Below are 288,358 nucleotides of genomic sequence, written 5' to 3' on the forward strand. Positions count from 1 at the left end.
GGACTTGATGATCTTTGAGGTCTCTTCCAACCTTAGTGATTCTGTGATTCTGTGTGTGTGATTAGAAGGAGGAAAGAGTGGTGTTACTTGGTAATACTGTGTTTTCAGCTTATGGCTTGCTCTCCATAAACATCTGGGATTCCTTTTTACTTTTTTTTCTTTTAAGTAAGCATATGAGTTAGTTACCAAGTGTCAAGGCTGAAGCATTTAATATACAGAGTAATCCCTCTACAAGTGTCACTTGAACACTGAAGAGTTCAAACCATATTTATATGCTTGTTCCTGAAGTAAAACTAACAGTGTCAGCATCAGCAGAGTGAGAAAAAAGGTTTTTACCAAACAAAAAAAAATCAGCTTCAGCTGGAGTTCAGATGAAATGCAGTGTCAATTCAAGCAGGTTTATCAGGCCATGAAACTAATACTAACTACATCTTTATGCCTTTATGACTTCAGGAAAAAAAACTATCTTAGGATCTAAACCTGACATGATATAAGGGGGGAAATGACAGAGACTAGCGGACAGGTGGCCCAGAGAGACTCTGAAAGAATGAAATTCCAGCATTTTGTAGTTTCTTTGAATCAGAACTAGATGATCTTTAAGCTCCTTCCAACCCCAACCATTCTCTGATTCCCCCCACAGTTTTTACCTTTAGCACTCCAGAGCTGTGTGTGTTGCTCATCTGAAATTTAACAACAGCAACACAGTGATGACAATGTGGCATAACTCTGTAGAAATAAACGGAGTTTAGAATTGGACTAAGAGTAAGATGAATGCATTGAGATGAATTAAGATGCTGATACCTATTAACATCTGAAGCAAATGAAATTAAGTTAAAGGCGCTTTGATGTTTTAGCTGGGAGGCAGTAGCCCTAATGGCCTTTACTTGAGTAATAATGGCAACTGAAAATTGCTGCTGCAATCAGTGTTTATTAGATGTTAATGGTTTGGTAATATTCCATATTGCTGTTAAAATCTAACTAATTGATGGTTCCTCTATAAATAAAGCCCAAAATCATATTCAGAGGTAGCAGTACTGGTATTTCCTAGTGGGCCATTTACAGATATTTTTTTGCATTCTGTTTCAGCCTTTTGACACTCTTTGTAATGGTCTCAGAAAGCTCCCAAAATCTTACTGGCACTATTCTGCATTTTTTTTTTTTTTAATCTTTCTTTTTTCTTTTTCTTTTTCTTTTTTTCTTTTTCTTTTTCTTTTTCTTTTTTTTTTTTCTTTTTTCTTTTTCTCTTTTTTTCTTTTTTTTTTTCCTTTTTTCTTTTTTTCTTTTTCTTTTTTCTTTTTTTCTTTTTTATTTTTTCCTTTTCCCTTTTTTCTTTTTTCTTTTTCTTTTTTCTTTTTTCTTTTTTCTTTTTTATTTTTTCCTTTTCCCTTTTTTCTTTTTTCTTTTTTCTTTTTTCTTTTTTCTTTTTTCTTTTTTCTTTTTTCTTTTTTCTTTTTTCTTTTTTTCCTTTTCCTTTTCCTTTTCCTTTTCCTTTTCCTTTTCCTTTTCCTTTTGCTTTTGCTTTTGCTTTTCCTTTTCAATCCAGAAAGAAATGCTATGCTTTCCTGGGCTGTCCTTCTTCTAAGTATCTCGAACCACTTGAGGTTGTTCTAGGTTAAGGATTAACTGGTATACCGTTGAGAATGGGGGTCCTACCTCTGTTCTAGCCCAGGGTGGGGACTAGGCCATTGCCAATTCTGGTTGTGTATATCCTTTTCCCTTAATGCCTTTTGTACTTTGTTTACTTTTGCAGATAGTGTTTCTGTTTAACTTCCAATTATGTCTAAGTGTTTTTTATTTACTCCTTTGGGGTAACTTCTACATTCTGTCCTGTGCTGCCAGCTCTACCCAGGAATTCCTTCAATAAAGTTTCTGAGCTCCCTCTGAAGCTGACAGGACCACCACTTTTGGAAAAACGTTCAGTTTCAGCTCAACAATTCTTAAGCTCAGCTACATCCTTTGGTAACCTACTACAAATATTTATTCCTTTGACTATTTCTTTTGGTGTTACCTAGGTGTACCATTTCAAAACTTTCTGTTCCTGTCTTCCAGTCAGGACTGCAATTATGTGGAACTGTAGCATCCTCTACCAACAGCCAGCTGTGGGATTGTTAAATCCACAGCACCTCTCTTAATGTGCTTCCTTCTGTCCTTCCTTTTGTTTCCTGCTTGATCCAGCTGCTTCTTCTTTTATTAACATTCTCAAAGTCCAAGCACAGTTTTTGAGAAATGTTGGTGACTTCTAGTGCTTTTAAAGCAATTTAAGATGAAATCCTGGATTCTTTGCTGATGTGTAATGTTATTTCCATCTATCCAATTGCCAATTTCACCTACTTGCAAAAGCAGAGGAAATGACCCATACATTAGGTTGGTTTTGGTATGAGAAATGAAAGCTTTCTTCTTACATCTTGAATTATTAATCTTGATAATTCATGCAGCCAAGAGTAGCACCTGAACAGTCCTGATATAATCTTTGGATACATCTGCTGTGAAGCTCTATCAAATGTTTTAAGGAGCATGGGGGGCCCATGACCCTAAAGAGCTGTGGTGAGCCACAAATGCTGCTAAATTCCAAGGCTTTGTTCTGCATCAGGAGGTGCTAAAGATTTTCAGGAAAGAGTTGAGGCAAAATGACATCTTTTCCTCAGGCTGTCTTCTGCAAAATATTTGAAAATGGCCCCTGCAACTCTCCCAAGTTGGGATTCATTGCTGCATACTGTGAAAGCAGCATGATTTCAGTAGTGAGGACATGATCCTACCAACACATGTACACAAGCATATATTTTTTCAGTCATGTCTCACTGAAGCTATCAGATCCAGAGATAGTTCATTAGTTCTGGGATTAAGCCTAAAGTTTATGCCCTATTTATAATATAAGGTATTTCTGTAGAAGAGTCAGTCTTTGAATGGGACTGGGTGTAAGAGATTGAAGATTGTGGTGCTGCAGTTTTCTCTTCAGGACTCTTCCTTCACTAACTAGAGGATTTGGTGACATTTCTGAGTAGGGATGAAATAGTGCACATGTGGCTGGTGGGGTGGGAGGGGAGGACACGCTTACAACTCATTTGTTTGACTAATGTATTGAGGTAATTAAGTGGTGTCTTAGTCCTCTGGAGATTGCAATGACTTGTGATTATTCCACAGAACTATCCAGTTGTGCTACTATTTATTAATTTCACTCCTGGCCTTTGCAACATGAATATAATGTCTTGAGAATTTCTTTGAGACTAATTAATCTCTGTATTTATTACTCCTTTGAAATAACTATATTCCTCAAGTGTCATTTTGAGACTAATCTTCACAGAAAGTTAAGAAAGAAAAGGAATTTTGTGAGATACTGCTGGGAGAAGTTTGTGATGACTTTTTTTTTTTTTTGAATGAGATAGTAAGGTATTTTAAATCAAAGCATCTTGACTACTATAAATTATCTATCTGTAATTTACATCTGTTCTGTATCTATAAATTGTGCCTGGCCTAGAATTCTAAGATTTCTTTCTGGAGGCATTTTCTGCATTTTCTTCCTCTCTTTCCATCCACCCTGCTTACTATCTCTGTATGTTTACTCCATGTCAATAGAAAGCAGAATTTGCATTCATTAAACAACCTGTTCCTTGTCATGCCAGGGTCTAATATTACATTAGAAGACACACATTGACAATATCCACTGTTAGATAACTTGCACTTCAAGAAAATGTTCCTATTCTTCTGAACCATGAAGAATATATGATTTCCAATGCCTATATAGGAACTATGTGGTTATTGAACATTAGCTGTCTGTTATATTGCAGAAAGCCTTTGCAATATGTTAAAGTACAAACTTTTTTTTAATCAAATTGGCTAAGCCACTGTCTAGATCTCATTGTGTCTTGATATTAGAAGTTGTGGCTCAGCTGGTAGTGCATCAGACCCTTAATGGGAGGGTCTTGAGTTCAAGACTGCAGTGGGCAGTAGTGTCCTCCCTGAGGAGGTCATGAGGTTTGTGGTGACAGGTTGGACTTGATGATCTTTGAGGTCCCTTCCAACCTTAGGAATACTGAGCTGCTTTTCAGGTAACAAGTTTAAAAACACCCTGACTTTCTGTGAGTATGGTGCCTATATAGCATCTATCTACATTGCTATTTTTGCAAGATTTTTGTGAGTTAGTTCTCATTTACAGATGATCTTCCACATATCTGATTGCTTAATCACTTATCCAAAGTTTTGGAGTAAATCTATGTCTTTGGCCAGGAGTTTCTACCTTGGACCCCTGAATGGTAAATCTTCCTTAAGACTCTTTGCAACCCTGACCTGTATCTCCTCAATGTTGCTTCAGACTTTTCTTGTCTTTTAGAGTTTTATCCACTGAAAAGCCTGATATATAAAGTTAAAAAATCAATGAGATTAATGGTACAAAGGTGTCTTTTTTATTTCTCCCTTCCCCCCTTTTCCTTTCTTTTTCTTTTTTCCTTTTTTCTTTTTTTTTTTTTTAAATTTTATATTTTTATTTTTTCCTTTTTTTTCCCTTTTGTCTTTTTTCTTTAATATTTTTCTTTTTTCTTTTTTTCCTTTTTCCCCCCTTTTTTAATTCTTTCTTTCCTTTTTAAATAAAGAGTGGAAAAAAAGCTTCTGTATTACCTTAACAAGAATATCAGTATCCCGTGATTCTTCATGACCTGCTCCGTTGGCAGATCTTCTGTGACTGAAATACTTCTTCAGTTAGGTAGCTCACCATGTTAAGATAAGACTATTGCCCATTAACTCAGTTATATTTTGAAATTTTACTTGGAAGTCCATTCCCTTTCAAGTGGAAAAGATTATTGTGAACACTAAAGTAGATGCATGGGTTTGGAAGGAAGAACTAGTGCTTTATAACCATTTCACATCATAAATCAGGTCATATACAGCCTGAGCAGAGATTAAAAAAACCCAGCTGTATAAATACAACATATAAAATTGCTGTATAGACCATTTGACCCACATCTGTGTTAATCCCTCACTGCAAACTGCATATATCATAGTAGGATTAGCAGCTATTTCCCAAACATATTACCTTTTTTCTGCAGTGTAATCACTGAAGCACCGCTGAACTCAGTCATGCCTTCTTTTCCATCAGCATTGAATACGTATAGAAAATACAATCACATGTGATGGATGGAAAGCAATTCACTTCATTTTGAGAAATTAAGTGCCAGGATCCCACTCCCGTTCCAATGTAAGAAAAACCTTTCACTGACATTGGGAAGATGTGGCCTGAAGCTTTCACTGTGTTCGCTTATGCGCTCAAGAGAAAAAAAGCCATTTTGCTTAAAAATGGTATGTCCTGTTTAATTGTGGCAGTAGGGATTTCTCATGTACCCCACAAATCCCTGCACTTATGCTTCTCAATGGCCAAATATGCTAGAGTTAGAGCTATGGGATGGGGCCAGAGCTAGGAAGTTAGTGCAAGGGAATAGGGTTTAGGATTTTCAAGGTAGGGGCTTGAGCTAGGGCCTTGTGAAAAGAATTAGACTAAGGGGCTAGGGTAAAGGGTGGGGTGTAAGGTTACAAATAAGGACTGAAGCCAGAGTGAAGTGATATACAATCACTGCTCTAACCCCATCACCATCATGACTCAAATCCCCACAATTTTTCCTCAAACTCTGAACCCTCAGTTTGATGCTTTGAAGAGGCCTGAGGAACACCAGCCTGGTGACAGACGTATCACTAATCTGGTTACTCATCCTAACTTTGTAATAAAGATTTGTAGTAGAAGTCTTTCTTTTACCTGTTCTTTAAAAGGAAAGAGGAAGATGCTGCTGCTGTTGTCATTATGCAGGTTGAATGAACAGTGAATCTCAATTGCATATTTTGTTTTGCAATTTTAATTAAACTTCTGTGCTTCCATTCCAAGGTGATGTTCTTAGAATCAGAGAAATGTCAGCTGGAGGGATGCCTGAAGCCCATCCAGTCCAGTCTCTGGTGAAACAACAGGAATAAAATAACAAAGGAAGATTTTTGTTCAGATAGCTGTCAAAATATTTTACAGTGTATAACAGTCAGAAAATATTTTACAGTGTATAACAGTCATCCAGGCAATTACTATCTATTGGTGATAGGAGAATATAACACTAAAACAAGTGATTGTCTGTGGTTTGCTAAATTCCCTGCAGAAAAGCCTCCTCTGTGGGAAAATCCCCTCTAAGGATAGCAAGATATTTCATATGATGGTGTACAAATGAAGAAACTAGGTTTTGGAAGAGGGACAATTTGGTGCATGGGATCAAACTCAGCATGACTAAAAGCTGATTTATGAGTTGTCTCTGGGTTCCCTTGCACTGAACAGTCCATCTGAATCAAACTTTTAGGAAAGATAAGAACTTAGAGGGATGAACATCAGACACTGTGTGTGTGAGTCTGATCCAAGAGTGGAAGATCAGAAGATTGATCCTAAGAGATGAAAGGAAGGCCTGGATATTAAATTATATACCACAGAGATGAGAAAGGAGAAAGAGTAGCTGATAATTTTATTACAACTTCAACAGAAGTATTGTACTGAAATGGGTTCAAAGCCATGAGACACCTACTGTAGTTTTAACTGGGTAGGAGATAAATGTGAAATTGCAGTTTATTTGCAATGGATACTTAAAGCTGTTTGCCATTAATATATTTATCAATGCAGCTAAGTCAGCTTTAAGGCTGATTTTAGTTAAGCTGCTATAGCATTTAGGGTCGGCCTTTCAAAATATAGACAGGAATGATGAAAGGCTTTTCAGTTGTACTGGTTTTCACTTTTTTCACTGTGTTTTGTTATGCCTGATAGTTACTATGCAAACTAGAAATTAAACATTATTATACATCTTCTTTCTATAAATAAGATTGCCTTACCAATCAAAAATTGTTTGGTTCTTGATGGAAATATGAAAGGGAGAGGGAAGGTAGCAACACAGAAATATAAACTGCATAGATTTTGATTTCCTATAAAATCTTAGTTGCAAGTGAGTATGCACTACCTTGAATAGAGTTACAGTAATATATCTTAAGCTAACCAGAACAGTGAATGTAATAGGTAATGAATAACAGCAGCCTGCCTGGAAATTGACATTAAATAGAGTTTTATCAAATGTCTCCTTGTTTAAACAATCAGAGAGGGTACCGATTTGAGGAATAAATGTAATGAAATCTGAGGGTAGTACTGAAATGAGAAAGAGATGCTCAGACTAGTTGAAGCAGGTAATAAAACTAATTTTAAGAAAGTACAAAGATACAATGTGAGAAAATAAGGTGAACCTTGGGGGGGGGGGAAGTAAATTATACAGCTGAGTAGCATCTCAGTGATGCCTTATTAAAACTTACACACATTAGTAGGAAGAGACTTCTATAAAAAGTGGTTATAATGGAGGTCTAGGGTGACAGAAATGTGCTTACAATGTGGCTCAAAGAAAGCCTTTTCAAAGTTGAGTTGCCATGCAAAAGTGTCTAGGGTAGGGAACTCTTCATTATGTGGCACAGATGACAGCTTAGAGCGATTTAATATCAGAGCAGTAACAAAGCTTTGGAGTTTCAAAGACTGAGATTGGAAAGGACAGGTGAATTAAAAACTTAAATATATTATTGCTACCAAGTCAAACACTCCTTCACCTCCTTTCTAGATCTTCCTGCATGCACCATTTTCAGCTAGTGTGTTTCTTGGTTTTGTATACTTTTATCTGGAATGCTGCTGCTCTCCTCTACTCCAACATTTAGAACTGTGCAGTACACTCACAATGCTTTTAACCCTGCACTTGGTCATCTGCAGGTCTGTCCTTCAAGAGCTGAAACCAGCGAGACTGCAGTGATACGGAGATTTCCTCCAATAGAGTAGACCTTTAATTTTAACCACAGTATAAAAACCTACAAAAAAAGGGCTGCATTACTGATTTTTATTTTTATTTTATTTAAGACTTTTAATGGTTTTTCTTAGTGGTTTGGCAAGGCCATCACCATTATGCCTGACTCACAAGTCCAGTATGCATCCATCTGCCACCCACTGGAATCAGTTATCCCTGAAAATGTCTTGCCTTGTCTTCTTCTTCAGGAGCAATTTTCATTTCCCTGAATTCTTTATTTCAATTTCCTGCTGTGATGATGCTCATTCCCCAAACCACATTTCTGATCCCAGCATGCCCAGTTTGCATCAGTATTGTGTGCTATACATAAGTAATGAGGCTATCTTGCTAAGGTAAGATTTGCAGAGGGAGTTGTACTTTTATATTAAAAACACAGTCTTGTCTCACTAACTCTAGATCATTAAGGCAGAACTGCTACTATATGAATCACCTAAACCTATTTCCCAAGATCCTGAAACATGGTGATGCATAGCCAGCATAGTGTCACACAGCTGTAACACAGCTCACATTGAGGAAAGCAGCTCACTGTGAGGTATGTGTAACTTATTCATTTGATTAAAGGAACAAACTGTTCCAGAAAAGTTTAGAAGTTGAATGGAAATTTAGGAGAAAAATGAAGAATAAAAAGCCAAGTAGTAAAAATGAAAATAATTAGCTGACATTATTATTCCACAAAAGAATAGTCAGAAGTCAATGCTGCTAGCTACTGGAAAAGGTTTAACAGTGGCAAAGGCCCAAACCAAAGAGGACTTCTCTAATTGCTCCAGCCAATCTTGTTGTTGGAGCAACAGCTAATTACAGTTGAACTTCAATTAGGTAGATGTAATGGGGGCTACTGAAAAGTTTCAGATAATTAAAGTTTTTCAGAAATGACAGAAAATTCTGACTAATTAATCTATTGAGAGGATGTTCACAGTCCAAGGAAACAGATTATCTGGATATCTATTATGTAAAATAACTTAGGGTTAGAGAGACTAAAATAATTTCCTCAGTGAATTCAAGAGTGCATAACATAGGAGTGAAGTTTAAGCATCTTGGCAAATCCAATATTAAGGTGTCAGGACTGTTTTCCACAGCTACTCTAATGGGGATGTGCATGCATTGGAATTGCTTATGGCAGGTTAAAACCAGACAAAATAAACAAACAAAGAAACAAACTCCAAAACCCCCAACCTCAAATTATAGATCTAAGCTATGTAATTCCTTGCCACAGGCTGTTGGAGATGATAAAAATTTGCTGGTGTTCAAAACAAATTGGATACATTTATAGGAGAAAAAAAATGTCTGGGGCCATTCAAAAAAGATGCCAACTCTGGTTTAGGAAATTTCAGAACAAAGAGCTGGAAGCTGGGAGGCAGTTCTTGGGCAGTACCTTTCTCTCTTTTTTTTTTCCCCCTCTACTTTCCCCTGGAATTATCTAGTTGCCATTCTTGAGTACAGCATACTGAACTAGACAGATCTTTCATCTGATGTTCTAGGATTGGTCCCATTTTCTTGCTCAATCTTTTTAAACCTGAAACTGTTGTTTTATTTAAACCTGGTAAGTGGTCCTCTTTACCTCCTAAGAAATAGCAGCAGGGTTCCTACTACTCTGTCCTCGTGAGGCTGCATCTGAAATATTGTGTCCAGCTCTGGGCCCCTCAGTTCAAGAAGGACCTCAGAGAACTGCTTGAAAGAGTCCAGCACAGACTCACAAAAATGATTAGGGGAGTGGGATACCTTCCTTATGAGGCAAGACTGAGGGACCTGGGGCTCTTCAGCCTGGAGAAGAGGAGACTAAGGAGTGACTTCATTCATGTTTATAAAGATGTAAAGGATGAGTGCTGAGAGGACGGAGTCAGGCTCTGCTTGGTGATGCCCAATGACAGGACAAGAGGCAATGGGTGGAAGCTGAGGCATAGGAAGTTCCATGGAAACATGAGGAAAATGTTTTTCCCTGTGAGGGTGACAGAACACTGGAGCAGGCTACCCAGGGGGATTGTGGAGTCTCCCTCTCTGGACATATTCAAGACTCACCTGGGTGTGTTCCTGTGTGACCTAGTATAGGTGATCCTGCTCTGGCAAGGGGGTTGGACTGGATAATCTTCCAAGGTCCCTTCCAGCCCCTAACGTTCTGTGATTCTGTGATACGATCACTGAGTCCTTGTGGTCCATAAGACAGTGGTCTTATTTAAAAGGAAAGAAAGATCTCACTAAATGCTCTCATTTGGAAAACATTTTCTGGGAATAACGAGGCTTTAAATAAACCATGAAAACTTTTGCTTTAATATGCACTTCTGGGCATTAAAACTATATACTATTGTGACACCTCACCCATCCCTTCCTTGCACATTTCCCTTTATCTGTGTTCCTGACTTCTTAAAAATTGACGTAGGCTTATGCCTGGGAAATAGCTCTAGAAATTGTTTGGCTTGGGAAAAATGTTGTTGGTCCACAGGGCCTTGATATTGTTTGAGAAATCACAGTATCACAGTATCACAGTATCACTTAGGTTGGAAAGGACCTCGAGGATCATCGAGTCCAACCTATCAACACAGACCCCATGACTAGACCATGGCACCAAGTGCCACGTCCAGTCTCCCCTTGAACGCCTCCAGGGTCGATGACTCAACCACCTCCCTGGGCAACCGGTTCCAATGCCGAATGACTCGCTCGGTGAAGAATTTCCTCCTCAACTCGAGTCTGAACCTCCCCTGGCGCAGCTTGAGACTGTGTCCCCTTGTTCTGGTGCTGGTTGCCTGGGAGAAGAGGCCAACCCCCTCCTGGCTACAACCACCTTTCAGGTAGTTGTAGAGGGCAATGAGGTCACCCCTGAGCCTCCTCTTCTCCAGGCTAAACAATCCCAGCTCCCTCAGCCTCTCCTCATAGGGCTTATGTTCAAGGCCTCTCACCAGCCTTGTTGCCCTTCTCTGGACACGCTCAAGTGTTTCAATGTCCTTCTTAAACTGAGGAGCCCAGAACTGGACACAGTACTCAAGGTGCGGCCTAACCAAAGCAGAGTACAGGGGCACAATGACCTCCCTGCTCCTGCTGGCCACACTGTTCCTAATGCAGGCCAGTATGCTATTGGCCCTCCTGGCCACCTGGGCACACTGCTGGCTCATATTCAGGTGGCTGTCAATCAGCACACCCAGGTCCCTCTCTGTTTGGGAGCTCTCCAGCCACTCCGACCCCAGCCTATAGCTCTGCAATTGTGTGCTTTGTTTTGAATAGAATAATACAAGTGTTGAATGTCTATGAATTCTCTTCATGCAAAGTACATTCTGCATTCCAGATAAATTTACACCTGATGCAGACAGTTCCCTAGAAACTAATTCCTTTTTGCTCCTACAGTATAACACAAGTGCCCTTTAATCTTTGGCAGAATTATTTCACAGGCAATTCTTGCATAGTTGTACTTTATAAGTTTATTTTTCATCAGGTCCATCTGTATTGCTACAGTGTTTGCCAGGGCATTATCTCCCCAGGACTTACAGGAGAGAAAATAAAGTTGGTAAACTCCTAGGTTAATGCTTGTGGTCCTTCCTGAAATGCTGTGGCGTATGAAAGTCAGATCTTACCAGCAACACATCCTTTTGGTTTTTTAATAAAACATGTTCTTCATTTACAAAACTGTACTGACACAAACTATAATGTGAACAGAACTGAAAAGCTAGCGGAGACTTGTCTGATAGAAATGGAGCACTCAGTGGGGCAAATGGATAGACTAAAATTTCATCCCATGTATGTTCTCAAGCTCCTTAGCCTGAACTGTGTGTTTTGTGTTTGCAAAACTTCTGTTTCTTTTATAAAAGTTTCTGTGGGGGTAGTCAGACTGAACTGGCTGTGGTCTGCCGTATTTTCAATGGTAAATAATCAGACTGAATTTCCTGAAGTTAAATGTTCTGCTGAAACAGTGATTGTCTCAGTATACCTTTGACTTAAAAAGTACATTTTCCTGTTTCCTAGTATGAAGGTTTTAATACTGGATGACTAAAGCAACCCTCAGAAAAACAATAGTCTTCAATTAAATTTAGTTGTAATTTAGATTGAAGAGTGTATATGGAAATTGGATATAGATGTGTAGATCAAGTTTAATTTTTGGACAATTGTTTCCTGGGAGCCCTGATTTCTGGTGGTTTGTGTGTTAAGATGATGGTCTACTCAAAATCTACCTTTGGAATAGTACTGCCAAACATACAAAACCATGTATTTAAAAGTCAGTGCAGCAATGGAAGGACTAAAAGAATTCAGGGTGAAAATATTCTTTGCTTACTGTAGGTAACATTTAGGATTTACACCACTATCTAGTTAGTGAGTAAAGAAAAAACTTTCTCTGCAGACAGGGAAGGTTTCACACAGAAAGGTAAAAATCTGATGTTAATCAGAGAAAGGACAGTAGTTTAGAATAATCATTAGTTTGATCTTGCATTCCACACTTCCATCATCTCTTTCCTGCTGTTCACTTCAAAACTCTGCAAAAAGAAATCTCTACAGTCAGGTAATTCAAATGGAAACAAAGGTTGGGGGGGACTGGGAAGTAGGATAAAAGTTTCTCTAATGGAGTCTAGGCACCTAAAGAGCTCTCAAGTGTACATTAAAGATCCATGGGGAGATTGTAATAAAACCCCTACAGACCAAATTGATTTTTCAAGGGCAGGCCACTCTGGTCAGACAACCAAGAGATCCACCTGAATGTGGTGGGCACAGTCTGTCTGCAGCTTTTCAATCTAGCCAGTAGTAAAGAATATTCACCCTGCGTTGTATTTTTCATAGAGAATTGCTGGTGATAAGAAAACACACTTAGGCTGGCAAAACTTGAACTGTTAGAGGAAGTGATTATTTCCATTAGTTGTTGGACTCTTTCCTCTCACTGTTAGAGTGGGTGCTTTAGAATGGCTGAGGAGGTAGGTCCTGCTGAGTATGTGAGAGTGGATTTCTCAGTGTGGACTATACCATGCATACTCTGCTCTTACAGATAAGCTTGTGTGCTAGTTTGCAAAAAGGGTGGAGGAGAGGAAAGAGCTGAATATAGGAATGATAGGAAAATGATAGGAATGCATGGAAAAGACAAAGAGGGCAAGATTATTTTAGGATTTGTCATTCAAGTATTGAGTTGGATTTCAAGAAATCAAGGCTATAAAGTGAAATTATAAAAAGGTAGATTTAAAAAAGTGGAGATTTGTCTTTGTGCTGGGGAGCTCTGCTACAACGTGTTGCAAAGGCCAACGTATAGCTGGATACCAAGAGAAAGCCTCTGGGAATCATAGAATGGTTTGGACAATCTGTTCCAGTGCCTCAGCAGCCTCATGGTGAAGAAATTCTTCCTAATGTCTAATTTAAAGGAGGCTTCTTCCAGACTGAAGCCATCACCCCCTGTCCTGTTGCTACATGCCTTTGTAAAAAGTCCCCCTCCGGCTATTCTGTAGGAACCTTTCATGGTCATAAAGGAAAAAAGGGGGAAAAAAACAAACCACAATAAAACAAGTTGAAAATAGATTAAAAAGTGCTTTTGATCTGTTATGAAGAACTGTTAATCACAGAGCTTACCTCAAACCCCAGGATTTTAAAATAAAGATCACTAGAAGATCTTTGAGACTTTTTCCAACCCAAACCATTATTTGAGTCTATAGGTCTATGAATTTCTTGCACCACAGATCACTTGTGACCAGTTGACTACAGGAAGAAATAAATACATTTGATTTCTTATAATCCTTCTTAGGCATTTGCTGATGCCCACTGTCAGAATAATTGGATGTTGGGTGAGGCTAACACCCAAGTCTTTCCCCTGATAGGGATTTCTAATGAGTTAGCCTCAGATCTCTAAAGTATGACTAAGACTATTCACTTTAGTTTCATTGATCTCTGGCTCAGTGGTTGGTGTACTTATGTTCTGGCACGTCTGTAACTGCCACGGCTCTGGACTCCTGGGAGAACATTAAGAGAGAAGATATCAGGGATGTGAATTTTTGAAAGGGGGGAGTTAAAACAGCAGTTAAACCAGGGACTGCTAGTGAAGTAATTTCTGCTCCTACTGACACTTTGCAAGGTTATATTAACTGATGAATCATTAAATTGTTCTGTCTTGGAAATACCAACAACAGAAATATCAGCTGGTGCTTTTTTCCTTTTATTTGACTTTATTTATATGTGTCAAGATTCTGGAAAGCTGCCAGCATAATTTCTGTTTCAGGCCTCTGAAGGTTGGCATCTTCTACAATACAGATAAATGTTTTTAGGGACTCTTAATTCAGTGTATTTATTCGACATCCAATGTCCTAAGTAGCAAGGTTACAAACCACATATAGACACTGAGCAGCTTACCAGCTGATTTTGATTTCTGCTGTATTGATTTCTACTCTTCTTCCTATTAGAAAAACTGCCTACCACCTACACCTTAGCAGTATTGTCAATACTCCAGATATTACACGTCTTCTAAATTTGATTTCTTTGCAATCTTGAGAGCACTTACTAGTTTGGAATCAGGAAGGTTTTTTTTCCCTGTTTTCATTCCTTTTACATAAGAACAGGAAATTATGAATTTCAAACTGCCTTGCATCTGTTTATATGAAGACATATTTCTCAGAGGAACTTGGTGGAAGGAATTTCGTAACTCAGATGAATTAATTTCTAACAGCTATATGCAGTCATCCCTGGAAAATGAAATGCCTCTGCAAGGTACTGCTACTAAACTAGAGTGAAAAAGGGAAGAGAAACCAAGACCTCTGCATATGATTTCCGCTAATGCCAGAGGCCATTTTTGCTTTGCACGTACAGAGCACTTCATGGTACCATTTATCATCTATATGTAACTGTTCCCCCTTTTTTCCTTTGTAATGTGGATACAAATTTTACATTTTCCTCAGGAAATCATTGTCAAAACTGAGATTAAATTCTTTCTGTTCTGTTCTCCTCCTTTAATAAATGTCATGATTTAATCCCAGATAGCAACCAGACACCACTCAGTCACTTGCTCACTCCTCCCTTCCCCCAGTGGGACAAGAAAAGAAAGAAAAGGTAAAACTCACGGGGTGAGGTAAGAACACTTTAATAACTAAACTAAAAGAGAAAAATAATAATAAAAATAATTGTAATTAAAAGGAACATAACAAAAAGAGAGAGAAGAGACGTCAAAGATCATCCAGACCAACCTTCAACCCAGTTTAGGTTCAATCCTAAACCAAGTCCTTAAGCGCCTGGTCTACACGCTGCTTAAACAGCTCCATGGATGGTGACTCCACCACTGCCCTGAGGCAGCCCTATTCAAATGTTTGATAACCCTCTCTGTAAAGAAATATTTCCTAGCATCCAGCCTGAACCTCTCCTGGCACAGCTTGAAACCATCTCCTCTGGTCCTGTTGCTTGACACCAAGGAGAAGAGGCTGCCCCCTCCTCACTCCAAACTCTGTTGAGGTAGTTGTAGAGAGTGATGGGGTCTCCCCTCAGCTTTCTTTTCTCCAGACTGAACAACCCCAGCTGCCTCAGATACTCCTCATAGGCTGAGTGCTCCAGGCCCTTTGCCAGCCTCATTGCCCTTCTCTGAACACGCTCCAGAACCTCAATGTCCTTCTTGTAGTGAGGGACACACAACTGAGTACAGTACTCGGGGTGTGGCCTCATCGGTGCCAAGTACAGGGAGATGAACATGTTGTAATATAAATAATAAAATCACTTAGCAGCTGTCCTTTCTGTACACACATTTTATGTTTCTGAAGGCAGAGGCTGCTGTCACAGCACCATTCTAATTACCTGCTCATATTTATTCGTGTATGAATGACTGCAGAATTAGCGCCTAAAGAAAGAAAGCTCATTTTAAATTCTCTTTCCTGCTGTACTGGTACTCTATGGCATCTGCACCTGAAGTCTAGAAAACAACATTTATAGGTGTACTGAAAAAAGTTTAACATGATCTATTCAAAATCGTTCTCCTTTATCTTGTCCATGATGATAGTCTCCCCTGATTTCTAACACTGTTTTTATTCCTTCCAGATAGATGGAATTGTAATATCATTACAGTATATTTGTCTTCAGGAGGTATATCTTAGCTTAAAATTGGCTGTACTGGAGATTTGTTGACAGTAGCAAGTATTCTGCCCACTTGATTTTTTGAAATGATTTTAAAACCCCCAATTCTTTATATAGATAAAAAACTTGAGAACTGAAGGTCTGCAGATCATAGAATCATAGAAGGATTTGGATTGGAAGGGACCTCCAAAGGTCATCTAGTGCATCCCCCTCTGCAGTAACCAGGGGCATCCTCAACTAGATCAGGTTGCCCAGGGCCTTGTTGAGCCTCACCTTGAGCCTCACCTTGAACATCTCCAGGGATGGCACCTCAACTGCCTTCCTGGGAAACCTGTTCCGGTGTTCCACTACCCTCATGGTAAAGAACTTGTTCCAGTGCTCCAGAATCTGTTACAGATGTTCTTGGTGATTTCATTCTGCACATGTGATGAAACCTTACTTTCCTATGAGTCATGGGAGATTCAAGTGAAATTTTGAATGCTATAAATGTTTTTATCTTGACAAAGTGACAAATTTACAAGAGTCCCTGCAGGGTCTAGGCTAATTTTATATGTAATTACAAAGATGCATTTAACTGACTGTGTCTAATTAACATCAGAAGGTAGAAGGAACTTTTATAATATTGGAATTCATGGCAGCTACTTTGTTATTTTTATATAAGTCCAAACCAATTTATTCCATCTGCAGTATATCTTAGTCAACTGGATACTGAAAAAAACAAACCTCTTCCTAGTTGGATATACTATGATATGAACTATTGTTCTAGTAAAGCAGGGAATGAGAACCATAATGCTATAATCTACAGTGAGAAGTGACTTTTATGGTAACAGCATACAGGATCCTGTCCTGTATTCTACACCCAATGACAGGAATTAATTCCAAATGTAAACAGTATTTCTGTATCCTAAAGGACAAAATGAAAATGCCACAGAATATTGCTGCTGTTGAAACATGTATCCAATTCAAACTGAATCAATATATGTCTAGGTCCAAAACAAACAAAAAAAATCTTGTAGCCATGAATTTAATTACTAAAAATGAATTTCATAATAAGTTCATAAATTGTTCTTGTGCAGTGCTTGCTAATGATCTTGTGGAATGCACAACCCAAAATTATCTATGCAAATACAAAAGTGCTCATACTAGAGAGGGATTCAGCTTCTTATATTTTAAGAGAAAAAAAGGTTTATGAAAATACTGTGACACAAACTGACATGAGAGTGATTTAACAGTCATGCAGTCCTTTTCAGCTGCTTGCAGAGTTTATGAGGCAAACTACATGGAATGCTATATTCAGACTTTTTAAGTCCTCATCAGCTTTGCAGTGTGATTCATCCATGCATCAGCAAGTAGATAACTTAGGGAGGAGGATAAGGGAGTTTAGCAAGAGAGTGAAGATTTGAGACATTTGATATTGGCTGATTTTGTTTCCTCTGATGTTTTGCTTTATGCTTTTCTTAAATGTTGGGTTAAAAATGGGAACAGTGGGCATGAGAGTGGATGACTGATAGGACTCTGCATACTGAGAGTAAAAGAACTAATACAATCAAAGCCTTAAGCAGCATTGAGATGGTTCTTAACAGTTTTACAGAGATGTCTTGGATGCTGTCAATGACTCAGATGCTCAATTTTATATTAATGCTTTCCTTGTTTTTCCTCTGTGGGCTATCAGCCATGCTGTCAGGTATCAATAAATATAGCCAGTTTTCAATCAAAACATAAGCAATTGTTGGGTTAACTGGTACCCAAAGTGTCTCCCAGGAATGCTTGCTTAATGCAAGTCATGTAGCAGTTTACCACAAGAGAGAAGAGTACCTTACTCATACCTTATATATACATGGGCAAAAAATGTATTTCCTGTTCCAGAAGAGGCTGTAAACAGCTATGCTCACTGCTCATTTAGTAGCCATGGCCAGGAAAGAAAATCTCATTTGGTATCTTATACACGCAAGGTGGATTTCTACATCTCAGTTCTCTATGCTCCTTGTGTAGCCATGGGAGAGGAATTAGCATCTCCAGGGTGCTGTGCTTAAATGGAGCTGAATTGCCCCCAAGAGGATCCTGTCACTCATTTTGATTCCAAAGAGTTTCAACGAGCATCTTTGGAAATAGCTAAAATCAAGTGGGGACTCTTGTCCACTTAATGAACTAAACTCAAATACACAATCCTGTTCGTATTCCTCTTAAAGAAGGGAATCTTCTACCTCATTGCTCAGGTTTATAGTATTGGCCTTGTCTTGCAAGAATTCAGACATGTGTAATATTTATTTAGATAATACCATAGGGTTTTTTTCATTGCAGAAAGCTTAATGATGGGCGGAGATATGAACAGTAGAAAATCTTTGGCAATATTACAAACCAGGCAAAATATTAAGGTCTAGAACAATGCTTTGTTGGAGATGCATAAACCTACCAGCTATATGACTAATAGGGATTTATTTACCATGTACTTGATTTCATTTAAAAATAATAAAAATCAGGCTTCATTCACAGGATCACTGGATGTTAGGGGTTGTAAGGGACCTCCACAGATCATTGACTCCAACCCGCCTGCCAGAGCAGGACCACAGAATCTAGCACAGGTTGCACAGGAACACATCCAGATGGGTCTTGAAAGTCTCCAGAGAAGGAGACTCCACAACTTCTCTGGAGAACCTGTTCCAGTGCTCTGTGACCCTTACAGTAAAGAAGTTCCTCATATTGAGGTGGAACCTCCAGTGCTGGAGTTTATATCCATTGCCCCTTGTCCTATCACAGGGCACAACTGAGCAGAGGCTCTCCCCTCCCTCTTGACACTCAGCCCTCAGATATTTATATACATTGATTAAATCCCCTCTGTCTTCTCCAGACTAAAACCCCCAGGACTCTCAGCCATTCCTCATAAGGCAATGTCCCAATCCCTTAATCATCTTCATAGCCCTCTGTTGGACTCTCTCCAGTAGATCCCCTGTTAGGAAGAAATTCTTCACTGTGAGGATGCTGAGACACTGCAACAGGTTGCCCAGGGAGGTGGTAGAAGCCTCATCTTGGAGGTATTTAAGGCCAGATTGGATGTGGCTCTGAGCAGCCTGATGTAGTGTGAGGTGTCCCTGCCCATGGCAGGGGAGTTGGAACTAGATGATCCTTGATTTCCCTTCCAACCCTGACGATTCTATGATTCCGTGATGATTAGCAATACTTAGTTATGCAGAATAGATTCAAACTGAGTCAACATCACTACATCACTAGTAAACTTTTCTAATAATCCTATCCCATCATATCCTATCCTATCCCATCTTATCCTATCCTATCCCATCCCATCCCATCCCATCCCATCCCATCCTATCCTATCCTATCCTATCCTATCCTATCCTATCCTATCCTATCCTATCCTATCCTGTTCCATTTTTTTCCATTGTATTTTCTTCCTTTGAAGTTTAAAGTAAATTTCCTTTTAGAATACCTATCTTACTAGATTTCTGATATATAATGATTGGGTCTTGTAAACTAGTTTCTCCCACCCTCACATGCTTATGTTCAGGGATTATACTAAGTTGTGCATTGCAAACATGAGAGGAGGGCAAACATACCAAAAAGCTTTTCTTGTGAAAGCAGGTCTTAAACACAGCTGTTCTGTACTGTTCTGAGGAGAAGCAAGGTTACATTCAGTTCAAAGAAAATGCTCAGGATTTTTCTGTTTATTTTTTGGTGCATGTTCTCAGAGATTCAAGCCTCCCCTATAGAGAAATTAATTTGCAAGTAGCAAGAGGTAAGACTCCTCTGCAGCTTGCCACAGCACTATCCATCCAATTAAAGAAATCATACCCTACATGTCTCAGACAGACAAGTCCAAACTGAGATGCAAGTCTCATGATTCTTCAGAAACAGCTGTCATTACAGTTGATCCATACCAGTGAATTTTACCAGGGGGTGGCTGATTTATCTTAAATCACTTTCTCATGTTCTTCTTGAGCTGACAATTACTTATTCAATAAATGTGTTAGTGAGAGCAAGAGGTAACACTCCTAAGGAACAAAAGGCCTTTGCTATACTTGCAATAAACAGCACAAATAGCTTCACAGCTCCTTCTTGAGAGACTACATGGGTTTTACTTAAAGTAAAGCTGCATGAGGGCAAAAATATAGACATGTAGAAATACATTAGAATTTTACCTCATAAATACTGACAAACCCAGTAAAAGCTCGATGTAGTTATCACAGGTGTGAACTCCAGGAAGGAAACTTTCACAAATGCAAAACATCTCCCACAATTGCTCCCCATTGCACAAAGACAACGGCTCTAGGTAATGAGTAAACAGCTGAGGAACATTAGCCTTGTTCTAATAAAGCTGCAGAATATAAATGGAGCTATCAATTAGGATAAACCAGTTTGTCATCTCATAACAATTATTAAATATGAAATATTGCCAATTACAGATCATAAGGATCATCAGGTTTTAAAATGTTTTGACTATGGAAAAATAAGATTGTATACTTCTTAGCTATTCTGTGACATTCACTAAAACCATCTTAATTTTAACCATTCCCTTGAGGGCAAAAAATTAAAATAGAAAGAGGTTTTCACTTGGTTTCATGGGATTAAGTCACTATGATTTATGTAACTGTGAAGGAAAACGGACCATTGACTCATAACAGTTTCATAAAGTCCTCTTTGCTGACTGGAGTCCCAGTTAGAGGTGCATTGTGCTTTTTGGTAGCTACTTGGGCTGCTTTTATGTCTTGACGCTCCATTATGGATGACAGTTTATTAACCCATTTTTCCTATGTGTTTTACAACAGTACCTGTAAGTCCCAGGTACAGGACACACTGCAAGGGGTCACATATTTGCCTGGGAAAATTAACTAGATTCTACTCCCAGTAAACTTGGTGAAAGTTTGTGGCCAGATACCAGACAGCTCCAGTATGAACATAACCATCTATATAATCAGGAGTGGGGAGCAGAGCTTATCTCAAAGCTATGGATTTTTTTGCCTTGTTTAGTTGTAACCTGTTATGGAACACTTTTATTTCTTACTTAATTTAAAGTCACCTGGAGCCACTACCACAATTTGAATGGAAGGTAAATGCCACACTTACCTTTTATTATTTCGTTTTGTCAGTTGAGGATAGTAATCAGCATTGTTAGAATCAATGGAATTTGTAAATTATATTGTCAATATTAATACAAGAGCTGTCAAAACTAACCCTTGAAATCTCTTCTGATTTACTTCTCATGTTGTTACCAGTTATGCCTATTCACTCTGTCTCATTCTTAAACTGAATTTTAAGCTAGTTGTTTTACCCTTTGTATTTCTTTACATTACCCAATGGCACTCTGCATATTCAAACAAAATGCATCAGATTATTCAGATTTATTTACCATAGCAGTATTAAGTTTAAAGAATTGCAAATCCTGGTCAAATTCTAGGATTTTTCCATTAAAAAGACATCAGTTTCATTACCAATACTTCCCATACCACAGTATCACAGTATAACTTAGGTTGGAAAGGACCTCCAGGATCATCGAGTCCAACCTATCAACACAGACCCCACGACTAGACCATGGCACCAAGTGCCACGTCCAATCTCCTCTTGAACGCCTCCAGGGACGATGACTCAACCACCTCCCTGGGCAACACGTTCCAATGACGAATGACTCGCTCGGTGAAGAAATTTCTCCTCACCTCGAGTCTAAACCTCCCCTGGCGCAGCTTGAGACTGTGTCCCCTTGTTCTGGTGCTGGTTGCCTGGGAGAAAAGGCCAACCCCTTCCTGGCTACAACCACCCTTCAGGTAGTTGTAGAGGGCAATGAGGTCACCCCTGAGCCTCCTCTTCTCCAGGCTAAACAATCCCAGCTCCCTCAGCCTCTCCTCATAGGGTTTGTAATCAGATATTGTAATCAGATAGGGCTTCTTGATCAGATATTCCACACTGTCTGTGTGGAAAGTGTTCAACACTTTATGTGTTGCAATATGCAACACACTCCTTGATATGATTTGCAGTCATTGATTCCCTTCATAGTATGTCATAGATACATACTTACATGTCAGTATATCTGCAAATGAATTCAGTACTTTCCAGGCAAGTAAAGCTTGTTATCCCTTCCTGCTGTTCTTCACCTGAATGGACAGCCGATTTTGCAATCCTCGTCCTCACAGTCCCATTCACCAAAATAGTGCATACCTTCTTATTGTTTGGGAACAACCCCTTGTCTGCCTGCCTTTCTGCAGACAATTCCCCCCCCTCCTATCAAAGGAGAGTTACAAGGTGCTTCCCAGCTTCTGAGCAGTGGGGGGAGAAGGAGGTGGCCAGAGAGACAGGAATAACAGATGTTGCAGGAGTGCTGCGGGAGATGCAGCTGAGACTGACCTTGTGGCCTATACGTCCTCTGGGAGCCATGTTGCATATGGGCTGTTCACAGAGGTGTGAGCCATCTTGTGGAGTACAAATTCCATGACAGGAGCAGGATTTCCTGCTCTGCAGGGTGGAGGCTGGAAGGACAAATGCATCTACAAACCTAGATGCTCACCTCCCTGACAGTCAAAACATGTTAAAACTAACAGCCTCTTCTCCTGCCACTAGAAGTGGACTGTAGATGCTGAGCTGGTCTCTCGTCCTGGGATGGAAAGCTAGCTCTGATTTCAAGCAGTTACAGAAGCTGAATGAACTCCTCTTTATCTTCCTGTGATTGTAAATGAGGTGTGTATAGATTTGACTAGAGACTTGACTTCTTACTTATAGAAAATCAGTATCCTATTCCAATTTATTTGCACAAACATTTATGTGAGGGTTGTAGGGAATTATCATTATTTGGGGTCGGAGTGGCTGGAGAGCTGCCAAACAGAGAGGGACCTGGGGGTACTGATCGACAGCCGCCTGAATATGAGCCAGCAGTGTGCCCAGGTGGCCAAGAGGGCCAATGGCATCCTGGCCTGCATTAGGAATAGTGTGGCCAGCAGGAGCAGGGAGGTCATTGTGCCCCTGTACTCTGCTTTGGTTTGGCCACACCTTGAGTCCTGTGTCCAGTTCTGGGCCCCTCAGTTTAAGAAGGACATCGAAACACTTGAACGTGTCCAGAGAAGGGCAACAAGGCTGGGGAGAGGCCTTGAGCACAAGCCCTATGAGGAGAGGCTGAGGGAGCTGGGATTGTTTAGCCTGGAGAAGAGGAGGCTCAGGGGTGACCTCATTGCTCTCTACAACTACCTGAAAGGTGGTTGTGGCCGGGAAGGGGTTGGTCTCTTCTCCCAGGCAACCAGCACCAGAACAAGGGGACACAGTCTCAAACTGTGCCAGGGGAGGTTTAGACTCGAGGTGAGGAGAAAGTTCTTCACCGAGCAAGTCATTCGTCATTGGAACGGGTTGCCCAGGGAGGTGGTTGAGTCGCTGTCCCTGGAGGCGTTCAATAGGGGATTGGACATGGCACTCGGTGCCATGGTCTAGTCATGGGGTCTGTGTTGATAGGTTGGACTCGATGATCCTCGAGGTCTCTTCCAACCTTAGTTATACTGTGATACTGTGATCACCATTTTGTATTATAGTTGAGATTAACATACTTTGAAGATAGTATTTCCCCTCTGTGACAGTTACTGTGTAAGCTGATGGCAAAGCTGCTTAAATGAAGTAACAAAATCAATGACACCCTTTGGTTTTCTGCCTATTAAACTGCCCCAAAGCGTCCCTGATAGAATATTTGAAGGGTTTGCTGTATATTGTCTATATTCACTAGTTTCCACTGAGCAAACCAGCTGTCTCCAGGCAGTGACCAAGATAAATGGCAATGAACTTTCTCCCTGTAACACTCTTAGTGCCATCATCACCACATAATAACAAGTGAAAAAGCAATTAGAACACTGACTTAGCAACCTGCAGAATGATAAACAGTTGGAGGCAACATAGTTTTTAATTTCAGAAAGGGCAAAGTAAGTTTTTACTGGTTTATGTGAGAGAAGCAATAATCGATTTCAAGGCAATTAAATCATATTTATTTGAAACCTAAATCACACCTAATCCATAGAATAATTTTTTAATGGCAAAGTGATCAGTTGGGATTGCCACCAATGTATGAGGAAATGAATTGGCAAAGATTTGGATGATTTGAACACACTCACATTTGGTGTATTGGTCCCAAAATCAGAGCTTGGCCTCCTGACACCCAGATCCTTTCCCATCATGTAGCCAGAGAACCTGGCAGCACAGAGCCAGTGCTGTGATTCAAAGATGCTATGGTTAACTGAGGAGGGTGGTTTTGTGATATTAAAAATCCTTGGGAACCATTGGCTGTATGTGGTAGCAGATGTAAGCTAACTTTCAGTCACTGTTTTCAGTGTGGTACTAAAGCATCCCTAGGCTGTTGTTTTTGTCTCCCATATACCTAGCTTGATTGTTCATCACTGTGACAACCTACCATAAATACAAAGCAGTCACCATGTCATTGCTGTATAGTTGTCATCTTTGATCCAGGAGTAGTGTTGAGAGGGGAAGAGAGGCACAGTACAAGGCAAGGCTTGTTTTGCTGTAAGTTTCTCTTTAACCAGGGCTCTCTTACACCAAGTGTGATACAGGAGCACAGGAAACCTAGAGATTTGGGTACCCATCTGGGTAGGAGTGTGGTAGGGAAGAGAGGAGACTTAGACAGAAAGAGCATGTAAAGGGGAACACCTTTAACATAATCAGTTTCCAGGCAAGTCTCTTGGGTTTATTTTTAATGGAAGTTTCCCACTTTCTTGCAGGGATGGCAGATTTGTCCTCTCCTGTTTGGTTGCCTTCCTGCTGGTGGTCTGGCACTACTTGGATGGAAGCGAACAGAGGTTTTGCTGCTGGGCTAGAAGCAAGTCTTTAGAATACATTAATTAAAACATTGCAAATTCACTTGCTGATAGTTTAATAATGATAGTAATAAATAAAGCTAATTCAATTGAAAACCCCTTTGCTGTGCTTAAGATAGGATGCAATTCTTCAGTTCAATCTTCAAGAAATGAAGCATTTTGTAAGGAGAATTTTGTAAGGGCCAGGGAACCTGACCTGAGCATTACCAGCTCTGAAAGGATGTATTTTAATAAGCAAATCTTACTAGTGGAGAGAGAAGCTGCTTCTTTATTTTCATTTTTTGGCAGAAAAGAGCATTCTGTCTCTCTTTAACATGCTGTGGTATAACACGCTGAATTGCCTGGTGGTGACTGAAAGCAACAGCTGGAGAGGGGGGTTAGTGGCAATCTGGGCTGTGTGGATAGGGGTTGTTGAGTCCACCTGGAGCGACTCCTGATGAGGTCATGTGGGATAGCCCTGGGCTGGGCAGTGGAACAGGCGTGGCTTGGTGCTTCAGAGGTGCCTTCTAAGAAGGGTGTATGGTTCGAGTAACTTGTCTTGGGGTACCACCAGGGAAGGGAGGAGGTTACCAAAGAGCCTGAAGAAGCAGGAATCCTGTTAAAGACAAAACCTTTAATACTCTCTGCAGGAATTCTCCAGACTGCTGTAAAAGTTTTTTCTATTAATGGTAAGTGTAGCCTTTGCAAAGGTATTCCAGTCCTACTCCTACCATATCAGATATTCAGAAGTTAAACATAACTAAAGCTGACGTAGCCTGCTTTTCTTGATGCTCCTGCTAGCAAGAGCTTTTTAAGTAGTTAAAAAAAAATGTTAGGGTTGTTTTAAAGCATATTAATCAGCAGCGAAAGCATGGCTTCAGGATGGAGTGATCAGAGCATTTTTCTTCTAAGTCAGCTCCCTTTTGACACTTGGCCCTGACTCTGCACACCCTGTGTAATTCATATCTGTTTAAGATGTACCCCATGCATTTCTGGGACATACCAGTGATGTTTTCTATGTGTATACCTTTGGCATAACTAATTGCATTTAAGATTCTCCTTGGTATGGCAAGGAAAGAAGCTTGTTAAAAACAATGCAATAAACTGTCCTAGGCTTGTGCATTTACATAACATATAAAGGTAATCCAAACCAAGAAAAAATAGGGAAAGCTGTATAAACTTAGGGGAGTTGACTGTTGTAGTGTAGCACTCTAACAAATATTCTAATTAACTTTTTCTGGCTAGAGCCCATCAATTTGTTGCTAATAACTATCAGTGGTAACTAGATAGTTTTAACAAAGTTATTTGCTGTAAGGTCTTTGTGGCTCACAGTATCAGTTCCCATTAGACCTAGGAATGTACAAGGTAAAAGCAGTTGCATCTGCCTTTCCTGGCAGACTCTTGGCTTACAAATGATTCCTCTTTATGTCAGCTAGGGAATCACGATTGCAGGGAGGTGTGGAATCTAACTCTGTCAAGTCTTACACGTGTTAAGAATGTTAAGTGTTTTCCTGCTGCTGCTATAGGGTTTCACATACTACTGTTAATGCCATGTAGCCACCTGCCTTATTTTTTCACTGGGCAAAAGAAGTTGCTTTTTACTGGAGTATGTGATTTGGCTCTGAAGGTGTCACCATATGATTAGAAAATAGCAGGATTTAGTAGCCTGCCTTCCTCCCTCCCTCTCTCTCTTTAAATTCAAACTTTTAACAAATATGAGTTAGTTTTCTATTCAGTTCACTATATAACAAATACTACTCTACCTGTGAGCTTATATGATCATAAAGTCCACAAGCTTTATTTTTGCTTGTGCTCCTTTTATTTACCCAAGGATTGTATCCTAAATAGCAGGAATTCTTACATGTCACTTGGGAGTGGAACATCTCCCTTACAAGGAGAGACTGAGGGAGCTGAAGCTCTTCAGCTTGGAGAGGAGGAGACTAAGTGGTGACCTCATTCATGTTTATAAATACGTAAAGGGTGAGTGCCAAGAGGATGGACCCAGGCTCTGCTTGGTGATGCTCAATGACAGGACAAGGAGCAGTGGGTGGAAGCTGAGGCATAGGAAGTTCCATGGAAACATGAGGAAAAAGTTTTTCCTTGTGTGGGTGACAGAACCCTAGAACAGGCTGCCCAAGGGTGTTGTGAAGTCTCCCTCTCTGGAGATATTCAAAACCTGCCTGGATGTGTTCCTGTGTTAAGTGCTCTAGGTGAAACTGCTCTGGTGGGGTCGAGGGGATGGTGTGTGTGTGTGTCCCTTCTAACCCCTAACATTTTGTGATTCTGTGTCAATGCCAAGTTGCCTTTGTATACCTAGATGACATTATAAGCACAGGAAACTGATCATGTAAGGGGCACTGCCAAAGTGTGCGGAGGGCAAAATGTTTCTGAAACTTTTCCACAAACTCACTCAATCTCTCCATTTTCCAGTGGAGTCTTCCTAAGAGTGTTTGCTTGTAGTGCTCCATTTTGATAAGTGTTTCTAATGAGCAACATTAGGAAGGTGCAACTTGTGTGACGTCTTTGTGTCAGCACAGAAAAAAGGAGGGATGGTGGGAGGAGAGTTAAACTTGTGTGGTACACATATTTGGCTTGTTAGTAGCAAATGGTCTGACCTACCTAGCAGTGGCAAGTTCTTGGGCTTCTTGACAGAGGATGCCAGTTATTACAGCACTAGTGGCATTCTTGGTCTTATTCACTGGGTTACATGGGGTGTTGGGGTATCTCAGTTCCTTGTGGTGTTCAGCTCTTGGGACATCCTCAACAGACTAAGCTACAAATGTAAATGAGAGAGGTGTGAAGCTTTATTTCTGTCAGACTGTTAGCTGCTGCCTGAGTCTCTGGAGTTATCTGCACTATAAATGAGCACTGCCAAGTCCTGTGCTTGGCTGATATGTCATTATTGGCTCACTGTGGACAAGGGATTGTTTCTGATCAGGTTGCTTGATACTTAAAATGCAGAATCAAGCCTCTCTTCAAGTTAAATCTTTCTTGTCTTAACTTTCTAACTTTCTTGTTTTAACTTTCTAATCATACAGGCATGGTTATATTAATTTGGGTTAGTGCGTGTAGCTCACTGCCGGCTCTTGGCTGAGAGAAGACCAGATGGCAATTAGTAACATGGAGAGGAAGACAAGCTGGGGAGCATCTGCCTTCAGTCCTGCCTTTTGGGTCAGCTGCAACAGCGCTGTTTTGTAATTTCTAGTGTGCTAAATAAGCATGTCAGGTGAAAGATGCTGGTAATGGCTCTCCATCTGAGTGCTTGCCTTTGGAGCCCTGCACAAACACTAATTTAAAGATCACTGGAATAGGCTTCACCTGCCAATGGATTGATGTTATTGTCTCTGCATTTGCAAATGAGAAAAATCAATGCAGAATATGCCTTCCTGCAGAAGAAATCAGCGTAGAACTGAGAATATTGATCAGGTGCTAGGTGCCAGGACTATGCTCAGATGTCTTGTTATACAGGGACGATCTAGTAAACATGCAGATATGAGTATGAAGACACTAGAACAATCCTCTTAAAAATAAGTGAAAATGCACTGTCTGTTGGCAGAAACAGCTTTCCTGAGTAAGGACATTGTTCTTATTTCAGTCTTTCTCACTAGTGGAAAAACAAGCAAGCCAAGGCAAGTTTTCTGCAGTTGGTCTTGTTGATTTTTATTGGTGTGTTGTATTTTTGGCTTTTTTTTATTTAGTCTTTTTGCTCAACTACATGTTTCAAAGGGTTCATGACTTTACAAAATGCAAGTCTAAAATAGTCTTGCTATTTCCCAGATCCACTTTGACCCTCATAATGGGCTGGCTTTTGGAAGTGACAATTTTGTATGAGTTTATTTTTATTATTATTATCAAACAGCATAATGGCAATTTCTAACTGCTTTTGTAATCACCATCTAGTGACATTTTCATCTGGTGTAAGTAATGACTATGTGGCTACACTGGGTCAAGATGCCATGTATTTCTTTTTCTACTGCTGGTCCAACCTGTCATTACTGTAATGAATGTCACACATTCTGTAGGCATCTCTCACGCAGCCCGATTATGTTGCTGTTAATGAGTAATATGGAGGAGAAATACTTCAAAATTACATGGGCAGTTTAACTGTTTGTGTATGTGAACAAATGTTGCTGCTTTTCAGCTTTCATGTTCGAGTGCAATTCCCAGTTCTGCTGAAATGATATTTGCAGAGGACCTTGCAGTCACTTTTGGGGGAGATAGAACTAGAAAAGAAGTAACTTGTCCTTCGTTGTGCAACCTACCCAGAAATTATGCTTTAATTACTGGGTATGTGATTTGCATCAGTTATAGAATCATAGAACAGTTTGGGTTGGAAGAGAGCTTAAAGATCGTGTAATTCCAACCCTCCTGTCATGGGCAGGGACATCTTTCACCAGACCAGGTTGCTCAAGGCCTCATCCAGCCTGGCCTTGAATGCTTTCAGGGAAGGAGCATCCACAACTTCCCACTGATAACCTGTTCCAGTGTCTCACCACCCTCACTGTAAAGAACTTCTTCCTAATATCCAGTCTAAATCTGCTCTCTTGCAGATTAAAGCCATTTTTGCATACTGGTGTTGTGGCCAGCTGCCAAAGCACCTCTTGTTAGTTAAGTTTAAATACAGCCTATTTTGAGCTATTTTGTGTTTAAAAAAAACAACCCAAGGTGCAGTGCAATTTAAGGGCTTGATTTATTTAAATGATGAAAGGAAGATGGAAACAGTGTGAAGACTGCAAGCTGGTTGAGCGAGAAGGCTTACATAACTGCACACCACAAAGCGTTTCAGCTTTGTTAATATGAAGTGTCACACAGAGATGCCATTCATCTGCAATTCTTGAACACAGCAGTATGAGATCAGGTATTGGAGGTCTGCAAGCAGGTTCTTGGCCTAGATTAAAGATTGCTGCTATTAGAAGTGTTATCAGGACTGCTTCTTCCTAACCCACAGCCATGAGCTCCTAGATCCTGCCTCCTCAGGCAACTTCAGTCAGTGTCTTATTCTGCAGTCTTGATCTTTCTGTTGGGGCAAGGCAGCTTTACTGTATCTCTAGATTATGCATCCTAGGATAGTTCTCTAGACCCTATGCACAAAACTACACCAATCCATCCTTCCTTCTTTCTCAAGACAAGCATCCAGCATCCTTTCAATAAGCTTGATACTCTAAATTAATCTATATGACCTTAAGTGCTGTCCCAGAACATGTTACATGGGTTGCCACTATCAGATTATGAAATGCAGCTCTGATGGGGTGTGATATGCTGCCTCAGGTGTGTCTGTGTGAGTGAACATTCTGTGAAACAGTATTTGTGTTTCAGGGTCATTGCATGGTGTTTGCTTTTGACATAGGCAGAGTGTAATGGGGAGTAGATGAGACCAGCCTGCACTAGAGGGACCAGACCTACCCCAAAGCATACTGCAGTGCTATCTATGTAGCCTTTCTGAGCCATGCTGAGCTGCATCTTTGCTAGCAACGTGCACAAGGTTGCATAGACTCTGCCTGGAGTTCTAAAAGCAAAGCCAAGCATTGCTGGGATATTAGGAAGAGCTGCACACAGTTTTGGCATGGGCTGAAACAGAAAGTATCTCCAATATCTGAAAGGAAGCAACTTGGGAGCTTATATAAGCAGCAGCAGACGACTGTGATTTAACCAGGGGACCTGTTTTCCTGTGGAGAATAGTAACTTGATTACCATTCAACAAACACCCAGAACATGGTTGTGGTTATTCAGGGATTTTCTTCCTTCTCCCTTTTCAGGACTCACTAGAGCAAAGGCAAGACCTCACAGAGAGTGCTTTTGTCTTCCAAATCTTAGAATTAATGAGACAAATCGAAAACAGTCTCTGTGAGACTGAGAACTTGCTCTATAGTAAAGAGGCTCATGACTTAACAAAAATACTAACCTCTTACCTCTGTCACAGTGCACAGCTTGGACACATGTGATGAGAAAGAGCTTGTTCCCCTTGCTTTCACTTATCTTAAAGAGCATGTCTGGCAACAAAGGTTTGAAGAGTTTACAGCTTGGAAGTGTTTTTTTTCTCTCCATACAGGTGCAGTGGAAAGATGCTGAATGTTGATGTCTCCCAAGCAGAGGAGGTTGCTAGTACTGCACAACATCTCAGAGGTGTGGACCCTCCAATATGGGCTGTTTTCCTTCATCTTGCTGAGGCATTTCATTCTCTTCCCTTCAGGCTCCACTTCTGTGAGTACATTGGTTTATTTTTTTTAAACACCTTCCAGTCTGCTGATGTATCTGCAATACCTTGTTGACCATGAACATAGGCATAGCTTTTCATTACTGCTCAGCCTCCTCTGCTGAAGATGAGTTGTGGTATGAACAGATGCTGTGCCAAGTGATAAAAACACAGTGATGGAGCTACTGGCTGCTCTGCCACAGTTTGCAGCATGCAGGGACAAGAGAAAACAATGCTGTGCTATGTGTGAAAGGATAAATTGGAGAATTGCACCCTGTACGTGTCTCCATTGGTGGTTCAGGTATTGCAGAGGGAAGGTGAGGGGTGGGGTGGATAAACAACCCGCTTCTCAGCTGCTTCCTGGCTGTAGAACTACATGGCTTTTAAGTGCACTCCTATTGCTTAAAACATCTAAGTGATTGTGGGAGGGAATTTGTAAGCCATTGGCATACTTCATAGAGCCTGCTGTATTTTTTTCTTCCTTCTTGTATAGCTTTTCTTTAAAAGGTTAAATGTTGATTCACTTCAGTATGGATGATGTATGCACATGTACATTTTGTGGACTGATTCCCATGTAAGGAGTAAGATACTGCAAGTTGCTGACTGGAGCAGAGTCAAAATGCTGTAGAATTTCATTCACTAATCCATGTGTTCAGGAGTGGCATTACAGAACAGCAAGGCACATAAACTGAAAGCGGAAGGACAGCAGTACCTTACAGGAACACTACTCATTTAGTAATTCATAAAGGTGCATCTTGCTCACATATGAGTGCACTTCTGCAGCTGCTACTCCAAGCTGTGCTGGAGTGGGCAGTTCCTCTGGCAGGTACCACTGTTGTCCTTTGGCTCCTTCTGGTCTGTGTTTATATAAACCACTGAGCACAACAGGGTGGTCCTCAAGTGCTGTACTTCATAGAAAGACAACGCTGTACACAAACAATCCAGTATGACTTTGGGGCTGTACTGAGGTGCAATTTTGCATGGTTATAGTGACTGAAAAATGAATTAAGCAGCAAGTGGGTCCATGCCGCCCACTGAACGTCCAAACCCTGTGAAAGGGCTCTCTGTGGCTCCAGGCTGACTTCTAGCTATACTTTCCAAGCACCAGCCACTGCTATTATATTTATAGGTCAGTTTGGGAGGGGGAGCAGCTGTTATTGCTGCTTCTGTAATAAGCAAAGACTTGGCCATTTCCAGTACATATCAATTCCCCACAGTGGTCTGAATTTTCTGTATTATGTTGTTGGCTACTGGAGGAAAGTCTTGTGGAGCAGGCTACAAGACACATTCCCTGCAGAAATGTCCCTGCATGCAGCTATTACACATTTTTCTTTGCTGCCTTGCTGTGTGCAGATGGTTGGTCTCACCAGCCACCAGTTGCTGATGAGCCATGCAGCGTGATGCCAGCATTTCAGTAGCCATCCTCACACCACACTGTACTTTAGTGGCAGTACCTGGGAAGCCACTGCCAGAATTGCTTCTGCTTCTGCAGCGCCACTGGGGGCACAGAACAGGGCTTGTCTGCACTGCTACAAGCCCAGGAACCCTTTCAAATGGCTGCTTTTATCGATGCTCATTGCAGCAACTATTCTCACTTGTATTGTCCTAGGGCCACCTTGCCTCTTTCAAATGCCCTTTGTAAGTTTTAAGGATGCAGAGCTGGAAGCCCAGATTGCTCCTGCAGTAGCTGGGTATGGAAACTGCGTAGTGGGTCATGCCAGCCTCTGCAGCACCCTTTCCTTTGTACACCATGTGCTTTGGTAATCTTGAGGTCAATAGGGAAGAAGGGTGGGAATCTGAAGATGTGGTGATGGTAGCACCTCCCTTCTGCAAGGATCCTTTGTAGTGGAAGATCCCTTGCAAAGGAGCTTCTAGTTTTGCAAGAGCTAGAATGAGGCAAATCCTTGGGCTTTTGGTTTATTTTCTGTGTGCCTGTGACAAAGACATAGTAAGAATTCTGCTACTAAAGCTGTGGAGCTCCTGCTCTGCTCTTGAGTCTTTCAGGCTGCATTTCTGATGGCAATCCCTAAAAACATGTGACTTAGGCACTGCTGAGCAATGGGGCACTGACTGTTGCTAAAGTCCCTTTAATGGCAAGACACCATTTTTGCCACTTTGATAAGACTTTGTAGTGCTGACCTGCATTTGCAATCGGATTTAGGGCATCCCTGCAATGTCTAGACACCACAATGGTGACATTTCCTTCCTGTTGGTAGAAACTTTGCAGATATTAGAGTTTATTTTCTGTATGCAATCAGTGATTGCCCAGCAGTTAAATATAATAGCTACCTAATGGCCTCTGTCTGCTGCTGGGCTGTTGCTCGCTATGAATGGGAAAAAGAACTTGTCCTCTGGATGGGATTTTATTATAGAGGGGGAATTGGCCTTTAAAATGAAGCTGGTTTTAGTCCATTCCATGAGGTGGAGAAGCAGCACCTTCTGGGGGTGCCAGAGATCCTCCCTAAAGAGGGGTCCATTGCGATGGCCCAGGGAACTCTGCATGCTGCAGAGCAACTTCTCTGGGGACAGGAGCATCCATCTCATCCAGGCTGGCACTAGGAGGGCTGCTCACTTTCTCTGTGAGTTTTGCCATGCTGCTGCTGACTGTAGGACTGCACAGATGTCAAGGCCTCAAGCAAGGGCAAGGTTTGCAGCACTCTGGCAGGCCTGGACCCAAGCAGCTTAATAACTATCCTGCCACCAGCATTCCTGTCTCTTTGGCCTAAGTGCTGTGGAGGCTTTATGTATGTGAACAGTGCCACCATGGGAAGTACTCCTTTAAATGTGAATAAAGCCTCTCTGGGGATTAACTTGTGTGACCAGTTAGAGCCTGCTGAAGATTTGTTCTGGCAGGATTGTGCTTGTACCCAGGTTGTCTTCTGACCTTGGGCAAACTGCTCAACCTTCTGGTACTTCATTATTCACATCTTTCTACTAACATGTATTTCACACCTTAAAACACTGAGATAGGCTGAAATACATGTGTATCTATTTGCCTTTAAAATGCTGCTGTGGAGGATAACATTGGTGGCATTGGAGAACTTGAGGTGTGCACCTCAGTGGTTTGCAGAATTACCATGAATCATTTTGCAGGCTCCCCTGGGATGGGATTTAATCATTCAGAAGGGCACTGACAGCCTGATGTAAACAGCCACTTAGAAATTTGCAACAAGAGATGGTTTATTATTGAGGTCCTTTTACGTGTCAAGCCACACTTCCAGAAGCCCCCACAGAAATATAGTGCTGAAGGTTAAGGGAATTGAGTAGCAGGTTTGATGGAAATATTAAATTTTATCACTAAAAGAACTGAGCTACACCATATAGGTATACTTTAAATCTTAAGTTAAAGAATTAAGAGCAGTAAGTGCAATCTCTTGTGTATGAAACTCCTCCCTAATGGTGTCACTCCCACTCTTTGCTACTCACTGAAGAAATTCAGAGTAATTCATTAGATGCAAGATTTTGGGGAGATACATCTTAGTAGTTACTACAGCCCAGTGGGTCTTGCTGTTTGGAGTTCAGCTTCCTTAGAGCAGAGCCTGGGTTTTTCTGGAGCTAGATGTCATGGGCACTCTATGTACCTCTGGGTGGGACGGGTATCCTTGCTAGGAGTCAGGGTGACAGCAGTAAGGAAAGGACAAAAATGTACAGGGCATGTAGGATGCTTCTGCAGCAGATGGGCTGCCTCTTCAGTCCTTACAAGCAGAGCCATGTACTGCAAGGCTTTGGGAAAGGAGCAGGTTGGTAGCAGTCAGCAGGTATTTAAAATCTCTCTGCTTCATATCCCAGTTTAAGTCATAACTCAAAACTCCTTCCCCTCCCATTCACACTCACTGCGAGTCACCACCTTCTTCAAGTGCTGCCAATGGTGGATCTGGTATTCTAGGGGCAAAACTACTGTTCTCTTTGGTCCCATCAACTCACCTTCTTATCAGAGTCTGGATAATGGTGGAGCCAGTGGTTTTCAGCCTTCCTGTCTAGCCTAGGTCAGCCCTCTTAAGCCCCTTCCTATACAAAGCATTTTTGCATCCTGAGGCAGACTTAGAGGGCCACAGAGTCAATCAAGCTTGGCTTGAGCTTCTTCCTTCTGTCACACTCATCTACCTCTTTCACAATGTGTGCAACCATCATTGCTTCATTAGCACTAAAGGAGAAATAAGGGGAATGAAAAGGAAACATAGTATTGGTGGTGAATTGTCCCCCTAGCTGTTGACGAAGTCCAATGGAATATATGCAAGAGTTGTCTGAACTTGCAGTCAGAGTCCTAGACTGTTTGGGTTTTAATTTATTAAAAATAATAGAACAGGAGGCTCAGAAAGATATAAGGGTGAGCAAATAAATTTAATCTCTTGCTTACTGCCCTAGAAAGAAATTTTAGTGTGTATGGGAGCAGGGAAACTTGCACACAGAATACCAAAGTGAACACCACAGTCTTGCTTTGAACTCTGTGTTTAGTGCTGGTCAGCTCAGCAGAGGAGAATGCAATGATAGCACTGAAATGAGAGTATGAGGTACAAGAATGCCCTGATACTGTAATGTGTGTTTACTGAGCCATTGCATGCCAGCTTGCTCTTGAGCACTCCTGAGTGATAAATGTGCTTCACCTCTGTAGGGTAATTTTAATCATTCAAAAGGAGGAGTCTGGAGGTTTGGGGACAGTCAGGAAGGAGGCAGTGTGTTAGCAAGGAACCCAACAAGTTAGGAGTAGGGAATTGCAATAAGCTGTCAAACTTGCTGTTTTGAAATGCAAATAACACCAGGGATCATGAACTACAGAGTTGATTGCAATGATATCTCCAGTTGCTGATCAAGCTGTCTGATCTAGAAAATAATAATTCTCCATTGTACTGCATGTACTTAGATTCTCTCTTAAGAGGACTAAGTAGTGTTTTCCCTCCACTGTCTGCTTTTCCTGCAGGTTTTCTCTGATGTAAATTTACTTACCTAGTCTGAGCCAGAGATAAAGCATTGAAATGGAAGTGATGAGCAGTCTGTATTTGAGCAAAAAAATTGCAGCAATTTCTAAAGGAATATCTCACTGGGAATGGCTTTTGAGTCAAAGGAAGGGAAAAATCTGTAGTTTACTTGTAGGAAGGGTCAGCACTGAACAGGTGTTAATATTTCCTTGACTTCATCTGAAGACATCCCCCAGACACTTATTGCTGCTTGTCACATGTATTACCAAGGCTCTCATGCTGCTGTAACCCTCAGTTCTTAGAATCATAGAGAATCTCTTTCTACCAGTCTGTCCAATCTAAACCTGCCCTGGTGCAAATTAAACCCATTTCCTCTTGTTCTGTCAGTAGTTACATGGGAGAATTCCTTGTGAGACCTTACATCAAAGGGTAAAATACCGCACTTAGCTTGAGATGAGTGACTGCAGAGGAATTGTTCCAAAACTCATGTTCTTAAATCTAAATTCTAAAGCCTCATGTCTAAAGTCACTTAAACCTTCCTATAATTTATGTCCCCACTCTGTGTAAGGAAATAGACCCAGTACATTTCCTTCCAAACAGAAAAAATGTCGACAGGTTACACTTAGAATGCATCAGACTTTTAATGATGGAGGAAAAAAACCATAATTGTGTTTTTGGAGTCTGCTAGGCCATAGAAATGGCAAAGACAGATGCAGTAAATCTAGACATGAATCATATCCTTTGGGATGTGGTCCTGTCGTCTTGTGTGAAGAAGGCAAATCTTACGACTGCATGATGCAGTTTGTGTGTCTCTGCTGACAGCACAAACTGAAGCTTCTCCAAAGGCAACAGCCATAACTGAACTGCCCAGGTACAAAGGCTTTTGTCTTTTGGCCAGAGCTTGGACACTTACTTCAGAAGCTGTCAGTGATTCAGTGACAGCATTACTTAAGACAAGACAGTGTGTGGTTTTGTTGGCCAAGCATTCCTGAAGTGTGCTTAATTTCTGAGTGGTTCTTGTTCATTTAAAATGCAGTTGTGTGATGGATTTCAGGATGCTATTGAAAGCACCAAAGCTGCTGTTCAGAGGTCAGGTGCTTCCAGGGAGTTTTCCTTAGGACCACTTGTAACTTCTGACACTAGGAGGATTTTTAATAAGTAAGAGAGAAAGAAGGATCTTCAGTTACCTTGAGACAGATGGTAGTGTAGTGCTTAGGCATTCCTGTAGTGCTTAGGCATTCCTCTAGGCTGTTGTAAAAAGGGTTCAAGTCCTTTTGGCAAACTGGATGCAATGGAGGTTTTCTGAAGAGTCCTCAGTTGCAGAGTTGTATCTGCTAGTTTGGGCTGGGAGAGTGGAAAATACTGCACTGTCCTACACTTCTAATAGGAAAATATCTCCTGACTAACATTTTCCCCACATTTTAACCTAAACAGCAGTACAAATGTATGAAATACAGTCCTGAACTGCATAAAGGTTCACATAGAATTTATACCTATGTTTACATAAACTTCTGCATTGATTTTAAATGAACAGTTATTCTGGGGAGAGGAGGTGGCACAGAGCACCTTTATCCCTTGGTGATATCATTCATAAGGCACTTTGCTAATACCACCCTGAGCCAAACTACTGTCTTTGGAAGGCTTGCTTAAAAAATAGAAATAGATGAATCTGAAGAGGTTAAATATTTAGCGATTTCTCTGAGAGTGAGTTGTGAAGTGTAAGGATGAGATCCTTGTACAATGGTTGAAGAAATGTTTCAAATTGGTTAGAGGAGTCCTCAGGCTGTAAAATTTGCAGCACTGAAGAAGGAAAAATGCACACCTCCTTAATTGTGAGAACCACTGAAAAGACTGAAGTAATTGACAATAAAATCTGCAGCACTTAGCCTGGCATCTTCCTTTTGACCTCTTCCTGTTAATAGTTGTCCCTCCCATTTAAATAATGTCATCTGTCTCCAAGACTATTTATTTTCTGAGTCAGAAATCAAAGCTCTCACCCTTTGCCTCCATTTGCTTACTTGACCATTGTCTTTTTTCTCATTTTATCTCAGATTTAAGAAAATGTTGTCCAATTGCAAACTGTTCTGGAAGCTGCCCATATGGTGGAGAGTTGTGGGTAGAGTCAACAAATCCTGGATGAGTAGTGAACAGCAGGTTGATTCTGGATACTCATTCTACAGCATATGGTTTAAAACTCGCATTAGTAAGCATTATGATGTGACGTAGTGTTGCCCAAAGATGGCATCAAGATCTGGGTTGCCTTGTCCCGTGTGCTGAATAGAATAGAATAGACCAGGTTGGAAGAGACCTTCAAGATCATGTCCACCCTATCATCCAACACCACCTAACCAACTAAACCATGCAACCAAGCACCTTATCAAGTCTCCTCCTGAACACCTCCAGTGATGGTGACTCCACCACCTCCCCAGGCAGCCCATTCCAATGGGCAATTGCTCTCTGTGTGTAAAACTTCCTCCTAACCTCCAGCCTGAACCTCCCCTGGTGCAGCCTGAGACTGTGTCCTCTCGTTCTGGTACTGGTAGCCTGGGAGAAGAGACCAACCTCTGCCTGTCTACAACCCTCCTTAAGGTAGTTGTAGAGAGCAATAAGGTCACCCCTGAGTCTCCTCTTCTCCAGGCTAAGCAACCCCTGCTCCCTCAGTCTCTCCTCATAGGGCTTGTGTTCCAAGCCCCTCATCAACTTTGTTGCCCTTCTCTGGACACACAATAAACACAGATAAAAGACTTGGATGTTGGCAATGTTTCTGACAGAGAAAAGAGGATAAGGAAACAGTGATGACATCTTGTTTGTCCTAAACAGTATTCTTCCATTGCTGCATTTTAACTTTTTGAGTTTGTTCTGTGGGTGATTGGTAGCAGAGCACCATGTGCTCCTCCTTTTCCCTTCACCTCAGCAGCTTCCCTGTCATTGCACAGGGCCAGGCTGGTCCCCCTGCATCAAGTCAGCCTGAGCTCTGCTGGGTGAACAAGACCTCTTAAGACCTCTTTCCCATGTTTGGTCTTGCTTTAAGAGCAGAGGTGTTTTACAGCTGCCAGTAGGTGCAGTTCATTCAGAAACACAGTATCACCAAGGTTGGAAGAGACTTCAAAGATCATCAAGTCCAACCTGTCACCACAGACCTCATGACTAGACCATGGCACCAAGTGCCACGTCCAATCCCCTCTTGAACACCTCCAGGGACGGTGACTTCACCACCTCCCTGGGCAGCACATTCCAATGGCGAATGACTCTCTCAGTGAAGAACTTTCTCCTCACCTTGAACCTAAACTTCCCCTGGCACAGCTTGAGACTGTGCCCTCTTGTTCTGGTGCTGGTTGCCTGGGAGAAGAGACCAACTCCCTCCTGGCTACAGCCATCCTTCAGGTAGGTGTAGACAGCAATGAGGTCTCTCCTGAGCCTCCTCTTCTCCAGGCTAAACAATCCCAGCTCCCTCAGCCTCTCCTCATAGGGCTTGTGTTCAAGGCCTCTCCCCAGCCTCGTTGCCCTTCTCTGGACACGTTCAAGTGTCTCGATGTCCTTCTTAAACTGAGGGGCCCAGAACTGGGCACAGTACTTAAGGTGTGGCCTAACCAGTGCAGAGCACAGGGGCACAATGACTTGCCTGCTCCTGCTGGCCACACTATTCTTGATACAGGCCAGGATGCCTTTGGCCTTCTTGGCTGCCTGGGCACACTGCTGGCTCATGTTTAGGCGGCTGTCAATCAGCACCCCCAGGTCCCTCTCTGTTTGGCAGCTCTCCAGCCACTCCGACCCCTTGACTCAAGTACAGTGCATCTCTCCCCATGAAGCAGCTCATATGTTGCTGACTTTACAAATTAAAAATAGCAGGGCTCCAATGACTATTAATTCCCCAAGCACAGCACACACTGCCTGTTGCTCACAGAAGTAAAGGACAACCTCTCAGCTGCCAAAGTTCCCTCCTAGAAATCAGGGAGAAAAGACTACCTGAGGAATAGCAATTGTTGTTGCTATGACATTAGAAATTAGCATCAGTGCATATTTGCTTAATGTTCTTCGCACTATCTAATATCCCATATGGATCAGTCATCACAAATCACCTCAGGAAATTTCCCTACCAATGTTGCTTTTTGCTTAGGAAACTCAGCTTTAACATCCTGACCATAAATCCTCAGTAGGAGAGTATGATTTTATTCCTGCCATTTCCTGGAAGAAAGAATTGAGGTGCCTGCATTCAATTCAAGGCAATGTCTACAATGACAGAATTAATGTTTTGGACACTGGGAGAGGAAGAATGAAGCAACAGCAGGAAAGACTAGGAGACAAGGTATGTGGGCTTGGATGTGAGGGAGTTGGATTTGATAATCCTAGAGGTATTTTTCCAACGTTCATGATTCTCTGTTTCTATAAAAAATAACTGAAAAATGCATTCTGTCCCTTCTTATGCCTGCTTAATTGGAATTACCATAAAGTCAGTGCCCAGTGCCTGGAGAACACTTGGGGAAATCTGTAGTGGTCCAGTTAGCCAAAGGAGGCTAATGAATAATAAATAGCATCCAAAATCCCTAAACTGCAGAACATACTGCTTTGTTGTAAGAAAAACAAGCTAATCTAAATACAAAAGGACTAGAAACAAACCTTCCAAAAATGATCCACTTGATTCGGCAAGCTGTCAGCTGCACTATTTCATTCCCCTCTCTTCTTAATCATCCTTCCCTTTGCTGAACACCTTCCCAAGCAGCAGCTCTTCTGAGTTAAGGGTGTTGTTAGTTCTCTGACTTCCTCTGACCTCTGCTGCTGTGTATAGCGATGCCAGGCATTCACAGGAATTTATGAGATGGTTCTCTGAAACCTCCAAATCATTAGGAAGTCTGCCTTAGAGCTGCTTATTTTTGGTGAGGTTTTGGTGGGATTTTAATTCTGTGAAGAGCCAATGATGATGAAAAAGCAATTTGATGAAAGAAAAGGAAAGTGAAGTAGATATTCTGGGACCCAGAGACAGTAGGTTTTATTTTAGACTTTGATTTCCCAGTGGCTTGAATTTACAGCATTTCTATTCCAGGAACTTTATTAGGAAGGCAAAGGTCTCAGCCTTTTCATCTTAGAGGCTGTGAGGAGAGGCTGCATGGCCTTGCTGTGCTCTCCTGCCTGTTGGCTGAGAGTCACTGCTACATGCCCTTTACAGCACCTTCCAAGCTGCCAGGAATGTAATTTTTAATAACTCTCATTGGTGCTTATAATAGGTGAATAGAGCTTTCATATGAAGTCTTTCTATAGAATTCTGTCAAAAAGGTCATACTGGGTTTTATATTTTTCTTCCCCTACCAAAACCTTCTCCATTTCATGGATTTTTATACTTACCATTGAACATTTTGCTTTCTGCACACGAGGATACCTTTCTGACTACGATGTAATCAAGCAAAGGAAATGTCCTGTGATTTTCACTGTTGCTTTGGGGAAAAAAAAGGTGTGTCTTTAAAGTATAAGACATCATCATTTACACCCAACTATATTTTTTCTGCTTTATGCTATGCAGTGCTCTATAAAGAACTGTTTACTGTGGAAACCTATATACATACATACTCACTCACCTGTACACATGAAGGGGCTAAAAAGGGCTGGAGAAGGCTTAAGCTTCTGTGGGAGATGATGTATAGATCTGCCCCTATGGCTGAAAGATTTGTGTGACTGCTGGAGTGGAAGAACAATTATAGTATGTGAAAGATGATACTGTCACAACAATATCTGCACACAAATTTGCCACACTTAAAAACAGAAGCCACCTTCTTATGTTAGCCTGGCTTGGTTTTGAAGCAGATGTCCAAGGTAAATGACAGCAATGATCTGCACAAAATTTAGGATAGAACCAGGACTGGATTTCTTGGTGTGACTGACTGAAGTAGCAAAGAGTTGGCCATCCTATAGCAGTATACATAATAACTTTGAAGGGATTTTTGCTTGGTCTTGCCTTTTAGTTTTCTCTGCACTGTCTTTATGCTCCTGCTTGCTACCAATAGTTTGAGTGACAGTCCTTGCACTCCTTGTAGCAGCCAATAGCTGGCTGTCCACCTGAAACGAAGAGCTCAAGAATCAGTGAAGAGAGGGTTACCTGCCTTGAAGAGCAGCCAACATGTCAAAGATCCAAATGAGGCAACTTTAAATGCACAAAATAGAGCTTTAACAAGAGAAAGCTTGAAATGAGAAATTGGGGACATGGAAGCATGAGTCAGGTCAGACAGACAAAAAAAAGAGGAAAAGCAGCAGTGGGTTATCTCCAGCCACAAACAAAATCAGACAAGTCCAGAACTCAGGATATAGGTGACTGTTTTCCTTGCTAACAAGATTGGGAGCTCATAAGATGTGCAGATCCTGGTTCTTGCCAAGTCCTGAAGCACATGCAAAATGGATTTAGAAGTGCTTAAGAAGTTATAGGTGCAGAAAATCTACTAAAAAAAAAAAAAAAAAAAAAAAAAGCAGCTGTGCAAGATCAGGAATGTTGTTTGTGAAGCACTTAGCAATATGCTTGTGAAATGTATTTATTATGTGCCTAATGCTTTTGAGCAGAATAGAACAGAATAAACCACGTTGGAAGAGACCTTCAAGATCATTGCATCCAACTTACCATCCAACACCATCTAATCAACTAAACCATTCAACCAAGCACCCTGTCAAGTCTCCTCCTGAACACCTCCAGTGATGGCAACTCCACCACCTCCCCGGGCAGCCCATTCCAATGGCCAATCACTCTCTCTATGAAGAACTTCCTCCTAACATCCAGTCTAAACCTCCCCTGGTGCAGCTTGAGACTGTGTCCTCTTGTTCTGGTGCTGGTTGCCCGGGAGAAGAGACCAGCCCCCACCTGTCTACAACCTCCCTTCAGGCGGTTATAGAGAGCAATAAGGTCTCCCCTGAGCCTTCTCTTCTCCAGGCTAAGCAACCCCATCTCCCTCAGCCTCTCCTCATAGGGCTTGTGCTCCAAGCCCCTCATCAACTTTGTTGCCCTTCTCTGGACACGCTTCAGCAACTCAACATCTTTCCTCAACTGAGGGGCCCAGAACTGGACACATCATCAGAGCACATTGATTTGGTTTATTTTTATTTTTAGCATATATTTCATTGTCAAGAGGTAATTTTCCTAAGTGGGAAAATTAGGTCTGAATGATGCTGTGTATTTTGTCATAAGTAAATTGGGTCTCTCTCTTGGTAGGTCACAATGCTGAGATGATGGCAGACCTGTTTGGGTTAGGTCTCTAGTCCTTGTGCACTCACCATACGTGAGTTTTTTGTGGGTTTTTTTAAAAGCCAAAATTATTTTCCAATTACTGTTGATGCAATTATGCATGTGTCTAGTGGAACTCTGCTCTTAAAGGCAAAGCAGAGCTGGAAATGGGGCACTTTGATGAATGTTCTATAACGATGCAACTGAGCAAATTTGTGGTCTTACTTAAACTCTTCAGGTAGGTTTGCTGCTTTGGCTCTGCAGCTGGTTTATAGGTTCAGAGGACAGGCAGTACTGTGAAGTGTGCATCAGTCATCTACAGAGAGACAATTTCATAGTGCTTTTATGCCATTTCAATTACAAGGCTTTAAAGAAATATCCTCTCCTCCCACAAGGGAATGGGAGACCCGAAGAGAAAAACACAGTGTTGCATAGTCCTAGGGAAGTCAGTGAGGGGACACATCCTTAGACTGAAAGCTCTGCTTGCAGCATGACTGTCTGATCAACTGAACAGTTTTGTTTTGTGAGAGTACTGACCTTTATGTTTTTATCTAGCACATGGAAGTTTGAAAATGCATTTAGCTGTTGCTCAGTTTTTGTACAAGTGGATTGTCTGTAATTACTGTTCAAGCAGTGTTTTGGCAGCTTGCTTGGATTGTTCTGCCCAAGCCTTTGCAAAGTGCTGTGACAGTGGAGGAGACAGCACTGGGTATGTCTGCATGACAACAGCTCCTGCAGAGTGCTTTGTGGGCCCAACTCAGTGTTTCTTGATGTGTTTTAGTATACTAAATTGCTAGTTTGTTTGTCTATTTAGCCCTATTGCAAATTTACTGTGTTTCTTTTTTATCATTACATCAGTATTCAGTATCACTAAGGTTGGAAGAGACCTCAAAGATCATCGAGTCCAACCTGTCACCACAGACCTCATGACTAGAGTAGGGAGGACACTACTGCCCACTGCAGGCTTGAACTCACAACCTTCCCATTAAGGGTCTTATGCACTACCAACTGAACCACATCCAGTGATGTCAGGAGTTGAGGAAAGAAGATTTCAAATCTGTTAGCTATTGTATCTCCAAGGGGCTTGTCCTACAGCATCACCAGTGCCAAAGCACCAGAAAAGCAGGCTGCTTAGCCAAAAAAAATTGTTTTACTTTGTTTAATGCCCTTAATCTTTGTTTCTGTGTGCCTGTTAAAGCCTTTTGAATGGTATGTGTAAGTAGTCATCAGGCTCTTTACCAAGAATCAAGAATATCTTGGATGGATTGTGTGTCAGAGAAAAATTAGTTTTGTCTATAAGGTCCTATACTCTTGGTAAGACACTCCTCAGTGTTCTAGTGCTGCTCCTGGCTAGACACAGGCTTCAACATTATCCCAGTGTGGTCAAATACTACCTTGCCAATGATCTAAGCAGCAAAATCAAGCCATCATCATTGTGGAAGAGAAACCACCTTGATAAAGACAGCTGTATATTTGCATATATAATCACAGAATCACCAAGGTTGGAAGAGACCTCAAAGATCACCAAGTCCAACCTGTCACCACAGACCTCATGACTGAACCATGGCACCAAGTGCCACGTCCAATCCCCTCTTGAACACCTCCATGGATGGTGACTCCACCACCTCTCTTGGCATTTTGTCCACCAGAAAACCCCTTTCTGCACTAATAATGAAACTTAATAAAAGCCTAATTTCTGAATTAGCACTTGTAGTTACACATTAGTTTTTCTCCAAAGCTATTTCACTCTATTTTATGGAGTACTTCTTTGCTGATGTGAAGTTTGGATGATGACACAAGTATTTTATTTTTGTTTTATGGCAACTGTGGCCTAATTTATTATCCACCAAATGTCAGTTAGAATTTTTATGCTCTATGCAATTTTCATGAGGTGTGATTGATCAATATCAATTAATCAAACCCCATGGTCAGCTAATTCTGAAAGAAATATAATTAGAGAGCAGCTGTCAGTAAACTTTTAAGCAGGAATTGAAGCTGTGCTTGAACCTTCCAGTAGATGGAGAGAAGCTGGGCTCGTAATTTTAAGCTTGTGACCTTGAAAAAAAAATCATTGTTAGCACTAACTTTTGATTCTTAAAGCATCTTTTCACACTTCAGAACATTAGTTGATGTTCCAAACTTCAGTCAGCTCAGGTGCAAAATTAGATTGGTCTCTTAATAGTTGATGTTGCAGAGAGTTAACGTGGACTGGAGATGATGTGTTGGGACTCTCACAGCTCATTTTGTTCATCTCCAGGGCTGTTACTGATATTAAAATTTAGATGGGGTATGTTTTGTGTTTCTTACACTCCTTACACTGTTGTCTGTGGGTTACAACTTCTTGGCTTCACAGGGCTGAATTTATAGAGTCAAACCTCAGGCAGGTGTACTGGCCATGAATATATTTGGTTCTTCTAGGTTCAGGTTAATACACACACACCCCCCCCTGCCCAGTCCCATACTCTTCCTCTTCTTTTGTGTCACAGTGAGTCTCATATAGTGATGAAAAGAGATGGCAATTATTGCTTCATTATTTCTAAAAATAAATAAATTGGCAGAGTATCTGTGTTGAAGGAACAAACAATGAATATTAAACAGAAAATTATGGATGCAAGAAAGGTTGATGGGTTTTTAATTCAAAACAAATCAGTAGATCATACCCCAGTATTGCTTGGTCAGTATTCAGAATTTAAGTACAGAATAATGCTATCACCCAGTTCAATAGTTTGCCATTAACTGCTAATTAGGATGATTTGAGCAGGAAAATTAGCACCAGAAATTGGCAAGTGCTTAAAATTCCCCTTGAAAAATAATCTAGAAACATTTTTCTTTGGAAGCCATTTAAGATGGTCATTCCTAGTATAAACCTGTGCTAAGTATTTGGATCCATAGCATACATATGCAGGATTATTAAGCACTAGGGAGTTCTTCACAGTAATTTAGCAATTCATTATCTTGCTGTAGATCCCTCTTGGGCAGTTAACCAACTCTGTGTGTGTGCAGTCTTAATCTGTTGCAATGCAAAATAAAATGGATTCACACCATTGATCCACTGATTGTGATGAAAGACGGTTTGCAAAAGCCATGTGAGGAAAATCTGATGTTAGGATCCAGGATGCTTGATATAGAATCATAGAACTGTTGAGGTTTGAAGAGACCTTTGAGATTATCAAGTCTAATCACTTGCTTAGAGCTCACAATCCTGCCACTACTGCTAAGCCACTGCCACTAAACTGTGTCACTCAGCACCACATCCATGCATCTACTGGAGAAGAGGAGGCTCAGAGAAGACCTTATTGCTGTCTAAAACTACCTGAAGAGAGGTTGTAACTAGGTGGGGATTGGGCTCTTCTCCCAGGCAACCCGCACCAGAACAAGAGGACACAGTCTCAAGCTGTGCCAGGGGACGTTTAGGCTGGATGTTAAGAAGAAATTCTTCACAGAGAGAGTGATTTGCCATTGGGATGTGCTGCCCAGGGAGGTGGTGGGTCACCATCACTGGAAGTGTTTAGGAAGAGACTGGATGGGGCACTTGTTGCCATGGTTTAGTTGATTAGATGGTGTTGGGTGATAGGTTGGACTCAATGATCTTGAAGGTCTTTTTCAACCTGGTTAATTCTATTCTATTAAATACCTTCAGGGATGGTGACTCCACCATCTCCCTAGGAAGCCTGTTTCAATGGTTAATAACCCTTTCTGGGCAGACTTTTTTCCTAATATCCAACCTGAGCCTCCACAGACACAACTTCAGGCTATTTCCTCTTGTCCTGTCACTTGTTCCATGAGAGAAGAGACCCGCCCCTGCCTCACTCCAATCTCCTTTCAGGGAGAATGATGAGGTCTCCCTTCAGCCTCCTAAACATCCTCAGTTCTACTAGCTGCTCCTCACCAGACATGTTCTCCAGACACTTCACCAGCTTCCTTGTCCTTGTCTGGACACATTTCAGCCCCTCCATGTCCTTCTTAGAGTCAGAGCCCCGAAGCTGAACCTTATGTAGGGTAGACCAACAATAGCAGTAATGCAGCTTTTCTTTGCAGTAATGGTGGTTATACCTCCCTAGGTTAGCCCTGTAACAGATCAGAAGCCTGAATAAAGTCAGTTGCCATGCCTCACCCATGGACACAATAATCTTCCAGCTGAGATGTTCATAAGATCTTGAACTGCTCTGATGCTTGTATTTGAGGTTTTTCATATTGTATTAACCATTACCTTCAGGAAGTACTGTATAGAAATACCTGAGCTCTAAATGAGTTTGCTTTGGTACTAAAAGCAACAGGGCTGTGTTAAAATGGTGCTCTACTGCTCGGATGGGTAAATCAGCTGTGTTACTTGGTAACATATAGGCATGGAATTAGTTTGGAATCACTGTTCAGAAAATCCTTAATAACTCATATCACATATATGCACTTCTCTTTCATAATTTTTGCTCTTGACCCCAGTTTAATTTAGTTCAACCTACTTCCTAATTGTACCACAAGAAGATACTTTTATCCTGCAATACAATTTTGTGTGCACAAATTACTTTAGGAATAGCTGTGGTATTTTATATTTACACTGAGCTTTCCAGTGAGTTAGAAGTCATCCTCAAGTGAGTTAGAGATCATTCTTACCATTCAGAAACTCAAAAGTATGTAGAGGCATGAAAGGCAATTGAATGAGTGAGCAGTAATTCTGGCATCTACACTGAGAATATGAGTAGAAACAGTTATGGGAGGTGGCTATCCCTAAGCGATGACTAATGAAAACATGGGTTTAGAAGTAAACTGTCTGGAGTTCAGCATTTATGTAAGCTAAAAGTTACAGAAGCTGAACCCTGGAGTGTGGTTGGTATTTGATAGAGACACTGTGAAGTATGGATCAAAGTCCTGCCAGCTGCAACAGTCATGAGCAAATCAGGAAATAACACATTTAGTGTCAACCCACTGGACAATTTCCAATTTCCAATACCTAGTTCTGAATAAGATTTGTAGTGAAAAATGTTAATTGCACCTCCTCGTGAAGAGAAGCTGTGGAATTAAGTTCTGCATCTATCTATTCTATTCTATTCTATTCTATTCTATTCTATTCTATTCTATTCTATTCTATTCTATTCTATTCTATTCTATTCTATTCTATCATATTCTATTCTATTCACAATTCTCTTAACATCAGGTATGAGTGTGGACTGTGGTGTACAAAGCACTATATGTGGCAGAAAGGTTTTGATCCAAAAAATCAGAGAGGACTGGGAGAGCATACAAATACCACCACTTGTTGTGCTTCTTTTGGTATGTAGCCACAGATGGCCAATATTGGCCATCACTAGAGATAGCACACTGGACTAAATGTGCCTTTGCTTTGTTGTGAGACACAATTCTTGTAGTTGTGTGTGAGCTGGACTAAGGAGGGTTGATTCAGAAGTATATTTCAGATAGTAGGGAAAATTAAGTGTAACAAGAAGCCAAATAATGACATAGGTGATGCCAGGCTGTGCTACAACTTTGGGCAGAATTTGAAAGTGGAGTTTTCTGGCTGTATGACTTTCTTCAAATATATGTGATTCAAGTTAAATTAAAGGACAGTAGCTTGAGAGAGAGTTTGCATATTTTTTTTTGTGCTCATTCCCCAGGCTGCACTTTCAAGTGCTGTGATGCTCACAGAATGTAGAAATCTGAAGCAAGGTACCAGCTCTGCCCCTGAGATGAGGCACTAAAGGATTTCCTTTGTACAAATTAAGTCAGAGGTTTATCAAAACAAATGAGGGAAGATCTTGGCTCAAGAACTGCCCTGGGACTGTCTTCAGTTTCTGTTTCTCTTCACTTGGGTACCTCTGAATAAGGACTTGTTTTCAGATACAGCCCGAATCTCTCTAAGTTTGGGTTTCTCTTTTGGAGACAAAAGGATGTACTTACTAACATAAAGTCATCTAAAGGGTGACTTACTCTTGATTTTGTGCTTCAGAAAACAGCAGAATCTCTCCATCTCAGGTGCTGTTTCTGAATTTCTAGTTATTGCAAATAATAATGTGGACAATGTAATATCACCTGAAGTGAAACAAATCTCTCCTTTGCCAAGCAGAAGGACATTTGGCAGATGGTTCTTTTTGCTGTTGGCCTAAGACATGACCCAGCACATGCTCAAAGATAATGTGTTTACAGCATACATGAGACTGCTTTGAATAGAGATGAGGTGGTCCAAATGGCACACAAGCAATTACACTTGCAGGGCTCTCAAACCACTACATCTAGCTCTGTTGCCAGGAAACTGCTCTTATTTTTCTCCTCTCATTTTTGGTCTCCATCTCTCCTCCTAGCTCATTGCCAATTTCCATTTTCTGCTATGCCCTGTGGTTTCACTTGGCAAAACCTCTGCCTCAGCTTTGGCCTCCTTGAACGTGCAATGCTTATCTTTTCTCTGCTGAGCATGGCATAGTTCAGAGAGGGAAGCATGCATTAGCACCATTTTTTTGTCAGGTTGATGATGGCTGATGGCCTCTGGAGGCAGCTTCTGATACTGTCAAGTTAAAATACACCAAGCAACTAAGTACTCTTGCACCCTGTCCTACCAATCTTTCTTGTTTATTACATAAATGAAGCAAACAATGCCAATGCTTTTCCATAACAATATGTGGACAAAATACACACAGAAAAAGCACTCGACTGGGAAGCAGAGTCTTCACCCTCATTTCACAGGCACAAACCCCAAAGCATCCTGGTCTCAGTGATTAAGCTGCAATGCAGTAGCAAAAGAAGATAGAGACCAGCACAGAATTTTTGCTCAGAACATTTCACACAATTTGCTAAGCTGCTTTTATGATGGCAAAGCTGTAATTGAAAATACCTCCTACACATCTTGTTGCTTTTAGGAAGAGCTGTGCTTTTCTGACATAAAACATGCCTGGCCAAATGCAAAACTTGAAAGTCAGTAAGGAACCTCACTTCAGTGTTTGATGCTTTCTCTTAGAGAAACTTTTTTTCAGTTAAATATGTACCCAAATGCTTTTGGGTTAAAACTTGGCTGGAGCACCTGCCAGCACCCCAGCACAGACAGCAAACTCCCAGATCCACTCCTGCAGCTGTGCCCCAGCAGTTCACCCCTATCAGGACGGGAGAAACAGCTAGGGAGCGTTGCCTTCTGCAGCAGTGCTGAAACAGAATGTAAGAGGCAAGGTTGGAGGACTCATAAAATGAGTAAATCAGCCTTATATAGGCTGGGGAACCTGATGAGGCTGGGAGGCCAGTTTGACTGAGGAACAGTTCCATAAAGCATTTTTGTCATTGGTAGGCTTGTGGAACTTAGTGGTCTTTCTGTAGAAGGAATGGACTGATATGCTTAATAAGTGATAATACATATTCTTAAATGGTAACCCTTAGGAATATTTACTTTGTAAAAAGGAACCATTTGGGGCTGTTTACAGTGGTATGCTAGTGATCTTTGACCACCTTCATAAATACTGGGACAAGGTGCTAAACAGGCAAATCCAACTTAAGCCTATAACTAACAAAGCCCAAATATAATGCAAATTGTGCTCTTGCAATTGACAAAGGAAGTTTAAATGCAACAGAAATAAGCAAGGAAGAAAAGAAGCAGGTTTTCTGGGGGAAAGCCAAATCAGGAACTTGCTGGTAGAAATTAGCATGCACTGTTTCTTACCTGACTGGCTGGGGAAAGTCTTTCAAATAGAAATGGTTTAAGAATAGCCCTCAATTTTCCATAGATTATCCACTTAGCCCTACAGCGTGGATGACCTCAGCATTTGGGGCTTGAAGACAAATGATGAGATGCTTTCCATAAAAGCCAGTGTGGCCAAGAGCTGGAGCATTTATGCAGTGTTCTTGTTTTCTGGGCCAGCCAAAGAAGCCAGCATGCCTCAGAAATTGGCTTGGCAGTCTATCATCTCTGTGAGGAATTGAAAAAGGAAACACAGTGCAAGACAGCGCAGTCATGTTAGATCTGTCACTGTCAAAGTCCAGGTGGCTGTAAAATACTGAGCTATGAAATGGCTCCAGAAAGCTAATATATACCTCTCTTCTAGTAGCCCATAAATCACTTTCTGCTTGTCCAGTAACAGTTCTTGAGTGAACTAGTCATTGCACAGCATTGAAGGTCTCTTGAGAAGCACTAACTAGCTTCCAGTACTGTTGGCTCAAACCCCCAGAAGTCAGGAGTACTTTCAGTGCAGACAATTCTTTGTGGTTTAAGCTAATCTGAAGGTAATGATCTTAGGCTGCCTATGTCACTCCTTGACATCATTTGGCTACCAAACATTTCTTTAGTGAACTAGTGCTACCAATAGGACTTAAGAGCAATTTAATTGTTCCTTATTCATATTGCATTAGCATCTAGAAACACAGGAAAGTGCCAGTCATGTTGTCTTTGATGTCATTTAGAAGTATAAGAAGATGCTATCTCTACCTTGGATTATATTTCCATCAAAAACAGAGTCAATAGACCAAGGGCAGAAGTAGAAAGAAAAGTTGAATAAGATGAAGTACCTACCCAAGGTCATGCAGCAGAACACTGTTGATGTCTCCTGATTTCCAGCCTCGTGCAGTGCCTGCAGATTAATGTAAGTCACCAACGCTTCTGAAAGGGATAGTAAAGCAGCACTAGTCAAAAGCCTAAGGGAGTTTGATGATAAACCATCACATCTTTCAGTCCCACAGTTAAGCAGTTACATATTTATCCCCTTGAAGACAAATGGGGAGGAAAGCAAGCAACCTATAAAGCAAGCTAGCCCCTGACTTCTGAGGTTTGATAGAGGGGTGTGTAGTTCAGAGCTCATCGCAGCAGCCAGGATAGCTGAGTATTTTGGGTGATTGCTGTGCACACAGCTTGGCTGGAATGGGACAGACCTGCAGATAATAGCATCAGAGATAAATTTGTAATGAGCAGTCAAAGTTTACTATGATTTTATTTTGGTTTGGGTCCCACACTATTTATTGGTTCTTCAGATTTGATGTAGAAGCTTGGCTCTGTAGCAGTGAACTAATATTAAGCCTGTCATGGAGAGAAGTCTGAACTGTGGATGGGCTGAAGCTATTTTTATATGGTTCAGAGGTGTGTTGAAAAAAAGGAGGGGGGAAAAAAAGGTAACATTGAATTCAGCCTAAAATTAAATTAAACAGAAAGATTTAGAAAGCATTGAAAAATGTGGATTGTGTCAGATCAATGCAAACTAATAAAGGCTAACAGACAATTATGGCAGAAGTGGCAATAACATTTCTGCCTAAGTGCTGAGTGGAAACAGGTTTCTCTCAGTAGCTCCATTGGAAGAAACAATCAGTTTCTAATTAAAAAGAGCTGGAATAGAAATGTGAGATATTATGGCAAATATCCATAGCTGAGGCTTAATTAGACTTAAAGCCTAACTGAATGATACAAAAGAAACTTCTTAGCTCTAAACACTAGAGAATAAAATGTGTATCTAGAGAATAAAACATGATTTTGGAGAAGTCTTTGTGTAGACTGTGGTCCATACCACACTCTAATTAAAGCTGCACATTCAGTTTTATTATTAGCTTGTCCTAACCTGAATGCTTAACAGTTCAAACTTGAACTAGAGGCAGAAACGGAGAGAAGACTGTTTAGCACTACATGTAAACACAGCCTCCTGAATAGAAACCAAGCTTGTAAATTAGGCAGGCTCCAACTATCAGAATCAACTGTCCCTTCACATCATCTTTGGTAAATGAGTATCCCAGGGCATCTTGGACTATAGTTATTATACTAACTTTGGGAACTGGGGAAACTAGGGCCCTTAGTCTGTATTAGGGACGGTGTACTTGTAGGTGCTTCTAGCCTGACAAATTCGTATTATTTAACTCATGTTTAATCATTGCTTTCATGGCTGAACACTCTCCAGCCACCAGAGACTTCTTAAAGAGGTAGTCCAGGCTTTTGCTATCTGGTATGACTACCAGACTGCTGTCTAGAACTACCTGATGAGAGGATGTAGTCAGGTGGGGGTTGGTCTTCTCCCAGGCAACCAACACCAGAACAAGAGGACACAGTCTCAAGCTGTGTCAGGGGAGGTTTGGGCTGGATGTTAGGAAGAAGTTCTTCACAGAAAGAGTGATTGGCCATTGGAATGTGCTGCCCAAGGAGGTGGTGGAGTCACCATCTCTGGATGTGTTTAAGAAGAGACTGGATGGGGTGCTTGGTGCCATGGGTTGGATGATAGGTTGGACTCAATGATCTCAAAGGTCTTTTCCAACCTGGTTAATTCTAATTCAGATAAATCAGACTCTCAAGCAATGTCATGGTGTATTCCAGTTTAGTAGACTGCTCAGTATTTGATTCTGAAGCATTTCACAGTATTTGGAACATATTTCAGACAGTGATATCTCTTACTGCTGCTCCTAGAATAGTGCTCTGACTGAGATTAATTTTATTGTGGTTCAGAGTTTCTGTTGCTTCAGTTCACTCTGAGGCGGACTAGTACAGCTCCATTTACTTTGGCAGATTTTGGTCTTTAGTCAAACAGATTGAATTTTAGAGGCTCATTCTGATGGCTGCCTTTGAGCAGAACATTAGTATGTATGTGTCCCTTAGATCTCTCTGCACAGAGAGGCAGAAACAAGGTCAGTGACACAGCAAAGCTGCTTCTGCCAAAAAGTAATATTCAGAGACAGTAAGAGGGTCAAGAACTGACCTTCAGGAGCTATTCAGTCTGAAAAATGCTAAAATTATCAGGACTACATTAAGAAAAGTCTGTTTATTGGAACAAGAGATGTGACACTCAGTGCTTTCCAAACTTTTCCATGTGTCTCAGAGGGTTATGTGGTCAAATTAAGCAGGGACTTGTCATTTTCCCATTTCTTCTCTATCACTGTCCTGAAGCTGAAGTCTGTGCAGAGCTGAGTGTTGCTGTGATGGATGAGCATTTGCATATCTCTGTGAAGTGGTTGAAGATGTGGCTGGTTTTGGCCATCTGTCTCCCAAAAGTGTGTGACACTCTAACAGAAACAAGACCAAGCTGTGGCCCTAGACATCACCTTTGCTATCCCAGGAGAGTTTGGTTTAGCTATTCAGTTGAAAGTACACTTCAACTAAACCCACCAGGTTGCAACTGGAGCAGGTGAGGCGTGGGTGGGCACAGCTCTACTCTTGCTGCCTATGTGGTGATGCCAGGCTGTAACATGCAGCAGAAGGCTGGGAGAGCAGTGAAAGGCTGTGAGCACTTGAGGAGAGTGCAGACATTAGCATCTGTGCATGCAGTTCTGAACCTCAGCAACATCCTGATGCTACACTTAGTCATGTGTCCCAGCAGGAGCATCTGAATGCCCAAACAATAGCAGAAGAGTGGACAACGTTGTATGAAGGCTGTCATGTAATGCTCACAGCTTCAGCTGTATTAGCAGCATGGTATTACATGCCGAACATCAAAACATCTTCAGCCAGCTCACATAAAACTAACGTTGGACACTGTGGCTTGCAACAAGCTTGTATTGTTTCTAGTGTCAAAGTTCAGCGGAGACCTGGCAGGCATCTTAAGTTTGTCCCTTGCCCTGGCTTCCACCTCCCCACTCACCAAAGGAAGTTGGCTATTTTTAGCAGTAGTTGGTAGATACCAAACTAAACAGCGGGCTAGGAGACAGACAATAATCACTCACTGTAGGAATCTTCTGAATTATTGAGGAATCTACTGAATCTCCTGAGGAGGAGGTTCTTCACCATGAGAGTGGTGAGGCCCTGGAATGGGTTGTCCAGGGAGGTGGTTGAGGCCCCATCCATGAAGGTGTTTAAGACCAGGCTGGATGAGGCTCTGGCCAGCCTGATTTAGTGTGGGGTGTCCCTGCCCATGGCAGGGGGGTTGGAACTAGATGATCCTTGTGGTCCCTTCCAACCCTGACTGATACTATGATACTATACTATGATACTATGAAATATCAAGTTCTGTCCCTGTTCTTAGGGGCCACATCATCCCTTTCACAAAGCAGCCAAACACCATCTTAAGAGAATTTGGGATTTCTACCCTCTTTACTTCTCTTGGGAGACTGTTACATAACTCCACAGCTCTCATGATTTGAAATCATCTAATTCCCAGTTAAAATGTGTTCCTGGTCACTTAATATCCATGTGCTTCTTTCTGACACTTTTAAGCCCTACAATTCAACCTGATTTTTAATTTTTTTTTTCTTCTCAGGGAAAATTTAAAATTCTCAAGGTGTAGTAAAGGAGAATAGGTCTGAACCTCTTCTGTTCTATTTGGCATAATTGAGTTGCATTGTGACTGCACAAATATTGTGGATGCAAAAGCATAATGTGGATAGTAAAGTTGATTTGCAAAGAATCCATGTTGATTTTGAGCCTGACACCTTATTAGTTGCCTTACTGTGTGTAAAAAGCAGCTTAAAAGGGGGATTTGTTGGCCCTGGAATGTCCTATTGAATATGAAAATGTTAGTGCTGATCATCTCCAGTTTCTCCCTAGAAGACCATTTGGATATTTCTAAGCATGTGCATTTTGATCTCTTAACTGGAAAATACTTCATGAAGTCTTATTCTCTTTCTACTGTCTGTTACTTGTTGGAATTAACTAGATGCCTAAAATTATTTATTTTGATAATCTAGCTAGGGATCCTGTAATTTTCTCCTCCTTATCTAGCCTCCTGGGTGGTTCAGCACAGCCCTTGCTATCTCAGCATATAACAGTTTTCCCACCTGTCAAGGTCCGGAGACATTAGATGTCTCGGTCCGGAGACACAGTTCTTTTAAATATTCCCGTGTTGTGAAATTAAAGGCACAAATGAGGCCAAAGTATCAACAGCTAGACTATTTATTACATAAAGAAAGTGGACATAAGAAAGGGAGAGGGAGAAAATAGAGAAAGTGGACATAAGAAAGGGAGAGGGAGAAAATAAAGAGGGAGAGAGAGACGAGAGATAGAAAAGAGAGAGAAGAGGAAAGGAATTATATTAAGAAGGGGAGAGGGAGAAAAGAGAGAGGGAGAGAGAGAAGAGGAAAGGAATTATATTACCACACCCCTCATCCCCCCCCCAAGACAGTTTGAGTCTGTGGAGGAAAGGTGCTGCAGGAGATGTTGGGTCTGTAGAGAAACGGTGTTGAGGCTTTTGCTGGAGAACAGCTGTGGTCCTCTGGGGAGATGTTGGGTTGATACAGGAATGGTGCTGAGGCTCCTCTGGGCAGCCTGGGTCTGTAGAGAAAGGGGGCTGAGGATTTGGCTGGAGCTGTGGTCCTCCGGGCAGCTTCTTTTCTCCAGAGCAGCATTGTCCCGACTTTCTCTTCTCAGCGGCCTGGCCCGTCTCCTGTGTTTTCCTTCATCTCCGTTTTCCTCCCCGTTTTTCTCCTCTGTTTCTCTCTCCTGTTTCTCTCTACAAACCAGTAGTTGCTCCAGTCTTTTATACAGTTTTTAGTCCTTAGGTATGTATTCAAATATTGTCCCTCAGGAATTCCAGTGGCAGGAAATAATCGTTAGGTTCTGTGTATTGCTGTGTGTTTGGGCAAGATCCTGGCTGGAGGCGGGGGGGGAATCTCCGTTTACCCCGTCTCCATCCAGACAAGGCTCAGGAAACAGGTGGAGATTATCTTGCCCTAAAGGTGTGATGGCTGGGTCCTTGGGTCCATTGTTGTAGTCCCGTGTTATCACGATGCAATCACAAGCTGATTTGCATCCAGGATTGGTAGACAGGATTCTTTCCACCTTCTTTCCAGTGGCTCTGCTATCACTTTATCTTTGTTGACTCACATAGAGAGAGGCAAGCTTATTAGACTCTCACACCACTGTTTACAGACCCTCATGTACTGGATTTACAGACCAAAACCAAATCAAAGTAAAGGGAGAAAAAATAAGGGAAATTGAGAAAAAATAAGAAGCTGCACTGGAAAGAGTAAAGGCAGTCAAACACACAAGTCATCTTAGTTTATTTACAGCTCACATCCCATTTCTGCAAAGCACAATTTGTTTTAGCCTTTTTATAAACATACCGCAGATCATTTATGGTAACACTGTATTCACTGCCCCATACTGCCCCATTTAACTCTCTGCAGGTTTTTCCTTCCTGCACAGTCAACAGAGCAGGAACAAATGTGGCATTTTTTTGTCTTGAGGAGCTTCAGTAGAAGAGAGGTAGTTCTGTTTGAATTCATCTCAGGTGACATTAAGACAGGCAGAGTGATCTGGCTAAATACATGTCTGGTTTGCTTGCTTTGCTGGTGGTAACTGGAGGTTCTAAAAGCCTGGGTCTGGTTCTGTTCTCACTCACCTGGCTACAGAGGGATTATCACAGTATCACAGTATAACTTAGGTTGGAAAGGACCTCCAGGATCATCGAGTCCAACCTATCAACACAGACCCCATGACTAGACCATGGCACCAAGTGCCATGTCCAATCTCCTCTTGAACGCCTCCAGGGTCGATGACTCAACCACCTCCCTGGGCAACACGTTCCAATGACGAATGACTCGCTCAGTGAAGAACTTCCTCCTCACCTTGAGTCTAAACCTCCCCTGGCACAGCTTGAGACTGTGTCCCCTTGTTCTGGTGCTGGTTGCCTGGGAGAAGAGACCAACCCCTTCCCGGCTACAACCACCTTTCAGGTAGTTGTAGAGGGCAATGAGGTCACCCCTGAGCCTCCTCTTCTCCAGGCTAAACAATCCCAGCTCCCTCAGCCTCTTCTCATAGGGCTTGTGTTCAAGGCCTCTCCCCAGCCTTGTTGCCCTTCTCTGGACACGTTCAAGTGTTTCGATGTCCTTCTTAAACTGAGGAGCCCAGAACTGGACACAGGACTCAAGGTGCGGCCTAACCAAAGCAGAGTACAGGGGCACAATGACCTCCCTGCTCCTGCTGGCCACACTATTCCTAATGCAGGCCAGGATGCCATTGGCCCTCCTGGCCACCTGGGCACACTGCTGGCTCATATTCAGGTGGCTGTCGATCAGCACCCCCAGGTCCCTCTCTGTTTAGGAGCTCTCCAGCCACTCCGACCCCAGCCTGTAGCTCTGCATGGGATTGCCGTAGCCAAAGTGCAGCACTCAGCACTCGGACTTGTTGAATGCCATCCCATTGGACTCTGCCCATGTGTCCAGTCAGTCGAGGTCCCTCTGCAGAGCCTTTCTACCCTCTAACTGACTAACATCGGCCCCTAACTTGGTGTCATTTGCAAACTTGCTGATGACTGACTCGACCCCCTCATCCAGATCATCGATGAAGATGTTAAAGAGGACGGGGCCCAGCACTGATCCTTGGGGGACACCACTAGTGACTGGCCGCCAGCTGGAGGTGGCACCGTTCACGACCACTCTCTGGGCTCGGCCCTCCAGCCAGTTCCTAAGCCAGCACAGAGTGTAGTGGTCTAATCCACGGCCTGACAGCTTAGCCTGCAGTTTGCTGTGGGGGGCAGTGTCAAAGGCCTTGCTGAAGTCCAGGTAGACCACATCCACAGGCCTCCCCACGTCCACCAGACGGGATGTCAGTGGAAGCAGTAGTTGCATAGTAAATGGAGTCAACATGGTTTAGGGCTGGAAGCAGGTACAGGGACAGCCCTTACTGGAAAAGCTTTTCTGGGATTTCAACCAATGAGTCTATGGAATGAAGCCAAATCTGCTCCTGTAGCTGAGCAGAGAGAAATCTGGGTCAGAGTGAGGGCCACCATACTGCAGACATTCAGCATACACTTGCTGAAATGTTTCAAGCTAAACTGTGACTGCAGTTCCTCTAGTACAAGAACCTTGCAGCCCAGTGCATACAATGTTTGCATACAACATCTAACCTTGTACAGGCACTAGCTGAAAGAATTACTGTCCTGCTATGTACTGTTGAGCCCTAAGGAAATAATTGGCCAAAGAATACACTGTGGGGCTTGGTTCTTCTTCTACCCAAGGTGGTGAGGTGCACCCAGAGATTTGAGTGGAGTAGAAGAGATGTAAATAGAGGCAAGGTGAAGTTCTGTAAGTTTAATCTAATATGCTCATCAAACATGCTTCAGGAACCTACTGAGATGTATTTAGTAAGATTTAGGGGAAATGTTGCTTAATGTTATGGCTAAAGCTAAGAAAATGGTGGAGGTGTATGTAATTCTGTGTCAGGTGACACCATTTCATTCCCCCACACTACCTGCAAAGTGTAGCCTCATGCTTTTATAGTTTGCTTTTTGTCTTTCAAAGCAGCTAAAGCTTCCTAGCTTTGTTATCTGCTAATTAGAAGTGCTGAAAACTCTAAACTAGAGGTTTATTCCCTGTAAACCTAAACAAGGGCAAAAAATAATTGGAGTTGCTGATTTACTGCTGGCTGCAGTCTTCTTTAGCTTTTTATCTCTCTGCTTGCCTGCATCAAGGTGACAAGCAAAGTAAAATCATGTTTTGGTACAGCTCAGGGGTCGTGGGTACAAAACCACAATGTGAATAGAGCTGAGAATACTTTTTAAAGACAATACTCAGAAATTACATCATCTGCAGCCATGTTTATTGTCCTAAATTATTTCTAGGATCTGCTGACAGACAGCAAGCATTTTGATTTAGACACCTGTTCTGCCTTCACTGTCTTGATAAAAACCCCACCATTGGCAGGGGAACACTGGTGCTGTTTACCTCTGTCAGACAGGACCTTTTCCCCACCGCTGCAGGCAGAAGGCAGTGGTGTTGGCACATGGGCCACCCTGGTCCCATGGCATGACACAGCAGCAGGAGAAAACACAGAGGACTGAAGGAAGGCTGCCCAGCCTGCATTTGAAGTTGCATGGCCATGGCTCTGAGGCAGCCACTGCCCAGCAGCTGGTGGCAGTGTACATGATGGCTCTGGCCAAGCTGCCCAGGGGCTGTGCAGAGCTGGCAACCCAATGCCTATAAACAGCAGGGATGACAGTTATTACAGTCAGCAATGAAAGCAGAGTGTTTTGTATTCCCTTGGATTTCAGTCGTCTATTCATTCTTGCCTTTTCCAGCTTCTAAGCACTCAGCAGAGGCTCAAGGCACTGCCAGTAGCTGAGGGTGTGTGCTGCCTCAGCTCCCAGGCAAGGGCTAGCAGGGAGTCTGTCAAGGTCCGGAGACATTAAATGTCTCAGTCCAGAGATACAGTTCTTTTAAATATTCCCATGATGTGAAATTAGAGGCACAAACAAGGCCAAAGTATCAACAGCTAGACTATTTATTACATAAATAAAGTGGACATAAGAAGGGGAGAGGGAGAAAAGAGAGAGAGAGAGAAGAGAGAGAGAAGAGGAATTATATTACCACACCCCTCATCCCCCCCAAGACAGTCTGTGGAGGAAAGGTGTTGCGGGAGATGTTGGGTCTGTAGAGAAACGGTGCTGAGGCTTTTGCTGGAGAACAGCTGTGGTCCTCTGGGGAGATGTTGGGTTGATACAGGAATGGTGCTGAGGCTCCTCTGGGCAGCCTGGGTCTGTAGAGAAAGGGTGCTGAGGCTTTGGCTGGAGAAGAGTTGTGTTCCTCCGGGCAGCCTCTTTTCTCCGGAGCAGCATTGTCCCGGCTTTCCCTTCTCAGTGGCAGAAGTTTCCTGTGTTTTCCTTCATCTCCGTTTTTCTCCCCGTTTTTCTCCTCTGTTTCTCTCTCTCCAAACCAGTAGTTGCTCCGGTCTTTTATACAGTTTTTAGTCCTTAGGTATGTATTCAAATATTGTCCCTCAGGAATTCCAGGGGCAGGAAATAATCGTTAGGTTCTGTGTATTGCTGTGTGCTTGGGCAAGATTTTGGATGGAGGGGGGGGAATCTCAATCTCCCCTGTCTCCACCCAGACAAGCCCCCCCACATTCCTTACACCGCAGGAAACAGGTGGTAAAAACCCATTGTGTCACCCTACCCAGGGTACTTGATGGGTGGAGATTATCTTGCCCTTAAGGCGTGATGGCTGGGTCCTTGGGTCCATTGTTGTAGTCCCGTGTTATCACGATGCAATCACAAGCTGATCTGCATCCAGGATTGGTAGACAGGATTCTTTCCACCTTCATTCCAGTGGCTCTGCTATCAGTTTATCTTTGTTGACTCACATCAAGAGAGACAAACTTATTAGTCTCTCACAGAGTCAGAGTGACAAACATAGCCTTGCCTTAAAAGGTGCTCACCCGGCTGTACCTTTGGTAGATCTTTGGCTCAAAGAAGATGTATTGATTTAGATATTGCCATTATTTCTAGTATATATCCAGCTATGTATGTAGCTTTGAGCAGGTTTCTAGTGTCCATCAAATATTTGGAAAGTGAAGCCAAAATCCCTTTATTTCATTTCCCTTATAGAAAATAATTTTTCTGATTTGTTTTCACCTTCAATGTTGTGAAGTCTCCTATTTGCTTTTCCACTACAGTATTTGATTGTGTAGGTGGGGAAAAAACAGTGAGGATTTCAATTTAATATTGCTAACAGAACTGAGCTGGTGATGGAAAGACTTCCCCCCCACCCAAAGACCTTAATTGCTACAATGATAGCTGATCTTCTATGAAAATATGTCTGCTGTTGTTAAATCTAGTAATGAGTTTTTCTTCTGATTTGGGAGGTAGGCATAAGTCTCTAAAATGCAAAACATCAGCATCCATTTCAAAACTGAGTGTATTACTCACAAAGGGAATAGAATTATTCTGCCTCATGACAACTTCTGCCAGTGTCCTTCATCCCACTGGGTACTATAACACAAGGCACTTTAAATTTTAATCTTGGGAGTGGAAAATAATCATCTATTTGTACAGATTCCCCACACAACATCCAGAAAGTTATTAGCAGAGATAAATGTCACTACTTTCACAACCTATATTTCATTTATTTGTGCTGTGTTTCTTTTTATTCTAACCAAAATGGCACAGTTAAACAGAGAGAGGAAAAGAAAATCCTCTGCCTACTAGATTTTTCTGTTTACAGAGCAGGCATAGTAAGTTGGTGCAGGTCAGTGTGGTGCATCTTGTTTGGTAATGTGCATGAATTTTCTCAGTGTGCTTAAATTTGTGAAGTCTATTGAAAAAAATATAGTGATTATATTCTCCACAGAGAACCTGCTGGATAATAAAGAATCAGAAAGAGCTTGGCTGAGGGTGCAGAAAGTCTTGCTAGTTACTGCTTGTTTGAGTTGGTGGGCAAATTCATGCTGGCTGAGCTACAGCCCAGGCTGATCTTGTTCCACTGCCAAAGCAGCAGCAAAGGTGAGATTCAGCTCCCTGTCAGGCAGGAAGAAGTACTGTCCCACTATAAATCATCTGTCACAATCCTGTCATTGCTCCAGTATAGTCACTGTTGAAGTTCCACAGCTTGTGATTACCTGGGAAAACAAAACCAAGGAACCCCCAATGATCTTGGCCTGTAGGCTTTTAGATCCCCTGTGCCATTTTACAAAGGCATGTTGTAAAGCTCAGAGGTCCCACTACTCTGGTAACCCAGCTTCAAAACCAGAAATGGTCTGTGTTAATTATCTGCGACAGCCATTCATAGAATCACAGAATGTCAGAGGTTGGAAGGGACCTCCAGAGTTCATTGAGTCCAACCTCTGTGCCAAATCAGGATCACTTAGGGTATTCTACACAGGAATGCATCCAGGTGGGTTTTGAAAGCCTTCAGAGAAGGAGATTCCACAGCCTCTCTGGACAGCTTGTTCCAGTGCTTTGCCACCCTCACTGTAAAGAAGTTTCTCCTCATGTTGAGCTGAAATCTTCTATGTTCAAGTTTGTATCCATTGTTCCTTATTACTGTGCACCACTGAAAAGAGCTTGCCCCCCCTCCACTTGACACCCACCCTTAGATATTGATAGCCATTGATCAGATCCCCTCTCAGTCTTCTCCTCTCCAGACTAAACAGCCCCAGATCTCTCAGTCTCTCTTCATAGGGGAGATGCTCAAGTCCCCTAACCAACCTTGTGGCTCTCTGTTGGACTCTTTCCAGCAGATCCGCATCTCCCTTGAACTGGGGAGCCCAAAACTGGATACAGTATTCCAGTTGTGGTCTCACTTGGGCAGAGCAGAGGGGGAGAAGAAGCTTCTTAGACCTGCTGGACACACTTTTCTTGATTATGGTTCACCTCTCTGCTTTCCCTTGTCAAAAGTGTTGAACAGCAGCTCTTCTGTGCCTGTGTTCTCTTATGTGGCATAAGCTGAAAGGCCGAGAAGCCTTTACCGTGGACTGCAAGCGATGGGTCAGTTTATGCTATTTACACTGAGCTGCTCCTGCAAGGTGGTATAACTTGTTTATTTTGTGCTGAGGTCCTTGACAGATGAAATCCTAATAATAGCTGGGAATAGTCACCCGTGGCCCCTGCTGATAATGTCAGCTATGCTGACTTTATCTCCACCAATGAATGAATCACAAATGTCACTGTGGATGATTGTTTAGAGAGAATGAGAAGAAATTGGTGTGAATGCTTTCCAGGATAGCTATGAGTAAGCAGAGTAAATGATTTCCAGCATCTTCACCATCTAGAGATACTCATTTCTCTTGCAGAGAGACAAAGGGCACAGAAAACTGCCTTATTCTTGTGTTACAACTCCATTGCTCAGGTATGGCTCTTGGGAATGAAGCATGACATAAAAGATCCACATCAAACTTTACCCACCGTCAGCATCCTCCAGCACAGTCACACTGTGGCCTTTTGGGACAGCAGTTCCTGCTGATGCTGGTGGATAAACGTACATTTGAAATGAAGGATCTTTACAAATGTGGTCCCTCTCCTATGTTTTTTGACTCTTCCCAGTGAATTTGTTTCATTTCAGTCATAAAAAAAGATACAAAAAACTCTACAGGGCAAGCAAACACAAAAGCTTCAGAGGGCATGCAGTGTGTCCCTGCTTTTACCCTGCTGCCCATGAAGCTTTCCTTCTGCCTGCACTTAGCCCTGGGGAAGAAATGCCAGCTGAACTCCCTGTAAAAGACAGTGCCCTTGGAAATGCAAAAAAATTTCAGTCTGTGTCATATCCACACCTAGGTACCCCACCATGGGTCTCAGTGCCCTGTTGTGCAGAATGGGCTCAAGTTTATTGCATAAATTGACTCAAAGTTCAGCATTATGGTCACTGGCAGCAGCTACAGGATGTTAAGAAAGATAAAGCAATTGTATTTTCATAATGATTCATGCCTTTAATACTTAGGAACTGGTTAAATCCATCCAACCAACCAAAAAAAACCACCCCACAATAAAACAAAAATTTAAGCATACCACCCAGAGTCATCTATTAGATGAATAATTAGAAATTACTATATAGAATGTAATGTATTCTAATAGAATATAGAGAAATAATCACAAATTGAGGCTTACAGAAAAAGCTTTGTAAAAGACTCTTCCAATGTGGTATTTGACAAAATGCATGAGTTCACCTGGCAGAAACACTATTTAAAGTGCAGCAATTCGTTATGTTGAGAACAATACCAATGTTTATAGTAGTGAGGACTCTTTTGGATCAGTCAAGCACTCATTGCTTGGTTTTAGCAGATATATACTACGGTGGCAATCTCTTCCTGAGGTAGAGGACATTCCAAGCATTGCTGTCCCCCTGTGTTATCAATTATCTGAAAAAAGCAGGCATTCCCCCAAACTGATTTATTCTGTGTAAAATGAATTTAAAAAGTAACACTGTCTGCTTAAAGAACCTTGTCATTTTGCTTGTAAAAAGCAAAAATGCAAGAGGTTTCCATCTCTAAGTGGCATGCATCCAGGATTAAGGAAAGAAGTCAGAGTTTTGGTTAATGGAACAGTGTCTAGTTGGAGGCCTGTGTCTAGAGAGGTCCCTCAGGGGTCAGTACTGGGACCAGTACTATTCAATACATTCATCAGCCACCTGGATGAGGGCACAGAGAGCACTGCCAGCAAGTTTGCTGATGACATAAAACTGGGTGGAGTGGCTGACACACTTGAAGGCTGTGCTGCCATTCAGTGGGACACGGACAAGGTGGAGAGTTGGGCAGGGAGGAATTTAATGAAATACAACAAGGAAAAGGGTAGAGTCTTGCACCTGGGAAAGAACAACCCCATGGAGCAGTACAGGTTGGGGATTGACATATTGGAGAACAGTGCAGAGGAGACAGACTGGGAGTCCTGGTGGCCAGCAGTCTGCCCTTATGGCCAAGAAGGCCAACGACATTCTGGGGTGTATTAGAAGAGGTGTGGTTAGCAGGTTGAGAGAGGTTCTCCTCCTCCTCTACTCTGCCCTGGTGAGGCCAAATCTGGAATATTGTGTCCAGTTCTGGGGGCCTCAGTTCAAGAAGGACCTTAGGGAACTGCTTGAAAGAGTCCCGTGTGGAGCCATGAAAAAATGGAGTGGAACATCTCCCTTCCTGAGGAAAGGCTGAGGGAGCTGGGGCTCTTTAGCATGGAGACAAGGAGACTGAGAGGTGACCTCATTCATGTTTATAAATACGTGAAAGGGAAGTGTCAGGAGAATGGAGGTTGGATGAGCCGGAGAATTATAGGCCTGTCAGCCTGACCTCAGTGCCAGGCAAGATCATGGAACAGGTCATCCTGAGTGCAATCACACAGCACTTACAGGATGGCCAAGGGATCAGGCCCAGCCAGCATGGATTTAGGAAGGGCAGGTCCTGCCTGACCAACCTGATGTCCTGCTATGATCAGGTGACTGCCTGGTGGATGTGGGGAGGCCTGTGGATGTGGTCTACCTGGACCTCAGCAAGGCCTTTGACACCGTCCCCCATAGCAAACTCCTGGCCAAGCTGTCAGCCCATGGCTTGGACAGCAACACTCTGTGCTGGGTTAGGAACTGGCTGGAGGGCTGAGCCCAGAGAGTGGTGGTGAATGGTGCCACATCCAGCTGGCAGCCAGTCACCAGTGGTGTGCCCCAAGGATCAGTGCTGGGCCCCATGCTCTTTAATATCTTTATTGATGATCTGGATGAGGGCATTGAGTCCATCATCAGTAAATTTGGTGACGACACCAAGCTGGGGGCAGGAGTTGATCTGCTGGAGGGTAGAGAGGCTCTGCAGAGGGACCTTGCGGCTTGATGGCCGCACCCAAAGAGTGGCTGTCAATAGGTCCATGTCCCAGTGGAGGCCAGTGACAAGCGGAGTCCCTCAGGGATCAGTCCTGGGACCTGTCTTGTTCAACATCTTTGTGGGTGACATGGACAGTGGCATTGAGTGCACCCTCAGCAAGTTTGCTGATGACACCAAGCTGTGTGGTGCAGCAGACACGCTGGAGGGAAGGGAGGCCATCCAGAGGGACCTTGACAGGCTGGAGAGGTGGGCACAGGCCAACCTCATGAAGTTCAATAAGAGCAAGTGCAGGGTCCTCCATCTGGGTCGAGGCAATCCCAGGCACAAATCCAGGCTGGGCAGTGACTGGCTGGAAAGTAGCCCTGAGGAGAGAGACTTGGGGGTGCTGGTGGACAAAAAGCTCAACATGAGCTCTCAGTGTGCACTTGCAGCCCGCAAAGCCAATCAGATCCTGGGCTGCATCAGGAGAAGTGTGGCCAGCAGGTCAAGGGAGGTGATCCTCCCCCTCTACTCAGCTCTGGTGAGACCCCACCTGGAGTACTGCATCCAGTTCTGGAGCCCCTATTACAAGAGGGATATGGAGGTGCTGGAAGGTGTCTAGAGCAGGGCCACAAGGATGATCAGAGGGCTGGAGCACCTCTCCTATGAGGACAGACTGAAGGAGTTGGGGCTCTTCAGTCTGGAGAAGAGAAGGCTCTGAGGTGACCTAATTGTGGCCTTCCAGTATCTGAAGGGGGCCTACAGGAAGGCTGGGGAAGGACTACTCAGGATCTCAGGTAGTGATAGGACTAGGGGGAATGGAATGAAGCTGGAGGTGGGGAGATTCAGGCTAGATGTGAGGAGGAGGTTCTTCACCATGAGAATGGGTTGTCCAGGGAGGTGGTCGAGGCCCCGTCCCTGGGGGTGTTTAAGCCCACGCTGGATGAGGCTCTGGCCAGCCTGATCTAGTGTGGGGTCTCCCTGCCCATGGCAGGGGGGTTGGAACTAGATGATCCTTGTGGTCCCTTCCAACCCTGAATGAAACTATGAAACTATGAAACTATGAAACCTCGACAGGCTGGACAGATCGGCAGAGTCCAAGGGCATGAGATTGAACACATCCAAGTGCCGGGTTCTGCACACTGGCCACAACAACCCCATGCAGAGCTACAGGCTGGGGTCAGAGTGGCTGGAGAGCAGCCAGGCAAAGAGGGACCTGAGGGTGCTGGTCGATGCTAGACTGAACATGAGCCTGCAGTGTGCCCAGGCAGCCAAGAGGGCCAATGGCATCCTGGCCTGCATCAGGAACAGTGTGGCCAGCAGGAGCAGGGAGGTCATTCTGCCCCTGTACACTGCACTGGTTAGGCCACACCTCGAGTACTGTGTCCAGTTCTGGGCCCCTCAGTTTAGGAAGGAGGTTGACTTGCTGGAATGAGTCCAGAGAAGGGCAACAAAGTTGGTGAGGGGTTTGGAACACAAGCCCTATGATGAGAGACTGAGGGAGCTGGGGTTGCTTAACCTGGAGAAGAGGAGGCTCAGGGGTGACCTTATTGCTCTCTACAACTACCTGAAGGGAGGTTGTAGACAGGTGGATGGTGGTCTCTTCTCCCAGGCAGCCAGTACCAGAACGAGAGGACACAGTCTCAGGCTGCGCCAGGGGAGCTTTAGGTTGGATGTTAGGAAGAAGTTCTATACAGAGAGAGTGATTACCCATTGGGATGGGCTGCCCAGGGAGGTGGTGGAGTCGCCGTCATTGGAGGTGTTCAGGAGGAGACGTGATGGGGTGCTTGGTGCCATGGGTTAGTTGTTTAGGTGGGTTGGATTGGTTGATGGGTTGGACACGACGATCTTGAAGGTCTCTTCCAACCTGGTCTGGTCTATTCTATTCTATTCTATTCTTAATAATGTCCAATGATAGGACAAGGGGCAGTGGATGCAAGCTGGAGCTTAGGAGTTTCCACATGAGCATAAGAAAAAGCTTTTTCACTGTGAGGGTGATGGAATGCTGGAACAGACTGCCCAGAGAGATTGTGGAGTCTCCTCTGGAGACATTCAAAAGGTGCTTGGACACGTTTCCATGTGATCTGCTCTAGGTGATACTACTCTGGCAGGGGAGTTGGACTTGGTTGATTTTTTGAGGTTCTTTCCAACTCCGAATGTTCTGTGATCCTGTGAGATCTGACCTATGCAGAAGCAAGTTCCAAATGGAAAGGAAGGAAAAGGACTCCTCCCAGAGCACGCAGCATCTGTAACATACTTTTTTTTTGAGCACAGGCAGCATAAAGCTCTACATTTCAGAGGGCTGCATATCACTTCATGAGGAAGCAGAGCAAAAATCGAAACAAGAACCCAGTATTAATTGAAAGTGACTTCAGTCAGTAACATGGGTGCATGCCTCTGTCCCTCCCTGTCCTTGTCACACACTTTGTCACCAGAGCATAGCATGAGATGACTTGCTGTTACAGATTCTGTGAATCCATCCTGTTTGCAGCTGTTAAAAAAGAAGCTGAGAATATCTTGCCTGGAACACAAACACCCCCAAACCTTCTGGACATAAGCACACATGGTTATCTTTTACAAGATGTTTCCCCTCTGGAGCCTTAAAAACCATGACATGAAGGTCTGTGGCAGCTGTCATTTTGGTTGCCATAGGTTATAGCCTCCACTGACTTCAGTCCCCCTGAGCCCTCTTGAAAGCATTCACTGAAACTGCCACTACAAAGCTCTGCCACATACAAGGCAGCAAATGAAAAGTTATGCTGGGAGAGAAGGGAGATGAGGGAGGTGGGGAGGAATAGGGAGGTGGAAGAACTTTCTCACCAACTGCTCCCTCCTCCCCAGCGAGGGGGCTGACCCTGAGACCTGTTGCATATGTTGAGGCATAAATTTAGTAAGAGATTAATCCCCTTGTGTTCTAGCTGGTCCTCAGAGATTCAAGGGGCTAGGAACTTAGCTCTTAATAGATATGGCAGTTGTTGCTGTGACCGTGAGTCTGTCACCCCATGCAGGAACCACCTGTCTAGGCCCAAGAGCAGCAGTCAGGTGCACCAATAGTACTGTTTGTTTACATGCAACATATACAGATTGATTAAGATTGCTGTCCATGTGTACATGAAGCCTCAGAATAGTTACTCTATAGATTAAATAGGATTGTAACTGCAATTATAAAATCTCCTGGGGAAGCACTCAGTTGTAGCTGAAGTTGTGAATTTTGCACAAAAGGCATCCCTTCCTGGGGGGCAAGAGGACAGACCTGTTGTTGTGTCCCTGCTACTTGGTGTCAAACTCTCTTACCCTTCTTTAAACCAAACTAGAGTGATATTTATACCTTTTATACCTTTTAGCTAATCTATGTAGAAAGCAGAGAGTGAGACTGTGGCCAAGCTATTGTTCTGTTATCAGCTACACAAGCACTTAAGCAGTTTCATGAGGTGTCAATGGAGGGATGAGGCTCCAGGCCCATTCAGTGGGTGTTCAAGAGGGGATTGGATGTGGCACTTGGGGCCATGGTTTAGTAGTCATGAGGTCTTGGGTGACAGGTAGGACTTGATGATCTCTGAGGTCTTTTCCAGCCTTGTTGATTCTATGATTCTGTGAAGGATGGGTTTCCCTCAGCTCCACATTCCCTCTCAGCAACATGGCAACATAGACTACTGGTCTTCACCCAGCCCATGTGCCAGCTGGGGTCACCATATTTTTATGAATAATATTATTTTTATGCTTTCCCACTGTTCTGTGCTTTTGACAATGGTCCTTGATCTCAAGAGCTGAATGTGCATTTCATAGAATAGAATCATAGGATGGTTTGGGTCAGAAGGGACATCCAAAGGTCATCTAGTCCAACCCTCCTGCAGTGAGAAGGGGACATCCTCTGGTAGATCAGGTTGCTCAGAGCTTTGTCAAGCCTCACCTTGAATATCTCCAGGGATGGGGCCTCAACCACCTCCCTGGGCAACCTGTTCCAGTGTTCCATCACCCTCATGGTAAAGAACTTGCTCCTAACACCGGATCTAAATCTACTCTTTAATTACAAACCATTGTCCTCATCCTATCACTACAGGCCTTTGAAACAGTCCCTCTCCAGCCTTCTCATAGGTACTAGTGCCACTAGAGGCCTTGGAGCCTTCTCTTCTCTAGGCTGAACAACCCCAGCTCTCTCAGCCTGTCCTTGTAGCAGAGGTGTTGCAGCCTCCTGATCATTTTCATGGCCCTCCTCTTGATCCTCTCCATCAAGTCCATGTCCTTCCTATATTGAGGGCTCCAGACCTGGATTCAATACTCCAGGTGAGGTCTTACCAGAGCAGAGCAAAGTGGCAGGATCACCTCTCTCAATCTGCTGGCCACACTTCTTTTGATGTAGCCTAGGATGTGATTTGCCTCCTAAGCTACAAATGCACACTGTTGGCTCATGTCCAGCTTCTCATCCACCAGTACCCTCAAGTCCTTTTCTGCCGGGCTGCTTTCAATTTCATCATGCCCCAGCCTCCATGGATATCTAGGATTGCCCCAGTCTAGCTGCAGGACCTTGCACTTTGCTTTATTGAACCTGGTGAGATTCTCCTCAGCCCTCCTCTCCAGCCTGTCCTGATCCCTCTGGATTTCCAGTAAGTAGTAGAAAAAAATGCAGAGAAATTGTTATAAATTATGCTGGTGTTTCACAGCAGCCTGCTATCAACCAAAGACCCTGGCCCCGTTTGTGATAACATTTATGGTTTCAGACTTTAGAATTTTGAGGAAGTCACCACAGAAGCTAACAGATGGATCTTTGTGTTGCTAAGGAATTGCAAACAGGCAAGCAGTCAGTACTACTGGAGTAAATGTATGGTGACAGCTAGTACCCCAGAGAATTATTGTACATGCAAATCTGAAGAGCCCTATGTATTGACTCCAGAAGCATAATCTCTGCGCATTACTCTCTCTAAGCGGTGATGACACAATCAAACATTATGGATAGGCTATTACATAGGCTATCTGACCCACAATTATAGTCTGGAAATGCTTGGTATCAGCCACAATAGTTCAGCAACAAATAGTATAAATCAGCTGTGTAGGTTAAGCCATTCCCATGCTGCTTACAAGCAGGACATGGGGAACTCGTTGGGTTGCTTCACTATTGCAGGCCTGATAGCAGCCTTCCAGTACCTGAAGGGGGCCTACAGGAAGGATAGGGAAAGACTGTTTACAAGGGTGACAGGATAGAGGGCAATGGCTTCAAACTAGAGAAGAGCAGATTTAGATTGGATATCAGGAAGAAGCTCTTCACTGCCCAGGGAGGTGGTGGAGTCGCCGTCACTGGAGGTGTTTAAGAAAAGACTGGATGGGGCGCTTGGTGCCATAGTTTAGTTGATTAGATGGTGTTGGGTGATAGGTTGGACTCGATGATCTTGAAGGGCTTTTCCAACCTGGTTAATTCTATGCTATTCTACTATGAGGGTGGTGGAACACTGGAACAGGTTGCCCAGGGAGGTGGTTGAGGCCCTTTCCCTGGAGATATTCAAAGTGAGGCTCAACAAGGCCCTGGGCAACCTGATCTAGTTGGGGATGTCCCTGCTGACTGTGGGGAGGTCAGACTGGATGACCTCTGGAAGTCCCTTCCAGCCTGGACCATTCAATGATTCTATGATATGGGGAACTCCTTGGGTTGCTTTACTATTGCACCTTTTAAAAATCCTCATAGCAAATATGACTTTTCTCAGGGTTCCTTTCAAAACAGTGTTACTGGCCATTCAACTCTGCTTTTAATGAGGTGCAACAGTGGCACCTATAGCAAGCCACAGCCTCCCACCAGCTTGCTCCCCTGTGAAACACCTGCCCTGATAGTTTGCATCCAGATGTGTTTATTGACTGAGTATCTTGCCTGAGATCACTTCAAAATCAAAATCCTGTACAGGTTGTGAGCAGCTAGCAGGAACACAAATGAAGACTTGGCCTTCCAAGAACCAAATTTGTGTGCCTCTAAGAACTGGGGTTTTGCTATGTAAATTTAGGCATGAAATGTGCTACCTCTCAGCATAACTCTTCCCATAGACTTGAGCCCTGGCATCTCTCCTGGCAGAATGCAGTTGATATGCTCACTTTGCACTTGGAAAACAAAAGTCACAGCAGGACAGCTGTTAGATTCATGGATTGGTCTTTTCTCATCAGTGGGAAAAGCATAAGATTTTGGCTTTGAGATGTATTTGTACATTCTTCAGTCCACAAAGAGAAAGAGAAAACATGCAAAGGAGTCCAGCTGGAGTCAATACAGAGTCTAGTCAGATTTTGGTATCATAGCAGATCATAGTAGATCATAGTAGTATTATAGTATCAGTCAGGGTTGAAAGGGACCACAAGGATCATCTAGTTCCAACCCCCTGCCATGGGCAGGGACACCCCACACTAGATCAGGCTGCCCAGAGCCTCGTCCAGCCTGGGCTTAAACACCTCCAGGGATGGGACCTCAACCACCTCCCTGGATAACCCATTCCAGTGCTTCACCACTCTCATGGTGAAGAACTTCCTCCTCACATCCAGCCTGAATCTCCCCACCTCCAGCTTCATTCCATTCCCCCTAGTCCTATCACTCCCTGATATCCTGAGAAGTCCCTCCCCAGCCTTCCTGTAGGCCCCCTTCAGATACTGGAAGGCCACAATTAGGTCACCTCGGAGCCTTCTCTTCTCCAGACTGAAGAGCCCCAACTCCTTCAGTCTGTCCTCATAGGAGAGGTGCTCCAGCCCTCTGATCATCCTTGTGGCCCTGCTCTAGACACCTTCCAGCACCTCCATATCCCTCTTGTAATAGGGGCTCCAGAACTGGATGCAGTACTCCAGGTGGGGTCTCACCAGGGCTGAGTAGAGGGGGAGGATCACCTCCCTCGACCTGCTGGCCACACTTCTCCTGATGCAGCCCAGGATCTGATTGGCTTTGCAGGCTGCAAGTGCACACTGAGAGCTCATGTTGAGCTTTTTGTCCACCAGCACCCCCAAGTCTCTCTCCTCAGGGCTGCTTTCCAGCCAGTCACTGCCCAGCCTGTATTTGTGCCTGGGATTGCCTCGACCCAGATGCAGGACCCTGCACGTGCTCTTGTTGAACCTCATGAGATTGTCTTGTGCCCACCTCTCCAGCCTGTCAAGGTCCCTCTGGATGGCCTCCCTTCCCTCCAGCGTGTCTGCTGCACCACACAGCTTGGTGTCATCAGCAAACTTGCTGAGTGTGCACTCAATGCCACTGTCCATGTCCCCCACAAAGATGTTGAACAAGACAGGTCCCAGGACTGATCCCTGAGGGACTCCGCTTGTCACTGGCCTCCACTGGGACATGGAGCCATTGACAGCCACTCTTTGGGTGCGGCCATCAAGCCAGTTCCTTATCCATCTAGTGGTCCACCCATCAAACCCATGTGTTACCAGCTTGGAGACCAGGATGTGGTGCGGGACAGTGTTGAAGGCTTTGCTCAGGTATATCTGTTTATGTCACCTCAGGGGAACTCTTTGGTTTCTACAGGACTAGGCATGTTTTGGCTGTGCAAAACACTTCCTAACAGCAAATTTTTGAGCTGTCTGTGGAAGAATGCATGGCTAGGTAGTTTTAAGGATGGAAAGTGGTTTTTTCAAGTTTGTAAGGTTTTGGCACTTCTGATATTAGGGGCTCATTAGTCCAAGTGAATTGGAATGTTACAGCAGCTGCTAAGCTAGTGTCACACTCACCATTTCATAAAGTTTTACTCTACTCCAAACATTTCTGAGTGCTGGGTGGCATGCAGGGGACAGGAGGCATTTCAGGCATTTCACAGAATCACAGAATGTTAGGAGCTGGAAGGGACCTCAAAAAATCATCCAGTCCAACCCCCTTGCCAGAGGAAGATCACCTATACCAGATCACATAGGAACACATCCAGGTTTTTAATATCTCCAGAGAGGGAGACTCCACAACCCCTGTTCCAGTGTTCTGTCACACTCACAGTGAAAAACATTTTCGTCATGTTTCCATGGAACTTCCTATGCCTCCACTTCCTCCCATTGCCCCGTGTCCTGTCATTGGGCATCACCAAGCAGACTCTGACTCCATCCTCTCATCCTCTCAGCACTCACCCTTTACATGTTTACAAACATGAATGAAGTCACTCCTTATTCTCCTCCTCTCTAAGCTAAAGAGCCCCAGCTTCCTCAGTCTCTCCTTGTAAGGAAGATGTTTTACTCCCTTAATCATTTTTGTGGCTCTGCGCTGGACTCTTTCAAGCAGTTCCCTGAGGTCCTTCTTGCACAGAGGAGCCCAGAGCTGGGCATAATATTCCAGATGTGGCCTCACCAGGGCAGAGTAGAGGAGTAGGAGAAGTTCTCTCAACCTACTAACCACTTCCCTCCTAATACACCCCAAAATGGCATTGGCCTTCTTGGCTACAAGAGCACATTCCTGTCTCATGGTCAGCCTTCCATGCACTAGGACCCCTGGTCCTTTTTCCATTCACTGCTTTCCAGCAGGTCAGTCCCCAAACTATACTGCTCAAGGGGCTGTTCTTTGGTGATGCAGTGTGGCAGACGTGCATGTGCGTCAGGCTGTGCGGTGGGAGGCTGAAAGTGGGGAAGACTACGAGCCCACTGCATGTACAGCCCTTGCACAGCAAGTGCAGCATCATCTATGAGAAGGTTCTGAGCAGTTGCACCCCTGCCTTGCAGGGTTTAGCAGGGAAGAGAAACTCTGCAGTCAGACAGAATCCAAGTATAGATTTTCACATGGAATGTGCATGACTTGGCAGAATCATTTTGTCTCTGAGCATCTCTGGGCTTGTCACAACCACCACAGCCCTGCAGCAGGATCAGTGAGACTGCAGACAAAGCACAACTGCTGCTTTTCTGACCAGCCGCAGCTTACCAGTGCCCCCTCAGCTGGGGCGCACACACATTCACTTCTCCATCCTTCAGCAACCCTCGCTAGCACAGAGAGATGGTTCCCATGAAGGACTGTGTGAATTTAGCCTCTTGTTTCAAATCCCGTTATCAACCTGTATTATAAACCTCTGGCAAGCCATGCTATCAGCAAAAGTGTTTTCAGGTACTTCTAACACCACCTCATTTACCAGCATGCAGCTGCTAAGTGGGCATACAGCCTGCGGTTTCCCAGCAGGAGTATCTAAAATAGGTAATGGGTGTGCACCAGCAGAATTTGCAGCTGCAGGAGTGAAAAGCCTGGCTGGAGAGTTCAGCTGTCTGCAGGCAGGGCTGTCTGGGAGCATAATTACAGCAGTCTTATGAGGGAGAAGGGATAACAATCCCACTGTGGCAGCAGTGGTAACAAACAAGAGCAACTGTCTCCCTCAGCAGGGATAAAAGACAAATAAAAATTGTCAGACAAAAGCAGAACAAATTCCATTCTGTGCCAGTTGTTGCACCAGCCCAAAGAGGACTCTTGACCACAGAGCTGCCTCTCATCACACCTTCAACTTTCTTCTAAACAAGAAACTTCTGCTAAGCTCTTCTTGCCACCAGATTCTCTAGAGCCCCTCTTTTCCATTTCTAAGTTATTTCTTTGCCTAATAGATTCCTATCCCGTGAGTCAATTTCTATCTCTCCTTTTCCTCTTGGTCTCCCCAAGAACAGAAACAACTCATCTACCATCTCCTCTGATTTGAAGGGCTTTTCCAGGTGCAGAAGCATTCCTGAGTCCTTCAGCAAAGCTTTTATATAATGTATCTAAAATGTGGTCTAGTCTGAGGACAACGGAGGTAATGCCCTGCTTCAGATGGATAAAGCACATTTAAACACCTCACTGAATGAGGACCTGATTTTCTACGAACATTTTTAATTTCAGTGTGGTTCTGTAGTCACCAATATCTGTCTCAGTCTGAGATACTTCCTTACCATTGCAATAGACACTAATTTTTTCTGCTCTTGGAGCAGCCTATTTAGCACATATATATATATATATATATATATACATATTTATATATTTTCTCTCTATCCTTATTTATGGTAACACTTCTTTGGTGTGAGGGAAAGAAACTGATTTTTAAGCCAATGTTGCCCTCTAGTGAACAATTAAGTCTATACAAACACCTCCTCTTTTAGAAAAGAGATGGGTGTAAGAAAGCTTTGAGACTTTTTTTCTTTTTTTTTTTTTTTCAGTGAAGTTTTGGGGAGGAATTCAGCTAAGGATAGGGAACTGTGTGGAGGCCCAACTACTAAGCTTAAAGTTTTACACGAGCACTGAGACAAAAGTATAGAGCCACAGTTTCAAACAGCATCCTTGTCAGCACAGCAGGGACTCCAGCTGCATGGTTGGGATTGTCTCCAGGTAGGAGAGAAACGGTACGAGTCTCGCAGTATGACCTGCTCTCCCCTGTGCATGTCCACATGCAACCAGCCTGCAGGTAGGAGAGTGTCCTGCATCCCCTACACACAGCTTCCATCTGCTGTTCTCCTATGCAGCACAGTGTTTGCCTCTCTACCCACAAGGTCTAGAGGGCTGTTTCCTAACTAGAAGCCTTTGTGGTATGTGTGGCCTTTTGAGAGGGAAAGGTTGGCTGTCCTTGGAAACAGGAGTCCTTCTTGCAACCTATTTCTTTACAAACCATCAGGAATTCACTGATTATGAAGAGTGTCTTCTCACTAACTGTTGGTGCAAAATCAGTGCAAGCTCTGCTGCTCTAGTTTGGCAGAATGAGCAACCCTTAACTGGTCAGGTGCTGGATTCACTGCCTTCTACTTGTTTTCATAGGACCACACAGGATCACAGTATGTTAGGGGTTGGAAGGGACCTCCAGAGATCATACAGTCCAATCCCCCTGCCAGAGCAAGACTATATAATCTGGGAATGCATCCAGATAGGTCTTGAAAGTCTCCAGAGAAGGAGACTCCACATTTATGACTTCAGTGGTCTGTTGGGACCTTACACAGCAGATGGGACTGGAAATGTGACTGAATCCTGCTCTTTGTGGAAAGGGTGGACAGTTTGTGTTTAAAAACCAGCCATATGAGTACAAGAAAATACAAGAAGCTAGTACTGTCATGGTATTTCAGGCAGCTGTGGATGTAGGCTGGGGTGTTACAATTCAGTGCAGAGCTCTTTCATAAATATTGAATGCTAGAAGATAAAGACAAAGGAGAGAAGCTAAGGCCAGTAGGAAGGAAGCAGGCAATAAACCCAGTAATTGTCTATATACACATGCAGAGTGTATGGGAAATGAGCTCAAAAGCGACATTACAGGAAGGAAATTATGAGTTGGCTGGTAATGTAGAAATGTAATGAGATAAATCAGAGAGCTGAAATGTTAATATTGATGGATGCTATCTGTGCAGAAGGGACAAAGAGAAAAAATGAGGAAAGGTTGCATTGTACAACAAAATCTTGCATGCAAGCAGCACAGCATAGGTGATAATGAAAGAAGTGGTAATGGTGATTTTTTTTTATGAGTCAAGATGAGAAAGACACGATAGAAAAAGAAACATGCAGGTAGCTCCAGGTATAGATCACTGACTTGGAATTAAAAGGCTGATAAACTGTGTCTGAAAAAGATATCAGAGCTCATGGTGTTGTGGAAAGATGAGTGTAATGGAGTCATTGTCGCTATACTGACATCTGTTACACATACAAAGGAGAATATTGATTAGCAGTGCACTAGGAAAAAGATTCCCATTTCCAAATCATCACTGAGAAGCAAATCCTTTCTGAATCCAACACTGCCACTAAGGAAAACATTCTTGGAAGTAATAATTCATGAACCACTAATATTCATTGTATTGATCCCATGAAAGAAATACCTATAGGTTTCATGATCTGTGAAGCTGAGTCTAGTGCTAGGTTCCTTTCTTCTTTAAATTCAGTGACTCTTAAAATCAATGCTAGATTTAGTAGATGTGTACTGAATCCTGTGACTTGCAAGGAATATTGCTTTGTGGTGGGCTGATGCTGGCTGGACACCAGGTGTCCACCAAAGCTTCTCTGTCACTCCTCCTCCTTAACTGGACAGGGGAGAAAAAAAATATAATGAAAGGCTCATGGATCAAGATAAGAACAGGGAGAGATCACCATCAGAATTACCATCACAGGCAAACCAGGCTCAGTTTGGGGTATTTAGTTTAATTTATTGCTGATCAAATCAGAGAAAGGTAATGAGAAATAATCTCAAACCTAAAAACACCTTCTACCCCTCCCTCACTCCTGAGCGTAACTTCACTCCCAATTTTCTCTGCCTCCTCCTCACCTCGGGTGGCACAGCAGGGAAGGGGAATGAGGGTTGTGGTTATTTCATCACACATTGTTTCTGCTGCTCCTTCTTTCCTCAAGGGGAGGACTCCTCAGACTTTTCGTCTTTTCCAGCATGTTCCATGAGCTCTCCAGTGTAAGTCCAGAAGCTCTGTTCCATGAGCTTCTCTAGCGTAAGTCCTTCACTTGGACTACAGTTCTTCATGAACTGCTCCACTGTGGGTCTCTTCCATGGGGTGCAGTCCTTCAGGAACAGACAGCTCCAGCATGGGTCCCCCACAGGGTCACAAGTCCCATCAGTAAACCTGCTCTAGCATGGGCTTCTCTCTCTGCATTAGTCCACAAGTCCTGGCAAAAGCCTGCTCCAGTGCTGGCTTTCCACAGGGTCATAGCTTCCTTCAGGCATTCACCTGTTCTGGTGTGGGATCCTCCACAGGCTGCAAGTGAATATCTGCTCCACTGTTAACCTCCATGGGCCGCAAGGAAACAGCCTGCCCCACCATGGTCTTCTCCACAGGCTGCAAGGGAATCTGCTCTGGTGCCTGGAGCACCTCCTCACCTTCCTTCTCCACTGACTCTGGGGTCCATAGATTTGTTTCTCTCACATATTCTCATTCCTCTCTCTGGCTGCAAATTCTGTTGTGCAGCAACTTTTCCCTCATCTTAAATATGTTATCACGGAGGTGCTACCACTGCTTCTGATGGGCTTGGGCTTGGCCAGTGATTAGTCCAGCTTGGAACCAGCTTCTCACAGCTGTGTCTCCCTTGCTATGTAAACCTTGACACACAAACCCAATACACCTTTCCATAAGACTGTAGGTTATTCTAGGTTTAGAAAAGGACCACTTTTAACATTTCTTTTCAAGGTATTCCACTTTGCATGGACTGAGTAAGAGCAATGCTGTAGTGAAAAGTTGGAGTGCCTGACTGAAAAGGAAAGGCTTGATTCTAGTCCTTGAGCTGCAGAGCATGTAATACAAAAATTAGATGCTTAGTAGAGCAGAGCTGGAATCCCATGTTGCCTTCTCCTATATAAGTATCCAATCCATTATATTTTACTGGTATCAATGACTCTATATAATTGATCTGAAACCTGATTGCCTTTTGAAGAAGAGCAGCCCTTGTCTTCTTTCATTCTAACATGCTTTGCACATTGGTATTGTTGCATATTCCTTGTGATGATTGTGATCCCCTCAAGAGCACTGCATTCAGGTCTCCCAAAAGTTGGTTAAATATACTGTGGGCTGTAAAACTGGTAATGAAGGCATCACTGAGATGTTATCAACTGGCAGTCATAACATCACCACTAGGTGTGTGCTGTGTGGCATCCAGTGGGTGTTTGAGAATGCTTGCTAGCTTGAGTCCCCACACAGTATGCGCACAGACAAACACACACTCACCCCAGCAGGATCTGACTGGCAACAATCTGAGAACAAGTTCATGCACTACCAATATTATGTGTGAGCTCTGGGGGCTCTGGAGATCTGGATTTAGCTAGCACTGGCTTTTAAATAGCAAGCAAAAGTTTCTGGTATAAATATTTTTATATTGCAAAGAGTAAGGATTTGTTGTTAATTTGGTATATAGAATATTTATACTGCCTTGCTCTGGTTATGATTATTGTGAGAGTTTTTGCTTCTACCTTAGTGGTTTTAAAGAGATGGAGTAATAAAACTTGTGAAAGATGGTAAGAAAATCAGTTGTGAAATAGGATATGAGAACTGTAGAGAAGAGAATACAATGGTAATTGGGCTCTTTGAATAATGAACAGAAGAATTATTAATAGCATAAATTACTTGAGTAACTGTAGGAATTATTTCCAGCTCCTGAATACTCTTGAATCCCTTGGCTATAATTTATATAAGAATAAGGGAATGTGCTCAAGAAAAACAGAGAAAAGAATGCTTAAAAAAGAAGGGAAATAAGAAAAGAAGCATGGAGGCCAAGTTCTTTTTCTGGTTTCTTAGTATTGCTTTGGTGAAGTAAAGCAGCCATAAATCAGGCTTAACAGATTATGATGGCTTTATAGATGCTTTGCATCAGCTGAACAGCACAAAGAAGCTAAAAGCACAGGTAGATCTAGCCCTCTTTCTGGAAAGGAATTATATCCTAAGACTAGGGATTAACAATAAAATTTATAAATGTATAAACAGATGTTATGAAGGAAATTGCATAAAGACCAACATAGGGAACACTCTGACAGAATCAGAGGAAAAAGAAAACAAACAAACAAAAAAGAGAACCAATATGTAAAGGAAGAAGAAATCATTCAGGCTGCTGCACAGTAGTACTACACCTATCTCTCTTAATACACAAAGTTGTTCACCAAATTAAATTTACAGCTAGCAAAATAATGAAGAATGCTTTTATTTGAATAGTTTCAGTCCCAAATTAACCACCCTCAACTGCATTTCTGATTCATTTATGTATGTTATCAAAACTATTCGTTTCATGAAACTGCTCTTGGAAAAGAAATAGAAAAGCAATTTTCAATTGCAGTGAGATATTTCAGGGTACAAGGCTCTCTATGTGAAGGTCAACTTATTGACACCACAGGTGTTGGTGTGCTGTCACTGTATAGTGATAGGGTGACGGCAACAGGGATGAAGAGATAGGATAGGATAGGATAGGATAGGATAGGATAGGATAGGATAGGATAGGATAGGATAGGATAGGATAGGATAGGATAGGATAGGATAGGATAGGATAGGATAGGATAGGATAGGATAGAATTAACCAGGTTGGAAAAGACCTTTGAGATCATAGAGTCCAACTTACCATCCAACACTAATACATGCAAGCAGAGTATAGAGAAAGACAAAAGACTCTGCTTATTCCAGTTAGCAACACATATTTGTATGTGTGTTGTTAGTGTGGCTGTGTGTGATGGGTTAACAAACTTTGCTCAAGATTCTCACTGGCTAGTGGTAGCATTGCTATAGTTACTCATTAAGCTAGTCCAGGTGGCCTCCTATCTCATCTTGTGGTTTCTCATCCTCAGACATTCAGTGCAGGGACTTTCCAGATTCTCATGGGAACACAGTGATGTTTTAAATACTGAACTCCTCACCAGAGCTCTTCAGAAGGTCCACGGATTCATCACAGTCCCCCACAGTGTGCTTGCTGGAGAAAAGAACTGAGGTGCTATCAGATCACCTACCTGACCTCTTGCAACCAAAGCACCTGGGTCAGTTTGGGCTTACTTGTCATTAACCCATAGGTCAACATCTCTCTTGGAAATCTGAGTAGCATGCTTCAGCAGCTAGAGAAAAGCACAAATCTACTCATGGATATTCTGAGCAATGCTACATTGGCTTCATGAATAATTTTGAGTTAATTCCTCCAACTGAACCAAGTAGCATAACAAAGGAAATTCTGTTCCTATTTAAGATTTGCATCAGAAACTCAGATACTGGTTTCCTTCTTCTATTTTTCTGACATCATCATGATGTTCCTTTTATCCAATTAGAAGGGAGACTTTTATTTTTGTGTTAGAACAGATACAAAAATGCTTGAGACAGTCCACAGAGCACCCCTGTAGTAAGCAGTGTAAAAATGCATGCCAAAGAATAATGCTAGTCACAACAATTTTACACTTTAAATAGGGAAGACAGACGATCAGTAAAAAATGACATCACTAAGAGCTGAGATGAGGCGGCCAGAACTATCAAGAGAGACAGATAGCTAGAAATGAAATGCAAGCCCCCTGATCCCTAAGCCAGTGTCCCTCCCCTAGATCACACCACTACTTTCATGAGATTACTTTGGAGTTTTATCCTGAATCCTAATGACCCAAAACATAAAGCCCTTCTTATTTAATGTTTCCTCAGCTTGAAATATATGCTCTAGAAAACAGTGTTTTAGCCAGGGTGAACACAATGCTGCTTCTAGCTTGTATGTGACAATAAGATTCTCTAAATGTATCTTTTAGTGATGTTTATAACTTGCATTTGGTAATTTTCCATCATGCCAATAAAAAAATAACCTGCTCCAATCACCCCACCATAACAATACTGGAAACTTTTATTCCAAGATGAAATATGATGCGTGTTGTATCTACCTTTTGCAGAATATTTCTGAAGACAAAAGTAATGATTGTGAAAACCCATTTTTTTTATTTGGATGTGCAGTGAAATATCAGGGTGACTCTGTTGTGGAGTAAAGGATAAAATATTTATCATAGATGCATAGAATTGTTAGGGTTGGAAGGAACCTCGAGGATCATGAATTTCCAACTCCCCTGCCATGGGCAGGGACACCTCACACTAGATCAGGTTGCTCAGAGCTACATCCATCCTGGCCTTAAAAACCTCCAGGAATGGGGCTTCTACCACCTCCCTGGGCAACCTGTGCCAGTGTCTCACCACCCTCATGGTGAAGAATTTCTTCCTAACATCCAATCTGAATCTACCCATTTGTTTTTGTTCTATTCCCCCTAGTCCTAGCATTACCTGACACCCTAAAAAGTCACTGCATCTACCCTGTGGCAGGTTGTGCCCGTAATGCAGCTGTTCACTTTTAGAGTTTATGATTTTAAGCATAAATTACAGACTATATTTACAGAGACTATATTTACATGAGAATTACACTCACTTGCACTATGGACTAATGACTTTGAGAAGGACCAACTGAAGTCAGACACTCTTTGAGCTTCAAATATAAAAAATTGTGTGGCTTGGGAGATGTGTTTGTTGTCTTTGGAGGTGTGTAAGAAATCATCTGAAATGATAAATAATGAGCAGGAAGAATAGGAAAACATAACGATCTGCAGCACTGTGCTGTGCAGTATGTAGGCCAGGTGATCACATCACAGCTGTCATATTTGCATGACTGTGTACAAAACCAAGAAGAATAAATCATAGTAAATCATAGACTTAGCTGTCTTTCTAGCTTAGGTTTGTAGCTTTGCTTAGCTCTTTCTCTCACACTTTCTTTCTCTCTCCTTCTCCTTCTCCTTCTCCTTCTCCTTCTCCTTCTCCTTCTCCTCCTTCTCCTTCTCCTTCTCCTTCTCCTTCTCCTTCTCCTTCTCCTTCTCCTTCTCCTTCTCCTTCTCCTTCTCCTTCTCCTTCTCCTTCTCCTTCTCCTTCTCCTTCTCCTTCTCCTTCTCCTTCTCCTTCTCCTTCTCCTTCTCCTTCTCCTTCTCCTTCACTCTTGCTCTTGCTTTTTCTCATTTCTCTTTTTCTTTCTCTTCTTTCTCCTCTCTCTCTCTTTCTCTCTATCGCTTTCTCTCTCTCTTTCTCTCTCTCTTTCTCTCTCTCTTTCACATTTGATGATGGAACTATGTAACAACCACCTGTCAAATGGAATCTATTGGGAGGTCTCACTCTGGAAGATGCTGGAATTATTTTTTAATACAGAAGTTGTGAAAGTACTGGTTCCTTAAGCAAGAAATGCCTAGGAAGAGCTTAAACCACACAATGCCTTATTATTGGGACCTGGAGTAGAGGGCAAAATATATCTATTTCTGTCAATGTGCTGCATTTCAAAGCCCAAATGTAATAGGCTTAGTACTGAAGTCAAACTTAAAGTGAAACAGAAAGGCAATGTTTTCTCTGATTCACACCCTCCAAGTTACATTTGAAAGGAGGTTTTAATGTAGGTTCATAGAAAAAAATCCAATAATTGGTTCTTCATATAATCACAAAGGTCTAATCCTATGCTCATTGAAGTAATTGATAAAACTCTCACTGACATCAGTAGTGTGGGATTGAGTCCTAACACAGCACATTGGCTTTTAGACATACATGTCACATGCAAAAGTTAATAAATTAAAGGCACACAGAAACATGCAGAAGCTACTCAGAAGATATTTTCAGATACCAAATATTGTGTTCTTATCTTACAGACACACTCAGGCAGTGAAATAGCTGATCCAGTCCAAGACTCCTTCTGTTCAGGGATACTGGCAATGCCCTCAGTCAGTGATGGGAAATGTAGTGAGGTAAAGGTGTGCTGTAGCCCAACAAGGAGAAAACAGACTTTTCTGAAATTGGGAAAGGAAATAAAAAAGCATAATAATTTTACCAACCACAGGACAGAGATGCTCTTGCAGAATTACAAAACTCATTACAGTATCATACAAGCAACCTCCAACTTCATTTCTACATGCACAAAGACAAAGCTGAACAAGGGGTTAGTAGTTTAGACCAGCTAAATGCTGAGCATAGTAACTGTAACTTACACATGGAAATACTTTTTCACTGAGAATAATTCTCCTAGGTTAGTAACTGCATACCAGATGCTTTTCTAGTGCAAACAGATAAAATAGCCTGGACTTTCACTGAACTATAGCAAGCCAAAGCAGATATAATCTATTAGCACCAGTAAGTTGCGGTTTATGCTTCAGGAACTCCTCTTAAACTCTCTCTTAAACTTCTCTCCTCATCCTCTGTGTTCTTGCCTGAGCCTCTCCCACACAGTGTGGTTTTTATCTTTAGCCTGATAACACATTTTCATTCCTCTATGTGCTCTCAGTCCCCAAAACACCAGCTGTGTCTCCACATTCATTATTTCCTCCAGCCAAATTCAACCCAGATTGCATAGTAGGTCAAATTCTGGTCTTATGTAAAGCTACAGAGTGTAAAATTAATTGATGTTGATATTTTTTGTTTTGATTTAAATGATGATAACCAAAGCAGTCAACTGGCAAAACTTCTCTTTTAAATATTGTGCTTGTTATAATAATGCCTCAAAACTAACTAAAATGAAGTTCCATTGTGCTGGCACTGTATAGAAATGCTCTTTGTTCTGAACCGTCAGTCACAATCTTTGGGCAGTCTTCCTCCCAGGTCCTGTATTCCCAATGATTTATAGAATGAGGGTAATGACTGTCTTTTGTTCCTTCATACCCTGTGAATAAGAAGCTGGTCTCACCAACAGTCATGAAATGCCTCCTTTCTCTCCCTTTCTATCATTCATAAAACCCACAAAATCCCACAATCAAATGCTCTTGCAGGATTATACTCCCACAAAACCAGACTAGGAATTTAGGCTCCTACTGACCCAGAATTAAACCGTGCAGGCAGGTTTGTATCGGGGGATTTGAATCCAAATTCCTTCCCATAGAAATTCAAAGAGGATCAGATCTGAGGTCCTGGTTTTGCACTATTTCTAATCCTAATAATTTCAACTTAATCCAAGCCTCAGCTACCGAACTGTACAATTTTAATCAGGGCACTACTGACAAATTTGAAAGTGAAAATAGGAAACTGAGTGTGACATTTACAGAAACTGCCACTGATTAGTAACACATTCCATATGAAGCAGGCATTGAAAGAACCTCATTTTCCTCTCAGTCTGCTTCTGCACTGTTGTGACTACTAATTTCAGTGGAGCTATCCCTGACTCCCCCTTGAGTAAGTGGGAAAAGGTTCCATCCTCAAAATGGAAACCAGCCTGGCCTTACCTGGCAACATTGATTTGTGTTTCCTCTCTGCTCTTTGACAAAAAGGTAGTTTTTATTTCTTCCCAAGTTAAAGTAAGTAAGTAATCTTTAAGTAATTGTCTAAGTCATCCACAACAAGGACTGGGCCTTTTTGCTGTTGAGTACATTTTCTGGTTTATATTTATTGTCATGAGGTTTCCTGATTTTTCAGAGCATGTTTTACCAGGAAAAGAATTGGGATTGCACTGAGACCTTTAAGACATTGAATCATAGAGTGGTCTGGGCCGGAAGGGACCTCCAAAGGTCCTCTAGTCCAACCCCTTCTGCAATAAGCAGGGGCATCTTCAACTAGATCAGGTTGTCCAGAGCCCTGTTGAGCCTCACCTTGAGTATCTCCAGGGATGGGGGCAACAGAATTTGGTTTTAACATGCAATTGAAATCTACTCTTCCCTAGATTGAAGCCATTGTCCCATGTCCTATCACTGCAGGTCTTTGTAAAAAGTCTCTCTCCATCCTTCTAGCTTCCTTCAGGTACTGGAAGGTTGCTATTAGGTCTCCCTGGAGCCTTCTCTTCTCCAGCTCCCTTAGCCTGTTTTTGTATCAGAGGTGTTCCAACCCCCTGATCATTTCCATGGCTCTCCTCTGGACCTGCTCAATCAGGTCCATGTCCTTTCTGTATTGAGGGCTCCAGACCTGGATGCAGTACTCCAGGTGTGGTCTCAGTGGAGCAGAGTAAAGCAGCAGAATCACCTCTCTGGATCTGCTGGCAATGCATCTTTTGATGCACCCAGGCTGCCATTGGCCTTCTGCGCTGCAAGCTCACACTGTCCGCTTATGTTCAGCCTCTTGTTTATCAACACCCCCAAGTCCTTTTCCACAGGGCTGCTCTCTATCACCTCATCTCCCAGCCTGTATTGATGGTGAGGATTGTTCCAGTCCAGGTGCAGAACCCTGCACTTGCTCTTGTTGAACCTGATGAGGTTCACCTGGGCCCACCTCTCCAGCCTGTCCAGGTCCCTCTGGATGACATCCTGTCCCTCTGGTGTATTGACAGCACTACGGATGGTGCTCTCGATCCCACTGTCTATAGCAGTGATAAGAATAATAAATAGCACAGGTCCCAGTACAGACTCCTAAGGGACACCACTTGTCACTGCTCTCCATCTGGACTTCAAGTCATTGAGCACTACCCTCTGGATGTGACTATCCAGCCAATTCCTTATCTACTGAACAGTCCATCCATCAAATATGTCTCTCTCCAACTTGGCAAGTAGGATGTTGTGGGGGATTATGCCAAAGGCCTTACAGAAGTCCAGATAGATCACATCCATAGGTTGTCCCTTATCCACTGACATAGTCACTTTATCATAGCCACTAGGTTGGTCAGGCAGGATTTGCCCCTAGTAAAGCCATGCTGGCTGTCTTGAATCACCTCACTGTTCTCCATGTGCTTTAGCATGGCATCTAGGAGGATCTGTTCCATGATCTTTCCAGGGTCCTCCTTTCCACCCTTTTTAAAAATGGGTGTGATGTTTCCTTTCTCCCAGTCTGCAGGAACTTCACCTGACTGGCAGGACTTTTCAAGTATCATGGAGAGTGGCTTAGCAGCTACATCAGCTAATGCCCTTGGGATTCTGGGATGCATCACATCAGGTCCCATGGACTTGTATATCTTCAGGTTCCTCAGATGATCATGCACCTTGTCTTTACTTACAGTGGGAGGGACTTTGTCTCTCTGGTCTCCATCTTGAGGGCCATCACTATGACAGCCATGAAGAGAGGGGTTGCCAGTGAAGTTTTTGAGAATCTCAGCCTTGTCCTTGTCCATTGACACTAGTTCCCCACTGTTCCTCATCAGGGGGGATGCTTTCTATAATGTTCCTTTTCCTGTTTACCTAACTGTAGAAGCCTTTCTTGCTTTTCTTTACAGCCCTTGCCAAGTTCAGTTCCAGCTGTGCCTTGGCCTTCCTGACCTCATCCCTACACACACATTGCCTTGATTCAGTTTGAACCTGAGAACATTTTCAAGTTCACTACATAGTTTCTTTCATCTGCAAATAGGTCAAATGTGCCTCTGCAGGCAGCCATGATAGTTAAGGGTAGGTAAGAGGGCCACTTCAATTATCAAGGACAACTGACTCATTGAAGAGGTTTTACAGCCAAGGTAGATAGAAAAGGTCAAGCCATTTGCTGTATCAACATAAACAGATAAATTTTAAAGCAGTAATTTAAATCCAGGTTCAAAACAGTAACTTTACAGTCCAAGCTGAGTTTACAGCTCAGTTCTGCTACACATAGGAACAAAGCAGTGTGGCCAGCAGGAGCAGGGACGTAATCATGCCCCTGTACTTGGCACTGTGGAGGCTGCACCACGAATATTGTGCTGAGTTTTGGGTCCCTCAGTACTAGGAGGACATTAAGTTGCTGGAGCATGTCCAGAGAAGAGCAACAAACCTGATGAAGGATCTGGAGAAAAAGTCTAATGAGGAATGGCTGAGGGACCTGGCATTGATTAGTCTGGACGAGGCTGCAGGGAAACCTCATTCTTCTCTATAACTACCTAAAAGAAAGTTGGAGTGAGGTCTCTTGTCTCTACTATCAAGTGATAGAACAAGGGGAAATGGCCTAACATTGTTCCAGGGGGAGGTTTAGATTGCAGATTAAGAAAAATTTCTTCACTGAACGGATGATTGGGCGTTTGAATATGTTGCCCAGGGAGGTGGTAGAGTCACAGTCCCTGGTCAATAAACGTGCAGACGTGGCTATGATTGTGTTAGACTGATGGTTGAAGTCAATGATGTTAGAGCTCTTTTCCAATTGAAACAGTTCTATGGTTCTAAAGCAGTTCTCTGACTTCATAAATAGATACACTCTCCAGGCTTGCCTGGTGACAACGTAATAGGGAAGTTTTCCCAGATCAAGCAGAAAAATGCTCTTTTGTCTTGGTAAAACAGAAATGTCCTTCCTTAACAGGACTTCAGAGTTGAAATATTTAGATGTCTTACACAGAAGGGGGACAAGACAGCCCATTCGGGGTACCATGGTTAGGTTTATCCCCGTAGTCCTCTTCTGAGCATGCCTGTTAATATTTAAGACCTCAGTAACAGAGTGCTTGTGATAGGGCGTTCACTTTGAGGAGGAAAAGGAACAAGAAAAGTGCAGTTCCTTTTATTTTACTGACCCAAAGCTGCTGGTTAGCCTTTCCTCGCTGAGGTTTTCCCCGTGAGCGCTCGGAGAACGGCGTGCGACGCCCGGCCCTGAAACACCGGCACGGCCCCGCCGCTAGCCGCGCCGCCGGCGCTGCTCGAGGCGGCGCGAATGGCCGCTAGAGGGCGCAGCGCCGCCGCTCCCGCCCCGGCCGCCGTGGATGGCATTAGGGGCTCGCTGACGGCGCCGGGGCTCCTCCCTGGGGCGCCTTGCTGGCCCCTCCGCCCCGGGCTCGTTCGACGGCGGCAAACGCCCCCGCGGGCACTCCCCTCCTTGTGCAGGAGCAGGGGCGCTTTTGCTGGGAGGGCGGCGTGCGAGCCCGCCCATTTTCCGGCATTCGCAGGGAAATCCCGCAGGGGGGGCTGGCGAGGGGCGTCTCCCGGGGCACCTCACGCCCCCGCCTCCCGCTGCGCCACGGGGAGCGCTCGCCCCCTGCCGCCCGCCCGCCTGCCGCAGTGCCCCTGCAGCCGCCGGGCTCGCCACCGCGCGCGGGAGCCATCTTCGGCGCAGCCAGGGTGAGGCAGCTGCGGGCACTGCCGGCGGCCCCGCGGCTTGCGGAGGGGTTTGCCTTGAGGCTGGTGACTCCTTCGCATACAGTCAGAAACAGGAGGAGGCTGGGGCGGGTGGCTGCTGAGCCGAGTACGCCGCAGTGGCTGGCCCCGGTGGCAGCCTTCCACCGACTCCCGTGCTGTGCACACGGCGCTGAGGGCACACAGGCCGCCTTACGGGTCGGGTTGTGCTTTGCTTGCTTGTTTTGTAAGCCTATGGATTTCGAGGTTTAGTGGTAAGGTTCTTTGCGCAGTGTCCATGTCCTCCAGTCCTGTCCACGTCCTCCGGTCCTACTGTGTCTGTTTGCCTTGCTGGCATCCCTACTAGCACTGCCTGTCTGGATGGATGGAGAAACAAGGCACCAAACAGTACGGCATCCTTGTAGAAGAGGACATGCTTGGGCATCAAAATAGCCACCAGAGATGCATGCTGGGATTTTCCCAACAGGCTCAGGTGCTTTTGAAAACGCTGCTACTTGTGTTTCACTTGCTCAGCTGGTATGAACCCATGACACATGGGCCCTGAACAGCAGCAGTGTTGAAGAGCCAGGAGACGTTCTAAATGCTGCTAACACGCTGTGCCTGACCATCCAGTAGAAGGCCTGTGCTCACAGAAGCATTTCATTCCCACCAGTAGTGGCTTAGGTTTTCTCTGGATGATTGCTCCGAGCAGTAGCACTTCAGTGTGGTCAGTTGAAGATCAGACCCAGACACCTTCACTGTCGGTTGTGCGGTAGGTTAGGACATTACCAACAAGCCCAAACTGATTTCATGAAGCACACCAAACAGCTCTCAAATATTCAAGGTCACGTATTTTCCAAGAGTGTATTTGCCTACAGGATTTTGATGCCTGTTCCTCTGCAGCTTGCAGTAATGGTATAAACCTTCTTCACCCTCTCCTGTATGAGTGGAAATAGTGTTTAACTACAGGGAAGTGGTGACTGGGTAATGGTTTGGATACAATTTCAGACAAATATAAGCACAAAAGAGTTAGAGGCAGCAAAAGCAGGTATTCTGCCTAATGCCCTCAGCTACCATTAAGAAACATGAAAATCTAATTGTACTGAATGGAAATGTACATCTTCATCACTGATTATGACACGGAGGAAAATTACTATATGATTGGCATCATAATGGCCAATGTTGAAATGTGATGACACGCCAATATGATGTACATCTCCATTAGGAATGATAAATCAAAGGTTATTCATTTGTGCTTGATTTATGCCTGGGAAACGCTACCAAGGGAAATCTTGATTTAAATCTCTGAAGTCACAAAAGAAAAAAGGAAAGGCACGAGTGCCCTCTTGTGGCAGCAAATGAGATCTGCAGACCTTGCAGTACTCCCCGTTGGTTTTTATTTCTATATATAATTTACATTTTCAGTCTTTCATTATCCCTTTTACCACCTGTCTGTGATATTTCCAGTAATATAATTCATCGTCCTTTCTTGCATTTTATTCTCTGTTTCAGAAGCAGACTGGATAACATTTAATCCTGTGAAATCTCCTTTCTCACAACCACAGGCCTTAATCTTGCTGGTAATCTTATTCCAGGAATACAGCAGAAAACAGCACAAGGTCCGTGCAGTTTGTTGCTGAGCACGGAGGAAAGAATTAATATTTTCTGAGTTAGATGAGAGTCACAGCCTCATGGGCATATTGAACAGGATCTAAACCTGAAGAGAATGGGGGAGGGAAAAAAAAAAGGAATTATTAATGGGACTGCACTTAAATTCTTTGCTGAATTGTTGTCTTATTCTAGGCAGCTACACTGTAATTGCTTGTATTTAATAGCTGTAGAGATATGAACAGAACAGGAACTTGGTACTATTCTCTGTTCTCTCAAGCCCTCTACCACCTTGTTTTCCGTGTAGACAGCATACCATGCTACTTGTCACTTGTGACTGTATTGAAGCATTAGCTCAACCTCTGTTACATACAGGTAAAAATCTTAATCTTTCAGCTGCTTATACCACTCTACCTCCAATTCTTAAATCTTCCAGCTTTTTAGATGAGTATTTTCCCACTCTTCCATGCAGCTAAAATTCTTATCTAAGTTTTTATTATTTAACAGCTCAGTTGCTGCAACATCCTTTTCTCTGGCCTTGACACATGCAGGCTTGCCTTTTCCCTAATCATACTGCATGTGGCTGCTATTGCTTCAAAGATAATTTTCCTAGCCTGTCTTTTTGAACATGTCACTCCTCTCTTGGCATCCTTGTGCTACCTCCCCCCTCCCCTATCTCCCATCAACATAAGCTGCCTATCTTCATATTCAAGCCCCCTGGGACCCTATCTATCATCTATCATTGTCAGGAGGCAGGAAGAGGGAACAGAGCAGCTCCAATAACTGCCCTATCTGAGCAGGTTTCAGCTCTGCTGTGCTTGGTCCTTATATACCTTTTTGGAGCAGGATGTGAATGAACCTGATTTGTCAGGAGGGGGATAAAAGGGGCTTGCTGTTGAAGGCAGTCAGAAATGCAGGCAGCTATGACATTTAAATACTGCTGAAACCTTAAAATGCACCATCTCCTTTTGTTCAGAGTTGCCATCACTCTTGTGTTCATCTCAAAGCAAGCCCTTTCTCATTTTCTCCTCCGTGGTCTTTCTCATACTTGGAGAGTGCCCTGCATAAACGCCCTCAGATTTGTCAGTAGCTCTCTAGAATCTCCTTAAAGCACTCCTGTGCTATGACGTCTGCAAGAGCTTTGAGAACCCTTAGACTGCAAGTGAGGTAATACTGCTGTCAGCCACATGGAGTATTCTCATTTCCTTTATTCTCCCTGTGTCTGTATCCATCTGTGGTCTTTTGTCCTCCGTTTAGTTTGTAATCACTTTGGGACAGAGCCATCATTTTGTTGGATGTTTACACAGTGCTTTAGACAATGTTGTTGGGGTTCCTGCATGGTCTAATAATACAGACAATAACTAAAACCAGTCACAGCCTGTGGCAGGTGCTCTCTTCCTGCATAGACCTCATTGATTTCAGGCTGTGGCCTGAGCAAATTGCATTAATGTGGTTTGGGTCTTGTGGGCAACTGAGCAAAGGGCAGAAACAGAAGAGCAGTGCTGTGTTCCATTCTAAATGTTGGCCAAAATGCCTTTAATCAAATCACATCTCCCCACACACCCCCACATCCCCTTTTTTTATTTTCTCTTTCCTTCTTTTTTGTCAGGCAGTGTAGAGCAGATCCAGGGACAACCTTTTAGCTTTGTGTCCTTTTCTTCTAGAAAAGGGCAGGGGGGAAAGAAGGCAAAAGTTTATGGGCTTTTGTTTCTTTCTGAAAAATACAACAGAAGGGCTATAAACAGCAGGAGGAAGAAAAAAACCCAGACATCTGAAGATCCTTAGACTTCACCTTTTGCCCTGTGTAGTTGGAAGAAAACTACTTTAAAAGCCTAATCCTCAGCTATTTTCGTAGCCAGTAGTAAACTGAGTCTTTGCCTTGCTTTCCTAATCTGTAACCTGAGCATCTCTTGCTCTAACACAGGGGCTGTAACCCTTATTTTGTAAGTCCTTTGAAGATTGACAGGGATATCTTATGAGTTGTTCTTATTCTGTGATAACTTGAGTTCACTGTTAGCAGCAAAATAGGTTTAAACCTTACTTGATTCTACTGCCTGCTCTGGCCAACCTCCAGAAATGTCCAGCATTTGCTGTATCACAGAACACTCTAACCAGGATGCTCTGTGGCTCTGAATTGCAGAGGTATCCATAGAGAGCCCTCTTTACACTGATATAAAGTCAGAAACCTGTAGGATTAGATCAGAATCCAAACTGTGCGAAAGCAAGTTAAAGTAACTTAGTAATAGCTCTACAACACAGATCCTCAGCCTGTGTGGTTTACAGTACCAGCCAAAAGCTGACAGAAAGGAATTACTGTGAGTAATAAAGTGGAGTGCAGTGTTACAAATTCTGTACCAAACTACTGGATAAATAGGACAAGTATCAAGTGGGATATAAAGCAACTGTATGAGAAACCACAGAAGGTTGGAGTTTTAGTCTCAGCTGTGCTTAGGGTGATAGTTGAGGCCCTGCATTTTGTTTAGTGCCTTTTAATCTGAAAGCTCCCAAAACGCTTGCAGAACAGCGACTGAGAAAAATGAAGATGCTCTGTTGTGTTTCAGAGCATAGTCACTGATCATATTAAAATATAAATATATGATTATCACCTCTGTGAAAGCAGGATGTTGTGCCCTTGAATTAGTTTCCCAAAGGGATTCTTAATAAAAGACAAAAAGAGCCCCAAAAGAAACATAGGAAGCAACTGTTAATGAGCATAAGAGTAGACAGCTGGAACCCATGATTCTGGATTGTAAAACCAGGCTCATCCTCAGTGAGAGTGCTTTGCCCATTGGTGCTGATACCCTGTAGAGCCAGCAGCCCAAGGAGGATTTCATTCTGAGAAAGAGAACCCAAATTACTGAAGACCTTATAAAGCAAGGCAGCCTCCATCAACTACTCTCAACTAAGGCTAAAGAGGATCATCAAGTTTGTGCTGATTGCCAAAATATGATGAAAAATTACATGCCTGAAAGAGCTCAAACACATGAGAAAACAGAAAATACAGAAAAAGAATCTTGATGTGGGATCTTAAGCACAAGGTTTAGATGCAGCTTTGCTTTGAGAAATATTCAGCTTCCTTTAAGTCAGTCTTTTAAACCCCTTTTCCTGTCATATGCCTGTCATTCCTCAGTTTTAAGATGACCCTTGTAGCTGTAACCTGGCCCTTTTTCTGCCCTGATTAATGTCACTAATGGGAAGTCTTAGTCAGGATTTGACAATTAAGCACTAATCAGCATTTTTGTTGATGTCATGGGGACCATCCCACAGTGACATTTAATTTGGGAAGTACGGAGTGACATCTTTTTATGGCATGAATTACTTTTGTTTGAGAGGATGTTTGGGTTTTTGGGGTTTGTTTTGTTGGGGGGGGGTGGGGGTTTGGCAACATTTAGCACATCTGTTCTAGAAGTAGAAGAAAGCACAATAGGTGAAAAGGAAGGCACTTAATAAGACTGAACAGGCACAAGAATGTAGTGGTTAGGTGCTATGCTATGGGCTAAAGTGAAAGCATTTATTTATTGTCTCAATCAAACGGCAACATAAGCTTTTTCTTCTTCCCGTTATGTTATTAGTCTTATAACATGGAAAACATTTTCTTTCCCTGTGGAACTCCTCCAAGTCAATCCACCCCCATAAGGAAACCCATACTTTGTAATAAATAAAACATCAAGAATGAAGATACACAACAACACATTATGACAAATACACCAAAAAGCACGCACAGATCTGTTCAATAATGTCTCTTTGGAAAACTCCTCTGCTGATGTATCCAAGCACTTAAGAATTTAATATCTGAGCACCTCACAATCACTAATGGATTTTAGTCTTCTTTCATTCCAAAGGCAGAAAAGTATCTTGCCCTTGTACAGATCTAGAAGTGAATTGCCAGTGACTTGCCCAGGGTCATGTGTAAATCTTTAAGTGCAAGTGGGGCTTGGAGTCTGGGTTTCTGTGTCCTGGTCCAGTACCTTAAGCCATCTTTTTAACCATTAGCAGATCTGCATCATAGCATTTAGGAAAGGGCTGTGTGATGTGTGATGTGTAATGCTCTTTGGCCTTCTTTAATATCCCAGGTTCTTCTAGTCCTGACTAATCATCAAGAAGAACTTGCTATTAGCCTTTAAGGAAGCTGCTCTCCAGTGTGGTGTACACTTAGGAGCTGTACACAGCCCTACCACAATTTAAATATTTGCAGCTCTCCCCACAAAGGAAATTGTCCTGGCAGAGTTTGGGGCCAGGGTCTGTCATGTGTGTAAAAGCACTTTGCTGCATATGGTTTGGTTGGGAAAATTCTACAGAAGCAAAGTGATAAAAAAACAATCAAATGAGAAAACCTCCCTCCGGCCAAGATCTGAAAGAGTGGCTGATGCTCAGTCGATTCTACACCCATGCTGAAGTTCCCTAACCCCTACCTAAGGGAGCACTTAAGCACTTGAGCCTGAAATGCATGAGCAATCACATTGCCTCCGGGTGGGGGGTTGGGGAGAATACTCATCTGCTTTGCTGGGTCAGGACCCTGACCCGGAGTCAGTGGATTTTTGATTCTTTTGAAAACCAGGCTGTTTCTTTAGGTCTTTATGTGGATTTGGGAGTCTAATTTTAGGCGGTTGTATGTTTTAAATCCAGGCCTAAATACACTGCCCACAGGAAACATGCTGTCCCTGATATTTGGGTCAGAACGCTCCCACTAGGGATAATTTCTTCAAACCAGCCAAAGCAAAGAAAGAAACCAACCTGAACAACCACCACGGCAGCACCCTCCCCCACCCCTGGCAAAGCCTTTCCTGCCCCCAAGGTTAGTTTGGGACCCTGGATACATTTTGAGTGGCTGTTGATACAAAGTCACGCTTTTTTCCTTTTCATGTCACTTATGTAAAGGCAATTCATGAAGCAGTTGTTTACTGCAGCAATGCTTGCAAAGAAAAAGAATAGGGAGTGTGTTTTCAAATGCCCTTAGCAGCTTTCTTTTTATTTTGCTCTCCAAGCCCGTGCTATTCAACTTCTCTTCTTCTCAGAGCACTAACAGCTAAATTGTTCTATGCACCCAGCTCCCATTAGCCAAAGAAGGAGTCATGCACATCACTCCCATGAACCACTTTAACAGCATAGTCCTGTATGGCAAGATGTGGCTTCAAGAGAGAGGCAGCTAGATAAATATTAACCACACAGTGCTCTCATTGTAACATACGTTGAAAATAGCATTTGGAGTTTTAAAATGTGCTCTTATACTATTTGGTATCAGTCATCTTGATCTTATCAGGTTAAGAAATTAGATATGCCAGAGCATAACAAATCTGCATTAGAAGCAGGGACTTTGCTGGTTTATGTTGTAGGAAAAGGGGGGGAGAGTGAAGGGGAAGAGAGCTGACATTTGGATTTACTGTCATACCTCAACAACCCACAAACCCTAATTTCTCAGCCCTGAGTTCGTGTCCTTTGCTTTACATTAATTGCGTTGAAATTTCCCTCAGTTATCCAAGCTCTCAGGAGTCACAACTCATTTAATGCCATCTCTTGCTCCATTCAGACAATCTGAGGTCTGGCTGTGCTTAGACTCATATATGGACATAGAGAATGATGCCTTTACAGAATCCCAGAATCACCAAGGTTGGAAGAGACCTCAAAGATCATCAAGTCCAACCTGTCACCACAGACCTCATGACAAAACCATGGCACCAAGTGCCACATCCAATCCCCTCTTGAACACCTCCAAGAATGGTGACTCCACCACCTCCCTGGGCAGCACATTCCAATGATGAACGACTCTCTCAGTGAAGAACTTTCTCTTCACCTCAAGCTTAAACTTCCCCTGGTGCAGCTTGAGTCTGTGTCCTCTTATTCTGGTGCTGGTTGCTTGAGAGAAGAGACCAACCCCCTCCTGGCTACAATCACCCTTCAGGCAGTTGTAGAGAGCAATAAGGTCTCCCCTGAGCCTCCTCTTAACATGGCATAGATTCCCCTGAAATCATCCCACCTCTTGAGAAAGGTTCAGTGTGCTATGAATTAAAGTTTGCCTCTGACCAGCTCTCTATTGGGAGGCGTATCGATTTCATTGCTTGCATCAAAATCAAGCTCAGAAGCACAATCAGAAACTGCTGTACTCTCCTTACACAGATGCAAACATGGTACACAGTATAGAGGAAATAGAAGTAAATTTTGTTGGGCAGTGTGGGAGGAGAGAAAAACATGTCTTTCCCTAATGTCAGGCAATTAGTTTCTGATTTATATCTCAAAGCACATCAGTTGGTAAACTTTGCAGTCGTATCTGAGCTAGCGTGGCGGCGGAGGGCTTTACAGAAAACTCATACAAATTTAAAACTACTTTCTAAGTCTAGTAGGCTTTTTCTTCTCTGGTATCAATGACAGTGCATTCTGCTGTCTAGATGTGGAATTTATTTTTTTTTCCATTTGAAAACAGACTTTCTTTCGGGTGAGTTTTGGTCTCTTTATTAAATTAGTGGAGCTCTCATTCTTTGTGGTTAACAGCATGGTTCTGTAACTGTCGATACCAGTAACGAGGAAAAAAACACAACCACGTAGCCCTAATTTCATAATAAAATGTAGAAATTGCGTATCTTAAGTACTTCAGTCCATGCTGTGACCGTTTGAGGTTTGTTTTGGATTGGATCTGATCTAGTGTAGGATGTCCCTGCCTATGGCAGGGGGGTTGGAACTAGATGATCCTTGTGGTCCCTTCCAACACTGAATGAAACTATGAAACTATGGATGGACAGTATGACCAGCCAATGAAATTGTTTAGAAGGGGTGGACTGTGACCGTTTGAGGCTGTCCCTTTAAGAAAGGGGACATTGTGGGTGAATGTTTATAAACGAAAGACAGATCTAAACTAATTTCATTGGTAGATTGGGAGAAAGCACCTTTGAACTTGGAGTACAGCAGAGACTTGTGGGCAGTCCTGCACTTCTTTCTCCCCCTTCGCAGCTCGCAGCTTCTGGGCTTTCGGCCAGACTGACCTTGGAACTGATAACCACAAGGCCTGACTAACTGCTTTTAATTAACAATTATTCCTTTTTCTCTCTTTCTAACCCTCTCTGGGGAAAAGGGGAGAGAAGGGGGGGTACAGGGGTGGGGAACCCTCCTCAGCAGAGGAGGGAATGTCATTTCTGTGTTACTTTGCTGTATATTTCTGTATATATTGTAAATACTGTAAATTCTGTATATAAACCTGCATTTCCTAAACTGCTTTGTAAATACAGCACACAATCCCTTTGCTAATCCGGCTGCAGGTTTTTTTTCCTTTCAATTTTCTTCCCTTTACTTACGGGGGGGGAAGAAGGCTTTGCAGCCTTCCCCTTCAACCCTCGACACACACTTAGAACCAACATGCAGCCATACTTGAGTGCATGGGTGTAATTTTAAAGCGTAGCAGCCTTAAGGGTGGAGTGCACCCCTGATAACTGGAATTCTCCAAGCAGTAGTTACCATTTCCTCACAATTTCGGACAACGCATAAACACATAAGCTGCAGCTCACAGAGTTGTTGCATATTACCACCATTCATCAAAATGTTGTCTTTGTGGTCAGTGTCTTGTCTTCCCCACTTTATATTATTTTCATATTCTTTTATCACCAACTTGGAGTCTGCAAGAATCCACACAATAACAAACCAGTGAGTTTATGCGGCAAAGAACTGCAGCATGGGCAAGAGACAGATTTGAAGTACCAGGCTTTCAGGAGGCTTATTTAAACTATAACAAAACAATTAAAAAATCCTTGACCATACCTTTTTAATTGGCTCCCTGATAGAGGGGTTAATAGGAATTCTAAAAAAGAGAGAGACAGATAAATAAAGTGGTGTAATGTAAAATAATTCAGATTGTCTCTGTGTAAATGAGGCAATAAATGCCTGCAACAAGAAGCTCAGTCTGACTTCACAGCAGGGCCTGGTGCTTAATTGAAAGTCCTAACTAGTCCCATTTATCAAAGAAATCACTCAGAGGGAAATTTAATTATCACAATTAATCTATATGTATTTTTTTTTTTAGAAAGCCTCCACAAAGCAGAATGAAAATTTCTTTGGGAAGAGTTTTACAATGTTATTGCCAAAAAAGTCAAGCACCAAACTTCTCCTCCCTCAGAGGCAAGGGAAAAAAAAGAAGCAGGGAGCACAGGGCACGTTGTGCCAGGAGCTCTTTGTAACGCCACTTAGGCACAACCCGGAGTAATGAGCACCATCACAGCAGGAGCTCAAATGGAAATATTTCTTCCTAAGTCACAAAATTGCTCCTTTTGCAAGCTGGAGAGAACACCTGGCATTTTGAGAGAGATGCCCCACAACGTGCCCACAGATTCTGAAGCCTTGCCACAGTTTTGCTCGGCTCTGCAGGACTCCTGGCAGCCCTCAGCAGCCCTCGTGAGCTTCTGCTCACAGCTTGTCTCAGTGCACGCACAGAAAACTCCAGAGGCACAATGTGGCCTCCACTCAGTTAACTAGCATGTGATGTGTCTGTAGAGTAAGGAATGAGCAGCACATTTTGGTTTAAGCACTTGTGTAAATACGAGGTGTCTTTGGTAGAGTTGCCTGTGCTTACATCAACACTGAGTTTGCTCCAGCAAGCAAGGGGCCATTCTGAAACCAGAATAATTCCCTTAACTGGTGATATTCACCTCCCAGATGGCTTTGCCTTAGCAGTTGTATGAGCTGGAAAGCAAAGACATCTCCGAGCTGCATTCCTATGCATCTTCTCACATTTGACATTTCCCAAGAGGTTTTTGTTTATTTGCTTTTTAAAGACCAGGCAACATTTAACAGTCCAGTCAAAGTTTCTTCCTTATTGTGAAGAACAGCCCCTTTGTTTTATGTAGAGCCTCCAAACATAAGCCTGGAGTGTTGCAGAAGGCTACTTGCGGAGCACTTGTGGAGCAGATAACAAGTAGAGTCACATGTGTGTGCCTCACATGGCACTTGACATACTTGTGTGAAGATGAAAAGGAAGCCCCAAGAAAGCATGCCAGTCTGTGCCATGATAAAAATCCCCTTCAGTCAATCAGTGAGCTGATAGCTGGTAGGTTTTTCAGGCTTCTGGACTGTAGCATGCAACAAGTGATAGGCAGGAGCCTGCTCCTTCACTTTGAGAGCATGGAGCTCCAGCTGGAGGCAGGATGCAAGGACTGGCATACTCACGCTAGCTTCAATGAAGGGCAAGATCAGGCACTTGAAAGGACAGGGAAAATGGGCCCAGAGGACTTCTTTCACTTTGTGTGGCTTGCACAACCCCACACCTGTATGTGTTTCGCCATGCTTAAAGGAAGTCCATAAGACATCCTAAACCAGTGTAGTTTTCCTTTCCATTCTTCAGAGTCAGGGAGCATTAGAAATTGTGGCCCATGTTAACATCTTTGTGCGTGCCCTTTTCCCCTCTTCTTCAGTAGAGAAAGTTGCAGGCTGGTCTCCTGATGTCACTGTACTTGTTTATTGTGGTTCCTTTTCTGTGCTTCCTACATTATTCAGGTAATACTAATCACCAAAGGGGAAGGAAACAACTCCAGAGCAGACTGAATTACCATTTAATTGGGCATCCTGTGAAATAAACATTTTGACTTGGATAAGATTAAAATGTGAGTCACAAGTCTGGTGAGTTTTCAAGTGTTAGAGACTGCAGCAATGGAACCAGGTGCAAACAGCAAGGAGATAGCAGCTAGGAGCAATGCTCAGCAGAACAGCCGCTGGACGTGGCTACTATTCACTAGGATCAGACTAAAGCTCCAGTGGACAGAACTGGGCAAAATAACTGACAGTTCTTTATTTAAGAAGAAGTATATTTTCAGACAACTTTCTATTTGTATTCATCTGCCTGAACCCACCTCTGGATGCCCTCTAGAAATATACTACTGTCTAGCTCAGCTAAATTCTTAGATATTAAAGATGAGCACTCAGAAGTGCTTCTGAAGGACTTCACCAAATGGTTTGGTGTCTTCCATGCATTCTCCATTTATTTTTGATATTTTGCAGTACTTCTGGACTTGCTGAAAGACACAAACTGCAGAGAGAGAAATAAAAATGATAATGTAGAATATTCATTAAAATATGAAACCCAAATGTGTAACCATGACCATTTACATTAGCCTCACTTGATTTACCTGCACAGACCTGGTGCTGCATTTAAGGACGGAAGTTCTCATTCAGCCACTTATTAAACATCATGTCAAGCACCTGCTTCACAAGCTTACCTAAGTTCAGCTGTCCCTGGACTGCCGATGGAAAGGAGAGGCTGACTGTGGTGGAAAATTTTGTGATGGTCAGCTGTCTGGCTGAAATTGGCCAGATGCCTGACCAACCTGTCTCTTCTGCATTGCACCTGAATAGCAACTGATGCAAGCCATTGCTGGCTGCTCTCTTCCAGCGGTGGCTGCACACCAGCCACCTGGGAATGAAAAGATCCCCAGCCTACGACAATTCCTGTAGCTCTCTGATCCTCAGGGTGTTTATTGTGGCTTCGAAATTGCAAAGGTTGTTGGTTTGCTGTTTACCACCAGGTGGCCTAACCATTCCACCGTTCATGAGGAACCAAGCCTCCATTAGAGAACAGCAGCTGGAAGTTTTAAAGATTTAGGTATTTTTCTTCCCAAGCCTTCTCCTCTCCTCCTTCTTCCTCATTCAGTTGATTAAAAGCGATCAGGGCTGCTGTGATTTCTCAACTCAGTCCTCTTCTCTAAGCAGCTGAGAAAGCTTGGGCTTCCAGCAGTCCAGCCCTCTCTTTGTCCAAATGAACTCTTGCCATAACAATGTGGGTACCTTGGACTTTTCCTCATGCCAGAGATGGAGTCCTTCAGTTTTTTTTGCTTGTGATGTGTCTCCAGTAGTTGGTTTTGTGACCAGCCAGGAGTTCTGCACTAGCTATATGAACTGGATTCAGAGCTACCTTGTGTCCCCAGAGCTTTGCAGGGTGGATTCAGCTGGCCAGAGGATCTGACTCACCAAATAGGGTTTGGTTTCTAAAACCATAGGTAGCTTGGGACTTCAGCAGCCATCTTCAGCCATCTGGGAGCTGGCTGAGCTAACATCTACTTGGGTTTCAAGAGAAGTTGGTATTATGGATCACTCCATTAAAAGTTCTACTGTTGTGGACTAACTTCCCATCTTGGACTAAAAGAACCTGGGCTTACTGATCTAAAAATGGGAAGGGAGATACTCTCAGATGTTCATCTCAGGCTTATCATGATGCAAAGTGTGGGGAAAGCTGTAGCTGTTGCAGCAGCATGAATTAAGAACAAGTATATCAGCACCAATGGTATAATATTGACAAGCAAGTATTGGAAGATCACTGAATGACTCCTTAGGAACAGGAAGCGTGATTTCAGGAGATGAGTTATTTCATGTGCTGCAACACTGATGGCTTAGATTTGTATTTTCTACCATTTATATAATACCTGAAAGCTTTGTAAAGGTACCTTCAAAACAAATCTCAGTAACTAAAGTGATTAGGTAAGATTATTTGGTTAAAACATCCATGATTCATTCATTTGCCTGTCTCTGTAATTATGCATTTCAGTTTTGATGTGAGCAGGGACAACGTACAATGATGGCAGGCAGGAGCCTTGCATCAGTGCCCAGCAAGAGAAGCCTCTGCTCAAGATCAGTTCAGATCAGTTCTGAAACTGATGCCTGGCAATCGCAAATCAAAGGTTATGCAGTTCCTGAGTGGCCCCTATCATAACACAATTGCAGCACAAGAGAGAGCTCCATTGGGCAGATTTTCCTAAAGGATGTGGTGATTGAACTTTTAAAAATGCCAGTCATTTGGAGAAATTTTCAGGAGTCTTTAAATGACTTTGGTAAATGGATTAGTTATAAATAATAAATACCTGGAAATTGGTAGAGGCTTTCAGTTGCATCACAAAAATGTCATGAAGGAATATGGGATATTTCAGCTGCTTTAACCTAGCCTTGGGCAGAGAAGAGTCCAATTCTGATCATTTGGAGGATAAGCAGTCAAATTCAGGGTAACGAGTCTTCAGCCAAGGTGTTACTCTGGATTTACACCTCTGCAGATAGAATCAGATGCTATCTCCTAGTCCATGCATCCTCTGAGAATAGAATTAATTTTGAATTCTCGTATCATCTGCTTGCTTGTGCACTTATTTGCTAACTGTCTGACTGAGTGAGCTATTCTGGGGCCAGTATGATTTAGGCATCCTTTATTACACAGTTTCCAATTCAGTACATTTTTTAATCAAGACTACATTGAAGTTAGGTTTCAGGTACATATAAATATAATATATATTTAGTGAATACATTGCAAATCCCCAAGTCTAATTTTAAATGTAACTATAATAAAACAAAAGAAAAGAAAAGGAAAAAAAGACGGTTCTTTTATTTTATAGGACTGTTAAAGGAGGAGTGCTAAAATATTGCCACTTCTTAAAGGCTTGTTAAGACCTGTTTTCATATTTTTAAAATCACATTAGCTAAAAGCTTGTTAAGGAATAAATAGTCCAGAGGATAATTGAGACTTAGCTGGCTTAAGCATTAATGAATCAAAATCAGATGCCAGATCATTAATTAATTCTACAAATTATAATGTTGCCATTACTGGCAAATACTATGAGAGCTAATACCAAGGAGTAGATTAAACTGTACAGTTTTGCTTCTCACTACGTATCTTTTGCCAAAAATAAAGATACAGTGGTTATTCTTGGTTAATTGCTTACAGCATTTGTGTTTTTAACACTTGTGGCTGATTCTTAACTTGTAAAAACATTTCCCTTTCTTTTGCATGCTACTTATAGAACGTGCCCATCATAGGCTATAAGAATACTTCCATCAGTGCTGTAACCCACGGAAAGTAAAATGTAGTGAAAGTGACAGAAAAGTCAATTCAACACTTCCAAAGCCTCACAAAAATTCACACCCCTTCAAATCAGCATCTTTGGCAAAAGACAGAATAATAGACAGGTCTTGCAATGTGGCCTGAAGTGGAACCGTCTCAGGCTCTGTCAGACCACTGCAGAAAATGAATTAAGAGGGGAAGGAAGAGAAGCAGAAGAGAAGGTCAGCTGGACCTTTCTAGCCACCACTTCTCATCCCACGCACGAAAGAAGCTTCGTTATATTTCGAAGGTGGCAAGCTTTAAAACCTGTTTCTCCAGAGTGAAGGACCAGTGTGGTGAATGGACTGTGACAGCATACCACTGAGGCCAGCAGCTAATGAGAAGCAAGAAACTCAACAGTGATGAGGTGATAGAACGTGAGATGATGTAACAAGATGAGCTAACATCAGTCTAGAAGCAGAATAAAACTTTAAGGCACAAATGACCTGAGTTTTTTCATGGCATTTGAACTCACAGTATTTGAACTTTTTGTCTATGTGGTACATCTTTGCTTCTTTTCCAATCATGTGACATGCCCAAATATCTAGTATCACAGATTCTTCTAGAGTATATCCAAAATGATTTAATTAAGGCTGGAGACCAATCAAAAGCCAATGCTCTGCAGCACCAGTTATAACAGTTTGCTTACTTAAGCATCACTAAATAAGGGGCAAGGTGCAATCTCCTCTAGCTGAGATTAATTTATCCTGAAGCATCCAGCAAAGACTGTCAAATCTGATGCCTGTAAGAGCACGCTGTGGAAGAATGTCCCATTTTCTCCCCATATTGGTTCCTATTTTCATTCTGTTTCCATTTCTTTTTAACTGAAAGGAAGTCTGGATCTCTCTCTCTCTTTTTTTTTTTCTTTTTCTCTCTATTTTTTCCCCTTTTCTCTAGAATTAACACTAAGACATTCTGTGATAAAAATATTCTTGCAGTTTTCCAAGACCAGTGCAGTTCAGCTTCTAGTAGGAATAGAGACTCATGAATCTTGTTACCATCAGCTGCGTTTCAGCTGAAGAACAATGAGGTGCCACATTATTTCAGCCCTTGGTATCTATCCACCATCAATGGCAGACAAATCTTCTTTGCCAAAAGAAATGTCTAATGTAGATCAGAGAGTGCTGGCTTCGTGCCAGTGGTGCTGAATAGATAAATTCTTAGCAGTTTGTCACCCTTTGGGCTCTCTGAACCACCTAAAGGTGCTGACCTTTGCCATGCAATAAAAATGAAACTGGCAACAGGCACCACTGTAGGTAATAATGCATTCTAATATATCTGCATTGTCTACCGCTGTACTGAATCCATGGCCCTTTTCCATGTCTGGAGATGACACACAACACCAAAGCTGTTTTATTGCAACTTTTGGCCTTCTGCCAAAATTAGAGTGTCTAAAAATAGACCAGTGATTGCAATCTGCTGCTGAAGTTGCTGTTTTGAACACAAGTCCGACACAGAAACAAATGGGCGCCTAGGATGTATGGGAACAAGACAAGTAGGTAGAGATGCTCCCTCCAAGGACTTTTCCAGACCTCAACTATTTGCAGCTCACAAATTTCTTGAGATATTTAATAATCCTTGAAGAGTTTTGTAGTGTGAATTGTCCAGTCATTCTTTTTGTTGATTCTATACTAAGACATACAGCCAATATGGGGCACTGTTTCTAGTTTTAGTCTCTGATCAGGCTACCCTGCTAAATTGGTGGAATGATGACTTTTCTCGTAACAGCTGAGAGGTGAAAAGGACTCTCTTTACATGCTTGGGTAGCCAAGTTCATGGTGAAATAGCTGCTATAATTCTGCTGGGATTTTATATTATCATTAATGATTTGCTAGGGCACTTGAATCCTGCAATGCTATCCCTTAAAAGGATTTGAAATCTCACATTTAAAATCTCTACATTTGGTCTGCGTGGCTTATGTTCCTATTTTCCGACACTACTGCCCTAATTCTGTTGACACTCTGAAGTCTGTCACTGTTGGAAATTATTAATGCCATCAACATCAAGGAAAACTCCAAGCTCAAAGTGGGAACTTTTACAACCATGGTGTGAAGGCAGGGAGTATTCAGCTGCTGTAGAAATATTTGCATGAAGCTGTCTTGCTCTTTGGCTTTTGTTTTCATCTTTTTCCATCCATGGAAGTTAATTACTTGCAGTAATTAAAAATTAGACAAAATCTATGTAGAGTAACATAAACTTTGTTCCAGATGGACTCTGCTACTTAATGAGGGACACTTGATAATGATTTTTTCCTTTTCAAGGGGAGTCCAATGGTAGATCACTGTTAGGGCAGCTGTGGGAGCAGGAAACAAACCAGTCTTTCAGCCATGCTGGTGAGATATCTGGTGACAAATAACTTACACTAACCGCCAAGTGGCAGCAAAATAGGTGTTGGATTTTTTGTTTGTTTGCTTGCCTTTTTTTTTTTTTGTTGTCAGTTTGTTATTGTCTTACAAGCTTTGGACCAATTTTTTGAGCTCATTTGTACAGAACTGTGCTTTTTTTTTTGTATGGCACCCACTGATGTTTATACGTGATGGTCCTATCACACTGTGCTGTGTAATCAACAGCTATCCAAAGACTGAGTGCCAAAGATGGGGCACATTTGTTTGTAAATAATAGTTATGCCAATATAATGTCCCAAATAGACACACTCTCATATACATGTGCCTTATTTTACTTTGGATTGTGTCCCTTTGGGCACTTTTATCCCTGAACAAAAGCTACCATGTGCCTACTTGTAATGGGTTGGGGCAGACTCCCCTCCCCACCACGCACAGAAATAACGACTCAGACAAACAGATTGAAAAAGTGATGGAAAGTTTAAATAGAAAACAGTGAGTGCGTGCAAAAAACTAGAAACACAGTGACAAGAACCCCAAAACAGACCCAGAAAGATCCCATCCCCACCTGAGGGTGCACCCAAAACCCCCACGGCTTCTCCTTCCCCCCCCCCCCACTGCTAGGCTAGTCTCAGCTGGCCAGATCTGAGACTGCCCATCCCCTCGTGGCCTTGGGCCTAACCAGGCCCATGGCCGGGAGATCTCTCCCCCAGTTACCAGGTGGTGAAGAGGAAGGAAAGAGGAAGTGCCAGACCCCGCCGTGAAACTTATAGTGGTACAAGGGATCATGGTAGGAAATAACCTAATTTCCTGTGTCCACCCACTGGGCTGGACTTCTGGACTCAGGAAACACCCCTGTAGCAGAGGGCACCCAGCCCAAACTACGACACTACTGAATTAGGTTCCTATCATTAAGACAACTATAGTGGTGCAAAAGGGAAACTTTTTTATGCAGCCACATTGTCACCTGGCCATGAGGCTTTGATAGAGAAACTATGGTCTGCAATGCTGCTGATTTTGCCACATCCCTGCCACTTCAGATGCTCCTATCTTTATACCCCAATGCCCCTAATACAGTTCCCACTGTCACATTTAATTTACAGTTTTCATTAGCACACACCTTCAATGAGTTAGTATGCACTCTTCCTACTCTACTGCCATGTGAATTGAGGGGTGTCAAAGGCAAAGAAAACCAGCAAAAGATACCCAAGGAGGTTTTTAGATTAACAATCTGGGGAATATTATAAATCACAGTAGGATGGATCAAGCTGGGGTGTTTTGTTTATTTATTAAGGTGTGGCACAATGGTAAAAATTCTGCCTTTAGGAAAATTAATGGAGAACAATTCAGCAGTTGCAAAAAGGAAAGGATTTTTCTGGCTGTGTATTGTCCTGTCCCCATACTTTCTCCTCTACCTCCAGCACACATACAGAAGACAAAGGAGCGTGCCTTTGTTATTTCAGCTGTCATTTCAAAGGAAGAAGACTGACTTAATTCCCTATCACCAGGTCACTTAATTGCTTGGCAGTCATAAAGGATAACAGCTTTTATTGTTCAATTTAATTAGACATCATCTAGTAGAAAATAACTTGACTTTTTTCATAATACAATCTATCTCTTGGATAAAGGATACATGCATATTTCCACTGGAAAAACCCTAGCACCTCAAGTCACTGAAATAAAAGTTCTGTGTGTGGTCAAATGCAAAACCTGTTCTGATTTCTGTAAGAACTTGGAGCAATACTAAGTGATTTTTAGCTATGTTGTTTTTTTGGAAAAGAGGTTAAGCTCCTAGCTTGAGAGTGTAAAGAGGGCCTGGGAAAATAGACAAATAGATTATGTAAATTGGTTGTGTGTAAAGATGAAATCTGTCTTTAGGATCTACTATCTCTTTAGGATGCTGCAGAACCTTGCAGCTTCCACAGACACTCTAACCACTATACGGCACAAAGGTTAGTTTTGTGGGAAAAAAACAAACAAAAACATTTCCATGGGACAAAATATCTGACCTGTTTAGGGAAATGGAGCAGATGGAAAGCTTGCCCATACTGGTGCAGAAGAACTCCAGTCTCAGCAGTAGGGGTTTTTGTGGTGAGAGTGGTGAAGCCCTGGAATGGGTTGTCCAGGGAGGTGGTTGAGGCCCCATCCCTGGAGGTGTTTAAGCCCAGGCTGGATGAGGCTCTGGCCAGGCTGATCTAGTGTGGGGTGTCCCTGCCCATGGCAGGGGGGGTTGGAATTATATGATCCTTGTGGTCCCTTCCAACCCTGACTGATACTAGGATACTTGTTTTGTTTTTCATTAAGAGCACACTGAAAGTCACCATCCAATCATTTGGAAGGGGAAGGAATTTTGTAGCGTGTTTGGCAAAAAAATCCGCTGGTCATCTGACTCTTCCTGTGGGTATGTGTGTGTCTAAAAGAAAGGTAGAGCAGGAAGCCACTGAAAGGGAAAGATTTTCTATTGCAATAAGTTTACTAAATCAGTAATTGCTTGTGGGGGTTCAAAAACCACATGCCTAGCCAAGTGCAATGATTCTGCACTCTGCAGATTTTTCTTAAAGGCTCTTCTACAGCAGTCAAACTGTGTTGTTTTTCTTCCACAGGTAGTACCACTGATGGGGTGAAGTCTGCCCAGCTTTCTCCCAGCATTTTGCCCAATGAATACACCAAAGAGGTATCAGCATAAAGCTTTTTAATGTTATTTTTTAAAAACATCCTATTAAACCAGCAGCACTAGCCTGATGCAATTCCAGCATAGCCATGCTTGTTCTGGTTTAAAACATCTTCTGGAGGTTTCTCTGTGTTGTTTGGGAAGAGGTTTAAACTGTACAGGTAACAACCACTGGAAGCAGGGCTTCACTAAGGAGTTATGTCTCTGTTAGATACTGTGAACATGGTCCAGTTTCCTAAGATACTAGACTGGGGAAGCTTGGGAAAACCAGGGTGTGGAGCCTTCCTCTTTCCTTTTTCTTCCCTTTCCCCCCACCTTTCCTGTTTTCCTTTCAGTAACCCATGCAGATGTGCCTCCTTTGAAACCAGGAAACCAGTTCTTCACTAGGCATTGGTGGTGTAGCTGGCGCTGACAAAACACACTGACACCAGCTCCATCTCTCTGTTCCTTTCCCCTCACAGTTGTTACTTCACACATTTCTTGCCCATCCTTTTACTTAATAAATCCCTCAGGAACTCACTGTGCTTGAAAATGCTCTGTTAGGCCTGTTTTACTAAAACCCTGCTAATATATGTCTGGACCTTCAGTGAGTTAATGCAACTCAAAATAGATCCACTAAAGTTAGTGAAGCTGCTTCAGTTTACCCCAGCTCCAGGTCTGATCCATCTTCTCTCGTATGGTTCTTTAACCAGCCTCTTTTTCTTGCTCCAGCTTTTCTCATTTTCATTTACTAGCCTAGTATTTTGAAATTTTATGCAGTCTGGTTTCATTTACTGTTAAAATGCATCTCTGGTACCAGGCACATCATTTTCTAAGGCTCCATCATGCCAAGAGAGTTAGTAAAACACCAGTTTTTCACTCCAGTTCCCAACCCATATGTTTTCAAGTAGCACTAGGGAAACATTTTTTAAAGGACAGACTCCAGAGATGTCTTCTAATATCATCAGCAACGATAATCAAAAGCTGCTTTTGCAAAAGCCTGCGGGATTATCAGTCTCTCAAAAGGAAATTCAGCAGCTTTTCTTGCAGTAACGTTTATTCTCCACCCTTCCACCTCAAGCTACTATTTGCCTCAAAGTGGTGACACCCTGGACAGCTCCATTTCCATATGCACTTCCCTATTTAAGTATCAGGAGGGACCCTTAATCCAGGGTCACAACTCTTTCTGACTTGCCAAGAGAAATGTAACTCAAGTGCTAATAACACTTCGTCGTAGTTCACAGATGATGCAAGTTTTGCCTCATTTACAGTTGCAAAACACCTCTGAAGAAATATTGTGTTTTCAAATTTAGACATAATTTCAGCTACTCATGACATCAGTGTCAGGACTTAGGCTCGTCCCCAGAGGAACACACTGCTAATTTCAAAGATGTTGTGGCGAACTCTGCTCAGGCTCAGAGGTGACACAGCCTGTTCTTGTCCTGTGACTGGCAGCATGCTGGGTATTTATGAATATCCATGTAATGATGATCATTTCTGCAAAGCTTTCTGCTAGTGACTTCTTTGATAAGGAGAGTAACAGAGCACAAAGAGGCAGGGGTGACCCTATTAAAAAGTTCAACCCAATATTCTCCAGAATTGCTTTATCATCAGAAAACTCATTTTTTGGCACTCTTTCTCGTTTCTCACTATTGCTTTTCCTCTGCCTCCAAATTTGTCTCATCAAAATGTTTTACTTCCTTTTCTTCTTCCTCTTATTCGATTCCTCAGACAATGTCTTCAAGACTTACCGCTCCCTTCTCCAAATGGAGGACACTTCACCTGGGCCATCAGGGCATATAGACCATTCTCCATCTTTGTTGCCATTTGAACTTCAATGTCTTTCTTGTACTGAGGGGCCCAAAACCAAACCTAATATTTGAGGTGCTGCCTCATCAGGGCTGAGTACAAGGAGGACAATCATCCCTGGTGCTGCTGGACACATGATTTCTGATACAAGCCAGGATGCTGTTAGCCTTCTTGGTGACCTGGGCACATGCTCCCTCACATCCAAGTGGCTTTTGACCAGCTCCTCCATGTACTTTTCTGCCAGGCAGCTTTCTGTACCAAGCCTGTAGCATTCATGGGGTGGTTGTGACCCAAGTGAAGGCCCCGGCACTTGGCCTTGTTGAACCTCATACAACTGTCCTTGGCCCAGCCTGTCTGTGTGTCTCTGTAGAACCTTCCTATCCTCAAGTATATCAACACTCCTGCCCAACTTGGTGTCATCTGCAAACTTACTGATGGTGCCCTTGAACCCCTCATCCAGAACATTGATAAAGACATTAAAAGAGAACTGCCCCCAACACTGAACCCTGGGAAACACCACTTGTGACTGTCTGCCAATGGGATTTAACTCACAACACTTGGGCCTGGCCAGCCAGCCAGTTTTTCAACAACTAAGAGCACTCCCATCCAAGCCATGAGCAGCCAGTTTCTCCAGGAGAATTCTCTGGGACACAGTGTCAGAGGCTCTACTAAAGTCCAGGCAATCAACATCATATGAAGAATCACAAAATGTTAGGGGCTGGAAGGGAGCTCAAAAGATCATCTAGTCCAAACTCCTGCCAGAGCAGGATCACCTGGATCACAGTATCACAGTATCACTTAGGTTGGAAAGGACCTCGAGCATCATTGAGTCCAACCTATCAACACAGACCCCACGACTAGACCATGGCACCAAGTGCCACGTCCAATCTCCCCTTGAACGCCTCCAGGGTTGATGACTCCACCACCTCCCTGGGCAACCCGTTCCAATGCCGAATGACTCGCTCGGTGAAGAACTTCCTCCTCACCTCGAGTCTGAACCTCCCCTGGCGCAGCTTGAGACTGTGTCCCAGGATCACACCCAGATGGGTTTTGGATTTCTTCAGAGAGGGAGACTCCACACCAGCCCTGGGCAGCCTGTTCCAGTGTTCTGTCACCCTCACAGTGAAAAGCTTTTTCCTCCTGTTTCCATGGAACTTCCTATGCCTCAGCTTCCACCCATTGCCCCTTGTCCTGTCATTGGGCATCACTGAGCAGAGCCTGGCTCCATCCTCTTGGCACTCACCTTTTAAATCTTTATAAACATGAATGAGGTCACCCTTCAGTCTCCTTCAAGCTAAAGAGCCCAGCTCCCTCAGTCTCTCCTGTTAAGGAAGATGTTCCTCTCCCTTCATCATTTTGCGGCCTTTCCCTTGTCCACTAATCAGGTCACCTTGTTGTAGAAGAAGATCAGGTTAGTTAAGCAGGACCTGCCTTTCATAAACCCATGCTGGCAGTCACCTGATTGTCCCATACCTGCCATGTGTGGGCACTCAGAATGCTCTGCTCTATCATTTTCTCCTGGGTCAGAGGGACAGGCCTATTGTTCCTCGGATCCTCCTTCTGACCCTTCTGATAGATAGCTGTTACATTTGCTAACTTTCAAGCAAAGTCTGCAGCCTGGCAATAAATTTCACAGCAGCCTAATTTTGCTAGGAATGATGCTTTGGGTTCTGTGTGGCCCAGAAAGGAGTGGGTTTTAAATTTCCTAGGATTCCCTAATCCGCTTTATCAGCCGCTTCTCCCTAAACTGCCGCTGTTCCCTCAGAGATTTAAAGCCGCAGTGGCTCCTTCAAGGCCTTTTCCTGATTATGATGTTTATTCTCATCCAGTCAAGACAGAGAAACATTAGCATGTGATTTACAGCCATGGGACCTATCGCAGATACCAGCACTCAATATTTGAAATTCAAGCAGTATCTACTTGCAGCAAACTGGTGGGGATCAATCTAGAGATAAAAAGGAGGCCCCTGCCTTTTTAGAAGGCAGTAGAGATTCATCGTCGAGGTCTGTCAGTCTTAGCCTGTCAAGCAAGATGCTGTGCATCGCTCCTAGGAACCAATGCATGCAATAATACTCACACAGTATTGATGCCTGCCCCCGTCCTGGGTTTTAATTCCTTTCTTTTGTTGATTTTTTTTTTTTTCCTTGCAACTCTCCACTTTTCCTCTCATGTTTCAAGTCTTTGTATCTGTCTGTCAAGCAGGCAGCGAATTCAGGACAGGTTTTCATGCCAAGGTATTCTTTACCTAATGAAAACAAGTGAATAAAACATAAGAGAAGTACCTTTAAATTAAAAAGAGACAAAAAAATAAAACCCCAAAACTGATAAAAAAAGAAAATCTATATCTGAAGAAAACTTCTTTCTTATTCTAGAAGAATACCTATTGAATGGATTAGTCTCTTTTTGTTTTAATTAAAGTATGCACTTAAAAATATACCCTAATTAAATAAGGAAAAAGAACCATGTGTGGCAGAAGTGGAATATATGCATATGGGAAGAGTCAAGACAATCCAGACAAACTTCTGATGGCATGACATATTCATGCAGAGTAGTCACTTTTTGAAACTAAAATTTCCTCCTAAAGGCTCCCGGTTTGTATTATTAATGACATTTTTCTTAGTCTGCATTACCATTTCCATCTGAGAGGGGGAAAAAAAAGGACAAAAAACTTTTCTCAAGTTTGAAAGGACAAAGCAGTCTCAGAGCCGCAAACATCAAATGCTTTTGCACAAGCCTTTGAATGGATTTCATCTGCACTGTTTTGTAAATGGGTAGAGGGAGCAGCTCTCCTGCCCTGAGACGCTGTGCTTGGGGCTCTGAGACAAGACATAGCCAAATGGAAAACTTAGAGGGGGAAAAAAACACATGGAAAAGACACTCCACTATGGTATGTGCAACAGCAGCCCCACACGATGGAGCCCCTTCCAGCCTCTGGGACAGCAGTTCTGTTTCACAGCAGCTTTGATGAAGTGAGTATATTTGGACCCTGATTTAACTCATGGGTAACACTGACTGTTAGGAGCTGATTTAAGTCTGTGCTGTAGAGTTGTGTGGAGCCAGGCCATTAGAATAGTTCGTCTGCTCCTCCAGGCTTCTGCTGGCTGCACAGAGCCTTGGATGCCATATTCTAAATGTCTGCCACTGACTAGCTGTCCCTCTTCTCTGTTTAACATGAATATCCTGTAATTGGAGTGTCAAGCTTCTTGCTGCCACCACTGAGGAGGAGGATACGGAGGAGGAACCAGAAGAAATCCATCTTTGCCATAATGAATGTTTGCAGTTCAGACCAGATCAGGCTGTTCAGATGTTTTATTCCTCCTTTTCATCTCCTTTGTGGAGGCTCAAGCATTACCAGAACACAGAGATCTCCTTTCAGGGCTTCAAACTCATCAAAGATCTGCCGAGTCCACTGTGTGGGGAAACAGACAGGGAAGCTTTTTTGATGCATCTTTGTAATCTCCTTGCTGCTGGCACTTTTTGCATATCTTGTGGGTTGTCATTGTGGGGACACCTGGCAGAGTCTCCCCCGGGAGGTGGGGGCTGGGGAGCCAATCCAGGCTGCTTTTGTGAGGCAGAGCACCCATCAGTTCACTTGGAAGGGGTGACAAATGGCTGGGTTTACGGCAGTCCCTGCTGCCTACTTGTACAAGGCAGCACAAACTTTGCAGTGCCCCCACGATGAGGCACAGAAAGCACAAGCAGGCAGTTGCCATGATGCTGTTAACTCATTTAAAAAGCTATTTTTAGGGGCCTGGACAGTAACTGCCACCAGCTGTACTCCATATGGCCTCTGGTATTTCCCTGCTGTTTCACAGCTATAGATGAGATCTGTGGTACCCAAAAGCCCTGGACTTTTTTGCCCCCAAGATGCTGCTAGCAACATTTAAGGTCCCTAAAGGAGCAATAAGGTGTTTGGGGGGTGCTTAGTGCAGAACAAGCTCTATCTGCAGCTATCTGTTAGTGTCTGAAGAGAGGAGTGCAAGGTCTATTGGCTGGGTAAGAGCACCACAGTAGTGTGTCTGTCTCACTGCCCCAATATCACTTTGGTGACACACACACACAGAGCTACACTGTGCTGGGATGATATTCCCTGGCTCATCTTGGTGTCATTGTGCATGCCCACCTGCTCTGTTTGTTTTGTTTGCTTGCCATCCCGATGAATGGAAATCCAATCTCTCTTTATCACCTTACTCCATTCACCTTAATCTACAAAGATAGCAGTTAAAGCTGCCTGTGGCTTTGCCAGCCAGCCTTACAGCTCTTCCCACGGTGAGTAACATCTACTCACTAACTAGCAAGAGATTTTAGCATCATTTTGTTACCTTCTTTAGAAAGATCTGAAAATGAATAACTCACACATGTCCCACGGCTAAAGATATTGATCAGATGAGTAAAGATTGGACACTCACAGAGGTGTTAAGAAATCTTCATCTGTTTTCTAGGATCCCACTTTCCTTTTCTTTATATGCCAGATTTACAATTCTTAAGTGGCAACCCAGTGTCTAATACTGCTGAAGTTCAAAATTAATATTTGGAATGACTATCAGGTTAATGCTGACTTCTTTCCCACAACTGTTCTGATCAGGCCTTTAAAAATTGGTTGATACCCTCCTATGACTTGTGTATATAGAATATCTATATCTATATATCTATGTATCATCTATATCTATGTCTGTATCTATATCTATATATCTAAATCTATATCTATATCTATACCTATATCTATATTTCTCTCTATAAAATTTCCTATAGCTATTTAAATAAATCTGACTTCTACAAACAAAGAGCAAACCCAAGAACTGACTGCAGTTACTTTGGAGAGATACTCCAGGTCTAGCTGAAAAAATATAGCAGTCATTCATAGCCAGAAATACAAGTAAAGATCAGAACATTTGATTATTTTCTTTTAATACACAGCTAAATAAGATTTCCTGCAGGCTTGAACAGATCATCATTAAATCCACATTTCAATAAAGAACAGGCAAACTGGACTGGATGACTCTTATGCAGTCTGGAGTATTTTCCATCTCCTATTCATCTATTCACTTGCTCACAGTGTTTCCCAGAAAATGTTGGAATTCATGCACTAAGGTACAAAAATATCTTAGGAAAGAGTACTGGGTTAAAAAAAGTACTTCCCTGGAAAGCAGGATTTTAAATACATATATTCCATAAAAATTACTCTCTGTAGATGCTCCAGAACATATTAAACCAGTGGAGTCTAGGTTAAAAATAACCACTGAAAGAGAGCTTTTGTTTGCCACTTGGAGCAGTACTAGCTGTCTCTTTTGCATTTAGCTAGTGCTGGTGTGTATAAATTACATTGTGTATCACTTAATTGCTGAATGTTTCCACAAAATCACATTGCAGTTCAAGCCTCTATCCTATGGTAAGGAATTCCTTAAGTAAAGGTCTATGTGGAGATGTCTTTCTGGTCTCTGCAGGAATCTGAATTCAAATTGGTGTCACAAGCATTCCTGACCACAGCAAACCTCAGAAAATAGCCATCAATAGCCTTGACCTTGTACAGCTGGCCCCATTTGAACTGTGATTACCTCTCCAAACTTCACCAAGATTGTATTGGCAACCATCATGAAGGATGAGCCCAGGCTGCCCTGAAGAGTAATAATTTAGCCATGAAGATCAGCTTCACCTGCCACATTACTAGAGTCTGCCTTGGGGGTAAGAAGGAGCAGTAATTTCCATGGGGAGTCAGAAAATGAATGTGGCCCTGAAATGCACACCATGTTGCCTTCACATTCAGTTGCCTACCAACATGTTAGTTAGAAGATGCTATCAGCATTGAAAGGCTTTTCGTTGACTTTACTTCATCCACAGGAAATAATGATGCAACACAGGTGATGGAAGGTACCTGAATCCTTTCCTGAAATGACAAAGGTTTGGGCAGTGCCATGGTGCCTCCCCACATTTACCTTGAGCTTTGCTGGATGTCTTCTCTCTTTTCACCTCATGAGGATCGTCCAAACTGTGCTGGTGCCAGTGAAGTTGGTCATATTGAAAGAGTCCAGTGCAGAGCCACAAAAATGATGAAGGGAGTGGAACATCTTCCTTAACAGAAGAGACTGAGAGAGCTGGAGCTCTTTAGCTTGGAGAGGAGGAGACAGAAGGGTGACCTCATTCACGTTTATAAAGATGTAAAGGAATGTAAAGATGTAAAGGGTGAGTGCTGAGAGGATGGAGTCAGGCTCTGCTTGATGATGCCCAGTGACAGAACAAGGGGCAATGGGTGGAAGCTGAGGCATAGGAAGTTCTATAGAAACAGGAGGAAAAAGTTTTTCACTGTGAGGGTGACAGAACATTGGAACAGGCTGCCCAGGGGGGTTGTGGAGTCTCCCTCTCTGGAGAGATTCAGAACCCTCCTGGATGTGTTCCTGTGTGATCCGCTCCAGGTGATCCTGCTCTGGCAGGGAGTTTGGACTAGATGATCTTTTGAGCTCCTTTCCAGCCCCTAACATTCTGTGATTGTGTGATATTGAGTTAGCACTGTGATCCATACATGTGTTTAAGTCTCTGTGGCAGTGAGCAGGGCTTGTACCAATAACCATCTCAAGAAAATTCAGGGCACACAAATTATAATAACAAACTTATATTTTGGTAACTATTTGCGAGGTTTCCTTTACTGAAGTCCAGTCAAAGCTTCATCCCCCTTCATGCACTCTTTCTCTCTGCTTTCTCCCCACCCCTCTTCTTTTGGTTGTTCAAACTCCTGCAGATGACCACAGGGAAAACACAGGATGCTTGCAGATCTGCTGGGTGAATAGTGAAGCCCAAGCAAACACACTGTTTACTCAGAAATACTTCAGGCTGTTTTCAGGAGCCAAGAGAATACTGATTTCTGATCATGCTTACCTCTTAAAGGAGAGCACACAAGTCTCAGCAGTAACTTTCCATTTCAATGGCTACTGAAATAAGTCTGGTTTGGGAATTGCCTTTCCTTATTTGTGTAAAAATCCTTTTATGCCATTAAGAAGCTGTGCAAAGAGAAACCAAGATCTGGGAGCTTGTCGAGGCACAGTTTCCACTACCCAGTAGAGTTAGTCTCATTAAAATGGACCTCATCTCCTTGCCTGCTCCAGCACATCCTGTCAGTTTATCGCAGACCATCTGACAACTCTAAAATGGAAAGCATGACGTAAAGCAGGAAAAAGAGAACAAGACTGGAAAAAAAACCCCAAAACAAAAATGACAAAGACTTTGGAGAAAGGCCTCACAGGAAAAGATGCCTGTATACAAACTTGTTAAGTCTTCAGGGCACCTATGTGCCAGCCACAGGGAACAAGAAACCTTTAGGGCTGTGCACTGCTGTCTGCCTTCACCCAGCTCTGCAAGAGCAGTGCACACACCTGGAGCCATGCATGCAGGAGTAACCCTCTCAGGAAAACACTTCTCCAAAACCCCCTGCAGGGATACTACTCTGTCTCACCCTACTGGCAGGCCTGAATTTTGGTTTATCAGGGAGTTTTGGGCTGGAAACTAAGAAACAGCAGAATTGCCTGGATGAAAGAAGACAAAAATCTTCTCTTGAGACCTCCTCCAGGTCAATGACAAGTGCAAATCCTGCCCTGTGCCTGACAAAAGGCAACAACTGGAAAATTACCAGGGGGCAGAGGGGACATTGAGAAACCCCCAGGACATGGAGCAGTGTGTCTGTAGGAAGCACAAAGGGTGAAGGCTTTTGGTGGGGAGCCTGCTGGGGAATGAAATCCCCTTTGCCCCTCACATGGGCTGGGCTGTGTCAGCTCCTGGGAAAGAGCTGCTGATGCTTTTTCTCCCAAGTCTGAAAAAGGGCAAAGTCTCATCAGCAGATGCTGCAGCGGCCAAGTGGGCCCAGTAAGGGGAGTTAGTTGATGGCTGAGGGTGGCTGTGCTCTGCTGTGAGATGCTGGCCTCTGAGGTGGCCTTGCTGAGGATAGCTCCCTCCCTTCCCAAGGATGGAAATGCCCTCAGAGGCAGCTTGCTGTGGGAGACGTAAATTCTCCTGTTGGTTTCTGCATGACAGCAGTAAATTCTTTCATTGCTCCTTAAGCTGAATTTTCCACGGTCAGTTTTCCTAGGAGACTATTTTTGCATGTATTTCCTCATTGCCTGGACAAGACCAAGACAAATTTGAAGCCAGACCATTGCAATAACTCAGCTCCACACAACAAGCTCAGTTCAGTAGCAGTGGGGAAAACAAACAGCCTGGGGATTGATGGGAAGAGAGATTTAAACAGTGAAGCAGAGTATCTTACACTGGCTGGAGATTCAGTGGGTTTTCAACACAAACTGGCAGAGACTGGGAAGCAGCTGGGAGAGGCCACATCAGGAAAAGAGGCTGTGGGACAAAGCAGTCCTTTTGTATAGGTATGTGTATACAAATATATATGAATATATGTGGAATATTTAGATTAAAACCTTCTCATCCAACATGTAAAATGTGCAAGTTTTTAACTGGAGTCCAAGACTTTACTTCCAACAGTCCCTCTGCTCCCCTAGCGATGTTTGTCTAAGGCACTCCAGCTGGAAAAACAACTGGACAAAAAGGAAAACCAAGCCCAAACCAGCAACAGCAGTCCAGAGACAGAAAGGCTTTCTCATAAAGCACCGTACATGAGCTCTCTAACTGAATGCACCAGGGAGGTGTGTGCTTACCCTGGGGGATTTGCCTTATCCCTGCTCCTTGCAGCAGCATTTGACACCAGGAAAGCAGTTTTGGGGCAGGAGCAGCATGTCCCTGACCATCTCCCCATCAGTGATGTGTGCTGCTTTCGCCAATGAAGCATCTAAACAGGGAGCTAAGGTGGATCTGAAAGGAAAAAAAACAACCACCAGGGTTGGAGGATGAATGCTGAGCTAACAAAGTCCACAGGCAAAACACAGAAGGGAGGTAATTTTGCTGCTTTTCCCACACCACATAGGTGACATCAGTTAAGGTGTTAAAATGGCTAATGCCTCGTTAGAGGAAAATGGGATCAAAATGAAGGACGCCAGATGCGGGAGGAGAGCCCTTTAAATTCCCAGCTACAAATGCCAGGTTTGTGAATGAGCCTCTGCTGCCAGGTGCTTTGCAGGGAAAGCCTTGCTAATAATTGGAGAAAATGGCATGGCACAAAACTCTCTGAGTGCTTGGCCCAGGGGCTGTGTGTCCATTAGAGGAAATCAGAAAGTCAAAACAGACACTATAATTTCTCTGTACTTGCATTAACCATATCCCCAACACTTGCAATGTGGTTCACTTTAGTATAATAAAGCACTTTATTCCACCCCATCACAGCTAAGTGTCCTCATCAAAAGGAGAATCACAGTGGCTGGAATTCACTTTTTCATTAAGGAGATTGTGTATCTTGCTAAGACATTAGTCCATAGCTCCAGCAATGCTTTGGTTATTTTTAAGATGGCATAACTTGCTGATAAACATCCCCCTCCCAGCCTCAGAGGAACTTCTAATTTAACCAAAACCTCTTTTAATTTCTACTATTTGCAAACTTCCCTGGTAAAATATTTTGTTCTAAATTGCAATCTGTTAATCCAGTTGTTTCACTACACAGCAAATTGCTCCTTTCTAGGCACCAGAACTGTTTTCTTTGTGCTGTTCTATTGCATTAACTCTTTGGAGCCAGAGCTTGCAATACGTGGGGCTCTGCTTTTTTGACCTGGAAGAACTACCTGAAGGTTGGGCAAAGAAAAGTCCAAACTTCACTGTTCCCAGAGGTGCAGAGGGACATCAGAAGAGGCAGTGGATGCAAGATGTCAGGCAGATTAGATATTAGCAAAAAAACTTTTCACAAGAAAGGCAGCCAAAACACTGGAGCAGGAGCCACAGCCACTGTGGTCTCCATCCTCAGCAATATTATAACCCCATCTGGACAAGGCTCTGCACAGCATGGTTTAATTGGCTCAGCTTTGTGCTGGGGTGGCCCTACATGACCCCTGAGGTCCCTCCCAGCCTAAATTATTCTGTGATCAGCACAGAGAACAAGAGAACAGGGAACTCATTCTAGGCAATTTTACAACCTCTTCCCAAAACCAAGTGGGATCTCCAAACTTCCCACACCAAAAGCCTCTACCCAAGTGCATACTCATGCCTGGGAGCTGCACCAGCCAGTGAGATGGGAGCCAGGTAAGGGCATCCCTTCTCCATGTTTGGGAGCCTAGGAGGCTTGAGGGGGCTTTAAGCATTTGTTGTACACATGGACATTTCCACATGCCCTATGGAGTATCATTTGTGATGTCTTTCCCAGGTGCTGCTGAGGGTTTGCTGGATGAAGAATCCTGAGGTTAGTGTCACAGACACAAATTGTGCTCTCAGGTCTGCTGCAACCACTTTGAAATTTGACTGAATTGGTATAGCCAAGGCCACAATTAACAATGGAGATTTCTGTGGTGCATTTAACTGTTAGAAATTCCTGCTTGCCTTTTAATTTAGGAAGTAATTTTAATTCCTTGCTGACATATTTGTATATTTGGGTTATATATATATATATTTGTGTAAAAGCATTTAAACAATATGCAGATGCCTGTAGATATTATAATATAATACCAATGATAAGCAAGAGCTTCTCTGAGGCCACCTTAAGCCCTGCTGAAAGTTAAATGCCAGGTTGTTACTGTGGCATGTTTACTTTCACTTCTAGCTGCATTTTACTGCTTGGCTTCCTAAATCTCAGCAGGGAAAGGACAGCTTAGCTCCCTTGAAGACTGTGCTGCTCTGAAATGATGACTGTTGCTGTGGGGGAAGGGGTGGTGCTCTATGCAATATGATTTGTAGGACCCTCTATAAATCATTTACCAGCATGCCTTCACTGCAAGCCACAGGCTTACAATTTGTGGAGCTTTAAGAAATGTAAGCAGTAACAACATGCAAAGGACCAAAAAAAGGATAAAAAAAAGAAAGCAAACAACAAATGAGAAGGACATCTCTAAAACCCTTGCCTGGAAAGCCAAAAGCCTTTATTTAAGTCGTAAGGACAAGCACTGAAAGCATTTTAATGGGTGAGTGCCTTGCTGTGCTGCCACCACGTCTTATACAAATAGCTGCTTCCTGGCTTCAGAGGCAGACGGGGTTGGGGGGGGGGGGCGCTTGGCCAGCCCTGCAAGAGCAGTACGACTGTGACCCTCATGTCTCCCTCCTGAAGCCCCTAATAAATCACCCTGCCATGCTCATAAAGTGGAGTGGAGCAGCAAAGCAAAGGCCTGAGCATGCAGACTCAATTGGCAAATCAAGGGATTTTTAAAGAGGAGGGCAATCCCTTCCGTTTCTGTCACAGAGCAACACCTATGCATGGTTGTAGGCAACACCAGAGCAACCACTGAGGACCTAATGTGGAGGCATTATATTTTTCTTACTGCTGAAGTGGCTTCCTGGCATCATTCTTACACCAAATGGAAGTGCTAATACAGATTTTAAGTGATTATTAATGTCAGTCAGCATCATTATAAATAGAAACCTCGTCTCAAAAAACCCCTCCACTTCTCTTTTTGACGATGTGTTTGGTGAGGCAGTGATCCTCTTTCCATTGTCAGGTGTTTCACTTAGTACCATACAGCATGGTGATTAAAAAAATAAGCACTCCACAATATCAGTAAAGACTTCATTACATGGAGTCTGATATGTTTTTGAGTGGGATTCAGGGATTTTTACACTGCACATCAGAAATGACCAAGATATTGAAAACATTTTCCACCCAAGATTCCTCATGAAATCTGTAAGATGTGACAGGTAGCAATAGATCTGTCACAAGAATGGGGTACCCTTCTTGGAACACCAAATAAACTTAATGGAGCCAAGGAGTTAATTTTTCTGTCATTTTATTACCCAAAGAAGACAGGCCTCAGGGATTCATTTTATGATCTTCCATGGACCACATTCCATACCCACGGCAAATCTGCTGTGGAGCTGGGACAGGAGGCATTAGATTTGCCCATTGGAATGGGCTGCCCAAGGAGGTGGTGGAGTCACCATCATTGGAGGTGTTCAGGAGAAGACTTGACAGGGTGCTTGGTTGCATGGTTTAGTTGATTAGGCGGTGTTGAATGATAGGTTGGATGTGATGATCTTGGAGGTTTCTTCCAACCTGGTTTTCTAATAATCCTAATTCTAATTCTAATTCTAATTCTAATTCTAATTCTAATTCTAATTCTAATTCTAATTCTAATTCTAATTCTAATTCTAATTCTAGACCAGCATCCTATGTTAGGTGCTATCCACCTCTCTAAAAGTTCCTCATAGAAATGGAACATGGTGTGGTAGATGATGTACCTCAAATAAATTGTATCTAAATGCAAGCAGGTGTAACAGTTAGGGATGGGGAGTAGAAACCACTCCTGGAAATGGACAGCAGGGTAATCCCACAATAATGGTAAAGTGTTTAATGTCATAATGGAGAAGCAACTGAACATGGATTACTAGAGCAAAGACACACTAGGAAGAGGTAAAATAATCCCTACATACAAAGAGGGCAATGTGAGCAGGTTCAGACATGGACTTTTTAGGTTGTGTACAGCCTAGATGAGGCCACTTCACAGAATCACAGTATCACCAAGGTTGGGAGAGACCTCAAAGATCATTGAGTCCAACCTGTCACCACAGACGTCATGACTAGACCATGGCACCAAGTGCCACATCCAATCCCCTCTTGAATACCTCCAGGGATGGTGACTCCACCACTTCCCTGGGCAGCACATTCCAATGACAAATGACTCTCTCCATGAAGAATCTTTCTCCTCACTTTCTGACAACACTCAGCTCCAGAGTTCATCTTGTTTAGTAAGAGTGCAACAAAACTGGTGACTGCACAGAAAAGATAAAAAGCCTGGGCAAGTGCCACAGAAGTGGTTTAAGAGCTGAAGAAAGTGCTTTAGGCTGAGAAACAGAGAGCACAATCTGCTTATCTTATGGAAAAAAGACTGAGATGGCTTGATTACAGTGTACTATTGCCTTCATAAAAGTGTAGGAACCGTGAAGTTCTTTGACCCAGAAACTAAAAAGACCCAGTGGCTGGAAGCTTGAGACAGGTAAATCTGAGATGGTAGGAGTGCATTTTTAAGAAGAAGAGTGAAAAGCTCTGAACAAGGTGTTGATGGAGATAATGAATCCTTAGGCAGATTCACTATCAGAACCAAAGGTAGACCTCTTGGTGTCTTCTGATCAGGATATACAGCTTCACCAAGCAGAAGTTGTGGTTCTGTCAAATATGGAATTATCATCTCCATAATTTTCATGAAAGTCATCCTTTAGCATTTCTAATGGCTGAGACTGTGTGGTAGTAAAGAGAAAGGAAAACCAAAAGGCACCACGAATTATTTCTCGGAATAGTTTTAAATACTCAGTAATTATAATAAGGTTTAAATAACTGATGAAAGGAGGCTGCACAAAACCTCTAATCCATGTGAAAAGAAACTCCTGGCTCATGAGCTTTCATTCTGTTCCTCACAGAAACACCAGCATTTAACAGGTTTGGGTTTTTTTTCGCCCAGTGCTGCAGCTGTTGATGGCAAAGACAGAGATCAGAAGTGCTCTAGGAAGGCTGTCAAGAGTCAGCAGGCACTAAGCAATGACAGCAGACTGCAAACCAAGAGCAGCCTAGCTACGTGCACCGGTGACAGATAAACCCATACAGGTCTTAGCCGAGGTAAGAATCAAGGGAACATTTTCTTCTGCATTTACATCACCATTAATGAATCAAATTTTGTTTTCCCTTGTCCAGATTGTCCAAGATACAGTAACTGATCCTGTCTGTGGAATACAGGACTCTCTTTTTGGGAAAAAATAACTAGGGATTGATCAAAGGCATCAATAGTCAATGGATTAAATGGGAGTTGTGGATGCCAGCTCATAACAACTTGCATCCACCTGAGTGCCTGCTATTGGTTTCAAAGTGCCTAAACTAAAGACAGTAGAGACTGGAAATGTTGCCTGACTTCCCCTAGCGGTGCTTGTCTCCATGTCCTAGAGGAGTAAAGAAAGCAATAAAAACTAATGCTGGTCAGCAACTGCAATGTGCCCCTAGTGACAGTGCACAGGGAGCAAGCAAAGCAGAGTAGAAAGCTGTTTACCCAACCCACCATAACAATGTCCATATGCAAGACCATGTTTTGTACCATTTTCAGAGAGGCTATGGAATTTATTCCAAAGGTATAGCAGGAGCCACAGATTGGTGGGTGGGGAAAACAGACGATAGACAAATTATAATGTAAGCAGCTAGGAAGAGACTGTGGGAAAAGTGCAGGAGCAGCAAACCAATGCTCAGAGACACCCTGACTAGGGCTCTGCAATAGGGGATGAACATTTGGGACTGAGGCATTTGAACTTCCTGCTGAGACTCCTGCAGCCAGCTTGAGTGTGCTTAGTCAGTTAATGATTGACTGTGCTCATGTGAATTTAAATTGGTGTCTCATTGCAGCATGAATTCCTCCTTCCCTCCCTGCAAGGGGAGGCACAGCAGCTGAAGTCACCTTTACAAGTCATGCTGACATGGGAGAAAGAAGCTTATGGGACAAAAAAGAAGTATTTGTAATTAGGTGATGAACTCCTGTTTTCTGATCCAGATCCTGCCTGGCAAAAGAAAAAGGAGACAGAGGAAGTGGGATGGGAAGAGGCTAGCACAGTGCCACGGTAAACAGGAGTTTTACTGAACAACCTTGGTCTTGCTGTGAATACTGATCTCCCACAGCTGGATCTCCTTCTTCCTCCAGTCTGCAAGATTTTTGTTTGCCCCTGTCTCCTGCAATCAGTGTTCATGTATAAATCCCATAGGTACAACTTTGGAGGCCTCCTAGTTTCCAAAGATGTAAGTCAGGTGAGCCATGAACTCACTCTGTAGATGCCAGGGGCCATTTTCTGACTGGTTTTCTTTTACTGCTCCCCTCATTCAACTCTCTAATACCATTGATGCTTTAGTAAAGTGCCTCAAATCTGCAAGCAGCATCGTTTGCCCAACTATCAGCTTTCCCCATCAATAATGAAGCTAAAAACATAGCTTAACAGACAAGAAGGCTAGAGCAGCTGGCAGGGCTGCACAAATCTGGCACTCTTGCTGCTGAGTTTATTAGACATTTTATAGTCCTGGGAACTAAAGATAATGGATCCCTTTCCCATATGCTGCATCAACAAGAGCTGGGACTCCATCGTGCCATTGATCTACGAGGCAGCAGTGAATACAACCCAGACACAAATACTAAAATGAATCAATCCTAAGCTGTTAAGGAGACACCACGAAGCACTTTCCAATTTCCAGTTCTTGCTTTCTAATCCCCATTCCATGAAATACTCTCCCAAGGGCTCTTAAGTACAACAGTTTGCTACAGATTTTGGGCTCAGGTCGAGAGGAATTGCCCCTGTGGATCAGAGAACAGAGGTGAAATATAGAGCTCTTTAAACTCTTTGTAGGTGTTTGTGAGCTCCACCCATTCCCTGTGCAGCAAAAACCTTTCAGTTACATTCAGTTTTAAAAAGTATGGTGTGATCTTCTTCATACAAGTGTACAAAGCAGTGGTCATAGAATCACAGAATGGTCTGGGTTGGAAGGGACCTCCCAAGGTCATCTAGTCCAACCCTCTCTGCAGTCAGCAGGGGCATCCTCTACTAGATCAGGGTGCTGAGAGCCCTGTTGAGCCTCACCTAGGATATCTCCAGGGATGGGGTGTCAACTACCTCCCTGGACAACCTGTTCCAGTATTCCACTACCCTCGCAGTAAAGAACTCGTTCCCTGTAGGGTTTGTGAAGTTATTCTCCTTGGATAACAGGAAACCAAACTTGGATTTGTTTCCAAGCATACCAAATTGTACCTGCAGCCCAGAGAATAGACTTATATAATTTTTATTTACAAATAAAAACGTAAATATGTTTTTAAAAGGCTTTGGTCTGAACCTGGCTGATGGTAAGGACTGCTGAGACGCTCACACTTGCTGCTTCAGAATCCATGGTACATTCTGGTTTTAGTACATGAAGGTTCCATGGCTGCTGCACTCTTAAATCAATTTCTATTGAATCTGCATCAATGTGCTCTATTTTAGCCATTTAAAATGCATCATAGGCAATACCAACAAATAATTTTAAAGCAAGCACACATGGAAAAGAAAAAAACAAACAACTTTGAAAGAGCAGCCTCTAAGACTGGCACCCACAAACATAAGCAAAGACAGGAGAAAAATACTGTGATGTAAAATCAGTTTTCAGAGCAAGGACAGAGCACCTAGCTACATATACAAAATGAAAGTTTTGCCAAGATGTTAGCAAATGAAATAGTATGGAGACTTCCTACTCTAACACAGAGTTATGAAAAGCAAAGACAATCAGCTCACTCCTCCTCTGATTACAGATGTCAAGTGGATCTGATGATGGCCTCAGGCACTTTTGTGGCTCCATATGCCCAAAAGCTCTGCAAAATCACATCGAGTGGTGTTCGATATTTAACACTTGTTTGCCCGTGTGGCAAGAAATAACGCTGCTTGAGTTCCTCAGAATAGTGAGGACTTTGCAGGAATTAATACCAAGTAAATAACTCAAAAAATGGATAGAGAGGTGGAAAAAAGAGACTAATGCATTCATTTCAATAATTCACTGATTTAAAGTCTCCACTGGTAAATTACTTTGTCCTATATGTATCTGGATCGACAAGCAAATAATGAGTCTCTTCGATTCATGATGCGTCGCTCACCTGGGACAAGGATCAGTTGCTTTATACTTTGAATCATTCTGGTCATTTGTAGAGTGAAACACAACAGCTGTTTAGCAACACACCCAAGTTTACAATCTGAGGTAGCAATGCAATTATTTTGAGAGGAGTTGGACTGCTAATGTTAGCACATGAATTTATGAGATGAGTTACTGAATGGCTCTATGAAATCCAGACTTGGCTTGAATGAGGAAAGCAGGAAAACCTCTGCCCAGTTACATAGACTGGCTGGGTGCAGGGAAGGACTCAAGCTTTGGGTGATTCATTGCTCAGGTAATATAGGAGTGACTGAGGGAGCTAGGGTTGTTTAGCCTGGAGAAGAGGAGGCTCAGGGGAGACCTTATTGCTGTCTACAACTACCTGAAGGGGGTTGGTCTCTTCTCCTGGGCAAGCAGTGACAGAATGAGATGACACAGTCTCAAGCTGTGCCAGGGGAGGTTTAGGCTGGATGTTAGGAAGAAGTTCTTCACATAAAGAGAGATTGGCCATTGGAATGAGCTGCCCAGGGAGGTGGTGGAGTCACCATCACTGAAGCGTTTAAAAAGAGACTGGATGAGGCACTTGGTGCTGTGGTTTAGTTGATTAGATGGTGTTGGGTGATAGGCTGGACTTGATGATCTCAAAGGTCTTTTCCAACATGGTTAAGCTTGTGATTCTGTGACATTATATCAGAACTAATGAAAAATGCATTTAAATTTTCAATACTAAAGAAAGCTTAACAGGAAAGTTCCTTGATAGGTATACTTAGCTGTTTGAATTGTTGACTCAGAAGAAAATGCAAATGCAAATGCAAATCAATAAGTACAAGGGGAATATTACAAGGATTGGGGTTTGGTAAAATTCTGTTTCCCCGAAAGAAATTGTAAAGGCAGGACAGGGGAAGAAGATATTACTGTGGGGGTCTCCTACAGGCCACCTGACCAGCAGATCCAAGCAGATGAGGCCCTCCATAGGCAAATAGAAGCAGCTTCCAGGTCACAAGCCCTGGTCCTCATGGGTGATTTCAACCACCCGGACATCTGCTGGAGGGACAACACAGCAAGGCACCAGCAATCCAGGATGTTCCTGGACTGCATAGAAGACAACTTCCTCCTCCAAATGGTAGAGGAACCAACAAGAAATGGTGCTATGCTGGACCTTGTTCTCACCAACAGGGAAGGGCTGGTAAGCAATGTGAGGCTCATAGACGGCCTTGGCTGCAGTGACCATGAAGCAGTTGAATTTAACATCCTCAGGGCAATCAGGAGGAAGTATTCCAAGCTCACGACCCTAGACTTTAGGCGTGCAGATTTTGATCGCTTCAGGGATCTGCTAGCCAAAGTGTTGTGGGACAAAGCCCTGGAGGGAAGAGGGACCCAGGACAGCTGGTCAGTATTCAAGGACCACCTCCTCTGTGTCCAGGAGCTCTGTGTACCAACAAAGAGAAAAGCAGGTAAGAATGCTAGGAGGCCTGCCTGGATGGGCAAGGAGCTACTGGACACACTATTACTTAAAAGGAAACTCTACAGGAAGTGGAGAGAAGGACAGGTAGAACAGGGGGAATACAAGGAAGCTGCCCGAGCAGCAAGAGTCCTGGTCAGGAAAGCCAAAGCAGAGTTTGAGTTGAATCTAGCCAGGGAGATTAAAGGGAATACTAAGAACTTCTACAGGTATATTAATGGGAAGAAGAAGACTAGGGAAGGTGTGGGTCCCCTCAGAAAGGAAAATGGTGACATGGTCACATGTGATGAGGAAAAGGCTGAGGTACTTAATAACTTCTTTACCTCAGTCTTCACTGCAAGGGCCTCTAGCCACACTCCTGATGTTATGGAAGTCAAAGCCAGGGACGGGGAGGAAGAGCTGCCCATTGTAAGTGCAGATCAGGTTCGTGATCACCTGAAGAACCTGAAAGTGTTCAAGTCCATGGGACCCGACGGGATACACCCACGGGTACTGAGAGAACTGGCAGATGAGGTTGCTAAACCCCTCTCTATTATATTTCAAAAGTCATGGCAGTCTGGTGAAGTCCCCACAGACTGGAAAAGGGGAAACATTGCCCCCATCTTCAAAAAGGGTAAGAAGGAGGAACCAGGGAACTACAGGCCAGTCAGTCTCACCTCTGTGCCTGGAAAGATCATGGAGCAGATCCTCCTGGAGTCACTACTCGCTCAAAAGAATAGTGAAGAGGTGATTGGGAACAGTCAGCATGGCTTTGCCAAGGGCAAATCCTGCCTGACCAACCTGGTGGCCTTCTATGAGCAGGTGACAAAATTAATAGCTGAGGGGCGAGCAACTGATGTCGTTTACCTGGACCTGAGCAAAGCCTTTGACACTGTCCCGCACCACATCCTGGTCTCCAAACTGGTGACACATGGGTTTGATGGGTGGACCACTAGATGGATAAGGAACTGGCTTGATGGCCGCACCCAAAGAGTGGCTGTCAATGGCTCCATGTCCCAGTGGAGGCCAGTGACAAGCGGAGTCCCTCAGGGATCAGTCCTGGGACCTGTCTTATTCAACATCTTTGTGGGTGACATGGACAGTGGCATTGAGTGCACCCTCAGCAAGTTTGCTGATGACACCAAGCTGTGTGGTGCAGCAGACACGCTGGAGGGAAGGGAGGCCATCCAGAGGGACCTTGACAGGCTGGAGAGGTGGGCACAAGCCAACCTCATGAAGTTCAATAAGAGCAAGTGCAGGGTCCTGCATCTGGGTCGAGGCAATCCCAGGCACAAATACAGGCTGGGCAGTGACTGGCTGGAAAGCAGCCCTGAGGAGAGAGACTTGGGGGTGCTGGTGGACAAAAAGCTCAACATGAGCTCTCAATGTGCACTTGCAGCCCGCAAAGCCAATCAGATCCTGGGCTGCATCAGGAGAAGTGTGGCCAGCAGGTCGAGGGAGGTGATCCTCCCCCTCTACTCAGCCCTGGTGAGACCCCACCTGGAGTACTGTGTCCAGTTCTGGAGCCCCTATTACAAGAGGGATGTGGAGGTGCTGGAACGTGTCCAGAGAAGGGCCACAAGGATGATTAGAGGGCTGGAGCACCTCTCCTATGAGGACAGACTGAAGGAGTTGGGACTGTTCAGTCTGCAGAAGAGAAGGCTCCGAGGTGACCTAATTGTGACCTTCCAGTATCTGAAGGGGGCCTACAGGAAGGCTGGGGAAGGACTTCTCAAGATCTCAGGTAGTGATAGGACTAGGGGGAATGGAATGAAGCTGGAGGTGGGGAGATTCAGGCTAGATGTGAGGAGGAGGTTCTTCACCATGAGAGTGGTGAAACCCTGGAATGGGTTGTCCAGGGAGGTGGTTGAGGCCCCATCCCTGGAGGTGTTTAAGACCAGGCTGGATGAGGCTCTGGCCAGCCTGATCTAGTGTGGGGTGTCCCTGCCCGTGGCAGGGGGGTTGGAACTAGATGATCCTTGTGGTCCCTTCCAACCCTGAATGAAACTATGAAATTATAAGATGTTGATGAAAGTGTGCAAGAGAAGATAGGAGACTTCTGACTGAAGTCTCAAGACTCTGATTGACATATGTAGTACTTTATGTAAAAAGCTCAAAGGGTCCCTGTCAAGGTTAAAAAGAGCCCAAAATGGCTTTGTTACTCTTGTGTTTGGCTCTTCCCAGGGCATATTTGAAATGCATTCTGAAAGAGCTTTCTTTTTAAAGAATAAGTTGAAAGTTAGCAATTATCTAAACACTACTCACACATGGCTGTCAAGCAGCTGACTCAGTGATTAGGCACTCAGTACTGCCATGTGCCGGGGCTGGAAGGATTTGGATTCATGTGTGAGTGATGCCCATGGCAGAGTGCGCAACATGCAGGAACAGGAACTCGCTGCAGCCTAGAAAGCGAGATCTGGAGAAAAATCACAACTCACTGGGAACTGCAGGAACACTTGTGTTCAAATACCACCAAAATTATCAGCTTCACAAAGCCCAGATAAGAGATCTAGTTTGAATCCTGCAAAATAAACATTCTCAGATACGAGGTGTGCATGGAATTGTTTTCCTGCTGGGTTTTCCTTTGCCCTTGTCCTTGCCTCACAAGGAGGGGTGAGGGCAGGCCAGTGAGGACACCTGTCCATGTGATCATGGCTCCTGTAGCCCCATTGCACAACCCTCCTGCCTTCATCCTAGTTCAGTCCCTCAGTCTTTCTTCATTAATTGAAAGACTTAATCTGAACAACTCACTAGCTCAGTGACTCCTAACAAGTGCAACGAGCTCCCAGTCCCTCCCTGCTGCTACCTGCTGCCTTGAAGGCAAAGCAATAAAACACAGCCTCACCAGCTTGGTGTCCCCCTTTTACCCAGGGAGGTTTAACCTCTCTCCTCTGCTCAGCAGGTCTTCCTGGCTGCTGAGACCACCAGTCCTACTACAATCTCCATGCTGAACCGTGCAAGCTATGAATTAAACTTGGGAAATAATTAAGCATCGTCTACTTAAACAGCCATGAGCAGGAAAATAAATAAGACATCCCAACAGAGGAAGATAGAGCAATTTCATGTTCATGCTTCCAAGGGAAAAGGGAATTTGAAACAAACAAAACATCTCTTTTACTTTTTTTCTGCAGAAAGGGAACCTCGACTGCCTGTCAAAGCGGGACCACAGCGACACAGAGGGCTCTGTGCAAAATTCTTCTGTTTGCTTCTGCATTTGATTAGCTGCCTGTGTTATGTGTTTTAATTTCCTGCTGTTGAAGCACACTGCTGTCATGGTGATAGATGCTATAGAAATGAGTGAAATAAATAAATAAAAGTTCAGAACACTTTTGACCAAGTCTGTGCTAATTAGCACACGAGACAAACAGACAAATGTTTTCTGGGATTTGTGTCAACCGTATCCAGATTCCTCCCCTGCTTCTCAGATATCAGCAAAACCCTTTCTAGAAATGGAAATAAAGGAAGGCAGCAGATGGTGCTGGGAATACTTCGAGTAAGATGTCTCTATTCAGAGCCAGATATTAGCAGCAAACCATCCAGTTAACAGGCACTGTGAAGCAGCAAATACTTGGTGAGATGGTAGCAGAAGAGCAAGGAAGGCAATAGTGCAAAATGATGGGTGAAGGGCTGGCTAACCAGAACCCATTCAGAGCTTGTGTGTGTGGGATGCTCCACCTGTGATGGGAAAAGCTGATCTAGCAGGAATAGATGGAAGTAGGAGGGAAAGGAGAAGGGGGCTATCTGTCACACTGGACAGGGCAGAAGCAAGGGAAGATGGAGATTAATCTTGTTAACATGGTTTACAAACACCAAAACAAATGCAAAATTAATTCAAACCAAATTCATCTCTGCTTCTGGGCTGTTTAAAAGAAATCATGTGAGCGATAATTGTAATTAGTGCAGGGTTCAACCAAAAGCATCCTGAGAGTTTTACAGGCATAAAACTAAGACTACCTGTGCTTTCAAAGTGAGGAAAGGACTTCTCTGATTGACAGTGGGAAAGAAATACATACAAATAAGTCCTTTCCAAAACCAAAGAGGAGTTATTATTTCTTGCAGAGCTTCTACCACAAGCCATCATCATCCCCTCCTGGCTGGCTCTCCTGTAGAGATTCTGAGGTACAACACATATCCTCAAGCCATGTAATATTGCTGCTATTGCACTGTCTATGCAGTTCTGATCAAACCTTCTTTGATCAGAAAATTAATCTTAGCTGGAAATAGGAAACTAACGGGATATATACTGGACACAGTCAGTATTCAATTATCAGATGTTTAGTATTTATTTTCCAGGGTACCATCATTTCCCAGACAAACACAATCCCAATTTTAGGCTATAAGTGTAAATTCTAATCTCAGTAATAACATCTCCCATGATACTGCAGTCACCTGCATACACTTTGCAATGCAAATTGCCCCAAATACATCTTTCCTTTAAGCTCACATTGCTAAATGCATGTCTATAGCCTGACATCACATTTTTGTGGTGTCAGGCACAATCTAACCTGTAGACTTTGACCTTAATGGCATAGCTGTCCACCATAGTAACTAAGCCTGTTCTGCTGAAAAGCCTTGCTAGTAAATTATATCTTCACAGAACAGGGAATTTTTATCAGTGCTGCTTTTGTTACAAGTGAAAGGCGCTACTGAACAGTCAGCATTGGCTGTGGTTTTATTCAGATGGCTGTAGTCTGTGTCTAGGAAGGTGTGCAGCAGAAACAAGGCTAATAGAGAAGCAAGCAGGCTGCTGAAGAGGACTGGCACAAATCAGTAGCTATGCAGTAAGGGCTGTAAGTAGAGAAGCATAAAATACAATTCTGGGATTCAAGGGACCCTGGTAATAGCCAGGTGTTTGAAGATGGACAAACCACTCAGTCTGGGGACCTGCTGGTCAGCACAGAATCTGTGGGATCAGTCTGCCAGATGTTCTGCTAAATTCACCTCTCCTCAAGAGAGTGTTTTGGTGACTGTCAAAGCAGAAAAATCACCCCCAGATCTTATCCAGGTGCCACTGGATGAATTGTCAGAAGCAATCAGAAGATATGCAGGACCAGCATCTCCTGCAGCTAGCCTGGCTAATCACCAATATAACTTTAGCCACAGCAATGCCACCTGTAGTAGCTAGACCTGGCCTGTTGCCAGCTGCTGGTCACTGCCATTACAGGCCACAGGCTGCAGTTTGCCCACAGAGGGTTTGTCATTTGCTGCATCATCATGTCTGGACATGCCACATCTCCTTGCTGCAGATAGTGCAGCTGGAACAGGCTGCCCAGGGAGGTTGTGGAGTCTCGCTCTCCGGAGATATTCAAAACCTGCCTGGATGCATTCCTGTGTGACCTGCTCTAAGTGCTCCTGCTCTGGCAGGGGGGGCTGGTCTGGATGATCTCTTGGGGTCTTTTCCAGCCCCTAACATTCTGTGATTCTGTGAACAAAGGATGTCAGAGTGGCAAGAAGATGCTGAAGAAGGAGTAAAGCAAGAGCTGGAGCCTATGGAAAGCTGTAGGGAATGAGGGGAAGGCAGAAAACGAGTATTCAGGCCAGCACATCCTCCTGTCACTCCGTCTTGCAGCAAACTCAGGCTGAAAGCCAGCCATGCTCAAAAGCACCTATGAGAACAAATGGGGCTGCTGTGAGGAAAAACACATTCCACTGCCAACACTTCGCTATGAAAATAGCCTAACCTGCTGACTGGACAGCCTGTATCTAACTAACACAGCAGGCTGAGTGCCAAAGGTGTCAGTTTGCTGTAGCACAATGCATGTAGGCAGTGTCTGCAGAGAAAGCACACAGCAGTGGGAGAGGTTGAGTCCATCACTGCATCCGAAGCAAAGTTCAGGAGTAAGAAGTTTAACATTATCTATCTAGGAGGTTATAGAATAAGCACCAGGGATTGCTTATCTGTGTGCCTTTTACGGCAGACTAAAGAGTTGGCAGGAGTGCGTGCTGGTGGGTAATGGAGACCCTAGGGGTGCCACAAAGTGACAAAGGAGCACCTTCCTTGAGGTGGGCTCCAGTGTCAGGTCCATGCCAGCCCATGCTGCCTAGCTGAGAGGAGGCTGTATGGCCAGGCAAGGAGCAGCCTGTTGGGCAGCAAGAAGCACCTCCAGAGCCAGCTGGATGCTCCCTACGTTGCTCAGAGCAAGTTCTGAGTGTCACCAAATTCTGCCTCAGGCCCACATCCAGAGCACTAGTGTCATGCTAGGCTGTGTCTGGTCTTTGCAGTGAGACCCCATCTGGAGTACTGTGACCAGTTCTGGAGCCCCTATTAAACTAAGGATCTGGATGTGCTGGAGCATGTCCAGAGAAGGGCCATAAGCATGATCAGAGGGCTGGAGCACCTCACCTATGAGGACAGACTGAGGGACATGGGGCTTTTCAGTCTGGAGAAGAAAAGGCTCTGAGGAGACCTAATTGTGGCCTGCCGGTATCTGAAGGGGCCCTACGAGAAAGCTGGTGAGGGACATTTTAGGGTGTCAGGAAGTGATAGGACTAGGGGGAATGGAGCAAAACTAGAAATGAATAGGTTCAGATTGGATGTTAGGAAGAAGTTCTCCCCCATGAGGGTGGTGAGACACTGGACCAGTTGCCCAGGGAGGTGGTAGAAGCCTCATCCCTGCAGGTTTTTAAGGCCAGGCTGGATGTGGCTCTGAGCAACCTGCTGTAGTGTGAGGTGTTCCTGCCCATGGCAGGGGAGTTGGAACTGGATGATCCTTGAGATTCCTTCTGACTCTGACAATTCTATGATTCTGTGATTCTTCATGATACCTATGTGCTATTGCACTTGCAGACTCCAATGAGACAAAACCACCCCCTTAAAACTCTTGGATAATGCTGCTTTTGATGAGAGGCAAGGGAACATGGCTGCCACGGGGCTGTCCTGTGAATGCTGCTCTGCAAACTCAACTTTTAGGTGTCCAGATATGCATTTCTTCCCTGTTTTAGGTGGAGATGGTTTGGAGGAGTTTTCTCCAGGGCTGCATGTATCATCACTCCTGTAAATGATTGCAGTGGCACCAGTTCCTGTCCTTGGCTTTACTTCTTTGTCAAGCGGGGCAGCGATAGCAATCACTCCCCTGTTTTGCAAACCCACAGATCACTACTGCCAACCTTTGTATAAACAAGAACTAATTAATCTTCTCCACATCTTTGTGAAGGAGGTAAGTATTATCATTTATTATCTTTCCTGTTTTACAAACACAAACTGAGATGGCAAAACACAAAAAAATCATTTGCTGAGGGCTAGGCGAGATAAACACATTGCAGGCAGTAAACACAGCTTTTGCTCAGTGGAAGAAGGCAAACTGAGATTCCCAGGCTTCACTTTAATGCAGATCATGAAGAACAGTCATTCAAATAGGTAGGTAGCTGTTCTAGGAAACAAAGGCTTTCTGCTTTAAGTAGAACAGCAGCCAAAATGTTTTACTAATTTTATTACTCAAGAAATACAAAATTGAAGAGTCTGACTTTGGAAAGAGAGCAGCAGCTGCACACACTTAGTTTTCATTAAAAAAAAAAAAAAAAAGGCATAGTTCCCATTTAGGCTTCAAAGTGGCTGCTCTGTCAAAAGGCCCACTGACATATTGAACCTCTTGACATTTTGATTTTTAATTTATCCTGAAATATTGCAGGGGAATCGGTTAAGTACTGAGCTTCATTTTTCTTTTAGTCTGCCGCAGTCAAACGGCGTGGAACTGTGGCTTTAAAATCCTGCCCCGTTTTGCATGCAGTAAGGGTGTGGAAAACTGACTTTCTAGGGGTGCAAAGGCAAGAAAGGATGTAGAAAGCTTGCTGAAAAAGAGCTGGAAGTTGCCTGCTTTGCTGCAGCTTTGTCTCAGTAAGATGCTGCTCGTCTGCACAAATCGTAGTTGTTTCCTCCCTTCTTACTCCACATATTAGTAATTGCAGTAGCCACGAACGTAATTATGAACGTGGATTATTGTCATGTCAGGTCAAATGTTGAATAATGATTTAGCATGCCTGTGCCACACTCTGGCAAAGCACTTTAAACTGATTGGAGCACATGAGCCTGGTCTTTTTGAAAATCTTAAATGAGCAAGAAGTAGCTGAAATTACCCTGAATGAGAAAGCAGTCAGATGGCATGCATTTCTTAGCTGCACCAGGTGAGAAGGGGAGAGGCAAGGCAGCAGTAAAAGTAAGAGAAGAATTTCCTGGGAATGAGCTCAAGATGCATCCAAAGGGAAATCCCTTAGGGCCTTCAAGCAAGTAAATAACTAGCATTAAACTGTCCTGCAGCGCTCCATCTCACTTATCTTCTCTTTTTTACATTGTTTCTTTCATATGGAGAACCCTCACAGAGCACAGTTCTCTGAATTTATGCATTCTTTATTTGATTTGATAAATGCTTTTTCCATATTTTTTCTCTAAATTCTGGGTACAAGTTTCTAGCATCCTAAAGTTTTCTCCTATTAAACAATGCCATTAAAGACTGGGCTGAGGAAGACACTTCTCTTCTGGGTGGACAGAGCACACGGGCAACCACTTCAAAGACAGACTTGGGCATTATCAAAACAGGAATAAAATCAGGGGTAAAAAGGAAACCTTCCTTCTCCTGTACCTCTGTTGGTACAGAGATGGCCTAAGTAAAGAATTACTGTGGTGCCTAAAATTAGGAGATATGAGCATCAACAGGCAGAGCACTATCTGTGGAGGCACATTTTCCCATGCTGCCATGTTTCATTGCAGCTTGATTCAAGGAGGATCAGTGCAGCCTTTGCCATTGTAGGTGCCTGGGCATACAAAAAGCATCTTGTCTTTACTTGTCTAAGAGGGGATTTTAAGCATCAAGAAATTTGTTCCCTGGTAAGCAGGCCCAAGGCAAAGCCAGACACTATGGATAGTACTTGCAGCCACCTGTCTTTTGCTTTTGGATGTGGGAGGGGAGGAGCACTGTGTGGTTAGGTGTTTCTGTGGCAGAGAAGATGGTGTGATATTGGGGGGGGTGGGAATGCTGCTGTCCAAGGGAGGAAGGGACTGGAAAATACCTGAAGACATTGGTTGTTGGATTGAAAACCATAAGACTGAAGGAGATGGTAGAAAGGGTAGACTTTAAATGGCCTGGGCATCTCTTCACCTGCTTCTACATAAGTTTGTCATGTCAGGAACGGTGACTGACCAATGCTACTCAACTGAGTGTACAAAGATCAGAAGGGACAAATGTCCACATGCCAGCAAGATGAGGCATAGTATGCTCCCATGGATGGGATTCTAGAGGCAGGGAGCCTACATGTGACAAGACATGAGATTAGAAGCAAAACCAGAGGGGCTTAGAGTAAGACAGTGCCATTTCTCCCTGCTTGGGAAGCAAAGAAGGGGAGCTAGGGTTTGCCATACACTGATGTCTGCCCTGAAGGGAACACAGATGACCTGGAGGTGCTTCATTGCTCATAGAGGTTCTTAAGTTAAAAAGTAGTTTGCACTGTTGAAAGGTTAGTGAAAGGCCAGGTCAGGCGGTTCACAGCCAGACTGCCACTGAGGAGAACATGACGAAGGTGTTTGCCCAGAAAGGCCATCAACATCTGCCCTGGGAACTGGGTTCAGGAAGACCTCCTCACAGAGAGAAATCCTCCAGCTACCAAAGCAAGGGGCTGCCCCAGAGCTTCAAGTGGCTAGTTACCTCCTCCCTGTTTAACTACAGGACAGAAGTACCAAAAAGGCACAGCTGAAGAATGGTTTCTTTTCCATTCATTTAGTTAAACAGGTGCCAGGTTTGCAAGCAGACCATCTTATTGAAGTTTAGGACAGATTTGTATTGATTTGAAGCCAGAACATTGCCCAACTAATTGAACCTGCAATAAACTAATTTTATGCCAAGTTAAGCCTGTACAAAAAAAAAACCCCACCCTTGCAGTGGTTAAAATTAATTGGCATTTAAACAAAGTAAACTTAATTTGATAAAACTTCAATGAGAAGATGAGGCAACTCATATTGTGGCTCTGCAAAAGCATTTGAGAGAGTTATTCATATAATTTCTGTGGTACAGAAATAAAAAGCCTGGACTTGAATCTATACAGAAGCATCAAATAGAAAGGGATTTATGAACAGGTATTAAGAAAAAAAATGTTTAAAACATCCTGATGATAATTTAAAGGTCTAGTTCTAATTCTTTGCCTAAAGTAATTTTCTATTATAGTATAATTCACTATTGAAAAAGGAGCAAGGTAGCAGATAGTATCTAAAGCCAAGACATAACTACAAGATGGCATGTAAAATAACTGTAATTAAACAATCAAATGTAGCAATTAAACATGAATGATTCTTTATTAGGCTGAATGAGGATGCCAAACAAGGCTCCACAGGTGGTGAGTTTATTCCCCCATGCTCATTGGTATTTTCATTAGCAGCTCTTGGCACAGTCAGATATGCAAATCTGTCCATGCCTTTAAGAACAAGCCCCTATTTAGGTACTATTCAAACCAAGGAGGATATGAAAATATTGAGAAGGGCTGGATTAAAGGATAACGTGGTGTTTGGGAGGTAAATTGAAGAAATGTGCTGAGGTTCAACAAAGTCAATGTTCTGCACAGAGAGTAATGAATTGCACCACTGTAGCATGGCAATAGAAAATGCTGGGAAGTGTTATTTTGCTATAGGATCTAGAGGTCACTCTTAAAACCCCAAGAGCAATGCAAACCAGCAGCACTGCTCTTGGACGGGTGTGACTTTCCAGCCGGCCAAGATGGGCTTTGCCGGTTGCCACGGCCCCAAGGAGGCAGCAGCACTTTGTGCAGCTTGTGAACTCTCCTTACAGACATTGCCAGTTGTGAGAGTCTAATAAGTTTGTCTCTCTCTATGTGAGTCAACAAAGATAAAGTGATAGCCGAGCCACTGGAAAGAAGGTGGAAAGAATCCTGTCCACCAATCCTGGATGCAAATCAGCTTGTGATTGCATCGTGATAACACGGGACTACAACAATGGACCCAAGGACCCAGCCGTCACACTTTCTGGGCAGGGTGGTTTCCGCCCATCAAGTACCTTGGGCAGGGTGATACGATGGTTTCCACCACCTGTGTAAAGGGATGTGGGAGGACTTGTCTGGATGGAGATGGGGTAGACGGAGATTCCCCCCTCGCCTCCATCCAAAAATCTTGCCCACATACACAGCAATACACAGAAAGATTTCCGGGGGAACAGATACCTGGATTATTTCCTTGCCTCTGGAATACCTGACATACCAACACCTGCCTGAGGACTAAAAAACTGTATAAAAGACTGGAGCAACTACTGGTTTGGAGAGAGAAACAGGAGAGAGAAACAGAGGAGAAAAACGGGGAGAAAAACGGAGATGAAGGAAAACACAGGAGACGGGCCAGGCCGCTGAGAAGAGAAAGTCGGGACAATGCTGCTCTGGAGAAAAGAAGCTGCCCGGAGGACCACAGCTCCAGCCAAATCCTCAGCACCCCTTCTCTACAGACCCAGGCTGCCCAGAGGAGCCTCAGCACCGTTCCTGTATCAACCCAACATCTCCCCAGAGGACCACAGCTGTTCTCCAGCAAAAGCCTCACCACGGTGTCTCTACAAACCCAACATCTCCTGCAGCACCTTTCCTCCACAGACTTTAACTGTCTTGGGGGGGATGAGGGGTGTGGTAATATAATTCCTTTCCTCTTCTATCTCTCGTCTCTCTCTCTCTCTCTTTATTTTTCTCCCTCTCCCTTTCTTATGTCCACTTTATTTATCTAATAAATAGTCTAGCTGTTGATACTTTGGCCTCGTTTGTGCCTTTAATTTCACAACACGGGAATATTTAAAAGAACTGTGTCTCCGGACCGAGACATCTAATGTCTCCGGACCTTGACACCAGTTCAAAGCCAGCTTCTCTGCCCACAGCCAGAGGTGGCAAGTTTGGGTTTTTTTTTGCCAGGAGACATGCCAAGGAGGTATTGATGCTGCTGCTGGGTTTGCCCAGCTGGCATTCAACGTGGCCAGCATCCCCTTGGCAGGAGCAGGGCCACCAGCTCCTTCTGCAGCCACCTGCCACCCTGAGCCTCTTTGGGGCAGGGGTTCCTGAAGGTTTTTCACAGGACACAATACTTTCTGCATCACTTTCTGCAAATCAGTGCATGCCTTTGCAGGAACTCATGAAGTGGCTCAATGCTGAACAGCCAGAGAGTCAAGCCCTACATCAACCTACGCCCTGGAGAAGCCTGGATCTGCATACTGCCAGCTGGACAAGATGCCCCAGCAGTAAAAAGGTTAATAGCTGAGCTGTGGGGAAACCCGGTGAGATAATTATGCTAATTATGCTGCTCTCCTTCAGCAACAGAGGCTATGGCACACTTTGTTTGGTGTGTGGCACCTACTTTTTTAAAGATGAATTGGGAAGAACTCACAGGAAAGCAACAAAGGTGACAAAGGATTTGGAAAATAAGGCCTGTGAGGGAAAAGTGTGTTCAGACTGGAGAAGTGAGGGCTGAAGGGACATGTTAAGCATGTTAAGGGACAGAAGTCAGTCAGTAAGGACAGAAGGGGAAGTAGAGACTTTTAACTCCAGTAGACAAAAAAATACGTTAAATATTAGGGAAAACTCCCCAAGATCATATAGGTAATGGAGTAATCTACCAAGGCAGCCCAGATAGTGGCCACTACCACCAAGATGCCAGAAGGGGCTTGACACCAGGTCAGCAAAGGTCATCAGGAAACTGAGCAATCCTCTAGCAGCCAGGCTAGAGATCATGGCCAAGCCACTGAGGATCTTCTCTCAGCTGAAGGGCTTGTGACTAGGAAAAGACACCCCAGGAAAAGAAGAATACATGGGAAGGTTAGAAACTATCCAGGTAAAAGCATCTCTAGTGATGGGTCAAAGTTTTTGCTGCAGGAGACTGAGTAGTGATGGGGATTGTCAAGCTGTGTTGTCCCTGGTTCCCAACCGGGTTTTTCACCAGAAATGAAGAGAGAGAGAGAGCCCTGTGGTTGGTCCTTCTCATGCCTGGCTGTGAAATACATGAGGGAACTGCTGTCTGAGTCAGTTCCTTGTATTTCTGTCCTGTTCTTGAGTGTCACAAGGGAGCAATATAAATCCCAAATTACTTTTTCAGGGTATGCGTGGACATTTTGGACAAGGCTTGGCCTGTGATAGCTGTGTCCAACATGGAAGCAGCCTTAGGGCTAGTAAAAAGAGCTGTATCCGAAGAAAGCTGACCTCCATGGAGCTGATACACAATACAGCCATGTTTCATCTTGACCATGTGCAACCTAGCAACGCAGTGGTGTTTGGTGAATACTCCCTGTTTACTGAAGTAAGTTACCACAACATGCAGTTGGCTTTATATGGGCAAATAAACCCCATCCTTGTCTTCTTCTCTACTACTACTGCAGTGTTAGAACAACAACTTAGCAAAGGTAGGAGCTTATGTTCAGGACATGTAAGGAGCTCCTCTCTCCTTCAACCAGAGTAGGGGTCAGATCACCTGTGGTGCTTTTTCATTTTCAGTGTCACATGTCTGTAAGGTCCTCTGCAAGCAGTTGTAGCTTGGTTAACACTAGAAGATATGCCTGCCAGTGGATTTTTTGTTTCATTTCCTAAAGAAAACAAGGAATTACTTTACTTTCACTAATTCAGAAGCCAGTTTTGAGCTCAGCTTTTAAAATCCCTTGGCCTTAGCTGAAATCTGTGCTTTAAAAAGCAATAAAAGGGTGTTGCACTATTTATATCAGTGAGCACAGGCAGTACTCACAACTTTTCTGCAAGGCATGAGGCTGGGGCTTGAGCTGAATATTGCTGAAGTCAATATGTGTCTTGTTCTTTCACTTATCTGAGCTTTAAAAAGAGGCAGATGAGCTTTGCACAAAGGCTGCAAGTGGTGCCTGGCTGGCAGGGACAGAAGTGGCATTGGGGTCTGTATGCAGCCTCTAAGCCATCCAACTTGTTAAAAGCAGACAGTACCCTTCTGGTTGAGGCTCTTTAGGAGATGGAGAGAAAGAAATTTGGCTTCTGGCTTGGCACCACCATCCTGCAGTGAGACAGAAAGTGTCTCTGAATTTAGATCCAGGTGAGGATCTAAATTCAGTATGGCTGCTACCCCCAGGCAATTGATTATCATGGCTTAACCCTAAATCTTAAACCTAAAGGCTTAAACCTAGAGGTTTAAAACCCAAGAAATGCAGTAGTGAGGAAACATGAGTTCTTTCTTTGACCTTTTTGTTTCTGAGCCTCTGTAGGTAACTGATGTCATCTATTGAAGAGTTTACATTTTCTTTTAAGGAAAGTAATGTTTATTTTGTTAGGAAAAAGGTGATTTTACAAACTCACTTGCCTCCAGGAGTTGGAGGTTTAATGAAGGCTGGAGACAGGAGCCTTGTAGAAAAACGGCAAGAGTCAAACTGCAGCTACACAGAAGACAAGTTTGTTCTGCATCCAATATGACAATATTGACCTGTCAAGGTAAGACACCCAAAAGTCAGAGTTCCCTTTGCATTTCTGCCCAAAGCTTGGCTTTCTGGTATCCTCTCCAGCATCTAAATCAGAGAGCTCTCTCACACCACTGATGATATTTCTGCAGGAGGTGGATTCATCCTTTGTTTCTTTTTTTTTTTTTTTTTTTTTTTTTTTTTTGTTGGGGTTTTTTTTTTTCCTTTCCATTGATCTGGGACTCAAAACAGCTTTGGGGAGGGAGGCAGCTAGGAAACAAGGGAGGATTTAAGCCTTATGCTTCACCTTTAAAAGAACGCCGTGCAGCACTGCTGTCCCTGGAGTAGGCCCACGTTATTACTACAGCCACAGCCACATCATCAGCGCTACAGCGCTCAGAGTTGTAGATCATCCATCTGCTGTCACAGCCATGATGGATGATGGAAAAATCCATCCATCTGCAGACACTGAGCACAAAGGGCTGTGGCTGCAAGGATGCAGCGTTCCATGTGCAGCACCAAGCATGTTCCAAGCAAAAAGGACACAAAGGTGGCGAACTGAGGCTCATTGGAAAGAGAGGGGAAGATGTTGAAAGCCTCTTACTCCCAGGTCTCCAAAACCACAAAATGCAAGTACGTTCTCAGATCCAGAAATGATACCTATGGATCCAGCTGCTGCTTATCCCACACTTATTCCTCTTTCCCTTAAAGCTTACATTTGATTTTTCTCTTCCAGTGTGAAACCTCAGTCATATTTACACCTGCCTTAGGATCTTTGCAGACAAAGGCATTTAAGGCTGTGAAATCTTGGAAGAAGGTAAAATGACATGGTGGATCAATCATCTGGTGCTTCTTCCCTTCACAGCAGGGGACTCAAGCTAACCTCTTGTATGTTTTGTGGAGACACAGCTCTGACTGAAATTTTCCTTTGGCACTGTAAGAGCAGAATAATAATACAAAGAAAAGAAGAGAGGAAGAAAAAGAAAGGAAGGAAGAAAGAAGGAAAGAAACAAGGAAATGAATGAAGAAAGAAAGGAAAGGAAGGAAGAAAGAGAAAAGGAAGGAAGGAAGGAAGGAAGGAAGGAAGGAAGGAAGGAAGGAAGGAAGGAAGGAAGGAAGGAAGGAAGGAAGGAAGGAAGGAAGGAAGGAAGGAAGGAAGGAAGGAAGGAAGGAAGGAAGGAAGGAAGACAGAAGGAAAGAAACAAGGAAAGAAATGAAGAAAGAAAGGAAAGGAAGGAAGAAAGGAAAAGGAGGAAGAAAGAAGGAAAGAAGCAAGGAAAGGAATGAAGAAAGAAAGGAAAGGAAGGAAGAAAGGAAGGGAAGGAAGGAATAATGGAAAGGAAGGAAGGAAGGAATAAGGGAAAGGAAGGAATAAGGGAAAGGAAGAAAGAAAGGGAAGGAAGAAAAGAAAGGAAGGAAGAATGGGAAGGAAGGAAGAAAAAAAAGAAAGGAAGGAAGGAAGAAAGGGAAGGAAGGAAGGAAGAAACAAAGAAAGAAAGGAGGAAAGAAGGAAGGAAGGAGGGAAGGGAAGAAGGAAAGGAAGAAAGGGAAGGAAGAAACAAGGAAAGAAAGGAGGAAAGAAGGGAAGAAGGGAAGGAAGGAAGGAAGGAAGGAAGGAAGGAAGGAAGGAAGGAAGGAAGGAAGGAAGGAAGGAAGGAAGGAAGGAAGGAAGGAAGGAAGGAAGGAAGGAAGGAAGGAAGGAAGGAAGGAAGGAAGGAAGGAAGGAAGGAAGGAAGGAAGGAGGGAGACCAAGTGAGCACAAGCTCAACACATGGCTCCAGGTTTCTCAACTAAAAGTAATTGTTAGGTATCCAGGAAAGAAGCCATTTCCTGTGCATTGCTCTGCTGTCTGCTGCACAGTACTCCAAGTGTGGGTTTGGAGGAGAAGGTTTATGGTTAACTGAAATAAAAGAAAAATAATGTTTAAAACATGGTGTGTGGTGATCACAGAGCCACTCCTGCAAATGCATCCTGAGATGCTGACCATCCAAAACAGTTCTCCTGAAGTTTTAACACCTGCCACTGAGTGACAAGCAAAGCCAATGCTTTATGAAAGCAGACACTGAGGAAAGAGGTGTTTTGTTGTTTTTTTTTTTTCCTCTCTGAAGCCACAAAAAAAGTGGATAACACTATAAACAGGAGCAAACAGTTCAGTTACTCCACCTTTAGATGAGTGATAGGGGGAACATTAATTTCAAACAACAGTGCAATTTTGAAAACATCTATCTCCATGTAACATAATACACTTGAAATACCACATTCTTGCTCATTGATAGCAAATTATGGCACATACAGGATCACAGAAATGTCAGGGTTGGAAGGGACCCCAAAGATTATCCAGTTCCAACCCCCCTGCCATGGGCAGGGACACCTCACACTACAGCAAGTTGCTCAGAGCCACATCTAGCCTGGCCTTAAAAACTTCCAGTGTCTCACCACTCTCATGGGGAAGAGCAACTTCCTAATCTGCCAATCTGAATTTACCCACTCCTAGTTTTGCTCTATTCCCCCAAGTCCTGTCACTACCTGACATCCTACAGTCCCTCCCCAGCTTTCTTGTAGGCCCCCTTCAGATACTGGAAGGCCACAATAAGGTCCCCTCAGAGCTTTCTCTTCTCCAACCAGCTGTTCTTGAGAAACTAAGAGTAAAGGCCTTTGGTAAATAACATCCTCTGTTTGTGAGGAACATGGTAGTGCACCATGATGCTCAAAAGCATTTCTTGGCTCACACATCACATACTTTCCAATATCTTATTTTTGTTTAGAAAAATAATTAATTTCTTTGACTTTGTGGCTGATGTTGCAATTTCAATCTTTTCATGTGGATCTGCCAAGAAAACATTTTTAACTATTTAGTTTAGAACTAATATTCTTTAATTTTTTTCATTCATGCTTTGCTCTCCATAAATATTTGACCCAGTCATAAGGTTTTGTTGATAGTGGTTTAAGAAACTGCCCTGGTGTTGCTGGGACAGAATCCCAGGCCAGCTGTGGGCTGCAGGCCATTAGCAGGTCTGAGTCAGCAAGTACAGCTGACTTGAGTTGGCTTGCAGGTATATCCCATACAATAAACATCACATTTGTTATCACAGAATGTTAGGGGTTGGGAGGGACCTCTGAAGATTATCCAGTCCAACCACCCAGCCAGAGCAGGATCACCCAGCAACATAGCCAGGTGGGTTTTGAATGTCTCCATTCAAAGGAGACTCCACAATCTCTCTGGGCAGCCTGTTCCAGAGCTCTGTCTTTGTGGTATTTCATTAAATTTCTCCCCACCCAATAGAAAGGGGGAGCTTCATGCTAGAGCTTCCTGCTTGGACTCTGCTTCACCCTGCTCCTCTTCCTTCTGTTCTTGAGGGCTGCCTTCCTGGACGCTGACTGCTGTACCTTTGCTGGGCTGAGTATAACTTTATATACTTTGTATTGACATTGGTAGCAGTTTGGCTATTTCATTAGATCTGTTTTCATTTCAAACTGTGACTCTCCTCTTCCCTATCCCCATTTTCTGCTAGGAAGGGGTCAGCAGATGATAGAGCAGCTGCTATAGCTTAGCCCCATGTATAGGCTGGATGTAGACAGGAGTCCAGTTCTTTTTGCCTGCCAGGTCATCACTTGTGATATTTATTAATTTCCTCATAGGTGCAAAATATGCTTTGCAAAGCCAGCACACCTCTGAATGCACACACCCAGCCCTTGAGCTAAGCAGATGATGAGTTTTGCAGAAGACAACAGGAGTGTGGTTCTTCCCTGAAATGGGGATGAGTTTTTAGAGCTTGGCTGCACAGAGCTGAATCAACTCTGCCTTTATAAAGGGAAATAGTGAAAGGAAGGGAGCCACAGGACAACCAAGGAGGCATTCTAGCAGGGGCAGCCTAGCCAGAGGAATCCTCAAGATCCTGGCTGTGAAGTATCAAAGCACTCTTGGCAGCACAGCAAAGGCCCTCTGGTCTTATACCAATAAATCCCATTCCTTTGAGAAAAACCTAGCGTAGGAAAATCATAGGAGGACATGAAAGAAAACTGGTGACTGACATGAAATCAGACCTACAGTCATTCTTCAGAGGCCTATTAATGAATGCATCAGTAACACCTAGAAGAAAGAGCATCTCTACAGTAATGCAGGCAGCACACTTTACAAGAGAGGGATCCCAGGACAGCTGAGAGCATTCCACTGTGTTTGGCTGCAGCTCAAGAGGGCTTTTCAGTTTGTCTACACGAAACTCTGCCCCAATTTAGGTTTTTCTTTTCTGAAGCTACTTTATTTGGTGCCAAGCTCTGAAAAGAAAACTGTGGGAGAAAAATTGTCAAGGAGATAATTATTTTTCACTTAAATAGCTAGGTCAGCAGTTTACAAAGCCCACAAAGGCCCAGGTTGCACTCTCCGGGACACTCAAACCACCACGGCAGAGCTTTCTCATTTAATTCAGGAACTAAGTGCTGGCTTGCACACTTCCCCAGTTTGCCTGTATCCAGTGTGGATACAGTGGGATGTCTCTAGTGACGCCTGAGGGGATGGGTCCCCTCTCTGACAGGCAACAGGAAGAAGAGGATGAAACCACGAAAGTAATTTCTGCCTGCCAAATTGCAACGGATGGCTGACATGCTGCCATCCTGACCTCTACAGCTAAACCTCTGAAGTACCCTCACTCCTGCCTCCTCAGCCCCACAGGATTTGCTCCTGCTCCCCTGGGGCTGCTGAACTGGGACATCAGTTAGGGGGTGTTGCCTTCATTTGCAGATCCTTGGGAAGGGGTGATAATTAGGAAAGGATTTCCAGAACAGGCTGCCACCCTTCACAGCATGAGAAGAGCAGGTAACCATCACACAAGCAAAAGCCAAACAAAACAATCCCCTCAAACCCCAAAAGCCATTTGTTAGACAAGCATTGAAAAGGAAAGATAAAGCAGAAAGAAACATTTTAAAAGGATAACAGTTGTGATAAAATTTTTAAGACACACATCCCCTTCCTTTAAACCTTGTTGCTGTTAGCCTTAAATAGAAGCATAGATAATTAAATATCACAGGTAAGTCTTGCTAAATGACCTAGGAGATTAACTTCCCATTTGCTTTGCATCTTCAGTAACATGATTTACGTTGCTTAAATGGGGGCCACCTCTGCTGGACTGGAGTTTTGCAGGTTGAAGGCTTGAGCAGCTGTAATTAAAGAGGCTTTTTGGAGTGAGCATAGCACTGTGCAGTGTAAAGTGACATTCAGAATATATCAGTGTCACTTTACACAGGAGTTCTGATTGTTTTCACCTGTGCACTTCAGCCCTGTCATTTATCCCCTGTGAAGCTCACCTGCCTCAGTCCATGGGGTCTCACCTAGTTCATGTGGCTTTCCCTCCATTTTAGTTGTGTTTTGTGTGATCAGTTCTTAAGGTAGAGATCTACTTTTGTTTGCACACTAATGATTTCACTAGCCTAATGCAAACAGCCCTAAAATATGGCAGCTAATCAACGCAAATGTGAGACACAAAGATCAAGGCAGCAGCAGTAGCAGCATCCATTCACACAGCAACGTATGTCTGCAAGGAAAGAGATTTTTATTTCCCTGTTAAATAGGATGCCAGCAGGAACTGAGACTGCTCTTTGATTCAGTGATAATGAGTGAACATTGCACCAATGAAATTTGCATTTTGCCACTGGTATGAAAGCACTAGAAGTATTCTAAACTCAGATTTAGGGCTCCCCCAAACACATGCTGGTTTCCTGAACTTTTAGTGTTCCAAAGCTCCTATTGATGCAAATCAAAATCTTGGATATTTAGTAGAAGATAGCATTCAACATGAAAAGTAAAAGTAGGGCAGGTGGCTACCTTGTAAACATTGTTCCTGGAGGATCTTCTTCTCTAAAACATGTACGACCAGAGGGCTGGAGCACCTCTCCTATGAGGACAGACTGAGGGAGTTAGGGCTGTTCAGCCTGGAGAAGAGAAGGCTCTGAGGAGACCTTATTGTGGCCTTCCAGTATCTGAAGGGGGCCTACAGGAAGGCTGGGGAGGGACTTTTTAGGGAATGGAGAAAAAAAAAAAACCTAGAAATGGATAGATTCAGGTTGGATGTTAGCAAGAAATTTTTCCCCATGAGGGTGGTGAGACACTGGAACAGGTTGCCCAGGGAGATGGTAGAAGCCTCATCCCTGGAGGTTTTTAAAGCCAGGCTGGATGTGGCTGTGAGCAACCTGATGCAGTGTGAGGTGTCCCTGCCCATGCAGGGGAGTTGGAACTAGATGATCCTTGAGGTCCCTTCCAACCCTAAAAATCTATGTTGCTATGATTCTCTGGTAACCCATCTTCCCCCCACTGCAAGTGAAAGCAAACTTTCATCAGTTTGTATTGGTTGCATTTCTAAACTTTCTGAAAGTGTATCCAAAAACTTGTACAAGGCTCTGTACAGAGGCAGAGGTGCACTTCCCTGTGCTGACAACTAGCATGTCAAATTATTATCTAGGCTTCCTGCTGCCTGGTGCTGCTGGAGAAAGCTGAACTTTGACTTCAGGTGAGGCAGCAAAAGGTAATTTGGACTGTGCATCACATCTCAGACAGGAAGGAGGTTGCAGGTCTCATCTAACTCAAGCCTGCAAGGCCACTTACAAGGGCTGCAGTGCTTCAGGCAAGGGCTCTGCAGCACAGCAGTCCCATAAGGCTGGCAGTCACCTGGAGGTGATGGTCTTCTCTGCTGTGATGGAGCATAAAGGGTGACTGCCATGTTGCCATCCAGCATGTTGCACTGCTCAGATGGACACGGGGTGCTGTTAGGGCTATGAAAAAAATGTACCTATGTACAGCACTAATTTATATATACATACATATATATGGGTCATGACTCATCAAGTTAAAACTGAAATAGGTTGACAAGGAAATAACAAGATGTAGTTTTCTTTATCAGCTAGTTTGGTAGCATGGACGTTTCTGATATTTCTCATATTTTATTCTTTTTTTTCCTGATAGTAGTTCTGGTCTAAACCAGAAACACTTCCTGGTCTACCAATGCCTTAAGATCTTTCATTAGGCATTTCAATAATTATGTGCTCTGTCCCAACATCAAACAGCCACCTGAAGGGTGGCTGTAGCCGGGAGAGGGTTGGTCTCTTCTCCCAGGCACCCAGCACCAGAACAAGAGGACACAGTCTCAAGCTGCACCAGGGGAAGTTTAGGCTCGAGATGAGGAGAAAGTTCTTCACTGAGAGAGTCATTAGCCATTGGAATGTGCTGCCCAGGGAGGTGGTGGAGTCACCATCCCTGGAGGTGTTCAAGAGGGGATTGGACGTGGCTCTTGGTGCCATTGTCTATTCATGAGGTCTGTGGTGACAGGTTGGAGTTGATCTTTGAGGTCTCTTCCAACCTTGGTGATTCTGTGATTTTATTTCTGCTTGTGTAGAACCAACCCCCCCAAGCTCCACATCTTCTACAAAATTAGCAACACAGACTATATCCAGGTAGAAGAGTTTGTACCTGAAGATGCAAAATCAACCATCCTACAACAACTATAGCTGCTAGGGTCCTGTAATCAAGGTAAAATACTCTCCCTGCATCATTCCTGGGTGCTTTCAGACTTCTGCTAGCAGAGCTGTTCCTCAGTGTCTCTCATATTCGCAGTAGGGCTTTTGCTCACACATGGCCTGTAACAAACCAGTCTTGCCTGGCATCTTGTTAAATGCTTTGCTGTTATCCAAGCTATTACAGGCCAGCCAGTCCATCTGAAAGTGCTCTTTCCTATCCAGAGGATGGGGAGGAGGTGGCTACTATTTGTATGGTCGTGTTTGGCAAGGAAGAGCCTGAGCTACCAGCCCACTAGCTTCCAAGACTTGAACTGAAAGATATGGATGTCTACTTTTTTTTTTTTACTTCCCCCCATCCCCCCTCCCTTAAAGGAGGCACTTAAGCAATTTTGGGCACATTTTTCCTCCTGTTTTTGATGGGGGAAAGTAGTGTTCTCCTTCTCCCATTAGAAACTATTACAGATCAGACAGTACATTTACAGACAGTAAAAGCAAGCACATCAGTTAACATCTGCAGGCCAAGTATGCAGTTGCAGAAGCAACACATTGCTTTTAAAATTCAGGGTCAAAAAGGAAGCCCTCTTTCAGTTCCTAATGCTGAGGATGGAAGTGCACAACTACTCTTAAGTCTTACAGAGTATTTCTTTGGTGACTCCAAAGCTGTGGAGGAGCTCAGCTTCCTTGTTGGGTGCAGGCTGAGGTGTGTAGGAGTGTGACCTCTTCATAGCAATACATAGACACTTCATTCAAAGAGTGTCTCCAAACCCTGTGTGGGTACCAGCCTTGTTCTCTTCCCCTCTCTTTCCACCCTACAGCTGTTTATATCACTTGTCCCTTCCAGCTCATGCCTCCCTTTTGTTGATTTACTGTGGAGGGGCAGCAGCACACAGATGATGAAAATCACAGCAGCAAGGCTCATTAGGATTCTATGTCCTTTGAGTGGTACATAAAAAAATGCTGTGTGAAATGTCATGAAAGTAGATTTCTGAAGTTTTGACAGATGTGAGAAAAGAAGGAATGTTTGCCATTTGTCTTAATGACACTTTAGTACGTTTGGAGAGCCAAAGAGTAGGGGAAAGGAAGGAAAAAAAAGAAACCACCGAGCAACAGCTCTGGAGGAATGTGAGTTGTTTCCAAAAGTGATGCTGGGGTTGAGAGCAGGCACACAGCATATCAGCTGGCCTGGTCTTCTGCCAAAAGGGAACAGCAAGTAGGGTAAAAGTAAGTAAAAATCATAGTCCTTCATGGTTTAAGCTGGACCTGTGGGTGAGAGCTTGTTAGTCTGTCCTGCCCCACAGTTCTTAGGATGCTTCAAACGCAGCCAGCAATACAAAGAGAACCATGCAAGCAGCGTAGGAGCATAAGAGAAAGCTTTTGTGTGCAATCACCAGCCCAGCTGAGACAAATTACTGAGACAAATGTGTTACATCTGAACAATATGTTCCTCAAGTAAAACCCAGTCTTAGAGCAGTCAGAGGTTGCCATCAACCTGAAGTTGTCCCATGAGGTTTTAATTTTTGTTTGTTGGCTTTGTAAGAGAGTAAAGGACAAGGCATGGACATACCAATTTCTTTTTATCCTGATCTTGGGATTTGACTTTCCCAGGTTCACAACTCTGTGGCTTCAGTGACTGCATCTTTTGTCCCCTTCAGGTTCTAAATGCTTTCCACTGTGGAGAAGGACATTGCTGGCAACAATAGCTCTTCACACTTACAGCCAAACCTACTTGAGCTCTGCAACAGTCTTAGTTTTTGTTTTAGAGCAGACAGAAAGATAGTTTACCCTTCCCCAAAGGAGTAAAATAACAATGCTCCTCACAGAATTGGAAATTTAAATGGAAATACTATTTACAAATATTTACACTTTACACAAATGCAAAACTCCCAAATTCACATTTCAGCTTACAACCTCATTAAGCCAAAACCCTTCCAACAAACCATGTCCCCCCGCCCAGCTCTCCCACCATTCCTCCCTAGCCTCCAAGCTAAGCTGAATGGTACAGCTACCAAACTAGGCTTTCCAAGGCCAAGCCAGGCTCCAAACCTTCCCCATGTTGCCAGAGATGAAGGATCCACGGTGGGAAAGGAGAGAGAGAGGCAGAAAGAGGCAAATTAAGTCTGCAACCCATTTAGATAGCAGATGCAGGGCTTACAGGATAGAATAACAAATGATTCCCATTTCCTACATCTATCTAGTTCCTTTTCAACTCTATGGTTAAGACATCCAGTCTTAAACCCACAACACTGTGTTTCCCCAAAACTGGCTTTCACCTTCAGCAAAGATGACTCAGCTCCCCTCCAATAACCTTATTCCTTAGAGCTTTGAGGCAAAACTGCCTGCTAAGCAGGAAAACTCACTGGGTTCAACAATGGTGTGAGTCACTGTAGGCTAGGGGAGCTACAACGCTAAGAGCCCTTAGGCATGAAACTGCTTCTGAAACTCACATCTTTCCTTGCAGACCTGTGGCAAAATGAACTCAAAGTAACTGGTTTGTAACTGGTATCCATTACCACTTGGGTGCCAACAGTGGTACAGCAGGGTTCAGTGGGCAGCTGGGGCAAAAATCCCTCCTCCTACTCTCTCATAATAATCTGAATGTGAAAAAATAACTGTAATGGCATTACAGCAAGGGGCACAGAATTAATGTCAGCAGCCGTCCCAGGAACAGTGTGGCACCTGGCAAGAGCAGTAGAAGAGAGAGGCCAGGTAATGCAGGGCTCCTTTTCTCCTTGCAGAGAGTTTTATGCAATCTCAATTTCATGATTTGGTACTTATGAAGTCAACATTTGTGGTGATAAACAATGCAATAGCACAGTAGCACATTTATTTGAGTTAGAAATTAGAACTGCACGACACCTTATCATGAGGAACTGGTTCTGGTTGAACTATTCATGGTGGAGAATCAATTTGCTGAATTTAGTCCTTTTGCACGTTTGTGAATTGTCCTGAAACAGATCACAATTTCCATGAATATGTCCACAGCTCAAAATTATCTGACAAGCAATGCAAACATATTCCAGACTGAATTGCTGGTAAGCTGCTCACTGTGATTACTGCTTAGAGTATTTGATATTTAAAATTGAGCTGTTTTTTTCCATGGGCCCATAGCTCACCTGTCAGTTCCCCAGCTGGAAAAAGCACAGCTTTTTTCAAATACAGATATTTAAAGCAAGAGTTAATTGCTAGGACTTTCTCCTCCATCCTTTGTTTGCCTCTACTTTCTAATCTATAACCTTCGGAGGCAGTATTTCACAGTCTCTCACAGCTTAATGCCATCCTCAGTCAGGGCCATCAGGCCACCTGGATATTGGCCAGTAATATGAGTCTGAGGGGTGGTAAAACACCCACAACCCCCCCCAAAAAAAAACTACCTCCTTTGTGCTTTTGTTTTGCTACAAGGCCAGCACCTTGTAGAGCTGATGTAAAGTTTACATAATTAATGCTCCATCTTATGAGATCTGTGGATGAAAGAGCCACTTTTTAAGGTGTCTTCTTAATGGTCTGAGAGCTGGAACAGAGTAAGGCAGAAAATGCTTACTGCTGCTTGAATAGAAATGGGCAGTGATGTGGCTTCTGCCATGACAGAAACAAGTTCACAGTGTTTTGCTGCTCAGATGCCCCTGCAGTGGCTGCAGGTAGAGATGGATCACAGCATCACAGAATGTTAGTGGTTGGAAGAGATCTCTAAAGATCATCTAGTCCAACACCCTTGCCAGAATAGGATCACCTATACCAGGTGACACAGGAATGCATGCAGGCAGGTTTTGAATGTCTTCAGAGAGGGAGACTCCACAAGCCCCCAGGCAGACTGTTCCAGTGTTCTGTCACCCTCACAGTGAGAATAATTTTCCTCATGTTTCCATGGAACTTCCTGTGCCTCAACTTCCACTCATTGCCCCTTGTTCTTGATCTACCACACACCTTGTAGCAAGGTCCTCAAACTCGGAAACCCACCAGAGAATCAGGAAAAAGTTGAGATAAAGCTCACACCCAGCTTCTAGTTACTGCTGTAATCAATACAACTGCATTGGCACAAATTAGCCAGCTGAGATGCTGGATCTGGTAGCATCACAATGACTGCAATATTAAAATCTCTTGCTATGGGAAGCTGGGAAACAGAGAGAGGAATGGGCATGGGTGCTTGCCCCCAAACTCTTTTGCACCACAGCTACTGAGCGTTACAGTAACTGCTGACAGGAATGAGCTTAAATAATGCCCTTCAACAATATCATTTTGATCATCTGTGGACTCAGGAGAAATTTCTACATTGGCTTAGAGGTTGCATTTTTATTTACAGCTCTGTAAGCTTTGGATTATTATATTGAAAGGAAGGTGGCTGCATATCAGGCCAGCTCTGCAAAGCCCTGCAAATAGGACAGGCTCTTGTTTCAGAAGAGATACAGCTAAAATGCAGCAGCCAGAGAAAGAATCTATCACACATGCATAAGCTTCTCTTACAGTAAATATTGCTAATTTTCTCACAGATACCTCTCATGTGTTAAGGCTTATGCCTTTAAGAAACCATGGAGTGGAAGCCTCCAGAGGCTAGAGGGGTCCAGGGAGTGAACAGGAAGTTGCAATCTTTGGTATCAAAAAACCATCAGTGATGTTTTCAGCTGAGGTAAATAGAGAGCCAAACATCCAGTTGCTGTGGGGGTTTTTGCCTTCTCACCATTTAAGTCTATTTTATCAATTTATCATGTGCAGATTAGGTATAATTATGCAAGCACTTGAATGGCAGATAAGTAAATCCTGGCTCCTGTGACAAGCGAGCCCTTTCCATTTCAAGAAGTCATCTCTCTGCTAATCCATTTTTTACAGTGTGCAGTCTCTGCCGCTTGCTTTTGCCTTTCCCAGGTCTCTCCTGTCTTGCAGAGAAGACTGTGCTCTTTCACAGCCCACAGCCCTACCTGGGCCTGCAGCAGCCCTTCACAGCAGCAAAAGAGGATTTGTTTTTCTTTAGTATTACTGCAAGAATTCTCAAAAATGTCATGAACAAGAAGGCTTTCCCCCAGTATAACGTGAGCCATACCGAAGGCTGTCCTTCTGCGGGTGCACTGATGTGAAAAATAGAAAACCTGTACTGCCTGACCCCATGGGTCTGGTTTACATCTGGAGAACCAAATGCAAATAAGACACAGCTGTAAGTGAAAGTATGTGCTGTTTGAGAGAAAAAAAAATTACACCTTTTTTTGCACATTTGTTAGCGCTCTTTTTTTCTTCTCTCTTTTTTTTTCCCCTTTCCTTCTAATAGCTTCTTCAGTTGTAGCATGGGATGAAAAGAATGGCCATGCTAAGGGCCAGCATCTCCCTGCCCCTTAAAGAGGTGCACTGGACAGGGGAGCACAGAGCATGTTGCAAGACACCTGCACCACTCACTCCAGAGGATGAGAGCATGGGTGTGCTGCTGGTGCTAGCCAGGCACCCAGTGCCTCACAAAGGGGTTTGGACCTCCTGTAGGTGATGAGAGGGGGCCCTGGGTATGTCTTTGTGAAAGCAGCCCCTGCTGACTTAACATCCATCTCTGAAGAGCTGAGACCTGCATAGAACAGGCACATCGGTTCCTGTCCTCCTTTGGAGCATCCTTCCTCCCACAGAGCTCTGCTATGTGGTCTCTCACCAAGTCATGGATGGAAGAAACAGCAGCTGCTCCAGTGCTTGGTGTAAGCCACAGTTTAATCAGACTCTGCCTCCAAATATTAATGGCATAAATAGACTTATGGACTACGAAGTACTTCAAGAGGTCATCCAGCCCATTTCCTTGATTTAAGGCTGGATTAGTTACAGTATATCACTCCTGCCAAAGCTAGATCTAATCTGCTCTTCAAGATCCTCATCAATGGAGATTTGATAGCCTCTGCAGGCTGCTGCCTCGCCATCATTACCACTACAAAGTCTCTCTGTGACGCCTAACTCGATTCTTCCTGGCAGCAATTGAAGACCACTGCTGCTCTAGCCACCAGAGATGGGGAAGATTATTCCCATCTCCCTTGCAGTGGGCTTTCATCTCTGCAAAGATTGGCTTCATGCCTCCCCTCTCAGCCCTCACCTCTCTGGGCTACAAACAAATTTAGTCCTCTTTTGGTGGCGCATCTCCTTCTTGCCTCACTCCATACAGGTATGTGCAAGCAAATAAGATCAATATAGTTATAGAAATTGGGGAGGTGGCTTGTGCCTGATCAAAACTGCCCGACAGAAACTCCAATGTGCTGTCTGGCATTTACACAGAAAGTTGTGCAACTATTTACCTAGCGCTCAGTAAACACGGGCTTTAGCCATGGCAACCTCTGTATCATGCAGCCCACACTTGTAGACAGCTGTCTCAAATAAACAGGCAACAGACCTGAAATAGCATCACACTACTGCCTTAATTATTAGCCCATTGATCTTGTATCATGTGTGAATAGGAACTTTAGAGAGAACTTTTAAAGGAAAAAACCACGAATCTTGATCAATTCAGATGAAGAAAAGGGCACCCTACACAGAGCAGTCTAGGAAAGGTACTGCAAAAATGTCTTCCTCAGTGAAAAGGACTATCCTAGTTATCTAGAAAATACATATATCAACCCAAATGCACTGAGAAAACAAAGAGTGAGTAATGTGACAGAATGCCCAGTCCTATCTGCTGTTGCAATCTGCTTGTGCCACGTATGTACCAACACCGATGACAATGATAACAGGCACATGTTGCTTTAATGTCCAGGTCCTCCTTTTGGGGAGATGACCTCTCAATCTGCATGTGGTTTCAACCCACAACTGGTAATGTCCACAGAGTGATGACTCAGCCAGGTGAGCATCAAACTTAGCATGTTGCACTCACAGTCAGTAGGAGGGCACGTATGAGCAGACACTAAATGGGGGAGGGCAACTCTAAAATCCACATTGAAGCTTATTTATGAATACAAGCTTAAGTATCCCATGCATCCCTCTCTAGTTCAGAGTCCCAGTGCTGGTTACAGGTGCCTATCTTTGAACTTACTCCCCCCATAAGCTCACTTTTTTGTAGCTGGACACATCAGTTACTGGTGGTGACAAAACCAAGTGTACCCATGGCAATAAGTGCCTTCAAGTGTCACAGCAATGCCTTTCTTCAAATTTTTGGCGTCCACTCCTTCAGCCCTGAGGTTGGCATCTTTGAAGGATGGCTTTTGAACCTGTGGTAGCCTCTTATGAAAAACCCAAGCAAGTATTTTTTGTCTTGTGGCTCATGGTTGGCCTATGTGGTACTGGTGATGGGGTGACTTGGCTGGTTTGCTAGTCACAAAGTACTTCCTTGGTATCTCTATGCAGTAACTTAACAGGAGAAGCAGAAAAGAGAGGATGGGAGGTTGCTTTTCCAAAAGATTATTTGACTGAAGGTGGTTTTATGACTGAGAAGAGAGATGTGAGCAGGTATGGCTGAACTTGTGCTTCTTGCTGGCTATGGGGAGCCTCAGCTGCTGACAGCAGGCCACACGCAAACAAAATCCATTCGCTGAAATTGGCAGAAACACAATTGCCACAGACAACATCAGAAACAACATTTTTGTTAAGGCTGAGACACTCAAAATTCATCACAAGAAGAAATAAAACTAATGGGCTTTTTAAAGTTTCTTTCATAATTAAGAAAACTTTCAGGATCCTTATATTTTAAATCAATAATTGGGATGAAGAGCGAACTACTGAGCACACTTTGCAATATGCCAAATGACCTTCGTGAAAAGCAAAGGAGGCTCTGTACTGAAAATGACAGAAGCATGGGCGTTCGCTTTGCAGTTAGTTAGTAGAGAAAAGCATGGCTTTCTCCACAGCTCAGACCAAATGTCATGAGAAACCATGAAAGCAGAATGGGTGCAAATGGTTCCCTGCATTTACCAGCCCTCAGTGTGGCTGGGGGTGGGGGGTTTTCAGGCCCCACAAGCTGAATGAGATAAGGGGTGGATGAACTTGTCTTACAGAAAAGCAATCTACAAGCAGATCAAACCACAAGAGGTCAGAGCCAATGCTCAGAGACAGCAGGCACAAAGCCATCATGTTCCCCTTGGTTTGCACAGTGCAGGGGACTTGGCATCTGTCCCAAAGGAAAAGTGATGCTGCAGTCTAAGGTTACAGTCCTGGGACAGGAGCAAGGGCTGCATCATTCCTCCAGGCTCCCTTGCTGCACTACTAAGCTTCCCCAGCTCCTTTAACCACCTGGAAAAATTGAGATGGCCTCAGAAAGAGAGAGAAACCATGTTTGACTCAGAACTGAGGCATCCTCACAGTGGTAAGCACCCCTCAAAGAGCTAACCACCAAATCCTTCATTCTAAATGTATATTTGACTGCTTCCTTTGGTTATCTGGGGACAGTTTTCTTTCTCTTAGACATGTTTGCCTGCATGCATCCACCTTCAGTGTCTCCTATTACCGTAGCTTGATTAAATCTACTGCAGAAACACAAGGAAAAGATGGCGCAGAGCCAATTTCTACCTGAGGTGCTTTTCAGTTCACCACAATATGTACTCCACACTTATCACTGTTCGCTCTGTAGGTTTCCTCTTGATTACCTTGCCAAGAAAAGGAAGAAAAAGAGAAGTAAAATACTAAGCTTCTGAATAGACTATGCAGAGAATTATGAAATACTGCCCCCGCAACTAACTTTGTAGGTGCAGAAATGTCTACTGTGTGGAAGTTGAGTGTTGAATCGCAAGATGACCTGAGCAAAGAGTCCCAAAGCATCTACAGGACAGACACAGGCAACACACAGGCAGGGCAAAGGAGCAAGGCAGGCACACAGAGGTGTGCTTTTATATCACACTGCTGGTGGAATAATTTAGGTTTTTGTGGTTGGCACAGATCACACTTTACCCATAAAAGATGTTCAAGTCAGCCTTTGCCTACCACAGCTAAGTATGTGCTGACAAATGCAGAAGGAAATCTGGCTCCCTCTGGACAAATGCAGAGAGCTGATGGACAAAATATCACAAATGGCAAATTGTTGGATGGGTGCAGCACCACACAGTTTCATAGTTTCATTCAGGGTTGGAAGGGACCACAAGGATCATCTAGTTCCAACCCCCCTGCCATGGGCAGGGACACCCCACACTAGATCAGGCTGGACAGAGCCTCATCCAGCCTGCTCTTAAACACCCCCAGGGATGGGGCCTCAACCACCTCCCTGGACAACCCATTCCAGGGTCTCACCACTCTCATGGTGAAGAACCTCCTCCTCACACCTAGCCTGAATCTCCCCACCTCCAGCTTCATTCCATTCCCCCTAGTCCTATCACTACCTGAGATCCTGAGAAGTCCTTCCCCAGCCTTCCTGTAGGCCCCCTTCAGATACTGGAAGGCCACAATTAGGTCACCTCGGAGCCTTCTCTTCTGCAGACACACACACACACACCAATAGCCATTACAAGATGTTGTAGGTTAAAGGAAATCAAGAATTAATTGGTATAACCATAAAGAAAATGTCCACCAGAGGCTAGAGATTCCCAGGGGGATGTGCAGTGGATCCCAGGATATTGTAATCTGTTATTCTATTCTGTTTCTCTGTATTTCCTACTTAAGGGAGCATACAGCCACAAAACTCCCTTTGCTCTCCAGCTGGGACATGTGCATGCAGTCACCTTCTGGTTTGTGGGGAGGAAGCTTTGCTCTTGGCCTTGGCTGGCAGTGAATTTCCAGCTATGCCACAGGGCCTGTTGAAGCCTGCGGTAGGACTGGGTCTAGTGGGGGCAGCTTGGCTGCTCTTGGACCTGCTGAGGCTGAGTGGGGTGGAGGTGTTTGGAAGGCTCTGGGAGGTTTTGGCCTGGTAGGCCCAGCTGAAGAGCTGAGCCTAATTTCTGAATGTATTCCTTTCACCTGAATATCTTTTGTGTATATTTGTAAATAGAATTTCCATTTAATCACAGAATCAACCAGGTTGGAAAAGACCTCAGAGATCATCAAGTCCAACCTATTACCTAACACCTAACACCTCCTGACAACTAAACCATGGCTCCAAGTGCCATATCCAGTCCTTTTTTGAATACCCCCAGGGACAGTGACTCCACCACCTCCTTGGGCAGCACATTCCAATGGCCAATCACTCTTTCTGTGAAGAACTTTCTCCTCACCTCCAGCCTAAACTTCCCCTGGTGCAGCTTGAGACTGTGTCCTCTTCTTCTGGTGCTGGTTGCCTGGGAGAAGAGACCAACCCCATCTGTCTACAGCCTCCTTTTGGAAAGTTGTAGAGAGCAATAAGGTCACCCCTGAGCCTCCTCTTCTCCAGGCTAAGCAACTCCAGCTCCCTCAGCTGCTCCTCATAGGACTTGTGCTTGAGACCCTTCTCTGGACACTTTCAAGAGTCTCAATGTCCTTCTTAAATCTTCCAATCCAGTGTGGAGCATTTTTATTTTATTCCTTGGGAAAGGGGTAGAATATCTTTTCTGTCCTTTTGCCCTGGGCAGCTCGTGGCTCAAAAGCGGGACACAACATCTATTACTTTTCCTAGACCTCTCCTCTGGCACACGTGTGCAGATGGTATTTGGTTTTATATAAATAAAGTAGACAACCAGAGAGGAGCATCTCCAGACCAAGGTGGCTGCATTATTACAGCCTGCTCGGCAGCAGAGTCCCCAGGGCCATCCAGCCTCATAGCCCATCTGGGAGGCATTTCCTCTCCATAGCAACGTTCGTGAAATGCAGATGACACGTCTGAATTGCATCACGGCCAGCCATGATGGGCTCCTGCAGCCCCAGTGACAAGCAAGTTATTTGTGCCTCTACACAATTACCCTTTTTTACTGCTAATTTTTAGGGCTTCACAATAACTCCACCACCTGCCTAGATCTCCTCCTCTCCATCCTCCCTCTGCCGACAAGCAGAGCGTGCCTAGCTTTACTTGCTTTAAAAGTTATTTTAAAAAAGCCAGCACAGTAATTCCCTTTGAACAGCCAGACCACGTGGACTTGTGACTGAGAGTTGGAGCAGCAGCTGTTGCAGAAAATAACCTATTCATTAGGCTTCCGAGGAGGGACGATCAAATTACTCAATACAAATAATTCATCTGACAATTTTCTCTTCACAGATCACCTACGAGCAGGCCACTTCGCGGCGGCGCAAACCTGATTTTATTTCTGGGTCTTGCACAAAGCAGCGTTAAAAGTTTTGCTGTTGCTCTCGGCGGTTGCTAGGAGCGTTCATTGTGTGGGGGTCAGTGTCTGGGCCGAGAGATTGGCAAGCGCTATTGTTTCCAGCCTCTGCTGAGATGACCTACGCTGCGAAACAGGCCTCAAGAAAATTGCCCGAGCTTTGTCTTTCTTCCATAGGTAGCATACCAAGAGGTGGATGTGGAGAATCACAGAATATGAGGGCCTGGATGGGACCTTGCGAGATCATGCAGTCCATCCCCCCCTGACAGAGCAGGCTCAGCTATACCAGATCACACAGGAACTCATTCAGGCGAGTCTTGAATATCTCCAGAGAGGGAGACTCTACAGCCCCCCATCCCCCCTGGGCTGCCTGTTCCAGTGCTGGTGAGAGGTCTCAAGCACAAGCCCTATGAGGAGCAGCCGAGGGAGCTGGGGTTGCTTAGCCTGGAGAAGAGGAGGCTCAGGGGAGACCTTATTGTTCACTCATTTCACTCACAGTGAAATAATTCTTCCTTCTGTTTCCATGGAACTTCCTATGCCTCAACTTCCACCCACTGCCCCTTGTCTTGGCCCAGGGAATGTTAAGATGTTGCTGTCTCCCCTGCCAGCTCCCCACCAACATGGGGCAAGGGGGGGAAGAGCGCTCGGTGTTATAAATGGATCACAAATTTAAACCTGCCTGGGTTCTTTCCTTAGGCTGACACAGAAAAAAAATTATATATATATATTATATATATAAAAGCCAGTATCTGTTGTCTGTTTAGCAAGTTTACATTCCATTTTTTCTTGTCATGCTGACACAAATTATTTGCTCTGGTGTCTGGACTGCTATTTGCAAAGGATGCAATGACTACTCTTAGCCCTTCTTATTTGATTAACTGTCTGAAAGACATAGTTCTTTGGTGGTGGGTGGGAATTCTCTTATCAAGTAGTTCAGCACCTCTAAGTAACAGATACTCACTTTTTCTGTAGGTGGTTGGGATCCACTGATCTCCTCTATTTCATGCCATGCTGCCAAGCATATTGGCTTGGGCCCAAGAGTGTCCTGTGCCAAGCCCTGAGGGCCACGGACTCCTCATTCAGGCAAGCCAGGGCTTGGCAGGTAGGCTAGCAGCATCTCATCATGCGCACCCTCTGCCAAATACAGGCTCAGCCCCAGGGCTGGCAGCTCTGTCAGCCCTCAGCATGTTAATGCAATGGGACATCAACAGCCACAGGATGACGTTTGATGATGCCAATTAATTTGCACTGCAGCGATATCCAGGAGCCTTAGTCACAGACCCACTCCTCCCTGCCAAGGGGGGAGGGTGGTCTCTGGGCCTGCAGCTGCCTCAGCCCTCACGCTGCCACCCTCCCACACAGGACCCCCAGTAGAGCCCTCAGCCAGCTTAGAAGAGACGAAATTTCCCTCCCTGTGATGCGTCCTGCGTGTCAGCCTGCGGCATGATGATTGATGACACAGCTGCTTCTGCAGCCCCTGCCGGAGAGCTCTAATTTAATTAATGGCTTTTGGCATGTGTGCGACATAAGTCCTGCAGCACCTCCGTGGCCCAGGGGTGTGCAGGGACTGCAGGGTGGCTACTTCTGGCACGAGCAGGGAAATGGGAGGGTGGGAAGACAGATGCACAAACACAAAGGCCAGATGCGATTGGGCACCTTGCAAGGTCTGTGTTAACCTTCACGTAGGCAGGGGCATGTGGAGCCTTCACTTGGTGAGAGTGTCTCATCAGGCCAACAGCCTCCCAAGCCACTGTGCATCTGCCACCTGTCTGCTCAGTTCTCAGGAAAGCTGCAAGAATGTGGGCACCACCCCACAAGACACCTGACATCTGCTCAGCTTTCTGCCTGCAATGCAGAAGTGGAAATGCCTAGACCCCAAAGCAGGGAAGGGTCTGGCAGGTGGGAAGAGGTCATTTGTTTTCCCCTTGATTGGCAAGAAGGGGAGATCTGAAGGAATGAATTGTGTCTGTTCAGCCCAGATGTAAAGACAAAAACAGCTATCCTAATCTTTCCTGTACACTGTAGAACTCAGGAAAATGTGACAGAAGTTGTGAAATACTGCAGGATGGCTATTCTCTTTTACCACTGTGCCTTTGGTCCTTGTCAGGTGTAGGGGCTGTAGGTCCAGACTACAGAACAAGAAATTAGCTTAGCAAAAAGCTGGACAATGTGACCCCTCCACACGCCCTCAAAAAATTAATCAAACAAACAAAACCAACCAAACAAACAACCAAACCACCAAACATCTGTTCCAGTTTAGAAACTGAACCTGCACCCAGACCTCTCACATCTAATGCAGTCATGCCTGAAGAGAAAGATTATTGACAAAATACCATATAAATTAGAACCAGTTTTGGATAATAGCTGCTTTGGGTGAGAGAGTTGGGGGATTTGGCTGCAGGTCTCAGTGTACTGAAACTTAGAGTTTTCCAGCTTTCCCCATCTTTAAGTCCCACCGCTGATGAAGGCTACAGAGTATCCCCTGAGCTTGGCAACATTTCCGATCCTCAACAAAATAACAAAGCTCTGCCTTCGGGAGAAAAGCTTCTGTCTTCCAGACTAGGAGTTTGCAGTCCAAGAAGGAGCCAACAGCAGAAACACTAGTGTGCTTTTGGTTTGCTATTGAGGAAAAAAAAAGAACAAGAGCAAAGGAAAAAATGCTCAGAAAGCTTCATTCAGCTCCTAAAATGGTCCCTAGCCGAATGGGTTCGGGATAAAGGGTAAGTATTTTATTTTCTTCAGCATGCCCTGCAGCATTTGTCCATCATTTTCTTTGAGATGAGCCAATCTTGTTCAACTCCAATATTTACTGGTAAAAATATTCCTCTGTCTTGTTTTCCTGGCATATTTCACCCTGCCACTGCAGTCAGGCATTTCTGAAGAGTATTTGCTTCTTCTCAAGCATCCTCTTCAACTTTAGATCAGGTTTTAAAAATAGTAAGCTTCTACCTTTTTCTTTCCCCTCCCTCCCCCTCCCCTTCCCCCCCCCCCCCCCCCCCCCTTGCTGTTTCCTTTTCATTACCAAGGTACAGCTAGAAAGAGAGAGAGAGTGTCCTTTGTTTTGGACTTTCAGTTGGACCAAAGGCTTGTGCTTCAGAAAAGCTGTGCTGCTCTCCCAAAGGCCGTCCTTCACTTCTGTTCTGCCTCGTTGCCTACATGAGAGAAAACTCCCAACAATATCATCTCCCTCGAGCTCCAAGAAAACAGGTAATGATGCATGGATGTGCAATGAAATTTCAGCAATGTGCACTGACTTTTTAGAAATATGCCAACTGTCAAATAAATAAATAAATAAATAGAATCAGATCTAGCCAATATTTAAACCATGAAGTCCTCGATAGCACTGACTGTGAACTGCAGCCACTGTTACAGCACAGCAACTCGCCAAAGTGTTTTTGCATAAGATTTACCCCCCAAATGTGGCCTGGTTTCTCGATTCAAAGGGTGGTTTGGTTATAATTATTAGTCTCTTTCCAGCTGTCCTGGTTTAAAGCCATGAGTTACTCAGGACCAGAGGACAGAAAGATGTTCTACTCCTTTTGGGGGAGTAGAAATGAAAAGTAAATTTAAAAACTGCACACTGATTGGAAATTTCAATGGAGATTCTATTTACATTTGTACATACAGAAGGCTTTCAGGTCAAATAAATACATTCACAAATTAGGCTGAGTCTTTTTGGTGGTGCATAGTAAGACAAGAAACACTGGGTTCAAGCTTGTATGTAGAAGATTTCACCTCAACATGAGGAGAAACTTCTTTACAGTGAGGGTGACAGAGCACTGGAACAGGCTGCCCAGGGAGGTTGTGGAGTCTCCTTCTCGGAGTCCAACCCCCCTGCCAAAGCAGGATCAATTAGGGTAGTCAGCACAGGAATTTATCCAGGAGGGTTTTTAAAGTCTTCAATCTCTTGAGGTCCCTTCCGATCTCCAATGTACTGTTATACTGTGATACCAGGCCAAAACCTTCCAGAATCCCCCACCCCTACCAGCCTCAGCAGGCCTGTGAGCAGACCAAAGCTTCACTGCCTACCTCAGGCTTAGCAGGACTTGAGACATATCTCAAAATTCCTCTGCCAACCAAAAGCTGCCTCCCCCCCACAGAATACAGAATTAACCAGGTTGGAAAAGACCTTTGAGATCATCACACACAAACCAGGAGATAAAAAGGTGCAAGCTCTTCTTGAGGAGGAGAGAAAAATGAGGAGAAGAGAGCAATATCAACTAGACACTGCCTTAAATAGTGTGATACCAGAAATCAGAATAGAATAACATGTTACAATACCCAGGGATGACCAGATTAATCCCTTGGGACTCTATCTTTTTGGAGGACTTTGTGGTCTTCTTAAAGATACCTGATTCTCACCACACCAGCCTCTGCTGATCCACTGCCAGCAGCCCTTGAATGCCTCGTCCATAAGGTTTTATGGATCTTCCTACTTGAAAAACCTTAAATAAAAAAAAAAAAGGTTTGTGTGTGGCCATAGGTACAGAGATACCCATCATGAAGGACTCTGTGCTTACATGAGTCACAGTATCACAGGATCACTAAGGTTGGAAGAGACCTCGAGGATCATTGAGTCCAACCTATCAACACAGACCCCATGACTAGACCATGGCACCAAGTGCCACGTCCAATCTCCTCTTGAACACCTCCAGGGATGGTGACTCCACCACCTCCCTGGGCAGCACATTCCAATGATGAATGACTCGCTCGGTGAAGAACTTTCTCCTCACCTCGAGTCTAAACCTCCCCTGGCGCAGCTTGAGACTGTGTCCCCTTGTTCTGGTGCTGGTTGCCTGGGAGAAGAGACCAACCCCTTCCTGGCTACAACCACCCTTCAGGTAGTTGTAGAGGGCAATGAGGTCACCCCAACAGCCTCCTCTTCTCCAGGCTAAACAATCCCAGTTCCCTCAGCCTCTCCTCATACGGCTTGTGCTCAAGGCCTCTTCCCAGCCTTGTTGCCCTTCTCTGGACACGCTCAAGTGTTTCGATGTCCTTCTTAAACTGAGGGGCCCAGAACTGGACACAGTACTCAAGGTGTGGCCTAACCAATGCAGAGTACAGGGGCACAATGACTTCCCTGCTCCTGGTGGCCACACTATTCCTAATGCAGGCCAGGATGCCATTGGCCCTCTTGGCCACCTGAGCACACTGCTGGCTCATGTTTAGGCACCTGTCGATCAGCACCCCCAGGTCCCTCTCTGTTTGGCAGCTCTCCAGCCACTCTGACTCCAGCCTGTATCACTACATGGGGTTGTTGTAGCCAAAGTGCAGCACCCGGCACTTGAACTTGTTGAATGCCATCCCATTGGACTCTGCCCATCTGTCCAGTCGGTCGAGGTCCCTCTGCAGAGCCTTTCTACCTTGAGCTAGGTACAGAAACCAAGTCTTAGATATATAAACGCATTGACAAGTCAAGAGAAGTCTGTGTAATCCCTCTGTGTTGAAGCCATGCTGGTTTTCATTTCCTATATATATATGTATTTATGGCTGTACCATACACTGCACACACAAAGATTTACTATCAACTGGCTGTGCAAATCGAGATAGCTGTATGTGAGATATCAAGAAATCGAGATAGCCCATTGGAATGGGCTGCCCAGGGAGCTGGTGGAGTCACCATCATTGGAGGTGTTTAGGAGGAGACTGGATGGGGTGTTTGGTTGCATGGTTTAGTTGATTAAATGGTGTTGGATGGTAGGTTGGACACGATGATCTTGAAGGTCTCTTCCAACCTGGTCTATTCTGTTCTATTCTATTCTATTCTATTCTATTCTATTCTATTCTATTCTATTCTATTCTATTCTATTCTATTCTATTCTATCTCTCCAAAAACATGTATCTTCTTGTTCATGTGCTTATATATATATATATATATATATATATATATACATATATATGCCATCTCTAGAGGTTGTAATATATACATATACATCACAGAATCACAGAATGTCAAGTCCAAGACCTTTGCCAAAGCAGGGTCACCTAGGGTGGGCATCCAAGAACACTTCCTGGTAGGTTTTGAAAGTCTCCAGAGAAGACTCCATAACCTTTCTGGGAGCATCTTCCATTCCATCGTGACCCTCATAGTAAAGAAGTTTTTCCTCATCCTGAGGAGGAAATTCCTGTGTTCCATTTTGCAGCCTTTCCAAGAATGGAGGTGAGGCTGACTGACCTGTAATTTCCTGGGTCCTCCCTCATGCCCATTCTTGTCCAGCCCTCAGTCACCTGTTCCATCCTCCATGATCTTTCAAAAATGATGGAGAGTGGCACAGCAACAACATCAGCCACCTGCCACAGCACTCACAGAGTCACAGATTGCATCAGGTCGGGAGAGTCCCTCGAAGGTCATCTTATCGAACCCCCTTGCATTGATCAAGGACACCTTCAACTAGATCAGGCTGTCCAGGGCCTCATCATCTGATCTTGAATGTCTCCAGAGACAGGGCCTCAAGCACATCCCTAGGCAACCTGTTCCCACTCTCACTTCCTCCAAATGTCCAACCTAAATCTACCCTGCTCCAGTTCAAAGCCATCACCCCTTGTCCTATCACAAAACGCCTTCTAAACAATCCTTTTCCAGCCTTTCTGTTAGTCCTTTTCAGCTACACAAATGTAGTTATAATGTCTTCCCAGAGCCTTCTCTTCTCCAGGCTGTACACAAGCACATGAATAAGAAGATATGTTTTATTTCTGCTGAAGACTCCTTTTTAAATGTGCCTTACAAGTAAGTACCTAGGTGAGTGTTTGTGTAACAGGCCTGTGGGTGTGTTGGTGCATTGCCACTTGTGCACACACCATGTGCACACAGGGATGTCGGAGCAGGGCAGCAGACAAGATACAATTGCACATTCTATACATTACTGTGCGTGTGTGTGTATGTCCCTGGGCAGCAGGGCTGAGCCACACAAAGCCTGCTGGCAGCTGTGCTAGCAGCTGCAGGGTTGCTGGGCAAGCCGCAGGCAGTGAATGGGCAGGGAACAGACAAATAAATGCCAGCAGAGAGGCTGTCGGGGTAGATGTCAGTGGGTGGTGAGGCCAAGCCCGGTGGCTGCATGGGCTTGCTCAGCTCCTAATTTATCCTGCTGGGCTGTGATTGAAAACAAATAGGATGTGGTTGACTGTGGAAAGGCTTGAACTAGTGGGCGTGTGTCTAGCCATACACCAGTGTGCCAGGCAGCATCTGGGTGCCAGCCTAAACCCAGGCCAGGAGGCTGCAGCCCCACTTATGGCCATACTTCCTATCACCTATTTTGTGATTTATTTTAACCACATAATCAAACTGCACTCCTCTGCTTCTCACTGAAGGTAGCTCAGCTCATATTTGGACAAAGCAATTTTGAAACTTATTTTACAGATAAGGGAAAAATTAATGCTCCTCAGTACCTTAGAGAATCCCTATAGAGATAGGTTTAGAGATAATCACATGGTCTGGTTTCTTTTGTAAAGCTTGGCAAACTAGAGCTATTTAGGCTCATTAGGCTCAGAGTTTCCACAGGGTTATAAGTTACCCCCTCAGCTCTGTGCAAGGGGCTGGTTTCCTTGTGAATGTAAAACACTAGTGTGCCCCACTGCCCACGCATCAACCTCTTACGGGCATCCTAGCTGTGCAATCTTTCCAGCATCCCTGTGCCACTGATGGATGTGTGGTTTGACTGTACACAAAGAACAGTGGTGCTTCATGACCCTATCATTGAACACAACAGGACCATCAGGGGACACTGCTGCAGAGGCTGATTTGGGTAGCCCCCAGAAGCCTGTGCCAGAGCCTGGAGGGTGCAGCAGTGGCACTATCCCACTGCCATCCCACTCGGAGGCTGGCACCAAGCATGGTGCTGCTTGGCCAGAGGTTTGGGTCTGAGAGCTAGGCTCTGATCTTGTTCACCTTTATGCACCGTCCAGAATAACACCTTGAAAACTTGGCTTTTTTTTTTTTTACCCCAGAATCTCTAACATCTTTATTGATGATCTGGATGAGGGCATTGAGTCCATCATCAGTAAATTTGCTGACGACACCAAGCTGGGGGCAGGAGTTGATCTGCTGGAGGGTGGAGAGGCTCTGCAGAGAGACCTCGACAGGCTGAACAGGTGGGCAGAGTCCAACGGCATGAGATTGAACACATCCAAGTGCCGGGTTCTGCGCATTGGCCACAGCAACCCCATGCAGTGCTACAGGCTGGGGTCAGAGTGGCTGGAGAGCAGCCAGGCAGAGAGGGACCTGGGGGTACTGGTCAATGGTAGGCTGAACATGAGCCTGCAGTGTGCCCAGGCAGCCAAGAGGGCCAATGGCATCCTGGCCTGCATCAGGAACAGTGTGGCCAGCAGGAACAGGGAGGTCATTCTGCCCCTGTACACTGCACTGGTTAGGCCACACCTCGAGTACTGTGTCCAGTTCTGGGCCCCTCAGTTTAGGAAGGATGTTGACTTGCTGGAACGAGTCCAGAGAAGGGCAACAAAGTTGGTGAGGGGTTTGGAACACAAGCCCTATGAGGAGAGGCTGAGGGAGCTGGGGTTGCTTAGCCTGGAGAGGAGGAGACTCAGGGGTGACCTTATCACTCTCTACAACTACCTGAAGGGAGGTTGTAGACAGGTGGATGTTGGTCTCTTCTCCCAGGCAGCCAGTACCAGAACAAGAGGACACAGTCTCAGGCTGCACCAGTGGAGGTTTAGGTTGGATGTTAGGAAGAAGTTCTATACAGAGAGAGTGATTGCCCATTGGAATGGGCTGCCCGAGGAGGTGCTGGAGTCACCATCATTGGAGGTGTTCAGGAGGAGACTTGATGGGGTGCTTGGTGCCATGGGTTAGCTGTTTGGGTGGGTTGGATTGGTTGATGGGTTGGACGCGATGATCTTGAAGGTCTCTTCCAACCTGGTTTATTATTCTATTCTATTCTATTCTATTCTATTCTATTCTATTCTATTCTATTCTATTCTATTCTATTCTATTCTATTCTATTCTATTCTATTCTATTCTATTCTATTCTTTCAGGCCTCCCACCTTTCAGATTTGTATTTTCCCTTCTCCTCCACACTGGATGAAAAACTATTTTTTGCAGTATTCAGCTGGCAGTTGTGAAAATTTCATCACAGGGGATAAAAGCCCAACTTCTCCTGACATGTAACACACTCACACTGCCAGAGAAGGGAAACGAGGCTGGTGAGGGGCCTTGAGCACAAGCCCTACAAGGAGAGGCTGAGGGAGCTGGGATTGTTTAGCCTGGAGAAGAGGAGGCTCAGGGGAGACCTTATTGCTGTCTACAACTACCTGAAGGGTGGTTGTAGCCAGGAGGGGGTTGGTCTCTTCTCTCAAGCAACCAGCACCAGAACAAAAGGACACAGTCTCAAGCTGCACCAGGGGAAGTTTAGGCTAGAGGTGAGGAGAAAGTTCTTCACTGAGAGAGTTGTTCACCATTGGAATGTGCTGCCCAGGGAGGTGGTGGAGTCAACATCCCTGGAGGTGTTCAAGAGGAGATTGGACGTGGCACTTGGTGCCATGGTTTAGTCATGAGGTCTGTGGTTGCAGGTTGGACTTATTATCTTTGAGGTCTCTTCCAACCTTGGTGATTCTGTGATTCTGATTCTGTGAAGGGCTCAGAGTGAGGGAAACACAGTAGGAAGGCAAAAGAGACCTTCTGAATTTTTTTTATTAAAAGATGAGAGAGGGAAGCGTACTCTGTCTTCTCTGAAGCTGCAGAAGAATTGCTTTCCTATAAAATATTTGAAAAGTTTTCTACATGGCCTTCAATCAGTCTTTCAGGACAAATAAAAACAACAAATCATGACTGTTATTTATTGTGTTAAAGAAATATTTAAAAAATCTAAAAGTAATCATTATTTTACAGGCACAGTATACTTCCTCCCTTTACATATGCTGTAAAAGCAAAAAATATTTTATATGTCCTATTCAAATCTATAAAATATCATTACAGAAAATTGTTACTTTTATTACTCAAGCTGAACTTTTATGAATAGCTACTCTATTAGATTTATATACTGATTTTTTAGAGTTAGAAATGATACTGTAAAGCACAGGAATAGCTGGGATATTTATTTTAAAGGCTATAATACAAATAATTTTCTGATAACAATTCTTTTTCTGCTCAGATTATTACTTTATTGCTCCCTGACTATTTTTCCTCAAACAAATTGCACTTACAGTGACAAGCATCAGAGGAACTGGATGCTTCTTGCAAAGTCTCCAGAGTTTCTTTTCCTGCTTGTCCCTAAGCCCAAGATGTTTGCTGCCCAAGAGTGGTTGTCCCATGCTGGTCTCGAGGGCATTTTCCTGTTGGGTACAGGACGTGTTAGTGCAAACCATGATCTGCTGTCTGAGGCAAGAAGCAGAGCTGCAGCTCATAGTATTTGCAGATCATAGTATCATAGTCTCAGTCAGGGTTGGAAGGGACCACAAGGATCATCTAGTTCCAACCCCCCTGCCATGGGCAGGGACACCTCACACTAGATCAGGCTGGCCAGAGCCTCATCCAGCCTGCTCTTAAACACCCCCAGGGACGGGGCCTCAACCACCTCCCTGATTAACCCATTCCAGGGCTTCACCACTCTCATGGTGAAGAACTTCCTCCTCACGTCCAGCCTGAATCTCCCCACCTCCAGCTTCATTCCATTCCCCCTAGTCCTATCACTACCTGAGATCCTGAGAAGTCCCTCCCCAGCCTTCCTGTAGGCCCCCTTCAGATACTGGAAGGCCACAATTAGGTCACCTCGGAGCCTTCTCTTCTGCAGACTGAACAGCCCCAACTCCTTCAGTCAGTCCTCATAGGAGAGGTGCTCCAGCCCTCTGCTCATCCTCATGGCCCTTCTCTGGACACGTTCCAGCACCTCCATATCCTTCTTGTCATAGGGGCTCCAGAACTGGATGCAGTACTCCAGGTGGATCTATGTAAGCTATTTCAATGTGAGAACAAAAGTATATTTATTTTGATGGGTATGGGCTCACAGATGTGTATCCACAAGTGGACCTCATATACCTCTATCTGGGCTATCCCAGACAAGGAATTGTATCCACAGCACACAAAGGCAGGTTTAGCAGGCCACCAAAACAACAGCAAAATAGCAAAATGTCTGCACTTAGGATGTCTTGTGAGATTTCCAAGTCTTCCCAAACCTAAATTATTCTCCATTGGACCTTCCTACCTGAATTACTCAACTTCCACACAAATATAATTTGTGGCACGTCTAACAAAACTGGGGAGCTATATGCCTTGCAAATGCCTTCTTCCAACCATGGGCTGAAACCATGATGGTACATTGCAGTCCAATAAATACCATTAGCATCATGCGCTGCAACAGCCACCCCCACCTGCATGCTCTGGGTTGAACAAGAATAAGGACCTTCTGGATGCCAGGATTTCTGAAGGAATTTCAACAATCCCACTAGCCACAGGCAAATGCTGAATTTAAGGTGTCTGGGAACATGTCTGTCTTTAAAGGTCGCTGGTGAGCTCAGACAGCAGGTAAGGAATTCCTGTTTATAGTCCTGAAGCCTCCAGTGCTGCTGCTTCCAGAGACAATGCTCTGGACTAGATAGACAGCTGGTGTTGCTTCTGTGTCCTTGGGTATATCCTCTTCTTTACCTCCTCTAATTCTGCATTCAGCCCATAAGTTTTTTAAGACATCTGGGGACAGAAGCCACAATGCTAGAAAGAGCATTTCAGCCAGCTCTCCAACACTGTGAGGTTATATCTGGCAGGGGCTGGTGGCCACCCTCCCACCCATACTAACCTTGGACATATCCAGGGTGCTTGAATCATACAGCAGGTACCCACAGTCCCACCAGCTAGAACCAACCCCACAACTTGCCATAATTCACCCTGAAATGCTAGCAAGCAGAAAGTGGCAGCACTAAATACCTGGATGAAAGCAGGAAGGCCTCTTGAGTGTTCCATCCTCAGAAGAGGAAAACATTTATATTCCTTTTTTGAGCTGCTAAGCTAATGACAGAAAAACTTTTTATGTTGCAGATGAAAAATATAAAATAAAAGGACTGTGGCCTGTAACACTCACACCCTACAGCTCCAGGCATCCCATTCCTCTGCCTGTCACTTTTATATATGCATATATAAAAATTGTGATAGCCTACCACTTTCTACATATAAAAATTTTATAGCAGGCACCAATGGCGACCACTATATTTTAGTGTACAAAAACAATTTCCATGAGGACACTGCCATGGTTTTGCCTTCTCATAGTTTCCCAGAACATTACATTTAGAGATCAAGACACTGGTGCTTGCTCTCTACGTGCAGGCTAAAGGACAGAGATCAAGCCATTGGTGCTTGTTCTCTACATGCCGGCTAAAGGAAGAGGACAGTGCTTTCTTCAAAGCAAAATTATGCCAGCTGTCTTTTTCGATGCATGAATGAAAAGAGGCTTTTCCCTTCATTATTTGGAATAAGTGTTTCATATTCCTGCAGGCAGCTGCTGCTCAGTTGGGTAGGATTTTTTAATTTTGTTGTGAAAGAAAATTATGGTTGATTTATATGGAAGCTGCAAGTCAAGCTTATAGACCGAGTTTTCTTCATCTCTTCTTGAGCAAGCATCTACAAGTGCACTACACCCTGTTCAAGTAGAAGCCAGAGCAATACTAAACTACTACAAGCTCAGAAAGAACACCGAAAAGGACTCATAAGGCCTCTCAGTCAAGTGTTGATGGAGTCTCCTCCTCTCTTTTTTGTTTCATTAGCAGCAACAGGATTAACAGAGGTTTTTATGGAACTCTAAAGCAAAGGTGGAGGGAGCACCAAAGAAAAGCCATCCAGGACTACTGCAGTAGCACTCCACTATCTTCTTTGCACATCTTTGTGCAAGCCATTCAAACCATACCTGAACTTCTCCCGTGAGACCAGGTGGCCCAGTACCTGTCCTACACACCCAGGGTGCACTGCTCAGGCAGATCCTACTCCTGCCAGCTCTGGGCATGTTTATGGGCTGTAGCAGGTGTAACCACACTGACCATTCAGCCATACAAGAGCTGTGCATGACTAGCAAGGCTTGGAGTTTGAATTATGTGTGAGAGGGTTTCCCCTCCTAAGTGTCTGTTACAGAGAATTTAGGATGAGACAGTACTGAAGCATTTCTGTGTTCCTGTGACACGAGTGAATGAATACCCATGATGAGACAATAAATGCTGCAAAAGTAGGCCAATAATTTTAAATGGGGAAAAAAATATCCTCTACAGAAGTCAATACCTCCTTCCACTACCCCAGAATTTCAGGTTTCAGTCTGTATATTTTATGCCCTTTACCCTCGGAACCAACAGCTGGTACTGCAGAGGACAACTACCCATAAGGTTGTTTCCCAGCTAGGGTCTGGACTGACTTCTTCCTTGCCATTTGGAGCTGGTTATTGCCATCACAGATACAGCAAAAGTGTGCTGCTTTTTTCTTTTCTGAACCCTTTTGTGAGCTGAAGGAGTTCCCCATGCTTGAAAAATCAGATTCATTTCTAGGAAGGAAGTGCACTGGATATGGCAGTGTGGTAGATGAGCCTACTGTATGCTTATAACCTAGTTATTGCTGCTTATCTATTAATGAGTAAGACCTCAGGAAGTCAGTTTCAAAACAAAACCAAAATTGATAGCTAGGAGAAATGAAAAAGAAAGTGAATTTTCAAAAGCACTTAGCATCAGCTTCTAATGAGCACACTGATTTCCAACACCATAGCTCCGGTACATGAAATAGGCCATAAATACAGCAATGATCTAATCCTAAACCATAAGCACCTCGTACCCAAGGCTGGAGCATGTGACTAAGTATTTGGAGGACCTTCCTTTTCAGGACTTGGCTTGAGGCACTTTGCAGTTCCACAAGTTTCTCATAATTTGGCAGCTAAGGAGGCCAGAAGTGCCAGGTCCTACAGGTTTGCAGACACTCCAGGAAGATCCTGGCACCCAAACAAAACTGCCTCAGGAGAAGGCTGGCCCTCCTAGATAGCAGAAAGGCAGGAAGACAGAAGATAAAAATCCTTCTCAATAGCAATGCATAGCAAACAAACTCAGTAAGTTCCAAAATCATTTTAAGGGGTCAGGAGCAGAAAGCAAGCATTGGAAAGGAGGGAAAAGAATCCAAATAAATGTAAAACTGTTCAATCTTGCCTCCTACAAGACATGAAATCTCTTCTATCAGCACTGCCTTGGCTGCTCTATGTACCTGGGCTCACACAGCATCTGCTGCAGGACAGCACATCACAGAATCACAGAATGTTAGGGTTTGGAAGGGACCTCCAGAGATCATAGGAGTCCAAACCCCCTGCCAAACCAGGATCACCTAGGCCAGGCCACATGGGAATGCATCCAGGTGGGCTTTGCAAGTTTCCTGAGGAGACTTCAGGGGTTTCTGACAGGCAGCATCTTGACGACCTCTCCGTGCTCCCAGCCACTGCTTGTTTGTCCCCAACAGAACTGGGGTGATGGTTTAAGCACTTTTGGCTTATTTTGGGGTTGGGTTTTTTTGTTGTTTTGTTGGTTTTGGGGTTGGGTTTTTTGGTTTTGGTTTTGTTTGGTTTGTTCTGGTTGGTTTGCTTTGCTTTGCTTGGTTGTATTTTTTGTCCCACAGTGTCCTCTGGCTCTATAACAAGTTCTTATGGGAAAACACCAAGATGTGCTGACCTCTAGCTTGCACCCTCTGTTTTTGTGGTGTGTTGTGAAGGTGATGCCAGGAAAGGCTCAGGATGGTCCAGAAAGAGTGGTTCAGGCTAATTTAGGGAAGGAGGAATTGTGTCAGTTGCATGGGTCTGTGTTTTCAGGGTATTAGCTTATTAATCGCTGTATTAAGGCACCTGTTAAGGCACTCTGAGGCATGAAAATTGGGCTTAAATCACTTATATCTAAGGCTATGGCACTGAGAGGAGCAGATGAAAAGAAAGGAGATGGTTGGAGCTTGCCAAACATAGAGGTTATGTGTGGTTACTGGGCACACAGTATGCAGTGCAGATGGGCTCTCGTGACAGTCAACAAAACCAAGTGCAAGGTCCTGCACTTGGGTCAGAGCAACCCCCAGTATCAGTACAGGCTGGTACGTGAAGGAATTGACAACAGCCTTGTGGAGAAGTGCTTGGGGGCACTGCTGGATGAAAAACTGGACATGAGCTGACAATGTGCACTTGCAGCCCAGAAAGCCAGCCCTGTCCTGGACGGTATCAAAATGAGAGTGGCCAGCAGGTCAGTGGAGGTGGTTCCACCCTTCTGCTTGGCTCTTGTGAGATCCCACCCCCAGAGAACTGTGTCCAGCTCTGGAGTTCTCAGCACAAGAATGCATGGAACTGTTGAAGCAGGTCCTGAGGAATGCTGCAATAAATGTCAGAGAGCTGGAGCACCCACCTTGTGAAGAAAGGCTAAGAGAGTTGGGTCTTTTCCACCTGGAGAAGAGAACATTCCAGGAGATATTACTGTGGCCTTTCAGGACTTAGAGGGGGGCAATACTTGGCCATTGGAATGGGCTGCCCAGGGAGGTGGTGGAGTCACCATCACTGGAAGTATTTAAGAAGAGACTGGATGAGGCACTTGGTGCCATGATTTAGTTGATTAGATGATGCTGGGTGATAGGTTGATGATCTCTTGATGATCTCGAAGGTCTTTTCCAACCTGGTTAATTCTATTCTATTCTATTTTACTGGCCAATTTAGAATAGAATAGAATAGAATAGAATAGAATAGAATAGAATAGAATAGAATAGAATAGAATTAACCAGGTTGGAAGAGACCTTTGAGATCATCGAGACCAACCTACCATCCAACACCACCTAATCAACTAAACCATGCCACCAAGCACTCCATCAAATCTCTTCCTAAACACCTCCAGTGATGGTGACTCCACCACCTCCCTGGGCAGCCCATTCCAATGGCCAATCACTCTTTCTGTGAAGAACTTCTTCCTAACATCCAGCCTAAACCTTCCCTGGTGCAGCTTGAGACTGTGTCCTCTTGTTCTGGTGATGGTTGCCTGGGAGAAGAGACCAACCTCTACCTGGCTACAACCTTCCTTCAGATAGTTGTAGACAGCAATAAGGTCTCCCCTGAGCCTCCTCTTCTCCAGGCTAAGCAACCCCTGCTCCCTCAGCCTCTCCTCATAGGGCTTGTGCTCCAAACCCTTCACCAGCTTTGTTGCCCTTCTCTGGGCTCGTTCCGGCAACTCAACATCTTTCCTAAACTGAGGGGCCCAGAACTGGACACAGGAATCAAGGTGTAGCCTAACCAGTGCTGAGTACAGGGGCAGAATGACTTCCCTGCTCCTGCTGGCTACACTTCCTGATCCAGGCCAGGATGCCATTGGCCTTCTTGGCCACCTGGGCACACTGCTGGCTCATGTTCAGCCTACTATGGACCAGTACCCCCAGGTCCCTTTCTGCCTGACCACTCTCCAGCCACTCTGACCCCAGCCTGCATCACTACATGGGGTTGTTGTGGCCAATGTGTAGAACCCAGCACTTAGATGTGTTAAATCTCATGCCTTTGGACTCTGCCCATCTGTCCAGCCTGGCAAGGTCCGTCTGCAGAGCCCTCCTACCCTCTGACAGATCAACATCTGCCCCCAGCTTGGTATCATCTGCAAATTTACTGATGATGGACTCAATGCCCTCATCCAGATCATCAATAAAGATGTTAAAGAGCACAGGGCCCAGCACTGATCCTTGGGGCGCACCACTAGTGACTGGCTGCCAGCTGGATGTGGCACCATTCACCACCACTCTCTGGGCTCAGCCCTCCAGCCAGTTCCTAACCCAGCTCAGAGTGTTGCGGTCCAAGCCACGAGCTGACAGCTTGGCCAGGAGTTTGCTGTGGGGGATGGTGTCAAAGGCCTTGCTGAAGTTCAGGTAGACTACATCCACAGCCTGCCCCACATCCTCTGACCATAGAAGGAGATCAGGTTTGTCAGGCAGGACCTGCCCTTCCTAAATCCATGCTGGCTGGGCCTGATCCCTTGGCCATCCTGTAAGTGCTGTGTGACTGCACTCAAGATGACCTGTTCCATAAAACTGGCTGCTTCTTACTGGCTTCTTCTTACTCTGCCTTCTCCAAGTTTCTCTTTTGTGTCTGCAGGTACTGAGGGGTGGAACACTTAAAATCAAAGGGAAATGAATAAATATTTGTCTCGTCTCTTTAAAACCTTTTTGTTCAGCATTTTCAGGCTTCACTTAACAGTTGGAATAGGTAGTTTATCTCTTTCCCTTGCTTTGTATCTCTTTACTTTGGTATCAAAAGAAATGCAGAGGCAACAGCGGAAGGAATGGGGGTTTCGGGAGGTTGCACAATAGAGGATGCTGATAATCAAAGTAGAGGGCTATGCCTGCTTTCTGCCTTCAAACTATCAGCTCAGCTGGTTGGTTGAGTCAGATTTCTCTTGAGGAGACAAGTTCCTTTTGTTGTGGCTGGGGCTAGACCTGCTCCTGCAAAACATCTGCAAAGAGCCCTGGCCCATGTGCCTATGCTTGTGGAAAAAATCCCCCAGGAAAGTCAGGAATGGAATGGATGTTTTCTGTCCTTTCAAGGAAAGATTTAAAGATAAATTGAATAAAAAACCCAACAACAAAGCAGCAGCCACACTGAACAGCTTTCTCTGGTCATCTTTATCTGTAAGAGGAGCTCTGAGGTTGGTCCCTCATTGCCAAAGTGAGATGCTGCCACCATGCCAGCTGCCCTGCTGCAGCAAGGTGTATAGCATCCATATGTGCCTCAGAGGCCCACAGGGGAGCACCTGGGAGAATTCTGGGTGGGACAGAGAAAAGTGGACCAGGTGACATGCCACGATGAGAATTCGGCAGTTGCCCATGAAAAGTATGGCTGAGGACCTGATTTTTGGTGTTATTTGCAATACTAGTGAAAACAGCTTTCTTTGGACCAGCAGCAGCTTCCCATTGCAGAGTTACATGGAGGAGGATATTGGCTCCAGATGAGCAGGGTGAGACTGGCCACAGGGAAAGGTGCCCATGCACCTCCTTGGTGACCAAAGCAGCTTCTGGGAGGCTCGTTTTCAGCCACAGTGTATATTCACATGCTGGGCACACAGAGCCCTTCCCTGCTATAATTCCATCCATGGTAAGAAAACATAACCTGGTCTAAATTCATTGCCCGCAAGTGGAGCAGGACCTGGCCATGGAAAGGTTGTTTTAAGAGGATGCTGAAGCAGGATGCAGTGTGTTAAAGAGGGAGAGCAGGGCTAGGAGGACCAAAAGGCGAGGAAGGAAGGTTCAATAGTTCTATCAAGGCCACGTCAGCGGGAGAGCGAGCAGCATACACAGCCGTGGAGGAAAATGATGGCAGAGCATTGAAAGCCGGTGTGCGTTTTCAAGGCAGAGCGAGAGACATCTACCGGCCCCTGCGTCCCCGCTGCCAGGGCCCCCTCCCACTAATTACAGCACGGCTCCCTCTCCTTTCAGCTGACAGCCGCGGAGCGTAATTAGAGTCTAATAAAACCCCGAAAAGTCAGGAATGCAAACCCGGGCTAAACAATAAACAGGGCAGGCCGAGGTGGGGCGGGAGCGTGACGGGTGGGTAATGCCTCGGCTAAGCGGTGTGTGCGCAGTGACACTGCCACGCTCCCCGCAGCCCCGAGCGCGCCGGCAGCCTGCTGCAGACAGACAGCTCGAATTAATCCCAGGAGGCACGCGTGACAGGCGAGCCAGGCAGACAATTAGAGTGAAGGAGGAAATTGGAAATGGCAAAGGTGTGAACATATGTCAAATTACAACTAAATGATAAATTACAATTCTGTCATTGAAATAAGCGGTAATTAAGAAAGATTTCAGCTAGCCCTCTTGGAGGGGAAAAAGAGGAGGAAGAGGAGAAATGAGGGTTTTTTTTTTCCCCTTCCCCCCTTTCACCCCCTTTTAAAAAGAAATAAAATAATAGTTTGGTGTCTTTGGTGTATTGTTTCCATCCATCGCATACATTGGGGTTGGTTCTTCCTGCTTCTTTCTCACCGCATTCGTGTACTTAAAACATAATACCTTTCTTCCCCCTCCGCCTCCCCCCTGCCCATCCCCCTGCCTGTCAGAGTGACGGTGTCAGAAATGAGCAGGGAGCTGATAGCAACCGATAAAAACCCATACGGAGGGATTAAAAAAAAAAAAAGGCAGCCCACCCTCCAACCCCCCCTGGTCTGTTTAAGCCGCCGCACTCTAATTATTTAAACAAGCCCGGCGCAGAGCAGCTGACAATTAGGAAGCCCTGCTCGCTGGCTCGGGGGATTCATGCGAACCCTCCTCATCATTGCCGGCTCCACATCCTTCCCATTTCAGCGGCGGCGATGGATGCAGGCAGGCGGGGCTGCCTGCCCTCGCAGCCCGCTCAGCCGCCATTCAAACCAGATGGGGAATCACGGCTTTGCAAAGTGGCAGCCCGGCCCAGTTTGGGGGCCGAGGTACCTGGTGACCCTCCAGCCCATGGGCATGCCAGTGGGTTTGTTGGGTTTTGTTTTTTTTTTTTAAACGGGATTTCTCCAGTAGGTGACAGCTATTTCCCAGTTGGTGTTATCTGCAGAGAGCATGTGTCAGAGGCTGATGGCACTCCTCCCCGCAGAAAGGGAACGCATGGCTGGGTAATGACGAATGTTTAGCTTCATGGTAGCACATTTGTCATGTGAAATTACAATAATATTGTGTAAACAGCACCTTTCAGCCAAAGATCTGGAGGTGCTGTGTAAATACAATGAGCTGGGAGGTTTTAATTATCCATTGCATACATAGAATCGTACAATCATTGACTTGTTTTGGTTGGGAAAAGACCTCAAAGATCATTGAGTCCAACCATCAGCCTAAGACCACCATGGTCATTAAACCATGTCCTGAAGTGTCATGTCCACACGTTTCTTGACTTTTTACCTCAATATGATCTGTTTATACAAACCAGGGGATGAAGTGTTAGAAAGCAGCCCTATGGAAAAGGACTCAGGGGTGCTAATGGATGAGAAGCTGGACCTGAGCAGGCAGTGTGAGCTTGCAGCCCAGAACACAAATCACATCTTGGGCTGCATCAAAAGATGTGTTGCCAGCAGACCCAAACCGGTGATTCTGCCACTTTGCTCTGGTGAGACCTCACCTGGAGTACTGCATCCAGCTCTGGAGCCCTCAATATAGGAAGGACATGGACCTGAGGAAGCGGGTCCAGAGGAGGGCCATGAAAATGATCAAGGGTTTGGAGCACCTCTGCTACGAGGACAGGCTGAGGGAGCTGGGGTTGTTCAGCTGGAGAAGAGAAGGCTCTGGGAAGACCTAATAGCAGCCTTCCAGTATCTGAAGGGGACTACAAGAAGAATGGAGAGAGACTGTTTACAAAAGCCTGCAGTGACAGCACAAGGGGCGATGACTTCAAATTGGAGAAGAGTAGATTTAGATTGGATGTTAGGAACAGGTTCTTTACTATGAGGGCTGTGCAACACTGGAACAGGTTGCCCAGGGAGGTGGCTGGGGCCCCATCCCTGGAGATATTCAAAGTGGGCCTCGACAGGGCTCTGGACAGCCTGATCTAGTAGAAGATGCCTCTGCTTACTGCAGAGGGGGTTGGACTAGATGACCTTTGGAGGTCCCTTCCAACCAAGACCATTCTATGATTCTATACATAAAACAGTGATTGTAGACATTTATCTATTGACAATAATTGTTTCAAATCCACTAAAGCTGCTTTAGTGCACTGATCAATACCAAATCTCTACAAAGCGATCGGCTCCTTTGCGTTTCATTACATCTATTAGGTTTAATTAATCTGCAAATGGAGTGACATAAAGGGTCTTTTTCAAAAGAAAGCAAGGCAGCTAATTACAGGTCAAAGGCTTTTGGTGTGCATCCTTATCATTTCTTACATATAGGCCCACTATAGCAAAATGAGTAAGAGATGGCCCACAGATACATTTGCACATTCATGTTCTGTGCCAGACCTGTGTGCTTAAACAGGAGAGGAGAAGAGATCAAATAATTCAAAGAGTTAAATGCATCAGTGTGCTTCCCTGACAGCAAGGTTGGCACTAGTGGCCATCATCAGGGGATAAATCATTTTGCAGCCACTGCAGCTAGAAAGTGAAGTTCAGATTCTGGAGAGCTTAATTAGGAAGCATGTTAAAAGTGAAAGGGTGAGAGTCATGTTAATTATGTGGGGTTCCTCTTGGAGCAAACCCAGGAAGCAACTGTGCTGTAAGGCTAGCATCATGTCAGCCCCTGAATTAATCAACCTGCATTAGTGGTAGGACACAAAATGCTTATACAAAAATGCTGTCCAAATGCCATTGCCAATGGCAGGTGGAAGCTTGGATTTGATTATACTTGATTACAGTGACATAACCATATGCTTTTGGAGAAGCTTCATGCTCCAAATGGTATTTTAGGCACCAAATGGGATATTATAAGAGCTCTCCAGTTTTACTACAAATGTGCAGCCCAAACATTATGACCAGATCCTGAGGGACTGTTGTTTTGGGGTTGTTTTTTCCACCTTTAGAAGGGTCCATGGAATTGAAACCTTGACCTTGATTATCACATGCAAGTGAACTTTTTGATATGAAGCCCAAATGGCTTTATAGACTAGTCCAGTTCTCTGCTTTGTCTTCCTGTTGAGGGCTTAAATCTTGCTCAAATACTAATTATGGGGTACATACATGTAAACTCTACAGTTCCTGCCTCAAAACCCATTATGGCAATGATGATGATAATAATAACAATAAGATGAACAAGAATGAAGTAATCCATCAGTGGTGGTAATTAGGATCATGGTGAAACTTCCAGATGTGAAAATGTAACTGCTGCTCTCTGAAGCTCTTCAGTTCCTCTATTTTTCCCTCTCTGGAGTAACCACCACCCTTGAGAGACCCTGAATGTCTGAAAATCTCTTTGTCAGGATGACCTGTTTTCAGACAGTGACCTCAAAACATGTGTGACCCACGGGCAAATTTTCCTTTGGAAAGCCAACCAGCAAGCTACCAGAAGAGGGCACAGACTTGCTTCCAGACAGGAGCCCTCTCTGGACTTTTTCAGCAGCACAGTTTCTCCTTACAGGTGCTTCCTCAATCATGCATTGTATTGCTCAGGAGAGCAAGAGGGGAGCTTTGTTTGTGGAGGGTTTTTTAAGGTAGTGGTGGAGAACTCCATATCAACATATCCATCATTTTTCAGCAGTCCTGGCTCACTGGCGAGGTCCCAGAGGACTGGAAGCTGGCCAACGTGGTGCCCATCCATAAGAAGGGCCGGTTGGATGAGCCAGGGAATTACAGGCCTGTCAGCCTGACCTCAGTGCCAGGCAAGATCATGGAACAGGTCATCCTGAGTGCATTAACACAGCACTTAGAGGATGGCCAAGGGATCAGGCTCAGCCAACATGGATTTAGGAAGGGCAGGTCCTGCCTGACCAACCTGATCTCCTTCTATGATCAGGTGACCCGCCTGGTGTATGTGGGGAGGCCTGTGGATGTAGTTTACCTGGACCTCAGCAAGGCCTTTGACACCGTCCCCCATAGCAAACTGCTGGCCAAGCTGCCAGCCCATGGCTTGGACAGCAGCACTCTGAGCTGGGTTAGGAACTGGCTGGATGGCCCAACCCAGAGAGTGGTGGTGAATGGTGTCACATCCAGCTGGCGGCCAGTCAGTAGCGGAGTCCCCCAGGGATCAGTGCTGGGCCCCATCCTCTTTAACATCTTTATTGATGATCTGGATGAGGGCATTGAGTCTATCATCAGTAAATTTGCTGATGACACCAAGCTGGGGACAGGAGTTGATCTGCTAGAGGGTAGAGAGGCTCTGCAGAGAGACCTCGACAGGCTGGACAGATGGGCAGAATCCAACGGCATGAGATTTAACGCATCCAAGTGCCGGGTTCTGCACATTGGCCACAACAACCCCATGCAGTGCTACAGGCTGGGGTCAGAGTGGCTGGAGAGCAGCCAGGCAGAGAGGGACCTGGGGGTGCTGGTTGATGGTAGGATGAACATGAGCCTGCAGTGTGCCCAGGCAGCCAAGAGGGCCAATGGCATCCTGGCCTGCATCAGGAACAGTGTGGCCAGCAGGAGCAGGGAGGTCATTCTGCCCCTGTACACTGCACTGGTTAGGCCACACCTCGAGTACTGTGTCCAGTTCTGGGCCCCTCAGTTTAGGAAGGATGTTGACTTGCTGGTACGAGTCCAGAGAAGGGCAACGAAGTTAGTGAGGGGCTTGGAACACAAGCCCTGTGAGGAGAGGCTGAGGGAGCTGGGGCTGCTTAGCCTGGAGAGGAGGAGACTCAGGGGTGACCTTATTGCTCTCTACAACTACCTGAAGGGGGGTTGTAAACAGGCAGAGGTTGGTCTCTTCTCCCAGGCAGCCAGCACCAGAACAAGAGGACACAGTCTCAGGCTGCACCAGGGGAAGTTCAGGCTGGAGGTCAGGAGGAAGTTTTACACGGAGAGAGTGATTGCCCATTGGAATGGGCTGCCTGGGGAGGTGGTGGAGTCGCCGTCACTGGAGGTGTTCAGGAGGAGACTTGACAGGGTGCTTGGTTACATGGGTTAGTTGATTGGGTGGTGTTGGGTGATAGGTAGGTTGGACGTGATGATCTTGAAGGTCTCTTCCAACCTGGTTTATTCTATTCTATTCTATTCTATTCTATTCTAACACCTGTAAAAGTCCTAGACAGTACACTTCTGTGCTGTCAAATCTTTTCTAGTGACAAAGACCTTGATGTTACATTTTTCCTACATACTCTTGGTTCAGACAGGGAAACCTCTACTTTTCCCCACTCTTCTGTGGGCTTGCCCCACAAAACCCCCAACCCACTAGTAATATTCACCACTCCAAAAAATTTCACAAACAGTTGTTTTCAGCTGTGATTTTAGTCCACTAAGATTTGATGTGCAATCAGTAAGGTTTTACTAAGCAACCCTTTATAAATGATGCATTAGAATAGCTCACAAAGGAGGTCTGAAACACTTCATCCTTACCATAAGTTTAAGTGTAAAGGAAATGGGAGAAACTAGAAGTGTCAGCAGGTAAATTGTTGATTTGACTGGTGACCATGCCATGCTCCCTTCCTTGCTCCTTCTCCATCCACTCATCTCCGTATGTCTGAAGGGTAAGAAGGTCAGCCTGTACTTAAGCTTCAAAAATACCACTTGGAAATTGCTAGACAGATTTTTCTTGCTTTGTGCTTTAAAGGCTTCAAAATCCAACATTCTGTCGAAAGAACAGAAGCAGAGGCAGAAACAGAATCACAGAATTATTGAGGCTGGAAAAGACCTCTGAGATCATCAAGTCCAGCCTATGACCTAACAACATGACGTCAGCTAAATGATGCCACCAAGTGCCACATGCAATCTTTTCTTAAAGGCCTCCAGTGATGATGACCCCACTATCCCTGGGCAGTCCATTTCAGTGCCTAATCAGCCTTTCTGTGAGAAAGTGCTTCCTAATATCTAACCTAAACCTCCCCTGGGGCAGCTTCATACCATAACCCGTTGTCCTGTCATAAGTTGCCTGGGAGAAGAGCCCAACCCTCATCTGACTACAACTTCCTTTTAGGTAGTTGTAGAGAGTGATAAGGTTCCCTCTAAACCTTCTCTTCTCCAGGCTGAACAACTCCAGCTCCCTCAGCCTCTCCTCATACAACTTTCCCTCCAGCCCCTTCACCTGTCTCATCATTCTTCTCTGGACCTGCTCCAGCACCTCAATATCCTTCCTGAAGTGAGTGGCCCAGAACTGCATGAGGCCTCACCAGGGCCAAGTGCAGGGGCAGAGTTACTTCGCTAGTCCTGCTGGCCACACCATTCCTGATACAGGCCAAGATGCCATTGATCTTCCATGCCCCCTGGGCACACTGCTGGCTCAAGTTCAGCTGCTGTCAACTAGTACCCTCAGGTTTCTCTCAGCCAGGCTGCTCTCCAGCCACTCATCCCCCACTCTGTAGCACTGCATGGGGTTGTTGTGGCCAAAGTGCAGGACCCTGGCAGTGCCTGAAGTAGGTGCCAGGAAAGGACCTCTGTGGACATTTCCAGAAGAAGCAATTTCTCCCAGTGGGTTTCTGCCTTAACCCTGAAAACATCTGGTATTGCATCACCAGTCTTGGGACAAATAACAAAAACCCATCTTTGCTCTTGCCTGCCTGCTGTTTGACATAGAGGGAAGAACAGGAGGCAGAGAGCATCTTCTACATGTATTTGCCTGCTAGATGTATTAAAATGCATCATCAGCAGCTGCCATTAGCCACTCCAAAGACTGAGTTATGGCAAGGAAAGAGCTCATGTGCACAATGAAGGGAAAAACAGAATTTAAAGCCAGGAATATATTTGGCACTGATAGTGCTCCGAAATCATTTGGCATAAGAATGACACCCATTACGTGGCTGCGTCAAGTGTGTTGTTCAACGCTTTTGCAGCCATAGGGCTATAGTTGAGTGTGATTATCACACACATAAAATGGATTTGCAGAAAAGATGGCCTGTGATAAATATTAGAAAATCATTAGACAATTCAGGCTGTTCCTTGGTAGATTCAAAGCAATAAGGATAAGGATAAGAGCAACACACTTACAGAATCACAGAAATATCCAGGTTGGAAAAGACTATCAGGATCACCAAGTACAACCAATAATCCCACTCTATAAGGTTCACTCCTAAACCACATATATCCCCTCCTAATGTTCAGCCTAAACCTACCCAGTCACAGCTTAAGGCCATTTTCTCTTGTTCTATTACTAATTACCTGTGGGAAGAGACCAGCACCAGCCTCTCTACAATGTCCTTTCAGGTAGTTCTAGACAGCAATGAGGCCCCAGATCCTTCAGTAGCTCTTTATAAGATTTATTCTCCAGGCCCTTCCCCAGCTTTGCTGCCCTCCTCAGCACTCACTCCAGCACCTCCACATCTCTCTTGTATTGGGGTGACACAATACTCAAGGTGTGGCCTCACCGAAGGTGAGTACAAGGGGACAATCACCTCCCTACTCCTGCTGGACACAGCATATCTAATACAAGCCAGGATGCCATTGGCTTTCTTGGCCACCTGGGCACACTGCTTGCTCATATTCAGTTGCTTGTCAGTTAGAACCCCCAAGTCCATTACTGACAGAAAGGCTACTTTGAAACTCTCTGGAGATATATTCCAAAATTAACTGCATATAAGATAAAAAACATAACAGAAACAGCAGTAAGGGGCAAAGCAAATCTATTTTATACAATATTCTTTCCATGCCTTAAAGAAAAAAACTTTTTGCTCAACAGTCTGGGACACTGTTACCAAAGATTTTGTATGCTGACCAGAGCCCAGCATTATAGCCTTCAAGAATCTTGTAGTAGATCTCAGCTGGTTTTAGCATTTTAGAAAACCAAGTTAAGCTTCCATTTGAGCTTAAAAGAACATAAAACTAGTAGTTTTACTGCCACCATGCACATTAAATCACCTTCTAATAAGAAGCAGCTGACTGCAACAAATGAAGTGGATTCGGACAACTGCAACCTCTTCCACTCTGTGTTACCTTCAGAGATTGGAAACAGGTGGGAGCACAACAAGCTTGCAAATGTCAGGCACTGCATACAGGTTTGCATTCATAGAAATGGCAGGCTCACTTGGAATATTGTTTTATGGATTCATTTCCTCTCTGTCCTTCCCCCATTCCTCTGCACCTTCAGGAAATCTCCTGTGATAGCAGCCGCTTAACTTTTACTGTGCCTCTGCAGGCAAGCTGTTCTGGCTCTGACTCAGATAGCTGTCTGCAGCTGCTGCAAATTGATTTATCTCCCCATTGGGGGTTGCAGACAATGACCAAAACACCAGAGTAATTTTGGTTTTGTGGCCATCTGTATAATCTGATTTCTTTCCTTACCTTATTTTTTTTATTTTCAAAACTAACAGACATTTTACAAGCCAAAGTAATCATAGAATCATAGAATTGTTAGGGTTGGAAGGGACCTCGAGGATCATCTAGTTCCAACCCCCTGCCACAGGCAGGGACACCTCACACTACATCAGGTTGCTCAGAGCCACATTCAGCCTGGCCTTGAAAACCTCCAGGGATGAGGCTTCTACCACCTCTCTGGGCAACCTGTTCCAGTGTCTCACCAACCTCATGGTGAAGAAATACTTCCTAACATCCAGTCTGAATCTACCCATTTCTATTTTTGCTCCATTCCTCCTAAGTCCTATCACTACCTGACACCCTAAAAATACCACTTTGAAACTGCCAGTTTTTTTTCCTTGCTTTATGCTTCAATCTATCTTCTTACCAAGAGTGCTCTTTGAACTTTATTTCATAACCATAATGCTATGGTAGCAAAAACATCTGAAAAGGATACAGCAGCTCACAGCAAATTAAAAAAGCATGTCGCAGAGTCTATGCAAAAAATTGTAGTAGTCAGCAAATGAGTATGAAGAAGCCAGTACACAAATCATAGTCCTCATTCAGCAAGAATTTGGCAGGTATCTAACATGCCCCACCAGCCTAGAATGAAATAGGATGGAGAAAAAGGCTGAAAGAGGAGATAAACTGGGAGTTGTGCTGTTTGGGAAGGAAGTAAGCACATCTTATCTCATTTTTTTTGAGAGGGAAGGAGGGTGCAGCAGAGCAGCTCTGGATCCATAATATGTCCATCAATAACAGCAGCTACAGTGTTTCACTAGCAGTTGCACCCTTAGGCATGATGACACTTTACCCACTCATACAAGGTTGGGATCTAGGGTTTGGTTTCAAGGAGTGCACACTGCAATGGCCAGGTCCCCCTCTACCAGCGAGACCAGCACATAGCTGCAGAGCATGGAGATGCTTTCATCAGGGGCAGCTTCATCAGCACCAGGCAGTGAGCAAAACTGACCAGTGACACACCCTCGCAACCTCCCTACACCCCCAGGCTTCCAACGCAGCCCTGATCTCATCTCTCTGGCCCTGGGGCATGTTCCTAGCTCCCTTCTCCTTCCTGATTTAGGTCCTTCAGGCCAGGACCGCACACAGAGCCCAGCACAGAGCAGGTTTCTCTCTCCCTTGAGCCTGCAGGTACCACACCAATACCAACTCAAAGGTGTGGTGAAAGCATCTAAAGCAGCAGGCTCATCCATGACATTGCTGCTTCCCAAATTTGCAGGTGAAAGGCACTATCATTATCCACTCTTAACGAGGCCCTTAATGATGATCCTGTTGCTCGGTGACTGGCGCATTACCAAGGTGCATATAACAACATATATCCAGAGATGCTGGTAAATCAGTGACCTATTCTATCTCCTCCTTGCTGAAGACCTGACCCAAAATATTTATTCCCTCATGGAAAACAGAAGCTCCCTGGCTCCTAATGGTCTCCAGTATTCCTGGCTGACCCAGTTTGGAACTCATCCCTGTTTCAGCGCTGAACTAGTTCCATCAGAAATGGTTTCCTTTAGAACAGCTGCTACCAAATGACATGCTATGAAATGTCTCTTTTTTATTTATTTATTTATTTTCTCCAGAAAGAGAGAAAGCAAGTGGAACTAATCAGGAAAACATATACTGGCTAAACCAAAACGGGCATTACATAACATCAGTAGAGCTCCTAATTAATTCAGATTCATTCAGATTTTACAGACCTCTCCAGAATCAATGTTTCTTTTCAGATGGAGGGGGAAAAAACTATAAGGTAATATAAAATTACATGTAACCACAGCTTCAGAGCGTATTAATGAGCAGAAAAGTAGAAAAAGCAGGATTTTTTTTTCAGAAGAGCAGAATAGCATCTACAGTGATAGATGCAGGGTACAGCAAAATAGGTCAGTTAAGGGAAATATGTGTAATGAATTATATAAAGCTGTATGTATAAAAATGAATGTATTGATGAAAAGTGATTTAAAAATGAAGGCTCAGATACAAATCATTAGTCCTATGGCCAAGACTAATATGTATTCTGCTGTAATAAGCGATGTCATTACAAGTGAATAACAATGCTGTAATGGGCGAGGAGCCTTGCTGGGGGAGGAGGTTGATTATCAAGCAGTTAGGAAACCCTCTCTCCATTATTTGTGGAGTTTTAGTCGCCTCAAGTGCTGGCAGGGGCTGTTTCCAAAAGGCAGTGGCAATGCCAAGGAACACAAGGAGAAGATTTAAGTTTTGGAGCAGTGATGGGGATGCCTCTGCTGGAGGAGCTGGAGCTGTGGGGGATGATACGGCACTGGATGAGCTTGGGAAGCTAAAGAAATCACCCTGCTCTTTGCCAGGTGACCAGAAATGACTGATGAGTGCTTCAGGACAGAGCTTGTGAGCAAACCTCCATCTGCATCCCCAGCGGGTTCACCCCTTGTGTGTGCCGCCAAAGCCCAGCCACCCACTGCAACCACCTCCTCTGCTTTTCACACCTCTAATGCATGCCTGGCAGGCAGGCAGTGCAGAGAGCCCTCTCGCTCCCCTCCTTCACGCATTTCTCCCCCGGCAGCAGAGCCCTCTGGCCCGTGCCGCATCACTGTACGGGAGTGACAGGGCCTGATATCTGCTGTCTTGCTGAATTGGCGTCTCGGTGGCCACGAGGGAATGGATGTGTAATGCTGCGCTGATACCAGCCGAGCAATATAATGCGGTGCCGTTAGGGGCATTACTCATAGCTGATGAACACATACCTTTTCCAGTGAAACACATACATCCCAGAAAGAAATGCATAGATCATTTCCTGGAGCACATTTATTATGGCCCAACGTGTACCTCGACTAATGAAACGCATAGATCATATAGTAAAATGATTATGCTCGTACCTAGCAGGCTCAACCATTTATTTATTTTTAACCAACTTATTTTGGTTAGCAGGCTGAGATGGCCTTTCCCAGGGATTAGCAGGCCAAACCCCATTCTTCCTTCGAAAGCCTATTTATTTTCCCATGATACAAACCCAGCTTCCTATCTGAAGCTCACTGAGAATAAGTTAGCAGGGAGCTGAGCATCCAAGTTGAAGCTGGTTTTGCTGCTGAAGATGGATTTTGCAACTGTGCATTAGTGGGTGCTGCATCTGGTATCTTGGCTAATTAAAAATGATGGCTATGGTGTATGAAACATTTTAGGCACTCACCCTAGAATGTTAGTTTTGCTGCCCACCTGAGACATCTTCTGCATCCTTATTAGCATTTTCTTCCAGAAATAGGACTGAGTCTGTGCCCCTCCTGGGTCAGCCATAAACCAGCCATTCCCATTACATTAATCCAGTTGGCTCCAGCTCGTGCTTGTCAAGAGGACCAAAACAGGTAAAACACCTTGTTTATAACTAAGGAATCCCTTACTACACATGTGCCAACCATAACCCAGCTCAGCAGTTCTGGGAGCAGGTGTAAATCCCAGAGCCATGCTACAGCACCAACATATTCACACACCGACTGACCAGGAGAAAACCCAGCACCCAGACTCATCCCATTATGTGGGATCCTGGCAGGAGCTGAAGGAGAGTTCCTCTCTTTCGCAACTGCTTGTTTGATTAATGACAAAGCTATCTTTCACAAAAATAAATGAGAAGCCTGCATTTTATCAGACTGGCCTTTCTACTGCTGAATTGTATCGGTTTGAACAATTACTTTTGGGAGTGAGCAAGGAAGGGAAAATAGACCAACAAAAGCAAAAAGAGCGGCAGAAGATCAGGTAGGAAATGACTGCACTCAATATCCCTTTCCCCTCTTTGTCCCCTGAACTCCAACGACTTCCAATTGTAGAGCGTATCGATTTGAATTTTTTTCATGTTAACTTTTAATTGTCTAGCTGCAGCTGCAAGGCAGCACCTTGCTGAGCCCATTTCCAGCTACCATCCAAAGCGCCCCACCAGCCCCAGCACCCCGCGCTCTCCATCAATAGGAAATCAAGCGGCAGCTCACAGAATAACTCTTCCTACTTTTCACACTTAGCAGTGAGGCTTTTTCAGCCTGCTCGCATGTCACCAACCTTCGGAGCAGCTTCGTCGTCCAACTATCAGCCCTGCAGGAGACTTTTTATCTTCCTTACAAACTTATCTCTCGAACATGCTTTTTAATGTGTAATCGTTGTTTGCTGCGGCAGGGGAGGCTTCCTTGGGGCTTATTGTGCTTAACTGGCCCTATTGTTGCGAGCCTTTCTGACAGAAGATGTTGCAAAAATACATGTGGTTGGGCTGGATATTTTGCCTTTGCATTTCATGGAGATAAGGGCATTTTCCTGAAGTTATATGAGTCCCATTTCATTATTCCGTAAACCTCTTGGTGAACCTCGGGCTTCACTCTATAATTTATGGCCCCTGATACAATCCCACAGCGTAATCTCATGATTTATGTGCTTCATTTATAATTCGATCATTTCAGTATAATACATGTTTTCTTAGATGATTTATGTACTTGCTCCCCTAACGGATGTGTTTCACGCCGTGATATACGTATTCATCAGCCGCGCGCCATGCCCCTGATGGCACTTTCCCAGGGAGGAAGGTGGGACACCCCAGCCTGAGGCCGAGTCCCGAGGTTAATTGCAATCAATTCACCTTCCACGCAATTACACTTTCATCTGCATGCGCCTGTGAAGGGAGCAGACTGAATGCCATATCAGCCCGGACACAAGTGTGCCTCCTTTTTCTCCTCAGAGCCAATAAAGGCGGCCATGGCACAGGATTACAGGGGGGCAGCAGGGATGGGTTAGCCTTCCTTGCAAACATTTCCATTGAGAAGGTTCTGCGAATAATTAATTTCCTTCCCGTTGTGCTGATTAACACAGGTCTCATTTCAGGCGTGTTGACAGAAGAGAATCCCAAACGCTGACAAGGCAGCAGCAGCCTGCTGAAATCAGAGCAACCTTGCATGGCACAATGCCCAGGCTGAACGGAGAACTAGAGGAAAATAAAAACACCCCTTTTCCCTGACTTCACCTTGGAAAAAAGGGCTAGAAGGAGCCCTGGGGACCACCCTGTCTGCTTACCCACTGTGATCAGCTGCTCACAAACTCTTCACTACAGCAGCCAAACCCACCGTCCCTTAGGTCACGCTCTTTCTTCCAGAGCTTTGCACCTTTACCATTCATCTTCCTCATTCCCTGCCTCTTGGTGCCTTCCTGACGCACAGCCACAGCTCCTGACCCTGTCCAGAATGCAGGGAGAGTATCACCTCACCTCCCACCTTCCTGTACCCACAACGTGGAGAGCACCAGACTTAGCCTAAATAAACCCTGCCTTTCCAGCCTCCTGTGCAGGAGATGCTCCCCAGACCACACATCACCCTCAGTGCTCTTGCCTGAACTCTTGCCAAGTAATCCATATTTTTGTTGAAAAGCCGTGTTCACAACAGGGCAGACAATGCAAGCTGAGCCCTTGCTAGCACTGAGGAGCACAGAAAGCCTCACTCACCTGCAATTCTCCCCCTGCACTTCACCTAGTGAAGAGACCCACAGTTGTGCTTTGTGTTCAGCTTTTGATGCTCTTCAGCCTCAGCAGATCCTTTTTTCCTATTGATACATTACTTCACTAACAGTTCCTCACCTGGGGTGCATGCAGTTTACTCCTATCTAAAAGAAGCCCTTTGTACTTGTCCTCGCTGAAGCGCATTACCTTTCCTCCAACTCTCTCCACTGCCTCCCATAAGTATATTGAACCCCTGCCTTTCCATGGGCTCCCCACCTCTTTTCCCTTGATGCCTCTGCTCTTCTTCGCTCATCTCAAAGGGATTCACAAAAACAACATCCATCCCACCATGGGTATGGGGCATATGGGTAACACCTCTTCATGGCTGGCTTTCTTCCTTTCTTGGTCCACATTCCTGTGGCATCTTCAGGAGAGTGCCATGTGAGATGGTGTCTGAAGCCTTGCTGAGCAAAGATATATGATATGCATTGCCTCTCCACAAGGCTTATTGCCCTGTCATAGGAGGAAATAAGGTGAGTTTGACATGATTTGTTCTTGACAAATCCCTGTTGGCTGTTACTTATCTATGTGCTATATTCTAGAGGCTCATAAATAATTTGCTTGATTATTTCTTCCAGCATTTTTCCACATGTTAAGTAGACTGAGTGGTCTACATCTCCTTGGCCCCCTTGGTTTGCCTTTTTTTTTTCAAGATGGACACTGCTTATCCTCTCCCAGGCTTCAGGAACCACTCCCAGTCACCACCAGTTCTCAAAAAAATAATTGCCAACAGCTAAATGACTGTTTCTGTGAGCTCCCTCAGATTCAATCTAGTGGAAAATACCCTGCTGTCTTCTTCTTCCACCCTAAATTTGACCTCCTAGTTGCTGAGATGAACATCATTGAATTAACAAATGTTCATTGGTAATGACAGAGGTAAAGCTGGAGAAAAAAGGGAAAAGAAAGATACTGAGTGATTTTATCTTTTTGACATCACCTATTACTGGCTTTTCCACCCCATTTAACAGTGGGCCACCCTCTCCTGGTCATTGTGAGATGTAACTAAAATACTCCTGGAACATATTTATTATTTTTTTGTCTCTGTCTTCTGCAGACTGCATCTCATTTTACGCCTTGGACCTTCTCATTGTGCCCCTGCAGCTCCATTGTATTTTTTTCCTACTCACTGACTACAGCCCTGCTTTTCATAGGGCTTCATCTACCAAATCTTTCAGATTATTGATGTCCATCACTGTGCCTTTACTTTCTATGAACCAAGTAATTTTATGTTTTGATCCTCCTAACTCAGCTTCTAGCTTCACATTTTAAACAAAATACTTCCTGCTGATAAAATCCACTTGGTTTTCCTTATTCACTGTCCCAAGCACCTCCTTCCACCCTGGACAGGTTGCACTGCACTGCATTCCCTCTCCAACAGGAGCAGGGGTCAAAGCTTCAGCTGTTAACTTTCACCATTTACCATTACTTGCCCAAATCTGAGCTGAAACTACACATTGGATAAAACTGCATCGATTCAGACACAATGATGTACCTATCTGTACTAGAATAAGACATTTCTTTTTCCTCTCTTAGAACAGCTTAATAAACCTTCTCTATATGGATGTATATAAATGTATAAAAATATAACAAATGTCAATATATGGGTATAAAATGAGCCAGTCCTTTGAAACTATAAGGGTTGATATGCCCATGTGGACAGGGTGTTCCTCCAGTACCAGCGCTGCTCATTTTCACACATCCCAACCTGTGAGGTAGTGTGACAAAAACTACAGAATCACAGAATGTTAGGGGATGGAAGGAACCTTGAAAGATCATCTAGTCCAGAGCAGGATCACCTATACCAGATCACACAGGAATGCATCCAGGCAGGTTTTTGATATCTCCAGAGAAGGAGCCTCCACAACCCCCCTGGGCAGCCTGTTCCAGTGTTCTGTCACCCTCACAGGGAATTTTTTTTCCTCATGTTTCCATGGAACTTCCTATGCCTCAACTTCCACCCGTTGCCCCTTGTCCTGTCATTGTGATCACTGAGCAGAGCCTGGCTCCATCCTCTTGGCACTCACCTTTACATCTCTATAAACATGAATAAGGTCACCCTTTAGTCTCCTCCTCTCCAAGCTACAGAGCCCCAGCTCCCTCAGGCTCGCCTCATAAGCAAGATGTTCCATTCCCCTAATCATTTTTGTGGCTCTGTGCTGTACTCTTTCACATGCCACCAAGCCTCAGCTTTTCATCATATGATGAGACAAAAGCCCAGAACAAGTTTGGTGTGCTAAAGCCCAGCTGTTTACTTTATAAACAGTAGGAAGCTGGCATGTGTGTAGATGCTTTTAAGTGTAAGCCAGGTGTGAATCCGGCCGCAGCGCAGCCCTTCCAAAGCCAGGGTCTGCCTCGCTGCCTGCTCTCCTCCTCCATGCAGAATCTTAGGCCATTGCATTTGTGTTGACCAACACAATGGTCTGCATTGAGGAGAAACTCTCTAGATGATCCCAAGAGCTTGAAATTAAAAATCAGTTTGGGGAGATTTTGATGGTATTTGCTGAGGACTCCCTCTTCGAGAAACAAAATCTGAGCAGAGACTACTTCTTAAAAAGAAAGAAAAACCTTTGTTTAGTTGGGAATGCAAACAGTATTTAGGTCTGCACTATAAAAATATATTTAAAAAACAAACAAACAACAAAAAACCAAGTAACTCCACCAAACTCCCACAAAAAACATGCAGCCCCTCAAAAGCTGTAATATACTTGTGGGGGGCTGTCACTAGACCAGCTGTGTTAGATAATGTTAGCTATCCATGACGACCAAAAGCATCTTTCAGAAACATGGTGCTATGAGACCCCATCTATATGCCAGGCCACTTGTATCTGAGATAAATTACACTACTTAATAGGAAACAAATGTTGCCTCAGTACAAGTGTTGATGGAATTTTGTCCATCTTCGTAAAAATCAGTCACCCAAGGACCAGTCTGAGGAAGCAGCCACGAAACTCCCACCAAGTCAGAAAGGAATATAAAATTATGTATTTATTCCTGCCTCACTGGGAACAGATCTCTAAGACTGCAAGGTTAGTTTGCATCCCCCTATTTATTGCTGTTTTCCCTTGGCCTTGCTCTGCAAGTAGCAATGCACATCCAGCCACTGTCTCATAGTATCAGGGCACATGTAGAATAGAATAGAATAGAATAGAATAGAATAGAATAGAATAGAATAGAATAGAATAGAATAGAATAGAATAGAATAGAATAGAATAGAATAGAAAGAATAGACCAGGTTGGAAGAGACCTTCAAGATCATCACAACCAACCCATCATCCAACACCACTCAATCAACTAAACCATGCAAACAAGCACCCTATCAAGTCTCCTAAACACCTCCAATGATGGTGACTCCACCACCTCCCCGGCAGCACATTCCAATGGGCAATCACTCTCTCTGTGAAGAATTTCTTCCTAACATCCAGCCTAAACCTCCACTGGTGCAGCTTGAGACTGGGTCCTCTTGTTCTGGTGCTGGTTACCTGGGAGAAGAGACCAGCCCCCACCTGGCTACAACCTCCCTTCAGGTAGTTGTAGACAGCAATAAGGTCTCCCCTGAGCCTCCTCTTCCCAGGCTAAGCAACCCCAGCTCCCCCAGCCTCTCTTCATAGGGCTTGTGTTCCAAACCCCTCTCCAGCTTTGTTGCCCTTCTCTGGACACATTTCAGCACCTCAACATCTTTCCTAAACTGAGGGGCCCAGAACTGGACACAGGACTCGAGGTGTGGCCTAACCAGTGCAGTGTACAGGGGCAGAATGACCTGGTGTGTCCCCCATAATGAACACGTCACTCAGCACAGCTCACAGACCTCTAGGTTTCAACAGTTTGGGGGGAAAAAAGGAGAAAGAGGTGTAGTGTGGCATATGGACATGCACCAAACACAACAGCATAGAAAGACATCAGTTTGGAGGGCCAACTTCATCATTAGCATGTCTGAGTTCACAGTGAGACACCAGCCACCATAGCTGTGAGAAGCCCTGGCACTGGAAGGAAGGATGGCTGTTGACTGATTCTAAACTGGCCCAGGCATCAGGAGCCACCCCAATGACAGAAATCACCTCCAATAACTGGAAGCAGCTGGTGCAAACCCCCAGTAGAGTTTTGCTGTTGGCCTGTCAGCTCTTGCTCCTGTCAGGAGCAGTAACGTCAAGACCACATACTCCAGGAATATGCTTGCCATTAGCCAAGCAGTTGCTCATTGAAGAGTGACCTGCTCAACTCGTTAGTCCCCTAACATCAGTGGTCCCATGAGCTGCTCTGACAGGAAGTACCTCAAACCCACATATTCTGGTCCTGACTCTTTTGCTGAATTATCAGCTCTTCCTGCAGAAGTGGCCTCACAAGAACAAACACCAACCACACTGCCTGTTTGCTCTCTAGACCACCTTCCATGCCCTCAGCCTTCCCACCCTGCTTTCCCTTGACAGACATCAATCCTTGCACAGCAGCTGATAACAGGTCTGAACACAGATTTTCTCATTACTGATGAGTACCCATTCCCAAATAGAGTACAGGAGCTTCCTGACCATAACCACAACCATCAGCTTTTACTCACCTGTGGCACCTCTCCACATGTGCTCTGGTACAACAGTTGCCTCAAGAAAGTTTTGCATGGGGCTTGTGCCTGAGAGGCAGAAAGCTTTCAGGACAAGAAACAACTGCCACCTTCAAGGATTTGCAGTTTTCACCAAGGAGCCACAGAGCACCAAGGTGGGAGGATAAAAGCATGAACTTTGACAAACATAACTCTGGAACAAACAAAGTCATGTCCTTCAGCCATGGGGTACTTGTATAGAAGAGGCTGGCCAAGGATAAGTGATGACCTCAGTATGCTGGGTCTGTTTTCCATCCACTTAGATGGAGATCTTCAAAGATCAACAAACAAAACCACCAAAATCTGAGGTGGATCAGGTCCCAAGTTCTCATTAACAATCTTGTCAGCATGGTAAATGGATGGATTGGTTCTGGGCTGGGTCCAGGGTAAACTAAAAAGTTCAGGCAAGTATTTGAGGTGGTGTACATACCTGAAATGTGGCTTTCCATACAGTGTCCTTATTCATATGGACCAAGCTGCAGTTGCTGTAAATGCCCTCACTTCTAAACACTTCAGGCACCCTTCCCACTAATTTTTTAAGGTCAATGAATATGGTGTTTTTTTCAGTTGCAATTCAATTTGAAGTATCCAGTAAGAAGTACAGAGGATAAAGCCCAATCTTTTGTCTGGACAAAGACAATTAAAAGCTTATAAACATGCTATTTTCCAAGCGAGATCCTTGGCAACACCTACTTTGTGCACAAATACCGACTTCCATCTCAGACAAAGGATGAATTTTGCAGGTGGGACTTGGCTCCAGGCTGCTGCTCAATTGAATAACCTCACCAGCAGTGCAGATGTAACATGGGCTGAGGATTTTCCAAATGTCAAAGGACTAGGCTAGACACAGTTCCCATCAAGCTCTTCTGCAAAATACCAGCACTTGGCTCATCCAAGCACAACTCATAAGAAGTGCTGAGTTCTATGGTACAAGAGGTGGAATTTGATGAAAAGAACTCTTTGCTCATTTCGCCATTTAAAGCAGTTGTTATTGCTCTTGAGGCCATCACAAGAATGTGGTGGACATACTGCTGGTAACTGAAATGGCCACCACTAGGAGACCATGAAGTGCTCGGGTGGGAAGGTGTACCCCTGACAAGCTTTGGCATCAGCTTAAGCCCTGGTCTGGGGCTCACAGAACCACACTGATGTGACAGATTCCTTCAAGGCCTTGGAAAGCAGCCCTGGGTTTATAACCCGAAGGTTCCGAGGGCAGCCTTCTTGGTCTTGTACAGATCAGACCATCACTGCCATTTTTGTAAAGCTGGCCTTTAGGACGGGGCACTAACTGCAGCACAGCACCCTCAGAACTGGGAGCACCCATTGCCACAGAGATTGTGGCACAGATGTGACACAAAGAGACTTTTCAAGAGTGTGCACCTGCGCAAGTTGGGAGACGTGTGCGTCTGCAGCTTTGGACCACTGATGAATGCCATGCTCAGCACAGCCACCCACAGAAATGGGTGATTGTGCTAACAGAGATCACTGCTAGCCAGCAGCCCTTGGAAGTGTCACCAAGGAAGATGTCTGGGGAGTTTTAGCAGAGAACAAGACCTGATGCTGAGGTGCTCATAACCATTGCACTTTTGAAGGACAAAGGAAGAAGAGATCCAGTCTCTCTTGTGACATAGCATAGCTGGTTTGCACTTTCCTCATAGCTTATTAATCTTTCTCCTGACTGCAGATACCCAGGAAGAAGAACACTCTCAGGGAGCATCCAAAGACAGGGTCAACAGTAAGTAAGTCTGTAAGACGCCCACAGTGGCTGTCCTGTAGCATCCAGTGGATCAGGAGCACCCATTGCCAAAAGGTTTGCAGCTGGCTGCCTACTGAAACCTCAAGTGGGCAGCAAAGGGGTGACTAATGTCATTGATCCTGTGTTAATCCAGTCTGGGACTTTATGTATCAAGAATGCAGCAGACTATCCACTCTTGGAACACCTGCCTGCCTCTCATAAATAGACAAAACCTGGTGGTGCTGTGGCCCTGGCATCTGATGCTTCATGCTGTAGGGGTGAGATTTGAGAGTGGGGGGAGTGTCCTTCCTCAGTGCCTGAGGAGCGTTACAGCACCCATTAGGGCTTTTCTGACCCAGCTGATCCCCTCCACCTTTTGCAGGCTTACAGCTTTTCACCTGCATGGCATCCTGATTGCTGCTCCACCATCTGAGGTACGAGGGGGCACCTCTGGCAGGGAAACCAATCTCCAAAGGGCTAAGAAGGAAACAAACCAGACAAGTCATGTCACTCAGGCAGTGCTCACAGCCCCTCCTAGCCCAAGGCACAGCACCTTGCTGGCTTGAGGGACAACAGAAGTGGCAAAAGCTGCTCCTCCCTTTCATTTTGCAAATTGGACAACAAGCCTCAGATCAGTTTTTGCCTCTTGGGAGGGACTTCCCTGCTAGAGACAGGTATGGAGGCCCCGCTTGTGTCAGTGCAGCAGAGATGGCAGTGGTCTGGATTCAATTATTTGAGGCGATGAGTGAAAATCCACCCCTTGTTTAGGGCGGTCTGAGCCCTGCAGGAATACTGACTGATTAGTGGGAAGAATGGACAACTTTCTCCAGCACCAGCACCAGCACCACCACCCCCCCAAAAAAAAAAAAAAAAGATAAATAAACAAGATAGGAATCAGTGTGTTTCTCTTGGCCACAAGACACCCGTAAGCTTTTGTGCCTGTTTAGCTGCAACCTCCTGGTTTTCTTTGTTGTCAGAGTGCATTTCACCCTCATGTCCAAGTGTGTCAACTCTAACCTTTCCTTCCCTTCAATGCTGGCACCCCTCCAGCCCCATTCCCCACCCCCTCTCCGGCCCTGCCCGCCCCAACACCCCGCTGCATAATGAGCCAGCATCTCCTCCCCACCCGCATGTGCAGAAAGGTAATTAAAACTGTTTAGGTATTTTTGCTGTCGCTGTTGTTGCTTTCTGAGGCTCAACAGCATAAATGTAACTTCTGCTCAATTAGGCTTTGGGATAAAAATAAAATAAAAGAAGGTCTTGCAGCAGTTCTTTATTTCTGCACATTAAAACTCGAGCCTGAGATTTACAGACCCACACCACCAGCCCCTGCAGAAGGAAGCCTTCAGATAAAGATGTCTCCAGCTGAAATGACCATTATGATCCACAAGCAGGCATATATATATATATATATATATATATATGTATATATACACATGCACACATACCCATATATAAACCCCAAACCTGTTTGTGCCTCTTCCTGCTAATGCTAAGGGTAAATTCTTCCCCATTACAACAGCATTTGCACATTTATAGGAGGAATGAAGGGGGGGGGGGAAGAAAAAAAGATGCATGATACGTGCAGAGGAGCCTTTCCTCTGCCATCCAGAGAAAGAAGAACTAAAAGGATTATAAAAGTTCAGATTAAAATGATATAAAATCTAGCATTTGGCTCCAACACTAGTGCCTTGGTCCTCTGTAGCTAATCTGTATGCACTCTGTGACCTCCTCGCAGCGAACCCTGCTAAATATATTATTCCCACGGGGGCTTTCACTGCTGCTTGGTGTCAGAAATCAATATGTATGAGGCGCGTGGATGGGAATTTCTAATAGATCTGCCTGGCCCTGTGCTGCTTTTCAATATCTGCCTTGGACTATTAGTGCCGGCTCGGTGCCTGTGAAATAACCGAGATAATCTTTTAAGGTGCACTGTTAAGGTGGAACCTAAATGTTGCACTTTCAATTAAAACAACAAATACATATATGTGTGTGTGTGTGTGTGTGTGTATATATATATATATATATATTCATAAATCAGTCAGCACTGCACCTAACCTTGTGTGCAGCCTGATTATAAACAATGATGGGGATTAAAGTATTAGGGCGAGTATGCTAATGGCTAGGTTTCTGAGGAAGGGCTTAGTTCCTTTCTTATTTTTTTATTTTATTAACAGAAAAATTGCATAGATTCATGGGGGGGTGGGGGGAGGGCGGGGGAGGGTGGTTGGGGGAGGCGGAATTAACGGTGGAGGGAGTGAGGGGTGGCACATGGTGTGTGTGCAGTCGCCTCCATGCCAGCAGAGCAGTGGAGGTGAAGGAGCCAGATCGCTCTATTACTGCAGATAACGCACCCATTTTACCTAAGCCACGGCAGAGCGCAGCTCTGCAACGCTCTCCATTTTAGACTGGCTTGTGCACATTGAAATTACTGCCTCCACGATCTCAAGTGGGGTTTCTTTTGGTTTGTTTGGTTTTGTTATTATTGAGGGTGGGGGGAAGCTTTTTTTTTTTTTTTTTTGGCTTTTTTTTTGCCTTTTTTTGTTTGTGTGGGCTTTTTTAGTTAATTATGTTGCCTGGTTGCTACTTCTCCTTCCTCTTTCAGAGATGGGCAAGTTGATTGGTGACCCCCTACGGATGCCCACACCCAGGACAGCATGCATGTATACCCCCTCCCATGCCAGCAGGCAGTGGAGCGAGGCTCAGGTTTGAGAGCCAGCTGTGGGGAAGGCTGCATCTTGCTCTTTCATTCTCCTTCTCACTCTTTGTTTTCAGCTGAATGCACAGAGGAAGCTGTCTCAGCTCAGTGCACAGAGGTGCAGCATACAAAAGCAATAACTCGCTAAAGGACCTCTCACTCTCCCTGTCGTTCGTTCCACCCCCCTCCCCTCCCCCCTTTTGTTTATTAGGCAATAGGTAGCCACTAATACATGCATGCACTCCTTGCACTCCTCTGGCTTTACAGGCAGCCAGGCTGAGTTCAGCTCTGTGCTGGAGATGACAAGTGGAGAGTCACCACCCCAGAGGATCTGCTTTAGCCACGTTTAGCTCCGTCGCCCTCGTGAGGTTGTCACCCTACCAGAGGTTGAAGAACTGGCACACAGCCCTGGTAGTTTTCTTTCCCCCCCTCTCCTCACTGCACACTTCACTTAGCACAGCCCAATCCACCTGACAACTCTCCAAAATGCCCTCCGATGCTTGTCTGGCCTGAGCTGGAGGCGGGGGGTGGGGAGCGGCAGCCCACAATTAAGGACGTGGTTCTGGGAAGAAGCACAGGGAGAAATGTCTAACCTATGAGTGCTCACACAGTGCCAGACCCATCCATCAGGATAAAAGTGAAAGGTTCCACAAAGGAGGTTTTGTCCATATGAATTTAACCACAGCCTCCTGAAATGAGGTTCTGTTTTCCATAATAACTACACTTTTCTCCACAGGTGCCATGGCCCCCCAGGTGCCATGGCCCCACAGGATGCAGCCCTGCTTTCAGAAACAAAACCTCATCAGTGTTACCTGAGAAATAAGAACATGGCTTCCCAGACACTCAGAATCACAGAATCCTAGAATTGTTTTGGTTGGAAAAGACTTTGAGATCACTGAGTCCAACCATCAACTCAACATCACCATGTCCACTAAGCCATGTCCCAAAGTGCCATGTCTACATGTTTTTTGAACAGTTCCAGGGATGGTAATGCCACCACGTCTGTGAGTAGCCTGTTCCAATGCTGGATCACTCTTTTGGTGAAGAAATTTTTCCTAATATCCAACCTAACCATCCCATAGCACAATTTGGGGTTACTTTCTTGTCTAGGTCTGCTTTGGTTGCTCTCCTTCTGGTTAAGTGTTAGTGTGATGCAGAGCCACAGAGTGAAAAAGCCAAACTAACAAAAGACAAAACTCTGGGTGATTTTTGGAGGGATTTTTTTTTCTTATGCTATCTATAAATAAGCTTCAAATCCCCCTGGCCCCTGAAAACATTCACCTAAATATGCTTCTATCCTGCATGCTGTATATAAATAGATAAGAGCTGTAAAGCTCTATTCTAGATTTTAAACTCCACGTGCAAACATTGTGGGTATTTATACCCAGGGGGGCAGCTCCTATGGAAAACAGGAGCAGGCAGGAAAGGCAGGGATGTGTGCACATCCCAGCCTTGTTGCTTAAGGTCCCATCCCAGCATGGAGGCAACATTGCTGCCACCACAGGAGCTAAATTCCAGGCATAAAGTTCGGATTAATATCCCCTGCTTCTGGAAAAAATGTAGATGTTTATAGAGGGCTCCACCATCACTGGTGGGTTTCATCCTGCATGCTGAGAGCCAGCAAGCTCACCACCTCAGCTCCTCTCAGTATTTATAATACAAACACTTCAATCTAATGCACTGAATTCCCAACAGTTTAATAGGGCTGAAGTTCCCTTCCCACCTCCCCTTTCTCAATCCATCAATTAGGTGAGTATATGTGAAAACAAACAACCTATGTGTTTTCTGCATCTCTAAGGAGGTGTCATGGTGCAAAGTGCTGGTTATAAGCATTTACTGATGGGAAAAGAGGAGCTATGTGGGTCTTTGTAAACTGCAGGCTTGGTTTTCCCATGAATGCTGAAAAGAGCAGCTTTCAGCAGCACAGGCAGGGCTAGAGATGCTAGGGGCAGAGGCAGGGCTTGCACGCATGCCACAGACTCACAGGGTGACCACAGTGTCACTGACAGTGAGAGCAGTTGGAATGAGATGCAGGACACAAACCTGACACCCTGCACGGGGCAGGAGCCAGACTTCAGCAAAGCACAAATCACCTTCCTGGACATGGAAGTCTCTTACCTGTGTTTTTCTGATCTGTTTAGTGTCCTGTCTTTAGCTCTTATGTTAATGGCAGCAGGTTGTGGGAATCCCCCCTTATGGTCTGTAGCTGATGTTCACCTGTAGTTCGCATTGCTTCAGCCTGTATTAACCAGCAGAGTCCAACTACAGACCTGAGTCTTTATTTAAACAAAGATATTTTTAAAATCCATTAAAAAAAAATCCATACTCCTATCTCTACTTCAGACAGGCTGCACACATCCAGTTCTCAAAGAGGCCTCCAAAGCAGTGAAAACCTACATGGTGCACCTTCAAACCAGAAAGTGACACCTTATCACTCTCTACAGCTACCTGAAAGGAGGCTGTAGTGAGGTGAGTGTCAGTCTCTTCTCCTTAGTAACAAGTGATAGGAGGAGAGGAAATGGCCTCAAGTTGTCACCAGGGGAGGTTTGGATTAGATATTAGAAGAAACTTCTTCACTGGAAGGGTTCACAAAGATTGAAACAGGCTCCCCAGGGAGGTCACTGAATCCCCCTTCCTGGAGGTGAGATATGGTGCTAAGGGACATGGTTTAGCACAAGATGTGATAGAGTTAGATGATGGTTGGATTCAATGATATTAAAGATCTTTTCCAACTGAAGCAATTCTATGTGAGGCTTCACTTGGTCTTCTGAGTAACTCTCATGGTGTAAAATATCACCATGGTGTAAAATCAAGTGTACACATGTCAAAACACACACAGAATCAACTAGGTTGGAAAATACCTCAGAGATCACCAAGTCCAACCTATTACCTAATACCTAACACCACCTGACAACGAAACCATGGCTTCAAGTGCCACATCCAATCTTTTTTGAACACCTTCTGGGACAGTGACTTCACCATCTCCCTGGGCAGCACATTTCAATGGCCAATTTTCCATGAAGAACTTTCTCCTTACCTCCAGCCTACACTTCCCCTGGTGCAGCTTGAGGCTGTGTCCTCTTGTTCTGTCACTGGTTGCCTGGGAGAAGAGACCGACCCCCACATGTCTACAACCTCCTCTCAGGTAGTTGTAGACAGCAATAAGGTTTCCCCTGAGCCTCCTCTTCTCCAGGATAAACAACCCCAGCTCCCTTGGCTGCTCCTCACAGGGCTTGTGCTCCAGACCCCTCACCAGCCTTGTTGACCTTCTCTGGACAGGTTCAAGTATCTCAATGTCCCTCTTAAATTGAGAAGCCTGCAAGACATTACTGGTCAAACCGCTTGAGCTGTTAAGGGGAGCAGCCTGTGGAAGCTGAACCAGCCACTCCCTTCATGCCATGCCTGTGCCCAGGCAAACACCCGCCTAGACACAGCACTGCTTTCTTTGACCTTTTGCCATGACCTCTGCCTTATTGCCTCACAGCCCAAATTAGCAAGGATGGGATTTGACAAGAGGTGTCACATCCCTTCCATCCTAAAGGCAAACAAATGTCCCTTTCGATCACAGCTGTCAGCCACCGCTCATGGCTGAGCAACCCCCCAGCCCAGCAAATTACTCCTACCCCAGTTCCTGCCAGCATCTGAAATGCAGCTGACTTGGAGATGCTCCTGGATGAAGGGAGAACCATAATTAAGTCCAGAACACAGGTCCACCCTGCCATACTCATGTGGCAATGTAGATACTATCAGCACTCAAGTAGAAAAAACATTTTTCCAGTAAGCATGACATGACATTCCTGAACGTGGGCATTACACAGCCATACTGCAAAGGGAAACACAGTTAAATCCACTCACTGGAAACCAGCTGGCAGCTGTAAGGGAAGGCACACTGGTGTGGACCAGCCCACCTGTGCTCTCTTTCTGCACAGGTCGATAGTTCAACACCAGCAGCAGTTGGTGACTCCTTTTTCCCCTGCACATGTAGGCACTGGAGCACCAGCCCTGCTGGCAATGGCAGCAGCCAGTGACCCAAGGACTGGGGAAGGGAGTAGGAGAGGGGTTCTGGTCTGCAGTAGAAGTCTGTGCAAGGACAGCAATACTTAATTGGCTTGATGGCAAATATATCTATGGCCATACTGCCAATGAAGCTGGAGGTCAAGCCCATGGTGCAGAAGAGGAACCAGCACAGGAGGCAGTCACCAGCCAAAAGAAGGTCCCACATACTGCTGCACAGCTTTGGGTTTTCTTTGCACACTATGGGGAAAGAGGCTGCCACTGCCTGGTGGAGGTTGAGGACTTCTTTTCCACTCTGCCCCAGGAAGACCTCACCATGCCACATGGATAACACTGCAGCTCCCTGAATTCCTTCTCTAGTGCCCTACCTAGGTACTGTGGACACCGCTATAGGCCAAGCAAGAATCAAAGTAAAAACAGCCTTGAGAACTGTCTGTGACAAGTGTCCATGAGAGCATGAATGAAGCAAAAATGTCACCAAAATCTGAAAGAAAGCCCAGAGCAGCACCACATAGTGCCCCCAAGATAGTATAGGTGTTGTGTTATGCCCTAGCTCTTCCATGCCAGCAGCATGGATGGAGCAGGGTGTCCCAGCTAAATCTTTCCTGGAGATGTAGCCATACCCCTTACAACCCACTGGGCCCCTCAGAGGTTGGGAAGGGCTAGGAGGAGCAACTTCAGCTCTTGAGGGGGCACGGAGAGGAAGATGTTCAGCTGGGGCAGCTGTGACAAGGGAGGAGAGACCAGCTGGGGCTACAGGCAGGGCCAGGAGCCCAGCTGCACCTAACAACCCATGCTTACCTCCTTCATATGCACCTGGGCAGCACTTGTTGGGGTTTCTTCTCTCCCATTTCCTCTCCTTGCTGTGGTACCACCTTTCTCTGATAAAGGGACAGGGAACAAGCTGACCATGTTTCCTGGCAGAGCAAGTGAGGCTCACATCCATTTGGTTAGGGCTGCACCCAGGGTTTTTTAATCCCTGGAGACCCCCTAAAGCTACAATGCCTTTATATGTGGGAGTGTGTGTTTTAAGCAGTGTTTCAGCACTCCTTCCTTCCCTGGCTAAAACATCCTCACCAAAAGCTCTCCTTTACCACCACAGCTCTGACCCAAAGCTGAGGTCCCCATTAAGAACCTCCTAGAAGCAGCTCTCCCATGGGGCAGAGCCTCCTTGGCGAGAGGCAGCAGAATCCATGGGCACTGCTGGGCTGGGGATGAGCTCCCTCCATTCCTGGGCCTCCCTGGAGGAGAAGCAATTCATCTTATCCCTTCTTGGCAAATCACTCCTGTGGCCACACAGCATGAGCTGCCCATTCAGGCTGAACCCTGGCCATGTATTATCCAGGCGGTGAATCCCACTGAGCCCTGGCAGCTCAGCCCCACAGCTCCTGTAGCTTGCTCTGCTTCCCAGGAAGCATCTCCCACCAGCTGTTACTGTAGCAAAGGCTACAGATGGAAATGAGGCAACATCTTAACACCTCCTCACTACCTCACCCCTCAAAACTAAGAGCACAGCTGCTGCTACTCCAGTGCAGTCCCAGATGCTCCAGCAGCAAATTGAGGATGCCAGCTACCTAAGGCCAGCTCCCTGCCTTGGTGCAGTATTGGTCCAGGGGGTTCTGGGAAGAGCAAAGCCAGATCTGATGGAACTGGTCCACGGCACTAATCAAGATATAATGTTTTCTTGGTCTTCCTTTTTTTCTCCCCATAAGGAAATGGGTGTCATGGTGGCAAGGGCATGAAAGGAAAGGGAAGGGAAGGGATGAAGGGAAGAAGTGAAAAGGAGCCAAAATGCAGAGTGTATCTTTTAAGATGCAAAAAGTAGAATCAGAATAACAAACCTAATCTCCAGCCCAGCCCAGCCTGCTGACATTTACACATCCACACATATCAAGCAATTGAAGATGCTCTGGGACATGGTGGCATTGATAAGTTTGACAGACTAGGACAGCCACATACCTCCAGGCTTGGTAGCTGCTGCTCTTCCCAAGCAAGCTGGGAGCTGGCCAGCCACATTTGGTCATCCCATAAGACAGTCCTCATTGCATGTTTCACCAAGGACGCTCAGTTCCTGTGATCACCAAAGGCAAGAGCAGGTTCACCCATCCCAGGAGCCCCTTTCCTGCCTACTCCCTGGCTCCTGGCAAAGGTTTTGGATAGCCCATTCCATTTGGGCAGCACATTCCAATGGCCAATCACTCTTTCAGTGAAGAACTTCTTAACATCCAGCCTAAACCTCCACTGGTGCAGCTTGAGACTGGGTCCTCTTGTTCTGGTGCTGGTTGCCTGGGAGAAGAGACCAGTCCCCACCTGGCTACAACCTCCCTTCAGGTAGTTGTAGAGAGCAAGAAGGTCTCCCCTGAGCCTCCTCTTCTCCAGGCTAAGCAACCCCAGCTCCCTCAGCCTCTCCTCATAGGGCTTGTGTTCCAAACCCCTCACCAGTTTTGTTGCACTTCTCTGGACACATTCCAGCAAGTCATCTTTCCTAAACTGAGGGGCCCAGAACTGGACACAGTACTCGAGATGTGGCCTAACCAGTGCTGAGTACAGGGGCAGAATGACCTCCCTGCTCCTGCTGGCCACACTGCTCCTGATGCAGGCCAGGATGCCATTTGCCTTCTTGGCTGCCTGGGCACACTGCAGGCTCATGTTCCACCTACTGTCAACCAGTACCCCCAGGTCCCTCTCTGCCTGGCTGCTCTCCAGCCACTCTGACCCCAGCCTGTAGCACTGCATGGGGTTGTTGTCGCCAATGTGTAGAACCTGTCAATGCGTAGAACTTCTTACTTAGGAGAAGAAATAAAGACCCATGTCACTATGACCTCCTTTCAGATAGTTTTAGAAAGCAATAAGGTCTTCCCCTCAGCCTTCTCCAGGCTTAACAACTGCAGTTCACTCAGCCACTCCTCACCAGACCTTTCTCCAGGCCCTTCACCAGCTTCATTGCTCTTCTTTCAACACATTCCAGCCCTTCAATGTCTTTCTGGTAGTGAGGGCCCTCAGACTGAACACAGTATCCAAGGTGTGGCCTCACCAGTGCCAAATACAGGGAGACTACCACTTCCTTGGTCCCGCTGTCCACACTGTTTCTGACACAGGCCAGGATGCTGTTGGCCTTCTTGGCCACCTACACACTCATTGGCTCATGTTCAGCCAACTCTGGACCAGAACCCCCAGGTTCTTTTCTGCCAGGCAGCTTTCCAGCCACTCTGCTCCAATCCTGGAGCATTCGTGGGGTTGTTGTGATTCAAGGGCAGGACCCTGCACTTGGCTTTGTTAAAATTCACACAACAGGCCTCAGCCCATTGATCCAGCCTGTCCACATCCCTCAGCAGAGCCTTCCTACCCTGAAGCAGATCAATACTCTTGCCCAATTTGGTATTATCTGCAGACTTACTGAGTGAGCACTCAATTCCCTCATTTGGATCACTGATAGACTGGCCCCAAAACTGATCCCTGGGAAACACCTCTAGTGACCAGCCACCAACTGGATTTAACTCTGTTCACCACCACTCTCTGGGTCTGGCCATCTATGGGAAGATGGCACTGGTGGCATCAGGCACAGACACATCCCTAGCAAGGTCACATGGGGAGTGGCTGTGCTCTCTGGGACAATCCTGACCAGAAAAAGTGGCAAAAGCACAAGTGGTAAAGTGTTTGAGGAAAAGGCACTGGGGAAAGGTAATTCAAGAGACAAACTCATGAGCTAAAAAAAGCAATCAAGAAGCATTTGCCAGTGCAAGTCTCCCATTCCCATTTCCCACAGGTGCAGCCTGCCACTCCCCAGCCACCTCCCCCCTCCTCTGCAGGCAGAAGCAGGGGAAAGCAAGCCAGGCTCTTCAATTAGAGTGATCTAAGAAAAACACCAACCTGCCACAGCCACCGAGATGTTTTACACAGCTCTGCATCCCAGGCTATGACACTTCAATGCTTAGAGCCTACATTAAGGACCACTGAGGCTTGGAACAGTTCAATGTACCCACCAGAGTGAGCATAAACACTCATCCAGCAGCAATGGCCAAGTGCAGTATCTCTGGGCTCTGCAAGTCACACAAGTTTTGCCTTGTGCAGCTGTAAAGGGGCACAAGCAGACTCCAGCTCTGCAGGTGTGGTTACGCCACAGAAGGCACTCAGACACACACATCAAAAAAAAGCTTGGAGAGAAAGAGTGAGAAAAAGCCCACAGTTCCCTGTCACAAAACTGACATCGGGATCTCCAATGCTCACTTTAAGTGTAAGAGACTTGAAGGAGCAGTGACAATCACAAGAGCAAGAACCACAGTGCTGCATACTCCACGTCTCACACAGACTGCCGCCGAGTCGGTGGCAAGGTGAGATATCACAGGGAGAACAACAACTAAGATAATAATTAATGAATTATTACTGACAATGAGGGGGAAAAAATAAAAATCCCAGTTGCTTATACAAATGAAACTTGGCTTCTGGAGTTTCTGGCAGTAATAAATATTTAAACACTTCCCTTGTTTTACCATAAAGCAATAGAGAGACACAGCAGCTGCGGTGGGAGCAGCGATGTGACAGAACACTGTGGAGCATTGCATCAAAACACAGCAGCAGCTCATGCTCCAGCGGTGGAGAGCAGAGAGGGGGCTGCAGCAAGCCCCAGCACAGCTCCGTCAGGGCATCACCAGCACCTCTATGAGAGTTCTCTAAGCAACCATCCCAGGTATAAACTTCCTCTGTGCACAGCATACTGCATTGGGAAGGTGAAGCCAGCTGGGCTACTGGCTCTTTGCACATGGGGTTCCCTGCTTACTGCAGAGGGGGCAGGACTAGATGCCCTTCAAAGGTCCCTTCTAACCCAGACCATTCTACGATTCTATGACCCAGAGGCAGAAACTTTGGCAAAAAGCCACATGGCACATATGATGGGTGAGCATCTCACCTGCCCATTCCCTGGGGCATGATATAGCACTGGTGGTGAGCTGTTTGCCCAGGACTGCCACTGCACTGGGAGCCACAACCACCTGCTTCACTTGCCCAGTGGCTGTGTTTTCAATCCTACAGACATAGAGCTAGGTAATGGTTGGACTTGATGACCTTAAAAGACATTTCCAACCAAAACATTTCTATGATCCCATGATGTTTTGTGCTAAGGGGGTGCCTACCAGTTTGGTTCTCTCCATGCAGCACTGCAGATTTAATGCCCTTCTCACCCCCTCCTTCACTCCCAGCAAAACCAGTGGCAACACCTGCAGTTCACATCACCTAAAGTGCCTATTACAAGGTTCTGTCTGCTGCAGTTTGTAGCTTTAGTCAGACCTTTAATTCTGCAGGCTGAAAGCTTCCAGGCAAGGTGTCTGCCTTGAGCTCAGTGCCTGCCTTTAGCTACCTGTGTGTTCAAAGTCCTAGCAAAACTAACTCAGCCGTTTCCAAGAAAATAATTAGGGAAAAAGCTAGCTAGGGCCTGGCTTATTTTAACCTTTTTTGCAGAACCTGCAGCTCTGACAGGGAGAAGTTTAAGACATGCCAGTGATGGATCAAACACACATCTTATTCTCTGCCCCTTAAAGTCCCCCTAGATTTGGCCAGCGCTGGCATTTTAGGGTAAAAGTAGTCTATGTATTCATTACTACCCTTGCAATCTGCACTGGCTTCCTGCCACTTCCATGCTGGTGAGGTGAAAAGTTCAGCATTGACTGCTTCAGTCCAACACCCCCCACCATTCCCCCATGGAAACTGCTGGTGTAGACAGAAGAGTAGACAGAAGAGCAGCAGCCCCAGAGTACTGCTGCCTTCCTACTCTCCCCACTTACTGGGGTGTTGCCCCACACCCCAAGCACCCTACCTACCTTGCAGGTACTCCAGCCTCAGGGAGCTCAGGCCTGTGCAGCAGCAGCTCCGCTGCCTTCCTGGAATGCCAACCATGCCACTGGGGATCCAGAGGGCAAGAGCCATGGTAGCTGCCTCAGCTGCATTCCTCTAGGGAATGGAGGAGTTAAAGGAAGGAAATACTGGGGAAGGGGAAAAGGGAAGGAGAGAAGCAAGGAAAGAGTTAAAGGAAGGAAATATATAGGGGAATGGGAGGAAGGGAAGGAAGGAGGGATATGAAGGGGCAAGATTTTTCCTCTGCCTGCCCTGAAGAGCTGCACTTTTCCCTGACTTCTCTTAGCTGCCCCAGTTCTAGCTTATGTTTCAGTAAGATGTGCTGGGTCACAAAAGCAAAAAACAAAACAAAACAAAAAATCAGCTAATATTCCTGCTCTTGCAATCTTTTTGTAGCAAGATTGCCTTGGGATCATCCCTATCTTATAAAAACTCACTCTTTCCAGCAGAACTAGGAAATGAAAGGCAGGGACCAGACTGGTGCCCCCCACAGATCTCTGCCTAGGACAGCTGCATCTCTGTCAGGCTCAGTGTATACAAAGACTGGGTCCTGCCTAGCCCAGCTTCACAGTTCTTTGCCATTGGAATGGGCTGCCCAGGGAGGTGGTGGTGTTGCCATCCTTGGAGATCTTTGAGAAAAGACTGGAGCAGACACTTAGTGCCATGGTCTAGTTGATTGGATAAAGCTGGGTGATAGGTTGGACTGGATGATCTTGGAGGTCTCTTCCAACCTGGTTGATTCTATGATTCTGTGATTTGACCTCACTGCTTGTGTCCAAGGCCTGAAAGTTGACAAAGCATTAGCACTCCTTCTGCTCTTTGGTGAGATTAAGACCACGTGTGTGCCCTAGGCCTCCAGAGGTCTGAAAAATACAGGTTTTATGCATAATGCTTGTGACATGCAGCAGATTGACATATGGAAAGGATGCTGACTTCTTTACATCAGAGGACTACATATAGTGGCATGCAGGCATCAGGCCAACCTGCCTTGATGCCCCTCCCTGCAGTAATGTTCTTATACCCCAATGGTCTCCTTGGAGAGACCATTTAAAGTTTTACCAGATACTGCCAGCTTACTCACCTATTGAGGGGCCTTAAACAGCAAGTCAATTCATACTCCTGTTTACTACACTAACAGCACTTACAAGCTGTTTGAGTTTGAGGTAGCCATCTCAGACAGAAAATACCACTACTACCTGCAGAGTCATTCCTGATCAGACTTCTTCTGTGCATCGTAGGTTGGGGATACAGCACTGGACTCCAAAAGCATAGGAAGATGCTGGATCTGGACATCTGTCTGTTGAGAGATCACCTGCCTGCACATATTCCAGCTGTCCCCTGCACTGAGACACAGGCTGCCTGGAGCACTGCCTGGTTAGAGCAAGTGAGCCATACCGGAGCCATAATGCTCTGCTTAATTGGTCTCAGCTGGAAGCTGCTCTGTGCATGTCAGCCTGTTTAAGGCAGCAAGTCTAGAGGAGAGAAGGCACCACAGTAACCAGTTACAGAAAAGCCCTGATTTCCCTTCCCCCTTCCCAGCCCTATACCCTGAAAGTTTGTTTTACTTTAAAGGCGAAGAGTTCTTCACTGTCAATGAAATCAACTCAAGAGTAAGGTATTTCCAAGTTTACTTCTGATAGCACCTGTGGATATAACTGGTTAAACCAAGGTTTGTACAGTTATGTCTCCTTTTAAATTGTTTTCTTAAAAACAGCAAAGAAGTGACACAAGGAAACTCTTTAGCCAGTTCAAATCCAAGTTTATTAGTCTGTAAAAGTCTGTTTCCACACAGTAATCATGAGAAATGAATGAATGTTTACGGAGCATAGCATAAAAAGTATACCGAGTCAGCCATAGGTTAGAATTTATGATTGCTCACAAAAATTAATCAGCAGATCACATGGCATTGCATCAAAAAGGCAAATCAGTCCTAGGAATGCAAACAATCAAGATAAAAAGGCAAAACAAGTAAGAGCAGAATAGCAGAAAGCAGTAATTAGTTCATAGCTCCTAATGTGGGTGGCAGATTTCTTTAGAGCAGGTTATTTACTCACTAATTCTCCCAAACCAGGTTGAAAGCCAGTTGTTGTAATTTTGCTTTAAACAGTACATTCTCGGTCAACATATCAGGGGGTCAAAATCAGGATCAGTCTTTAGATATGACTATCAAAATGTAGGCACGTAAGAGTCTAGGTATACTCAACAGTCAGGCTACTTCTCCTAAAGCTGGTGCTTCAGATATTCACAGTGAGAAAACAGAAGCTAATGTGAAACACATAGGTCGAGATACTCTAGTCACTAACTGGATGGGGCAACCTTCTCTCCTCTCAAAAACTCTCCAGCATGCTATCTGCTCATTAGAGATGAGGAGGTTCACTTCTCTCCTAGGCATGGCAAACCTGATCCCCTGGAAGCAAAAGGCATGTTGGATACATAGCACAAACTGTGTATGCCACATGTATCAGGGAGGAGGCAGAGGGAACATCCTCCACTGGGTCCCATTTGCTTTGGGTTAGATCTTCTGTAGCATTATGTCGGATTGCCAATGATGTATAGACTTCACTCAAAAGCTACAGCCAATGCAGAGAACACCTGTGTTAGGTGATCTGGGCAAGCATCAGGGGTTTTTGACCTGGGCTAGCTCTTCTGTCTCTTTCCAAAGGAAAATGTCTACCCAAAAAAGAGATTTATTTCTTCTAACATTTTGGGGTTTCCTGAAGAAGTGCAGAGGGTTTAGTGTTATTAACTCTGTAAAGAGAGGAGATTTTAAGGAGTAAGGGAAGAAAAGTGTTTAGTTCTCAAATGCAGGATGCCTATACACATCATAAACCAAGCTAGGAGGAACTGCACTGAGTAATTAATTCAAGCTCTGGCTGACATCATGACACCTAGACATCTTTCCACAAGAATTCTGCTGCACTGTTTTTTAGCAAAGATCCTTGACTCACCAAGTCAAAGGGCCTTACATAGGCCAACAAACCCAGTTACAGCACCTTCTCTTATGGGGAGGTCATATTAGACTAAGAGAGACTTCCAAAGTTTATCAGGAAATTAACCTGTTACAGCTAATTTCCAAAGCCCCTTTTTCAGAGAATCAGCAGTACCACAGCAAGCTATTCCTGCTTGTTAAATTGAAAATAATGACAGTCCTCTATAATATTTCCAAAACTTAAAAGAGCAATGGAAAGACTTCCCAAACATCTCAGCTTCTTCAGGCAGTCAGTATCCCTGGCTTGCAAGTTTACAGTTTGCTACCCACACACACTTCCTTCGTTCTGCCTATCTTAGGCAAAGCTGCCTTGCTGAAGGACCCTGCTACCCAGCCACGCCTGCCCATCCTCAAAAATAAATACCAAACAAAACAAAGCTACCATGGAAGCAGATCCCAACATCATGGCTGATGCTGAACTTTTCTTTCCTCAGACAGATCCATTGTTCCCAAATGTCATTGTGTGTTCTGTGCTTGCTACCAAAAAGATTATTTCTTACCTTTATAGATTTTGGGGCCATCTATCTGCGCTCACCACACAGTGGTGACTGAGCAGATCCTTACAGTGAAGTAAGGTAGAACTTACAACTGAGTCACCTATGTAATATCCTCCAATTTCATGAGCTATCTAGTAAAGCTCATGGGAGTCTGAGGAGGACTAGAGCCTCCCCAAAGGCATGCTGCCCTGTATCACTACACTGTTTGCAATTTCAAACTTGCCCCTTGGAAATATATAAGAGAGGATTGAAACAGCTGGCAGCAAAACCAAGCCAAATCCAAGACAGCCTAGACGAATTGAGCTTTCACACAAAAGGGTATTTCCCTTCCTTTTAATAGGTTCAGTAATGAGTTTATTAGTTTGGGATTTGAAAAATTACCTGCTTGTTGTCTTGGGGTGGGGTTTTTTTAAGATTTTTTTTTCCTTTTTTTTTTTTTAAATTACAAAAATAAAAGCTATAAAAAGCTAGAGGTAGCTTTAAACTGCAAGGTTCATATCTGGGGCAAGTATCTCTCTGGAGCTGAGGGACGTTTTTCATTCAGACTAGTATAAAACAATACTCAAGGGAAAAAAAAAAGTTGAAAGAGAAAGCATTAAAGGAATAGGAACTCAGAGACCTCTTCCCACTTCCCAATCGACCGCCTCATGAAGTGCGTGTATTTCCTCCCTATGAATTCTATATTTAATCCAGAGAGATCACTGACTATACCTGAGCAGCCTGGCAGCCCGTTTCCTCCTCTTCAAACAGATCTCAAAATTCACTCTTGGCATTGTCTAATGAGCAGTCTACATCTCCCAAGAACATCTATCCTTATGGATTTTGACGAGACAAACAGGATCAATGGAAAATCTGCTTCTATTCCTCTCACTTTTGTTGCTTTAGTTAAAGAAAACAAAGGATACACCGAGGCTTCCCCTGGAAAATCAGTTGGCATTGAAAGAATCCTACAGACCAAAGGACCTACCTCATGCTTCAAATCCTTTCATAATCCTCTTTTGGCACCTAAAAGCAGATATTCTGTTTATTAAAGGAATATTTTTGCAAGAAAACGACATTCCAAATTTCACCAAAACCAGGTGATGTGCTGCTGCCAGCACGGTCGTGAACTTTTCCACCTATCTCAAGTTGCTTTAACGTTGGCAGGTACCGGGGGAAATAAAATGGCAAGGGGAAACCATTTCCTTTGCTAGGTGTAGTTTATGAGGCAGGTAAAGAGCAGAGGTTTGAAATGTGAAGCAGTATAAAACAAAAAGGAAGATGTTATTGTCATTCTCTCACAAACCATATCCGCAATCCCAAATACTCCGACGGCAACAGGATGCTCTGATCTTGCGACCATTGTTTGTTGCAAGAGTTACAGACAAGATTTGCCCTTTGTATGTTTTTCCCTACAAAGCTAACAGGTAATTCAGCATAGCAGCCTCACTAGTTCACTCTTTTTACACAACAGAGGTCTTCATTAAAGGGTTTCTGAAGGGCTTTTCTGCAAAGCATCTTGCTCCTACTTCACTAACCTTTTCATAGCCTCAAAATCTCAGCGTAACACTCCTAGTCTTAAAAAGGCAGCATCCGTGGCTATTTAGAAAAAATCCAGAGTATAATGTTACCTTCAGGCACACAACTTATGGGGGTTTCGATTGCCAATTGAGAAGAAATTAGGTTTGTAGCTATTGTACCATCACTTCCTAGGCACTCATTCCCATACGCAAGGCCGAGGTCAGCATTTGAACCTTCTCGCTCGTTTGGAGGATTCTCTATTTTTTTTTGTTTTAAAGGAGGTTTTCTTTGCTTAAGATCCCACAAACAAAACCTGTTTATGGAAAAAGAGAGATATTTTGAATACTAAAGTCCTTTATTCAACAACACAGAAATATCACAAAAAACAACTTTACCGGGCAAATCGAATGTTTTTATACAGTTTTGTACATGCCCCATAAGTGATTTTTTTTTTTCATAAATACACTGTTTTCCAAAACTTTTTTTTTTTTTCCATAATTGCACAAGCATACATACACCTTACACAAATATCTATTAGAAAATTTAATAGATAACTGCACAGTTCAGAAATAGGAGAACACTGTGAAAGGAGTACATTTCTGTGGCCTGTGTTGCTGAGGAAAAAAAAACCCTCCTAGTTCCCTGCAGTTGTGAAAATGGAGTATTTTCTAACATAGGAGCTGTCTTTTATTCACTAAGAATACAGTAGAGCTCAGCGTGAAACTGCCAAATTTAATAAAACAAAATCTGAAACATTTAGCTGTTACATGAGAACCCACTGTTTGATATCACTATGCATCTAACCATGATCAAAGACCCACTACTGCTTTTTGCTGAATGCATTCGACCCTGAATGCTATGTTCATTTAACTACTTTCTTTCTTCGTTATTTGATTACAGATATAGCCCATTTAAAGACTTTATGTTTTTTAACGTTAATTGTAGGACTTACATACCAGGGGTTCTGTACAAAAGGCAGTATTTTCCCCTCATAGGCAGGGTCTGTTATTAATTGACAGAACAGGTACGTGTGCCTCCCTTTCAGCCTTAGCATTGTCCCTAAGTTTATCTGGGGTATGTCAAAAATGTTTCCATTAGGTTTAGTGCTCACATCTAGAAGATGGCAAAAGAATGTTCTGCTTTTTTTTCCCCTCCCTTCTTCTTCTTTTTTTTTTTTTGCATTGTGAGAATAAAAGAGAGAGAGGAGTACGAATTTTCACACTGGAAAATGGCATTGGACCTTGTGAAAAGCACAGATCTGGTAATCAGAACTTGACAATAATCCCATTGACGTGTATAACGTGTATAAATGGGGGGTAGGTAGAAGGGTGTAGGGCTGTGGTGGGGAGAGACAGGCCAGAAAAAGGATTACCTTCTTCAAACATCACTAATTAAAATGCTCTATGCATACTACTTCATATAAATACTGTTTCAGCAAAGTCTCAAAATCTGATGGTGCAAAGGAACAACATTCAGAATGGAAACTGTATGGGTAAATCAGAGGGGGAAAAAAAACAACTCTTGTCCATTTTCAATAATTAACAGGTTTGCTTGTTTGTTTAACAGTTTTGAATTGACATGTAAAACACCACAATTACAATTTACAGATCCATCAGTTCTTCAAAACAAAACAACGAAACAAAAAATGGAACCACGCAAGACATGCAACATTAGGGTATTAGACAGTAAGTACATTGCTATGAATATCTTTGTACACCTAATGTAGCCTGAAATTAATTTTGCCTCTGCTTCTGTAAAAGCAAACACAGTTTTCCAAAAAAAAGCAAGGCAAGCTTACCATCCAGATGTGCAAATAAGGCTTCAGTTTGTAAATCAATCTGTGTTTCGGTAGAGGAGACCTTACAAAGCTTGAATTGGTCTAGTGGTCAGTAACAGAGGCCCTAACCAAAAAGTCTCCAACACAAAATAAATCCATACACAGCTGCCATACAAACAGACATAAAGCTCATTGAATGGGGATTGGATGAGTATTCAACTGAGGATCTCTTACAAACTGTAAGAGGGGCTCCATGATAGAAGCATTTCAAGTGTGACATCCTGCTCTGAAGCTATGTGTGTGATGCCATACAACACGAAGACATAGACACATGCATCAACCTTAAGTTGAGGACGCAGGTGTAAGCCCAGCCCACCCACGCTCCTCCACTTACCATGGATCACCCACGTTCTTGCCTGGCCCTGCTGACATACATGGGGGATCTCAGGAGGTTTCTGCTCCACTACTTTCAGAGTCATTCCTAACACCCACCAGTCCTGTGAGATACCTGCCCTGCCAAAGTCAGCTTCTCCTCACGCTACGCAGGTCCCACATCACAGCGCTCCCAACCATCCCATGTGCTTCACCAAGTGAGTGTGACCAGGGGCTAAAGGCTGAAGAACTTAAGGAAAAACAGAGAAAGTGCTGAAACAACAGGTGATTAGAACGTGCAGTGTATAATTAGCCAGTTATTTCCAGGCCCAGCACCTTCTCTGTGAAACTACTGGTAGTCCTATCTTGTATAAAATGAGAAATCTACCAAATGCATGGCACACCAGCATTTGCTTACTTCGAAAGGAGGCCTTTTCACTCAGGAGTAGTATGACAAAGATAAGCAATAAAAAGTGGTAACTGATAAAAAGTATCCCTATGTTCAGTACCCTCCATAGTTTTTATGACACATGAGTTACATCCCTCTGTGTGCTGCTTTTTTGAGGAGCAGGCATTTCCTCTGCACAGCTAGAGCAGGAAGAACAGCAGAGCATTCTTCTGGGGGCCTATGGGACCAGGCATTCAGCAAAGTTGAGATCAGTGGACCAAGAAACATGTGGGGAGAAGTGGTCTTTTTCTTAAACTTAGGGGTTTTTTTAAAGCACATTTTTATACTGCAAAAATATCCAGGCTCTCAAATGAACACGAGTGCCAGTGAGACCCAAACCAGTACAACTGTCAAAACTCATTTATAACCGTGATGAGCTCCACTTGGACCAAAAATACGACATTCCTCTTTATAAAATATTTACTCCATTGACTGAAAACGTGACTCATAGGTGAAGGGTAATTGGACTGAGACATCATTTTTTCCTAAGGTCTTGTACTCACTTTGTTTTGCATTCTAGAACAACTTTTATATAGGCGACTGGTTTTGCACATCCGCCTATGCTGGGCACTCCAACTCAGAGCACAGTGAAAAGCAAGTCAAACACCAGACAGCATTTTTTGACAGATACCCCTCTGTAAAGCTCCTCTGGAAGCAATGCAAGTGCACAAACCACTACTCTAATACAGTGCTTCAAAGATTAACTTTAAATGTTATATCTTCCCCTCTTACACCACCACGATGGAAGGTAACTGCTAGATGCATCACAATCTTTATATCCTGGAAAACTTGGCATCAAGTCTCTATGGAAGGATGCATGGTAAAACAGTGCTGCTGTTGCTGCTGCTGCTGCTAAACAACTAGCAAAAATCATAGTTAAAGCTCGAATTTATTGCTCCGGATTTAAGTCGCAGAACCACATCGTTGTGTACAAACCATTTATCTCCATAGATGCTCAGACATGATTGTCTCCTTGTGTCTAAACACACAAAATACAAGCGGCTATCTGTACAGTTTACAGTACTGAAACACATAGATTTGAAAATGAAGTATTAGATATGTTACTTTTCAAAGATACATGACTTTACAGCAGGGGTTTACCCAAACTTTTTTTTTTTTCCTTTTCTTTTCTTATTTTTTTTTTTTACAGCCACTTTAAAAATAGACAACAACTTCACTAGTATAGCTAAAGTTACATCAAAGAAAGAATCAGTGTACTGAACGTGAAGAAGCTGGCCAATTCCCCAGGCTCCCAGATTTTTTTGTCTTTTGGTTGGTTGGTTGTTGTTTGGTGGTTGGTTGTTTTGGTTTTTTTTTGAGGAAACCCCTATACATAAATGAAAATAGTATCTGAGTATAATCTTCAATGGTGGACTAAGCAGTTTCTTAAAACAAGACTTTAGCTTGCCATTCACTTCGGACTGCCTTGAAAATAAGATACACTACTGCTTAAAAGAACCATCGGAATGCTTCAGCGCTGGGAACAGGTGTTCTCTAAAAAAAAAGCAAGAAAACAAGTTAAGCTTTCTTTTGTGGCATTGGCATACTCGAGTTGTTCTTTTCCTTTACATTTTAGGCATGCTTTCAGTTATCTAGGAACAATATGATGCCTCCTACTGCTTGACAATTAATAGAAACATCCCTTCTCCAAACACACACCGTTTTTGGATCACACGTGATACGTCGTACTCAGTATGCAACATCCCTAACCTGCTGTCCTCTCCTTAGTTAGTTGAAGAAAATAGTTATGGAAATGTAAACATTGCTAGGAAAAAAAAATCTCCCAGAAAACAGACAGTGCTTTTAGAATAACCACACCATTGTACAATGGCTTCTGCCTCTGCCTTGGCACACTGGATGCACAGTTACAGCTGGGGGTAGGGCTGCAGGTTGGACGTACATTTTGGCAAGAACACCTCTTCTGATGGGGGATAATGAAGGCATTGATCTGTGACTCAGACAGGTGCCTTGGGAGTAGAGGTCAGGATTTGCAAACCTCAGGCTGGGCACCTCATTCCATATTTAGGTTGCAATGCAAAAAAACACTTAATCACATCCTTGACTTCATTTCAATGAAGGAAATATCTTACTGACTTGGGGCAGCTGCCCAGACTGCCCAGGTACTTCTTTTTCTTTTTTTTTTTTTTAATATGCTGGACCTTGGCTTACATAGAGTCTACTTGCAGAGCTGCTACACTCCCCCTGTCCTCTGTCATGTCCCTCTGCAAAATTATACCCACTTGCACACAGCTGCCTCCATACACATCCGAGTACAAGCAAATTCCCTCACAGCTTTAAAGAACAACATGCAGGAGAGACTGAGGTGCTGAGCCTGCAAGGGCTGTGTTGTTTCTGTGAGGTGTTTTTTGCCCTCAATTTCCTTCAAAGTCAAAAGATGAAGGAAATGCCCTTGATCCCTTGCTTCTAGACTCCCACTTCTCTCCTCTGGAACTGCGGACTATGCACTGACCGGGGAGGTGAGAGCAAGCCTTGAGAAGACCTTGTGTCAGTCTGGCCCAGCACACAAGTACTTGTTTCATTGAGAACTGCCCACAAACAGTAGCATCACATCCAATGTTATTCCCCTAAAGGCAATCCCCCTTTCAATTAAAGAGTTCTCACTGATTTTGCTGGCATCATATATAAATAACATGCCACTTTTCAAAGGGATTATTTCATTTTTCTTTCAAAGAGGAGTTTTTCAATGTCTTTCTAGGTATTTTCCATAAAAATCCAATACACCACACAGCCTACAGCATACAGTGGGAATTCCAGGGAACTGCTTCTCAGTATAGCAAGTGGTTTTGGTTGAATAATTAGCCCATTTGGTGATGGTCAAGACAAGCAGTACATGCCTCCTCTTTGTAAAAGCCATATGAAAGGAGAGCTGTTATTGTTACAGTTATTGCTTGTGTCCATGGAAATATCAGAGACTTCTGCCATGCCACCAGAATTCCAACCTGTGCTCAGTTTAGTACCCTTTCCCTTTTCACAAATGTTAGGCTTTAATAAGTCATCCAAAAATTAACTTCCAGAGACAACAAGCTGGTTTATTGAATATGGCACCCTGAGCAGAATGAGTCTTTTTGTGTTGGTGGTCCAAAAGCAGGAATTGCACATACCCCATCTTTGCCAGTCCCTGTTCTGCCCCACTACCTGTGTTTAGCGTAAGCGCAAGTAGTGACAATGCACAGCAGCCCTCCTCCCCAGGTACGCCGAGGAGAGCAAATGCAATTGCTAGATCATCCACACCAGTCTGTGTGGGCTGTAAGATGGCTGCTGAGAGCAGGGTGTACAGATTTATAATTTATAAAGAGGTTGACTGCAGAGGAGGCTGGAGTTTGAATGACAGCAAACAATCACATGACCAAATCGACCTCAAAAGAACAGCCAAACATGCTAAGGCAATAAACTCAAAAGACTGCCTTAACCTGAAAACTAAATGTGGGTCCATCTGCCTGAACACAAAACCACAGCCAGGCAGAGGGATTTAAAGACTGAAATGGCCTTTATTTATTTTCTTGCAGCATCAGGTTGAGTTACTGTCAGACGTTGTCATGTCAGCTGGAAGTAAAGGTGCAATGTCTGATTAAAAGGTCACTCAGACCCTTAAATGCACAGAACAATATTTTTGAAGGGCAAAGCTGTGGTTTAATATGTGCTTTCAAAAAAAAAACCTATAAGATAAGGATTTTTTTTCCATCTGAGTACCAAGTTCTAATTAAAGATATACATTTACAATTAAATATCCATTGTGCTAACCCCCAATTTGGAAATGAATTATTAATCCACACTTAAACGGGGAGGGGGGGGAAAAGCTTTTAAAATGGAGTAGGTGGATCGAGTTAAATCTAAACCAGTTCATACGATGAAATCCATAGATTTTATGACTCCAAAAGTCAAGGTTATTCCTAGCCAGAAAAAGAAAAGAGACCCTTCAGCCCATTTAACCCATTAACATACAAGCTTAAGTGCAATGACCGTCTACTTCCCAGCTGTATAAATCCGGGAGTCTCAGCTGGGGAATCAAGCTCTCAGCAAGATTACAGCACATTTCTGGATCTCTGTGCTTCCGTTATCCTGAGTGACAGGAAAGACAGATCCCCCTGGAAGCCTGGGGAGGGGTGGCGAGGAGCAGAACCAGAGCTGATCAGTGTGGTTTATGCTGTAAAAGCCTTCACTGCTCATGCCAGTGCAAATGCTGACAAACGGCAGGCTCGCTCCCAGGAGGAAGCTCAAAAACCCGCAGCCCCCTCTTCTCTGAGAGGCTAATGCCATAAAGTGTGGCACTCAAGAGAATTTTTTCCCTGCACAAGCCCAGGATGAAATGACCTCCATGCTTTCAAACTCTCTATTCTGTTCCCTTCTTGCCAGCTTTTGCTACCGAAAAAAAGAAAAAAGTAGCTCAAATATTTGAATTTTTTAATTGTTGGCTTAAAAAAATCAGCTTTACATAGGAAACTGAACCTGCTGTGTTTTTGGAAGAGGCAGAAAAGGCAACTGAAACCACCAGAAGATTTAAAATCCCTTAAATTAAACAGCAATGGAAAAACGGCAGTTACGTATCTGTCCTGGTTGCCCCACGCAGAAAAGTAAAAGCAGACCCTTGCTACATGTGTGTGTGCACACATGCTGCCAACACAGGAGAACAGCACACTGGCAGGTGGTGTAAATTCCTCAGCAGAGACTCCGTTTTGACAGTTGAGCTCTGTAGTCTCACAGTACAAGTATTCATTAAAGAATGATGCCTCCCACAGCCCCCTGGGGTGACCAACAGACTGATGGAACGAGGTGTGGGGTGCCAGACAGCAAGCTCTGCTCACCCAAGGCTCACCTGCTTGCCCAGCCCCATCCCTTGGTGACCTAATACCTATGAAACCTGCTAGAGATGACTCTCCCTGAGTCTCTCTGAGTCTCACGGCTGCCTGAAAGATTTGGCACAGAGACTAGGAGTCAGGAAAGTAGGATGCTTCTGCTTGGAGTGCTGCTGCTTGGGGTGCAGCCCAAATTCACAGCTGTATAACCAATGTTAACTGTAAGTCACCTGTACAATTATTTTCTGAGAGACTAGGGAATGACTTGGGTTGAGGTGAACCACATTCAGAAATAAAATAGTAAAATATATCAGAGCACTACATGATTCTGACCTAATACCTTACCAATGTTAAAAGATGTTGCATTATGAAAGACTCCTTTGATGTTTGATCCGTGAGCAAAAATCCTGCTCTCACTGAAGCAAACTCACATGCTGGCTACAGCGAATTATTGGCCAGATGCAGCACTCCTTGGTCCTCTTGAGGAGTCCTGGCTGAGATGCATCCAACTCAACAACAACCCTTTAGGAAGTATATTGCACCTGAGGTAGGTTCAACAAGATCCGGGCTACCTGAAAGTCTTTACAAAGACCTACACAACCACAGAAAGAGATGGGGGAAAGGAACTTTGTCCTTAATGAATCTCAGATTCATATGGCAAGGTGAATGAAACTGGTGGATCTCCCAAAGCAGTGAGACTGGTGCCAGACACATAGAGAAAAAACAACCTTACCAAGCTCTGCACAGAACCTCGAGGGAGCTTCTCAGCACGGAGAACAATCCCTCCTTGAAATGGCTTTCAAAAGAGCAGCAGTTTGGTACTGAGGCCAGTGGATCTATGTGAGATAGGGCCTGTTAAGTTATATGCATATATATGTGTGAGTGTATATATATATATATATATATATCAATATACACATATAAGATATATGATGATAGAGAAATACAGTGCTATGTGACAGCCAAAAAGTTCATCTGGTAAGTGATGGCCCCTGCATGAAATGCAGTTTGGATCAATCAGCAGCCCAACCTAGGAAACACTGACCACCAGCTGCCATAAACCAGTGACTATGCTCTTCTTACACCTGTGTGAATGTGGGCTACACACCTCGCCAGTCCCACAGAACTCACACGGCTGCCAGCAAGAAAGCATCTGGTCTTTTCTCCACATCATGCCTTGCTTTTCCAGTGCTGCAAGCTAATTTAGATGTCAGCTTGATCACACTGGAAATTACATCAATTATACACACAGCATTACAGAACAGTGCAGAATCTGGTGTGAATACACGTGCTCTAAAACTCACTTTCCAGCTCCTTCTCTGGAAAGAAGGCTGCAGAGTTACATGTGGTGGCATGGACCCAGACTTGTGGCTGGAATGTGGCTATGTGTGTGGCAGAGCCATTCAATCTCCTGACCCCCGGAGCAACATCACAGAATCAGAGAATCATTTTGCTTGGAAAGACCCTTTAAGACCATCCTCTGGGCCACGGGCAGGTGCCCACCCAAGCACCAGAGGCAGCCTCCAAGCTGGTGTTGAAGGATCACAGAATCACAGAAACATTCAAGTTGGAAAAGATCCTCAGGATCACCAAGTCCAACCAATAACCCTACTTGACAAAGTTCACCCCTAAACCATATCTCCAAGCACCACATCTAAACTTTAAACACATCCAGGGTTGGTGACTCAACCACTTCCCTAGGCAGCCCATTCCCAGTGCTTGTCCACTCTTTCTGTGGAAAATATTTTCCTAAACCTACCCCACTGCAGCTTGAGGCCATGCCCTCCTGTTCTATCACTAATTACCTGTGAGAAGAGACCAGCACCAGCATCTCCACAACATCCTTTCAGGTTCCTTTTTCAAACTAAACAGCCCCAGCTCCTTCAGCCACTCTTCATAAAATTTATTCTCCCAGGATGCTGGCACCAGCCTGCTCTGCCACCAGCAAATGTGATCTGGACAGCCTCTCCACTCCTTTCTTGCCTAAATACTGAGCCACCCTGAGAGGAAAGCAGCCTTTGAAAGGATCTATGGCCTACTTTGTTCCACTCATAAATATACATTACCTACAGCAACGACTATGGGGAAAACCTCCCAACACTCAGATTCAGCTCAGACAGTCTCCTTGAATGTTTTTCTTCAGGCGAGGAGACTCAGCGGCAAGATCCCCGTGTGAGAATTGCATCTCTTGGAAGCGTGGAAGGAAGGAAATGGCAGAGCCAGGCACACAGCGTGTTTCAACCACCGCTCCCTGCCCTAGAGCTGTGCCAAGTCCCACAGCACAAGACACTGAGAGGACTTGCTGCTTCCCCAGGGGATAAGGCACCAGTCAGGCACCCATCCATCGTGACACACGCGCATACCGGCTGGCACAGGAGAGCTCTGCGTGGGGGCAGCCAGGCATCCAGCTCCTGGTGTCTTTCCACCCAGCCACAGGCCCAGGGGAGGGACATGCTGGCACTGGACAAGGTGTGAGGCAGTGCACCAAGCTGCTGTTCCCCTCAGCTGCCAAAAGCCCCATCTGCCCACCGACGCCAGGTTGCTGCTCACCGTGCACGTTATCAGGCGCTAACAGATGTCCCTAATAACAAGCTTATTATTGGACTTAGCAGATAAAAAGGGACATGTACGCCTGGTCACAAGCTCGGTGGTGAGTTTGCTTCCACAGCCCACCTTAAAATCTCTCTCACCCCACCTGAAGTTACAGGCCTGTCTCCCTTCACACCAAGGATGAGATTTAACATTTATTTTAAAAGTCAGCTTTATTTGCTCCGAGAGGACTGGCATCTGCATGCCAGCAGTTAGTTTTTTCACTCACACTGCACATCTCTCAGGCCATATTTGAGACAAACCAGATTTAGAACACACCAGATTAGGAAACTCATTTGACTTTCTCTGCCGCCAGTTCCACTAAGTGAAAAGTAAACCTCTGCCACAGGACACTGCAAATAGAAATTCAGAAAATGCACTCCTGAGGCGGGGTCGTGTTTTGAAAACCCAGCTCCTCTCAAATAGCTTACTCAGAGGTAACCTCAGGACATTTCAGTGGGGCTAGGTGGGGAGTAAAGGATTGGTGCCCATGGTGGTGAGAGACCTGCTGCTGTAGGGCCAGATCCTGCCACTTGGACTCAGCATCAGCAGCAAGCAGTAGCTCCCCAAATAAATCAATAGGATTAGGCTGAGGAGTAATGTGTTTCTCCACAGGAGAAAGAACGAGCAAATGTGTCCCTCATTTACATTCAGTGCACACCACTGTTTATTTTTTTTCCACTTTATATAGGAGATTAAATTTGGGGAATAAGTAAACTATTTCACCTTTTTGATCTGAAAAAAATGCATAACACCATTGGGGAAAACAGATGGCAAACAGATCCGAAATCATAAGGAATCCAGACTAATGCTGTCAAAAGAAAACAGCTCGGTCCCAGGGAATGTTAGCGGCACAGCCTCTCCTCGTGCCAGTGAGCACCTCCAGCTCAGAGCAGCCACGCTCCCTTTCGGCCGAGCGGCTGACACGGCTCCACCATCGGCCTTGAAATGCCCTCAGGGCAGCTCAGGAGGCGAAGGACGGCTTGCACCGAGGCTGGCAGGCAAAAGCATCGCCTCGGGATACAGCCAGAACCCTGGAAAGGAGCAAATCTCTCCCCCTTCCCTCCCGGGCTGGGACTAATTGGCTGCGGTTGCCTTCCAGCACGCTCCCTCCCCTGTGCCCGCACAGCTCTTCTGGCCAGCAAGCCGTGGGACAGAGCCAAGTCTCCACCTCTGCCGTCCTGCTTGCTCCCAACGGGGGCAGGCGGCTTGGCCGCCGGCTTCCCTGTGCCTGGCACCCCCGCGCACGGGGCTGGCAGCACCAGGCAAACCGGGGTCGGGAACTCCTCCTGCCGTCTGCTGCCCTGCAGCCACGTTCCAGCTGGCCGCGCTCCGGCCTCCGGCGGGCACTACCAACAGCTTTCTGGCAAAGGCAGCAGAGAAGACATCAGAGGTTTGGAGTTCCAGGTTAGGGGTCTCTCCTATCTCACCGCCAAAGGGATTCACATTTCTTTCCCTATTTCTACATCCCTCTTGAACAGTCCTTGCAATTCCTGCGGTTTTTCAGCTATTCCTGTACCTGCAGATAAAGCTGCTAAGCTTGCTAGAGTGCCTGTTCAGCTTAAGCTTATGTGACCATTTTGCTTTTTCTTTTTTTAATGAATTATTTGCATTCCAGTGGCATCTAAATGCCTCAGGCAAGATGAGGGATTGTTTCTGTTGGTCTGCTGGCCTGACCTCTTAAACAGGAGATTTGGCCTGTCTCCTTTTTGAGGGACATGGAAGGGCTCATACATGCCCTAACACTGTGCCACTTCAGAGCCAAGACTGATGCTAAGTGGGTCAGAAAAGCTGTCACTCAGTGCTCTCATACTGGCTGTGGGAATTAGCATCAAATAGCCCAATGGTCTATTTGCATAAAGCTGAAACCTGTGTTACAAAGAAAAGTTCTACACATATATTCTTTGGTGCAGGTTTGTTGCCCCCACACAACACAAAACTCAAGACCCTACAATGCAAAAGACACTAAAATTAAATACCCACGTCACTGCCCAGCTTCTACTTCCTCCCAAGACCTGCCTGGTTCCTTCTCCTGCTCTCTGTCAGACATTATCAACTAGAAGCGTGCCTGCCTTCTGCTGTGGATGCACCACGTGCACACACCTCCCCCTCTATCTCTCACACACACTGCCATTCACCTTCTCTCTAATCAAATCTCTGTGTAGACCATCCATCAGTCCCTATCGTTTATCCTTCCCACACACACAAGCTCACAAAACAGAATTATTCTTGTTAACATTCATTCTGTTAATGAGAAATCCCTGCTGGTTCATCATCTAGTGGTATAAGTCTTTGCACTCAGGCTGACATCTCTATCATCCTCCAAACTGCTGCTCTGGGGTACAGTAATCTCTTATGGACTGGTCTCCAAGCAGAGAGGAGGCACATTTCTCAGGACCAAACCAATGTACATTTAAATCTCTTTCCCCTATAGCTGCTGGGGCTTCAGCATCTTTTTCTCCTGCACAGAACCTAAAATCAGCTATGATGCCTCATTGGTTAGCCAACTACTTCTGTCCTTTGGGATTTTTCTTATACTGTTGATACAACAGCCAGTGAAAAATAGAGCTTGGCCTCTGCTTGGTTGGTTCTTTTTCTGCAAAACTTGGGTGGGGGTTGGGTAGAAATCACTTAAACACAGCACTCAGCTACCTGGGCTGCAGGAGGACTTTCAGTCAATGCCCAGGATTTGTTACAGGTGCCAGCTTGTCTCTCTCAAAACCAGTGAGCACCATGTATTGTTCCATTAGATGCAAGGAGAGAAGCATCAATGCAAACTCTTACACAGCAGGTCATCACAATTCCTGACTGGAGGGGGAAACATTAGAAGATGGTAAATGTCTCTGAACTTGATTCATTCTCTGAAATGTCTTCTGAAATGTTCAGAGATGACAATGTAGACCCATCTCAGTGATTATTTTCGTGACACCGTCACCTCCACTGGACTTTGACCCCACATTTATTTTACATCACCTTCCAAGCAACCAGCCAGCTGTGATCTCTGCCTCCCAGAGCCCAGATGAACTGGTGATTTAGAGGGAACAGGTTTTAAATCATTACTAAGCTTCTATCACAGAGTCCTTTCCCACCCACTCCCTGGTGGATAGCTATTCAAACCCACAATCCTTCCAAATACATTCTCTCCTATTTTGCTTACTCCAAAAAACAGTGGCCTCTATTTGACTGACAAGGCTCATTTTGGGGATCACATCTTTAACAATATATATTCCCTGCCTCTCCTTTTCCATTTCTGACCTCTTTAACTGCACCACAATAATCCCACTTTGCCTTCCTTGTACCTTCTATACAGATGGCTAGAGCTCTTCAGCTCTTTCAAGCCAACCTGTAACTGCAAAGGTTGCTGCATCCCCTTTACATCCCTATCTAGCAGCTGGGATGTGCAGAAGGATGGATGTCACTGAACCACAGTTGTTTGGGAATATTTCTTTTACAAATTCTTTGTGTCAACACAGTGCAAGCTGACATGCTGTCAGCATGCTCCAGCTTTGGGTGGCCAGCAACAGAACGAGAGGACACAGTCTCAAGCTGTGCCAGGGGAGGTTTAGACTGGATGTTAGGAAGAAGTTCTTCATACAAAGAGTGATTGGCCATTGGAATGGGCTGCCCAGGGAGGTGGTGGAGTCACCATCACTGGAGGTGTTTAGGAACAGACTGGATGGGATGCCTGTTGCCATGGTTTAGTTGATTAGATAGTGTTGGATGATAGGTTGGACTCAATGATCTCAAAGGTCTCTTCCAACCTGGTCTATTCTATTCTATTCTATTCTATTCTATTCTATTCTATTCTATTCTATTCTATTCTATTCCATTCCATTCCATTCCATTCCATTCCATTCCATTCCATTCCATTCCATTCCCTAGAACACACAGTACACACCACTGAAGAAGCCTTCATGGCCAAGGAGTCCTCATGCAACAAATCCTCATTTTCAGCATTTCATCTGCAAGAATCCCCTCCCTCTTTCACATTTGTCAGCGTGTTTGTGTGTATTCATCACTTCCTTAGATCCCAGCTTGTTCAGATCACAGAGCTCCTCCTGTAAGACACACTCATCCCAATACCCAGATTCTCTTAATAAATTCTAGTTCATTTAAAGAATTAATTAAATTGTATTTTCTTATCAGTAAGGGCACATGGAAAGCCCTGCACACCCTCTTCAAGGTCCCCTTCAGCTGCATGAAGTCTTGGCCTTCCCAAAAAGAAGCATGGGAAGATGGTTACTGGTGACCTTTTCACCTGCCTCACCTGAATTACTAATAGCAAACCTGCTCATAGCAGCAGCCCATATTCCACCCTTTTCCCACCAGGGGAGACCTCACTGATATCTTCAGCACTACCATTGTACCCTTCCTGACAGCAGATCGCCTCCAGTGCTCTGTTGCTCTGCCCCATGGTAACTGAGTCACTCCTATAGAGAAGCAGGCACTCACTCACCAACTTTCAACCACTTTTGTGTCCTTGTCTGCTCGAGCACTCTGCAGCTCTTCCTTCCTTCTCCTCCTCTGTCCTTAAGTATATCCATCCTGAACTCCCTAGGATTTTCCATCACTTTGCAGTGTTGACTTCTTCCCTCCACCTTGATTTCTAATAATGCTTCTCTGCTTCGTGTAGACAATCTCTCTCATCACTGTACATATAACTCCTAGTCAAATGAAGTCTAATACCAGCTAATGGTGATTCTATACAGAAGTACAAGAGAGACCACGGCCAAAGCAGTCTGAAACTAAAAGGAATACTACTCTGACACAGCAGAGGTGCAAAGCTTTAAAATGTCACTTCAGACACTGAGAAAAAGGAAAATACTGAGAAGGGTGGGAAAAGAAACCCCTACGGTGAGTAAGGGAAGGGCATTTAATGAGTTTTCTTCCCAATAAGAAAGCAGTATTCAGCATGACCTGTGCTGCCCTTATTCTTTTTACATTCCCATCTCTCACTTGGCACTGGAGTGTCTGGTTAACTGGGAAGGAATGGAGGAACTCTGGAAAACTGAAAAGAAAAAGAAAAAAAAAATTCAACAGGCCTCACATACCTGGCCATGGATTTTTATAGTCTTAATTAAGAGGATGCCTAGGAGTTCCAGGGAGGATAAAATATTTCCCATAATGTCTGAGAGTAGAAGTTAACAAGCCTGCTGGGATCTTTTTAGCCCCTGCAGAGCTAAGGCTTCAACATTATTAAATGGCTGTCGCATCTGAAGTATGGTGCAACATAACACACAAGAAGCAGCGCAGGACGCGTAAATGGGGGGTGACTTTAGATTACATCACAGAATAAATCAGTTTCAGGACAGGTGTTTGCATGTGACTACACAAGATATGACAGTGGAAAACAATAAAGGTACCCAGAAGAAGAGAGAAGACAGGCACAGCAGGCTGGGCTCCCAAATAGCAAAGAAAGTGTCAAATGAAACCGCATGCTTCAAGACATTGTTGTTCAGTATGATCATTCAAAGCAGATGAGCTATCCAAACATATAGACACTACAGAAGGAGAGAAACACTTTCTTTGGGTGGTGGTACTCTTCAGAAGACATGGTATCTGCTGGCAATTTTTACACATGCAGTCCATGGCTCAGGAATTGTTTGAAACCGAGGCAAAACCCCAGAGATTCTGTTACAGTGACACGAGTTCCTTTCTTACTGCTAACTCACCTGGATACATTCCAAAACCTTATCCTAAAACCTTTCCCCACACAGTCAGCAGCCATTTCCCATTGCAACCAGCAATCAAAAGGACTATGCTGTATTTGATCAGACCTTCAGGTGTACATTCTAGGTTTGCCTGCTTAGAAACATTTCACCAAGCCTAACCCTCACAATACATGCATATTAAGAGTTGGAAAGCTACAGTTACAAGTTTTTAGAGTATTTGGGAAGGACCCGTTCTCAGTCATTGCTATGCCCTGAATGCATGAAAGAGCATACAGAAATTAATATTCCTCTTTTGTTTTGCTCTCTAGAGCACATTTCTTTTTAAAACCAAACAAGACATTGCTCTTCAAAAGGAACTGCTTCCTGACATCCTAATTCATTCTCCAAGCGAGTAAGGTCTTCCCTAATTTCAAAAAAGGTGTTAGGTGACTTGCATAGAAAGTGGCCTAAAAATCCAATAATATGAATACACACACAAACAAGCAAAAAAATTGAGACTCTTACCTACTGCTACCCACCCTGAATTAAAATGATATTCACATATCTACCAGCTTAAATGAGTCTATGTGAAAGAGGCATGGTGTGTACAGCCCACAATGTTTTGTACAAACGTACAATTGCTAAGATTCTCCCAAAGGGCTGTACCTGGCATAGGAGTCCAAGTCATAATGGTTTCTAATAGGAATGCATAGTCTAAAGTGATTTAGACTATCTGGGAAAAATAAAACAAAGTGGGGGGGGAAGGAAAAAAAATCACTTATTATGTTAATTACTGCTCAAAAAAACCAACCACAAACAAACAAAAATCCTGGCTTCATTCATCATCTTTCTCAAGACACATGCAACTTGTCCGACCTAAACAATACACAGAGATTTCATTCATGTCAGCTTGAAAAAAACAGACCAACCAACCAGCCATGACACTGAAATCCAAAGACTGGTGCAGCATCCTGACACCCCACCTGTATAGGCTGTATTAGCACTTAGAAAAAAGGGCAAAGAGCTATTCAATGCAGTCAAAATGTGGAACCCGCACAACCAGTTAACCTCTCTTACCACACAGCAAATTTCACTGGAAAGCAACTGTAGTTCAATGATTTAAAGCATGCAATTTCCAATGCAAGTAGAAAGCAGTGTTTGCATGAAAGAGGCTGTTATGCCCTTACTGGTGTACAATTTGCTGAATTCCTTGAAATTCTGTACAGTTCAGTACCAAATTCCACCACTGTGAGGTTTCCTTAGGCAGGAGGAACTGAATTTTCCCACCCCTTTAACAAACTATGCTATATCAAACAGTAACTTATACCATGTATATTCTAAATTGGACTCCAATGTTGTGGGGTTTGGGCACTTCCTTTGCTTTGTAAGTATCACAGGAGGAAAGGGAAACAGCAACATATGAAAGAGTAAAACAGATGATATCCAACTCCATTTCAAAGGTTATTCCTTGTGCTTGGTAATTTGCCAGAATCTGCTAGGCTCTCAACATCTTCCTCTACCCCTAGTCTCCCACCAACTACAATCCATTCCTGCCTTGCAAGGTGTGATCTTAATGCAGAAGGGCAAATAGCTTCAACAAGGTTTCCAAGTGGCAGAGGGCAGGTGCTGGTAAGCAAAGATGCTTGCAACTGCTCTGGTCTCTGCTGGAGGTGGCAGTAGGAGCCTGGCACCCTCTCTGCAGGCTCAGGCCTGGGAAAGGAAAAACAAGAGCACCCTGGCAGAGCGCAATGGGCAGTCATGTGGAGCCAAGAAAGAAGCCAGCAGTGAGGGCTGGTCAGAATTTTACAGCCAATAGCCAGCAGGAATTGCACTCAGGACAGACCATGGTTCTTGCTCCAGCTGTAAATGCCTGGGGACATGGACTGCTTTTTTGCCCACTTGCATGGTTTTTAACACATGGAGAGCCTCAGCCAGCTGGAGGGCTATGAGGCAGTGGCAAGGAGTAGAGAAACACTGCTATACAGCAACATTCCAGTGAACAACAGCAATGCAGACTACAAGGTGGTCTTTCTTTCCACCTTCCAGTTAGCCACTTGGATCCTGTTAGCTGCCTGCTCCTTATCAAGCTTTTCAGTTCCTCCTCCTGCTACTCAATTCCATCATGCCATTGCTTAACTTATGCATGTAATTTAAAGCTAGATAGACGGCAGGGAAATTGCTTCCTCTTGAGGCCCCTACTAATTGACCCCTATCCACAGAGCTCAGCAGTCTTCCCTTTACAGCACTCACAGGCGCTATCGCAGCACAGAGCGCAAGTTTGGAGGTTGCCAGTGCAGCCTCCCTCCCTCGTGGCAATGCCATATGGCGTTAAGATTTTTCAGAACTAGACACCGTTCCTGTTGAAATCAATCATCTCAACTCTGTCCTCGGAGAAGGCCAGCTCATGCTTCTCCTAGCTCAAAATGCAACCCAGCAAGGTGCCTCAGATTTGGCTGCTGGTATTGACTATTTCAGGTCAGTATGCAAATGTTTACTTTAATAGCGCACATATCAATTAGTGCAGCTGTTATGAATAAAGCAAGCGGCACCAGCTAGGATGACAGCATGCCCAAACAGCAGCTATTTCACACTTGGGCTGAACCTTTCAGACCCTGCCAATGTGAGCCAGCCCCTTCCTCTGCTTGAGTTTGCTGCCTCACTAATGAAGACGGGGAGGGAGACAACTAAGGCTAAGTCAGGACAGCCTGCTTCCAAGAGAGAGGGATGTAAAGTAATGTCAGGCTCCTAATCTTCATAACCTGCAGCGTAAGTTATGGGTGCATACACCAATCAGAGGAAAATAAGTACTCTCTACGGGTAAATAAAGATTATTACTCTTTAAACTGACTGTAAATCTGAATGAACACAGAATATACATATACAAGTAGGCAGCGTTGTGTTGTGACGTGAGTCTTATTTTTATAGATTTATTATTACCATACATAAAATTTCCTAGTAATAATAACATTCTATGAAAAATACTGGAGTTATCAGGACACTTTTAAAGTGGAAAGAGTACAAGAAAAAAAGTAGGAGAAAAATAACTCAAGCATTTAAAAAAAATGCTGGGAAGGAAGCATTCCATTAAAAATGCAAGGGTTAGGCACTGGATAGCACCCACATGAATCTGTCTTCAACTCCATGTACTAACCTTGAGAGTTATATCCTATGCCTTGATTGCACCAGTAGAGGAGGTTTAAAAGAAAAGGAGAGAAATGGTTTCCGTGGGATCAGCCAGTTTACTGTTTATTGTTATTATTCTCAGTTTTCATTTATTTAGCCTTTAAACACAGTTCCTCCCCCTGCCTTCAATCATCTCCACAACTTGCAGCCACAGTTGACACAATTCACAGATCTCACAAGCATCTAGTGGAACATGAGCCCCTCGATCCTTGTCACACTTCCATGGGATTATGCCTACCAAAGTGACGGGGGGGGTCACCCAAGCCGAGCTGTTGCTTCCCCAAGAGCACAGGCCAAGTGAGCCCCAGAAGCATACTCCGCTGGGCCTGCTCTCACCCACCACAGCCATCACCACTGCTGCAGTGCCCTCATGTAGGCCCTGTCACTCCCCGACACCCTGCCAGCTGGTGGCCTTTCAGCCAGAGCACGGCTGCGCCACATGTGCTTTAGGCAGGCCTGCTGTCACTCTTTATTAATTTAAATATGAAAAAACAAAGAGGAAAAGAATGAAGACATATGAAAAACAGACATAAAAGAAAGTTACTGAGATTGGATACTCTTCCTCTCTTGACAAACCACATTTTTGTAAAGAAATTAACCACATCCTGTGACAGAACTTTGTGATGGGTCACAGCCTGCAGAGAAGCAATGCCTTACTGACATCTCCACACCTGGAAAGGGAAACCTGCTTCTTTTGAGTCACAGTACCACAGCAGAGAAGCTTTTCTGTTTATGTATCTAGCAGAGCACAAACAGGAGAGGGAGAGCTGGGCAGAGAGAGTGTGAAGAAGTTAGGAGAGTGCACAGGTGGCTAATGACCCCATGTTTTTTACTAGTAACAGTGGTTAAACAACCTTAACAGGTGGCATTCTCATAACACAACTGAGCAGTTTTCAGAGTTGCCACAAATGCCTCTGTCAGGACCAAGGAACTTCTGGAAGTGTGCTCAGAGATGCACACAAACCCACAGGAAGATCTGATAACGTACAAATTCGTTTCTTCCAGAGATAGCTCACTTTCTGCAGAAATCAATAAGCCATCAGAACCTATCATTTATCACAAACATTAAATCCCAGCAGCGTCCTGGTCTGCAAGCCTAATGAGGGAACCTGGTGCACAAAGGCACCCCTGCTGCTAGGTGGTTGCATGGGGGGGGGGGGGGGGGGGGGGGGGAGGGAGGAGGGGAGGAATTCTCCACCTCACTGTTTCAGAGAAGTCTCTTTTAGGCTGTATTCAGCATTATGATCCATCATTAACCAACTGAGGTATCAAATATCTTCTTTGTGAACTTGCTATGAAATCAACAAAGACATATTATTGAGAAAACCCAATATAGTTTTTCATAGCTGGGAAGTCCACCCTATTGTTTGCATTAACGATGCCAGGTCAACATTCACTCATAGAAAAGAGCTATGAGGATGCAGAACTACAGAACAAACTTTCAGCAAAGACAGTTCACTCTTGCAGAGAAGATTTAATCAGTTGGTTTGATGAATCTAGTTAGGAATGAGTTAATAGTATCAGCCAAAGTTAAGGTAAATCCCCAGATGTTGCTTTTGTCCCATGGCAATATCAAGAGCAACAGCATTATGTCTATTTATTTAACCCAGATCAAACTACTAGGCTCTTGGTGTTGCTTCTTCCCTGGAATCCCTCATTCCACCTCTTCTTGGAGAGAACTGCAAGCTAAGAGTAGGGGTATAAACTGCTCTGCACACACACAGACAGAGGGAAGTTGCTATCTCTCACTTACTTGCTAATTTCTGTGACTACAAATCTTGATGCCACACAGCATACACTGCTCCTCTGTACTAAATCCATCACCCTCAACAGCTTCAGATGCATCTGATGTGCACACCTAACCAGCCACACAATTTTAATAATGACAAGGGACTGAGAATGATTCCTAGTCTTTCCTCTCACTTGTTTCCTTCACCTACCGGTACCAGCCATCTTCCTCCCGGTGTGTATTTTGGTCCCCATTGTGTTATACCCAATGCACTAACTGAAATGCCTGCGGCGTGGGGGTCTGCCTGTCTCTTGTACTTCTAGCAAACCCGAACACCTGTCCTCACAGCTTTGGGAAAGGCAACACATTGCCAGGTCTGAGGACACGTCCTAAAAATGAACAGTGCAGTCAGAGGTCAGTCATACCTGTGCTATTTTCCATTGTGTTTCGAACACCGTGAGTGGGTTATCTTGCAAAAATATTGCCAAAGAGATTACTTGGGCACGTCTCACCGACCACCGGGCTCTGCGGCCAGCTGTCCGTCTTGGACAAAGCGCTACCTGCCAACCTGGAGATGAACTCGCCATTACTTTTCCCCCAACTTCCGACGGCGGGGGCTAGGCGTTCAGCTAAAACTTTCCCCTTCCCACCTCCCCATCCCTTACACACCAACCCGCACCGCCACGATCACCATTAGAAAGAAATAAGGAAAAAGGACCCAGAGACAGCCAGCAGCAGTTTGACAGAAACAGCACGGCAGGTAACAACAGGCGAGCGGCGTCTCTGAATGGCCATGAGCTGGTGGGGCGGAGGCCGCTGCTCCCCACCCGGGCCCCAGGTCGGACAAGGCTGGGCGCAGCGGCCCGCGGCAGGGGCGCCCGCGGGGGCGGCTCTCGCTCCGCTCCGTCCCTCCTCGGCGGGGTCCAGCGACCGTGGCCAGGGCCCAGCTCGGTGCCGCGGGGGGCGGCGTTTCTCTTCCCTGCGGGGCGGAGGGGGGCGGGCGAACGGCGGCGCGCCAGCGCCGCTGAGAGTCGGGGAGGGAGCCTGGGGGGTGCGGGGGGGTGAGGGTAGAGGGGTGCGCCCGCGCCGGGGGGGCACCCTCAGAGCCTGAAGGAGGCCTCGGAAAAGGGATGCTGCATCTTGAAGCTAGACAAGAAGCACTGGAGGGGGGGAGGCAGGGGGTTGAGGAGGGACGGCGGGAGGCTGGGGAAAAAGAAATCATCTCCTCTGACCTCTAGCGAAGTGCCCGGTTTTTTCTTAAGCTCTTCACATTTCCTAAATTTGCAGATCTGGTGTCCCGTTTTGCGGTTCCTGCAACTGCTGCAGACTCCACAGTTGATGAGCCGCTTGCAGGGCACGCACACCCCGCAGCGTTTCCGCTTCTTCTTGGCGGGATTGCCCGCCCCGGCCCCGGCCCCGTTGCCGCCGGTGCCGCCGACCCCCCCTCCGCCGCCGCCGCCGCCTCCGCCACCGCCGCCGCCTCCACCGCCCCCCGCGCCGGCGGCGGCGCCTAGGGCGGAGGCGGGCGAGGCCGAGGCGTGGCTCTGCGGGCAGTCCGCCAGGTTGGCGATCTGGAAGGCGCTGTCTGTGACGGCGGCCGAGGCCGCGGCGGGGGAGTGCAGGGCGGTCATGACGATGACCCCGGGGGGCAGGGAGAGGCCGCCCAGCGCTGGGATGGCCGAGAAGGTGCCGACGCGCTCGGGGAGGTTCATGATCTCGGCTTCGGCGGCGCCGCACTTGAGCTTGTTCATGCACTCGCCGGCCAGCGGCCGGCAGTGCTCGGGGGAGAGGGTGGAGAGAAAGTTGCCGTTGGCCATGGGCAGGGCGGGCTGCTCGGCCGGCGGGCAGCCGGGCTTGCCCAGCCGCTGCGAGTCGCTCCGGTGATGCATGCCGCCCCTGCCGGCGTGCAGCGAGGAGGCGGCGGCGGCCGCCGCGGAGGCGGAGGCGGCGGAGGAGGGCTTCCTCGCGCCGCCCGCCGCGCCGCCGCCGCCGCCGCCGCTGCTGCCCCAGAGCATGGCGGTGGCAGCGGCGGCCGTGGCGGTGTCGCAGTTCCAGGGGGACATGCCGATGCGGGCGGCTGCGGCGGCGGCGGCGCTGGGGAAGATGGGGGTGGTGATACGGGCGATCTTGGCCGCCTGCGGGAAGGCACCGCCGTTGGTCTTGTAGAAGGTGGCGAACGACCGGTACCTTTCCATCTCCGAGTTGTAATCCACAAGGCTGTTGAGGGCCCCCTCGGGCAGGTGGCTGTCTTTGGGCAGCCCCGGAGCCTCGGGGTTGGGGCCGCTCTCCACGCACACGTTGGTGTTCATGATGGCCGAGAAGGGGGACAAGACCGGGGAAGGACGGGGCGGGAGGGGGGTTTGGGGGGCCAGGGGAAGAGAAATGGGACTGGGGTGGGGGGGCTCTTTTAATCCTCCTCTTCCTCCTCCTCCGGGCGCATTCCCGCGGTCCGTATCTGGCCGGGCAGCCGCTCTTCCTGCATCCTCACGGAAGCTGCCGCAGCTGAAACACAAAAAGTCATTTCCGAGGGGGTGCGCGCGCTCGGGGAGGGGCTGTAACCCCGGGTGGGCCGAGAGGGACACACAGCAGGGGGTTGGGGGACGGGGGTGGGAAAGCAGGAAGTTGGGGCGGCCCGGGCACGCTAAACCATTCCGAGGACAAGTCAGTGCCACCGCGGCGGGGGTTGGGGGGTACAGGGCACGGAGAACAGGAGCTGCCCACCTACCATCTTCAGTGGGGAAAATTAAAAAGCAAGGGGGTGGAAAAAGAGAAAAAATGAATAAAATAAAAAAGAGCCGGAGGCTGGCGGGGGGCGGGGAGGGGGTAGCCGCCAGCTGCCACGGTGTCCTTCTGCGCCCGGCGGTCATTAGCTGCCTGCCGGCACAGCTGGCTGCGCCGGGCGCTGGTCGCGCCGGCACTGGCCCCCTCGGCCCTCCCTGCCGCGGCTTGGGGGAGGGGGTGGGCTACCTTCGGGCCGCGGGGTAAAACGGGGCTAGGTTAGGGGAAAAAAAAATAAAATACTTAAGGCAGGCAATTTCACAGCTTGTGATCCCGGCGCCTGCAGCTGTACTAAAGACGGAGTATTTATCCCAACCTCTCGGGAGGATTCCCCGCCACCGCTGCGCAGGGAGGGCTGCGAGGCGGGGGGAAAACGAACACACACAGACACCGACCCGAGGATAACCCCTCGTCGGGCGCTGCTGGGGCAAGGGGGGTTTCGCAGAAGACAGAAGCTGAGAGGGCACATCGCCGTACCTGCTGAACTAGCCCTCGGCGAGGAAAGATGGCTATCTGCTTCGGAGGGAGGAAAGTTTAGGAGGGGGTAAAAACGCGGTGCTCGTTTTATTTCCCACCGCCACCTTCCATTGCCTCCGTCCTCCTCCGGAGGTGACAGGAGGGTATTTTAGTTTATGGCAATAAGGAAGGTACATGATGGCAGCCTACGCGAACTAAAGCAAAACATAAACATAACTTTAAAAGCTCTCAGTTTACGAACACTGCCTCTTTGTTTTCCAGATGCTCTACCTGAATAGTTTAGATATTTCCAGCATCTTTACTGATGCGGGGCTATCGATCAGGAACGTTCACTTGGGAGACACTCGTGGGGCTACGTCTAGTTTAGAGACTCCGGTATGTTTAGTTCAAAATGGTTATCAATTACGGTAATTACCATCATAATTAGATTAATGAACCGTTTGCAATCCAACCTACCGAGTGCAAAAACCTCGTCCTCTCCCGACGTCGTACACTAAAAAGCGGGCTTTATGTAAACAATCCAGATGAAGGGACCGTAAGTCTACAGAAGAAACCTCACCCTCGGCCGCGTTAGGGGCTGGCGGGCGACTTCCCTTCGTAAAAAAATCGACCCTAAGCCCGCGGGAGCCACCTCCGTGTTTCCACGTCAGGGAAAAACCCAGGCTCCATCTGCCTTCAGAGGTCTGGTGGCAATACAAAGGCTGCCCCGAAAGCTCTGGGCTAAGCGTCGTCTTGTGGAGGGATGCGAAGGATTTGCACACAGAATAAATAAAAAATAAAAAAAATCCAAACCCTCTGTCGGTTTCCAGAAAGGAAAACCTAGCCGCCTGTCCTCAATAACAACTACTCAATAAAACTAGTTTTGCCAGCCATGTGTAGGAAAGCCACGCATCTGGCGAGGAAAAAACGTTAGGGTTCAGCGTTTTATGCCAGAAGTCAAGTAACATACGCATTTTTGTGCCCTATTCCCTCCCCAGCGTTGAAGTGGCTTCTCTCCACAAAAGCTTCCCTCGTTGGCTACCTCCTCTCTCCCCGCAGCCCCTCTCGGGGTTTATTGCCACCAGCAGCGAGAAAATGATGGTGCCCACCAACCGGGTCATTATTGTTTAATCGATGCATCTCCGGAGCATGAAAAGGGTACCCGAGACGCAGTTATTGATTTTTCACACCCCACGTTCCCTCCCCCCCCCCCCCCCCGCCTTAACTATCGCCCTCATTTTCACGAATGAAATAAACAGAAATTGCTAGCCGAGCTTCGCGATTCCGTCCCTGCTGAAGCTAAATGTGACAGTACATGTTCAATATTGCATGTCTGCTCTGCCAAAGACAGAGATCAAAGGTCATATTTAACATTCAGGAGGAGGGGCGCGTGCAGATTAATTAATAAATTAATATAGCGGCGCCTTTTATTGCCCAAGTCTAGCATTAATCTACTTTTACGATCCCAGAGGACAAGGGGAAAAAAAACCAACCAAAACAAAACAAAAAAAACCACAACCCCAAAAAAAGCCACGAACAAACAAACAATAATTAAAAAAAAAATCGACAAGGGGAAGGAAAAAAAGAAAACCCACATCCCCCCAGGAAAAAAAAAAATCAACTCACGACGGAGAATGGGGGGAAAGGGGAGAAAAGCAAACCAGTCACTTACCAGGCTCTTTATTTGGGGGGGGGGGGCTTGAGCGTGCAGACGCTACCAGCCTGTCTGCCTTTAATTAGTTGCACATCAGTCCCTAACACAAAGAACAAGAAGAAGAAGAAGAAGAAAAAATATCCAGATGTGCCTTGGCAGCTCCTCAATTACAACTTTGATACTTGTAAACAAACTGCGAGGGGCGGCGGGGAGGCTGGGGGGCGGGGGGGGGATAAATGAAGCCGCCGATCCACTAAACAAATACCTGTAAGTGGCTTTTTCCCCCTCTCCCTCTCTCGCTCGTCGCAGAGAAAGGAGGAGGAGGAGGAGGAAGGGGGGGAGCAGGGGAGGCGGCGGGGGGCGAGGAAGGAGCAGGCACAGAGGGAGTGGGAGTGTGTGTGTGTGTGTGTGTGTGTGTGCGTGCGTGTGCGTGTGCGCGGTGGTCTCCGCCGCCGCCGCGCTGCTCGCCGCCCGTCTCCCGGCGCCCGCCCTCGCACACAACGCCGGGAGTGCGTATGTGTGTGTGTGTGTGTGTGTGTGTGTGTGTGGCGGTGCGGGGGAGGGGAGGGCGAGGGCGGGCGGGAGGCGGCGGCGGGGCGATCGCAGCCGAGGTGAGGGAGCGCGGCGAGAGGACGCAGGGGATGCGGACACCCGCCGGTGCCGGGGCCGCCGCCGAGAGGCGCGCACGGGCCGCGGCCGCCGCCACCACCCTCTTCCCCCCGCGCGACTCTGCCCGGCGCAGCGGGGCGCTGCGGCCGGCGGCCGCCCGGTGCGGGACTGCCGGCGGAGGCGGGGCCGCGCCGCGCCGCAGAGGGGAGGGAAGGGAGGGCGCGTCCCGCCGTGCCGCCCGCTCACCCTCCCCGCAGGCGGGCGGCAACTGCCGGGAAAGTTTGTGGCTCGGGAAGTTGGCGGGGTTCCCTCCGCCTCCCCCCTAGTCCGGCAGGGGAGGCAGCCGCCGGCAGGCTGGAGCGGGGAGCTTGGTGCGCAGTTCAGTTCACGGCCGTGCAGCAGTTCCCTTCCCGTTTACTCCTTTGTGTGTCCCTAAGTGACACCCACCCCCCCCAACCCCTTATTATTTTGCAGGTGCGTGAGGTGCTGCAAATTTGTGACATTTTTTAGGTGAAATGGAGTGCCACCCACGTGTCTCGGTAGCGGCTGGAAGCACCTTCCGAACGTTTGCCCTTTGCCTGCGTGGATGCTGGTGCCAGAGACCAGGAGGTGCAGGGCACCTGTCAGTGCAGGCCACACGCACCCCGCACTTGAATCACCACCAACATTCAAAATGCATCTCTCAGCAAGCCACTGCCACACAGACGCTGCAAGCAAGCACACAGCAGCTCCTTAAAAAATTCCAACCACTAATTGTAAAAAAAAAAAAAAGCCACCCAAGCTGTCCCCGGAGCTCTAGCAAGCACAGAAAAGGGCCTGTGTTCAGTGAATGCATTAGGCATCACAAGTTCTTCACACAGCTCCTCTAGGTACCTTCAAATCGAGCACTGCTGGCAATTATGTGGATGTTGCTGCAGCCTGGAACAGCCAGTACAGGTACTAAGCAGTTAAGAAATGGATGCCTCTGTCAGGGAAATAATTTTAGCCATTTGTAAATTACAGCAAAATAAGTGAGAGTCATACCATTTCATTGGCATTATGTGTGAGTTAAATGAAGGCTTTGTTCTCAGACCAAAGTTTTATTTCCTTCTGCTCCAATCTCAATTCAAGCCCCAGAGGCTTGAAACCAGGGAATTACCTGCAGAAAAGTGCTGCAGGAACTTTTTCCCAGGAACAGTAAGAAGGGGTGGATTTTGGCAGTGGGATCTGGTGAGGACCAGTGGCCTCATGTCTAATACTCAAACAAGCAAGACTGACCAACACAGGACAGTTACAGTCGATAAGGAGCTTGCAGAGCTCCAAGAAGTCACACCACTGGCATTTACATTATGGATTGGGAGGCTTTATTTGGAACCAGGACAGTTTATCAAGCTAATAACCTACCTCTAACCACATGATATGCATTTTAAAACACCTCCCAAACACGTATTTACATAATAAAGCGTAACCTCCCAACTAGCTAGCGTCAGCCCTGCTGACAGTTCTGCTGCCTTTTTCAAAGTCTTTTCTGTTTTGATACATTTTAATATGAACTTATGGGGGAAAAATACAAATGAGGGGAAACGATGTTTCGGTAGTGTCACAAAGTGACAAAAACAAGCGCTTTTCCTGTTGAGGTTCATTCCCTACCACTTTCCTCCCAAATTAGTTGTCAAAAGCCATATGCGATACTCCAAACACTGAGGATGTTTTTCAAACACAGACTTCTGAACTCCAAACTTCCTTTAATCACAACCTGAGTCTCACTTAAGCAATCCTTCCCGACTTAATTTATTACTCTTGAAGGAGTTACATTTTTAATAACCTAAAAGAGGAAAATGGGGTGACTCTGGTAATCTTTTCTCATGCATAAGAAAGACCATTTAATATATATATATTTAATTGTCCTGTGAATTAAATTGCAGGACTATATATAACCTTTCTGCTCCAGCCTGGAAAACTTGTACACTTCTCTGGTGTCAGGGAAGAAGTGTGGAATCCAATTCAGATGGGTTTTCTCTGAAACCTTCTGCTCAGTAAAGATGGTTTTATTATCAGATGTGAGTCTTTTTTATCTCGCAGCCTGCCCTGAGCCTGGGAGCCGATGAGGACTGGAAGAGTGGAAGACATGCAGGTGTTTATTGGTGAGGTAGCCAACCTTACAGCTACAGCTGTGTCAGGATGAGTATAAGAATACATTTCCAGATTGTCCTTTTCACCATAATCTGTGCTTTGGTAGGAGGGACAGAAAGTTAAAAATCATAGGCTCTGGTTTTTGTCCAGAAACATTTCTGTTTCATTTTTAGCAGGAATGCAGCCAGAGCAGTCTTTTGCAACACTGGAAACGTGGGAGCTGCCCTACCTTTGTAAATATTAAGGTTGTTCTGAAAGAAAGTTGGGGGGTGGGGGGGAAGAAAAAGAAAAAAAAGGAAACAAACTGAAATTGACTTCCTGTTCTTGTTCATTCCCTGACTGGCTCTAGTATGTATCTGCAAGCTGGCTGTTGTAAACCTACCCTGATCCATCAGTAATATAAGCATTGCACCAGAATTAGAGGTGAAGCAGACCCTTGGGGTAGGCAGGAGTTCATTACAGGCTGCTAGCTGGGTCCCTTTTTCTAATATTATTACACTTTCCTTTCTTGTGCTGTTTTCCTAGGGCTCCTGGAGTCCACAGATCCACCATCAGGGCTGGGCTCTTGCTCAGCTCAGCATTTGGGTTTTGTTCTTCTTTAGCTGGGAGCTCTAAAATGTCCCTGACAGAAGGCACTGTGACTCCAGCTTTCAGTCCCAAACACACTACCCTTAGAATGTAGGCCTCTGCTACAGAAGAACTGCAGTTGGTATCTGGAAAAGTAGCTGCTTCTGCTCCCCTCACTTTCTCTTTGGGAGAAGGTAGATTTTCATTCAGGACCATGTTCCTTTACCTGCCCTCAGCTCTGTGCCTCACCCATTGATGAAAATGGAAATAATGGCTCAGCTGTTTTCTATCTTCAAAAAGAGACACATTTCTGGCACAGCTTTTTTTCTAGCACCAGTCTTGAGGGCACTCTGAATGTACAGTCTTCCCCTTCTGGGACAGGGGGTAAACTGAAGAAGAGATGCACGAGCTTTCTTGAAGTTCCCAAACCAATTTCTTTATTATTCCATTGGCATAAGGAACACATGAAAACATATGGAAATGTCTTGTACACCATCCACAACACCAACAGCACAGATAAACCCTATTGTCTGGAATCCCTCATAACTCTTTAACCTCCTTTGAGCTACAGACTCCATGGATTCTCTGGGACCTGGGCTCCAGTCTAACTGTAAAAGCTGTTTGTTCGCACTGCCATTATATTGAATCCAGCCCCTCTGAGCTATGGTTCATGTATGTGGCTTCCAGTAATGCAAAGCACCTTCTTTCCTTCCTCTGTAGAAGTCTGCCTGCTGGCACATATGTCTGACTGCTGCCACGTATGTATCACTCCTCCTTCTCATGATTGTGGCCAGACATCTCCTGAACACTTCCCTTGTGTCTGCCCCCACTGCTTTCCACACATAGCACCATTAGGGTTGGAATATACCTCCAGGATCATGAAGTCCAAGATGTCATCAAGTCCTGCAGCCCATCTCAGCTCCTCACCAAAATGGGATGCCTCGACGCTCACCAGCTACTGTGGAGTCCTTGCATCAGTACAAGAAAAGACAAGGCATGAACTGTCTTTGTGTGCTGCACAAAAAAACACCTGAGAGCTGCTGTAACACATAATCTGCCAGCAAAAATGAGGTTAAAACCATCCATTAGAATGCCTTGCTCATCATCCTGTATTACTGAAAACTGCTTTCCTTGCTTTTGTTTGAAAGGAAATGCAGTGATTACTCCCCTATTACAGACACCTACAAATATTTACTAAAATAATGGAGCAGAGTGATTTTTAAAAAGTTGTCACAGCTTAAATATTCCCATTACTGTGAATCTGGTTTGATTCTGCTTCAAGCACAGCCACTTTCCTGCTGCTTCCTAGGCAGGAGTCCAGGTTGCTGATCTCCAATTATGCTGAATCCCAGAGGGCTCGATCTGTCAGTGATGCAAGTTAATGTCGCAGCACTGTGTTCGATGGGACACTGCCAGCTGAGAGCAAGCAGTGCCCAGGAAAAAGAACTCCCACAATGATCCTCACCTCCTCGATGCTGGGATCCTCACAGGGGACAGAGAGAGATCTATTGCTCTCTACAGCTACCTGAAGGGAGATTGTAGCCAGGTGGGGGCTGGCCTCTTCTCCCAGGCAACCAGCACCAGAAGAAGAGGACACAGTCTCAAGCTGCACGACGGGAGGTTCAGACTGGATGTTAGGAAGAAATTCTTCACAGAGAGAGTGATTACCCATTGGCATGTGCTGCCCGGGGAGGTAGTGGAGTCACCATCATTGGAGGTGTTTAGGAGGAGACTTGATAGGGTGCTTGGTTGCATGGTTTAGTTGATTAGGTGGTGTTGGATGATGGGTTGGACGCGATGATCTTGAAGGTCTTTTCCAACCTGGTCTATTCCATTCCACTCCATTCCATTCCATTCCATTCCATTCCATTCCATTCCATTCCATTCCATTCCATTCCATTCCATTCCATTCCATTCCATTTCATTTCATTCAGTTCCGTTCCATTCCATTCTATAAAACCCAGGTCCAAAGAGCTGGCTACTAAAAACACCTGGGTTTGTTTAGACCAGCTCAGTACTTCCAGATGTCTCTCCTCCTTGAGTGTGATGGCTGAGGCATTGGTGCCACAGTTTCATTGCTTTCTGGTTCTTAAAATCTGCCCTGCTTTGGAGAAGGGATGGAGTGGCTTTTACCACGCAAATGGTGTATGAATCTAAATGACATGCCAGAAATGTCATGCCAGCAGCTAACAAGTGGGTTCAGAATAAGCACACTCTGGCCAGTACACAGCAAGTGAGGGCTTGTTCACCTAATCAGCTTTAGGGCTCCTCGGTGCCAGTGGGGTTGTATTCTGGTTTTGCCAAATGGCATTGCACAAGTGCTCCTATGGGGCAGCTACTCAGAAAGTGTATTTCTTCTTTCCGGGCTCTGATGTATCCCCACCAAAAACAAACAACCAACCAGCCAACACCCGGGTTTGTATCACTGATGCTAGTTCAGGATGCTTTACAGTTTGGGTTTTTTTTTTGGTTGGTTGGTTGGTTTGGGGTTTGTTTATTTTTTTTTTCTTTCAGGCCCTATTTTCAGGTACTTCTTGATTTGTCAAGTTTGACTTCTGTGAACTAAAAGTTCCCTTTTTGAAATGTATGCAGTTTCAGTATGTTCAGTCTTCGTTCTTTACAAACATTTTCCATGCTAAAATACTAACTATTTAAGAACTATTTTTCTAAGGAGCTCTAATGCCTTTGCACTTAGAAGCAAAAGCTTGAAATTTGGTCATCATGAATGTACCTCATCTGGCCAAATTGCACAAATTTCTGAGCTATAAGGAAAAAAAACCACAAAAAAACAAACCAGAAAAAATCCCCACCGTAGTTCATATAGAATTGTTAGAGGTGCAGCTAGGAGATACTTTTTGAAGTGCCTCTTTTTGGCTGCTCTTTGAAAAAGATTCCTTCTGTAAACATATTCCCTCCACTGGATGATCTGACAATAGCACAAGGTAATCATCTGCCACAGCCCATTCAAGCATAGTGATCTCTTATCAAATTATGAAAATAAGGATGATCCCACTTCTGAGTGTAGAGACAGACTGACTGATATCTGAGAAGTACACAGGTACCATAGAGAGAACCCATAGAAATTTTGGAATATGGATGTGTGGGATGAGGGCAACTTTGTAAAGGAAGAAAAGACGATGCTGAAGTGGGATCATGGACTAAGTGAGGAAACCACCCTGTGGGAAGATTAGTATGTGATCAGACAATTGAGAGTCTGGCCATGCACCAAGCTGGCAAAGTAAGGATTTAATGGATAAACTCAGCTCAGGCATCTTTTAGCTTTTGATCACTTCAGTTTGTGACCTTGTAAAGATTGGGGAGGTTTCCATCCCCTTGACTTGGCTGCATTCTCAGTTTTGATACCTGTCTTGGCAGCGACAGATTTTGCTTTACCTCTGTACTGAAGTTTATGATGAGGGAGATCTATTTAATGAATCAAGGACAGTAAGGATTTAATCAGAAAGCAGAGTTTTGTCAGTTGAACACCAGCTTCAGTTGAAAGACAGTCATCTTGACCCAGACTTTCGTTTCACATCATATGCCTATATCATTATGATGCAGCACCCCTGGTAATTAATGGAAAATCAAGCTCATCCCACTATTGACTGAACCCTGACTTGGGCCCTGGGATGCCCAGGATAGATACACCAAGCTGTTCCAGGCTCTGTTGGACTGGAAGATCATGTGAAACCAACATAGCAAGCAAAGCCAACCTTTTTACAACCTCTTAAAACAACAGAAAAAAAAAGTAGTATCTGCTTCAGGTGATTTCCATAGGAAGGGAATTTGAGTGAAAACTCTTCTCTGTAGTTGTGGTGTTGCATAGCATTGGTCACCTCATCGAAGAAGCCCAAGATTCTGTTACTATCTCAGTGCTCACACTGATGAAAGGCACACATATATTTTACTATCCAGTTTTGTAAACCTGTTGCTCCCTTCATCCCATGTCACATTTTCACTGTTAAAGATTCTGTCTCGTCTGGAATAAGTTAATGTTTTTCAAATACTTGATTTCACACAAGACCATTATTTATGGATAAGTCTTCATTGGGAAGGATGACAATCAGTCATGACTCAGAGATGGTCTCAGTGTCAGAAGCACTTGTACCCTTCTGCAGGCCATCATTCTGACTTGTAATAAGCATCAGCAGGCAGCGGACAGCCATTTCCCTTACTGTACCCTGAAGTCATGTAAATCAGCCACCAGGTTTACTGTCAGAAAGTGTAAAAACACAGGACTCTGCATGCTGCACTGTGTACAACTGATGGATGATCCTACAGAAGTACTATACTCAATTGATGTCCCTGGAACTAGTTCCTACTTCTGACTTCAGAGGTATCCACAGACAAACAGGGGTGTGGAGGCCAGCTGCCTGCTTCATGCATCAAGTGGTTTAAAAGATGCTATGAGTAGCTGGATGCTGACAGCACAGTGTCTCTGTCATCTACATGACTGCAACTAAGCACATCCTTTGTAAGGTGGGAACATTCAGCAGCAGATATTGTCTCACAGAAGAGGTAACTGTTGAGTTTTAGATCAGTTTCCATCAGTTTACAACTGTCATCCCACCTCCCTGAAGGGTGGTTGTAGCCAGGTGGGGGTCAGTGTCTTCTCCCAGGCAACCAGTGACAGAGCAAGAGGACGCAGTCTCAAGCTATGCCAGGGGAGGTTTAGGCTCTTCACAGAAAGAGTGATTGGCCATTGCAACAGGCTGCCCAGGGAGGTGGTGGAGTCACCATCCCTGGAAGTGTTTAAAATAAGACTAGATGAGGAACTTAGAGCCATGGTTTAGTTGATTAGATAGTGTTAGGTGATAGGGTGGACTTGATGATCTTGAAGGTCTTTTCCAACCTGCTTAATTCTGTATTCTGTATTCCCTGCACGCTTCTCAGTATTCACCTACTTACAGCTGTGGCTCAAAACATACAAGGAAGAGGATGTTGGGAAGGGATACAATACCCCAGATGCCAACAGATGGTCAGAAGAATCCATGATATCCCAAGAATGGTGACAAGATACGAGCTGCTGGAGTTAGGGAGGACAAGAACAAATACACTGAAAAGCAAGCAAACAAACAGAAACCTGGTAAGAACAGTGGAAGAAATATGGATACACTGTGCTGCCAGGATTTAAGAGGAAAGGCAGGGTAGAACAAAATACAGAAGGTGCCACAAGGCATGTGAGCAAACTTTCTTCTTTCAACAAGACAGCTCTCCTTTCTCACGCGTGTGCGGTCCCATCCAAATGTGCAGTCACACAAATATTTTAAGCTGCTCTTTCCTGCCAACAAGAGAGTTATTATGGCAGCCAGTGCTGCGCTGCCTAGATGAGCCCCCAGAGAAAGCCCTCTCACCTCTCCCTCACTCGCTGGCACGCCAGCCGATTCCCTGCACACCTTGCTACGTGCTCTGAATAACGGTTACGTTACAGTTGGTGCGTTAATCCTCACTGGGTGTAACTTTAGCCCCCTGGAGCAGACACACACCTGCTTTATACTGCATCTGCAGAACAGAAGAAACAAGGCCCTGAGTACAGAGATCTTGTTAAAACATGCTATAGGCAGACCAGGAGATATTATCAAGTGATTGAACAAGGACCAATGTACCTTTGGTCTTGAAATCCTGTCTGTTATGCCTGCGCCAATGGATCCACTTGATTGCAAGTTGCAAAGCAGGATGGCAGAAATGCCCCTTGTTAATTAATGATATCATTTTATTACTCTTGGTAATTAAGATGCAAGACATTTTAGCTGATAATTGAGATTAAGGTAACAGGGCTATTTCTTTTATATCTTATATTAAAAAAAAACCCAAAGCTATACAAATACCTTGGGATAGAGATCACTCAGTATGCAGAGTTTTCCTTAACACCTCTCAAGCTCATTTAATATTCAGGTTTGCTGTTACACAAAGCAATAGACTGACCAAAAACAATTGCCCTTATAGATAAAGTGAACATTAAAGCTTTAATCAACAATGCTGTCCAAGTGTTTAGAAGAAATTAGTTTATCATGCATAGCAATGATGGGTTTCTTGAGACTTCTAATGAAAGCTGATATAGCCATTATCTGATTACTGTAATGTACACTCAATCATTAATACAAAAGTCCTCTTTAATGATCTTTGTTTTATGGCCATCCTAGGAAAAAGCTGGGAGGTGGAAAGGGGAAAGTATTGTTTCCTGATTTTATGTCATTTTTAGTGAGGTTGAGATACTAAATTGTGTTTATTACTTGGCCCAAATCACAAGACATAGGTCAGACTTACAAGAGATCAGCACTATTTGATGTCCTGAGAGCAAAATTATGCTAGCCAAGATTAATCTAGGGACTGTGCCAATCTTCAGCAGTCCCAGGGACTTCCAGCTGTCATATTAAGATGGTGTGAATCCATACTCCCCATCACAGCTGTGCTGAACCAAGTCCTGTTACAAGCAAGGAGCTGTGCTGGTATCTGCAAGGAAATGGTGATCCTGATTTTCAGTGGCAAAAACATGGAGAAAGATGTCTGGTAATTATTTCTCAAGTTAGTTCTAGCTAACTGCACTCTTGTTTCTCTGCTGCTGGCTTGTGCTAATAATTTGCTCTCTGTTTTGAAAGACTAGACCCCTAAAGAAATTCCTTGGCATCTGTCTCAATCAAAATGGAAAAAAATCATAATAAGGAGAAACTGTCTTTCAGAAAGAGTGAGGACTGTGTTCTCTGAATGTAGTTTTTGTTAATGACTTTGGATTTTGCAGATTGTAGTCATTATGCAGCTGTTTATGTGGAAGTATTATTGTTGTCTTTGTCAACAACAACAAAAAAGCCTTGAGAACACTGTCTGTCACCTACGATATGTACTGCCACAAAATAAACGTTCTCTTAATTTATTTTTTTGTGTGTGGGTGTTTTCACAGGATCATTAGAGAGCCTGAACCCCCCTATTACTGAGAATTAAAAATTAGTTAATAGTGCTGCCTGTGAAAGGGTGCTGCTTTTGCAGTTGCCAAAGACCTCAGACATCGATTACTTTGCTTAACAACACATTATTTTCTCTTAGTACTTCTAGACAAATCACAGGTGTTATCTAATGAGTCTTCAAATGTCTCTGTTATTGTAAAAACACTACTATGAGTGAATAAATACTTGCCTAAAGCAGGTGTTGATTTTTCATCTTTAAAAGCAAGGTACCAAGAACACCAATAACACACTTGCCTCAAAAATCCGAATGTCCTCATGCACCATCCAATGCATGCTACAAGTTCTAGAGCTTTGTATCTCTTTGGACAGAGTTCCCACGGTGTATTGTTTAAGTCTCTGGTAAACTTGTAGGTGAAATGGTACATTAGTCTTGTTCTGTATCCTTTGGGAATGCTTCTAAATATTTTGACATTAATGACTGAAGCTTTTTAGCCTTTATCTTTAGAATAGGATAGAATATAGTAGAATAGAATAGAATAGACCAGGTTGGAAGAGACCTTCAAGATCATCGTGTTCAACCTATCAACCAATCCAACCCACCTAAACAACTAACCCATGGCACCAAGCACCCCATCAAGTCTCCTCCTGAACACCTCCAATGATGGTGACTCCAGCACCTCCATGGGCAGCCCATTCCAATGGGCAATCACTCTCTCTGTATACAACTTCTTCCTAACATCCAACCTAAACCTCCCCTGGCACAGCCTGAGACTGTGTCCTCTTGTTCTGGTGCTGGCTGCCTGGGAGAACAGACCATCATCCGCCTGTCTACGACCTCCCTTCAGGTAGTTGTAGAGAGCAATAAGGTCACCTCTGAGTCTTCTCCTCTCCAGGCTAAGCACAACCCCAGCTCCCTCAGCCTCTCCTCATAGGGCTTGTGTTCCAAACCCCTCACCAACTTCGTTGCTCTTCTCTGGACTCGTTCCAGCAAGTCAACCTCCTTCCTAAACTGAGGGGCCCAGAATTGGACACAGTACTCGAAGTGTGGCCTAACCAGTGCAGTGTACAGGGGCCGAATGACCTCCCTGCTCCTGCTGGCCACACTGTCCTTGATGCAGGCCAGGATGCCATTGGCCCTCTTTGTTAAAGTAAATCTCAGAATTAGCTTTTTCATTGCTCTTTCCCACAATTCCTTCTCCTATCTGGAGAATCTCAGCTGCTAAAGCCCACCACTGCTGAATCTGCTGCAGACTGTGAACAAAAGAGAAAGTTCAACAAAAGGGGAACACTTGAGCTTCCCACTTGTGCCATGCTGTGACTGTAAAACAATGGAGTTGAAGCAGACCTACAGAGGATATGAAAGAAACAGGCCTTTAAGGAATGTTTTCACACTCTCACAGGAGTCCTGCCCTCCCACGTTTTCTTAGCATATGAAATTCATCACTGTGTATAATTCCATCTGCATTCCTATGGTATACTTCCTGCTGCAGCAATGATAAATGCCCTTTTATATTTAGGGATTTTAGGGTTACTCATCTTTCATGTCTGTTGTTATCAAAACTGTATTTCACATATCTGTCTGCATCCTGCTTGTTCCAGTGTGACATAGAGTGTACAGCCAATGTATGCACCCCAGGCTTAAACAGACCCATGCTAAGCCTCCAGAACTGAGTTCGCAGTTCACTTTGACTGGCTGATATCCTTCCTTGGCCACTTCACTGTCTGACAGTCACTTCAATATAATTTATTCACCTGACCTTCCCCTGTCTTTGATTCTACTCAACAAGCCTATTTTCCTGACAAAGCACTGGGGTTTCCTAATGATCTTTTCTTCCTGGGGTAGACTTAAAAATGACTACATGCATGAACATATGTACATTTATGTATGTACAATGGTTGTTTGCCTGCACAGCAGTCCTGTGGGGCACCAAACCTGAGCTGTCAATAACGTGATCTGCCTTAGAGTGCAGGTCACAGATAGGCCGGAATAGCATTTTATAGATTCTTATCTCCCTTGATTTGAATTTCTATGTTGAAAGGCACAATCAAGTGAGATGAGTCCAACCCATAGTGCCCAAAATGATCCATTCACAGTGAGGAGGCCAAAGCATCAGATGCTTGTAAGACAAGAGTATGCAGGGAACCAACAGGTCTCCAAAGTACATTCCATGACTGATCCAGAGAAGACCCAAATCTCAAATGCTGATCAGATTTACAGCAGACAATTTAAGAAGCAATACAATTAACAAGGGCGGGAAGTAATGAAAAGGTGAAGACTGGAGAAGACATGAGCAATAGTAGCACCACCATATGTTCACAGCAACTGTGTGCAACAGGGCAGTTGTGAATCAAAATAGTTTTAATTATTACTAGGTCTGGTTTATGTATGACCTCTTTAACTATAAAACTGTCTCTCCTCAATTACCAACCAAGTCAGATACCCTTTGGCAGGGTGTTTTCTTCATGCATCAGAGTAAAAAGTGGATTTTGAAGAAGGATTTAAAAGGCTGACAAAGCTGGGATGGATTAGAGACCCTTATGGAAGGACAGAAAATCAGTATTGCCATGGGAGGAGAGGAGGACATGATTTTGACTCACTGGTCTTCCCTCTGTCTAGCAGACATAAGATCACCACATCTGTCACTGTGGAAGAGTCTACTCCAACTGTAATATTGATTGTATTATCTGTCTCCAGGAATTTCTAGGACGCAAGTGATACTTTCTTCCTCCATCATACACCTGTTAACATTTCCCTCAAAGTAAATTTTGCCACCAAGATGAATAAATAAGTCCATAGAAACATAACATTATTGCAATTACTCTAGCCCAGCCTGCACACTGGCTCTTTAGGAAGTTTCGCATCACATTCACGTACAGTCACAGTGCTCCTCCCACTGACCCTGGCACATTCTTCACCCAAACATTTGGGGGGAAAGGAGTGAGAAAGGGAATAGTCAGAAATATATGCTGCTCAGATAAAGTAGTCAAACCCCAGAAAAACACCCCAAAGAACTATTTCTCCTGTCTGAGCCATTTCCTCTCATCCAGTTGAATTTTCTCTGTTTATGGTTTATTTTCTCTGTGGTTTAAGGTTTTCACAGTACTATCATTCAACGATTCAAGAGTTTTCAGGTCAAGACTACACTTCTAACATTTGGTTCTCCTTGCTGTGTTTCCATTTATTGAATTTTTTAAAAACTGAAAATTATAACATTTGCATTTATTGTTCTATTTAGGAAATCTCTCTTTCCTCTAAGTACCTGAAATTCCCAGATGTTTCCTTCCTATTTTATGTTATTCCAATATATTATCCATTATGCCAATAATGAGATTAAAAAGACAAAAAACAGAGTTACTCCAGAGTGAGAAGTTGTCCTAGAGCTTTAGGTCACCCTGACTTGGGGAGCTGGAGAAGTCAGTGATACAATTAAGAATGTCCTGCAGTCTTCATAAACATCATAAGAGTTGTCCTTTTTTCCCCTTTTCCTTGCCACTCCAAGTCCTGTCCCTGCCAATACCTACCACAGGGAAAACAGGACCCTCACAGCTGGACTCTGCTGTGCCTCCAGCAATCTCTGTCAGCTGGATACAGGATACTGAGGGTGGCTTTAATTTATTCCTTCCTTTTTATCTGGTGCAAAAGAGCAAAAGGGCTGAAACTCTCACCTCTTCTCTCTTCATTACAGATAATCTATTCAGATATTTCCAAACAGAAGTTCCTACTACTGTACATTTGCTGAACTAGGGAAAAGCCTTACCCCTTGCATTACTGGTAAGTCTAAACACGTGCAAGTCAAAGGAAACCAAGTTCTACCACCTCTTGTGGTCCCTGTCTTGGAAGAGCAATTGCCACCAGAGGAGCTATTGATGACTGCCCAACAAGGGGTTCTGGAGATTATTTTTGTACACCATGTGCATCTTTTAAAAGATTTCAGGGTTTTTTTTCAGTTGTTAGGAAGAGCCTCAAAACACACAGGATCTACATACACACATATGGCTCTGATACCACGTATTCCTCCAGTGCTTTTTACCCAAAAGGCTTTACCTCATAGGCTCTGAAATAGGCCTAGCAAGCAGAGAAGTCTGCTGGCTCAACCACAGTGATAAAAGTTAGAAATCATAATGCTTCCATTTCATTAGGAAGCTACCAGTCTCCTGGTTGCAGCTGTTTATGACCCAGGAAAAGGTGGATGTATGGCTTGACACAGCACAGAAAACATCTGCTATATATTAATGATCACAGGCTGTTTCCACCTCAAAAGGACAGTTCTCTCGGCTCTAGCTGTACATTGTTTGATTTGGCAGTAGGAGGAAAGGGAAGAGATGATTCAGGTCCTATAATTTGTAAAAAGCATCAACAATTTTAACCTGCCTATTCCCTTCAGCTGTACTCTCATCTCACTCTTTGTTTGATGTTTTTCTCCACTGTCTATGACCATCTTTTAAAGCACTTGAGATGAAGCCAGGTAGATCAAATAGAATATGGTATCATTTGTGTACACTCTCACAGCATTAACACACATCAGTAAAGGGCCTGGATTACTCCCCCATTCACCTAAACCCATTTTTGTCTTCAAGTGCCATACACATAGAGCAGGCTAAGGACAAAGAGGACCCAGTAACAATAATTGCATGGTTTGGGGTACCACTTAGAGTAGCCGTAGCAGATAATTAAACAGATAAGGCTTTTGGTTTGGATGGTTGTTTGGTGGTAGGGAATTATAGTGTGTCAGCTGGTCTAACTCAGTCTCCACAGAAGGTTTTGGTCAGGGGGGTGACAACTGCAGTGTTTTCACCTCAAGTTCTGGGTTGGGGACCATAGTGTGGTAAGATATTATAGCTCTTCCCGCAAAGCACCATATACAGAAGCTATAGTAGTGCTCAGTCACATTTCTCACAAAGAAAACAATACATCTAGCTAATCCCACATACTCACTTTGCATTATACCTTGCTCCCCCTTTATTATAAACTTCTCCCTCTGCAATAAATTGTTTTTCCTTTTCTCTCTATTTTTTTTTTTCCTTTTCAGTTTTCTCCATTCCAGATCTCTCACTAAGCTTGATTTGCTGCTTCTGCTGGGCCACCTAAACTGTGCCATGTGTATTATACCTCAGGGTAGATCATTAATTCCTGCTTCTTTGATTTAGTTGCAGCCTCAGTCAGATTCCTGCATCATTTTATCTCCCTCGACTTTTCTTTTTCTGCCAGTTTGAAATTCAGCTTTGGTTCTGCCTCCTTAAACATTAGAAGAAAGTACATTTCTTTTACTTTGACCTCATTTTCTCACCTGACAACACTTGGGTTTTTACTGATGTCTCCCCAAATCAGGTTTTTTCCATTTAGTACTAAGGATAGCATTTTTGTGTTTCTGCAATGGCAGCTATTTGCGTTCCTATCATGTTCAGAGTCATCCTATGCATCTGCCTGTGCAATTCTGAGTTCAGTGCCAAAACAATCTGGGAATTTGTATTAGAGCTAGAAAGCCTTTCTGCTATCTTGATAGCTTAGCTGTATTTGCTGTCACAGTATTAATATGAGCCAGTTGATTCTGCACTCCTCAGTACATTCTCTGTTCTCTCTTCTGCTCTGGATCACCCTTGGCCACTGGTTTCTAATCAAACACACACAACCACAACCGTACACAGTCATCAAATAGCTGGTAAAATTTCTGTTACTATGCAAAAATTCAGATCTCTAACTGCCAGCCCAAAACTGCAGTTCAAATAATTTTAGATTCAATTAAATACTAACTTCCTTCACATTTTACTCATTTAATCCAACTTCACATTCATACTCTTCTCAGTCACATTCAATATTCTACAATATTATCACTTCTTTTAGCAAACATAGGATAATGAATCTTTCTTTTATCCAGTGCTGCCACCAAAGCTTAATTGTTAATGCTTTTCAGCTTAGATGGTCCACAACTGCTTGTCTCAGTAGTTTTAGCTAGGTGCAATGCTCAACAACCACATCCACTGCAGATTCATCAAAAAAAAAAGGAAAAAAAATTAAAAAGCATCCAATTCAGCAAAAGTGGAAGCTGGCCTGGCAACCTTGGAGATCAAAGTACACTGATGCAGAAGACCAATCACATCCTGAGCTGCACCAAAAGATGCGTTGCCAGCAGATCCAGAGAGGTGATTCTGCCACTTTGCTCTGATGAGACATTACCTGGAGCACTGTGTCCAGGTCTGGAGCCCTTCAATATAGGAAGGACATGGACCTGATGGAGTGGGTCCAGGGGAGAGCCAGGGAAATGATCAGGGGGTTCTAGTACCTCTGCTACAAGGGCAGGCTGAGGGAGCTGGGATTGTTCAGCCTGGTGAAGAGAAGGCTCGGGGGAGACCTAATAGCAGCCTTTCAGTGCCTGAAGGGGGCTATAAGAAGGATAGAGAGAGACTGTTTACAAAGGCCTGTGGTGATAGGATGAGGGCAATGGCTTCAAACTAGAGAAGACTAGACTTAGACCAGATATACATATATATACCAGAATCCTTTTCTCTGATAAAAAGCCATAACTGCATCTATTACATAGGGGGGATGTCTTAGGAGCCCATTTTCATGGTAGCACTTTGCAACTCACATCACTGTGTTGTGGAGATTTGTGCCTGGGAAGATCATGTCCTTCTTGAAGATTTTGCCTGCTGAGTGCGGGTTCATTGCATAGGCAAAACAGGTTACAATAGGAGACCAGAGGTGATAAACCCAAAGGGGTTTAGTAGGAAAGTAAGTCTCAATTTGCTGTTTGGTCTAACCAAAGCCAAAGAGGAACAGTTCAAAAGCTTCATTACAGAGGACTCAGGGAGAAAGGTACAGAAAGATGCAATGCTGTTTAGTTGTTTTGATTAGGCAGAATAGTATTTGGCAGAGCAGGCAGCAGGTTAGGATATCATAGATGTCATTCCCAGCACAGAGCAGGCAGGACCTGGCAGTTTGTGGCATGTGTGGTTCTGACAGATGGGGTGGCACTGTCCTCTAGCCTGTGAGAAACTTTTCCTATTATGCCACCATTTCTGTCCCTGACACCTCTTCCTCAGTGTTCTGGGCTGTGCCCTGACCATCAGAGCTCATGACCTCAGCCAGGTGGGTGTTCTGGCTTATGGGAGAGTGTCCCTAGTATTATCTTGGGCTTTGCATTAGTGTAATGCACTAAGAGCTTTTATTTTAGTATTTCACCTGGATAGTGGGTGTGGATTAACAGTGCATAAAACTGATTTACCCCAAGGCTGTTGTGTGATCTCTTGCTGTACAATCCAGCTGCTGGCTGGATTTTCCCAAAGGCCTTGCACCCAGCACTAGATTTTCAGAAGATTTCAGCTCCCGTGTGAGCACCAAAATAAATGTCAAGATTTTCCAGGAGCCTTGCATGTCAAGTGCTGCACAGACTGGCACTATGAGATTGGCTCTTGAAAACTGAGCCCTGTGAAGTGGGGATTGGGCTATTTACTATTTGTGATGCTTTTTCAAATGAGACTTAAAATCAGTCCCAGTATTTTCAGTCATTAGAGATAATAGAAAGCTATGTGCCACATAAATAACTTCATCTCTGCCTGCCTCTCTCTTCTCTGCAACTCTCTGCAGAGCAGACACTTCTTTCCTAACAGCGACCGGCCCACTCATCTGTGACGCTGAATCCCTACAGCTTACCAGAGGCAGTGAGGAAGACTGGAGCTATAATAGAGCTGGCACAGGTGCCTGAAGCGCTGGCTTCGTTCCCACAACCCATGCTTTACTTTGGGATCCACAGTGGTGAAGGATGCTGAGTTTGTATAGGTTATTACTTATGTCACTATGTATTGTTCAAATGGAGTCAAATAAATCAGAATAGAATAGAATAGAATAGAATAGAATAGAATAGAATAGAATAGAATAGAATAGAATAGAATAGAATAGAATAGAATAGAATAGAATAGAATAGAATAGAATTAACCAGGTTGGAAGAGACCTTTGAGATCATCGAGTCCAACCTATCATCCAACACTATCTAATCAACTAAACCATGGCACCAAGCACCCCATCCAGTCTCTTCCTAAACACCTCCAGTGATGGTGACTCCACCACCTCCCTGGGCAGCCCGTTCCAATGGCCAATCACTCTTTGTATGAAGAACTTCTTCCTAACATCCAGCTTAAACCTCTCCTGGTGCAGCTTGAGACTGTGTCCTAGTGTAAGACTTGAACCAATTCCTCAATTACTGTATAAATTAAGTAGTCTGCATTCAAACTTTTTACAGTATTGCCTGGCTTATACTTTGGTAGGAAGGATTTCATGATGTAGGAATGTCACATTAATTTTACATTTAACAGTGATATTTCATTGCTTCTAAAACTTGCCAGACAACCTCATTTCTTGTAGCCATTCATAAGCCAAGATTTTATCTGCCAGGATGACATGTTCCAAGAGCTCTGGCAAAGCCTGCACGAAAACAAACAAACCAACCAACCCATCCACAAAACCTTGTATGAGAAATACAATATTGAGTAGCGCTTCCCAAATGTGAAAGAGATACAGCAGAGTGTTTTAGAGGTCGATTAATTATGGAATAATTCCTGCAAATGGTGGCAGTAATTAATGAGCAAGTAATATGCAGTATTTAGAAGTGAACAGCAGTTAGCAAACACTATGCATCGTTTTGTGACTGTTAATACAAGAAACAGTCCTGCACCCATTTATTGATTATGAGTATTAACAGATTCCCCTAGATAATGAGGTGTCTTGTGCTTGTATCATCTAGTTTAATTTGAAAGGTGACTACATAAAAAACCCACAGCATTTTCTTTTTTGCATGCATTCACAGGATAGAGAAGCAAGTTTCTATAAGAGTTTGCTTGGGTGGAGAAACCAGCTGTGAATTCCTTCAGGGAAGACAGTTGCAGGACCACAAAGGCCCAAAGAAAGGAAGACTTTTACTGCATATCAGGAAGAATACATGATGTAACTGGAGGGCTCAGATGGCTTTCCTCTTGCCTGTTTCTTGGACGGGTAGGTAGGACTGCACTCTTTATTTAGCCTTATAATACACCCTTTAAGCTTTGTGAAGCTGTTCACACACAGCCCTGAGAACAGGATGACTACAACCTCTTCCCTTAGCATAACATGAAGGTGGTCTCCCCAGCTTCTGTACATACCTCTAACCTGGTACTGAATCAACTTTTCCAATTTGTGCATTATCAGTGAAATTTTCTACTAACTTGTTTGACCATTCCCACCATCCAAAATCTGCAAGACCTGTTCTAATGCATCTCCATCAGGTCCTTCTAGTTTTAGATCATGAGGGAAGACCTTCAGGGAAGGGACAGTTTCTTCCACTATGTTTGTGCAGTCCTTGGGACCAGAGGAAAATAATATTATTTGCCAAGGCTACAAAGTAGGACAGGACAGGCCAGGAATGGGAAGGATAGGCCAGGAAAGGAAAGGGAAGGACAGGGAGAAAAGGAAAGGGAAGGACAGGGAGAAAAGGAAAGGGAAGGACAGGGAGAAAAGGGAAGAGAGAAAAGAAAGAAAGTAATAGTGTTGAAAAATAAAAATAACAGTGACATGACTATCAGAGCCCATATATATTTGGAGAGCTGGATAAGGAAACTATTAGCCTCTAAATGGAAGAAAGCTTTTTGTTTACATCACCAGTACCATACACAAGAAACCTGGACAACATTTTTGCATAGAGCGTCACTGTGCTTTACAACTTAGGGTTAGTTTAGCACTGCTCTTTAAAGATCCCAAGGAGAATCAGCTTATTGAAGTGCATCAACGTTGGTGGTTTTCCTTTAACTACTTCCAATTGGGGGGGGGGGGGGGGGGGGGGGGGAATCTCCGAGAAAAGGAAACCTTTTGTAAGCAAACTTACACCTGCTACCCAGGGCGTCTGCCTGTGCACTGGAGAATGTTTAGGTATGTTCAAGATGGAAAAAGTTTAAAAACACCACCAGGACAGTGGGTCCATTCACCCAAGAAAGGCATGCAGAGATCTTTAAATGCACTGAATATTGATGCTTACTTTGTAAAGCCTTAAAGTGCTTAGAAAGATTAAGGGGAAAACTATTCGGCCCTGACTTCTGTGATTTGTCTTAGAGACCTCATTTTCAAAATCAAGAGCATCCAGAATTTGGCTAGCAGTAGGGAGGACTTTGGCTTATCTGACTGCTTTGGGGTAGGCAGTATCTTCTTCCCATCTTCTGTGACATACCCCAGGTTTGCTGTCCCATCAAGAGCACTATCTTACTACAAAAATAATTCAAGACTTGAATGATTGACTGCGCTGACTGCTGCAGTCACTACAGCTTTCCAAGCAACAAGGTCTCTTGCCAAGAGCTCCTGTCTTCCTAATGGGTACAGCTTAGCAGCCTTAGAACTGGAGAAACAGCACTTGACTCCCCACTCTGCATTGACAAGGGCCTGATTTTAAGATAAGAAGGAACAGCAACTGTTCCACTGAAGCCAAATTTGCGGGTGCTTTCTACATTTCCTGGATGGACTTTTTTATGAGTCTGAATCTAGTTAGTTGGACTTTTAAAGACACTTTCATGAAGTGCACATCAATAAAGGAAAACTCATGTGGTTCATTTGTCAAAATACTTACAAGATGACCACTAAGGAAGTTAAGCTCCCACCTGTGTGCTTCTTTTATTCCTTAGGTATATTAACAGTCTTGGCAGGAGGTGTCAATCTGAACCCAAAAGAAGACTCATTTTTCCACAATGCCTTCTTAAAAAGAGGAAGTATCAAAAATGAATTATTGACAGGTTGAGACTGATCTGTCACAATAGCATTAAGAATTTATTGCTTATTTCTGGGGGGAAGAAAAGAAAAAAAGAAAGAGAAAGGAAACAAACAAACCAACCAAGCTAGTTTTAATAGATGCCTAAACTGGTTTTCTTTGGTCAAAGACAGAGTGTACAAGAAACCAACCATGAGACTGCATTCCTTTTTCCTCATTTTTTTTTAATGGAAAGGAGAGTGTTAAACTGCCATCCACTAAAAGCAGTGATTTTATGCTGAGGTCTCCAAGTCAGGGAATTTACATTTCGTAAGAACACCCTGAGGGGCTTTCAGCTACTTTGCTTAAAAGGTAGACAGATACATTTACAGCAGAGCATGCAGAGCTCCATGTGCTAACATGGCCACATAGCTGGGGATTCGCTTTCTGGCACACGTGTGTGAGGGGTGACTTTGTTCTATGCAGGTAATGCATTAGGACACTTTTATGTGTTGGCTGGGAATACAGTTCAGTGAAGAATGTGACTGTAATTACCAGTAACGAGGGTATAAATTTCTGATCCCTGCTTTGTTGGCTGAATTTTGCCGGTGTTCCTAAGCATTTACATTTTACAATTGCCTTATTTATAGCCTGAAATTTGGTACACTAGTTTTTCATGCATGTGAAATGCTTTTTATTGCATGTGGTAGAAAACTACTGCCTTCACAAACCAGACATCCATAACAAAATTATAACCTATTTAGTTTTAAATATTTTGATGACATCATAATAGGTTATTTGAGATTTTTTTTGTTGGAACCCATCAATCCTATAGATCTTCTTTTTCTTATTTCAAATACATAAAAACCTTGTATCACCGAATCACAGAATGTTAGAGACTGGAAGGGACCTCAAGAGATCATCCAGCCCAAGCCCCCTGCCAGAACAGGATCAGCTATACCAGATCACACAGGAACTCATCCAAGCAGGTCTTGAATGTCTCCAGAGGAAGACTCCACAACCCACCCCAGGCAGCCTGTTCCAGTGTTCTGTCACCCTCACAGGGAAATAATTCTTCCTCATGTTTTCATGGAACTTCCTACACCTCAACTTCCACCCATGCCCCTTGTCCTGTCACTGGGCATCACTGAGCAGAGCCTGACTCCATCCTCTTGGCACTCACCCTTGACATATTTATAAACGTGAATGAGGTCACCCCTCAGTCTCTTCTCCAAGCTGAAGAGCCCCAGCTCCCTCAGTCTGTCCTCATAAGGAAGGTGCTCCACTCCCTTAATTCAAGGTGTTCAAATTCATACAGCTGCTACAAAGAAATAATTCGTAAATAATAAGAAAGAAATGTCTCCTCTATCTTCTCCCCAGACTGGGTTGTATCTGCTATGTGGAGTTCCAACAGGGAAATCCGACATGTCAGTTCACCCATAGCTCCAACCAACATGCCAGATAGGAGATTTTCATTTTCACTCCAAAACCATTCAGGCAGCTTGCCTGTGCAAATTGTTCCATCCATTTCACCGTGTGAGTCAAACAGGTTTTGGGGCCAGGCCATGGTCCACAGCAGGACATTTGGATACACACCTTTCATTGATGTCTGAGCTTTCCAACACTGAAAACTTGGAAGGGCTGCATGATCCTAGGCTTGGAGATCTGGACACAGACTAAAGATCTCCTACAAGTTTGATAGTTGTGAACTAATACCTGAATTTTCTATGGTTTCCCTGCACACAGAAAAACATCGGAGATAAACTTTGTCCTAATTCTCTGGGGGGTTTTTCAGCACACATCACAGTCTGGGACTAGGCTGCCCAGTCACTGCAGTAATAATGCATTCCAAAGCTAAACCCTTCTGCAGGTAGAGCAATGCCTGTCTTCAATAATATATAATTTTAAGAGCAGCTCAGGTTGACCAGTCAATGTTTCAGTGGGTCACCTTGCCTCACAAGCCAAGTACTAAATCAAATTAGCAAATTAATATGTACCTCTGGCATTGACTTGGATTTCCTCAATGATGAATCAGGCCCTTTGTCGAATCTTATTTTCTGAGCCAGAAGGTAAAGTTTCCAGGGCCTTACATTGATTTTAGCTCTTGACTTCAGTAGAGCTGCACCAGATTTGTACACACATCAGGGAAAGCAGAGTCTGCTTCTTCATACTTTTGTCTGAAAACAGCTTCACTGGAAACATCTTAAGGTGGGTATTCATTCTGTGTTTATCATGAAGATGTCAGTGATACCTGACTCTCTTGGAAATAATTCCTGCAGGATAGGCTACAGTTGGCCATGAAGGGGCCTAAGGGAGAGAGAGGAAAATGCAGAGATCACAGCTCTTGTATAAGCTGTCCATGAAGTAGCCTCCTATAGCAGCAGGGCACATGAAGAGTCTGCTTAGCCCTTCCCACCTGCTTTGAAGACCCAAAAGCCTGAAATGAGGTGAGGAGGAAGCGGACCATGGTTCTGCTCCCCTTCACTTTCATTTATAATGGTGTGAGAGTACAAGAGGGTGTTCCTACAGCTACATGAAAGGACATTGTGGAGAGGCTGGTGCTGGTCTCTTCTCACAGGTAATTAGTGATAGAACAAGAGGAAATGGCCTCAAGCTGCAACTGGGTAGGTTTAGACTGGACATTAGGAAAACAAATTTTCACAGCAAGAGTGGTCAGGCATTGGAATGCGCTGCCCAGGGAGGTGGTTGAGTCACCAACCCTGGATAGGTTTAAAGGTCATTTGGATGTGGTGCTTGGGGATATGGTTTAGGGGTGAACCTTGTAGAGTAGGGTTATTTGTTGGACTTGGTGATTCTGAGGATCTTTTCCAACCTGAATGTTTCTGTGATTCTGTTCTTGACCCAAAAAAATGTGGGTGAAAGCGTAACTATCCATTGTTAATTATAGCACTATTTTTGTTAGCATCCTATGTAACTCAAACACAGCACCAGCCAGAACCTGCCATTGACTTCAACCTTCTTTCCTGTCTTCACAGTGAAGCTAATGTCTAGCTTTTACTATAAGCGTCACTGTAACAGCTACTCCTCATAGAAGAGTCTACAGCATCTTCAAAATTTGGAGAAGAACATATGAGCACAAAAGAAGATACTCCTTAGCAGGCATGATTACCCCTCTGCTCACCCAGACACATAAAACTTTCACTCTGATGCATGACTGGGCCTTGCATCTATTGAACTACAGCTTGTCTCATTTCAGTTTTACCTGATGGACAATACACTTGGAGAAGTAATGTCAGTAATATGACCATTCTGTTTTAGAGAGAGGAGGGAAAGCTCAGTTTCAGAGCTGACTTTCATTCCAGTGTCAAAGGGAAATGTTTTAAAAAGTGACAGAGTTAAGGGGACATTTGGACATAGCTACTGCAGGATTGCTAATAGCCAGGTGGCCAACTTGCCTGCTCACAAGTGGAAAAGCTGAGTTTAAATTCATTGTTCTGTCTTTATCCCCACTGAGACCTTAGCCTCTGTGCCCTGTGGTGGATACCAGGTACCTAACCACTGGCCTGCACAGGAACTCTTACGACTGGAAAATGGTGAACCATTCACATGACAAATTCTCTCTGACAAGGCTGACAGAAAGTGGGAAAGTCAGGCAGAGAGGCAGATGTGTAGTATAAATCATCTCTGAACCCAGGCTGGACAGTCTATGGCATCACCAATGCCACACTGATTTCCAGGTAGTCATCATACCTTCCCTTTCTTTACTAAAAATTGCAGCCTAGCTCTGTGAAATTTTGTCTGAGAACTTTTCATTGAAACCAACACACTCCCGTGAAACATTGTGTAGTTTTGTAAAATGCTGTGTTTTGACAGAGGAATGTTTTCTAGAAGTTTCTGGTTTATTTTTTTTTTAAACAATTGTCATGACAAGCTCTCATAGATTCTGGAAGCATTTTTTGACAATCCAGATAACAAAGAGAAACATCAGCTCAAAAGCAACATCAAATCTTAGGGCCCGATTCTTAGAAGAGCCCATTGTTCACACTGACGCTGTGACTGGCAGTCTCAGTACAACACCTCAGATCACTACTCTGCCATTCTTACCATGTCATAACAGAGGGTTTGAGTCAAAACAAAACAAAAATCCTGGGGTGCATTAAGAGGAGTGTGTGCAGCAGATCGAGGGAAGTTCTCCTCCCCCCTTACTCTGTCCTGGTGAGACCACACCTGAAATATTGCATCCAGCTCTAGGCTCCCCAGTTCAAGAGGGATTGGGATCTGCTAGAGAGAGTCTGACAGAGACCTACCAGGATGATTGAGGCACTGCAGCACTGCCTTATGAGGAGAGTCTGAGAGACTTGGGGCTTTTTAGTCTGGAGAAGAGAAGACTGAGAGGGTATTTAATAAAAGCTTATAAATATCTGAGGGCTGGATGTCAAGAGGGAGGGGACAGGCTCTTCTCTGTTGCACCCTGTGATAGGACAAGGAATAATGGATATAAACTACAGCACAGGAGGTTCCACTTCAACATGAGGAGGAAATTCTTCATTGAGAGGGTTACAGAGCACTGGAACAGGCTCCCCAGAAGGGTTGTGGAGTCTCTTTCTCTGGAGACTTTCCAGACCTATCTGTATGCATTCCTGGGCAACCTGTGCTAGCCTCTATGGTCCTGCTCTGGCAGGGGGGTTGGACTCAATCTTTGGAGGTCCCTTCCAACCCCTTAATGCCATGTGAAAACATACCACCCTTCTATGCCATCATAGCACCCTTAAAGGCCAAAACCTCATTTGTGGAATACTGCACCCAAAATACCATATAAAAATACTATGATGAACAGAACTAATGCTCCTAACTACTTGGAGACACCACATCCTATTGCTAATAGATTTCTGCAGTACCAGCAGCTGTGTTCCCCTGAAACCTAAGCCCCAAGTCTGACAAAGCCTAGAAGGGGTGACCTTTCATGCAGTAAAGAACTTTTCAGTGTAATAGTGGAAACAGGTATCCTTTGTTTTCCTCAAATCTCAAGACGACAGCTTTTCATCCCATGTTCAATCAGGGCTCGTTGGAAATATTCAAAAGGAGAGATGAAAGGTTTTGTTTCTCCACAGCCCTAAAGCCACGTCTCCCTCCTTGTCCTGCCCTGTACTTCTGACAGACTTTTGGACTCCAAAACATCAAGCAAACTTTATTAACCTGGATTCACTAAGATTTTATAGGCAGTTGCCTACATTTAGGCAAACCTACTGTGGGCAATTTTGTAGTTTAAGTTGATGTGACCTTTTGGAAAAGTCAGACTATTTTCTTTTGCCTGACTTCCTCGTGGTTTGCACCATCAGAAGTGTGATCAAAGTGTAATTTGCAATATTCTGAGTGTTTTTTTTAAAGGGACAGAAACAGCCCTATGTAGGCTTCCCTGGATTTCAAGTAGACTTGTGGTTAGCTTTTTTTGTGTGCAGGTATTCCAGGTGTTGCCATTAACCATACATTCTGATTCTTGCTTTCTAATTATATAGTCCACAATTACTATCACTTTCCATTTCATTTTTGACATGACATGATCTATTAGTAGATATATTTTGGGTACTCCAGGAACTAGAGCTCCAGCTAGGTATGATGCGACACAAATTGCGTGTTGCAAATTACACGTTCAGGTCTCAGGAGCACAGCTCCATTCATCAGCCTCCCAGGGGGGCTGGGAGGTGCAACAGTGACAGTCACCTGCTCAGTGAGAAAGAGGTTTGGAGGCAGCTGGCTGATTGTCTTTTGCAATGAAACAGAGGTGGAAGGATACAGCCCACAATCTGATGGGCTGGCTGCTACCAGGGAGGAAGAATACAGGTGACTCCTTGAGAAGACCCTTTAGCTGGAACTAAAAAAAAAGCAAGGTAGATTCTTCCAACCTCGGTGTTGAACTGAGTAGTAGAAGACAACCAGGACCCTCACAATCTTCCTGGCAGCAGTGATGGCAGGCTGGGTCATCTAAAGCAGTAGGCAGTGGTGTCGATACCTTGACTACCCAGGGTGCCAGTGGGAGTCAACCATGCTTGCACTGCCATCTCTACACAAACACCATCTCAGGTGCTTCCTTCCTGGAGAATCCTGACCAAACACAGTATGCTTAAATCTCAAGGAATTTTGCTTATTTTGGCCTCTCAATAGGATCAGTTCTTGAGGCAAAATGCTGCTTTACACAGGCCCCAAGCCATCTTCATAAAACCAAGCCACCAAAGCAGTAGCATGTCTTCCCATGTAGGAAAGAAACTGCAAGTGCTGCACAGAAGTACAATGATGTAATGCTTCCACTTTAACATAAATACCAATATCTATCACCCCCTATGCACTAAAAAATACCTACACTGGGTGACAGAAAGACTTACTCACAGACAGCAAAATTAAAAACAACAATAACGTTTTCTGTATTTCTCTTTCAGAATAAGTTGGGTGCAAGTCATGCCCTCAGACATACCAACATATTTCAATCTCTTATGTTGTTTAGTGGTATTGCCACTGCAGAACACAACAAAGAGCATCAGGGGATTTTTGTGTTTGTTTGGGTTTTCCCCCCTTTTCCTCGAGTGATGTCATATTTTACATTATTTACACTTTTGCTGACTGAAAAAGCTGAACTGATGTCCTGGTTTGAGTCAGAACACAACTAGTTCTGTTCAGTGATTTCACTTTTCAGCTCAGTCTCCTCTCAGTAACGGCACTTTCTGAAATTAACAGCATGGTCTGGCAAACACTGTCTGTTCTTAGCAGTGATAACAATCAATGTTTCCAGTTAGCACCCAGGATTGGCGTGCAGGCCAAGGTCACTGCTAAATCTTACCTATCACATCGGGGGTGTAGTATGAAACGCCTCTCTTTAAGGTTGCCTGTCCTGTCTGCTCCTCCCTGGAACTGACCAATAAGGTATCCATTCCCCATACACATCATATTCAGTGTAAAGCTGAGGGACCACAAGGTTCGAGTTCTTTCTTTTCTGGAGTGGCCAGTGTCTGAAGAAGACTCTGTCCATTCTGTCTTTGGACCTGATCCATGAGTTGCTGAATCCACTTCCTATCTTCTGCTGAGCCCAGTCTGCAACTTCCGCGGCAGCATCAGTGGCAACTGTGACTTATTGCCATCAAAGGGGTTGGGACCAGTATTAGTTTTGTATATATTTGTGTATATTTTATTTACAGTAGTCTTAAGGTGTTTTTCTTTCAATCCATAAGTCTTTCTCCCTTATTCTTTCTCTTCCCCTTTAGGAGGGCAGAGGGGTTAACAGAGAGCATCTGTCACTGGTTTAGTGCCCAGCCCAGCCCTAACCCATGACAGCTGTGAAAACAACTGTGTACAGTAGTACACCTCATTTCTGTTTTGAAATGAAATTGGAACGATTTTGAATTTAGATTGAAAGACTCAGCTAGAGCTAAGCATGCTTTGTGCACAGTGAATCAGTGATACATTTCTGGTTTTCCCTCCCTTCCCTTTTCAGCTCTAGAGCCCTCTAACAGGATGTGCCTATCCTAACAAATTGCCCTTAGTGTCTTTAGGACATACTATGAGACTGTCATTTACCAGGACTTGAAACAGACAAAAGGACAGCGCTACACAGGTGAATGTCTGGTGCTCCACTCCACAATTTTCAAAAGGTTCTTTATGGATGCTATTTAAAAGTGACAGCTGTTTTGTAAGAGCATGGGCCACTCTCTGTCCATCTACCCTATTCTACTTTGCTGCTGATGTGGCTCAGGTGTGTGGTGCTGGGTGTCCTATCAAGAGCTGCACCAAGGACCATGGTTGCAGAAGGGTTCTGCCCAAGCCTCAGTGACTTGCCTTGCCACTGTAGTTGGTTAGCCAGTGCCAAGGAGGGAGTACTGGTTTACTCTGAAGCCTTGTGCCTGACAATCAAATACTTTAGAAAGAGATGGATATCAGTCAGTGTCTAAGGCTGAACCCTAACTGAAGGCTCTTTTGGGATCAGAGGTGAAGTTGGGAAGCGGAAGAAAAGGAGGATAAAAGGGCAAGATCCATGGGCCACTTTCTGCACATTGTCTTGACGTTCACCACATCCAGCTCTCACTCATTCCTCGGTAAACCCCTGTATCTAAATAGTTGCTTAACAGAAGCAGGTAGGAACACAGCTGCAGAGTCTCAGTCATGTTTCCAAAAGAGAATCTGGCTTGTCTTGAAAAATTCGGCCTGGAATAAACTAGGTTACATCAGATTTGGATTATACTTGCACTAGAGAGGTACTAAAAGGAATGTGTTGTGTGCAGCTTGACCAGGAAGGAGGCTGAAACACAGCATGTATGAAGCAGAACATGTAAAAGACCACAGCAGTGATAGTGAGAGAGTTTAATTATCTAGACCTCAGAGTGGATTACATTAAGCAGAGGAAGCAAAGCTTGGTCTGGTACAAGAAGGCTTTCTAATTTAATGTGTACATAAACTGGCAAGGAAGGGAAGGATGCCAGATGTGGTACTAAGCAACACAGAGAATGATTTAAAACATTAAGGTATAAAATAAAAAATTAGAAAGGGAGAGAGGGAAGGGAGAACGGAAGGCAGAAGGAGCAGTTACAGCTACGTTAAAACAGCTTCTGCAAAAACATTCTTTACCCCAGCTACAAGGTGTATGTACCCTCCAAAGCAGAGCACAAACAGGAGCTGCTATGCCTACACATCTCTGCTGGAGGAATAGCTGGCCTTGTGACACCTCACCCAGACCTACACAGCTCTGTGCCAGTGCAAAGCTCTGGCACAGGTGGTGTGTGCTCTGCATCCAGCTGCCAAACCTGCACAGAGACCGGCTGTCAAGCAGGCTACGGAGACCTCACAGATAAACTGCAATAGCTGTACATCACCTCTGCCCTCTCTTGATCTGCTTAATGATCTGCAAAAACAGGCGAGCAATGCCTGCAGGCCTGGGTGCCTGCTCACATTTTAGCTGCCTCTCAAAGGTGCTTTCTGGGTCACAGAGCTGTCAGGAGTCACCTCACTTGCACACAAGAAACATCCCTCCCAAGGCACCTTAATCCCTGCTCTCCCTGGATATGGAGGGCCTCACAACAGGTCTCCGAAGTGTAGTATCTTCATGGGCAGAAGGAAAACGTTTATAAGATGAGGACCCAAGCTTGTAATGACAGTAGGGTGGCATGTTCAGCAGCAAATCAAACACAGCCGTGTCATTAAACACAAAAACCTACAGAGACACCCCCCAAAAAAATCTAGCATAGACATACAGAAGTAACAACCTTCTAGGAAGGAAAGGATTTATTTCAGAATGAGGTCAGATTATTTTCTTCCTGAGGAAACTAAAATTTCCCTCCAAAAGCTGTTCTGGCAAGTTTCAGGCTTTCTACAAAACCTTGTTTAGAGCTTTCATCACCAGGCAGTATTGCCACTGTGTCGTGCTAAAAAGCCTCAGATAATTTATGAGCTATATCACCTACAAAGCCAGATCCTGGTCTCACACCACATGCTATAAAACTAAAGACACTTCCATTTCGATATATCCAGATCCAGAGAAGTTCACCACCACGGTTTCAGTTTCCTCCATTGCATTGTTAATATGTTACTTAGCAGGTCTGTCAATGACACTGCATCTGAAACGGAGCAATTGTAAACACCATCAGGAAACATTGGAGCTGCAAATGCTTTTTAAAAACTGGCAAGGACGCAGAGAAATTCAATGGAGATCTTTCAGCTGATATGTGAAAAGCAGAGGACTGGGAAAGGAATCAGTGAGGCCACGAAAGGGAATGAGTGAGAAGTCAGTGACAGATGAGACTGATGCTGCACTGAGCCTGAATTAATATCCTTTGCTTGAGTATTTACAGAAGAAGCTGAAGGTCATATCCTGGAAACAAGGATCCATTTTCTTGAGGGGGAAAAAATTAAATGTTAAAAGGGCTTTATGATACAATCTGGACAGGTAGTTAGTTAATTAGAACTATTAAAAGTTGACAGGACCCAAGACTTAGATTAACTGCATCTCCAAAGCCGGGAGGAAATAGCAGGGGAAATTGGCAAAACTGGAGTAATATTGCTTGACAGCTTCCCGATGAAGGTGTATCTGGGCATACCTAGAAAGCAACTACTCCAGCTTCACTTTTTTAAAGTAATAATATATTTTTTTAAATCCCACTAACAAACAAGGAATGCCAAACAACTCCCCACCCACCCCTTTTTTTTTTTAAATCAAGGGAGGATTTAAGAATCCACTCACCAGTAATCCCAACTGCAGCCACAGAACGGATATTGGAAACATTAATATGGGATGGGGTTATGCAACATGCAGAAACAGACAGCCCAGGTAAGGAAAGGCAGCTGGATTCACACAGCGTCTGTCAAACATGCTTGAAGTTCTTTCAGTATTTTTCTCAACAGTTCTTTCAGTGTTTTGCTTAACAGAGGCAAAAGTGAAGTGGTTGGCATAAGTTACCCAGATGGAAGAGATTCATTTGGTGTCAAACCCCACCAAAGAGACTGATCTGTAAAAATCAATAAAGCACAGCATGAAAAAAAGAGAGAGAGAGAGAGAGAGAGAGAGAAATATCAAATGGCTTCAAATTATCTGTGGGACAAGAAGCAAGGTCAGCAAAATGGCATGGTTCAGGGTGACTAGAGGGAGAGGAACAAGGCAATACTCCCAAATTTCAGCACTATACCTCCTTTTGTTCAACTTTTAAATTATATCCCCTGCAGGCCACTTATATAAGTAGATTTTATTTTCCCACTGATAGCACATAAATGCTATCAAATGGTGCACAGAGCAAGCAAATTCAAAATTATTACAATAAATTAGGCTTAGGGACAGATAAAGGGCACATGCAGTTCAACGCAGCAAAGCAAGACATAATGACTGCAAGGCACCAAATATAATCATAGGCAGGAAAAAAGGGGAGGAGGAGAAGGACTACTGACCAGGGGAAAGGATGTAAGGTAATTACTGGGCTCTGCAGAGGGACTTCAACCAACTGGACAGATGGGCAGAGTCCAACGGGATGGCATTCAACAAGTCCAAGTGCCGAGTGCTGCACTTTGGCTACGGCAATCCCATGTAGAGCTACAGGCTGGGGTCGAAGTGGCTGGAGAGGTCTCAAACAGAGAGGGACCTGGGGGTGCTGATTGACGGCTGCCTAAACATGAGCCAGCAATGTGTCCAGGTGGCCAAGAAGGCCAATGGCATCCTGGCCTGCATCAAGAATAGTGTGGCCAGCAGAAGCAGGGAAGTCATTGTGCCCTTGTACATAGACAACGGAGATTGAAGTCAATACAGCTGACCAATATGATCGAGTATTGTTCCTTTATTGTTCCAGTGTTGCAGGCCTGTGGTGCGAGTATAGCACAGTAAAGCAAAGAAGAAGAGAAAGGAAAGGCAGAAGTGCGTAGCAAGGGAACTTCTACAACTTATATAAACTCAGAGTGCCTCATTGGCATGGCTTCATTGGTTCCCTATGATGACCACACATCGCACTATTATAGATTATTGGTCCAACTACTAACGACACAACGAGGTTTGTTGATACAGGTGCATGTCCTGTTGTTCCAAGATAACTGTCCATATTTATAGCTACCACTGCCCTATTTTAGTTACGTGCTGCAGGCACAGCACTGTTTTGCTACACTGCTAGCTGGCTCTGCACTTATGCTGAGCATGGCCTACCAGCATGTCAGGCTCTAGGCCTGCACTGCCAGATTGCTCACACTGCTCGTCGCTGGCATTGCCACACCAGTACTCTGCACTGGTTAGACCACACCTTGAGTACTGTGTCCAGTTCTGGGGCCCTCAGTTTAAGAAGGACACCAAAACGCTTGAGCGTGTCCAGAGAAGGGCAACAAGGCTGGGGAGAGGCCTTGAGCACAAGCCCTATGAGGAGAGGCTGAGGGAGCTGGGATTGTTTAGCCTGGAGAAGAGGAGGCTCAGGGGAGACCTTATTGCTCTCTACAACTACCTGAAAGGTGGTTGTAGCCAGGAGGGAGTTGGTCTCTTCTCTCAAGCAACTAGCACCAGAACAAGAGGACAGTCTCAAGCTGCACCAGGAAATGTTTAGGCTCAAGGTGAGGAGAAAGTTCTTCACTGAGAGAGTCGTTCGTCATTGGAATGTGCTGCCCAGGGAGGTGGTGGAGTCACCATCCCTGGAGGTGTTCAAGAGGGGATTGGACATGGCACTTGGTGCCATGGTTTAGTCATGGGATCTGTGGTGACAGGTTGGACTTGAGGATCTCTGAGGTCTCTTCCAACCTTGGTGATTCTGTGATACTGATGAAATACTACATTAATGCCTAGAATATCCAGGAAAAACAAAGACAGGCAAACTCTTCATGCTCAAATTCTTCATACTACATGTTGTCATTTCAGCAAAGCTGAACTGAGACACCTTTTATAGCACTCTCAAAATACTGAGATAAGAACCACAGAATTATTGATGCTGGAAAAGACCTCTGAGATCACCATGTCCAGCCTAGAATCTAACACCACAACATCAGCCACATCCAAACTTTTCCTAAAGATCTCCAGCGATGGCAGCTCCACCACCTCCCTGGGCAGTTCCTCCCAGTGCCTAATCAGCCTTCCTGTGAGGAAGTGCTTCCTAATATCCAACCTAAACCTCCCCTGGTGCAGCTTCATACCAAGTTGCCTGGGAGAAGAGTCCAACCCCCAGCTGACTACAACTTCTTTTTAAGGAGTTGTAGAGACTGATAAGGTCTCCTCTAAGTCTCCTCTTCTTCAGGCTGAACACCCCCAGCTTCCTCAGTCTTTCCTCATACAAACTTCCCTCCAGCCCCCTCACCAGCCTCATCACTTTCCTCCGGGCCCACTCCAGCCCAAGAGTTTGAAAGTAAAGAGCCCACTGCCTCAATAAAGACACCACATAAGACTAAAAATACTTTTTTTTTCCCTTCCCCCAGCAAACAAGCATGCAAAATCACTTTCTCGCACTTTGAATGTTAATTTGGGGTCTATCTCTGCAGGAAAAAAAAAAACACACCACACAAACACCAAGCATAAATAAATTGAAAGGTAGTTATTACCGGTGAAAACAGCCTTTTTACTGCAAAGGTTATGACATTAACCCAGGGAAAAATTCATGAATATTCACAATCACCATTTGTCATTAAGAATCATAAAATGAAATGTTGAGTAGGGCTTTAGAAATACTCCTCCAGCCTACTAAATTCCCTCTTCACTACTTGCTATTATGCTAGCATATCCCACCATATTTTTTTTTTGGCAGTGCACTTTGTGATCCAAATTCCTGCAAGTTTCCCTTAACCATCTCTACAAGGAAAAAAAGAATGAAGATAGGGATCATAAAGACCTGCAGAAACCTGCTAAAAATTGAACAACTCAAAATTCAGCCAAGGACTTCTTCAGGTGTTTATAACCAAAGCCAGGAATTCCCCCAAAGAAACACGAATATTAAAAGATGACACAGTTATGGTGTTTGCACCTAAATATCTCAGCAACTATCTAGTTTTTCACATTTGCACCTGTCAGATTTGTTCCAGCCTCCAGGTGCTACGTAATACGTGTGCAAACACAGCAGAGAGCCTTTTGCAAGGCAATAAAAAGGCTGGAAGCTGGACTGGGTGGGCAATAAAAAAACCCTAGGAGGCAGACATTTCTCAACCAGGAGCAGTGATAGGCAGGTAGAAGGACTGAATAAAAAAATGAAATTAGTTGAGGCACTTCAGCTACAGTCTCAATAGGCAAACTGCTTTGCCAATCTTCTGCCAAGCAAAGAAATGGCACAGGCAAGGAGCACAAAACTGGGGGTAAGCTTACTGGGCAAGTGCAGAAGGAGGTTTTTGCACAGAAGGGATGAAAAGCCACAGCAACACACGAAGAGCCATAATTAAAGCAGAAACCATATGCATTCAGTGAGCAAAGTGGTCTCCCACATGGAGCACAGCAGAAGCCTATGTGTGGGTACAAGCAGAGAGACACACAATAGCTTCTGAAACCTTTAGGAAAGTTCAACTGTTTATCTACAGATCCATTCACTCTCCTGCACATCCAATGTGCTAGCAGAGGCCCAGCTGTCAATCAGGAAGGAGAATGGCCGTTCCCAGTGCTAAAACATCCCAGGGCATTTGCATGTTTACTGCACTCAGTGATTAAGACAGTGCAAGGGTGGTGGGGCCAGGATAATCCACAGAAAGGGAACAGCTACACTGCAAGAGAAGTGGGGAAAAGTACCCAGGTGTTCATAGGAAGGACAGGAAAAAGGGAGTGCATTCCTATCTGTCCCTACCTTTTAGAAATAAGGGAAAGCACAAAGCAGGCAATTTAAACCCTTGAAGCCTGAGCTACGTCATATGAACAGCTATCTGGGCTCTGCCCCTCCAGGAGCCACAGCAGCCCAGCTTTGTTCAGCAGGGGCAGGGGGTAGCTCTCTGCTGTGGTGCTCTGGAGAGCAGCCAGAGCTTTTGGAAGCTGCTGGCTGCAGGCTGCTCTTTAACTCCAGTCAAGAGAGGCCTCTTTGATAATATGCTCTAACATCTATCCCCAGCAGCTCAGGACTACCAAGGATTTTTGCCATGCTAGCAGCACATTTCCCAGTTTCAGAGTACCTGGGTTGTCTTTGGGAAGCACATTTCCAAAATGCCTCAACAGCCCTTTTCCTCCAGAGAGAGCAAGCACTATAATCAGATGTCAGATTCCCACCCTGCATCCACATATTGCTGATGATAGAGCTCACCTCTGGCAGCAAGTGTTCCTGTTGCATTCAGATCTTGCCTCTGGCCTATTAATAAATACAGGCACTTGTGCTCATCGGCATGGTGACTGTGCTTATGTCAGTCATGCTTCTTTGTATTCTCCCTGTTTAGCCACTCACTGTTGTGCAAAGGATGTGTGCATCCGGCTCAACACCTGCTAGAAATCTCCAAGCTCTCTGTGCCTTTCCTTTCTTCCCACACACTCTGTCCTCACATCAGGTATTTTGTAATTAATTTTTCTTCCCAACCTGATTCTAATTTTTATTACTTGATTTTCTCACTCTTGTTTTCCAGTTATCCAGCTTTCTTGGCAATTCTTTCTTTGTTATATTTGCTGTATCATTCGGGTTTTGTTGATCTGCATTGCAGGCAGATTAATGGGAAAAAACACCCCAAATTTAAACCCTACAAAATCCCACCTTTCCTTCCCTTTTCCCTACCCCACTTCACCCCCCCAGGGAAAAAAAAATAATGTCTTGCAAGAGTGAAAGACAAGAAAACTGAAATCATTGTCTGGCCTAACTCATCAATATGATGAATCCTGAAAGTACTTAGATACAGCTGTAACTGGGCTCATAACTACACCATTGCCTTATGCTGGTGGGAGTCTTTGCTGCTGTCACTCAGGCAATAGCCCCCTACCTCCTCAGAGGTCTCTTGTTCCCACTTGCCCCCCTCTCATTGGGAGTAGCTGGCAGAAATAAACCTAAATCTTGATCCAAAACCTGACCAAAAAGGACACCTATTTTCAGCCATATCCAACTCTTACCATGGTCTAGATCCAGCTACAAATCCATCACAGATAAGCAGAATTCACTATTTCAGTAGAAGGATTTTGGCAAAGCCCTGACAAAGTTTAAATGCTCTGCAGAGACACTACAGATTTTGGCAGTGTTTAAACTGGGAAGGTTTCTGTGGTTCAGGGAAGACCCTTGGGTTACTTAGGGGAAGACTCTAATTGAAAACTTAGCCCTTGCTGTGTAAAGCAGATGTTTTGATAGGAACTAACATGAACAAAACATTTGAAAAATGGGCTAGTTACAGTAGGAAATTAAAATACATTTCAAACCCTTACCATTTCCATTGTCCCTTGGATTTCACTGTTCTTTTATCCCTGTATTCATTTAGATGTGACACCGGTACAGTTTCACACAACATATATTGTAATATTTACCACTAGTAATGTTTAAATGTGTTATCAGCTCCCAAAGTAGAATTTGTTCCGCTCCCTTTGCAGGATTTGTTTCTCACCACAAGAGCTAGAATAGCCTTACAGATACACATCCATGCAAAACTTCCCCTACACTGACCTTACAAATCGTCCAGAGAACACCATAGAGTCCCAAATCACAACCCAGGGTTCAAATCTTAACTTTCAGGAATTCACTTTGTACTGCTACTCTCACCTTGAGAAGAGCTGTGGAGGGCCACCCCCCCACAGACACACCATTCATCATTTCCTCTTTCCTTAAAGATTTTTCTTTCCTCTGTTCACTTGCTGGTTTATTTCCCAGAGGACTGCTGTTGGATTGACTGGGCTTTAATTGCTCAGCCCCACTGGGCTCACGGTGGAATTTCACCTTCACTTCTCCCCCTCCCTCCTCTCAGGAGCTGCTGCAGCTCTTGGTGATTTCTAAGAAACAGCAATTAGCAATTCACTAAGTTTGTCACTTTATTGCCTGCATGTGGATGCCATGATGTAGGCCAGCTGATTTGCATTTATTCCTGCTATCCCAGCTTTGTTTTCTAAGAGCTACCTTCCCAAGATTTTTACTACTTTCCAATCATGCCTTATTTTAAGAGTTGGGCATTGTCTTTTCCTCCTCACCTATTAGTGGGCATGCTCCTGCTGATGCATTTGTACAGTCGGTTCTCATTCCCTAGACCACCTTTAGCCAACTTTCCCCCATCCTCACCACATAGCTTTTTCCAGGCCACACTCTTGCTTTCATCTGTCTGCTTCTCTGTGGAAAAAAGGGTACCTTATGCCCTCACATATACAAGTCATCCTTCATGCCTCTACAACAGGTAGAAATTTGCTGCCACATGAATCTCTGGCACCGAGCTGTCAGGAAATAGGTAAGGTGAGTGAGCAGTATCTGCATTACCTCAAGCCCTGGCACCTTAGCAGCATCAGTCAGAAGTTACCTGGATCCTTTGCTATTAATCATTCCTCAGACTCCTCACAACAAGACCCCTCTGAGGGCAAAGGTTCTGCAATGGGCAAGAAGGTGCTTACTGTGGAGCAGGGCTCCACTACCTTCTTTCTGCCTCTTTTCTCTTAGAGGAGCTCAGCATTGCCAATGGGCTAAAAACCTGGGCCAGGTTTCCTTGCACTTCCCTGTTTTTCTGACTGGTTCCAGTTATGACTCCTCACCTGTGGTCAGGGGGTATTCGTTTTGCCTGTGTTTACCTGTCCACATATCCTGGCCTGGACACTCCTTCCTCAGGACACACAGACTGCCCAGTCAGTCCTTTTTATTCTTCCCATGCTACACCAAATGGCACACCAATAGTCAGAAGACCAGAGCATGGACTAATGCCTTATTCCTGAGTTTAAGGAACAGCTTGTCAGCTTCCTGCTGTTCTGTCCAAGCCTGCAAGCTCCCTTATGAAAAAGGGAAGAGGCTAGACATTCACTGCTCATCTCCAAGAGGTCTGTGCCAAGGCCAGCCTCGCACACAGCACTTTCACAAGAGTCTTATGGTTGCACATGTGAACTTCACGACCGCAGCTGGATGGTTGAACCCTGGTGCCATCATGTAAGGCTGCATCTGTTGCTTATCTGCAGTGGAACAGGGGAAATAGCCAGTGAAGATAACGAGTAAATAGCAAAGAAAGGCATCTGCACAAAAGCAAAATTCAACTGAATGGATTTTCAGAAGGCAAGACCAAAGGCTTTGCCCTGCATAAGCTCTGCTGATGGGCTCACACAAAGGGCCCCAGTGTGCAGCAGGTATTCCAGCTCTGTCATTGTGCTGATAATTAAAAACAATAATAAAAAGGAGAGGGTTTTATGCACATGCTTTAGCCACAGCTCCCAAGCTGCAGAAGCTGAGTGGTCCCTCTGCAGCAGCATTTGCATTATTGCTAACTTGTAATTGGGATCCTCACTTAGCTCTACAACTCTGACCATTTTCAGACCTTTACCAGTCAAGTCAAGCACCTTCCTCTAGAAATGCTTTCTAATTTGTTTTAACAGGCTGCAATGATTTCTGTTCATATGTATATGAGTGCATTGTTTTCCTGGCATAAGACTCAATCCCCCCCTAAGAATCATATCCATTTCACAGCTCCTTCTAAAATCTGGCCTATGGGAATTTAAAAGTGTTGATATTGTTACATCTCACTCATCTAGCACCAGAAAATAATGATGAGGTCTCACTCTCTCCCTCAGAGAGTAAGGACCAAATTCACATACAAATCTAACTGAATCTAAAGTATTCCATCTAAAGCAACCTAACTGACATAAGTTACCCCTCACTTTAATTTCTATCTTCTTATAGCCTTCTGATTGCTGTCTTTCTTGCTACACATCTCTTTCAGCCCCTCATCATGTAAATTATGCCATGCTAGGCTCCTTCAGATTCACTTAGACCAAAAGGATTAATTTCAGAGCTGATGTCTAAGAAGTTGTACATTCTACACTGGAGTGTGAGAGGGGACAAGATTTTCCCTGCAGGCTTTGGCTGTCCTCCTGGATTTACACAGAAAGGAATCACAATCCCTTTATCACTGTCAGGAAGAGACTGAGAAATCTAGAAGTACACAACATAGCAGCTTAGATTTATTCAGACTCAACTCTTAGTTTGATTTGGGCCTGATTTAGTCTATTGCATGGACTTGTCCCTTCCAAATTTATGGCCTTGTCTGGAAATGTTGGGAGAGATTATTTCTTAGGCAGATAATTCTGGAGTTAAACAGACAAACAAACAAACAAACAGGATATATAAAGTTACACTATAACTGAGGCCATACTCAGATCTCTAAATGCAAGCCACATGAACATCCAGTGTTATGTAACTTAATTTTTACTCATTTAAATGGGAAGTTCAATGATCAATGTTTGGCTGATGCTGTTTGGCTACAGCTCTCCCTGAGCACAGTTTGTTCCCAGCACTCCTGGGAGGAGAAAAATCAGGCCATTTATTTAGGTGACTTCCTATCAAGGGAGATTGGTAACTTCAATTTTGCAAGCCTGAACGTTTGCAGATGATGTTGAACTGATTTCAGTTGGTATCTGATCTGCCATATAAAGTAAGGCTGAGAGAACTGGGTTTGTTCAACCTTGACAAGAGAAGGCTTAGGGGAAACCTTATTACCAGTACATTAAGAATGGCTACCAGGGGGATGGAGACTCCCTTATTACAAGGAGTCCCATGGAAAAGACATGGGGTAATGGGTGCAAGCTATTCCTGGAAAGATTCTGGCTAGAATGCAGAAGGAAACTGTTCCTCATGAGAACAGTTAAGACATTGGAATAATCTCCCAGTGGAAGTAGTGGATTCCCCTACATTGGTCAGTTTCAAAACTCAGCTTGACAGCATGCCAAGCCATTTCATTTAAACTACACTAACATCTAGAAAGGTTGGATCCTTGGAGTCCCTTCCATCCTGGCACCTGTGATTCTTCTTCACATTTGGATAGCTCTTGAATGAAATAAAACATCCCTGCCTGAATTGTAGGTTTTCAGTCAGTGCAATGGTAGCATAGTGGCTATGACATGGTGGCTGTTACTGAAACATGGTGGAATGATTCCCATGACTGGAACATAGGAATAAATGGGTATAAGCTCTTTAGGAAGGACAGGCAGGGTAGGAGGGGAGGAGGTGTTGCTCTCTACATCAGCGACCAGCAGGGTAGACTAGAAATGGGTAGATTCAGATTGGATGTTAGCGTGCGTGAAGACACTGGTAAGACACTGGTGAGACACTGGAAGAGGTTGCCCCGGGAGGTAGTAAAAGCCTCATCCCATCCCCAGAGGTTTTTAAGGCCAGGCTGGATAGGGCTCTGAGCAACCTGATCTCATGTGAGGTGTCCCTGCCCATGGCAGGGGTGTTGGAACTAGATGATCCTTGAGGTCCCTTCCAACTCTAACAATCCTATGATGCTAGACAATCAACTCTCTCCCTAGCTAACTGGGGGGGCCACCAGGCCCCCAGGCCTTTGTCCCCAACCCAGTCACCCAGTGTGCACCGTGGGGACTCACCCATGATGAGAAAAGGACCCCTCAGCCCAGATGGGCTGAGCTTGGGGCTTCTGCCTTTCCTGAAGGGGGATTAAAAGGGGAGTGGGTGGGGGACAACCAAGTGGCCACAGCTGGGGTGGGAGGAGACTCCAACAGAGCCCAGGTGCTCTTGGATTTGAGGGGAAAAAGGGGGAAAATGGGGCAGGTGAGGGAGGTGGTTAGGGTGTCAGGTAATGATAGGACTAGGGGGAATGAAAAAAAAATAGAAAGGGGTAGATTCAGATTGGATATTAGGAAGAAATTCTTCACCATGAGGGTGGTGAGACATTAGAACAGTTTGGCCAGGGAGGTGATGGAAGCCTCATTCCTGTAGGCTTTTAAGGCCAGGCTGGATGTGGCTCTGGGCAGCCTGATCTAGTGTGAGGTGTCCCTGCCCATGGTAGGGGTGTTGGAACTAGATGATCCTTGAGGTCCTCTCCAACACCAACAATTCTATGACTCTATAAATTCAGTCTGGAGATAAAAAGGCACAACTTCAGAGATGCCAGTGGAGTTAGCCCCAAGATAAATTTGGACCTGTAAATCCAGTCAGAACACAGATCCCCACAAATATTTCAGACTTTCTGCAGCCTTGCTGAACAGACCATTCTTTCTGCTCTTATGTTTCACAAGGAAGAGAAAGATATATTGCAAACCTTCAGCCCACTCCCTCAGATGAAAATTCTCACTGCAGTATTTTTGAGATTCAGAAACTTTCTGTCCATTTAATATGCTGGAACCTTTCTCCACTGGGGCAACTGAAAATTGTCACCACCTAATGATTATTCAGTGACATCTTCAAAATAAGTTTGATGGTTTTGGACCAGTTTCTGTCGGACAGATGTCAGTATCATGAACTATGCTATTGTTGGCTCTAATTCATATCATCTTTGTCAAACAATCTGCTGTATTGAAAAAAAAATAAAGGCAGAAGCAGCAGTTACATTAAATTTCCCTCCTGCCTACACAAGTTTTCCTTCATGGCTTCAAACTAGAAGAAGGGCAGATTTAGACTGGATATCAGGAAGATGTTCTTCATTATGAGGGTGGTGCAACAGTGGAACAGGTTGCCCAGGGAGGTGGTTGAGGCCCCTTCCCTGGAGATGTTCAAAGTGAGGCTTCATAAGGCCCTGGGTAGCCTGATCTAGTTGGGGATGTCCCTGCTGACTGTGGGGAGGTCAGACTGGACAACCTTTGGAGGTCCCTTCCAGCCTGGACCATTCTGTGATTCTATGTAATGGATACCTCCTTTTAGAATAAACCTTTATTAGAATAAACCAAACCAGGTTGGAAGAGACCTTCAAGATCATCGTGTCCAACCCATCAACCAATCCAACCCACCCAAACAGCTAACCCATGGCACCAAGCACCCCATCAAGTCTCCTTCTGAACACCTTCAATGACGGCGACTCCACCACCTCCCCAGGCAGCCCATTCCAATGGGCAATCACTCTTTCTGTATAGAACTTCTTCCTAACATCCAACCTGAACCTCCCCTGGTGCAGCCTGAGACTGTGTCCTCTTGTTCTGGTACTGGGTGCCTAGGAGAAGAGACCATCATCCGCCTGTCTACAACCTCCCTTCAGGTAGCTGTAGAGAGTGATAAGGTCACCCCTGAGCCTCCTCTTCTCCAGGCTGAGCAACCCCAGCTCCCTCAGCCTCTCCTCATAGGGCTTGTGTTCCAAACCCCTTACCAACTTTGTTGCTCTTCTCTGGACTCGTTCCAGCAAGTCAACATCCTTCCTAAACTGAGGGGCCCAGAACTGGACACAGGACTTGAGGTGTGGCCTAACCAGTGCAGTGTACAGGGGCAGAATGACCTCCCTGCTCCTGCTGGCCACACTGTTCTTGATGCAGGCCAGGATGCCATTGGCCCTCTTGGCTGCCTGGGCACACTGCAGGCTCATGTTCAGCCTACCATCGACCAGCACCCCCAGGTCCCTCTCTGCCTGGCTGCTCTCCAGCCACTCTGACCCCAGCCTGTAGCACTGCATGGGGTTGTTGTGGCCAGTGTGCAGAACCCGGCACTTGGATGCGTTCAATCTCATGCCGTTGGACTCTGCCCATCTGTCCAGCCTGTCGAGGTCCCTCTGCAGAGCCTCTCTACCCTTCAGCAGATCAACTCTTGCCCCCAGCTTGGTGTCATCAGCAAATTTACTGATGATGGACTCAATGCCCTCATCCAGATCATCAATAAAGATGTTAAAGAGCACAGGGCCCAGCACTGATCCTTGGGGCACACCACTAGTGACTGGCCGCCAGCTGGATGTGGCACCATTCACCACCACTCTCTGGGCTCGGCCATCCAGCCAGTTCCTAACCCAACGCAGTGTGCTCCCGTCCAAGCCATGGGCTGACAGCTTGGCCAGGAGTTTGCTATGGGGGACGGTGTCAAAGGCCTTGCTGAGGTCCAGGTAGACTACATCAACAGGCCTCCCCACATCCACCAGGCGGATCACCTGATCGTAGAAGGAGATCAGGTTGGTCAGGCAGGACCTGCCCTTCCTAAATCCATGCTGGCTAGGCCTGATCCCTTGGCCATCCTCTAAGTGCTGTGTTATTTTACCCCAGTCCTTCCTGTACCTTTAAAGAACAAAGGACTCACCAAGGTAAACGCTCGGGCTCTTCAAGCAGCATTAAACCTAGCACTCTGTGTGGATCCCCACAGAGGAGACACCCCATTAAATCTCATTCTAAACTGTGTTTACTCACAGTAAATATTTCTTCTTGCAAAAAGCATTGCCGTGGCCTTGCGCCAAGCTGTATAAACAGTCGTAATTTTTGTCCTACTTTTTGATCCTTGAAGCTTGTGTCCAGGTTGCTGAATTGTTCAGTTGTCAAGGGCAGGCTTAAAAATTTTATGCATCGGCATGGCGTGTGATGTAAGCTCTCATGCACCTGACATCTCACGCATGAGTAAGTCAGGCATGGCTTGCGATTCACTGCTGAACGTAGAGACAACTGAGAGTAGCTTTCTGTGAGGATATAATGCAGGGAGCTCAGTTCTGCCATTAGGAATTAAGGAATATTTTAGCTCCCACGTTAGATTTTCTTTTCAAAATGCTCCCTGGCAAACTATTTTCTGTAAATCACTGGAGATGTGTAACTTTTTCTGTGCAAATCTATGCACACTGGGTCCTTTGCCTGTCTTAGATGTGCTATAATCATCTCCTGAATGACTTAGTTTTCAGTTGCCCCTATGCTAGTTAGGGTGCTCCTCGTTCTTCCTGTGCTAGCCTCATATGATCCTCCTGTGTCACAGACAGTTCTGTCACCGAGATGAGCTATGATTTCTCTTAGGACCTTCCAGGTGTACACAAGGTATGGCACTGCTGGACAGGTTAGAAAAACAAAAGCATTGATGTTTTAGATCAGTCACAGTCAAACAAAGCCTACTAGCCCTTAATGTATTCAGGAGTCACAAGTGGTTACAGAGTAAGAAGTCAACAGCTGCAGAGAGTTAGGAGTTTAATTTTGCCATGTAAGCAGGAGATCAAATATGCAGTATAGCTATCTACTGTCCAGAACCTCCTGGCTCATATTTGTCTACATCACAAAGCTACAAACAAAAGCATGAGTTTGCTTTAGACCTGCAAGCAGCATCCTGTCCGCTGTCTTCACAGGGGCCATTCGCATTTAACTGTGCAAGTCCACAAAATCAGGGCCTTCATTTTGGAGCTCTTGATAATTTCTTACAGACAGGCCTCAAATTTGTCCTTCCTATCCTATTGGCTTCAGTGTGAATTATATATGACTTTCCAGGGGCAAGATAAGGGTCACAGTCATTTCTCTCTCTTCCCGGTTTCCAGCCATTTCTTTTCATTTATTCCACACCAGCAGTTACAAAAAGTGGTCTGGGGATTGCAGCGCTGCTCTGGCAGTGAGTAATAGGGAGTCTGAGTTTGTTAATGTGGACAGTCTTCAAAATAAACAGGTAAACTGAAAGATACTGGAGGAAAATGATTATGAGAGGGAAAAGGGGGGATTTATGTCTATCTCTGACAAACTGCTAATACCAGCTCTCTCAACCTGCAACCAGTCCACAGCACTTTGTTCCAAGTTCTTTTTCCAGGGAGACATTTCAAGGCAAGCCTCCCAGAGAGACAATCACTCTCCTAGGATAAGAGACACAAGGGGTATTAGAAAAACCAAAGGCTGATTGAGAAGGAATATTTTTAAAGGGCAGGCAAATTCCTCCCTACAGCAAACTTGGACATAGCTGTCACCTGTGCTTTTTGGGATTTTTTTTTGGGGGGGGTTGTTTTGTGGGGCTTTTTGTTGTAATTTAACAAAAATTAAAATCTCCTGGGCTCCTAGTTTTATATCCCTTTCATTTTTTTTTGTCTAATCAGAGAAGATGAGGTAGACACATCCAAGTCCTTCAAAAAAATGGTAGTAACACAAAGATTTTCCAATTACCCTTTAATTAAAATATTAATTAATTAACAGAGAGTATTTATGGAATAATTATATAATTTCACACACCATTGATCGTATTTTAAACAAATTCATTTAATTAAGTTGACATGTACACTGCTTGCTCTCTGTCGAGTTATTCTTAGAA

General features: G+C 44.5%; 1 protein-coding gene and 1 long non-coding RNA gene across 9 annotated transcripts; one reads left to right on the forward strand and one right to left on the reverse strand.

Moving 5' to 3' along the window:
* The first annotated feature begins 39,875 nt into the window (after positions 1-39,875).
* Positions 39,876-131,689, forward strand: LOC137440589 (uncharacterized). 2 transcript variants are annotated; one of them, XR_010987194.1, is made up of 5 exons: positions 39,876-40,043; positions 108,449-108,519; positions 120,545-120,580; positions 123,780-123,934; positions 131,531-131,689. It is a non-coding gene; the product is annotated as an uncharacterized lncRNA (long non-coding RNA). The 2 variants fall into 2 exon arrangements; XR_010987195.1 differs by lacking the exon at positions 123,780-123,934.
* CXXC4 (CXXC finger protein 4) lies at positions 100,616-241,913 on the reverse strand. Of its 7 annotated transcripts, XR_010987190.1 has the most exons (4): positions 239,343-240,461; positions 158,720-158,796; positions 112,382-112,549; positions 111,615-111,694 (listed from the first exon to the last, which is right to left on the reverse strand). XR_010987190.1 is itself a non-coding variant. In XM_068136854.1 (3 exons), the coding sequence occupies exons 1-2, from the start codon at positions 240,417-240,419 to the stop codon at positions 158,737-158,739; spliced, it is 1,137 nt and encodes a 378-aa protein (XP_067992955.1). In that variant the 5' UTR covers positions 240,420-240,461; the 3' UTR covers positions 112,301-112,549; positions 158,720-158,736. The 7 variants fall into 7 exon arrangements, 3 of the variants coding, with proteins under 3 accessions (XP_067992955.1, XP_067992954.1, XP_067992956.1); XR_010987191.1 differs by lacking the exons at positions 111,615-111,694; positions 158,720-158,796 and adding an exon at positions 100,616-100,674; XM_068136854.1 differs by lacking the exon at positions 111,615-111,694 and having other exon boundaries at positions 112,301-112,549.
* Between the last annotated feature and the right edge of the window lie 46,445 nt (positions 241,914-288,358).

The sequence above is a fragment of the Melanerpes formicivorus genome, unplaced genomic scaffold (genome assembly GCF_026170545.1).
Source record: "Melanerpes formicivorus ecotype bairdi unplaced genomic scaffold, bMelFor1.0.p_v2 SCAF_4, whole genome shotgun sequence".
Lineage (NCBI taxonomy): Eukaryota > Metazoa > Chordata > Aves > Piciformes > Picidae > Melanerpes > Melanerpes formicivorus.

Excerpts from the sequence above, each read along its gene's own strand:
- CXXC4 (XM_068136853.1), bottom strand. The coding sequence starts at position 240,419 with ATGAACACCAACGTGTGCGTGGAGAGCGGCCCCAACCCCGAGGCTCCG. Across the intron at positions 225,795-239,342 it reads AACCGGGCACTTCGCTAGAG|ATCCACTGGCCTCAGTACCA; the intron begins GTCAGAGGAGAT and ends TATCTCACATAG.